The sequence below is a fragment of the Ursus arctos genome, chromosome X (genome assembly GCF_023065955.2).
Source record: "Ursus arctos isolate Adak ecotype North America chromosome X, UrsArc2.0, whole genome shotgun sequence".
Taxonomy (NCBI): Eukaryota; Metazoa; Chordata; class Mammalia; order Carnivora; family Ursidae; genus Ursus; species Ursus arctos.
In genome coordinates, this window is record NC_079873.1 from 19,691,372 (window position 1) to 19,979,729 (window position 288,358).

At 42.5% G+C, this 288,358-nt stretch overlaps 3 protein-coding genes across 8 annotated transcripts in view; 2 read left to right on the top strand and 1 right to left on the bottom strand.

The window, feature by feature from the left end:
* The first annotated feature begins 15,375 nt into the window (after positions 1-15,375).
* Positions 15,376-90,657, top strand: PDK3 (pyruvate dehydrogenase kinase 3). Of its 2 annotated transcripts, XM_026480173.4 has the most exons (12): positions 15,376-15,684; positions 38,104-38,245; positions 42,089-42,160; positions 45,597-45,781; positions 47,652-47,741; positions 60,795-60,872; positions 68,291-68,367; positions 69,673-69,774; positions 70,156-70,266; positions 73,622-73,735; positions 75,039-75,178; positions 80,024-90,657. In XM_026480173.4, the coding sequence occupies exons 1-12, from the start codon at positions 15,579-15,581 to the stop codon at positions 80,052-80,054; spliced, it is 1,248 nt and encodes a 415-aa protein (XP_026335958.1). In that variant the 5' UTR covers positions 15,376-15,578; the 3' UTR covers positions 80,055-90,657. The 2 variants fall into 2 exon arrangements, with proteins under 2 accessions (XP_026335958.1, XP_026335959.1); XM_026480174.4 differs by lacking the exon at positions 70,156-70,266 and having other exon boundaries at positions 15,382-15,684.
* Positions 90,658-97,641: 6,984 nt separating this feature from the next.
* Positions 97,642-201,956, bottom strand: PCYT1B (phosphate cytidylyltransferase 1B, choline). Of its 5 annotated transcripts, XM_057310648.1 has the most exons (10): positions 201,606-201,776; positions 177,042-177,141; positions 167,477-167,593; positions 149,190-149,341; positions 146,211-146,289; positions 135,430-135,572; positions 132,664-132,852; positions 101,572-101,634; positions 98,498-98,533; positions 97,642-97,911 (listed from the first exon to the last, which is right to left on the bottom strand). In XM_057310648.1, exons 1-10 carry the CDS (start codon positions 201,720-201,722, stop codon positions 97,846-97,848), a joined length of 1,062 nt encoding a protein of 353 aa, XP_057166631.1. In that variant the 5' UTR covers positions 201,723-201,776; the 3' UTR covers positions 97,642-97,845. The 5 variants fall into 5 exon arrangements, with proteins under 5 accessions (XP_057166631.1, XP_057166635.1, XP_026335953.1 ...); XM_057310652.1 differs by lacking the exon at positions 98,498-98,533; XM_026480168.4 differs by having other exon boundaries at positions 97,642-101,634; positions 201,606-201,956.
* Positions 201,957-247,188: 45,232 nt separating this feature from the next.
* POLA1 (DNA polymerase alpha 1, catalytic subunit) overlaps positions 247,189-288,358 on the top strand; it is a 299,648-nt gene continuing 258,478 nt past the window's right edge. Inside the window, exons 1-18 of the mRNA XM_048213462.2 lie at positions 247,189-247,325; positions 251,837-251,961; positions 254,627-254,723; positions 255,622-255,702; positions 262,302-262,417; positions 262,875-262,937; positions 263,805-263,897; positions 264,330-264,417; positions 264,712-264,913; positions 265,002-265,180; positions 270,563-270,675; positions 271,429-271,545; positions 272,749-272,823; positions 273,704-273,842; positions 274,550-274,704; positions 279,975-280,059; positions 283,235-283,296; positions 284,963-285,052. Of these exons, the coding sequence (XP_048069419.1) occupies positions 247,283-247,325; positions 251,837-251,961; positions 254,627-254,723; positions 255,622-255,702; positions 262,302-262,417; positions 262,875-262,937; positions 263,805-263,897; positions 264,330-264,417; positions 264,712-264,913; positions 265,002-265,180; positions 270,563-270,675; positions 271,429-271,545; positions 272,749-272,823; positions 273,704-273,842; positions 274,550-274,704; positions 279,975-280,059; positions 283,235-283,296; positions 284,963-285,052 (1,923 nt within the window). The 5' untranslated portion in view covers positions 247,189-247,282. The remainder of the gene's footprint in view (positions 247,326-251,836; positions 251,962-254,626; positions 254,724-255,621; positions 255,703-262,301; positions 262,418-262,874; positions 262,938-263,804; positions 263,898-264,329; positions 264,418-264,711; positions 264,914-265,001; positions 265,181-270,562; positions 270,676-271,428; positions 271,546-272,748; positions 272,824-273,703; positions 273,843-274,549; positions 274,705-279,974; positions 280,060-283,234; positions 283,297-284,962; positions 285,053-288,358) is intronic.

Sequence of the window (288,358 nt, forward strand, 5' to 3'; positions counted from 1 at the left end):
GCCTGTTAGTGACTTATCTTGTCAGTTTTCATCGGAAGAAATTTTGATGTGTATAAATAGGGGTTGCCATTAAAAGTACTGCATCAGTACTGGTGAGGAAAACAAATTCCTGAGCACTCCGCCCTCCCTATTCATCAACGCGAAAGCATCCAAGATTCACTTAAGGTGAATGAAGGCATTTGTTCTGGAAGAGTTGGCCTTGTCGTACAATTTCTGATTCGCTTTGAAGCCCTGCAGTTAAACCCTTCTAATTCTGAGTCAATAGAAGGGATAATCAGGCCTGATGAATGAAAGTTCTCAGGCTCATTGTTTGAAAGAAATAATTTTTAAAATTGCAAGTATATAATAAGGATTAAGTAATTAACAAGATAAGTCTAGGCTAGAGTTTTGCAAGGCCCATTTTAATGATTTGTTTTTAAATCAGAAGTATAATTGCATGCAGTTAAATGCAGATGTCCTTTAAACAGTTTGTTAGTAGACATAGGTAAACTATATGTTCTATGATTGTTTTACACCATTAATTGCTTAGTAAGCTTTTCTTTCATAGAGTGTTTAAAGTAAACTTTGGCCTAGCTCAGTTCGAATTATCACAAAACTTTAAAACAGTGAAGACTGAATTTATTACATGGAAGCTGTATCTGTGACTGTTATCGAGTGGATATGTAGAATCTTGGATGGTACTTTTTATGGCTTTATGAAACTGTCAGTAGCCCTGACCTGTATGTCCTTGGACGGTTTCCTTAGGTGTCTATACCTTAACTTTCTCATCTCCAAAATGAGGGGGTGGATCAGATGGTCTCTAGCCTCGGAGCTCTAAAACATCATGACTAGATCACACTAAAGCTGTGTTCATCTCGGGGATCGGTAACTTAGAACAACTTACCTAGAGCTTTCCTTGGTAGTGATGTTTATTATCTTAATAAATAAAAGTAAGGAGAGTATAGAAAAAGTGTTCTCAATAGCTTCTTGTCCCCTTGGAAATCTTTCATGGGTAAATAATCAGAACTTGGGGGAAAAAACCAGAATACCCATAAAGCAATAATGTCTAGAAGAGACCAAGGATTGAAGAACCGAGACACAATGACTACAGGGGGAATAGATGCCAGGAGAGAACAACATGCCTGTCTTTGCTTCCTCAAAAAACCAGATTGTGCCTGCTTGGAACAAGAGAGTCACTCCTCGCTAGGACATTGAGTGCTGCCAGAAGCAGTATCTTCTGTTTGATTCCCATTACAGTCAGGAAAAGCATGTAATGGCAACTGTAACACAAGATGAGAGACTACGGCTGGGACGGAGTGTTTCCACCCACCCCAACCCCGAGGTGAATGGTTTACGTAGCATCCTGAGGAGCAGGCTCTCTCATCTCCAGAATCTTCATACCCATTAAGTCAAGTGTTTAAGATGCAAATTATTTGGATCACGAAACTGTTTTTGTTTTCACACTCATTGCCAAATATTTGTGCACTTTCTGAAATTGTTGTACAAATTTATAAGTGTTTCTAAAAATGTTCAGCCACAGCTTCTTGCTAAGACTCTTCCATGTGAGGCAGCTTGTGACCATGCCCTCAGCCAGCTTCTCGAGAAAGCCGCAGCTTGGGAGGGAGACTTGCAGCTGGGAGGGTAGAGTGTGGCATCAAACAAGGCAAGGTCACTTCAACTGCTTCGCCAGCTTCATTCCTTCCCCACCCCATGGCTCTGCCTTTCTCACCAAGGGGACAGAAATCTGGAAAGATATTGTAAGCGCCCCTGAGGACGGTATATGTGGACATTATGGAGTGTTTGTGCATACTGGAGGACAGACTAATCAAAGCTAATTTATAAGGGGGTCTAGGAGAAAGAGAGTTGTAATGTGGTCAGTATCATGTGTACAGAGTGTGTATGGTGTGTGATATTTTGTAGCAAACTTCAGAATTTTTTCCAGAAAACTTGGCAAAAATTTCACCCTCTTAGGCATAGGAGGTGTGGTAGGCTGAAGAATGCTCCTCCCCAAAGATATCTACCTGTTTATCCCCAGAACCTGTGACTATGTTACTTCACATGGCTGAAGGGACTTTGCAGATATGATTAAACTAAGGGTCTTGAGACAGGGAGGTGATTCTGGATTATCTGGATAGGCCCAGTGTCATTACAAAGGTTCTTAAAGGAGGGAAGCCTCTAGAAAGCAGAAAAGGCACAGACATAGATTCTCCTTTAGAGCTTTCAGAAAGAATGCAGCCATGCTGATTCCTTGATTTTAGGACTTCTGACCTCTAGAACTGTAAGAGAATAAATTTGTGCTGTTTTGAGCCACTAGTTTGTGGCAATTTGTTACAGAAGCAATAGGAAACGAATGTAGGAAGATTCAACAGGGTGTTTTCAATTCAGCGAGAGTGGTTTGGTGAGTGTTGGGGTAATGGCAGTTGGGAATGTTCAGAGAGTCAGTTACTATACAGGGTTTTCTTGGGAGCCTGCTGTGAGCTAGGAACTGAGACCTCAGTGGTGGACAAACAGACATGGGCTCTGCCAATATGGAACTTACAGCCACAAGAGGAAGACTGACATTAAACCAAAAATTGCTATTAATTAACTCAGGTATGCAGTGTGTTATGAAGTACTTCATGGCTCTCTGAGAATGATTAAAAGGAGATCTATTCCTTCTGCATGGTCAGGGAAGGTTTCCCTGAGGATGTGATGTTTAAGGCAGACACTAAGGATGAGCAGGAGTTAGCTGTTTCAGGTCAGTGGGGGTGGAAGGAACCTTGCAGAAAGATGGAAGAGTTTTTCCAAAAGCTGTAGGCAGGCGAAGTGTTGTGTTTTAAGGAGTTAAACTAAGTCCAGTACTGTTGGAGCCAACAGAATAAGGGCTACTACTATACAAGAGGAGATGGAGGGGTGACTGGAGGCTAGGCTAGGCAGGGCCTTCTAGGCCACTGAAGGACAATGGTATGTCCATATTTATAATTTTGAAGATCACTTAGGCTGTAGTGGATGAAAGAATGGATTGAGGGGCAAGAAAAGATACCAAGAGACCAGTTATAAGGACACTGCAACAGCCTGGGTAAGAAGTAATGGTAGCCCTGGCCAGGATGGTGGCAGTCAGATGGAGAGAAGCAGAAGGGTTCAAGAGATTGATATATGGGACAGAGAATCAAAAGATTTGATGATTGTTGGAGTGTGAGAGGTGACAGAGAGGGAGGTGTTAAGGATGATGCCTAGGTTCATAGATGAAGCAACCTGGTCAGCAGAACTTCCATTTTCTAAGGAAGGGAACAATGCTGGAAGAGAAGAATTTTGGTGGGAAGATCGTGAGTATGACTTGGGACATGTATAGCTTGAAGGAGTCACTGAGACATTCAGGTGGAAATGTCAAATAGGCATTTGCACACACAGGGGCAGGAGATTTAAACTTAGGAGTCAGAATTTCAATGGTAAGTGAAGGCCTGGGGATAGTGGAGATTGCCTAGGAAGGGAGAAGCTGGTAACAGGAGAGCCTAGGAGTCTCAAAGGAAGCAGAGGTCAGGGAAAAGACCAGGAAGTGACTAGAACACAAGGAGAAAAACAAGGAGGGTGTGGAGACACTGAACTGAAAGGGAAAGAGAGTTTTTCAAAAAGGAGGGAGTGGCCGTGAGGTCCAGAAAAATAAGGACTAAAAAGTATTCCTTGGACATGAAGATCATTGGAGACCTCGGCATGAATTTGGTGTGGTGGAGGAAAGGGGACAGAACCTAGGAACTGTCATCTCCTCTAAGTGTTTCTGGCAGACTCTAGTCAGAACAGGGTCTTCAGGGAAAGCTAGAAACTAGGAAGAAGTCCAATGGGAAACTGTTGCTCGTGAGCGGCTGAATTACATGCACCGCCACCGCCACCACTGCGCATGCGCGGCAGTACTTTGCCCTCCCAGAAAGACAAATGTAGGTGGTGGACAAGGCTGCGGATTCCTGGGGCCTTAACCGTATCTCCTTGTTCACTTGTCACCTTTGGCCAGAATCACTCCATCATTCCTTCTTTCTCTTAGCTCTCTGGTCCTTGCTAGCAGCCATCTCAGTCTCCATTCTTGGTTATTCTGAGACTGGACCCATGAACTCACCCTCTCATTCTCTTTCTTACTTTTGTTCTCCTGGTGTTAGAGAGATTTTGTGTCTCCAGGGAGTCTGAGTGAATTGACATTTCAGAGCAATTTTTTCTTATCCAGTGTGTATGCAGTAGTTCTTCATGGAGCATGGCCAGTCCTGTGAGCAGACAAACAAAAATAGCATATTAGGTGAGTGACTTCATGGAGAAGTGTGAGGGGAGAGTACAAGTCTCCTCCCTTGTGAGAGGCCAAGAAGGCTACTGGAAGAGCCAGAGTTGCTTCTGGTTGAAGGTTCAAATGATGGTGAGACAAAATGTTCCTTTATTTTTTATTGTCTACTGAAATCCAGCTTATATATAGTTCAGATGGAATTCCTTGACCATGACTATGAGGTTCATATAGGAGTCCAACCTCCTCCACTTTTATGAGGCAACAGAGCATAAGAATGGGAACAGGTGTTCCTCGGGTTATGCTGCCAAATAAAACTTACTCAAGACCAAAGTGACTTTTCTCTCCGAAACCAGAGCAACAACAAGAATCCCGAGAAGGAAAACACACACACGCACACAGAGTGAAAGAATGAAGCCATTTTGACGGAAAGGAATAAAAGAAGAAAAGGGTTACAGAAGGAGAAACAAAATATAGCTCTGACTAAAGCAATAAGCTTGAGTGGTGAAAAAATAGTTGGAGAATAATATCAGAGTTCTGAACTTGGCTTATGAACATGAACATAGCTTTTACTTGTCCATTTGGGGGTAGTTATTCCCCCCTTCACTATTTCCTTCACCCTTAGGTTAGGAAATTATTCTCTCGAGTAAAACATTATTTTCTCTTGTTTTCTGGGAAAGTGCTTGTGCTAACTCTTCCCTCAGAATCTGTTGAATAAGTTAGTAGCTGATGAAAGATAGCAGTGGGTGACTACATTGGCATTGATAAATAATTGAGTATTATAGTTAGAGTTCTTCTGAGAGACTCACCATCTTTTTTCTAGAGATCAACTGAAGTCCAGCCCTCTCACTTTACGTATGAGGAGCTGGGCATGGAAAGATGAAGCAATTTCCCAAAGCCACAGAGCTACTTAGCGGCAGATCTAGCCCTGGGACTTTGGGGTTAGGTGTCTACTAGGCTATGCTGTCCTGTTCAAATGTACCAAACAGTCACAGTGCCCAGAATTTAAAGCTTCCTCAGGCCAGGAGGATACCATCTCCACTTCCCACAACAAATCTTTAAAGGAGGTTTTATCACTCCCATTTCCCAGGTGAGAAAACCAAAGCTCAGAGAGGTTAGCTAACTTACTTAAGACCACACTGTCAGTACATAGTAGAACTGCCTAATCTTGTGGGATAACCAAGTAGGGATTACCAGTGTCTAGTGTCCCTCAGTGGGGACAGGCGATGGTCTGCCTGGTGTCACAAGGAATGCCCAAAGGGCCACACAACCAAAATTATTAATCCAGCTCCTTGGCTGTGGTGCCTAAAGGTTGAACTTGGGGTCACTGCTAGGAAAGAGCAGAGTCCTGAGGGAATGGGATGCTGAGGAGTTATGTTTTCTTGGGAAGGGAAACTATGTGGAGCAAAGGGGAACGTTTCAGGCTGAGTAGGATGATACTTGTCAAGTGGAGACAGGGTTCTCTGAAGAGAGAACAGATCCTGTCCAGCTCCGAATGGTATCTGGAATGAGGCTGGATCTTTGAGTCCCTAACTGGGCTGAGGTGTTTATGGAATTCGATAGCATGCATTTATAGAAACTGATCAGTATGCTGTGACTGTACCATTTTCAAAGGGGGTCCATGGTTACATAGAACTGAATTAATTGTAATCCTGGGCTCAAGATAAACAGGTTCATGCATGGTTCTCTCTTTAAATAAATACATGAACAAATGTGAACACTTGTGAATCCAACATCCAAACCCAAAACTAGAGCAGTTTTTGCTCAATGAAGCTGTCTGACAGTACCAAGTTTTGAAGAGGAGGATATGGCTTGACCAAACCTTTTATTCATCCCTAGGAATATCAATTAGTTTAATCAATTTGCATTATTTTGTAGTGTTAAACATTCTCATGGAATCTATAAACCCATCCGAAAAATAACCTTATTTGTAAATCATGGGGCTAAGTAGCAAATTTTTCTTCCTGCTACTTGCAAAAGCATCGACAAATACAGGACTCTTTCTTTTTTGAGTGGGGAAAGTCTAGGTCTTCAACAACACCCGCTCAGAACCCCTTTCCAAGTTACAGTTAGGCGAAAAGGAAGGCAATACTGTATCACTTGTCACCAGTCATGTGTTTGTCGAATTGGCATCTGGGACTAGGGAGGTGTAGTCCTATTTTTTAATGAGGCTTGTCTGTGCAAAGCAATTTGAGTTTTAGAGAACTCATCTACTTGCATTTGTTTGGCATCACTTCCTCTTCTCGTGTAGGTCTTCAAGTCATGGCAGAGACAAAAGCCTTGGCAACTAAATCACACCCTGAACAATAAACCAGTGTTGGATTTCCTGGCTCTACCATACATCAGCGGATGGCCATGGGCAAATTCCTGAACTTGTCTGAGCATCAGGTTTCTCATCTGTAAGTGGGTAAATTCACATGTGCCTTGTGGGGCTACTATAAGGATTAAAAGAGGGGACTGCTCCTAACCAGCTATGGAACAGAGGAGCCCAGCAGCAAATGTTAGTTACCTTTTCTATAGAAACAGGAGTGTAAGGGACACCCTGCAACGTATCTAGCCCAACACTTGTCTCATCAAAATTTAGTGTGATCCCCAAATGCGAGGCACAGATGTAATTTTACATTTTCTAGAAGCCACACTTAAAAATGAGCAAAAAAACAAATGAAATTAATTTTAATATCTGATTTAACCGATTTAACTGATGTTTCTAACATGTTATCATTTCAACATGTATAAAAATTATTGATGAGATATTTTGTATTACTATTATTATCATTATTATTATTAGCATACTGAGTCTTCGAAATCCCATGTGAATTTTACACTTACAACACGTTTCAATTCGGATTGTCACATTTCAAGGGCTCAAGAGCCCCGCTCAGCTAGTGGTGCTCTTTAGATTTTGAAATCTGGCTTCCTCAAGTCTATTCTAGTGCACATTTCAAACAGTGGGAGGTGATTGACCCCATTCCTTTTCCTTTAATATTGCTAATTTATAGTTGCCTCATAGATGGGACGTGGGTCAGATTATCCTAGAGCAGGGGTCCCCATTCTCCTTGGGAGAAACGACTGGTTTTCTTGTCCTCAAAGCTTCCAAACCTCCAGAAAATTAGGATAATCGGAGGGAGGGGAAGGTGAAAAGAGTTGGGGCTGACAATAAAGCTCCAGCGCCCCGGAGAAGAGTCCTTCCTGGGATCTTCACAAGCCTCCTCGATGGAAGGAAGTCTTAGTAACTTTGGAACTGACTCAAGTTTGCTGTCAGGTTCACGTTCAGTGGTCATGATGGTTGGGGCTGGGAGGAGGCTGCACCTTGGCCAACAGCTTGGATGGATAAGGGCTGTACTCAACTTGCTGATGTGAGAAACGCCAAGTTTTCCAGATATAGGTGGCACCTTAGATGTCAGAGTCCACTGCAAATAATGGCTCATGCTCAGTTAATTATGGGCACTAAGTAAATATTAATAGAAACTGATAAGATCATGATTTGGATAAAAACAGAAGAACAGTCAATTCTGACAAGTTGCTATATAATTAACTTTCATCTTTTGGAGTAAAGGAGAACTGAATAAGGCTATTCATGTTACCTATTCTGGGTTCATATTTTTGGATCATGTTCCCACCCAGAGACTCCAAGGATTTCCTAAATGTCAACCTAACCATGGTATCACTCAAAACGCTCTTTGGTGGTTCTTGTATTGTTGGCATTTTGCTCTGTTACCTTCCAGAAATTTTCCATGAAGTTTTTGTGATCTCTTCGTAGCTGAGCTCAAATTTAATACATCATTTCTTATCTTGCTTTTACCCACTTATAATATTTGCATTTTCCATGTTCTCATAGAGACCTCAGACAACACATTTTAATGACAGTCTAATGGTCCACTGAGTGCTTGGGCCATGATTTACTTAACCATTTTCCATTATTGTCTTTTCCTTCTGGATATTATAGGATGTAATTTTGTTTCATAACTTGCACACAGGAAACAGTACCTTTCTTTATTTTTTAAAATAAGATTAAATCTGGGTTTGAATTGCCATGTGCAGGGCTGGCAAGACACCCAACAGCAGCCATCAGTGGGGAGCTAGTCCCATGTGTATATGTAGGGTATCTGGAGAACCGCTTAGTGTGATGGCTCTGATACTTTTGACCCTAAGCAACGCAAATCTACCCAACCTGGCCTAAACTGTAAAGGAGATGTACTGGCCTGTATAACTGGTAGTTCAGAGGAAGCTTCAGGGTTGGATTGATTTAGTCACCTGACAACATTATCAAGGACCCTGTTTCTTCTCATTTCTGCTCTGCTCTCTACAAAGTCAGCCCCACCCTGGTCACAGGACAGTTGTCAGCTGATGCTACATGCTTACTTGCATGTGCTCAGAGATGGGGAGAAGGTAGAAAGAGAGGAGAGATTCTTCCAGAAGCTTCCTCCCAATAGCAAGCAGGTTTCTTTCATGGAAGCCTTCAGGAAATTTCTCCTCGTTTCTCATTGGCCTAAATTGGGTCATGTGCCCATCCCCGAACCACGAGCCTATTGCCAGTGGTCAGAGTCAAGTTCATTAAGTTTTAGATTGAGCCATATATTTCATTACTACAGGGGCGCCTGGATGCCTCAGTCGGTTAAGTGTCTACCTTCAGCTCAGGTCATGAACCCAGAGTCCTGGGATTGAGCCCTGCGTCAGGCTCCCTGCTCAGCGGGGAGTCTGCTTCTCCCTCTCCCTCTGCCTTTCCCCCTGCTGCGCTTTGCTCACACACTCTCTCTGTCAAATAAATAAATAAAATCTTTAAAAAAATTACTACAAACAAAGGAGGCTGTTCCCTCTCCCCCTGCCCCCAGCACAAATTCACTGCGTGGACAATAAACAAAAGTGGGGATAGTTACCAAGAGAAGAGGGAATGGACTTACAGAGATTACCAAAATGTCTTGTATCTTCCAACTTCTGTTTTCAGTCCTGCTGTACAGAAACAGCACAGCAGCCCAAAGCCCAGACCTAAAGTCTCCATTGTCTTAGAGGTCAGGGAAGATCAGCTACCTCTTTCTCTTGCCCCTCCAAGAGGTGCAAGAACAAAACAGATTTAATTTCTTCATAAATTATCCTTGCCACACCATTCCTGTGCTTAACATCTTTTCTGACCTCTTTTTGGGGGAAGAGAAAGACTACCAGTAGTAGAATGAAAACCCTCCTTTGTTAGAAACGAAAGGACCAGGATAAATGGACTTGAAGAGGATTTGTACCACCCAAAGTAGTTTGTCAAAAAAATCATGAATCTGGGCACTTGGAAAAATAGAGCTACTGCTTCAAATCACACTCCTCTTCACACTCTTCAGTTCCCACTCTTCAGATGAAGAGGTGAGCTGGTGAGTGTTGGACATATTCAAAATTTCCTTCAATAGGTTAATGGGTAAATAAATTGTGCTCCCTCCAAACAATGAAATACTATTCACATATAAAAAGAAATGAGCTATCAAGCCACAAAAAGACATGGTTGAACCTTAAATGCGTATCACTAAGTGAAAGAAACCAATCTGAAAAGGCTGTATGATTTCACCTGTATGACATTCTGGGAAAGGTAAAATTATGGAGACAGTAAAAAGATCAACGCTTGCCAGGGGTTAGCAGAGAGGGATGTGTAGGTGGAGTACAGGGAATTTTTAGGGCAGTACATTTGTCCAAAGCTACAGAACGTACGGCACCAGGAGTGAATAGTAAAATGCGGACTTCGGTTCATAATGATGTGTCGATGTAGGTTCAGTGATTATAGCAGATGTGCCAGTCTGGTGTGGGATGGTGATGGTGGGGGAGGCTGTGTGTGTGTGGGGGGAGACGGGGTATGTGGGAACTCCCTGTAGTTTCCACTGCATCTTGCTGTGAATCTAAAAATGCTTTAAAAAGCATAAAGTCTATTTTGGGGCGCAGCATCTGACTCTTGGTTTTGGCTCAGGTGATGATCTCAGGGTTATGGGGGATTGTGCCATGTCGGGCTCAATGCTCAGCCGGGAGTCTGCTTGAGATTCTCTTCCTCTCCCTTTCCTTCTGCCCCTCACCCCAATCATGCAAGTGTGCACGCTCTCCTCTCTAAAAGAAGTAAATAAATCTTTAAAAAATATTTTTAAAATTTTAAATAAATAAAGTCTATTTTAAAAATGCAGGCTGGTATCAAAGAACGTGGAATTGAGAGTCAGGAGACCTGGATTCAAATTTGGATTGTCATGTACAAGCTGTGTAATCTTAAATTATTTTAACCTTTCTATGTCTTAGTTCACTCACATGTAAAATGAGGATATGATTCCTCCATCAGACTTATGTGATTAGACAAACATAGGTCCCTTCACAGAGCACATGGTAGGTGCCTTTAAAATATGTCATTTGAGAGTAAAGAGAGAAGGAGGGAAACACAGGGAGACCAGGAGTTCATAGCCAAGTCAAATGCTGGTGGAGGCGTTTTATAACAAGTTCCACCTGCTGGTGATTGATGATGAGATAATCAGGGGTTATTTTTTCCTCTCCTCTATTCCACTTCACTTCGGCTTCTGGCTTTTGGCTTTATCAAATTATGATTTAATAAAATGTCCATTATTGCTTGAATTACTCAGATTACTACCCTTGCCTTTGTTCCCTGTTGAGAGCTGACAGGAAGGAATGTGATTTGGGGTAGTTTTATTGTTCCCGTTGTTGGTTTTCATTTATTTAAAAAATATTTGTTGTGGACGTAGTGAGTGGTACTGACACCGGACATGGCAGCGAAGCAGTGGCTAAGCTAGACTTGGGCTCAGCCATCACGGGTATTGTGTCTGCGGCGGAAGACAGACATTATGAAATTCGACCAGTTTTGAGTGTTACAGTGAGAAGCAAAGAGAATCAAGAAACAGTATAGCAAGGAGAACAAATTGCCTTCCTGGTCAGGGAAGGCCTCCCTTGTTTTCTAAGTGATGCTGCTGCTGAGACCTGAGGCATTAGCTAGAAGGAACAGGGAGCTGGGTGAGAGTGCATAGGGTAGGACAGGCAGTTCTCACCCTTGAACGTGAGTCAGAATCACCTGCAAGGCATGCAGATGAGTTGACTCTTACTGCATGATAAAGTATCCAAAAACTGAATAGCTGGAAACAACGAACATTCATTACACCAAACTGTGAGAGTTTCTGTGGGTCAAAAGTCCAGGAGCCACTTGGCTGAGTAGTTGTGGCTCAGAGCGTCTCACAAGGTTACAGTCCAGGTGCCAGGGGAAGGATCTGCTTTCAGGCTCACTCCGGTGGGCTTGTCCACAGGGCTGCCTTGCAGATAGAGAGAGAGAGAGAGAGGAAGGGAGAGAGAGAAAACCCCCAAGAGGGAAAGCAGTCTTTTTTTTTAATGTTCACATTGTTATTTTTTTTGTAATACATGTTCTTTAAATGTTCAGTAGTTTTTCTATGGTTATAAAATATTTTTATTACTATCTTATATATTTTCTTTGACTAGGCTTTATTTTACATTTTGCTACCAAAAGGTACTGCTTTCTTCCCCATTTTATTGAGATATAATTGACATATATCATTGTATAAGTTTAAGGTGTACGACTAATGATTTGGTATATGTACATCTTGCCAATTACCACAGTAAATTTAGTTCACACCCATCAACTCACATAGTTACAGTTTTTCCCCTTTCGATAAGAACTTTTAATAACTCTTAACAACTTTCAAAAATCCTGGTTATAAGTTAAAATAAGTTCTGGGGATACAATGTACAACATGATGACTATAGTTAATACTGTATTGTATAATTGGCTTTATTTTATTCAAAGTTTCAGATTTACAGCAGAATTGAGAAGATAGTACACAATGTTCCCATATGCCCTATGCTCTATTTCCCCTACTTTTAATATCTTGCATTATATGTACATTCATTAAATTTGTGAACAAATGTTGATACATTATTATTAAACACATTTGGTCCAAAGTTTATCTTTTATTAAAAATTCTGTAGTTTTGGGGCGCCTGGGTGGCTCAGTTGGTTAAGCATCAGCCTTCAGCTCAGGTCATGATCCTGGGGTCCTGGGATCGAGCCCTGAGTCAGGCTCCCTGCTCAGTGGGAATCCTGCTTCTCCTTGTCCCTCTGCCTCTGCCTGCCGCTCCCCCTTCTTGTGCTCTCTGTCTGTGTCAAATAAATAAATAAATAAAATCTTAAAAAAAAAGAATTCTGTAGTTTTTATTTAGTGTCCTTTTATCTGTTCCAGAATCCCATCCAGGATAGCATGTTATATTAGTTGTCATGCCTCCTTAGGCTCCTCTTGATTGTCACGGTTTCTCAGATGTTCCTTGTTTTTAATGACCTTAGTAGTTTTGAGGAGTACTGGTCAGGTATTTGTAAGAGTGAGGTTGTTTTATAACCTAATCTTTGAGGTGAGATCTTATCACTTCTGGCCGTCCTCTATTTGTTGGAAGTGAGTACTAAATCAAGCCCACGCTCAAAGGGAGAAGAATTAAACTCCATCTTTTGGGGGAGGAATATCAAAGAATTTGTGGCCATGTCTTTAAAACCCTCAAAGCCTGTTAAACGACAGATTGCCCCACCCCCAGAGTTTATCATTCAGTAGGTCTGGGGTGGAGTCCAAGAGTTTGTAGTTCTAACAAGTTCCCAGGTGATGATGTTTCTGCTGGTGGTCCAGGGATCTTGCTTTGAGAGTCACTGGGAGCGGGTCCGGGCAAACCCTGGCGTGTACAAGGAATTGAAAAAAGTTCATCAAGATCTACTTATTTCTTTCTTTCTTTTTTTTTAAAAAGATTTTATTTATTTATTCGACAGAGATAGAGACAGCCAGTGAGAGAGGGAACACAAGCAGGGGGAGTGGGAGAGGAAGAAGCAGGCTCATAGCGGAGGAGCCCGATGTGGGGCTCGATCCCACAACGCCGGGGTCACGCCCCGAGCCGAAGGCAGATGCCCAACCGCTGTGCCACCCAGGCGCCCCTACTTATTTCTTTCAAGATCCTTCTCTTATAACTGTAACCAGTACTGAAATCAACTCACTGGTTTAACTTGTGGATTTTGCCAGTTAACATGAGACTATTAGCTTAAAAAATATGTATTGCTATATGAAAGAGGTAGAACAATATTTTATGTTTATATTGGATATGATTTATTTCATTTCATTGTCACAGATGCCAGGGAGGGAAATCGGGTATCTCCATCTGACATAAGAAGTAACTGGGGCAGAGAAAGCCTGAGTGACTTGTCTAAGGCCACACAGCCAGTTAACGGTAGAACCAAGCTTAGGACTGGGTCATTTGAGCCCTGGACCAGCGCAGTTTATATTACACCAGAGTCTCTCATATTGTGTCCAACTTCTAGGACTTTGCCATGTTTTGGAGAAGCATCAGTAAAACTAGTCACATGACAGTTGAAGTAATCAAATCAACAGAAGACACAGATATTGTTTACTGGAAAAGGAAGGAGTGAAACAAGTGATGTGCCAGGTCAATCTTCTGCTGCTTAGGTTGGGAGAACCTTCCTATTTAGTGACTACCACAACTGCCACCAAGTGCACTCTAACATCCAGGTAGCACCTGCAAAAGTCGCTGGAAGAATCACAGGCTACGGGTCTTCTTTTTGTCTGCCCACGCACACTAGCAGGATTGCTTAGCTCTGCTGGCGAAGTACCCAGCTAAAGAGGTTGTCAGTACATCTCTTTTAGGTTTTGGTTTGAATGGAGAGGACATGGTAGTCTATGTACCATACCACCACCAAGATGCCCAAGATGTATTTGAAAATCTAGAAGTATGGGCAGACCACTGGATGCCTTTGAGTGTACGTATTACTTTTCTTTAAATTCAGAATGAAGATGCAACTAGTAAGCAAAGAATTGGGTGCATAAATACCCAATGAACGCACAAAAGTGAAATAGCTACACACTGATAATTTTATTCAGTGAGAACACCAGCCTAATCAGATCAAAAGAGTGGTCTCCAATTCCATTTTTACCTTTCCTTAGAGAACATTCTACTTTTACTTGATGTTTATACGTTGCCAAAAGTAAAGCAAGTTTTGGTGAAAATGGTTAAAGTCAGCAGTACTTCATATACCCCCATTAGGAAATCATGATTTCATATACTGAGCCCCAAGTTCAAGTTCACTGGTATGCAGAGAAAAAGTACCCAACACCTAGTGCAAGCATAGACTCCTATCCAAATGTAGTGGTGCTGGAGGTTGGTGAAGCATGAGTCAGGGAACTGTCCTATGGTGGTGGTGGTGGTGGTGGTGGTAATGAGTGAGGGAGTATGGAAGATAATGCCAATGACCTTTAATTTGATCTTTTCCAATGGTAGTGGTGGTATGAAACAGCCAGTTGGTGTGAGAGGGAGTATGGGGGTGGGAGGCACGAAACCAAGTGTCAGTGATGTTAGAATTGATACTGTCCAACGGTGGTTGTGGTGGCATGAAACAGAGTCCGTGACTGAATCTTGTCCGAAGGTGGTGGCCTCACGTGGGAAGATGGTGGGGGAAGGTTGGTGGGAACGAGGAGCGGAAGGCCATGAAACAGAGTGAGTGACCTAACATTCCTGTCCAAAGGTGTTCAAAAGAGAGCTTAAGGGTGGGGAGGTAGGGGTGGGGGTGGAGGCGGTGCGGTGGGCCTCATAACAGTCAGTGACGTGACAATTAAGCCTGTCTAAGGGGTGGGGGGCGGGCGTGAAACATAACCACATTTAATTCTGCCTAAGGTGGTGGTGTGGTGGCAGGCATGAATCAGCCACTATAGTTAAGTGATAAAAGGGACATGAAAATCAAAGTATCAAGATGTAATGAGAATCCTGAAGGGCCGTAGCCAGCCCATCCAGGGAAGGCCTCCCGGAAGAGGTGCCTGCGGTTGAGAAGGCCCTTGAACAAGGCGTAGGGTTGGATTCTGGGCGTGGACTCCGGGTCTCCTCGCAGTCCCAGAGCACCTTCGCTACCTTAGGGCCGCGAAGGACTTAGCCGGGGGCGGGACGCGGGGCTGCTGCACTTGCCCGGCGGGACTCAGCCCCAGGAGCAAAAGAGGGAGGCGCCGGCATCTGGGCGAACTCAAGCAAAAGAAAGCAAGGGCGGCGGCGGCGGCGAATCAGCAGCCGGCGCGTGCGGCCGCGCGCCCTCCCGTGCCCCCCGCGCCCTCCGTGCGCCGCGTACGTGCAGCGGCCAGCTCCGCCCCCGTGGGCGGGGCCTGGGGAAGCCGCGGGCGGCCGGCCGCAGCCCGGGAGCTGCTGCTGCTGCTGCGGCGGCTGCACCCGCGGCGCCAAGGCCGAGGCGGAGGCCGGGGTGCGAGCTTGGCTGACTTGCCGGATCCGCGCGGCTCGGCTGCGTCGGCTCTTGCGGCTGCCTGAGCGTCTTGGCTGGTCTGTGCACGGCCTCGGCGAGGATGAGGCTTTTCCGGTGGCTGCTAAAGCAGCCGGTTCCTAAGCAGATCGAACGCTACTCGCGTTTCTCGCCATCGCCACTCTCCATCAAGCAGTTCCTAGACTTCGGTGAGTGCGGGGCCGCGGGCCCCCACGGTCGCTACGGTACCCACAGCCCCGGGACGCGGGGCCGCTGCCTTCCGGGCCCGCCACCGCCGCGGGTCTCCACAGCTCCGGGCAAAGTCCGTGGGAACCGCGGGAGGGGCTCCGGGATGCCCGGGGGCTCTCCAGGGGACTCGAATTTCGGGGCGCGGAGGGGCAGGGCCTGGCAACCGCACAGCGGCCAGGGCTTTACCTGGAAACACAGAAACCGCGTCCGAGGACCCTCATCCAGGCGGGACTCCCCAGACCTGCTTCGGTAGCTTCAAATCTACTTGACACAGACCTCACCGTCCTTAAACTTAGTAGCGGAATGTGGGTAGTTTTTTAATGTTTTTACTTGTAGATTCTTTTTGTTGTTGTTGTTGGGTAAAAGCTGTTTAGAAACACCCTGAGGTTGAACAAATTATGCAATGGCATTTTGTTCCTTTTTTGCCCTAAGGTGTTCGCATGTGCCTGGAGCGGCAGGACTCGAACTATTGTCCTCTTCGTGTAATGTTAAAGCAGTTAGAGGCCTGGACTGCGAACGCCTTAGATGCTGGGAGGAGAGGACGCGTGGGCTCCTAGCGTCAGAGCAGGGTCTGATACACCCCCGGTCTCGGTGCCGGCACCTTTCGTCTTGCCTTCCCTTTTGTGTCCCACCACCTCCCAGGTGAAGTGGGCTGGTGGGCAGCTGACGCGGATTGAGGTGGGAGAGCAGAAGACCCGGCCCTCACCTTGCCTGAGAGGCCTAGCTGAGATGGGAATAGATTCCACCACCTTATGCTAACCGGATCGTGTTTCCCCGGAGTGGTGCCTTTTCAACCACTAGACGAATACTTGAAATTGCTGAAGGCGAGGGAGCTGGTTGTGAACCACCTGAGAGTAAAACAAAAGTGCGCACCCAGGTATCCGAATGGAGTTCAGCATCCTTGAAGGGGAATAAAATGGAGCAGCAAAGATGTTCTAAGCTCTCAGGGGAACATAATGGGGCGTCTCTTCATTTAATGAATTTTATGTAACTGTAAAGGGATGTTAGCAGGTGGGAATAAAAACTAAAAGTGCAGAGGAGGTCGAACATCCAGGGAAGATAAGATACGCAAAATGTGATGTTGCCTATACTGAAAAAGTTGGGATAGGAAGAGAGGACTAGGTTCAAGTCGAGACCAAATTAAATTTTAAGAACCCACTTTGCCAGAGAATGATGAGGAGAGTCAAAGTTCAATGAGATGTTGATCTTTGCGTCTTAAACTTCACTCCTGAAAGCTTTTCAGTAGTTGACCATCTCTGGCCACTTTTGAAATTTTAGAGGTTTGAAGCAGCTCCTGACTTCAGGGTTTAGAAGGAAAATGTCACCGTTGCTATAAATAGCATGTTTTCCATTTCTAATTTATAGTTTAGAGAAGATTCTGAAGGTATCAGCTTCATTGGGGTAAACTGAGTTAGGTTAATTCACAGTAAAAGGAGCAAAAGGAATCCAGAAATTCCTAATTTTTTCCACCTTCAAAATTGACGTGATAGCTCTGATAACTTGTCGAAATTTCAGTTGATTTAGTTTTACAGCAAGCTAGTATCTACCCATGTTAATAGGTGTCTTGGCAAGAATGTTACTTGAGTAGGAAAACCACAGTGGGAGATAGTGTTATCGTGGAAAACCCATGGGACCAGTATCTGGAAATAAGTGTTCTAATTTTTGCTCTGCCACGAGCTCAAGAGTGTGGCCTTGGCTGAGTGAACCTCACTGGGGTTCATTTTCCTCAATAATAAAAGGGGTGGATTGTATCGGGTAATCTCTAAAACATCACTCCTGAACTGTGTGATTGTAGTTTCAAAGGAAAAGGGATGAGCTACTGAAAAGAAAATGACCAAATCTCCTGACAGGTATTTCCCATAAAAGGCCTCTGACCTATTTTGGGAGAGGTGGAAGGAATACACTAATCTAGGATAATGGAAGAAGCCTAATAATTGAAGTCTTTTCCTTATAAGGAAGCTCACAGAAGAGCTATATATAATTGTAGTGGAATTTGCTAGAAACTACAAGCCTAGTTTGTAATATCCAGAGACAGGTGGCAGGCAGCCTGTGTTTCATGACAACTAGAAGAAGAGTGCTGTCACACAAAGGCCATCTCGACTTCTACCTTTCTTTTAGTTCTAGCTCTTGATAGTTCTCTTGTGGCAAGTAATGTAGGAATTTGAGAATTTAGATTGGATGTGGGGATTTTTTAAGGTGAGGAGGAAGAAGAGTAAAGAGGCTTTATGCCCCTTCATGATGTTGAAAACGGCAGATGAAGGCCACCTCAGATGCTTAAAGGACAAGCTGGGGAGCAGCAGATGACTGCATGAAGCCAGTCAGGTGTGGGCTGTGGCAGACTCCAGGTATGTGCTGGCTCCAGAAGGGGCAGGTGATTGGTACCAATTCAGTATATTTTAAAAGACCAGAGGCTCAAAAAAAAGTAGATATGTAGACCATATTGACCTCTAGGCTGCCTTTAGGATTTTCTCCCTCACTGTTTTACAAACAGGACATAAATTTTTGACAGGGACCAAAGAAGGGACGTACATGGAATTCAGTGTTTCAGTATTCGTTATAAGCATGCGAACAAATAAATTGTAGTTTCTATGGCCACTGAAATAGCTTTATTATACTAATCTATCCACATTAGTAAAAGGAGATTATCTTCCTTAAGAGTGAAGATGAAAACTGGTTGTTACTTCAGAAGCAGTGGTTTTATTTTAAAGAAGGGTTTCTCATTCTCAACACTCTTGACATTTTGGGACAAGTCATGGTTGGGGGTGTGTCCTGGGCATTGTTGGAAGTTTATAAAGCAGCATCCTTGGCCTCTACCCACTAGATGCCAGTACCTACTAGACGGCACCCGTTGTGACAACCATATGTCTCCAGACAGCCCCATGTCCTCTGGGGGAGCAAAATCACCCTTTGTGATTTTAGCATTTAGATCCATGGTTTTCATGCCTGGGTCCCATCCCCCAAACTTATGTAAATGGTCTGGGGGTGGGGTGCAGGGCACTGGTATTTTTAGAAGATCCCCAGGTTGTTTTTAAGCATAACCGGTGTTGAAAACCACTAATTAGATGATCTTCTGATCTAGAGTACTGTTGCCCTTTCATATGTGTGCCATATTTTTCTATGCTGTTTAAAATAATAAGAGTTTCTTGAACTCAGTCTTTACTTGAAGAATGGCCTTCCACCCAGTTAGCAAGTGTAGCAGGAATAGCAAGTGTTCTAAATGGATTATGAGTTCATAATGGCAATGGTGCATTCTAAAGGGTGGAGGTTTTTTTCTTTTTTAAATGAGATTTTCTTTTTGGTCTGAGATGGGAATTACATGGTTTCAAATTCAAAAGTGCCAAAGGACACAGAAATATCACCTTCCTACTTTTGTCCACTAGCCTCCCCATTTTTTGTATAAACAGCAGCTTGTTACAGCTCTGTCCGCCTTGCTTCTTAAACTTTATACCTTAGGGAGGTCTCTGTATCTTTATCTACAGTACTTCCTTTTCCTTTCTTAGGGCTTCTGAGAGTTTGTTTATATGAGTATTCTGTGATTCATTAGCCAACTCCCTCTTTATGGCTAGTAGGTTGTTTCTAGTCTTTGCTATGGCCCCCAGGGCTAGCGCGAATCGTCCTGTACGCGCCTCATTCCGTGCGTGTATGAGTGTGTATGTAGGACATATTCCTGAACATGGGATTACTACCTCAGAAGGTGTGTGCATTTGAAACTTTCATAAACATTGTCAGATTGCTTTCCCTAGAGGTTGTCTGTTTATCCTCTCACTAGAAGTTTCTGAGAGTGCCTGTTTTCCTTTGCTTTTACCAAATTGTTGTCGTCAAACTTTTGATAAGTAAAAAGTGTTATCTAGTTAGAATCTTTTCTCCTTGAGTAAATGATTTTTTATTTTGGAAACTTTTGACCCTTACAGAACTAGCAAGAATCGTATGTTGAACTCCTGGGTTCATTATATTGATGTCCCCGTGCTGTTTGTCTGTAGATCTTGTATGTATGTGCAGTCTGTCAGATTTTCTTATCAATGCCGCGGTTGTTTCAGAAAACTTTTTTTTTTCTGTATCAAAACCAATTTATCTTTCAAATAATCTGTTCTTTAAAGATTTGGTAGTGGGTTGCCTGAGTGGCTCAGTTGGTTGAGGGTCGGATTCTTGATTTTGGCTCAGGTCATGGCCTCAGGGTCGTGAGATCAAGCCCTACCTCAGGCTCTGGCGCTGGGCATGGAACCTGCTCAAAATTCTCTCTCTCTCTCCCTCTGCCCTTTCCCCTTAAATTTTTTTTTTTTTTAAAGATTTTATTTATTTATTTGACAGAGAGACAGCTAGCGAGAGAGGGAACACAAGCAGGGGGAGCGGGAGAGGAAGAAGCAGGCTCATAACAGAGGAGCCTGATGTGGGGCTCGATCCCAGAACGCCGGGATCACACCCTGAGCCGAAGGCAGACGCTTAACCGCTGTGCCACCCAGGTGCCCCCCCCCTTAAAATTTTTAAATAAGTAATAAAATGTTTACAAAAATGAAGATTTGGTAGATTCCCCCTGTGAAACCTTTTAAACCTAGTGTGTTTGGGGACTATTGCTCTTTGACAACTTTCTGTATTCTGTGGTATTGATCTGTATAGATTTCCTGTTTCTTCTAGAGTACATTTTGTTATATTTCTTTAGAAAATTATCCTAGTCATTGAGGTTTTAAGTCCACTTGCATAGCTGGGATGGTAGTCTCTTATCAGTCTTAATTTTCTCTGTGGCTATTCCTCTTTTTTATATTTGTTCTCTCCTCCCCTTTCTTGATTAGATTATACAGTAGTTTATGACTGAATTCCTTTATTAGTTTTATGACTTTTGTTTTCTAGTTCATTAATGTCCGCTTTGACTTTCTTAATTCCCTCTGATCTCCTCAATCTCCTCGTGTTTGTTATTCTTTTTCTTCTGAGTTGGACACTTGGTTTCTTTTCTGTTTTGCTCTTTGAGTACTTAAGGCTACAGTTACTCCTCTTTTACTCACTGCTTTAGCAGCTGACGTGTAAATATTTGATCCTCTCTCCTCCCAGCTCTTCTGCATCTTTAGATTCTTGTTCTTCTGTGAACTAGGAGTTGCTCGAGTTTTTAAATTTTCAGGGCAGGTACATCCTGCATTGTAATTTTCTTTATGTTTAGTTTTGTTGCATTGTGATCACAGAATGTTCTGGATTATTATTTCTTTAATTTGTGGGTGTTTACTTCGTAGCCCAATATATGGTCATTTCCTGTGACATTTGGGCAGCAAAAAGAAGATGATGTTCTCTTCTCAGGTTACAGAGTTTGAGATACCAGATATACCATATTAATTATGTTATTTCAGTTTCCTATACCTTTACTTTTTTTTAAATCTACTTGATCCATTATGACCTGAGAGAAGTTCAAGCCTCCTAATATAATTCTTTTTCTCCGTATCTCCGTATCTCTCTGACAGTGTTTCCTTCATACCTGTTTGCTGCTGAGACATTCTTAACTGTCATGTCCTCATTGAGAGATGTACCCTTTAGCGATACAGAATGCTGCCCTCTTGCTAGGTTATTGCTTTTTAGCCTGGATTCAACCTTATTTGACATTGAGATCTAGATCCTTATTTTCCTCTTGTTTACATTTTCTGGTGGAACATTGCTGTTTTATTTTGTGTTTATTTTATTTTCAGTCTTTCTGAATTACTTTGCCTTAATTGTTATCTTGAAATGTAGTGTAAAGTTGGGTTTTGCTTTGTGATCCAACTTTCTCTGTTATGTGGTTAAGTTTAACCAATGCATATATTTGTCGATACGAAAGATCTGTCATCTGTAGTGATAAACATCTATAATTTTCTCTTGCTTTCTATTTTTAATACCTTAATTTTTCTACTGTATTACATATCTCATTTTCTTTGTTTTATTATAGTTCTTTTAACAATTAGGTTTGAATTTTTGGTTCCTCTGATTATCTTAGGCCTTCTTTGTCGAATAAGGTCACCACTAGCCACTTGAGCCTATTTAGCACTTGAAATGTGACTAGTGTGACTGAGAAACTGAATTGATTTAGATTTAAATTTAAAGCTGATACTTGATTCAGTTAATTGGAAAACTTATATGTTTAGAGCAGTTTGGATATGTGACTCTCCTTTAACTGTAAATTTGATGAAATCTAATTATAGGTCAATTACTTCTGATAGAAATTTAGGTTTTGAATTGAATTGTGCTATAAGATGCACAGTGGATTTCAAAGACTTAATATAAGAAATGGTAAAATATCTCAATCTGTTTTTATATTGATTCCTTGTAGACATGATAGTATTTTGGATATGTTAGATTAAATGAAATATCAAAACTTTCACCTGTTTCTTTTTGAGTTAATGTGACTGCTAGGCAGTTTTAAATTACACATGTGTCTCACATTATTTTTCTATTGAACCGAGGCTTCAGATAGTATATATTCATTCCTTACTAGGAGTAAGAGAAGTATCACATTTTCATGTTCAGAATAAACATTTTATTGATTTTATTTCTCAGTATAACTTTTACGTTTTTTTTCCCTATGAACCTGTTACTCTCAGGATTTTTGTACTAATTTGTTGTCCTTGAAGGGCAGTTCATTCTAATGGTGGCTCTTTGTAAACTTTTGTCTCAAGGGACCTATCCTACCAGAGTAAACAAAGAAAAGTAAAAAGCTCTGCCTTGAAATTTCTTAGTTTATTTCTTCTCGGATTATTTCTCTTTGTCCTGCTCAAATATATGGGCTTCCTCAAATCCAAACACAGGATTGTTTTGAAAGGAAATTAATACACAGGGAAGAAATCCTAAAGACATGAAAATGACTTTACTCAGATATTTCTTTTTGTGTCAAACTACCAACTATAGCCCAGAGAGAGACACAATTATCAACCATTAATGGGTGAGCAAATAAAATTGTCATTGTTTATGTTATTAACGAAAAAAATGGTGGCTCTTTGTTACATTTGCAAAAGTTTGAGTTCTGTCTTTCCATTAAGTAGTTACTATGAATGAAAACTTCTCCTGGTGGTATAAGGACAGGAGGACTTGGGCTGTTAAGATGTAAATTAAAGACAGAACCTTCTGAATCTTGAATGAATTCATAGGAAATGATTCACATTTTCATTTGGACCTGCTGTTCATCTTTCAGTCTCACCCTGGCCACTTCTGGTTCCTTCACTCATCACTTTGATTTGCTCCCTGCAGACTTACTTCCCACTTGTTTTACTTCCCAGTTCCTTTGCTCTTGTCTTTTGCACAGCTGCACTGGTTTTAAAGGTGTTTGTTCCTGCCCTCCTTTTAATTTGATTTTATTATTTTATTTTATTATATTAATTTTTTTTTATTCACAACCATCTCTTTACAGAGGGCAGCCCTCGCCCCTGTGTGGAACCTCTCACAGCTTCTTCAGGCTGTCGTCTGTCTGCAGAGTTGGGTGCTCCGTAATTGGTGATTTCTGGCTCCATGTAAAGGTTATTAAACATTAAACACCTTAGTTGTTATGTAAGTTTAAACTCCCATAATGTCCACACATTTAAATATAGCATCTCCCAAATAAAACCACCAGAAGGCAGGTTGTCTGACAAAACTGCCTTCTTTTCAGAGAAAAGATTTCTACCACCAGCACACTGCTTCTGTGAACCTCGGAGCCTTTAGCTATTAGAAGGCAACAGCTAGGGGCGCCTGGGTGGCACAGCGGTTGGGCATCTGCCTTTGGCTCAGGGCGTGATCCCGGTATTGCGGGATCGAGCCCCACATCAGGCTCCTCCGCTATGAGCCTGCTTCTTCCTCTCCCACTCCCCCTGCTTGTGTTCCCTCTCTCGCTGGCTGTCTCTATCTCTGTCGAATAAATAAATAAAATCTTAAAAAAAAAAAAAGAAGGCAACAGCTAATTTCCTTATTTTTACTGTTCTTGAGGTTTAAGGGCCCAGCCGCCTTCTGTTTTCCTTTAGAAAGTATTTTAATTTAAGATTCTGATACCCACTGAAAAGCTGCCTTTGGTTTCAAATGACTGGCCTTTGAAAAAGTCTTGGTTTTTAAAGTCCTTTTGCTCCCCGGAGCCTGATTACCACTGGCGAGAACAGTGATTTTTGTTTCCAGGGGAGATGAAAAGATTTTTTTTTTATTATCACATTAGGAAAGAGGAAAAATAATTGTATTTTGTTTCCTCGTGTGTTTATTTTGTACTTACACATATATGTACACAATACACCTTTTCTCTAAGAAGGAAGGTTTTTCTACTATAAAGAGTTGCCAAGAATTAGACTAACCTGTTGGGAGACAGAAGCCTACTATTCAGAATTAAAGGGGAAGAGAACGATTTCAGTTTCGGTAAAGATGTCTAACTTGGCTTCATGCATCTTGATGAGTATTTAAGCTTAAAGTCAGAATTGGCCCTTTGGGGCCTTTATGATCAGATAGGGTTGGATTTCAACGTAATCTGGTTTATCAGGCTCGGGGCACTTACATTGTGGCTCTGGCTTACCTGTCTTCGCAGTTTTGTGTGGGGTTTTTGTGTGTGCAGTTTTGTCTGTAGTCTTGAAGGGGGCACATGGCCACACTTGCTGACCTACCGATGGGTGGTTTCCTCCCACTTAGCGTTAGGAAATTCGTTAGGCTGTTGGCAAGATTTGAGAAACCTTGGATTTATTACTGGATGGAATCAGAAAATATCACTGCTTTTCCTTTTCCTTTATATCATACAGGCATTTAATTACTTGACTTCCATGATAAACTGAAGTCGGAGTTGGGCAAATGCTTTTGTTTTAGGAATACCATAGTGGAAGATAGGTTGTCAAACTATACAGCCTGAGAGCCAGACTCCTGTTTTGTTTTGTTTTGTTTTGTTTTGTTTTGTTTTGTTTTATTAGTAGACCTTATTTTTTATCGTTTCAGGTTCACCACAAAATTGAGCAGAAAATACAGGGAGCTCCCACATACAGCCCCTCCCCAAAGATAGCCTCCCTCACCACCAACATCCCACGCCAGTGTGGGACGTTTGTTAATAATCAATGAACCAACATTGGCCCATCATTATTATCCAAAGTCCATAGTTTACATTAGACATCCACTCTTCGTGTTGTATACTTTGTGGGTTTTGATGACACCTGTTTTTGTAAATAAAGTTTTACTGGAACATGCCCATTTATTACATACTGTCTGTGGCTTCTGTCCATTCACAACAGTGGAGTTGACTGGCCCAGAGAGCCAAATGTGTTTACCAGGTGGCCCTTTACAGAGTTTTCCACCTCTAGTCTAAGATAATTGTATCCTGTTAAAGTAGCTTGCAGTGATTGATCTGAATTTGTGTTTAAATGATGGCGATCTGTTTCTCCCATTTGCTAGTGAAAGTAAATCTTGGCTATCTGGAGCATAATTTGGAGTTAGCTAAACCTTTTCCAGGTAATCGGTGGTTTACCTATAGGGTGTGTGCCCCTGAGTGGAATTATCATGTGGAAGGCAAAGTTTAAGTGTACTGGTTTCTCCACAGCCCTGCCACAGTGAGGTTTTATGATTTTAATTGTATAGTAGGTAACACAGAAGCTAAACATTTTCCTTTTTCCCCGTGTGGGTTTATTCTATGCCTTTTGTGTGTAAAGTGTCCTTGACCATTTACTAACTGGAATCTGGAGTTTTGATCATTTGCATGAATTCCCTGTATCTATTTGGCATAGTAACCTGTTGTGCTGTGTAAATATTGTTTCCCACTGTGTTCCCTTTTTTTGTAAAGTAATTATAAAAGTATACAATTAAAGGCATTTGGAAAGAATATCACCTCTAATTCTTCCATCCATTTTTTGGTGATAGCCTTCTAGCTTTTGCCCATGTATTTATGTATGTTCATGCAGAATATGGTTTCCTTTTTATTTAGTGCACAGTCTGAGTTTTTATATACTCAGTCATTTACAGTGCTTTTATCATGGTCAGATTTATCACCTGTAGCATTTTGCAAATTGTACTAAACCCCTCTGGAATTTATTGCCCTTTCTGACGGGACTTTTGTAGCTAACTCACTTTTGCTCTGTTCTGTTGTCTAGTTGTGTAGCAACAATTATTAAGACCGCAGATCTTTCTTTGTTTCTGTTTTATCACGTGCTCAGTTCACAGAGTAGTTTATATTTGTGGATTCTATTCAGTCGGACTTTTCTGATTTTAACTAAATATATGTTAACTTTTGCCTTGTAAGTTGTCTTGAAATTTGGTAAGGGCAGTTCCTTATTTATTACCATACATTTTTAGAAATTCTTGCTGTTCTTGCCCACCTATTCTTCTTGGTAAATTAGTTAACTTACAGGAAAGTGTGCTAAGGGTTTGTGGATGGCTTGCCTGGCATTAATAGAAACAACCTGGAAGCATTCAGCTAGTCCATTTCCCTTTTTATGGGGGGGGGGGAGGTCAGTCAATTTACCTCCATACTTCCCCTGGGGGCAGAGCTGGGTTTGATTGAGACCCCTGGTGGTATCCTTCATATCCCTCAAGGAGAACCCTGTTTCTGGTCAGTGTCTCATCTTTACTGAGATGATACTTTCTGCTGCAATGAATGGCACAAAAATTATAGCAAACTATTACATTTACAAAGGCCTTTATTTATCTTCCCTCTAATTGAATAGTTGGGGTTCTAACCAAATCATAGATTATTTCCTGAAGCATCACGTAAGCAGTCATGATTTTGTTTTCATTCTTAGACTTGATATGTGATTCCGCTGGACCATTTGAGTTGTACCAGTGTTGTGTGCTTTCTTACTAGGGCACAGAGGTCAGTATATAATAGTTTCACTATTGGGAATAAATTACTAAGTATCTCTCTAACATTTTCCTGGAGCAGAAAGTTAAATATTCCCCAATGTCTCCTTGGCTAGAAAACAGTAGGGTCCTTTGAGATTTGTAACATACCTATCTTTTCCCAACAAATTGTTACATTTTCACTTGACCAGAGCATACTCCAGGTTTTATCTGAACCTTTCCTTGGCTCTGTTCTAGTAGAGTACAATGTTTCCTTAAACTTGGTAGCAGATATTCCGTGTATAAATTTGGTGATTTCCTCCCACTTCCGATGTTAAACAGAAAGCGAAATGGTAATTGGCATCTTGCTCTTCCTGTACTGGTCAGGTAATGTGCTCAAGTGAGCACTTTATTTCTAATCATCCCTTCGGCTACTTGATCACAGTGAGTGTCCCTTTCCCTAGAAACTGCCCTTTATATAGAAGGAGACCACTTCTTTGGTTAGCCTTCTTTCCAGATTCTCTGCCATGTCATCTCAGGCCTACCTACTCCTATTTCTGCTTCTTTAGCCTCAGCTTGGCTTCAGCAAAGCTGTTTAAGGAGGAAATGAAAATGGACTCTTTGGAAACTGAAAAAGATTGAGTAGATTCAGCTGGCGTTTTCGGAGTACTTACCAACATTGGTATAAAATATAGTATCGTGGACTTCTCACAATAGTCGTGTCCATGTTACTCAGGGCAGGTAAGAAAAGTACCCACACATACAGTAGAGCCAGGGGACCCAGGATCTGCTCAACTTACCGCCCCTCTGTAGCTGAGGAAGTAGCTAAGGATCGGGAGCAGTGTGGAAACAAAAACACACTAGAGGGGAAGGAGCGACAGGTACCCAGTTGCCGCTTGTCAAGAGTCACGGCATCCTGAAGTACAGCCATTTCCTTCATGAAACGTGTTCAGCAGTTTTTATCTTTCCCATGTAGGATCATCTAGAGAAGGAGAAAAAGGATAGTTGGTAACGCTGAAAAGTCTCTTAAAACTATGAGGACGTTCTCGGCCAGTTTCCTAAGAGGCTGAAACAAATCTCAAACATGAAAACAGAGACTAAAAATAGATGGGCAAATAGCTTCTGTCTGAGCCTAAGGAGGTTTTGATTTGTTTTCCCTGGTTGGATTTTTTTGTGAGTCATGTTAGTCCGTGGTCTTTAGTCCTGCTGCTCATGAGAATAATCTGGGGGTGGTGTGTGTGTGTGTGTGTGTGTGTGTGTGTGTGTGTGTGTGAGAGAGAGAGAGAGAGAGAGAGAGAGACACACCTGCCCTTCATTGAGACCAATTAAATCAGTCTTTGGAGGTAGGGGCTCCAGTGCTGGTATGCTGGAGTTACCCGGGTGATTGTCGTGTGCTGAGAACTGTGTTAGATCCAGTAGACTCTTTGCCTAAGCCTAAGGGCTGTGAACCAGTTCAGGGGCTGGAGTGTGTGAGATGCTGAACGTTGACACTTAAGTAGTTTAGGAGTCCATCAGCATTACTTGAACACCTGGATTTGGAGTGAAGTAGAAATCGAGAAGCTTTGGGAAATTGTCACTTCATAGTCACTACCTTTGAGAAACTTACAGATAAGTGAGAAGCAGGGAAAGTACATAAATTTATATGTGCTAGCCAAAATTTATGAACCCTGTGGCTTTGTGGCATGCTTTCCTGATGTCCCTACCGGTCCCTCAAAGGTTCGTGTAATAGGGGTGGTTTCTGGGAATGTGTGACATGTTTACCCTCTTGTCCTTCATCCAAAGTGTCCTTGGAGGCTTTCTGGGTGGAGAACACAATTAGAAGAGCACACAGAAAATGGTGTACTATTTTTCTTGATTTCTGGCTCCTTTCCTTGGCTGCCTACTCAGAGCAATGCTCTCTCCAGACTTGTTCGAGAATTGACATTATTAGGCAAGGTTGGTGTAGGATAAATAACTATATAGAGATACAAACCAAAATCTAACCCTCTCAGATTCATCCAGTGGGGGCTTGAGGTTAGAGATCATCTCTCCAACCTCCCCAGTTTTATCTGTGAGAAAGTAGAACTCCCAAGTAAGGAAGAGCCTGCCCGAATCATCAACTAGTTGTTGACATGACATCTTTGCCATCTCTTCCAAGGTGAACCAGAAATTATTCTCTCTAGGAGGCAAAGGGAACTTATATTTGTGTACCATTCCGTGGCAGGCACAATAGTAGGCAGATGTAGCTATGATTCTCCCAACATCCAAGTGGAGTAGATACTTCCATTTCCTGGATGGGGATGCCAAAGCTTAGATGATTTAAATATCCTGCCTAAGCAAAGTTAGGGGCAAAACCACACCTAAAATTCAAGTAGATGGAGTTTTTCTTTCTTTTTTCTTTCTTTTTCGTTGAAGGGTGGGTAGACGGGGGCGTGTAGGGGCAGAGGGAGAGGGAGAGAAAGAATCTCAAGCAGGCTCCACACCTACCATGGGTCCGGCTGGACCTCACAACCCTAAGATCACAACCTGAGCCGAAATCAAGAGTCAGGCGCTGAACTGACTGAGCCACCCAGGCGCCCCTCAAGTAGATGGAGCTTTTAAACCTGTGCTCTTTTCAGTTCAACATAGTATACCATTTCACTTAACATAATATACCACTACCCCCAATGCCCTTCCTTCCAGCGAACATAGTCTGTGTTAGTAATACCAAGGTTTTGTCTAAATTTATTCTGCTAGACAATCCGGAAATTGCATACTCTACCGCTCATCTAGTCTTACCATTTCCAAACTCTCAGACTGGTACCTACTTCATTTACTTACACTGAGACAGTTCTTATTCTGGGGACCACCACCACTTGTTAGCCTGCTTATTGTCTCTGAGAGTGTGAGCAGCAATCTCTGTGCACTTGTACTCAAATCTTAATTTCTGGTGCCTACCAGTAGCGCGAGTGTGGGCAGATCACTACCCTTCAGTGTCTTTAGCTACAAAATAGAAACGATAGCATCTCGTCATAGCCTTGTAATACTGGTGAAATTGAGAACACGCAGCACAATGCATGGCACATGGTAGGTGCTCAGTAGATGTTGGCTATGCTTTTATTATGGGAAGTCAGTGACACAGCATTTCCTGGATGAAATCAGCTTCCTGCTAAGAATAAAAGCTGCATAGGGAGCTCTTAACCTTGAATGCTAATTATCTTAAAGTTTGTTGGCTGAAGGTCCCAGCTCTAAAAACTGAGCATTTTCCAAGAAACAGTACTTTCCGTTCATAAATGCTTTGAGAGTTCCTGGCTTTGGAGCCTCTTCATTCACTGTAACGGTTAACTTAACATTTTGCTTCAGTTCACCTCGAAGATGAGTACATGGCGACCTTTACTTAAATGTTCCTGCTTCCATGACGACAAGGCATCCTGTAACTTACCAGTCCACCGTTAGGACTAGATCCTAAAGGCCCTTCTGGAATTAGGTTGATAGGAGTCTTTGCGGTGGCTTTGGCTACAGTTGTTACTCACATGCTCTAGCTGGTCAGAGCTCTGTTTGTGATATCAGTTCTGAACACATCCATGCCTTTTTCCTCCACTCCCTGGCCTGACACCCCATACTGACAGTTACTGCCACTTTATTATCACCTTCCTTCCTACCTTTGGCTCCTCTTCCCCTAACTTGAAGGATTTGATACCTCTGACCAAATATGTAGAATGGAGTGGTCTACCTATAAGAGGAATTTACCATTACCAGCAAATATGACCTTGCATCCCTGAATTTTATTTGCTATAGTAAGTTTCTATAATAGTAAGTTTCCGTATAAACCTATATATTTTGATTTTCAGTTCTAATTAGGAAATATTTACTAAATACATATGGTGTGTTGCATATTGTGCTAGTAGACTCTTCAGTGTTCTGAGGAATCCTGGGACCCACAGGACATAGAACTCAGTGACTGGGGGGAATGGCAGAGGGGTTGCCTAGGCAGAGGGCACAGATTGTGGACTCAGTGAAATCTATTTACAACTTGCTTTGGCCTCACCTGGCATGCAGAAGGGCAGGCTTCTCACTAATCTGTTTATGAACACATACCTACCTTCCAAGAGTCAAGAGGATTCTGAAGAGAGAGGAAGAGGGCACTAGTGGGAGTTACTCGCTTTCCCTCCGCACAGAGGTGGCTGCCCCTCAGGGAAGGGTCCAGTAACCCTCGCCTACCTTAATTAAGAACCCCATCATGATCACCCTGTATCCCTTTTTCCTATAAGAACAACAAAAATCGGGGCACCTGGGTGGCTCAGTCGGTGAAGCGTCTGCCTTCAGCTCAGGTCATGATCTCAGGGTCCTGGGATCGAGTCCCGCATCGGGCTCTCTGCTCAGTGGGGAGCCTGCTTCTCCCTCTCTACCCCCCCATCTTGTGCTGTCTCTCTCTCTCATGCTGTCTCCTCTCTTGCTCTCTCGAGTAAATAAAATCATTAAGAAGAAGAGAACAACAAAAATCATTACATGAGCATGAGCTTCCCACCTCCATTACATATGGTAGCACATTCTATATGAGATGTTTGTATTCTTTTTAGAAAATAAAAAGGCTCTAGTTATTGGAAGACCTTTTTTTAGAAGACTACTTTTAAGGGGCACCTGGGTGACCCAGTCCGTTGAGTGTCTGACTCTTGGTTTTGGCTTAGGTCATGATCTCAGGTTTGTGAGATTTAGGTTGTTTACAGTGTCCCTCCCAAATCTTTATTTGAAAAAATTTTAGACCTTAGGAAAAGTTGTAAGAATAATACAGTTAACACCCATGTCTAGCACCTAGATCCACCAGGTACTTTGCCATATTTTTTATCTTTCCCCTCTCCATCCATCCCTCTTCCTGTCTCCTTTCCTTCCCCTTTCGCTACACATGCTTTTTTGGCTGAACCATTTGAGAGTGAGCTGCAAATGTCCTGATGACCCCTAGATACGTTAAGTGTGTATATCATAAACATAAGAGTATTCTGCTAATAACTGCTAATCACCATGATACACTTATCACACTTGGGGAATTTCTCATTGATATCATAATAAAACTGAATATTCAAATTTCCCCTCATGGCTGTTGCCTCCAGTATCAGACAGCTCAGATCTAGAACCAAAAGGTACTGTGGCCAACAAGGCTGCTGAGCTAAATGCAGAGCCCAGGAAGGGCTTCTGCCTCAGTAACGTACGATAGAGAGAGGGTGGGAGTGACTGGTAGGGCTGGCTGGCTGAAAACCACAGGATGACCAGGAAGTCTACAGACAGTAGGGTCACCCTGGACCCTGACCATCAGAACGTTAGTAGGCAGGCAGTTATCCATCGGTGAAGGGCAAAAGGGGGTTCTTCGCTAATGACACTGAGCGAGCTACTCAAGGAGAATTAGGGATCCTGTGGTGTGGTGTTGGGATCCCACCAAAAAGCCCTATGTAACCAGATATTTGGGGTCCTCACTTAGTTGGTCTTTGAAGGCTGCTTCACTCTGAAGCATTACTGAACAAGTGTAGATCACCAGATGTCTGAGGGAAGCCCACAGTGAGAAAGAGAAACTAAGATAAATAAATGGCCCCCAAAAAATGACCCCAGAAGAAACAAGTTCAGGCAATAAAAGAGTGCTTTAAAATGTAACTTGAGGAATAAATCACCTTCACCTCATGAACATCTTAGGGCAGGTCGCACTTTGTAAAGATGGCCATGATGATGCTTTTCTAGCATGTGCCCTTGCCAGCCCTCCCTCAAGAGGAGGGGGAGTCTGTCCCCTTCCCCTGGAGTCTGGACAGGCTTTGTGACTAGCTGTGTGACTTCTGAGCCCGAGTCATAAAAGGCCATGCAGCTTCGCCTTGTTTACTGAACCCATGCAAGAATCCAGCTAACCCAAGGCCGCCATGCTGAGGAATCCTATGGAGAGGCCACCAGTTAGTGCTCTGGTAGGCCATCCTAGTTGGCAAGTAATCGGCCCAAGGTTCAGACTTGTAAATGAGGAGACTTCAGAAGCTTCCAGCTCCCCACTGTCTAGTCACTGCTCCCCCCTCCAGCCCTAGCCTTTGAGTTTTCCAGCTGAGGTCCCAGACAAGCCATCCCTCCTGCTTCCTGTCTGAATTCCTAACCCACAGCGTCGGTTATGATAATAAAATAAGACATTGGACTGAAAGAAGTAGTGCAATGTCTGGATGTTGTTGGGGCATTGAATTTGATAGGGAAGGAGGTGTGTGTGAAATCCCCAATCTTTGGCTCTTCTGTTCTGAAGTTTCTGACTCACTATTAGTAATAATAACCAAAACACAGTCTGGCCTAGAGTGGAGGCAGCCTCAAGTTTGGTAGACCCCAAGCTACCTCTATTGATCTCTGTTTATATTCAGGAATAAGTTTTTCCAAATAAAGGAAAACTGAAACTTCTCAAGCAGTGAAGTAGTATTTCTAGACACAGAGTAAACACTTAAAAAGTATACGAAACTTTTCTTTTGAAGGACAATTCAATTAATCATTGCTTAGTGCTGGTAAGTCCAAAAATTAATTACTTAAGATTCTAAAATTCAGTGTTTTCAAAAGATTGAAATCTTCTAAAAGACATAACTGGAGAAAAATCAGAGCTGTACCTGAAGTATTTTCTCAGTTATATTTTGCCCATTTTAGCATGGTTAATGGTAAAAATACATTGCAGACTCAAACATTTCGTTGGCAGTATTTAGAAAAAAAAACTCAGCATAACTGGAATGAGTTTATTATTCTGTTGGTTTTTGATGCCTTGCTATAATTTTTTCTTTTCTTGCTCTCCTTTTTCGCTCCCTGATTCCCTTACTGCCTCTTCCAAACCATCCCCAGCAAGTGTTAAAACTGAAAGATGTGGACAAGGAGAGCCCTCAAGTAATCCAGACAGGGGACTCTCCATATTGGGGGGCCTGTGCTCAACCCTCTGCTTTAATTGTAAGATACATGATCAAGTCACTTTATTAACTGAAGAAATGTTCTGCTTCCTGTAAATTAATCAGAAAGAGGATTAAAGATTTACCAGACATACAGGCCACTATGGAAACCAGGTATAAAGAGTAAGTCTGAACTCTTGCTCTTAGAAGGTGGGTCAAATGCTCTTCTCTTACCATAACTGTCACTGAGACGGCTCCCTGCACTGGCTTGAAAGTCATATGTGTTTCTGTGTCTATTCATCTTATGTCTTGGTGAATGGAAAGTTATTTGGAACCTCTCTAGACAAAGCAAATCATACCTTTTCCAAATGTAGTAATTGTCTCCAACTTTTCGATGAAAGGGCAAAGTATGAGAAACAGAACGGAATGGGGTGCCTGGGTAGTGCAGTTGGTTGAGTGTCTGACTCTTGGTTTTGGCTCAGGTCATGATCTCAGGGTTGTGAGATCGAGCCTTGTGTCTGGTTCAGCACTTGGCATGGAGTCTGCTTAAGAGTCTCATTACCTCTCGCTCTGCCCCTGCCTCTCAGATAAATAAATGCATCTTAAAAAAAAAAAAAGGAAAACAGAAAACAGAGAAGAATTGAAGGGTCATCAAATGAGCACAAAAAACTGAAGAAATATGAGCGAATGCTGTGAAACCAATGACTTCTTTGCATTCACCAAGTCAGAATGTTCCCTGCCCCTCACCCACTCCTTCATCATCCTCTGAAGTAATGCTAGGAAAAAATTTAATTGGTAAAATTGAGTAAGGTGAAGCATACAGAGAAATGCAGAATAAAAATAGAAAATCAAAATTAAGGAATGTAGAAAAGCCAAGTAAGTGGGGAAAAAATGAAGCTGAGTAACTGGAAAGAATCACTGGAAAATACTTCGTATGCCAGAAGCCTTATAAAACCTGAAGCCTTTGAGAGGATATTCAATTAAAACCAAAAGGCGCTTTTTTTTAAGTTGACCAAAGGGAAAAAAAAAAGATTGTTGGAACTCTTTGATTTAAACTGAGTATCCAGCATTAGTACATAGGATAAAATACTTTCAACTTCCATGAAAACCACAGAAAGGTTGAAAAAAAGTTGGACCTTTCATATTTATTTTTAGGTTCATTAATTAACTAAAAAAAGGCTTACCCCCTTGTTTAAACTGATGTATAATTAAGGTATCTGAGTACAAAGAATTCATCTCTAAAGCTAAGTAAGAATGTAAGAGGAGGGGCGCCTGGGTGGCTCAGTCGTTAAGCGTCTGCCTTCAGCTCAGGGCGTGATCCGGAGTCCTGGGATTCAGCCCCACACTGGGCTCCTCTACTGGGAGCCTGCTTCTTCCTCTCCCACTCCCCCTGCTGTGTTCCCTCTCTCACTGGCTGTGTTTCTCTCTGTCAAATAAATAAATAAAATCTTAAAAAAAAATGTAAGAGGCAAAATCTGAGATTTTTCAGATATTCTTTTTTTAAAATACAAACTTCTGAAAGTATTCTCTATCTTCCCAGTAAATCATTGAGAAACTACTGTAGATCAGCTACTCTCATCGGTGCCACGGGGGATCCAGAGACAAAACAAGATTCTTTCTGTGCTCGTTCATGACCAGCTGATAACCCAAGATGTCTAGAATAAAGGCCTCCTGGTATTAGGTTATCTTAGACCATACCTAGTCATTGAATTCTCTGGTTAGTGCAGAGATGACCAATGGACGCATCAAGGCCTTTTATTTTAAAATAAATAAAAGTGGATGGTAGGGACACAACATAGTTTAATCCTTTTTAATCCCTTTTTAATTATGTAGGCTCATCAAATGAGCAGAGGTAACCGCACTGGACCAGAATGCAGCAGAGCTCTCAGGGCTTAGCCAGTATCAGGTTATTTGACCTGGCACCTTGGCCTTGGGCTGTTCTGCTTTATCATCACTTGCAGTCAGTAGTGCTGGCTCTTTAATGAGCCCCCTCTTCTGAATTTTAAGTTGTCAATGTTAAATATGAAGTTTAATCCTTACTACACCTCTATGAAATAGGTACTGTTCCTGTAGCGGGCCACGCTGGCTACACCGAGGCTTACAAGCGTAATGACACTTGTCACGTCCATAAAGCTTTGGAGGCTCAAGTCAGGATTCAAATCCACGTCTAACTCTGGCACATGATCTTGGCTTACTACATTGTTCCGGAAGTCTCCAGTCTTTTATCTGAATTCTGAAGTTCAAAAAGCTCTAAACTTGCAGTTGTTTTTTTGTACCTTTGGTGGCAAAACACGACCTGAGCTACTTCAGGCCGTGGTCTTTTTTCTGTTCGATGTAAATGTTCCCAGATTTCGCCGCAACTGTAGCGTGTGTATATCATAGACAGTGGATGTACGTACTCATTTTGCCTGCCGAAAATCGGAAAACCTTGACATTCTGAAACCATCTGGCCCTGTGGGTTTCCAGCGCAGACATGGTCTGACAGCCTCTTGCCACCTGCCAGCCAGCTCCCACTTCTCCCCGTCCTCCCCCTTCCCCTGACCCTACGGTTCCAATTTGCTGCTCCTAATATGCTGTGGACATGGTAGTTGAAACATGTAAACTTTCACGTCCGGAAAATTCAGGTAATTTTTTCGACTCCTGAGTTCATACTGCTATTCACAGTTCCAGTTTAACCCCCGTGAGCCCCTTCCTCTCCTCCTAAGATTCCCTCACTTCCTTCTCCTACAGGGAGAACAGTGACATTTCTTTTGTGCTTGAAAAAAAAAAAAAAAGGTGTCCTTTCTATTTAACCAGGATGTATTTTGCTGGTATGTGAAAAGTTAGATGCGCATTTTACCTTAGATAATAACAGGTCCTTCAGTATGTGATCCAATTCACCGTGATTTGTTTTAAGTATCGGCACTTTTAGTGCACTTAAAATGATTTGTCTGTGAGAATCATATAGAACGTTTTAGGAATGATACATATTATCTGAAGCAAAGCAGCCAGAGTCCTTTTAAATGTTAATCATCTGAAGCCAAATAAATGTTTATAGAGCAGATGATGGAAGGTCATTGCTGAGATGTCACACCCCTTCTCCCCCACTCAGGGGAAAAGTGGAAGACAGAATCGTTGTTGAGTTAAAGATGCACCAAAGGCCTTCAGTATAGTCACCTAGAATGAGGGAAGTAAGGGATGGGTTGTTTAAGACTAATCTTTTATTCTCTTTTTTTTTAAATAGAGAAGGGGACTCAGGGGTCAGTGGGGGGAAAGAAAGGTTCTGCAGATGACTTTCACGAGTGGGTTCTTTTATTTCTAGTCTTATTCAGTGGGGAGAGAAAAGGAATAAACCAGAACTTGGCCGCAAGTGTTAGCAAATCAGATTTACTTCTGGATCTCTGGTTTGCAGCCTGTGTCACATTTGGAAGAATGAGGAGAGTTTAGAGGAGAAAGTGTTCCCTGAGCCTTGCTTGTTTGTCTCTGGGCCTGGCCCCAAGGTTGCCCATCTCCAAACAGCCTCCCGGCAGTACGGAGCATCAGGAAGGCCTATGGAGTGTGAGGGAGTTGGGATGGACCCATAAGTACCACAGAGGACAGAAGAAGGACTAATGTTTATTGATCACCTGCTTTGTGTCAGGCTCCATACATGTACCACATTTAGTCTTTACAAAAACTGAAATTTCATCCCCATTTTATAGGTTAAGGCAGCTGCGATTTAGAGCAATTAAGAAGCTTACCAAAGGTTTCCTACCCCCAAAATGGAGGAGTTGGGGCTGAAGCACGTTTCTGTCCCCAAAGCTCATGTCTTTCTCTCATGTCCCCCATCGCCCAGTCATCATCAGGTTTAAAGCAGGACTTGGGGGTCATGCTACTCTGGTCAAAACAGCTGGGGAAGGGGCTTGGGTTTCCTCGTTCAGGTTGCTTTGTACCTTTTCTCTCACTGTGTCCTAGTTACATAAGTTTTATGCACAAGCAGCTTAGGGCAACCATCCGAAGACTCTGTGGCCTCTGTCTTCATGGTTAACACCAGATCTTACCCTCTCAGACATGTCAGAGTAGACTACTCTGCTTCTGAGCGCACCTGTGAGCTCGTTTCTCTGGTACATCCTGAGCCCCGAGTCTCAATCAGAGCAGGTCTGCGACTGCTTCCCAGAGTGACAAAGCTCTGATTCCTGGAGAAACACATTTGAAGAAGACCTCAGGAAGCAGTCGGCAAACAGGAGGTGAATATTTGTGAATGAATGGATCTGTTGCCTTCTGGAAACCCCTGTGAACAGGAGTGGATTTACGTGTTCTCCTACTTTTGTACTTGGCAGTTTTCCCACAGTGTTTATTTGAAAACAAATTCAGATTATATCCCAGGTCATTTTTATATCACTAACCAGAACACTAGAAATGTATTTGTATTAAGAAAAAAACCCTGCTTTCAAGGTTGCCTCTTGGAATAATGTTCTTTTTCTATTCTAATTAAATTATTTTCTTTTTTTTTTTAAAGATTTTATTTGTTTATTTGACAGAGAGAGACAGCCAGCGAGAGAGGGAACACAAGCAGGGGGAGTGGGAGAGGAAGAAGCAGGCTCTTAGTAGAGGAGCCTGATGTGGGGCTTGAACCCAGAACGCTGGGATCACGTCCTGAGCCGAAGGCAGATGCTTAACCACTGCGCTACCCAGGCACCCCTAATTAAATTATTTTCTTAAACTTGTAATTTCAGAGGACAAAAATTTTACTGGAGACTACAGGACTGTTTAATTTTCTCCTCCTAACCAGTAACCATGCTATCATGAGAGCACTTTATTATTCCATCTGTTAGATTATAAAATCATGGACCGTTTATTGTCTCTTAATAGGGAGAGATAATGCATGTGAGAAAACTTCATATATGTTTCTACGAAAGGAGCTTCCTGTAAGACTGGCCAACACAATGAGAGAAGTTAATCTTCTGCCGGATAACTTGCTTAACCGCCCTTCGGTGGGGTTGGTTCAGAGTTGGTAAGTAAATAATGTGGCTTTAGATGGGTCTTCCCATAATGCTCTGAACAGCTGGCATTGAGCCCATTTTCCCTAAAAGTATGTCTACTGCATGTGTGGGAATGAGTCATTTGGGATAGCTGCAATTTTCCAAGCAATTAAAAGTTTTTTTTTTAACTGACAATTTCAAATTGTCTTAATGAAAAGACTTCTAAACTGTACGAGACAGCTTTCTTGACTTTTCAAATTTTATTTTTCTTGTTATAAATGTAATTGCTCACTGAAACAAAAATTAGAAAGTATAGAAAAATTTAAAGGAATAGCAACAGTGTCCCACACGAACGAGTCTACAATCCTTTGGATAAGGGGATGTTGCCACTTTTTGATCAAGTCTCAGCCTTGCTCTTTTTGTTTTCTTGTTAAAAGAGTTTCTTGGTGGCAATATTTCTGTTAGAGAAAATTAAGTCATTTAAAAAGGGGAACCTTGGATTGTGAAATTACCAGTACCTAATATGCTTCATTTGCCTTATGAAAAATAAAAAAATCTCAACAGAGAATGACATAAAGTTTGATCACGTACAGCTCTGATGCAGCAAGCATGTGTTATTTAATTGAGGAAGTTGAATTTGTGACTAAACTACCCACTAGGTCAACAGGGTGAGGTTGATGTGTGGTAGGATGTAAGAGCAGGTGGTGTATTTTCAGAAAGGGATTTGCATATATTTGAGAAACACTTGCATGTCTCCTGTGTATTATAAAAGCAAGTACAAGTCACTGTGGAGAAAGCTGGAGGAGTTGGGGAGGCCAGATGCAAAAAGCGCTCTCGAGCCAGTGCAGAGGAAGTCCTGTGGGCACGCAGAGGAGCGGGGAGAAGGGACTGCTGTGGCTTTGCACTGCCCCTGGGGGGATGGAGGGAGTGGACAGGGATAGGGACAGGGAGAGCATTTTAGGGGAAGGGAATGATGTGGACAGAGAGAAGGAGAATAGAACTGTTAATTAGTTTGCATTTAAACGGTTAATGGCAGCTGGGCTACTGAAAGGGAATGGACATCTAACAGTTACTCCTCAGTAATAGTAATTATAATCTGTTCTTAGGGCTGAGTGTGAATCGTCTGAGAAGCAGTATATTGGGTGGCCTGAGCAATTGGGTGCCCAGGCCCTGTGCCAGAGAAGCTGCAGCTCCTCCCTGTGGCAGGCTCAGGGGCTCCAGGGCCCCGGGATCCAGGGGAGGTCAGAGAGCAGCCCGGGCGGGGGTGGGGAGACACAACACTTCGCTCTCATCGTCCATTGCTTTCTACCCCAGATGCATAGTTTGTTCCAGCGGGAGCAGCAAGTGCTTGTTTGCGTGAGATTTCTGTATTGCTTCAAGAGTATCATCAGAAAATTTCCAGCAGGAAGTGTATACTCACTATTGGGGTCATTGTGGTGGGGATTGGAGGTTGACTAGATGACCTTCAAGTCCCCTGGGCCTGGTGGCAGTGACTGACTGTCGCACATCTATCGCTTATGTGAAAGTTACTTTGGGGGCTTCAAAGTGAATTGCTGGCGAGGTATAGACTCAAATGACGGGGTCAGCTCTTTTTTTTGTCTCACATTTCTCTTCCGTAGGCATCCCAAACACATACGTGTCATGTCTTCCTTTTTTTTAAAATTCAATTTTGAAATAATTGCCTATATAACAGATAGATGTGGAAGACTAGTAGCAAGAATTCCCATATGCCTTCACCCAGATTCACTAATTGTTAACATCTGGTGGCATTTGTTCTGCCGTTCTCATTCATATTCTCTCTCTCTCTCTCTCTCTCTCTCTGGATGTGTGTATGTGTGTGTGTGTGTGTACACTTAGGGTATATCAAACACGTGGTACACACATACATATATGATACACATTATTTTTTTTCCTAAACCATTTGGGTTAATGGTAGACATGCCTCTCTACCCCTAACGACTTTGGTATGTATCTCCTTAGAACAACTCTTAGAAAACCACAGTATGATTATCAAATTTGGGAATTTAACATTGATCCAGTAATATTTTCTAATGTGGGAGAACTTGTTCTCATTTCATTAATTGTCCTAATAGTGCTGTCTTCTTTAAAAAATTTTATTTATTTATTTGAGAGAGAGAGTGAGAGAGCACATGAGAGCAGGGAGCAGCAGGGAGAGGGAGAGGCAGGGGCTGGATCCCAGGACCCTGGGTTCATGACCTGAGCCAAAAGCAGATGCTTAACCCACTGAGCCACCCAGGTGCCCCAATAGTGCTCTTTTTTCCCCCAGCAATCCCCGCCTCCCCAATGTAGGAATCCAGTTTAGGATCACACATTGTGCTGGGCCGTCATTTCGTTTTCCTCTTAAAAGTGCCTCTGACTCATAACAGGCCGTGAAGCCCACCTCAGCTACAGTGTGTTCTCCTTGTTCTCTGGACTTTCAGGCGGGGAAGCTCAGCAGCATCTTTGGCTCCTCTCCACTCATGACTTTGCTCTTTAAGTGAACTACCCCCTTTGGAAAGGATGGGTTACCTCCCTAGAATCCTGCTGGTGTGTGACAGAATAGAGGGCCTTGTTGCCTCTGGCTGACTTTGCCCTCTGCAGGAGGTTTGACCTGATGATTTCAACAGTGCCTGATCCATAGCCTGATTTGCCCAGAGGCTTTTAAAAAGTATATCCAGAGATAAACATACTTTAGTATCACGCATTGTTACAAAGTTCAAGTGAGGCTGATTAATACAACATTATTCCTGTTTATGTATTTATATGCTTCACAGTCATTTTTTTGTTACTGGAGTACCGTCATCCTCCCTCCGAAGCGGGATAGTAGGATTAGTGGTAATTAATTGTTAGAAATAATTATATTAAGGGATAATTCTTTCCGGGCATGTTCAGATCCAAAGCAGAGGTGACACACGTCTGAGTAGCTGGCATCTCTGAATCCCCTCCAGACCCAGCGGGTTCTGTCTGGATATGGCTGCCTCAGTAATGTGCCTCTCTGGATCCCATTTTTCTGTGTTCTCCAGATATTTATTTTGGACACATTATTTCCTGTACTGGCCCTGATTGAGATATGTAGCTATTTTTAATCCAGAAGCTGTTTCTGAGGACCTAAGAGGCATTCCTTCTCCTCCTTTGCAGTGTTGATGAGATTAGTTTAACTCTGAGAAGGAACATTTATTCCTAGTTTCTAAGTTCTTAGCATGCACTTTAGTGTCACACATGTGTTCCTTACAATTCATATGCATGTCTTGGCTAATCAAACTGTGCATTTGGTGTACCAGTTGGAATATGTTCGTGAGTAGCAAAAAATCCAACTAAACCAAACATTGGCTCATGTAGCCATAGAATGAGCTTTTGGTGTTAGTTCGATTTAGAGGTTCATGAGATTATCAAGGCCCTGCTTTCCATGGTGTCGGCTTTATTTTCAGGTTGGATTTCCTCCTGGTGACAGAATAGCTGCAACATTCCAGGGTTTACATCCACATAGCCCACTGTACAAAAAGCAGAGCAAGTTAATTTCTCTCCCAAACACCCCCACCAAGTCTTCCCTCTTATTTTACTGGCCTGAATTGGGGGCAGTGTGCCCATTCCTGAGCCAGTCCTTTTGTTCAGGGGACAGCAGTGCAATGACAGGCTTGGGCCTAGACTATTGGACTAGTTAGTATTCACTGACAAGAAAAATACCATTACCAAGGGAAAAATCAGGCCACCCGGGAGCTTTGCATGGCATCGGCTTCCCCTGCAGCACTTGGGCTACAATGGGGTAGGGGGGAATGGGGGAGATACCTGAGTGAAGATTTAGGGTACTCTTAGGCAGAGGGAAAGGAGGAATGGATGTTGGGCAGGCAATTAACAGAGTGACTCATCTTTTTTAGGTATATGCAGAGCTTTCTTGAACTTTTAGAATACGAGAATAAGAGCCCTGAAGATCCACAGGTCTTGGATAAGTAAGTATGGTACCAAACTTAACTGACAGTAAAAACATCCAGGTTAAAAAATGTTTTGGTAAATGGAACTCATGTCGTTCAGAACCAAGAAGTATAATTTGGATGAAAGCATTAAGCTTGTTAATGGGTAACAACTCAGTATCACATTTTTAAATAATGTGAGTTAATTTAACATAGTACAAAAGGAATAATGACCCTTCAAAATGTGTTTCATGATCTAGGTCTTAATATTTTCACTCCTGGTGAACTGGTGCCAGCCACTCACTATAAATATTGCAGTAAACGTACCACCTAGTGGTAGTTTTAAGAATGCAGTGGCCTCTGGATATCTGAATTTATCTACTGAGGCCTTTACAATTTTTTTTTTCAATTTTTAAAAAATTTTCAGTGCAGTTAACAGTTGAGCTCAGAAAACCTATAATGCAGCATCTAAGAGTGTGCTTTTAATATACCGACCTGAATTCTCTGCTAACTTCTCATGCTCATGGAAAATGTTTCTGTTCTTTCATCTTCATTTAACTGGAAAACACTCACCCTAGCTCCCAGTGTGTGTGTGTGTGTGTGTGTGTGTGTGTGTGTGTGTGTGTGTTTTTACCCCAAGAGAAGTTAAGTATCCCCTTCACATTGCTTTCCTCCTGTTTCACGTACACACGAGGGACTGCACATGGCAGGCCTGTTGTATGAAGAATTTCTTTCTGCGGAGAAGCCTGGTCCACATAGTTGTGACACCAAAGACCTTACATATAGGTGTTCCAGCAAAAGAACTAAGAAACACTGTGTTACAAAAGCAACCGTAGCTCGAGGCATTCAACCCAACCCTTTAGTTCGCAGTTAAGGAAACTGAGGTCAGAGAAGAGAAATGACTTGTTCAAAGTTGTAACATTAGTTGGTAGCAGAGCTGGCTCTGTAAAGCCTTGTTCCGTGTCCTTCGTGCATGGTTCTGCACAAAGTCACATTGCCGGAACCAGCGGTGTGAGCCTTGAGCAGCTAGCTCCAGTTTAGTTGTAAATTAAAATATAAGGGGGCAGAATCCCGACCTGTCGTATACTTTGCTAGGTGTTTTGTGAATGGATTTGTGATTTGTGGAGGGAGGCATTGCGTCAGAGCCCCAGATGCACTGTTCTCCTGGCTATAGGCCATTGCTGTCATTTAACGTATTGAAATTAAAGGAATTGAATCCAGCAGCATTGTTTTCTCACAAGTCATTAGCTAGTAACAGTTTGTTTTGCTGACATCCTAGAAATTAGGATTGACTTCTCTAGCTTCAAATTTTAGGGTATAGATTTGTGGAAGTAAATAATATTAAATTGCTGCCGTATGTTCCCCAGAATCCTGTCTCAGTTTCTGGAACAGGTTATTGGTCAGATGCAATTTCTGGACATGAGCCCACTTTGGAAACTGCCAAGTGCTGGATCCAGTGCGCGTGAGATCATAATGATAACCGCTCTCCCTCAGTGAGTTTTGGTGACTTGCCCAGGTTCACACAGCTAGTTGGGATAGTTGGGGTTTCAGAAGCCCGCTGCCCTTAGCGAAGGAAGGGAAGGAAGATGAGCTAGTCGCTTTACTCAGAGTAGGAGCCTTTTCCAGTCCGGGCAGGGAGCTCACTTAAGTGAAGTGAAAGCAGCTTAGAGAACAGGCTTGTTTCTCTTAATGATAAAGTTAAGAAGACCCCAGAAGACTGGGGAAGCATTCTGAGAACTGAGCCCTTGAGACAACTCTCCTCCCTTCTGATAAGTTGAGGTGCTTCTCTACTGTAATGAAATCTTCCACTTTAGTGGTATTGAATTTATGAATACATTAGAAAGAACATTATGTAGAGGACAGATTGTCCATTATCGATTTTCTTGTGAATAATTATGACCTTCCAGTTTCAGAGTTGATTTATTCATCTCTGCTGTCTTTGTGTGTATTTGTTACAGGAGTATTTCATCACTGAGAAACGTTAAGACTATTCAGATAAGTGAAAAGAAAGTCACTCCAAATTTCCATTACCAGGGGACAACCACCGTTAACATTTTCCTTCCATTCCATACTTTTTCCTAGGCATCCATATTTTTGTATGTGCACAATATGTTTTACAAAAATAACTGTGGACATTATAGATCTCTATACCATTACTAATGGTTTCAAAATGGTCCGTCTACAGGTAAGTCATGTGATTTGACCTCCTGTCATTGAGTTGTAGAATGGTTTGTATTTTTCTTGCTACTCTAAACAGGGCTCTTAAGAATAGCTCTTAAATACAGCTGTTGGCCTTGTCCTGTTATTTTCCTGGGATCAATTCCTGGGAGTGGAATGACTCTCTTTGGTCTTTTGATATATGTTGCTAAATTGCCCCTAGAAATACATCAGTTACACCTCCACACTCTAGAGGACACTGGTTATTCTTTGCCGGTGTGATGAGTGAGAATAGTACTGCGTTGTTTTGCTTTTCTATTACTATTTTGAAGGGGAAGTTGTTGGCATCTGCATTGCCTCTGTGGTAGATTTCCCATTGATACCAGATCCCTTGCCTCATTTTCTGTTGGGGTGCTTATCTTTTCCTTTATTAAAGATAGTAGCTCTGCAAATGTATTTTTCCCAGCTTTCACTTTATTTTTTGACTTTATAACCTGTATCCCTGTAGAATTAACGAAATTCTGCAGAGTCCTATCATTTGTTTCTTCAGGGTTCTACCTGTGGTATTAAGCTTAGAACAGCTTTCCTTGCCCCAAGGCATACTATACTATATACTTATTCACCTGATTTTCTTTTATTTTTTCTGTGATGTCATTCTTTTACGTTTAAATCTTTAAGTTTTCAGCTTAAGGGTTAAAATCGGGATGTGATTTAAATTGGTAGCCAGCTGTCCCAGTTAATTTGATGGTTTCCCTATTGACTCGGAATGTCACTTTATCAATATGCTAAATTTTTATGCACACATACTTACTTGCCGTCGGGCCTTGTTCCAAGCTTTTTATTTGGTTCCATTGACTTGTCCGTTCTTAGTTACCATTCTTAGTATATTTTTCCCTCTGTATCTTTATAGTAATACACCATAATTCTTGACTTGGTTTGTTTTAATTGACTTTGTTCTGTCTACATTTCATCACTATATTTTACTACTATGAGAAATTCATTTCAAAATTTTACTCTTAAAAAGTTTCACATTATTTATTCATGGAAGCTGCTGCTTTAAGACTTTCTAATAAATCCCTGGAAGTTTGGGGGGGGATTGTCCTCATGTTGTCAGAAGAAATATTAGAAATATTATTTTTTTATAGAAAGTTTCAAGCAAAACCTTGGGTAATACTTTAGTTTCTCCTTGTAGTCCATAATGATAATATCTCTACTTATAAAAATACCAGCACGTAAATAGTCTGGAGACAGCTGGGAAGTTTATGCATTAGTGCGTGAGATATAAAGACTGACCACTTTTTGTTTCCCTCCCACACAGCTTTCTGCAAGTTCTGATTAAAGTCAGAAATAGACACAATGATGTGGTTCCTACAATGGCACAAGGAGTGATTGAATACAAGGAGAAATTTGGGTTTGATCCATTCATTAGCAGTAACATCCAGTATTTTCTGGATCGGTTCTATACCAACCGCATCTCTTTCCGCATGCTTATTAACCAGCACAGTAAGTTGGATTTTTGGTCCACTTTCGAAAGGGCACCCAGAGTGATTTCTCCCAAATGTTTTCCTGTTGCCTCACTTAGAATTTACTATCTGTAGAAATTTCATTTCTAGTTTAGTTTTTCCTAAGTAAATCCTATCTATTAAAAAGCTGTTGTTAGTATTCTTCGTTAATGGAAATCCTTGAAATTTTGATGTTCATATTAGAGACAGGAACTCTGCCTGCCTTTTAAGCCTCTGCTGTTAAATTCCTGGTGAGGGCGAGACAATACTTTAATGTGTCTCTGAGAGTGTGTGCTAGCCTTTATCCAGGATGTTGTGTGTTTTTCTTTTGGTTTTAAAAACGTCGATACTGGGAATATTGAATTGGCATTTTGACAATCTGAGCAATTGATCTTTAATTTCACAGTGATCATTGAAATCAGATTAAGCAAGTTGTCAAACTGTAGTCTCGTATGGAGAGTTTTAATTCACTCACCAGGATGATAAGCAGATAAGAAAAAAACAACTAAAATTCTCACCACAGAAAAACTTTTTGGCTCATTTTCAGCATTGTCTCTTTGCCTGATTTCATAATTTTGTGAAAAAGCATCTACATGTCTAGAGTCTAAATCATCCTCTTTGCTGAAGCAGAAAATGGGCAGAGCATCTCTACTAATTTGATTTATTTGGATTAGTGATTGTTATATAATTATTATGTGTGGGTTGGTCCCAAATGTATATCTTTTAAAAATAGAAGTGTCTGATAGTGTATAGGAAATTTAAATGAAAAAAGAACCTAATTACTATTCAATTAAGCTACTTACATAACTACAATTTTTTTTTTACCTAAATGTGTTTGTCTACATATATATGTACATGTTCTTAGATCACTGATTAAACTTGTACACCTCTGTTTTTCTTCCACTTAATCATTTGGAAGTTTATGTATTGGCCTAATGCCCTTGTCATTTTTCATAATTTAAAATATCCCCATTTTTTAAAAAAGATTTTATCTATTTACTTGTGAGAGAGAGAGAGAGCACAAGCAGGGGGAGCGGCAGGCAGAGGGAGAGGCAGACTCCCTGCGGAACAAGGAGCCCAATATGGGACTCGATCCCAGGACCTTGGGATCACGACCTGAGCCGAAGGCAGACACCCAACTGACTGAGCCACCCAGGTGTCCCAAAATCTTCCCTATTTTATTCCCTAATGTAAATTCTCCTTTTGTGGAATCTAAGTTATCCCCAGTTTTTGTTTGATTTGAAAATAAGTACACCTATAAACATTTGGATTCAGATTACTTTTTTCTTTGGGGCTCCTTTTGGCCTTTATTCAGAAGTAGTATTTTGTAAATCTTGTGTATTGTGGAAGTATTTGAATGTAGTTTTAAAGATATTTGACCAAAAAAATATTTGAACAAATATTATTTGTGTATACTACATTGAAAAATACTCCCCGTGATAGAGGCATTTGAAATGTTCACAGTGAAGTCACTTTGCAAGCCTGCACTAACAGTACAGACTGCATTTTCCAAATAAGTAGTGAATGTTGGAGTCAATGTCTAGAGTAGTACCGAGAAGGTGAGTAAACTTGGCTGAGGATACAAATAACTTTTTCATCCAGGTCACATGGGGTCAGGGCAAAAAGGGCTGGACCCCTGGCACGTGTTACTGTTTTCAGACCTGCTAACTGCAACCAGCAGATCTTAGAATGTGTCCTTCCTCCTTTGCTGTCCAGTAGAGCTGATCACCCCTCATTGTATGTGTTCTGTAGCTTTAAGTCACTCTGGATGGTAAAATGATTCTGACAAATAAGACAATCCTTTCAAGACTTGTAAGGCTACATTGCCTGCTTTGCTTTTAATCGCTCCCTTCCCTTTTGTGTTTGTTTAGCACTTCTGTTTGGTGGTGACACTAACCCCGCTCATCCTAAACACATTGGAAGTATTGATCCCACTTGCAATGTGGCTGATGTCGTGAAAGGTAAGGCGACCACTATAATGTTAGTGATTGTAGTCCAAATAGGACTGTGGTTTAATTGAGGCAGCTTGGCCACAGGGTTATGGTGCTGAGTTCTTTGCTGATTCATCAGGCCACTCTGGGCCCAAGCCACTTGTGCCAAATAGATGTTCTTTCTAGGCAGTTCAGGAAAAGATGCATAATTAGCAGTGTTTGAAATGGGAGTTTCTACCTCATTGACCAGTTTTGTCTTAAACAGTAAATGGTTGTTAGCTTAAGGAACATTCTAAGTTTTGATTGCTCCCATTATCTGAAACTTCCAGAAAATGTAAATCCACATTCTAAAGTTTGGCTAAATTCACATGTTGTAAAATTCCAGCATCTTTCTGGTGTGCACCCCAGATTTGGGAATCTATGTGGCATGTGAGCTTCACGGGTTCACTGGCCATCGGGCTAGATGGACACTGTTCTACTAGTAGCCTTAGGGTAGAACAGAGCCCCACAGCCATACGTCCCTGGTACCCAGGCACTCTGAATTTGAACAGCGGTTTCCTCATTATTCATTTAAGGTGAGTGTCACCTCCGGAAAGCCTTCCTGGTTGTAAGTGACCCACCAGGTGCTTGGACCTTTTCAGGTTTTTTTTTTTTTTTCAAAGTGCTATGGTTACTCTGTGCAGCCTCAGATCCCCAAACTATCCCTTCCCAAGATTGGATCTCCTACTGTGGCCCTCCTCTCTCTCCTCTAAACACACACAAGTTTTCATGACCACAGCTCTCCCAGTTTTCATCACAGAGTTACTCTTACTTTTTCTTTTCTTTTTTTTTTTTTTTTAAAGATTTTATTTATTTATTCGACAGAGATAGAGACAGCCAGCGAGAGAGGGAACACAAGCAGGGGGAGTGGGAGAGGAAGAAGCAGGCTCATAGCGGAGGAGCCTGACGTGGGGCTCGATCCCATAACGCCGGGATCACGCCCTGAGCCGAAGGCAGACGCTTAACCGCTGTGCCACCCAGGCGCCCCTACTCTTACTTTTTCTGAACTGTGTAGCTCAGTAGGAAGCAAACGAGGGCCTTGTCTTCTTGGTGAAGCTCTCAAGCCCACCTCAAGCAGAGTGACCTTTGCTGTTTGAGCTTAGAGAGCCAAGGGAGGTGGCCTAATAGGTGCAGCCTCCCCAGTGGGGGAACAGACCAGACCTTCAGCGGCTATCAGTAGGGAAAACCTGTACTATTTGTTTACTCGGAGCATTGCTAAACCCAGGGAGAAGGACCCAGGCATGATGGCCTCAGCTCACCCAAGGATCGTTGAGCTGTTCTGGCCTCGGTTTAGGTAGGATACATCTACTCAAATTATTTCGATTTTAAGGTGAATAGGCCCGGCCTTAGCGCCTTAAGAATCCCATAGGTTGCTCGCTTGCAAGGTAACCCTGTGGTTGATCATGACCTCTGCAGGCCCCAGGGTGGAAGGGGAACAGGATCAGTCTTGTCCTAGTGTGTGTTCGTCAGACCCTAGCCCAATAGCTTTTATGAATCAGAAATCCTGGTTCAGGTAGTTGACTGCCCTTAGAGAAAAAGGCACAAATTCAGAAAGTAAAAGGACATTATTATGCACTGCATATATGCCTTTTCTTTTGAACTATAAGCAATTTGAGGTCAGCTTTTATGTTTTACATTTGTTTTATAACTCATATAGAATGTATGTGCCTTTAAGACAGTCAATAAATATTCTTTGGTTTGATAAATGTTAAACCTTTTGATAATTTACTTTTTTAAAAACAGCCTTATTGAGATCAAATTCTCATATACCATACAAGTCACCCGTTTAAAGTGTACACACAATTCAGTGGTTCTTAGCGCCGGTGCACAGCCATGCGTCCATCACCACCATCAACCTCACACCGTGGTCACCAGGGAAAGAGACTCCATGACTGCTGGCCATCGTTTCCCCCCACCCAGCCCTCGGCAACCACGGGTCTACTGTGTCTCTCTAGATTTGCTATTCTGGACATTTTACGTAAGTGGAATCACACGATACGTGGCCTTCTGTGTCTGGCTTCTTTCACTTAGCAGAATGTCTTCAAGGGTCATCCGCGTCACACTGTGGGTCAGCACTTCATTCCTCACTGCTGAGTAATGTTCCGTTGTATGGATATACTGCATTTTGTTGATTTGTCAGCTGATGGACATTTGGATTATCTGGGAAACCTTGAACATGTTATGTTAACTTCTTTGGGCCTCAGTTTCTTCACCTATAAAATGGTGCTTTTGGTTAGTCATCTTTATCATAGGGTTAAATGAGTTAATATAGAGAGAGCTCCTGAAGCAGGGATCGTGCCCAGGAAGGACTGCAGGCAAGTTTACTAGCAGTGGTCCTTGGGCACCGTATAAGTCATTTGGCTTCTTATTTAAGCCACTGATTGTATAATAGATTGGTGCCTTTACTTTTGTTTCTGGCGTAAACTATGAAATATTTTTAAAAGTCATTCAGGACATTTATAAGACAATTGGATATTTGACATTCAAGAAATATTGTTCATTTTTAAGATGTGATACTGGTATTGTGATTATGTTTTTTAAAGGAGTCCTAGCTTCTAGAAAGCTGTTTTTGAAATGTTACCCATGATAGAGAATGACATGTGGGTTTTGCCTCACAGTGACACACAACAGAAAGGACTGGGCACGTGTTGAAAACTGTTGAGGTTGGTAATGGGTATGTGAGGAGTCCTTATACTGCACTCTGTATCTTTGCATATGCTTGCAATTACTCATAATCACATTGTAAAAACAGACTCGTGTTTATCACCTCATTGTTTCTTCACAGTCCTTCATTCCTTTTCAGAGAGATTTAAACCATGAATTGGTGCAACTAGATAAGTAAGAGAGTTCTAGGCACCTGGTAGCACTTCCCTGGCACAGAGAGAAGAAGTGGCGCTAATGTGGGTCAGGAAGTCAGGTCGTGAGTCAGTAAGTCAGGTCAGAGGAGAAGATGAGGAGGAGCCTGCTGCACTTGACTCTTCAGGTGCAAAGAAGCTGCCCTTTTGCGGCACTTCCTGTCTGCGCTGCTCTTCCCGCCCCTGTTCTGTACTTCCGGTCGTGGTGAAACTTGTACTTCCCGTTGGTCTCTCTGACCGCGCCGTAAATTTCTCAAGAGCCAGAATTGCTCTTACCACTTCTGCATCACTCCTAGGGACAGCAGTTTTGTAGTGAAAACTAGCTGAAGGTGATGTGCAAAGCAGTTCAATTGATATGTGAAAGCAAGTGGGAAGTTTATGCTTGCGGTCTACCTCATAGCCTCCTGATTTCTTTGCCCTTCGGAGTCAGGGTCTGACCATGGGCCACATCGTCTCCTTCCTCCGCTCCCTCCTCCTGTGCTTACTCACAGCTCTGACTCCACTTTCTCCAGCGCTTTTCTACTTTTTACCCAGGGGCACGACTGTTGTACTATGAATAAAGCTTCAGCTGTGTCCTCATGTAATCATTCCAGCCACTAGCGTAGAGCCTGGATTCCTGGCAATGCTGGGGCCTGTGACAATCACCCCCTCTGCTCTTCGGCCACTCAGATTGTCACTTCCCGCAACACCCACGCTTGTACACACACTCCTGCCCTACGCTCATGTGGTAAAGAGGAAGGGCTCATGTGCTCTCTGTTCCCCACCGCGTCTTTCAAACCAGGTTGTTCGTTTTTTGACAGCCTCTTCCGGTAAGGAATTGAGCAGCAAACGGTGGTTTCAGTTTCGGAAAGTGCATAAACACATCGAGCTGTGTTCACACAATCAAGTCTCCTGCCGCCCTTCAGTCCCTTCACAGATCGTGCCTACTATTACCCGGGGCATACTCAGTATGCTCGTGCATACTTTCTAGAATGCTCTTGTGCTTCTTCCACCTGGTGAAGTGGATGCTTACTCAGGGCCACTTGTCCTCAAACCGGTGGTATAAGTTTTCCACCTGTTGTGACTCTATAATTTATTTCAGTATTATGTAAACTGAAGAAATGCGAGTACAGAAAAGAGACTTATCTCCATTAAAATCAAGTTGAATGCTTTGGAAAGACTTGATAGAGTCTCTTAAAAATGTAAGGAATGACAGTGAACAGGTAACTCTTAGGTTACGGGGCAGCACTGAGTAAAAATCTCAGAAGGAACCTGAGCACATGTTGCTTCACAAATATCTTTAAGTTTATTACTCTTTAAAGGAATAGGGATTGGAATTCACAGATATATGTAGCATTGTTTATCTCAGAAAGATGACCTAGAACCCCAAGCCGATCCATATTGAAGGAAGAGACTTTGGTCATATCTGAAAAGTTTGGCAGAGGATAATTATATCTTTAAATGTGCATTTTGAAGTTAGTATTAACAATAATAGTCATACTTCAGGGCTTCCTACTTTATCCAGCATTTTTGTCAGTTATCCAACTCCTGGCCCCAGTTGGGTCAGTTGAGAGGACTAATACCATGGTACCAAAATACTAAAAAGTGCTCATTGAAGAAAGTTTAGAAAATGTGGGGAAAAAGAAAAGAGAATAAAAATACCTGTTTTCGTAACTCAGTGAGAATGTTGTTTTATACATTTGAGTGCATACCACATTGACAGATGAGTATGCAACAGCAAATAATGTGAGTAATCCTTATCTTTACAAAATCCATAGTATTTGTCTGTTTCCCCTTCTCCAGCACTAATGTGCATCAACACAACCTTCCCGGATGAATTTAGCACCTGACGGTGTAGCCTCTTTTCCGTTCTTTGTATCATTATAGTTGGAGTCCTTCCTGTATCTCATCTGCTATACTCGTAATCTCTGTATTCGAATGGATTTTCCAGCTGCGTGTGTATAATCTTTATTCCTCAATGGAGTATTGGCCTTAAATCAGGTCCCTTTCCTACCATAGCAAAATGAGCTGGGCAACCTAGCCGGAAACTGGAAAGTCTCTTCTCCTTGCAGACTAAAGCACATTTTAACAGTCAGCTCTCTGTTTGATTGCTTCTGGGCCCACTCTTAATTCTCTGAGTGTCATGATACCTGAGCAGATGCTCTTTCTGGCTCAAGGTAAGACTGAGAGAATGAACGAAGTGAAGAGCACCAACGGTCAAAAGGCCTGCAAATTCTTCCGTGTCTTCTAGCAAAAAGGCACTTGAGTCTCTACCCCCAGATGCCCCAGGAGCAATGATCAGAAAGTCTCATAGGGCCCACGCCTCACAGTTATTCCCAGTACCCCTGAGTGCTGTCAAGAAGAGGAAGAAAGGTGTGTCAGTGTCTTTTGACCCTTGGCGAAGTCTTACTGTTTCCTTCCTCTTTTTGAGTAGTTGGTATTTTTTCATTGTTTTTTTATCTTCTCACGTTCTACTCGATTTCTCAGTTACTTTACTTGGTGTAGCTCTATCTCAGATGTTGTTTTCCTTTCATATTGTTTTCGGAAGCTTGATGTGGAGGGAGTAGGGGTTCTGGGTTTCACTGACAGCTCTACTATTGCTTTTCGCAGCTGTGAAGCTCCTGCGTGAGTTAAGCACGGTCACATCTCCAGCCCACACGCCCTCCGTGCCCACCCACGTGGCTGTGTATGTGCATGTGTGTGTCTTACAGCCTTATGGAGCCTTCATGAATGAACAATGATGCCATACTTAGATCTCTTGAAACAGACTACAGAACACTTTTTGTAGAAGGGTAGGGACAATATTTTTATTTTTGACTAGACAATTGTATAAATGTGTAAAAGTGGGGTGCATCGTGCATAACACTAATTAAATGTGCAGAACACTGAAGCATGCCTCCTTGCTGCTTCCTTAGCACATTAATATCTACCTTTACACATCTGCAAATTATAGACTCATGGTAGCGAATGCTAGAATTAGTGTTGGAAAGCTGTTCTTAGTATCCTCTGGGAGGTACCTAACATTGTGACCCTTTTCTCTCCTGTCTTAGTAAGAAACCAGGAAATAAAATGGAAAATCCTGTGGTAAGATCATTTTAAAGGTGGAAATTTTTAAATGCATGGTACAGAAGTCAGCTCTCACAGTGATGTTGGCTTGCCTGTGTTATTCCTCCATGCTCTTATTGCTTCTCATAACGGCATACAAATGGCATCCTGAGAGCATGTCATTATTCTGGTTCAGAAATAATGTCTTGCGCTCTTACTTAGGGCTCTTCAGGCTGCAAGGTACAGAGATCCACTTGTGTTAGCACAAGAAACAGACTTATTGAAAGAAACTAGTAGGTTCCATGGTAATCCAAAGGCAGGAAGCACATCACAGTTGGAGCTATAGACATTGGAACTGGGAAACAGAAAACAAGGTTGTTTTCTATGTATATCCTTGCAACTGGGGTTGCCAAGTCATGGCCCCTCCATCTTTCTCTTGTCTGTAGGCTAACTGACTTGTTTAGGGCAGCTCACTGAGGGCAGTGGTGGGCATTCCAGGCCCTCTAGATCAGAAATACTCTCAGTGTGTCCTTTTTGTCTTCTGCCCTGCCTGAGTGTCTCCATTCTAAATTCTCAACAGATGAATTTAGTTGGCTTAGCCCATCTTTTTGCCCATGACCACAGGTTTTAGGATTCTGGTCAACCTGTAGACTGGTTGCCCTACATTAGATGTTCTGCCCCCACTTGTCTAGTTGGCTGTGGTTTGGAGAGTAGGAGAAAGTCCAGTGCTTAAAAAAACTCTGGTTCCCACTCAAGATGGGTTCTGGGTAGAAGTGTGATAAACATACCTTACTAGAATTGCACTGTAGCTTAAAAGGGTTTCTAAAGCAGCATATCTCTGACTTTGTAATGCTTTATGGTCACTTATGTTACCTCTTCTGGCAGTGGCTTTTTAAACTTGAGCTTGACAGTTTTTTATATCCTGTTAGACCCAAGTTAGGGACCTTGGCACCTTCATATTTGTTTTTTTTTAGCACTCACTCAGATTTATCCTTGTCTAGCCTCTTGTAAGAGATTTCTAAACTTGGGATGCCTGGGTGGCTCAGTTGGTGAAGTGTCTGCCTTCGGCTCAGGTCATGACCCCAGGTCCTGGGATCGAGTCCTGCATCGGACTCCTTTCTCAGCGGGGAACCTGCTTCTCCCTCTGCCCGCCGCTCCCCCTGTTCATGCTCGCTCGCTCTCCCCCCTCCCTCTCTGACAAATACATAAATAAATCTTTAAAGTATATATATTTGTAAACAAATGACTATGTGTCTTCACAATAGGGGCTAATATTTGATAGCAGAATTCTGTGGTGAATTTTGAATAGGAAAATCTTCTGATAAAAAAGTCTAATAAAAAATTTTCCATAATCTATTAAACATTCCTGTATGCTTTTTTTTTTATAACTAATTCCTGGGGTGCCTGGGTGGCTCAGTCAATTGAGCATCTGACTTTTGATTTTGGCTCATGTCTTGATCTCAGTGTCCTGGGATGAAGCCCTGCATTGGGCTCCACGCTCAGCAAGGAATCTGCTTGAGATTCTTTCCCTCTCCCTCTGCCCCTCCCCACCTCGTGCTCTCTCTGTCTCTTGGGGAAAGAAATAAAAAATAAATCTTCCCAAAAAACCCGTACTTCCTGGCTAAGTTTAATTTTTTGGGCTACTTGCTGTGTGAACCTTCACCCTACCCTTAAATAAAATATATTTAGTCTTGTGTGTTTATAGTTTGAGTAGCCTGAGGAGGTATATATGTGCCATACCCACCATTTTGTTACTTTATGATCATTATTTTCCTTGAAAACAGATTTTTAAAATAATAGCATTTATATTCAGTGACAATAAAAGTCATTTCCTGATACTTGCTTTTAAAGATTGGTGGTAAATGCTGGCCCAAATATATTGCAGGCAAAAATAATTAGGTAAATTATCATATTTTAAAATTTTGGCTTCTAATTAAAAACTAGAAGTGTTATTAGAATGCTTATTATAAGTAGAACTTGCATTTTACTCTAGAATAAAGGAAATGAACTAATAAGCCAGTAGTTGGATTTTGGTTATGTTGTTTTAAAACTTTTTCATGTTTATGTTATTTAACTTAAACAGATTGTTTTGTTTGAGTACATATGTGCTGTCATACACCCCAGTACCCCATGACCATTCATGTCCTGGGAGAGACAGTGACAGAATTAGCATGACCTAGCCTTAGCTTTCTAGGCAAGTGGGCCCCAAATCTAGCTTCTCTTCAGAATTACTTACTAAGTTTTTTTTTAAAGATTTATTTATTCATTTTATTTTTAAAAAAATTTTTAAAGATTTTATTTATTTATTTGACAGAGAGAGACACAGCGAGAGAGGGAACACAACCAGGGGGAGTGGGAGAGGGAGAAGCAGGCCTCCCGCCAAGCAGGGAGCCCGATGCGGGACTCCATCCCAGGACCCTGGGATCATGACCTGAGCCGAAGGCAGATGCTTAACCGGCTGAGCCACCCAGGCCCCCCATATTTATTTATTTTAGAGAGAGAGAATGTGCAAGCAGGGGGAAGGGCAGAGGGAGAGAGGGAGAGAGAGAATCTTAAGCAGACTCTGCACTGAGCATGGAATGCAGGGCTCAATCTCACAGCCCTGAGATCGCAACCTGAGCCAAAACCAAGAGGTGGATGCTTAACTGACAGAGCCACCCAGGTGCCCCTTAGTTTTTTAAAATACGGATTCCTAGGCCTCAATACAGACCTACTGCATCATAATCTCCAGGGATTCATTTTATAATCTGTCCATTTTTTTTTAAACTTGTTAATGAATTCTACATATAGCCAGGTTTGGAAAACACTCTAGGCCTTAGTTCGCAGTCTGACCAAAAAGAACATCTGTCATCAGTATAACTGCACCTTGAAAACTTTCTCATGGGTAGGAGGATTGCTCTATTTAACAATGCTCCAACATTGGCTCCAGCCAGCCAGTGCTCTATTGGCTGAGCCAGCCAGGTGCCCCCGTAATGCAGTTTTTAATGACAGCACCGATACACTATAATTAGGAGTATGGTTTAAAAATTCTTACGTGTGGTTTTAGGAACCATTCTGGGTCTCCGCGTTTCAAGTTGCCTGCTTCTTTCTGGACTCTGTCATCTTGCACAAGTTATATTTTTGTAATACTTTTTCTGTATAATGCTCTTATGATCTCATGTGCCCGGCCAGGCTAATGCCATGAGGGACCAGCACTTTTAGCAGGACTGGGTCCTTCTCCTTTTATAGTGAATGGAAGAATGATGTTTAAACGTCTTTAAAGGTGTTATATACTTGGGGGAGTTGTTTTGTGGAGGTGTGTCGGCTTTGTATGTGGTTAACGAAGCGTCATTTTCAGATTTCAGTGTTTGTTGGTTGAAGGCAAGTGGCCTTGCAGGTTCTCAGTCGGCTCTGCTTTCGTGTCACTAGGTGGAGATGTAACATTGTTTAGTGGTGTCGCCAGAGCAGAGTGAGTCTTGATTTCTCGTCTCTTTACAAGACTACTTTGCACATATTTGATGAGGTTTCTTCTACTCTAAGGAAAAACTTGTAAGTTTAGTATAATTCTAAATTTTCCTTTTCTTTTATTAGAGTTTAAAATCAATCCTACTTTAATGTCTGTTTTCACACTGATCAACTCTGTTTTAAAAAATATTTTTTTCCTCTTAATAACATGTCCTTTGTCTACCCCTCGTTGTTTCATCTTGTCATAGTTATTCTAATGTCTCTGTCTGTGATTCTTTACAGTGGTTTAATTTTAAAAGTCTAATAAAATAATCGGAATTTTTACTCTGAGGTCAAATATGATGTAAAATTTTAATTTGGCAGCAATATGAGGTAAATGAACCAAAACTTCCAGTCTGAACATACCTGAATCTTATCTTTATATTATTTTAGGTTGACAGTGTCAAATTCGAACATTTAAATTCTGTAGGGGTTACTCCCCCCCCCTTTTTTCCATTCCTCTTGAATCTTAAGTGTCTACCGTATGCACAGTATTGCTGTAGGGGATTTAAAAAAACTACAAGCCTGTCTCCAAAGAGCTGGTGTCCAGTTGAGAACATTGCAAACGCACCTAGGAAGCATTTTAAGGTAATCTGAATATCTGATCTTCAGAAACTCTGAAGGTGGAACTTAAAAAAAAAAATCTCACTTTGGAGACGATTCTGGCCGTTCCTCAAATGTTTAAACATTGTGATACCTTATGATCAAGCAGTTTTCCTCTCCTAGGTATATATCCAAGGGAAATGAAAACATATGTTCACCAAAAAAATTTGGACATGAATGTTCATAGCAGCATTATTCATAATAGCCACAAAGTGGAAACAATCCAAATGTCCCTCACCAGGTGAATGGATAAACAAAATGTGTGTGTGTGTGTGTGCAGTGTAATACTATTCAGCTGTAAGGAGGAATGAAGCGCTGACCCACGTTGTGACGCGGATGACCCTTGAAGACATTCTGCTAAGTGAAAGAAGCCAGACACAGAAGGCCACGTATCGTGTGATTCCACTTACGTAAAATGTCCAGAATAGCAAATCTAGAGAGACACAGTAGACCCGTGGTTGCCGAGGGCTGGGTGGGGGGAAACAATGGCCAGCGGTCACGGAGTCTCTTTCCCTGGTGACGACGGTGTGAGGTTGATGGTGGTGATGGACGCATGTGTGTGCACCGGCGCTAAGAACCACTGAATTGTGTGTACACTTTAAACGGGTGACTTGTATGGTATATGAGAATTCGATCTCAGCAAGGCTGGTTTAAAAATAAGTTATCAAGAGGTTTAACATTTATCCAAGGAAGGAATATGTATTGGCCATCTAATAGGTATATACTAAGTTCTATACGAGTTACAAATCCAGTGTGAGGCACGAGCCCTGAGCCCAGATTGCTTACAGTTCAAGAGAAAAGGCACCGGTGCAGTCTATAACAATGGACTTTGCTTTCTGAATGTTTCCCGTCTTTTGGGTTGTAACTGCCTGAATTCTCTTCCAGCTATTTCTTTAATAGCCCTGATCTTCTTACCCTATGTCTTTTTTTCCTTTCAAAAGCAAACTGTTGCTCCTCAGACTTTGATAAATATTAGGCCGAATCTATTACCTTTAGCTAACTTAAAGAACATTATTTAAGCTATGGTAGTGTCCCTAATAACTTAGAGTGTGTGGCTCGTGGAAACCCATTCATTCAGCAAATACTTACTGATATTTCATTACAAATAATTGGCTAATCTTAAATCTTTTGGCATTATTATTTTTAAAAAGTATTTTAAAATTCTTTTTATTTCAGTTGATGAACCAACACTGCTATGTTACCATTTTTTAAAAGATTTATTTATTTATTTTAAAGAGAGAGCACATGTGGGAGAGGCAGAGGGAGAGGGAGAGAGAATCTGAAGCAGACTCCCTGCTGAGTGCAGAGTTCGACTCAGGGCTCGATCTCACAACCCTGAGATCACGACCTGAGCTGAAACCAAGAGTTGGCCACTTAACCAACTATGCTACCCAGGCACCCCAACATTGATATATTATTATTAACTAAAGTCTCTAGATTATATTAAGGCTCACTCTTTGTGTTGTGTAGTTCTCCTGGCTTTAACAAGTGCATAAGGACATGTATCTACCATTGTAGTATCCTACAGAGTAGTTTCACTGCCCTAAAAATGCCCTGTGCCCTACCTATTCATCCCTGCCCCTCCTACCTCCCCTTGAACCCCTGGAAACCACTGATCGTTTTATTGTCTCTATGGTTTTGCCTTTTCTAGAATGTCATATGGTTTTTAATTAAAATTTTTTTTTTATTATTGAAGTATAGTTGACATACTATGTTACTTTCAGGTGTACAACATAGTAATTCAACAGTTCTAGTCATTACTCAGTGTTCACCATAATAAGTGTAGTCACCATTCTGTCACCATGCAAATCATACCCACAAAAAAATACCACCTCACAGCAGTCAGAATGGCTAGTATCAGAATGACAAGAAATAACAAGTGTTGGTGCAGATGTGGAGAAACTCTTTGGGGGAGTGTATTTGGTCCAGCTACTATGGAAAATAGTATGGAGGGTTCTCAAGAAACTAAAAATAGAAGTACCATATGATCCAATAATTCCACTTCTGAGTATTTACCCAAGGAAAACAAAGACACTGATTCAAAGATATATGCACCCCACATTTATTGCAGCATTATTTACAATAGTCACAGTATGGAAGCAACCCAAGTGTCCATCGATAGATGAATGGATAAAGGAGCGGTATATACATACAGTGGAATATTACTCAGCCATAAAAAAAGAATGAAGTCTTGCCATTCACGGCAACATGAATGGTCCTAGAGGGTATTATGCTAAGTGAGATAAGTCAGACAGAGAAAGACAAATACCGTATGATTTCACTTACATATGAAATCTAAAAAACAAAGCAAACAGACTCATAAACACAGGGAACAAACTGGTGGTTGCCAGAGGGGCTAGTGGGGGAGGGGTGAAATTGGTGAAGGGGATTAAGAGATAGAACTTTCCAGTTAAAAAATAATTAAGTCACAGAGATGTACAGCATAGGGAATATAGACAGTAATATTGTAACAACAAATACCTTTTGCTGCAATTTAGTCAGGTTGCATGGTGTTCAAAAAGTACAGTCTTGACTTTATAGATTTTCATGGAAAATGCCTTTTAGGAATATTTAAAAGCTAAACAAATGTACGCTTAGTATAGAACTGGCCATATTGTCATTAGTGCAGTATTTTGATATCATTGTGGTCATTAAAACTTTACAGGAGGAGAAATTTTGGTTCAGTCATAATAATTCGATTATAGCCAAAAAAAGACTAGCTTTTAAAAAGCAATAATTAATTCTGAATCCATCAGGTTCGTAACTGTCCTGTTTTTGTTTATTTTATCTATCTGTCTGCTTGTGTCTAAAGCTAAACTTTTTTTTAAAGTCTTCTTTTATTTTTATTTTTTTTTATTTTTTAAGATTTTATTTATTTATTTATTTGACAGAGAGAGAGAGACAGCCAGCGAGAGAGGGAACACAAGCAGGGGGAGTGGGAGAGGAAGAAGCAGGCTTCCAGCGGAGGAGCCTGACGTGGGGCTCGATCCCAGAACGGCGGGATCACGCCCTGAGCCGAAGGCAGACGCTTAACCACTGCGCCACCCAGGCGCCCCTAAACTTTTTTATTTCTTTGCAGATGCCTATGAAACTGCCAAGATGCTGTGTGAGCAGTATTACCTGGTAGCTCCGGAGCTGGAAGTTGAAGAATTCAATGGTAAAGAAAACATCGTTTTAACCTTACGTACAAGGAAGTTGACTAAAAATCTGATGATGCCTGAGCTGTATTTCATTGAGATCCCTCCAAATATGCTGCTTTTTCATTTTTCATTTCTTTTTAAAGCCTTTCAATCTCTTTGGTCACCTAGGTATATTGTTGTAAGGAGTTTTTGTACAGGAGGATGTAATCTATTTGAACTCAGAGATCTTGGAACAGAAGTCATCAAGGTAGAAAGTGCACAAACATATGAGTAGGCAGGTCTCAAAATAAATGCCAAGCAGTTAGTAAACATATGGAAACGTGTTTAACTAGACTCATCAGAGAAGTACAAACAAGAATGGAGAAGTGCCATTTTTGTCTTTCAAAATGGCAGTGATTATTATGTTGTAATGCTTTGAATTGGTGCCCAGAAAAATACTCTCTTGACAACACTCACACATTTCTGGTATAAGTTTAAATTAGTACAGCCTTTCTCAAAAAATGCTAGCAATGTCCTTTCTCTTGGCCCAGTAAATTAAAATTCAGTAATGGTCATATTCTTTGGTCTGGTAAATTAAACTTCAGAAAATTTATTATGAGAAAATAAAGGTGTACACAGATGTATGGTTTTCTAAAACAGAAAAAATTAGAAAACAACCCAAGTTTTCCACAATAGAAGATTATTTAAATAAATTGTGGTACGTCCATAAGATAGAATACTAAGCAGCCATTCAAAATAATGCTTTAAAAGAGTATTGAATGTATGGAAACAGGTGAGTTTTTAAAATACAGGCTATAGAAGTTTGTAGTGGTGCAAGTTCAATGGAAAATATTTTGAAGGATTGATAGCACCAAAATACAAACAGCTTTCTGGGTTATGGGGTTATAGCTGATTGTTATCTTAGTCATATAATTCTATATTTATTTGCATGTTACCTTTATTTATTTGTAAGTTACAAGAGTAACATGCTCGTTGGGAAAATACAAACAATACAGAATGTAGAGTAAGAAGTGAAAGTCCCCTCACTCTCTCGGGACCGTACAGAGCTTTGTTTTTTTATGTAAATGGGGTTGAAACTATACATGTTTTATAACTGGTGTTCTTCACTTCTCCTTGAAGATCTTTGCATGTATTTATGTCATTTAGAGATTATTCACGGTGTAGATTGCCATTATTTAGTCATTTGACATTGAGCAGACTTTTAGAATTTCTAATTTTCCCATGTTCTTTATAATGAACAGTGAAGGGTGTGTCTATGTCTGGAGGGTGGGAACATTTTGAACACGTGGAAGCATTTCTGTAGGTAGGGTCCCTAGAAGTGGAATGACTGAATCTTACATAGGGTGTGGGCTTTTACAATTAAAGATAAATCAAATTCCCTCTCAAAAATATGCCAAAAATGTATTTTGCTTATAATGAGATCAACATGTGAAAAGACGTTAGACCGTTGTTGTAGGACAGTCGCCCCTACATTCTACTGGAAGGTATGGAATCAAAGCTGCTTTCCAAGTCTGTTGGGTTCTCTGAGAAGAGTTGTGCCCGTATTTTGGATCAGTACACTGCCTGGACTTTGCTGGAGTGGTCCTGAGTCGCAGCGTCTCGGTATTCTCTCTTCACACCAGCTAGGCGAGGCCTGACTTCACCATGCACGTTTCTCTTTGTCCAACACGGAACTTAAATTCGCAGGTATTACCAGTCGCTCTTTTGAATGAATGGCAGCCTGACTCACTCTAAAGGCCACAGCAGCTAGCCTGCTCCTGCTGATTCCCAGGAGCCAGCTGTGTCACACATTTCTTCTCAGTGAAGCCGCCACACCGGGCAGCGGACCTCCCCAGGAGAGGAGATGAACGACTATTTTTGGCACTGTCTCATGCATGATTTTTGAAGTCCCTCTACCCATCGCTAAGTTAAATGAGTGCTGCGGGTTATAGGCAGCCTCTAGTTTCCTGTTGCTTTGGGTAATGTGTTTATGATTTCTCTTTTATGATTTCTGAATGTCAAAGCTCTTTGTGGACATGGCTAAGGGCTGTGCTTCAGCTCTAACAAGTTCCGAGGTAGAGATGCAGTTCAGGGGTTGGTCTTGAACACCTTAAGTAGATGCCACTTTGTAGAGAGTGGATGTTTGCCACAGCATGTCGCCTATCTCCGTTTTCCTGGAAGAAAATCCATCAGATCTAGATTCCTACGGATTCATTTTCAGAGCCCGTGTGAACTAGCTACGCTGCTTCTTTCACATTGCTTTCATTACCCGACGGGTGCCTTGAACAGTAGTGAGTAATAGTGCTGCCCTCTGCTCTGCACTTGAGAACAATGATACTGCCACTAACCCGAAAAAACCTGCGTGGCTTCCTGAGACTCATTCCATTCTTTTGACATATCATCTTTCGTTCTGAATCTTTGGGTTTTTCTTCTTTCACATTGTAGACCCCTGAGAAAGTAGGGAATAGGACTATGGAGAACATACGTGAGTATTTAACAGTCATCACTAGAATTCTGGATATTGGGAGCCAGCTAGAATAAACTTTATTATCCATTTGATAACGCTTCACAGGAGCATTAAAAATAACAGATGTTTGTTTATCTTCTATCAGGTTTCAGATTTTTCCGACTTGCCCTCGGTGGCAACCCACATTGGTTTCTCCAGAGAAAAGCATCCATTTTGTCACACTTGTTCTCGTTTTAGCTCTCTGATTCTCCTGAGAAATCACTTGCCAGAACATGAAGCAAAGAAACCTCTTTTCTTACCTGTTTTGGATCCTTGCGGTGAGGCAGCATGGCTCAGAGGAACGATGTGAGCTTTGTAGCTAGCCAGGCGGTGGGAGGGCACACAAGGAACAACTTCCTTGTCTCTAGACACTCTAGATCACCTAGTGTGGTGATAAAAGGATACTGTTTCTAGGGCCTTAAATACAGCTCCAGACACGAAATAGGTATTTTTAAAAGGATGGCTACTGGAAGTCAGGGATGGCTTGGGAAGGATAAGACTTACTATGATTACTACGTGGATTTCTTCACCACTTCTAGATTAGTCTTTCCTGTCAAGAGGTTCGTTCATGCCTTTGGGTTTGGTGGGCAACATGACAACTTCAAGTCATGGGTGGCTCAGTCAGTTAAGCATCTGCCTTCAGCCCAGGTCATCATTCTGGCGTCCTGGGATCAAGCGCTGCAAAAGGCTCCCTGCTCAGTGGAGAGCCTGCTTCTCCTTCTCCCTCTGCCTGCCGCTCCCCTTGGTCATGCACGCTCTCTCTCTCTCTGTCAAATGAATAAATAAAATCTTTAAAAAAAATTTTAAAAAGACAACTTCAAGTCATACTATATATACTTTGTTAGAAGAGGTTCATAGTGATGCTGGGGTGGCTCAGTCGGTTAAGTGGCTGACACTGGATTTTGGCTCAGGTCATGATCTCAGGGTCGTGGGATCAAGCCCTGTGTCCAGCTCTGTGCTCAGTGAGGAGTCTGCTTGTCTCTCTCCCTCTGCTCTTGCCCCTGCTTGCATTCTCTTGCTCCTTCTCTCACTCTCTCTCTCTCTCAAATAAATAAAATATTTTTTTAAAAAGAGGGTTCACAGAAAGGTGTGTATCTACCCTGGGATCTTTGATTTCTAGTTTCCCTATATTGGATACTTTTGTCGGTATTTTCAGTCAAGGAGTTCTGTACAACAGTTGAAAAGCCATTGCTGGTAGCCCTGTTAACACCATAAAGTTTATTTTTTAGTAATGATACTAGCCAGCATTTATTGACTACTTACATTGTGGTGGGCCCTTTGCAAACTAGTTTATCACTATTATCCCACTTAATCCTTGTATTAACCCAGTGAGATATGTACTGTGCCCATTTCAGGGATGGAACACTGAGGCCCAGATGTTCTAAATACCTATTACTGTGTCTATTAAATGCCAGAATCAGGACTTAATCCCAGTATGATTTTGAATCATGCTGTGTACTGTTTCTAATAGCCTTATCCATTGACTTTGGGGCTTGATTAATCACCTCTAAGTGCCCAGCTACCTTTTCTCTTAAATGCATTTCTTTTCTGCTTAGCCTCTAGTTTTTTCATTCTTACAGGAGAATTATCTGAAAATGAAATTCTTTGTATCCCATGTGGAGTTCTGTTGGTATTTATTAAGTGTTGTTTCAATTAATGGTTTTTAGAGCAATGACTCTATAACATATAGACTCAATTATTTCTTGAGTCTTGAGCACGAAAAACCTGGGCCATTTTTTTCATTTACTTTTAAAAATGTACCCTTAGATGGAAAATTCATATTGCACTTGTGTTCTATTTTAGAAAGTTAATAAATATCTATTAAGGGTCCACTACATAAAAGCCATTGGACCCAGGATTAGGTTAAGAGTCATGGACAAAAGCATTGGGCTCGGTTTTAAAAGGAAAGAAAGATATCTAACCTATAATGTTCCCAAAGAAAATAAAAGTACAAGTAATTGAGCAAGCCTACAGATGATTCCTAGAGAATGTTGGTTCAACTGAAAAGAAAAAAAATATCAAAGATTAGATTTGGAAGAAGATTTGGAGTGAAGAGGTTGAATTCAGAAGGCTGTTTATATAATTTATCATGCCTTTTGGTACAAGATAGCCTGGGTGTTCAGCTTGTTCCTGGGGATCCATTAAAATGACAATAAAGGAGTACAAACAAACACAGCGAAGAAACCAAGAGCAGTCATCAGTGGACCACGGGTCCCACCTCCTGCCAGAGGGTAGACCGATGGAAGTCTGCTCATTACAGATGGAGCAGAAGAAGCCACAAAGGAGAGGCTACAGCAAAGACGGAGGGACCCCGGGAGCAGAGCCAGTAGGTGCAAAGTACTGGAAAGGGAAGCCAAAGGGTGTATGGGTCAGTTGAAAGCTGGTCTAAGGGAGAGCACAGAGGGGTGATGGGGAGCACTGGGCTCAGGCTGTCCTCTGCATACAGTCAGTCACAAGCATTTTTCCTGGGTAGAAATTAAAATCAGAGTACTTTCTTCAAGAATAACCTTGGAAAAAGTGGGGCTGTTCACGTACCTGTTGTTAGCCCAAAGTAAAAGCCCTCTTCTTTGAGAATTTGGGGCACCCTCTGGTCAGAAGCCAGCTTACTGTCTGCATATCCTAAAGTCACTTGAGAAGTCTTGACCACATATGCAGGGCTCCAAGTCAGCCTTCTCGTTTAGTTGAGGGCTCCAGGGGGACTGGCTCCCTCAAATGATTCATCCAGTTCCTCATTCTTCAACAAGAATATTACTACCAAGGTGTATTAGACCTCAGGTGACACCCAGCAGCGTGAGGAAAACCTGGCTAGCATTAAACTTACCAGCTGCACTGTCATGGCCAGGAGACTACCCCCCCCTTTCTAAATTCTGAGAGAAAATGATTTTGAATGCAGAATTTTGTACGAAGCCAAACCTTCAAGGGAGTCAGAGGTGTAAGGATTGAGAAATGTATTTCCCAAGGGCACCTTTCTGAGGTAGGCTATTTAACTGACTTGATGGCATATATAATATGGGCATAAGAAATAGTGAAGAACATACTAGAACTTCAATCAAAAACAGTTTGAGGGTGATAGCTATGCGGCATGTTTGGAAGGCCATCAATTATAATTTGAAAAATTTTGAAGAATGAAATGGATACCACGCACTCGAATAGGAAGCTGGAAGATCTTAGTGATATGGTAAGGAAAGCATGTTTCCTTATAGGAAGGGTGGTTAGAAGCTCCAGGAAACAAACAAAACTGTGTAAGAAGGACACAGTCTAAATAGTCAGTAACCTAAAAAAGGGTAGCATGATTTTGGAGGAGTTGGTGGAGGATTAAGAGAATCCATTTCACCTTAAAGCTGAGAACATTCTTCTTCATGTGACCCATGAAACATGTCACTGGAATCGCAGGGAAGGAATGTTGTTCAACTACACTGTCACGGCCACTCCGCAGTGATCCATATTTACCTAGTTATGATGTTCCCAACACTGTCAATTTTCAGCTTTTTTTAAAAAAAGACTTTATTTATTTGAGAGAGAGAGCATGAGTTGGGGGGGAGGGGCGGAGGGACAAGCAGATTGCCCACTGAATGCAGAGTCCGATGTGGGGCTCCATCCCAGGACCCTGAGATCAGGACCTGAGCCGAAGGCAGATGCTTCACCGACTGAGCCACCCGGGTGCCCCTCAATTTTCAGCTTTTAAAAAAAGAACCTAGAGACAAAGTACAGAAGAGTTCATTAGCATTACAGACCAGAATGGAAATATTATCAACCAAAAGACTAAAGCAGAAATAGTAGCAAGTGGCTACCTCTGGGTGCAGACTGGGGGATGAGATGGGAAATGGTAGAATGACTTTTACTTTTCTTCTTTTTTTAAAAATTTCTTTATTTATTTTACTGAATAATTTCAAAAGTAACTGATCATCAAGGAGTTCAGGATTCAGAGTCAGAAGCTCTTGGTTCAGTTGTCCAATTTCAGACCTCTTCTGTTTCAGTAGGCAAGTCACGTAGCCTTTGCACAGCTGTGTCCTCGCCCATAATAATGCCACCTTCCCTGTGAGCCACACTGTAGCGTCATGAAGAGTCACTTGGATAATGCATGCGTAAGCTTTTCATCGACTGCTAAGAACCTAACAAATGTTTGCTGTACTTTATATCCCTGTTTACTTACTTTATTAGAGGAAGTAGTTAGGTTGAAATTATAACGTGGGTGACTATGTCTATGTTCTACTTGGAATGTTCACGTAGTTTTAGTCTTTTAAGTGATTTTGGGTCATGAGGAGGAAGGACCAAATTTTCCACCATCTATTCTGTAGCCCACGCTGTTCTTGGTGCTTGACATGGATTCAGTGTTTCTCGTATTTTCCTCCAGAGATCCCCGATGCAAGGAGGAAAGACTATGGGTCTTTGGAGGGGGGGTTGTGTGTGGGGGTTGTCTGCTAGCTACTAGTAGGAAAGTTATGTGAACCTTAAATTCTACTCTATAATATGTCTTGTTTGTTGAAATTGAACAGACGTTGACATTGCTCCTTAGTCTAGTCTGCCAAGAAGATGCACCCCTTTTCCTCTGTGGCTTCACATTCCTCATGATGACCACCTGGGTCATCACTGGGGCTGGTATCCCCGAATTTGAAAAACACTGAACTTTATTTAGATGACTTATATAATGCTCAGAATATTATGACATACGTGGTAATATTCCAAGTTTGCTCAACTAAGGTTCAGAGAGATTGAGTAACGTGCCCAAGGTCACATGGCTGGTAAGTGAAGGAGCCAGATTTCTCCCCAGGTTTGTTGGACTTCCAAGCATATGCTTCTGCTCAGCCCTGCCTTTAGAGGTGGAAACCTAAATTAGCCTTTCATGTAGAGTTCTTTTTTATGTACTTGGAAAATAGAATGCCAGCAACATTCTTGACTTTCTTATAGTTTTGGCCCTTATTCATTGATGGTTTTTGTGTCTGTTTTCAGCCAAAGCTCCAGACAAACCTATTCAGGTAGTTTATGTGCCCTCACACCTGTTTCACATGCTATTTGAGTTGTTCAAGGTAAGTGGAATTTAAAAACACGGAAAGAAGTCTTCATTTTAAATTACTTTGATTCAGGGCATAATGGATTCATTAGATTAGCATAAGAAAAAGGTTTTGCATAACCATTTTAAAAATTCTATTTCTGATACCCTGTGGGTTTTATAATTTGTACACTGTGGGATGAAAAATTGCTGTGTATGGTATAGTTTTCATGAATATTAGTACATATTGATTTTGAAGCTTAATTGTACTTTAGTGATTTTATGTAAAAATCCATACTGTTTTTTCTTCAGTTATGAGATTAGAGATGCTTTTTAGTTTCCAAACCTGGCAAAGGCTTTATTGATAGTAGCCAGATCAAAATAAATACATGTTTTTGCATATTTATGTTTCTGAACAGTAAGCACGTTAGTGCATCGGCAGTTGTTTTAGTACTGAGAGATCCCGTAACCCCTTTACGTATTCGAGTCCATTCAGAAGATCTGATGGGAGCAGAGGGGAACATAGGGAGGGGCTGGACCAAAAAGAGGACCCCTCCCCAAAAAAGAACAAAACCTCTTTAGACTCTCTACAGCTTAGCTGTTGCTTTTGTCAATCAGTAGCTCATGGCATTTATAAGAGCAGTATTATAGGCACAAGGTGTTTAAGCTAAAATTTCATTTCTTCCGATGTGTAAAATGCTAAATTGAACACCTGAAAAATCAGTTATGCTGATTTGCTTCCCAAAATTATAATGTTACTGAGGTAACACTTTAAGGTTGAGATGGGCATTCAATTGTGAACTTTCTCTTCAACAGCTGTGGCTTTTTCAGAATTTCTTTTTAACTGACATTGCTTCTACGTTTTTTTTGTTTTTTCAGCCAAATGATTAATTTTTGTGGGAAGCATGAATAGTCTCAGGTTTTCCGCCTTCTTTAGAGGAAAGGTGCTCTGTAAATGCAGACGGATAAGTAGGATTTAAAGTGCATCAATGAGCCTCTGCAGCCTCGTTACATGTGATAAAAACATTTCTCTTGGTTAAGAGTTGAATAACTTAAATACCCTAAGGCAAAAACAAAAAGAGAAAAGAAAGAAAAAAATACTTAGTATGATAGATGGAAATAAAACTAGATGAAATCAAAATAAAGCATCGGGCAATTTTTCCTTGATCCAAACACACATTTAGCTAAGTTCTTTAGAGAAAAAAAAAAAGGTGTATAAATCCAGCTAATACTTGCTCCACAAAAGCATTATTGTGTAATAAGTAATCCTGTGCTAGTTTCTTTTTTTAAATTGTGGTTTGTGAGTCAGCGGTATGCTACAAAAAAAGCCTTATTATTTCAGAACTCAATGAGAGCGACAGTTGAACTCTATGAAGACAAAAAAGAAGCCTACCCGTCTGTTAAAACCCTTGTTACTCTGGGTAAAGAAGACTTGTCCATTAAGGTAACTACTTTATTTGCACATATATTTTATCAGTTAATTTAATAGTACCCAGACCCTGAGGAATCCGAGGGAAGAGAAGAAAATGGACCATGGATGTCTTATTTGTATGTACCACGTCGGATCTTGAGCTTATTACCTTATTTAAGCTTATCAGAACCCCATTTTTCAGGGAGCTGAGCAAGACCTGGGCCCAAGGATCTGTTAGATCCTAGTGCCCTTCCTTGCCTCCTTTGTTTTAGGTTATTCACAGTGGAACCATATTTCCCTGGGGGTTCAAAGCCCTTGTACATTTTAGAGTTTCCTGGTATGTACTTTAATGAACTTCTTGCCTCGGACTAAGTATAGATTGACTTTTTAAAAAAGCCATTTTGTACATTACAGATAAGTGACCTAGGTGGTGGTGTCCCACTTCGAAAAATAGACCGTCTTTTTAACTACATGTATTCAACTGCTCCTAGACCTAGCCTGGAGCCTACAAGAGCTGCCCCTCTGGTAAGCATCCTAAAGTGCTGCTTAAGGAAAGACCATTAACACAAGGAGGGACTCCAACAGAGCAGCCTTTCTCCCTGGCTTCTTACCCTAGCCTCTTTGAATTTGAATGTTTCCTGCATGATTTGGAGGAAGGGGGACTTTATCCCACTGCTACTTTCTTTGTGAATCCTTTGGACTTAGGTTTCTTTAATTTTGTCTAAGAAACACTCAGAGCTGAGCACCTCACTTCCTAATGTAGAGAAAAAGCACTTCCCTTTGGTTGAGACTGCTGTGAGAGCACCATTTCCCACCTGGCGCTACCCTCGGAGCGGGTGGAAGGTTAATAGCCCACTAGCAAGGGAGCCCTGGAGCGCTTATGGCCGCTGCGCGTGGTCCTGGGCACTTGGGCACCGCGTACTGTGGAGACCCAAATCACCCGGGGCCTTTGAATTTCCCCCACCACATCTGTTTATATAATTAGAATGTTAAATTATGAACACATTAAATTTTGTATAGTAAACAGCGTAAGCAGGAAACATATAGGTGGCGTATGCCTTTTCAGAGCCCTTTCTGTCTCCGCTCTGTTAGGCAGTGAGGAAAGCCTCAGGTTACCATGGCAGCATTTAGACCCTGCTAGGGCCACACTTTGTTCCCCTGCTGAGTGTTTCTAATTGACAAACAACAGTTGAACCCTTTGTCATTAAACACAGCAACATATCTATCAGTCTGCAAAATGGTTGAGGGTACAAATTAAGTTTCATTTTCAAGTTCTACCTGACTGATAAACATGTGAGGTTATATTTTATTTGTGTGAATAAAATCCAAGACTTTGCATCATTTATTTGAGACAGAGTTTGTTAACTAGCATGTTGAAAACGGAGAGGAAGTAATTTTTATAGGAGTCAAGAAAATTCTTGGAAGATCAATTTTGAAAGGCATTGCCTTTCAATGCTCTGGTACCTACTTAAGTAAGTGTTAAAAGAAAAAAAAAAAAACACTACAAGCGAATCTGGAGACTTCCCCAGTTGTTTAAAAGGAATATGGATCCTCTCTTCCAGGTCTGAAGAGAGCAGCTTGAGGACAGCTGTTCTGTCATCTTTTTTTTTTTAATGAAACTGAATTGACGTAAGAGACCTTAAAATATTATGTATCCAACCTCCCATTTTATAGATGAGAAAATAAGGAGGCTAGTGCCTTTGCCCAAGGTCATTGCACTCATTAGGGCACAGCTGGCACTGATCGCATCAGCGTTCTTTCCCGTGTCACATACGGCCTCTCCTTTTGAAGAAAGACTTCCACTAGCATCTGTCCCAGTTATCAACTGTATATGTCCCCAACTCCTGTCGGGTCCTTTGACACCCTAGGAAAACTTGGGTGAACCTCATCCAATCCGAGTTAGAGACCCCTCTTCTGGGTTCTCACGGCTTACCTGGCTTCTCACACCCAACGATGGCGTTGGGCTCAGGCGTTCTTGGCTGTTTCCTCATATGAGGGCAAGCTCTGGGTCTTGCTGGAGTGTAGGAGGCAGATTTCCTTGGCCTCTTGCTGGACTGTTCTAGTTTCTTTGCTGTGGTGACCACATTCATCATCATGGGTGCCTTGTCCTCACCACCGGCCATATTCTTTCAGTACTAAAGCCCTGGAATGACCGTGTGCTCGGTCATACCCAACCCTTTGGGTTAGGCCCTGCCCTAAGGAAGGAATCCAGGAAAGATGCTGGCAGATGGTAGAAATCCATGTAACCTGGTAAAATTGCTGCTCTGTAGTAGCCATAATAGCAGCTTCCGTTTATTTACTCTTACGAGGTCTTAGGCACTGTGTCAAGACTTGACACTTGTTATATTATTTAATCCTCAGAGCAGCTCTGAGGGAGGCTTTTTATTACATTTTCACATGACAAAACAGTCTCAGAGGGGTTGAATAAACTGCTCAGAGTGGATTTCTACTTAGGTCTCTCTGAGCCTAAAGCCTGGGCAGCCTCTGCTCTATGAGCGCGTTACCCCATTGCTTCCCTCGTTAACCTTGTCAGTGGATTTCATCAGAGGGGCCAAAGCTTGCGGCACTGAACCTACCCCTCCACTCCAGACTTAACTGAGATTAGTCTCAGTTGTTCTTATTGTTCTTGTCAATATCTGAGACCTTCGCTTTTTTCCACAACCTGTTACATTCAGGGTTCTATGACATGAGGATACAGGAGGGTACTGGAATTGTTTTCTCATCTCTAAACATATGTGATCTACCAATAATCAAAATATTTCAGCATTCCCAGAATCTTAGGAAGTAGACTCTCAGGAAATTTTCTTTTCAGCGCATTAGCCTGGGTACTGGGAGATTTGAACTCTTGTGCTACTCAATTTAATTTTCATTTCAGAGAGCAAGAAAATCTGATAATGGAATTTTGGGATGATGTGGTTTAGTTTTGTTACCAGTTCAAATTCCACTTGATTTGGAATTTGCTTTAAAAATGCCAACAGTTTGCTTTAAAATGCTAAAAAAGCATTAGTCAAAACCTGGAGTATTTCTAATATTTTCCAAACATAAGAGAAGTGTTTTTGCAGGGTGAAAATAGATTGTTTGCCATAAATGAACATATACATCATTGTAAAGGTTGGATCAATAGTTTATTTGCTTTAAACCTGAATTAAGAATTCCTTTTGGGGGGGGCGCCTGGGTGGCACAGCGGTTAAGCGTCTGCCTTCGGCTCAGGGCGTGATCCCGGCGTTATGGGATCGAGCCCCGCATCAGGCTCCTCCTCTCTGAGCCTGCTTCTTCCTCTCCCACTCCCCCTGCTTGTGTTCCCTCTCTCGCTGGCTGTCTCTATCTCTGTCAAATAAATAAATAAAATCTTTAAAAAAAAAAAAAAAAGAATTCCTTTTGGGGGCGCCTGGGTGGCACAGCGGTTGGGCGTCTGCCTTCGGCTCAGGGCGTGATCCCGGTGTTATGGGATCGAGCCCCACATCAGGCTCCTCCGCTATGAGCCTGCTTCTTCCTCTCCCACTCCCCCTGCTTGTGTTCCCTCTCTCGCTGGCTGTCTCTATCTCTGTCAAATAAATAAATAAAATCTTTAAAAAAAAAAAAAAGAATTCCTTTTGATCGGGACCCCTGGGTGGCTCAGGCAGTTGGGCATCCAACTCTTGATTTTGGCTCAGGTCATGATCTCAGGGTCCTGGGATCAGGCCCTATGTTGGGCTCCCCACTCAGGGAAATCTGCTGAAGGATTGTCTCTCCCCCTCTCCTGCTCGTGCTCTCTCTTGCTCTCGCTCTCTAAATAAATAAATTTTTAAAAGAGAATTTCTTTTACTCTTCTGAGTAGTCCTCATACCAAGTATTTAGCATTTGTGCATGTCTCACTGTATTAATTTTCTTTTCTCGATAGGCTGGATTTGGTTATGGCTTGCCAATTTCTCGTCTGTATGCTAGATATTTCCAAGGAGATCTAAAACTCTATTCCATGGAAGGAGTCGGTACTGACGCTGTCATTTATTTAAAGGTACTACACTTTAATTAGTTATATGAAGGCATCTTTGCTTTTGAAAGCTTTAAGTGCTAATAACTAATGGAGAATAGCACTACATCATCTCTTACATTCATTTCAGATTTACTTCAGTTTTATGGGAAAACCAGGGTATGTCCTGCCCTTGATTTTATGCTCAGATATAGCAAAATATGAAACATGGAGATGTAAAAACTAAAATACTGATTTTTAAAGCCATGATTCTTACTTGTGATTTTAAATTGCGTAAGCATTGAAAGGACTAATCTAAGGGGAGACAGATTTTCATAAACTGAAGCGTTTTAGTCTTTTACTTTAAAACTCACTGGCTTTCCCAGAGTTCCAAGAATTCAGTAATCGTAATGTGGTGATATAAAAGGCTGATCTAATAACAAAGCTTCCATAACACAGGTTTTCTCATGCATTGCTGGCATCAGACTTTTACTTATTTCTAAACTCTGGAATATTTGGAGGATTTTTTTGAATAGGCAATATAGGCACGTAGTAAAAAATTGAGAAGCTACAAAAGGGAAAACTCAAGTCTTTCCCACCACTGTCTCTAAGTCACCCGCTTCTCTTTCCCAGAGGTTACCATGGTACCAGGTTCTCATGGAGCCTACTGGAGTTGATTCTGCATTGATAAACATATGGGGGGAAATAATTTTTTCCCACATAATGATTATTTCAGCATTTTGCTTTTTTTTTTTTTTTTTTTTTTTAGCTTTCCTGTATAGCTTGGAGATCTTTCTATACCCATTCATACAGAGCTGGTCATTCTTTTTAACAGCTGTGTAATGTGTTACGTGTTGTATGTAATGTGGTACACCATTATTTATCCCGTTATTTGGAGCGTTCATCTTAGATGCCAATGCATCTGAATGATATGATATTTGATATCACCTTATGGGCTTATGTTTATAAACTTAGTATGTATGAAACTTTATTTCTGTATGGGCCCTCTGAGAGAGCAACTGGCCGGTGAATAGTGCTTGGCCTAAGACCATATAGTCAAGATGATGGAGTATCTCAAAGCAGTATTAACTGAATTAAAATGCTTTTTCTTCTGGTTACTTTATGTACTTTAGTACTGGTTTTGAATGAGTGAATGTTTTTATTCCTTTAAGAGAACTTTAATTTCATCCTGGCCAATCTAAGTAAACTATGAAAATGTAATATTAATATAATTCTAAAAATATGCATTAAGGTTTCTAATGTTTTAAATAGTAAAATTGGCCTTAGTATCTCATCTGAGAAAAATGACACTGTGGACCTTCGGTGTATATTTTTGTCTGCCTCATAGGCACTTTCAAGTGAATCATTTGAGAGACTTCCGGTTTTTAATAAGTCTGCATGGCGTCATTACAAGACCACACCTGAAGCTGATGACTGGAGCAATCCCAGCAGAGAACCTCGGGATGCCTCAAAATACAAGGCGAAACAGTAATTTCCCACTTTGCTTTCTATTATCAAGTATCTGATTTTTCCCTAGAATGTACCAGCCAGATGATACCTTTAGCCAAATCTTCTTTGTGGTTTTTTTCACTGGAAGAGCAAAATGATCTCTAAAGAAAGGTTGGAGCAGCTTTTTCACTCCAGACAGGAAGGACAGCAAGAACTGGGTAGTCAGAGTAGCCCTTCCCCTAGAGGTGCTGATGTTCTAGGAGTCCTTATACTGTGAAGGTATTGAGAGCAGTGAGCAAGGTTTATCCTGCGGTAGATTTGATTTTGAAAGTAAGTTTTGCAATTTGTCATCACTTATAGAGATTGACAGGAGAATGTTTAGAGAAAGTCTGTGGGCAGGTTGAATCTGAAAAAAATGAAGAAGTTAAAATTGTCAGTCAAGATAAACAAGATGTGATTTATCCATACAACAGAAAAGGACACATACTCTATGATTCCACTTAAGTGAGGTACGTAGCAAAGTCAAATTCATAGGGACAGAAGGTGGAATGGTTGCCAAGGGCAGGGGGAATGAGGAGTTCGTGTTTAATGGGTACAGAGTTTCTGTTGGGAAGATGAAATTCTGGAGGGGGATGGTGGCGGTGGTTGCACAACACTGTGAATGTACTTAAGCCACTGAACTGTGCACATAAAAACAGCCATTTCTTACCATGTTACCAGATAACAAATGTTATGTCTCGTTTACCACAATAAATAAATGAAGAAAGAAAAAAGAAACGTAATCACAGAACAACAGCTTTTACTACTTTATGGTAATAAGGGCAACAATCCAATCTTTGGTTTCCAATTATTTTCCCTTCTGACTACTATTAGGCTCCGGCTCTACTAGCAACAATAACGGCTCTATTTATTTAAAGTAACATTTTATTAACAGAACAGTACTATATGTGCATTGTAAAAAATTAGAAAATGTAAGTAAGCAAAAAAAGGAAAGAGAAACCACCATATTCCCACAACCCAGATACTTTGCTATTTGTATGTGTACGTATTTTCCCCCAAATGAGATCTAATTATTTATACTGTTTTACAACCTGGTTTTATTTCATTTAACCATTTTCACCTTTCCACGTCAGTAAATTTTCATCTTGAAAATGTCCCTGAATTGCCCAAACCCGGATCAGTTCCTAGATTGTATAACAAATTTGAGTAGATTTCAAGTTGCTTTTAATCTAGAACAATTTTTTTGTTGGTGCCGAGAGACCATCCTAGTTGTCTTGCAAAAGTATCCCACCTTGATTTATTTGGTTTCTTCTTTGACATGTCATTTAGCTTTTGCCCCATTCTCTGTATTTCCTCTAAACTGTAAGTTCATCTCAAGATTCAAGGGAGCATTTCTCATAAGCACTGTTTCAGAATTACACTGTGAGACGCATGATATCTGACTGACCCACCATTAGTGATGTTAAGGTTGGCCATGTTTCATGTTTCAGGATTGACTGACTGATCCCTCCATGGTATAGTTGTTTTTCCCTTCTGAACTAGAAAATAATCTGGGAGCGCCTGAGTGGCTGAGTCGGTTAAGCGGCGAACTCTTGATTTTGGCTCAGGTCATGATCTCAGTGCCCTGAGATTGAACCCCATGGCCGGCTTCCCGCTCAATGGGGAGTCCGCTTGAAGATTCACCCTCTCCCTCTGCCCCTCCCCCTGCTCATACATGTATGCTCTCCCTCTCTCTTTCTCAAAAAATAATTAAATCTTTTTTTTTTTAAAAAAAGAAAGTAATGTGTGTAGCACTATTTCAGCTCTGTGCAACCATCACCTAACGATTTTTAACACCAGTCTGTAATTATGGCCTGAATCAATAATTTTATTAATGTTTCTAAGATGACTTATTTTTTTAAGATGAGTTATTTTTAATATCATTCCTTTGACAATTATTAGCTGACATTCTCCTGTAAAGTTCTTCCTCATCAATGCAGGCCATTTAGATACCTTTTTATTTTTAGATTTTATTTATTTATTTTAGAGAGGGTTAGAGAGTGGAAGAGGGGGGAGGAGCAGAGGGAGAGAGAGAATCCCAGGCAGACTCTGCGCTACGTGGGGAGCCGACATAGGGCTCAATCTGAGATTGATTGAGAGCCATAATCTCAACCTGAGATTATGACCTGAGCCAAAATCAAGAGTTGGATGCTTAACCGACTGAGCCACCCAGGTGCTCCCATTTAGGTATTTTTTGAAGTACAGTTCCTCCTGACAAGACAGGATAAGAATTTAAATCTTCTCTTTAATTACCAATTTTCAAGGTAGGAAGTTGAGGTAAAATCCACCTTAAATTAACAAATGCATTTCTGGCTTTCTCTTTTTCGAGCATTATTATGGATAGTGTAGACTTTCCTTCAGTATGTTTCAATTAGAACTTAACACACACACACACACACACACACACACACACACACACACACGTATATAAAGTGCACAAGTCTTAAGTTTATAGCCTGACACATTTTTACATCTATATTTCTAGCACCTGGAAAGGGCCCTCCTTTCTGATAAGACTCTTCCCCCTTTATCATCCCCACCATGTAGACATTATTCTGACTCTGTCACCCATTCTTATAAGTGACTCTATCACTTCTTAAACTTAAAAGGAACGTGTAGTATGTACTCGTTTTGTGTCTGGATTTCTGTGAGGTTCATCGATGTTATCGTGTGTAGCAGCCATCTTTTTGATGATTAAATTGGCACACCTTTGGCCATTGGTAACTATTTCGAGTCATATCCTCAGTGTTCCTTTGCTAAAACCCCACTGATCTTTGAGAGCTTTTTCTGGCCCAAGATGATATCGCGGTCACATCTTATACCTTCCCTGCCTCCATCCTAGAAGCAGCCATTTCCCTCAAGGAGTCCTATTTGCCTCTAACAGGTATTAGAGACCCTAATCTGGAAGTTGGGGATGTACATTATACCTTATATAGTCCCCTTTTCTGGACAGAACTATACAATACCCATTTTTAAATCATAAGTTCAGGGGCGCCTGGGTGGCTCAGCCATTAAGCGTCTGCCTTTGTCTCAGGTCATGATCCCAGCGTTCTGGGATCGAGCCCTGCCTTGGATTCCCTGCTCAGTGGGAAGCCTGCTTCTCCCTCTCCCACTTCCCCTGCTTGTGTTCTCTCTCTCGCTGCCTCTCTCTGTGTCAAATAAATAAGTAAAATCTTTAAAAAAATAAAAACAAATCATAAGTTGTTTTCAATTGATGTTTTCAGTTCGATTTTAACATTGCAATGTATTTTAATTGTGCATCTTTCTTCTTACCCTGAAAATCTTGACTCTTAACGTAATGCAACAGAAAGGTATTTGTATGCACATATAGTTGATATAGCTTTGTGATTTTGCCCCATTATAGTAGCGTTGGTCTTTTCTGATTAATGATATAAAGGGCATCTCTATTGATTTTTTCTCTATGGAAGCATTGTGATGGACCTCTGTAGAGTATTGCTGGACCAGTCATTCATCTCAAAGAGGAGTTTGGTTTGTGCACGTGAGTGCAAGCGTCCCCACGGCTGTGCATACAGACATACACATACCATCCCTGGCCAAGATGAAGCTAAATCAGCTTGAAACAATTGGATCCATTTCCCTTGATTTGATTTTCAGCCTCTGTGTCAGTCAGGTGACATGTTGGGCATCACTGTGACCAATTAATACAAGCTCTTGCTCTGCTAGAGGGAGTTATTTGGGTAGTACAGAAGCAGTCTTTCTAAATCATATGGTCCGTTTGGACTGTAAAAAGATGGCTTTAATTGAATCTTGTTTTAAATGCCATTTTAAAACTCTAAATAGTTTAGTAGGTTGTATACTAATTATGAGTCTTGATTTCTAATATATTATTAGGTAAACAACTTTTAGCAGAAAGCAATATTTAAAATTGGAAAATGGTTAGCCTGATGATTAAAATTGTTAAATTATACAAATAGGATAATTGGTGGTGATCTTGGGAAAATATTTAGTGTACCTATGGTAAATTCACTAGGTGAATGAAAAATGCTACAAAAATGTATTTTCTAATCAGATTTTTCTTTTTCTTTTTTTTGGCTTTTTAAGTTTTTATTTTAATTCCATTTAGTTAACGTGCTGTGTAATACTAGTTTCAAGCGTACAATATACTGATTCAGCACTTGCACACATCACCCGGTGCTCATCACAATCTAATCAGATTTTTAATAACAGCTTTATTGAGATATAATTCACATACCCCCATAAAATTCACCCCCTTAAAGTGTACAGTTTTATGTATTCACAGAGTATGCGACCCTCACCACCGTCTAATTTTAGAACGTTTGTACCATCTCAAAAAGAAACCCTTTACCCATTAGTACTCATTCCTCATTTCTAATCAGGTTTTTAACTGAGGGTAAAGAACTGTTTGAAGTATGTATAAGGGGAGTGCCTGAGTGGCTCAGTCAGTTAAGTGTCTGCCTTCATCTCAGGTCATGATCCTGGGGTCATGGGATCGAGTCCCGCATCACGCTCCCTGCTCAGCGGGAAGCCCGCTTCTCCCTCTCCCTCTGCCCCTCCGCCCTACTCATGCTCTCTCTTGCTATCTCTCTCTCTCAAATAAATAAATAAAATCTCTTTTTGAAGAATGTATGAGGGATGTGAGGGCGATCTGGCTGCGACATCTGTCACCCCATTGATCGCCAGGGTTGAAGTATGTACGAGTAATAAATGGTAATTCTTTTTCTGTAGTAACCATAGAGAATAATTTTGAGATAAGACAAAGCTTTTTGAATTATCACTGTAACTAAATGCTCTGAGTAAATCTTGGTTAAATAGAGAAGGTTGTACTCAAGCTCACTATGGATATTCCTGTTCTTTTCTTTGTAGGGACAAGATCAAGACTAATAGAACTTTCTAGAGAACTGAATGCTCATGTCATCTCTGAGAAGAAAGATTGTCTTCTGCAAGTCAACCAGAGAGAACTCCTTTTCTCCACCAAGTCTGAGCAAGGCACTATAGTTACTCCAGTGCTTGAATGTGTAATTTCTCTATATGAGCTGGACCTTTTCCACAAAAACCTTCCTGTAGCTGCCAGATCGTCACTAAAGTAGTAACCTGAGCAATTTTTCCTAGTACGTTGCCGTGGTTTGGTTGGCTCCCGTCATAAGAGAGTGCAGAGCCTCGTTAGTGCTCTGCTGCCCTCATGCTTCCCTCCTCCTCGTCATAAAGTCGAGTGTCTACATTCTCCCCAGGATTCTAAGCTCCTTCCTCATTCCAGATACAGCCAGTTTCTGCTGTTGCTCTTTGTGACCAAACACCATGGTTTTCCAAACCACCCACTAAGGCCCGGGTGATCTAGAAGTTGAAGACACCCAGCAGAGTGTGTCTTGATCATTCAGTCCTGGGGCCCTTCGTCTCACATGCGTCCTTCCTCACCCTGTGATTTCAACTCTTTCTTCTTCTGTCTGATCTGAGTGAGGTGCGGCTCCTTTCACATTAGCTCTTACTCTCTGATGCATTGCTTTTATTTTAAAATTCATTTGTGTACTTCCATTCTGTCAATTAAAGCGTTCCAAAAGTTGTCTTGGGATTTTTCACTTAACCGCTTGGTTTCAAAGATCTTAAGTGAAAAACTACCTTCCGGTTATTATCGAGTTTGTGAAAAGTGGGAAGTGGAGTTTTTGTGCTATGTAAAAATTTTGCTAGTCTAGTTATTCTATTCTATTGCTTTGTAGTTTTCTGAGGAATTGGAAGTCCCTGTGTGAGGTGCTTTACCAGTTGTAAGATCGGCTACCGAAGGGAAAAGCTCTTTCTAGTTGATTTTGAAAAATGCCCTAGGTCTTCATAATTTTCATTTTCATGAATTTTTGGCCAGTTCTGGAATTGTCGATCTGATTTTCATACTCCTTTACTTTTTTGCTGAAAGCTGGACTGGGCAGAGGCCTTGGGGTGAGGAAAGAGAAGCGGTGTTGTGCTGACCCCTCAGCCACGGAAGCCTTCCAAGAGTCCAGATTAAAGGCACAGTTTATACTGCTCCACAGGATGTGTTTCTTTTCACTGTATTTTTCATATCATCTACTTTGGCTTCTGCTTTCTCTTGACGCCCATATAAATGCTTTCAACCAATTTTCAAGTATCGAGTGCACTGGTGGAGAAGTCGTCATTTGTCAGGTATTCCCCTCCTTCAGTGCCACGGCAGCGGCGGTGAGGTTGCCCCACCGTGGTCCCCGTGGGGGGCCTCCCTGGGAGGAGTTGTGTTCTGACCAGCTGTGCGTGGGTCAGTGGCACCCCTTCTCTTCGTTCTGCGGAGTCTGATTTTGTTTCATTATGTTACCTGAGCTCATGGTAGTTCCCTTCATCTTTAGTTCTCCTCTCTTCCATCCTTAGGAGGATCTCATCAGAGAACTCATATAATCCATCAGAGAAGAGAAAGACAGATGGACTTCTGAGAGAGCGGGGACGGGATGGCCCATATGGAAGCCTGCAGGCTTGAGGACTGAGTCTGTCTTGGGGATGGGCTGTTCCGTAGGATTGTTTCCTCATGTAAAAGATGTGAAAATAACGACCCTTTCCATTTGAAGTCCCTGGCTTTCTTACGAACATTAGATAATATATCGTTATCTTACTAGGCCTCCATTTCTAAACATGCACCTTTATACTTTCAAGTATGAAATACCGTAGGGGGAAGGAGGCCACAAATTCAGGACTGGTCCCTCCTGCCTTGTTCTGGCAGTGTTTTACTGTGTTGGGCCCTCCCCACAAGCTCCGTAGGGTTGAAGAAGGAAAATAAGGGGTGGAAAACTCCTATCACACTCTTCCCTTTACAGGTCTTTTTCAAAAGCGAAGATTTCTTTCTTGTTTTAATGACTTCATTGGTAGTCCTTTTACTAATGGACTTTCTGGCTCACTTCTATCCATCTAACCCCAGTAGTCTTGGCTCTCCTGTCTGCTTTCTGCATTAAGAGTTGAACTTTGCTTCCAGAACAACCATAAGAAGAGTTGTGGGAACATCTCACAGCTTAGTGGCCCGCACATTCATTTTTCCTCTTGTCGCCTGTACATGCTTCTCTGAACCCAGGTGCGTCCCTCTGGCTGTTTGCTCGGGTTGTCAAAGCAAATGGTCAAATTGCACATAGAGCTTGTAAAATAAATAGACATTGACCCTTTTTCAGCTAAATTCATTTAGTTGTCCCATTTCTTCTGTGTTTCCCTCTCATTTACTTGATTTTTAGTATTGGGGGACTACATCTACTCTTTGGAATAACTCCTGGCCCATAGTAGGGGCTTAATAAATATGAGTTGAATCAAAAAATGAAAATTGATATTTACCTTGGGTGGTGGGCAACATCTTTCTACATTCTTAAAGTGTTTTTCTTTCCAAAGTAGAAACATTTCAGGTCAGGAGCTGTGGAAATACTGAATCTCCTGTTTATAGGGCTGAGAAATGACTTCGAAATGTAGAGAAATGAAAGGAAAGAAGCAGGGATGGACCCACAAGAACTGTCTGTTCCTTTTTTTTTTTTTTTTGTCTCTGACTATCTGATTTTGGCTCTTTAATATAGTGGGTTCTTTCCATCCAGTCACATGAGACAATTTTATAGCCTCGCTTACAGATTCTAAAGAACCTTACATAAAGCATCCCACTTGATCCTCAGAGTGCCGTGAGGTGGGCCACGCACGTGGGACCTCTGATCTTCATATGTGTTCTAAAGCAGTTCTTTGGTTTGCCGAGGTGAATGGAAGAACCCAAGTGAGTAGTTGGGCCGTGTTTTTCCTAGGCCTGTGCTCTCAGCGGCCCACCAGGTAACCAGCTTCATCACTTTTGAGGAATTTCTTGGTTATATTAACACTCAAGGGTAAGGTAAAAACCAAAATGTGTCTATAGTGCAAGAGAACTGCATTCAGGAGAAGTTTTCTTTTGTGTGTTTTCATTTTGGCATAGTTAGTTAGAGGAGATTATCAAATGGATTTGGCAGCTTTTACCTAGAAAGACAGGCAACTTAGAGGGTATAGCTATAGGTAGTTACTGGAGTTATTTAGACTTAATTCTATGTTTCATATAACTCTGTGTTCACTGCCAGCCCTTTCATACAAAGACTCCACATTCGGTACTTGCTTTCATCCTTTGGTGGCCTGGATTACAGCTCCAGTTGGATTTTCTTGCATATTTACAAATATGCTACTGTTGCCGTTCCTTATGAGCAGTAACTTGGCTGCCCATCAGATTCATGGATCACATCCTTATTCCCTCGATTCTGTGGATGCATCACTTTATTGTCTTCCAGTGTCTGGTGGTCCTGAGAGGCCTGAGTCCAGACAGATTGTACTTCACCTTTTGTAGATGACCTGCTTATTTGTACTACGTACTTGGGGCTGCTTGTTTATCCTTGAAATTCATGACTTCGTTCGTGTCTGTGTCAGAACTGACAGTTGTCTGTTGGCTTTTTCTGCTCCACGATGAGCGATACACATTGACATTCGGGCCTTACTCCATGTCTTATGAGTTTGTTCTCTTCTTCGGTAATTTGTCCCCGTGTTGGTTCTGTGTTAACTGGCCTTCACATTATCTTTCCTTTGATTGGTTTCATCCCCTTGTCTTTCTTGATGCTGTGGATTTTTCCCCCTCAGCTCTGAGGCTCCCCAGTCACTAACTCGGTGTTCTGTGGCGTTGATGGTAGGCCTAGATGCTCACAGTGTGAGTTTCACTTCTGTTACAGTTTCATTTTTGATCTCTTTCTTTTTCTCAGCTCTGCCAGGTGTTTTCTTTCATTCTGTTATCCTGACTCCTTTGTTTCATTTCTTGGAAGGCTGAACTGTGTTATCTACAATTTTCACGGTTTCTGAAATCATTCTGTTTCCAGAACGTACTTAGTTGTCTTAGGCTTCTTTCCTTCCTTTTCTCTGGGTTGTTTTGCTCTTTTATTGTTGCACAAGTATCATGATGGGTTTTTTCGGCTTATTATTTGTCTTTGCTTGGGGCCAGTTCTAGGTGCTCAAGAACAGTGTGGAGAAATCCTCCTCGACTCTTCTCAAGCGAGAAGTGTTTGCATGGTCACCTTAGCACTTAAACTGTACAGCTAGATATTGCTGGATTGTAAGGGTGGAGGCTGGTTTTGTTTCTCAGTCTGCTGGCTGGATATAGGGGAATAAGGAGTGAAGCAAAGTCTCTTTGGGACATTTTGTCTTCCGAGTGCCTTCCGCGGGTGCTGCTGAGTCCCCTGCCCTGGGGTGGCCGGCTCTCACTGGGGGAAAGGGATTCCGCTTGAGTTTCCGCATGTCCGCTAGGTGTCGCCCTAGCAGGGGTGTGGAGGTTTGAACCTGCACTCTGCTGCCGGATGCACGCATAGTCAGCATTTGTGTGCTTGGCTCCTGAGTTAGTGTTTCTCTCCTGCGCACACAGATGCAGCACCTGAGTTCTCACCCTCCCCTCCCAGGTTCGGCTGTGGAAATGTGCCTGCACACCGTGCACTGGGCTTCTCCGGACCGCCGGTCCTTGTGTCTCCAGGTTAACAAATGATTGGTCTGGTCCTTTGGCAACCTCTCCTGGAGTGCCCAGCAACTGTGGTCTGTTTGTTTGGCAAATGCGAGAATGCTCCTCTGATTAGTCCCCCATTTCGTTGTATCTGTCAGACACTCCCCCTGGAGTCCTTGGTATGGGGTGCTGGCTTTTATTAGTTTCATAATGGACAGCTTCTTTTTCAGGTTTTGGATGTGTGTGTTGAAGGGCGGGAGCACTTATATAAACATGAGTTTATTCTGCCATCTTCCCCACGGTCCAGGTGCATAAACATTGACTTTGAAGATAATGTCCTTCATGGTCATAATCTGTATGAAAGTAAACAGAAGAAACCAATGTCGCTAGCAGGAAAGAACCATTAATAACTTAATCAATACAGGATTTTTGTTTGTTGTTCTGTGTGGAAAGATAACTTTTAACTCAGGTTCCTGTTCCATTGATTAGAGGTATCAGTACCTTCTGGTTTGAAAATAGGGGACATTATAATGAACTTAAGAAGTTATCAACCACTGACAATTATTAATTAGTTAATTAAATATGATAGAGTATTTCAAACTGGCACATAATCAGAGTTATCAACAGAAGTGGAAGCTATTTTCAATTAACAGGTTGCTAGTCCAGCTGTCTTACTGAGGGCATTGACCCTGGTGAGAGCTTGATTGTGACGCGGGTTTTCTTACCTGTCTTTTCATTTCACCCCATTTTAAAATTTGGTTCATTGAGAGAGGAGTGCAGTCCTCATCAGGATTATTTTTGTTATTCACGAATATACCGTGAGATGGTGCGTAGGTCTGGGGCCTACTCTAGAGGCACACAAGTTCATGTTTCCAAAGTGCATTTACAGGTGGACGTCGGGGTGGGGCTTTACTGGGGCCGTTTGTAGGGTTGAAGTGTCCTTTCCTCGGGGGCCAGCATATTCCACCAGGCGGACTTTCCTCACCTTCGGAGCCCAGCATAGTGATCAAGGAGCATGAGTGACAGCCTTGCTCTAGGTACCAAACCCCACCATGCAGTGCCTTTCCTGAAAGTCAGGGTGTCTGCCCTGTTTCTGTCCTGGTGTGAAATGGAGAACCGAATGCGCGACGACGTGTCAGGGATGAATGAAATGAAAGTGGTGGATGGAGGAGTCGTGGAAAGGAAAGCTGGGTTCATTCCTCCATTTGAATAATGAGTGTCTGCAGTGCGCTATAGCGCAAGTGTGCGAAGCGTTGGGCACGCGGCAGGGATCAAGCAAATGGAAATCCCTACCTCATGACCCGTTCTTGTAAGGGAAACCGACAAGACACAAAACATGGAACGTTTCCGGTACAGTGGAGAGAGAAATAGAGTGGAGCAAATCAGTCCAGTGGAGAAAAATAAAGCCAGGAAGGGGATGCTTGGGGCGAGTTGGGGGCCCCAGACCCTGTAAATGTTGTTTTCGTCGTGGACAGATGTGTTCTGTAGATGAGGAGGTGTTTGTGATTCCGGAGTTCTCTTCACTTTTGTGTTTTTTCCTGGGCATCGGGAGAGTCCATCTTGCGTGCTTGGCTCTGTGTGCGGCTCCGCCGGGGACCCTGCCCAGGGTTGAGCACGCCTCTAGGTAGGCGGAGCCCCGGAGCCTGTGGCGTCTCCCCGGGTGGGAGGGGCCCCTGGTCAGGTGAGAGGAGCCAGCTGTTACTGTCCGTGTTCATTGAATGGTGTGTGCTGCTGTTTCCTCATAACCAAAATGCAATGACCGCAGGTTCCAGGTGTCTTTTTAGGGCCTCAGAAATCATTATTTAAATACACCTCTAACAAGGGGAGGATGCTGCTGGAGTTAAAATAGCAGCTTGTCAAGAGGAGAGACCCTCTTGACCACTTCCATACTGGTTTTAGAGGAGGAGGAAGGGATTGCCCGAGAAGGCTTCCCTCTCAAGCCCTCGGGTTGGCATTAGCGGTGGTCACCCCTAAAAATGAAGAAAATAAAATGACAGCAGTATGGCGGTCACAGGCGCCTTGAGAAACCTATTTTTCCGCCTTCTCCTCGGTCTCTAAAATAGGGACCCGAACTGCCCCTGATCCCAGCGTTAGGGTCAGTGTGGCCTCCGTGCAGCCGGGACAAGGGCTGCTCTTCATGTCGTGACCCAGTGGCCCTCTGCAGTTTCAGAGGGGACAGGAGACCTGCCCTGGACGCTTTCACCTGTCGACACGCACTGTGGCCGGTGGCCCCGTGGTAGAGGGTAGAGCTGAGGGACTGGAGAAGGAGCTGAGATGCCTTTCATTATTCCCATAGGTAGGGCCAATTTGTCACCCTTTAAGCTGTCTTTTTCACATATAAATAAAAGCACCTTAAGGCCTCACTCCCGAAAGCATCCCAACAAACCTCTGATACAGTTCCGGCCCTGCGTTAAGCAAGAGCCCACCGAGAGCCCACTGAGAGCACCGCCTGGCACACATGGGTGTCCTCACAGCGCAGCTTAAGCCCGGAGCCCGTATCGCAGGGTGACTCCCTGGCTCTGCACCCTTTTCCCTCCAGCGCTGTCAACTCTACAGGGCAGGATGCCTCCCCCCTCCTGGCCGCAAGCCACTTCAGCCCTTGATGGAGCCTGCGTAGCTCTGGAGAGTGCTGGGGCTTGATGCCTGGAGTCCCGTGGCCCAGTTTAGACTCCTGGACATATTTTTTGTGGGGTGTTGGGAAATGTTAGAGAACTAAGGAGTAGATTGGTGGTGATACTGGGTCCAGGGAGCTCACAGTGAGAGTATGAACTTAACCTGCAAAATATTTCTCTGTTCTATAAATCTCTCGGTGACATTTGGATTAATCAAGCATAATTAAATGTAGTTAGATTTTTGTCAGATTGTAGTTCAAAATAATACTCATCTATGGAGAGGGTAATATATTCTGTAGAAATTTTATTAAGCACTTTAGTTAAGCAAACACTAAGGAGAACAAAATCAGCCTCAGGAAGGTTAATTACTAAAAAAAACCAGTATAGTAGATTATGTAAATCATTTTAATTTTGAATACCGTGGCTTGAGCTTTAATTTACATAGAGAGGTATTTTGGATTTGTTTTTCATATTTTCCAAAAGTACAGAATTGCAGTTGCATTCTTTGAAAGTTCTAAGCACTAAGTTTCCATTAAGTTTGCTTAAGTTTTTCATGTTACAGTTTCCAAAAGGGAAGAATTAGAACCGCATTCTTTAAAACGCAGTTAATGATTTCAGTATTCTACTAAGCTTGTTTCAGCCCTAAGAACTGCATTTTTATTTCTGGACCTTTAAAGAAGTGATCTTTTGAAGGCAAGTCTGAAGAGAGAGAATGGTTGTGAAAGCATCCCGCTGTGCCTGGCCTTTCAATAAATGAAAAGAAATTTTTTTTTAGAAGGTAAAACATAAAGAGCTTTGACTAGTAAGATAAAACTTTTTATTTTAATAATTTCTTTAAAGGGAAAAGTAGAGAAACCAAAATGATTTTAAATGTTATATTTTTTTGTACTCTGAGAATTACATTTTCACTACCCTTGCATGTCTCAGGGAATATAGCCTTTGATAAGAATCCCCATGCAAATCTCTGAAGCTGTATCACAATGTATTCTGATTTGATAGTTCTCGTCTAAATTTCTAGAAACAGTTTCAAAAGTACTGTCATCTCAGGAACACAAGATTACCCAAGAAACTTGAACCTCACATTTATCACCACTCAGATTCTATGTGCTTGAGGCCTTTTCATAGTATGTGGCATCTAAATGTCCTTTGGTAGGTATACAGAGGTGTCCATCACACTTATCTGAGATGTTCGTGGGGAGAAAAACCCTGCAGTTTGATTTTGTTTGCTAAGTTTGCTTCTTGGCCTTCCAGTTTTCTACTGGATTCTGTTTTCTATTGGAATCGAATCCTTTGGAGATAATAAAATTTTATGTAAAAGAACATTCCATTAAATACTTCTAACTTTTGCCAGCCTAAAAGTGGCCTGCTAATGTGAATTCTGTGCATAACGTTTATGAATGGACCAAAATAGCACAAATGTCAAAGAGCATATATACTGTAAGCAGTGTGTTGCCCCATGGTGAGCAAAGTATTAAGAAACGTCCAGCTCTGGTGCTTGGGGCTGTTTTCCCAGCTCTTCAGTTGCTCCTTACCTTCCAATCTGGTCAAAAATGGCAAGCTAAGAATGGAATCCATATTACTGACAGAACTACTGAATGTTTTAAGATATTCTTACCTTGAGAATCTTTTAGTGAGAAAGGAAAAAGAATCCTCACATTCAATTCTGACTCTGTTTTGGCTCTTCATATATGCCAGACATTAAAAAGACAATTACGAATGTTCAACCTGATTGGAAGTCAAAGGCATTCATCAGTTAGCTGTGCTAACATAGTGTCACCAGAAGAGTTTGCGAAAACAGGTAGGATGAGCATAAGATTTCATACTGTTGTTTATAATACATCCTGGTACCCCCTTCTTCTAAATTCCATTTTTGTCCTTTGAACTGTTAAAACCGTGGGAAACCTCAATCAGTATTTTAAAAGGCACTATATTTGTATTAAGAACTGGCTTATGCCTTTATCTCAAAAACTGCTGAGGTTACTCTCCAATGTCTGTAATTAGAACAAATGCTTTAGAATAATTGCAGTTAAAGCCTTGCAACTGTGGGGATCTGGAAGCACTGGAGACAGCCCACCACTGAAGAGGGAGCACACTGAATCGCGGGCCTCGCGCCTTCCTGAACCTAGCGCTGTCAGGAGGCGGAGTTGGCCTGGCTGAGTGGGGAACCCCAGGTAAAACGGAAAATAGAAGGGGCTAGGTCAAGACCATGTAGCCGCCTCTAGAACTCTTCCTGGGGAGAGCATTGCTAAAGTCCCTTGGTATCTTGCCTTTCACTTGTAGAAGTTCCTCCTAGTGCTGCCGTGTGAATCTGACCAAGGGATTGTGCATATGCTGGAACTGACCCCTCAGACTGAACCAAACCAAACGTACCGTGACTCTGGGTAGACAGCCAAGGCAAGGTCGACCTAGGAAACAGAAAGTACTGAGTGTTTCACAAATTGAAGCTGACTTCGGAGCTGGAGGAGTGGAGTTCCAGCGCCCCCGCCTCTGCTTCCATGATGCTCATCGCCAGAGCGCCCACTCTCTCACGCCGCCCTGCGCCAGAACCGGCCGCCGCCCTCGGGTCCAAACCCGGGCTTGCGCTTGAGCCCGTCCCGGACAGACGACCACGTTTTAGCCGGATGGGGCGCACCGCTTGAGCGGCCGGCGCACCCTCATCTCTGCCGGGGGCCTCGGTGGGCACGTCGTTCGCGGTTGTAACCGCTGCTTCAGGTGTGTACACAGCACACCATCTGTTGCTCTAAGTTCACAGCCGCACAATAGTACACAAGTGCTTGCAACTGAACTATTTTCCACATTTAGAACCCAGATTGCAAATACTTAGGAAACGCTTGAACCAAAAAAGAGAAGTCATTGCAGAGTCAGATATACCATCGTGAACATATCGAATGCTGCATTTAAATGTAAAATTACTTGCTAGGCCAGTTTTTCATCAGAACTCTTTGACGCACAAAAGCAGTGCCTACGCTGGGAACCATAGCTGATGTGACAAGAGAAGAATATTAACTTAAATGAAATAAAAGTTCATTACAATTTTTGTACCTGTAAGTCCAACTCTGACCTGGTTCACTCTGCATCTGTCACCGTAGTTACAGTGATAAATATACGCGTGTGTCCAGTGTTCACGAGCTGCCTTGTGATTCACAGAGTCAAGTCCAGCCCCCTCGTGTTCTGTGCTGTTCTGTGGCCTGGCTGGTACACCCTGTCATGAGTGAGGGATGACTTTGGTTTGACATAATTTGCAGCCTCACGTTCTGTGGAGAAAAGTGTTCTGTTGTTGTGATTGTTGCAAAAACACAACCAGAGCAGTGTGTGGCTCGGATAATGTTCCCCCTGAATTGCAGAGCCATCTGTGGTGTGTGTCATAGCCACACTAGTCCTGGAGCACGTGGACAATTCTGTACCAATGTCATCGAACAATAAAACAGTAGTTGTGATTCGCTGTGCGTCAGCGTGGTCTTTTCCTGCGCTCGGTCTGCAGTCTCATCCCTGCCACCTCTGAGCCTCGTCTTCTACTCACTTTTTGAAATTCAGTAAGTGAGGAGTACCAGGCACCTTTGTAAGTTGCTGGGAATGGACAAGGACACTTACGATCTTAAGAGCCATTGGGGTTATAGGTTATTTGGATTCTCGGTAGCAGGGAACATCCTGTTGGAAGATAAAGGAGCTGTTTAACAGTAAATAGTTTTCACGATATTTTTCAAAATACGATCTGTGGATCAGAGAAAGGGGACCATATATTGTCCACACCAGGAGAGTTTTGACAGTGAAAAGAACACTTAATAATTACACTGTAAAGCGTGTAAACCACAGCTGTGCTGGGCAAATTGGGCCTCACTGGTCATGGACCATCTATACCAGAATGACCTGAAGTGCTGGTTACATGCAGACTCCTGGGCTCTCCCTCCACTCCAATCATTCAGATGCTCTGGGCTGGGGACTTCGGAATCTATATTTTAACAAATGCCATGGGAGAATTCTTTAAAAAGTGTAAGGTGGGGAACTGTTGCCATTTGGAATACGCAGAAGATAAACAACTTGAAATTTGCAATTGAAGGGCTATTGGTTCCATGGTGTCTTTTGAGGAACTGGGGCAGCACCGACACCAGAACCCAGGGCCTCCGAAGACATGTGGCTGCACTTCTGGACTTGCTGAAGAACTAGGAGCTGTGGTCTTCATGTTATTTACCGGTGTGTCATTCTTTCACGCAACAATCAGTGGTGAATGGTCTTTTTAAAATTTCAGAGCCACATACCTGCTATCTTGTATATTTATCACTAAAAAAAAAAAAAGACCTAGAAAATTCGATGCAAGAAACGGGTTTGAATGATTCTTGGGGCATGCTGGTATCAGGAAATCAACACATCTGCCTTGCTTCTGCTGTGCCTTGGTTTCCTTGTCCATAAAATTAGGGAGTTGAACTATATGGTTCCAAAGTTCTTTCCAGGTCTGCTGTTTTATGGCACTCTTTAAAGCCTAAAATAGGAAGCAAGTACTAATCAACTGCTTTCATGTTGTGCTCTATTTTGCCCAAAGCATACAACAGCAGTGGCTCTTGAAAGTGACCATGGCTTTCGTTCGTATTTTTCAATTATCTATCTGAATTTTATGAAAAGTCAGCCGCTGTGCTAATACATCCTTCATGACTAGGGAATAGCGTTCTTGTCGCAGCCACTCCTGCCGTGTTTTGAAATCATACAGGAAGTATGGTTTAGGCTCACCAAGAGACCCTCCAACTCAAACGTCGGTGGTTTTGGGAAGCCGCTGCAGTGCACTGCCCTTCAGTGTCCCTTTTGACTTCCTTCTCAGTCTTTTCAAGGTTTTCCAATGACTTAATGCATGTTTGCAAATGATTATCTGCTGATACTTTCAGATGTTCACTGTGTGCTAACACATAAATGTACTCTTTGATAACATGAATAAATCATAAGGTATCGTGTAGGAGGGGTTGCCTCTGGGAAGGGAACCTGTAGCTACACCACTGTCCGTGACGAGAACGCTGCAATGATGGGAATGTTCTTTATCTGTGCTGTCCAATATGGCCGCCACTAGTTGCCTGAACACTTAAAATGTGGTTGGTTCAACTGAGGAACTGAATTTCCCATTTAAATTGTATTCATCTAAATTTATTTTTATTTTTTTAAAGATTTTATTTAGAGAGAGCATGCGCGAGCTGGGGGAGGGGCAGGGAGAGAGAGAGAAAGAATCTCCAGCCGGACTCTGTGTTGAGCGCAGAGCCCAAAATAGAGCTGGATCCCAGGACCCTGAGATTGTGACCTGAGCCGAAATCAAGAGTCGGACGCTTAACTGACTGAGCCACCCAGGCGCCCTATATTAATCTAAATTTAAAAAGCCCCACGTGGCTAGCGGCTACTGTGTTGGACAGTGCAGCTATAAGCAGCCATTACATGCTTTTGAATTTTTTTGTTAACATTGGGCCCCCATTTTCACCAGTCATTGGGCTGGGTACTTAACAGTATCTTTGGCATTTCTAAATATTGGTCTTAAAATGAATCCTTTGCCCACTGCCCATTGATGACACTTTTATCACTTTAATAGTCTCTCTTTGGGTAAGCAAATGATATTTAGACCTTTTCCTGTCACAGCTGTATAGCAGATCAGTTCTCGTCTTCGTCATATAAGTCGTTGACCATCAACTTCTGAATCCAGTTACTCCCCAAGGCTCACTTTGTTCCCTCAGTTCAAGTATAGCCCAGAGGGTCTCAACCTGGTCTTATTAGAATCTCCGAGTCCTGGACACCCCTTCGGATCCATTCTGTCAGATAGTCTCTGGGGAATACCTTTTTAAGAGTTCCCTAGGAGATTCTAACATGTGACCACATGTTAGAATGTTAGAAGGAATTAAAGTTGCTGGTGAACTTAAGTAGAGAGATTTTCTTGCATTATCCAGGTAGGGCAAATGTAAACACAAGAGCCCTTATAAGTAGAAGAGAAAGGCAGAAGGCTTGTTGGAGTAGTGTTACGTGAGAAAGACTGCAGTGGTTAGAAAACCACTGAAGAAGTCTAAACTACAGACCCGCCTTTGAGAACAGTAGAATGCTGGCAGCAGCACATCCTGTCTCCCTCACACAGAGTGGGTCCCAGGGGCCTTGCAACTTTATTGATGTTCTGTTTCACATGTAATTGGAAAATACTTAGAAGAGATCAAAGGCCTTGTTGATTTGAATTTGGGGCAACTGAGCAGCCTTGCTGTTTCTTACTGTACAAGAAACTCTAAGCTAATGGTACTCTTACTGTCCCCTGGCATTCTTGTCCAAACAGAATTTGCCAGTCCTCAAACAAAATAAACATGTTAATGATTTTTAATAACAGTGATGGATGCAGAAGCTTCCACAGTTCCTTAGTAACGGCTTCATATAATAGTGTAATTATTTCTAAAGTTAGAGATAATTATTGTCACCTTGCATGGTAATTGGAACAGAACTTCCTATATGAAAACTGCTCTTTTCCTAGGGCTTCAGCTGGTAAAAAATAGCAAGTTTATGAGGGCAAATACTGCCCCATTATCCAGGTGAGAGAGGCCCGTCAGTCACACTGCAATCGAGGAATTTCGGGTGAGACCTCAGATGGCCACCTCATTCATCGAACAGCTCTGTCCACATAGGAGAGTTGTGGCCCAAGCTCCGCACGTGTTGTGAAGGCCTTGAAGGAAAGTGTGCTGATGCCTTTGGACTTTGGTAGCTCACCTAGAGCCTTACTGTTGATGGGTCTAGCTAAGGGGCGGACATCATCAGCCTCCTCCATTCAGCATCCTCAAAGAGTGGTTTCTAATAAACTGAAAATCTATTTAAAATCTACTTATTTTCCCCCACTCCGAGTAAGAGTTGGCAGTCCTTGCACTCGGAGAAAGAGCACCCACACCCAAAGAGATGAGGAAAATAGTGTGAAATCAGTTGTTAGTAAAATCATTGTAAAACTCTATTTGGCAGAATCAGAAACTTGGACTGTTCATCAAGAGCTCAGAAAGTCAAAGGTAGGGCCAGTCAGGAGAGGCCAGGGTTGAGAGTCAAGCTACTGAGCTGAAATTGGGGTGGGGGACAGGATTGTGTCCTCTTTAATCTTTGCATCGCCAAGACTAGCAGCTCACTCAAATGTTTATTGAATGCTCCAGACAGGAATGTATGGTAGGCCTTAAGTTAAAATGCTAATAAAAGGCCACAATGGGAAAATGAGTTACTCTAGATAGGAGCATGGCGTACTTTGATACTGGATGGCTGGAAGTGAGTTCTAGCTTCAAGTGGCTGTGGTCAACATCCAAGGACCAGAACAACCAAAAACCAAAAACCAGACGGAGAATAGGCAGGAAACAGATTCTGCCTGATAGTCAAAAATTGTATTCCTGGGCTTGTTTCAGCAGGAACATAGCCAATGATCAAAGGCTTTGGTTAGCTGCCCTTTTGCTTCTTGTCTTCTTGAGATAGCCAAGTATGAATTGGAGGATATGTACAGAGAACGGGGCAGGCGGACTCTTAGACTTCCTTCTCTACCAGCCATGACTCTGTGTTCGTGAGTTGAAGATCCAACACATTTCTCCTCATGGACCAATTAACATGTCCATTTGGGTCAGACATCTTCCATTACACCTATTCTGTGCTTCCCTTGTGGGCGTCAAGGCTCAGGAGAAACATTTTAAGCAGGTTCATCATTAGTATACACAGGAATGTTGAAAAGAGGAATATGAATCTATCTGTGTGAGGGTTACTATTTCTCAATTCAGAAACTGGAAAAAGGTTCAAGGGTTTATGATGATTATCTTCAGTCACCTTGTGGTAGATAGCATAATGGCTTCCCAAAGATGTCCACATCATAATCTCCAGAATTTGGGAATATGTTATATTCCTTGGCAAGAGGGAATTAAAGTTGCTGGTGTACTTAAGTAGAGAGATTTTCTTGCATTATCCAGGTGGGGCAAATGTAAACACAAGAGCCCTTATAAGTAGAAGAGAAAGGCAGAAGGCTTGTTGGAGTAGTGTTACGTGAGAAAGACTGCACTGGCCATTGTTGGCTTTGAAGATGGAAGGGGGCCATGAGCCGAGGAATGCAGGCAGCTTCTAGAAGCTGGAAAATGCAAGAAAACATTCTCCCCGCCAGCCCCGCTGACACTTTAATTTTAGCCCGGTTAGACCCATTTTGGACTTCTGAACTCCAGAGCTGAAAAATGATAAAACTCTGTTGTTTTAAGCCACTGAGCTGGTGACAGAAGTAGGAAACTAATACATGCCTCTTCAACTTCTTTCTACTATTGTTAATTCCTGGGTACCAGATATGGAAAAAAAATAATCACTAACTCAGTTGTGTTCATGTTGATTTGTGGGCAGACTAGTGAATAGCATCTTGTCAACGTCCGTCCAGTGGAACATGACGACCAGACGAGAAAGACTGGTTCCCTCCTCAAGCTATGTAATCAGTCATGTCCTGCCACGTGCATGGGGGAAGATGACAGGTTGTCTTTGAACTTGGAAATTTTCGAGTGACAAGTTCATTTGCAAGTATAATTAGCTGAAAAGGTCCCTGTGGAAGGGGTAAAGTATCCCAACTCTTTCAGGTATAGATTCATTAATTCTTTTAAAATGGAAGGTTATGTATCAAATATTTTAGTTATGTCTAATCCCTCCATCAGCACTCTGCTTTTGTGAATACAGTACAGTAACCTGGCACGTCAGTTCCTTTCCCTGCCCCCCAAGAGAGAGAATGAAGGTAAGGAGAGCAGAAATTGCTTGTAGGAGACAAGTCAACTCTGCACTCAAGCTTTCGCCTAAGTTTCCCACATTCGGTCAGCAGCGGCTGAGGTTCAGCTAATAAGGTTCTTTTTTGTTTCGGTTTGGTTTTCTAGAATATAAGTTATGGCAGTGCAGCTGGGCCTAACAAAGGTCAGTTAGCGCTGACAGATATTTATGCTCTTAATGATATTTTCATATTTTAATGGTTTATTGGTTTTTACTTGATGATTTCTTAAAGGATTCCATCACTGGGTATGTATTTCAGAGCTGATGAACTGTCAGGCTTTATCCCAATGGCATCTCGGTGGGAGTCTAAGCGCTCCGCTGAATACCTGAAGAAGTTGCCTAAACATTCAATTCCAAGAACCAATGAGGACTCCGGTACCAGGGGACTGTGGGGGTGTGTGTGTGTGTGTGTGTGTGTGTGTGTGTGTGTATAAACATTTTTGATAATGTACCTTTTTTATCCTGGGGCTTCTGTTTATTAACAAAAGCCAATTCTCTTCAGGGCAAATATTAGAGTTCTTCAGTATGAGTTTTCTTATGCTTTAGAACGGATTTTTCCGTCGTGAACATTTTTGAGGTAGCACGAAGTCAAGAAGAAACCTGTAGCTGTTACTGTAATTACGACCTGTCAAGAGTGTGTTTGATCTGGGTGGCAAAGCCAAGGACTATGGTCTGCGAATAATGGGTGTTCTGTTTTTAAATGGGTTCCCTGGCTGCATACAGGCCTGGCTGGTTCTTCTAGAGTCCAGGCTAATGTTGGAACTGTGGTGGGTTCGCGGCTCAAGCTCACCAGATGGAGTTCATAGGAACTCCGATTGGGCCGGGGAGGGCTGCGCGCAATTCCCGCCCGAGAACCTCGGCCTTCATTGCCGGCGTTCGGGCTGCTGACTGCCGGCTTCCCTCCTACCGGAGGCGCTTCCCTCCTACCGGAGGCGCTTCCCTCCTACCGGAGGCGCTTCCCTCCTACCGGAGGCGCTTCCCTCCTACCGGAGGCGCTTCCCTCCTACCGGAGGCGCTTCCCCCGCAGAGGCGTTCCGGCCGCGGACACGGCCCCGCCCGCCGTGGACGTGCAGGGGCGAGGCCGCCGGCAGGGCCCGGGGCGGGAAGCCGGGTGGAGCCTGCGAGCCCGCGGAGGCGGCGGGGCGACGCCGGCGGTCGTGGAGGTCCCGGGGGCCCGGCGGGCCGCCTCTCCAGTGTGCTGCCCAGTGACAGGTAAGTCCTTTCTCATGGTCGCTTAGTGGCAGCATCCTAGCTGGAGAAGCGTAGGGACCACGCGGGTTGCGTCGTAAATTCAGAGACCTTTCTAGGCAATGATGGCGGCAGCCATTGCCGTCAACCCCCTCATTGGACAAAAGCAGACCCTGAGGCCACGGAAGTGAAGTCGTTTGACCGAGGTCGCAGAGCCAGTTAACAGTGGAACCTCCAGCTCAAGGTCCCGACTGGGCCTCCTAGTGTGACCTCGCCTCTAGGTGGGTCTGTTCCTAACGAGCTTTGCCGTCAGGTGTGGGCCCTTTGGCACCTGCAGCCCATTGCCCCGCGCTACACAGCACGGAATCCGCATCCTCGCTGCACGTGGGCAAGACCGCCGCCACCCTGGTATTTGTCCACCACGAGCCAAGTTCACGAACGGGAACACAGTAGCACACTTGTAAGAAACACGACAAGCCACAGTGCAATTACGTATCCCTTTATTTATAAACAAGTTGGGAATGCTGTGTCCAGTTGGGGAGCGGGAGTGGGTTGGGGAGGGACGAGGGGCCAGGGGTGGAGGGCTGATTCCAGTAGTTCGCGTTATTCAGCACCAGAGCAAATGCTTGGGCGTAAGGTCGTACTTGAACCCAGACGAGTCTTCGTCTTCTTGTATGTACAGCAGAGTCTTAAGTATGTATGCTCTTCTTATGGCTTTGTCCCAGGACACATCGCAGTGACAAAACAAAAAAAGTCTAGAGAGAAGTAGAAGTTGCAAATGCCTCATGAGCTGATTCTATTATTAAAAAAGAAAAAAAAAGTCTGGTGGCCTAGACTAGTGCTGAACGGATGCCTGAGGAACAGGAACACCTCTGCTCCAAACGGGCTCATCTGATTCAGCCGAGTCTGTTACGCCATCCCGTATGTCTCTCTGGGGTATGTCTGGGTGCTAAAGTAAGTCCTGAAGATGAAGAGAAAACAAATGCACACTCTTCCCGTCCCTCCCTCAAGGGATGGACTCACAGTGACTACAGCCCGAGGCCTGGAGCAAGACTGCAAGCCCACAGAGCAGGTCGGAAGGCAGCCTTAGGTCTCAGGGTCGCTCCTCTTGAGGTTTGTTTCCTTTACCTTTCTAAGGTCCAGGCACATGGGAGCTGGCTTGCCAGAAATGGGCCGTTCGGTGTGACTAGGATATGAGAGTTTCCCCTGTGTTTTTAGCTGGTGGAAGGGTGAACTTTGATTTCAGGGCCCTGGGAAGAGGAGGTGGCAGCGAATGGAGAAGTGGTGGAACGGGGGAGCTTGGGGGCACAGCACCCCCACCCCTCATGGGTATTCACTAACCTTGGGTGTCTGTGAAAGGAAGCCTTCCTTCTTCACCTGTTAGGGGGTGAGCGACACTTTGAAGGGGAGCAGAGAGTCCCTGCTCCCCCACTCCCTCCCCTCCAGCCCGTTTCACCCACCCTTCTTCCTATCCTGCCCCCTCTTCTGCAACCCTCAGTACTGTTCTGTAGTCCTCAGTCTAAAGCTTCCTTCCCTTTCTAGGGCAGAAGGAACACTTCCTTGCTTTCTGTCATTTCTGCTTGCCTCTTCAAACCTGCCCGTGATTTGTATGTCTCTCACTCCAGCCCTGACTCACTCATGGCCATGACTGTTGATGGGTTGACCCAAACGAAGGGCAACCCCATCTCCTCCTGGGAAGGGGGAGCTGGAAGACACTGATGGCCAGGAGCGTTACAAGTTGGGTTGCAGAATCCCTGCCCCCATCCCTTCTCAGTAGTCTCATAGCCTTAGGACAGCAGGGAGGGATTGTTAGAGGACAGCGTGGGGACATAAGGTGAGATTTAGAATGGTTTGTGGGTGGTTTCGGCCCGTCCCTGGAATAACCCAGGTGTCGGTCGTGTCCCATCACCGGCAGCTGTGAGGGCACTGAGTCTGAGTCACATGAGGGGCACCTGTCAGTATGGTGTGTAAGGCCTGCAAGCCCAGAATCAGCCTGGGAGAGCCCCACATTACTCGCTTCAGAGCACAGTTCAAGGAAGAGTGGATCTGTCTGCTCTGGGCCATGGAATAGCACATAAAAGGCCTTCCCAAAATAGTTGCCCCTACACAGTGAGGTCCAGAAACTGGTTGAGAGCACAGATTTTCTATAATGGCCTTCCCTCTCTCCAGGCCCCTCTTCACTCCTTTTTTCTGCCCTTGTTCTCCCCACCTCACTCTGCCTGGCTGTGCTCATCCTTGCACTGCCCCCAGTGTCAACCAGCTGGAACGAGGTCTCTGTGCCAGTTGGCCCTGGCTGCGTGACGGAAGAGCGAGCAGAGGGGCACAATGGAAAGCTGGGGCCTCGCTCCCTCTGCAGAGCAGTGCTCTAGGCCTTGGCTACAGAAAGCTTCCTTTTCACGCGCCACGTTCCCGCCAGCCCTTTGTCCCATGTGAGCGCTCAACAGAACTCTGGAGAGCGTGCCAGGAACAAGGGGATTCCAAGCCAGCTCGGCCTCGTGGTTTTGCTTCCCAGTAAACACCACTTATCTCCAGGTGGGCAGGGAGGTAGTTCAACCCCGACACAGGGGGGAAAGACATGCCACCTTCCTTCGTTGGTTGCCCCACATCTCACCCAGAAGGCAGGTTCCCAAGGCCTCTGAAAAGGGGTGTTTCTGTCACAGGAGATGCTGAGCTCTGCCCACAAGTTGCTGGTTTGGGCCTCTGCTCAGCCCGGCCCCAGCTCTCCCTCTGGCTTTCCTGGCACAGACAGGCAGTGCCTCATCTACCTAGGAGCGTGGTTCTACACCCTAACTCCACCTGCTCCTTTCCTACCTGTCACTGGCGGACAGTAACTTCAAACCACTCAGCAGCAACGCTTAGGCTCTTCATCTCATCTGGCAAACCTAAGGCCAGGGCTAACTATATAACCACGTAGACCATTTCAATGCTAAGATCACACTGAGGTTCCCACAGTGCTCTGGGAAACTCTTCAGAGCCTCCCTCCAGCCCAAAACATGATGGGAGGCCATGAGAACAACATACTCGTTTCCTGGTTGGGACAAGACATTTCTACAGGAATCCAGGATGGATTTTTGACAAAGTGCCCAAGTCACAAGGGAACCAGGTAGTCCTTTAGACCAAGGATTTCAGCAGGGGATTCGGATGAGAGCGGGAGCGTATATTGTAAAAGGCTACCACCATATATTCATATTGCATATGGTATACACCCTGGATAGCGTATTGGGAGCACACAGAGAACAGATACGTGCAGGTAGCACCCCCTATCGGTATACTATGTGGTTTCGCACATCAAACTGTTACTTGAGGCCTGTGAAATTGTTAACTGGTCAGAAATGGGAAAAGCCGTTCCAGAGTTAGCATCCTTTAAGGAGAAGCTCCAGGAGACGTTTACCATCTCCTAACTCAGAGCCAAAGCAAAGCAACTCCTCTTTATATATATATAATATATACATATATTATATATATATATATATAACCATATATATACACACACATATAAAATGTTTTTCTTTGTTGCATTTCCCACAGATTAAGGTAATTTCTAGAAACCATAAAGTCAAACCAATGATGAAAAGTACAACTAGGAACATTTTAGGCCTTCTATGGCGTTCTCCTCAACTGAACTGTCCTCTGAATAAGAAGTTAAGGTTCATGCTAGATGGCCTTTTATATATCTGGCCTAAAGCATGTCTTCGTCTATGCACCACATTCCTAGAACTGGAAAGAATTGATGTGTTGCAACATCAGGCCTCAGTGGCTAAACTGAGAAGATTGGAATTTGTCTTTCACTTGACTATTTTAGAAGCACTTTGCCACCTCTCTCGGAAACAACTTTATTCTGGCAGAGCTTGGGTGGTAGGAGGCAACGTGCAGGGCCCTTATGAGCTGGAAGTAGCAGATTGAGGGAACAGCCGCTTCCATGGGTGGTGGACTTGGTAGGGGTGAGTATAAGGACCAAAGCAGAAGACACCCGAGTCAGTGCGAGTCTCCTGGGGGTGCTCTGCTTCCTTCCTTAGCAAGGTTAAAGTAGAGTGATTCTAGATGCTGCTAAGAAGGTTTGTAAAGGTTGTCCGCTGGAAACCTCCATGCAGAGCCCGAGTCTTAGGCTGAGTGGAGACCGAGGGAGAGCTGGTCCCCAGGCCTTCCTTTAGCTGAGCTGCAGCTCCTGCGACCACCGTTAACCTTCCAACCCCACCCAGGCACACCGGTGACCCTGCCCTCGCCCCAGCCTGTGTGGTGCGGCCCTTGCTGTCTGCCGGCAGCCTTTACTTCTCATCCTCATCCCCCTCACTCATGCTGCTGATGGAGGCTGAGGCTGCTTTGGGCGAGGAGGGGGGTGAGGTTTTGTTGGGGAGCCACGAGAAGGTGGGCGACGGGGAGCGGGAGGGGGACCGGCTCCTGGTGGGGCTGCTCACAGGGCTCTGCTTCGGGGACAAGGCCTGCAGCATCCGGCTACTCCTCTCCTGGAACATCTGCTTCTAGAGAGAAATTGGAGAGAAAGCCTCTGTTAAGTTAGCCATCTGAGGTGGCAGGAAAACAAAAAGGGAAGGCAGGAAGGAGAGCCGCCACTCCGCAACACCGGCACCCACAGACTGGTCCTACAGTTGATGTCGTCCAGGACGACGTGCGGGGGGCGGCTGAGTGACATTCGGGGGCAGTGGGATGACCAGCTCTGCTGGTTCTTGGGACTCTTGCCTTCTTGCCTGCCTTTACTCCAGCTACAGAGTTTAACTGAGTGTCTGTCCTCTCCCAGGCAGATAGTAATGTCCAAGGTACAGCAGGGCAGTGGGAAATAAAAACAGAAGTCCCTGTCCTCATTGACATGAGGACGGATCACACAGTAAACAAATGAACAAAGTGGATGTCAGACGGAAGTACGGTCTGTGAGAAAAAATACAACGCGAGACGATAGCAAATGAGGGTGTGAGTTTGGGGGGTGCCTGGGCGGCAGTTGTAATGAAGGTGCCCAGGGAAGGCCACAAGGAGAAGATGCTATTTGAGCAAAGACCTGAAAGAGATGAGGGAGGGGCCCATGTGAATGGAAAGCGGGGGCAAACACATTGCACACAGAGCACCCCAAGAATGGAGCATGCAGCACATGTCCGAGAAGGAGCAAGGAGGCCATCCATGGCGGCTGGAGTGGAGTCACCCAGGGTGGAGAGGAGCGGGTGGGAGGGGGCTAAGAGGAAGTCACCAGAGGAGTGACTGTGTCATGTGGGCTCTTGGGGGCCACGTGAGAACTCTGGCCTTTACTGTGAGACTAGAAACCTCGGGAGAGTTCCTTTACCTCTGAAGTTCCGAGTGCCAGACTAAGGAACTCTGACTTTGGTTTTAAAAGGACCACCCTGGCTACAGTGCAGGGAACAGACTACAGGGAAGCCAGAGCAGGATCCGGGGCAATGGTGAAGAGCCCACTGTAGTAAGAATCCAAGTAAGAGGAATGATGGCGCCCTGGACCACGCTCATAGCCACGAGGTTGAGATGAGGTGAGAAATGGTTGGAGCCCTGGTAGATATTTTCCCCCATAGTTTTAGTAAGGTATAGTGGACTTAAAGTAAAAGCCAGCCTTTTTAGTCTCCGGTTCTGTGAGTTTTGATAAATGCCTGCAGCTGTGTGACTGCCACCACAGTCAGGGTGTTAGGAGGGTTCTATCAGCTACCCAATCCCCACGAGATCCTTTGTCACCCTCCCCTAGCCTCTGGCAACACAACTTTTTCCTGTCCCTCCCGTTTTGCCTTTTCCAGAATGTCCTCTAAATGGAATCATGCAGTACCATAGTCTGGCTACATTTTGAAGGTAGAGCCCACAGGAATTGCTGACAGATGGGATGTGGGGTGTGGGAGGAAGAGGGGACAAGAGACTCCAGTTTCTGGCCTATGAAACTGGAAAGCCAGCAGTGTCATGTGCTGGCGTGGGAGACTCCGTGGGTAAAAGGGGTTTCACCGGTAAGACAGATGTTCGCGCTGGGGATCTCCAGTGACTACTGCCCGGTGCTTTCAGAACTGAGCCTTTCCCTGGCACTGTCCTTCGGCTTGATGGGTCTCCCAGTCCTGGCCTAGCAGTGGTGCCCGAAGATATGCCCTTCTGCTCTGCCTGCCGCTCAGCCCCGCACATGTACCCATATTCCATTCCACCCACCCCTGAGCACCCTGCCCATGCCGCCTGGGCTCTGTGCCCTCATTTCTCTCCCTGGCTTGTCACAGAACCTCCGCCCCCAGCACCTCAGTCCAATGTGGTGATCCTAAACTGGCCCTGAGAGCCATTTCTCCTGTTTGCCATGTTAGACTGCTCTTGTCATTTGAGTTACTCCACAAACCACTACAGAGCCCCCCCGCCCCAAAGACCAGGTGCTATGTCCAAGCTGGGGCTCCAGTGATGTACAGGAAGGGGGGGTTGAGGTGGGAAGGAAGGCTGTGGAGCTGGTGGAGGGGTGACTTTCCAAGCAGAGGGTGCTGAGGAGAGAGTACTACGTACAATTCTTGACATGACTACAAGCTGAGTGCCTAAGGGGTTGACCGTAAGCTGGGGCTGCAGTACCAGGAGCAGCTGGAATTTTTTCCCCAAGAGCCCCAGGAAGATTTCAATTAAAGGAGGGGTATGATCAGATTTGTGTTTTAGAAATATCTTTGAGTGGGAGCATAAAAGCAAAGAGACAAACCATAAAGGAAAAGATGGGTGTTCGGCTATATGAAAGTGTAAAACTTATGTACCCTCCCCCCCCCAAAAAAAACCACCACGAAATAAGGTAAAAGGCAAATGAAACACAGGGGGAAATTCTTGCAATATTTAACTATAAATAATGGATCTTAGTATATAAACAGAGCCCACAAATTAAAAAGAAGAATGTAAAGACGTTCACAGAAAAATGAGCATATGCCTTGTTAAGGCAACGCACGAAAGACTGACAAACGACCTATAAAAAATGTTCAGCATCGCTAGTAAACAAGTGCAAAATGATTGTTACAGGGTTTATCTTCCCAGCATGTAAAAAAAAAAGATTTCCAGTTTTATTGAGATGTAATTGACACAGCACAGTTTAAGGTGTATAGCGTAATGATTTTACTTATGTATATTTTGACATTACCACAGTAAGTTAATGTCTGTCATCTCATAAATATAAAAAATACATATTTTCCTTATGAGAACTCTTGTGATCTGCTCTTTCATACATACCACACAGCATGTTAAGCATAGTCTTCATGCTGAACATTACATCCCTAGTACTTATTTATCTCATTAAGTGGAAGTTTGTACTTTTTGATCACCTGCATCTGATTTTCTGTCCTTCACTCCTTTCTCTGCCCTGATAACCACAAATCTGATTGCTTTTTCCCTGAGTTGTTGTTTTTCTCACTTGTGAGATCATGTATTTGTTTTTCTCTGACTTACTTCACTTAGCATAATGCCCTCAAGGTCCATCCATGTTATCACGAATGGCAGGATTTCCTCCTTTTTAATGGCTGACTAATATTCCATTGTCAACACATACTGTACTTTATCCATTCATCCACTGATAGACACTTAGGTTGCTTCCATGTCTTCACCATTGTAAATACTGCTGCTATGAATGTGGGGATGCAGAGAGCGCTTTGACATAGTGTTTTTGTTTCCTTTGGATATATTCCCCAGAGTGAAATTGCTGGATCATATATATGGTGGTTTCAGTTTGAATTTTTTGAGGAACCTCCATACTATTTTCCATCACGGCCACACCAATTTACGATCCCACCAACAACGCACAAGTGTTCCTTTTAATCCATGTCCTCATCAGCATTTGTTATTTCTGGTCTTTTTGATGGTAGCCAATCTAATTGGTGTGAGGAGATAAGTCATTGTGGTTTTGATTTGCATTTCCCTACTGATTAGAGATGCTGGGCATCTTCTCATATACCTGTTGGTCCTTTGTATATCTTCTTTGGAAAAATGTCTATTTGGGTATTAACCCATTTTTTGATTGGATAATTTTGAGTATTTGCTATTGAGTTGTAGGAGTTCTTTATATATTTTGGATATTCACTCTTATCAGATAAGTGGTTAGGACATGTTTTTCCCGTTCTGTAGATTGTCTTTTACTTTTGTTGATGGTTCCCTTTGCTGTGCAGATGCTTTTCAGTTTGAGGTAGTCCCACTTAGTTTTGATTTTGTGACTTGTGCTTTAGGTGTCCTACCCAAAAAAGTCACTGCCACAACCCATGTAAAGGAGCTTTTCTCCTATGTTTTCTTCTAGGATTTTTATGGTTTCTGGTCTTACATGGACATCTTTAATCCATTTCAAGTTAACTTTGGTGAATGGTGTAAGGTAGGGATCTGGTTTTATTATTTTATGTGTGAATATGCAATTTCCCTAGCACCATTACTTGAAGAGACAGTCTTTACTCCATTGAGTATTCTTGGCTCCCTTGCATGGGTTTATTTCTGAGCTCTCAGTTCTGTTCCATTGGTTTATGTGTCTGTTTTTATGCCAGTACCATACTGCTTTGATTACTATACCTTTATAATATAGCTTGAAATCAGAAGTGTGGTGCCTCCCACTTTGTTCTTTCTCAGGATTGCTTTAGGTATTTGGGGTCTTCTGAGGTTCCATGTAAATTTTAGGATTTTTTTTTCTGTTTCTGTGAAAAATTCCATTGGAATCTTGATAGGGATTGTGTTTAATCTATAGATGGCTTTGGGATGGTATGGACATTAGTAATATTAATTCTTCTAATCTGTGAACATGGGATACCTTTCCATTTCTGTCTTTAATGTTTTCATCACTATTTTACAGTTCTCAGTGTACAGATTTCTTACCTCCTTGTTTAATTTATTCCTATGTATTTTATTGCTTTCAATGTTATTATAAATGGGATCAGTTTCTTTTTCAGATAATTCACTGTTAATATGTAAAAATGCTACTTATTTTGTTATGTTAATTATGTGTCCTGCAACTTTACTGAATTTGTAGATTACATATAACAGTTCTTTGGTGGAGTCTGTCAGATTTTCTGTATATAAAATCATGTTATCTGTACGTAGACAGTCTCACTTCTTCCTTTCCAATTCTGATGGGCTTTCATATTTTCTTGCCTGATGGCTCTGGCTAGGATTTCAGTAACATCTTGAATGGGAGGAGTGAGAATGGGCACCCTTGTCTTGTTCCTGATTTTAGAGGAAAGGCTTTCAACCTTTTGTCATTAAATACCATATTGGCTGTGGTTTGTCATCTACAGCTTTTATTATGTTGAGGTCAGTTTATTCTATACCTAATTTGTTAAGAGGTTTTATGTCATGAATGGTTATTGACTTTTGCCCAATGATTTTTCTGTGTCCATTGAGATGATCATAAGATTTTTTCTTCTATTCTATCAATGTGATATATCATAGTGATAGATTTACATCTGTTTAACCATGCTTGTATCTCAAAAATAAATACCACTTGATCATGGTGAAAGATCTTTTTAATGTGCTGCTGAATTCTGTTTACTGGTATTTTTTAAAGATTTATTTATTCCAGAGAGAGAAAGAGAGTGAGTGAGTGAGTATGATGAGGGGAAGAGGAAGAAGGGAAGCAGACTGTGTTGAGCACAGAGCCCAATGTGGGGCTTGATCCCAGAACCCCGAGATCATGACCCCAGCCAAAACCAAGAATCGGACACTCAAGTGACTGAGCCACCCAGGCATCCCCTGTTTACTAGTATTTTATTGAGAATTTTTGCCTCTATATTCATCAGAGATAGTGGCCTGTAATTTTCTTTTAGTGTTCTTTTCTGGCTTTGGTAATGCTGGCCTCATAAAATAAATTTGGGAGTGTTCCCTCCTCCCAAACATTGAGGAGTCTGAGAAGTGTTTACATTAATTCTTCTTTAAATGTTTAGTAAAATTCAGCATTGAAGCCATCTGTTCCTGGGCCTTTCTTCCTTGGGAGATTTTTTTTTTTTAAGATTTTATTTATTTATTTGACAGAGATAGAGACAGCCAGCGAGAGAGGGAACACAAGCAGGGGGAGTGGGAGAGGAAGAGGCAGGCTCCCAGCGGAGGAGCCTGATGTGGGGCTCGATCCCATAATGCCGGGATCATGCCCTGAGCCGAAGGCAGACGCTTAACCGCTGTGCCACCCAGGTGCCCCCCTTGGGAGATTTTTGATCACTAATTCAATCTCCTTACTAATTGGTCTGTCACATTTTCTAATTCATTCTGATTCATTCTCGGTAGGTTGTATATTTCTAAGAATTTTCCATTTCTTTTAGGTTTTCCAGTTTGTTGACATATAGTTGTTAATAGTAACCTCTCAAGATCCTTTGTGGCATCAGTTGTAATATTTACTTCTTCAATTTCATTTGTAATTTTGTTGATTTGAGTCTTCTCTTTTTTTTCTTGGTTTAGCTAAACATTTGCCAATTTTATCTTTTCAAAAAACTATCTCTTAGTTTGGTTAGTCTTTTCTGTTGTACTCCTGATCTCCATTTTATTTGTTTCTTCCCCAATTTCTATTTCCTTCCTTCTGCTAACTTTGGGTTCACATTTTTTTTTTTTTAGTTCCTAAAGCATAGCATCAGGTTGTTTGAAATATTTCTTGTTTCCTGAGGTAGGCATTTAATGCTATGAACTTCACTTTTAGAACTGCTCTGTCTGGGGCGCCTGGGTGGCTCAGTCGTTAAGTGTCTGCCTTCGGCTCAGGACGTGATCCCAGGTCCCTGGGATCGAGCCCCGCATCAGGCTCCATGTTCCGCTGGGAGCCTGCTTCTTCCTCTCCCACTTCCCCTGTTTGTGTTCCCTCTCTCACTGGCTGTCTCTCTCTGTCAAATAAAATCTTTAAAAAAAAACAACTGCTCTGTCTGCATACCATAAGTTTGGGTACATTGTGTTTCCATTTTTGTTTGCGTCAAGATACATTTTACTTTCCCCTTTAATTTCTTCTTTGACTCTTGGCTGTTCAGACTATTGTTTAATTTCCATGTATTCGTGAATTTTTCAGTTTTCCTCCTGTTAATGATTTCTACTTTGAGACCATCATGGCCAGAAAAGGTACTTGGTATGGTTTCAATCTTCTTGAATTTGCTAAGACTCGTTCTGTGGGCTGACCTCTTTATCACTGCATAATAATAATTGTAAAAGACCTTCTTTGTCATGTTTTACCATTTCTAGATTTAAGTTTATTGAGTATAAGTATAGCTACCCCTACTTTTTTGGTTGGTTGGTTGGTTGTTTTTTGGAATACCATTTGCTTACAACAACTTTTTCCAACCTTTCACTCTCAGTCTGTGTGTGTCTTTAGGACTAAAGTGAGTCTCTTGTGGGCACATATCATTAGATGTTTTCCAAATTTTACCACTCATTCTACGTGTATTGATTGGAGAATTTAATCCAGTTAAATATAAAGTAATCATGAATAGGTAAGGACTTACTTAGTTTGCCATTTTATTAATTGTTTTTGTGTCTGTTTTATAGAACCATGATTCTTTGTTCCATATCCTGCTTTCTTTTTTTGTGTTTCAATGTCTTCTGATACCTGTATGGTTTCACTTCTTCATCATGTACTTTTGTGTAATTATTACAGGTTTTACCCTTGTGGTTACCACAAGGTTTATATAAAATATTTTAAAATTATAACACCTTATTTTAAACTGGTAACAACTTCAATAGAACTTCTGAACTTTACGCTTTCATCCCCCCCACTCATTTTAGGTTATTGATGTTAAAGTTAACATACTTTCTATACTGCATAACCAGTAACAGATTATTGTTGTAATAGTTAGTTCTACAATGTTTTCTAACATTTTTCAAAGATTTTATTTACTTATTTGACGGAGCACAAGCAGGGGTGCTGCAGAGGGAAGGGGAGAAGCAGGCTCCCCACAGAGCAGGGAGCCCAACGTGGGGCTCAATCCCAGGACCCTGGAATCATGACCTGAGCTGAAGGCAGATGCTTAACCGACTGAGCCACCCAGGCGCCTCAATGTTTTCTAACTTTTTTTTTTAAGATTTTATTTATTTGTCAGAGAGAGAAAGAGAGCACAGGTAGGGAAAGCAGCAGGCAGTGGGAGAGGAAGAAGCAGGCTCCCCACTGAGCAGGAAGCCCGATGTTGGGCTCAATCCCAGGACCGTGGGATCATGACCTGAGCCGAAGGCAGACGCTTAACGACTGAGCCACCCAGGTGCCCCTGTTTTCTAACTTTTAAAATAGAATTGTTAGTGAATTACACACCACCCTTACCACATTATAGATTCTAATTTTGACTATATATTTACCATTACCAGTAAATTTTACACTACCTTATGCTTTATGATGTTCATTAGTGTCCTTTTACTCAAAGAACTCCCTTTAGCGTTTCTTGTAAGGCTGGTCTGGTGGTGGTGAACTCAGCTTTGTTTTTTGGGGGAAAGCCTTTATTCATTTCTGAAAGACAGCTTTGCCAGGTATAGAATTCTTGGTTGACATTTTTTTCCTTTCAATATTTTGGACATACCATTCCATTCTCTCTTGGCCCAAACCAATTTTGTTGAGAAGTCCACTGATAGTCTCATGATGGTTCCCTTGTATGTAATTTACTTCTTTTCTCTTGCTGTTTTCCAAATTTTTTCTTTGACTTTTGACTATTTAATCACAGTGTGTATCAGTGTAGCCCTATTGGGGTTCATCTTATTTGGGATCCTTTGTACCTCATGGATTAGGATATTTTAAGCATTACTGCTTTAAATTTACTTTCTGTACCCATTGCCTTCTCATTCTCTTTTCCTTCTGGAATTCCCTTAATGTGAATATTGTTTGTCTTGATTGTGTCTTTATGTCCTGTATGCTTTGTTCACTTTTTTCATTCTTTTTTCTTTTTGCTCCTCTAACTGGATTATTTCAAATGTCCTGTCTCTAGGTCACAGTTTTTTCTGCATAGCTGAGTCTTTTAAGATTTTATTTTTAAGTAATCTCTACACCCAACATGGGGCTCAAACTCACAACTGTAAAGAGCTGCACCCTCTACCAATGAGCCAGCCAGGAGTCCTGAGTCTTCTTTTGAAACTCTGTTGAATTTTTTAGTTCCGTCAATGTATTTTTCAGCTCTACATTTTTTTTGATAGTTTCTATTTCTTTGTTGAACTTCTTGTTTTGTTTATACATCATTTTCCTAATTTTTAGTTTTCTATGTGTTATTGCAGTTAACTAAACTTTAAAAGGATTATTCTGAAATTATTCATAGATAGCCATTTCTTTGAGGTCAGTTATTAGAGCTTTAGTAGTTTCCTTTGTTGGTGTCATGTTTACTAGATTTTTTCATGATCCTTGATTCTTTACGTTGCTCTCTGTGCATTTGAGTGGGCAGTCTCCTCTTCCAGGCTTTATGGGTTTGCTTTTGCAGAGATAGCTTTCTGCCAGTCCCCTCAGTGTGGGTTTCTGGATGTGTCAGCTCAGCTGGTAATATCCTTAGGCAGGTGGGTTTTGCCATCAGGGTCAATTTCTGGGTGAGGCCCCTGATTGAACTCTGAGGTTGGGGTTAGGGGTGCCACTGTCTGAGAATGGTTGGATAAGATTGCTGGTTTGGTTCCTTACCAAGTGAGACTGTACCAATTGCCTGGGTTCTCTGGTCAGGCTTACTAGACTGGCAGGACTCCATACTAAGCAGCAGGTGGAGGTATGAATTAGCTTCTCTGCCCTCTTGGGGCAGAAGAATGGGTCTACAAGGCTCATTGTTTCAGGACCTAAATCAGGCGAGGCTGTGTACTGAATTCCCTGGCTAAAATGGGTCAGCCTGTTTTGTTCTGCAGATGAAAAGCACCGTGGGCAGTGATCTCTGTGCAAGTGCCATATAAGTAGGTTTGTTGGTTGGGATACATAGTTTTCTGTGTGTTCTAGTTAGGTTCCCTGGTCAAGCAGGCCGAAAACTGTATTCAGTGGGCAGGGCTATGAATTAGTTTATGTATCCAGGCACAGCAAGAGAAGTAGCTCCAAGACCAAAAAGGCTTTCGGTTTATGGTCTTGACTCAAGCCAGCCTATGCCACAAGTTCCCTGCCTGAACGGAGCCACTGGCTTTGCTCTGTAGACTGTCAGCTCTGCCTGTTGGACTCTGTGCTTGAATGTTGCTGGGCTTTGCAGCCTCCCTGGTCTTACAGCCCAGCTTTCTGTTTGGGTGGTGCTGGGAGCTTTACTCAGCAGTAGATGGGGCCGTGACTCAGCTCCCTTGCCTGGGTGGGACAGTAGGGCCAGCTCCAAATAGGCTCCCGGTTTTTGCAGATCAGGCCTTCTGGTCGGTGGGGGTGGGGGTGGTCAGGAGCTGCACTCAGTAGTGGGTAGGCTACGAATTAGTTCCAGTGCCTGCATAGAGTCAATGAACCCTCAACACCTAGCCCTGGCTTTGCAGGCAGTCAGCTCTTCCTGCCGTATTCTTGCCTCAAGTGCTGCTGGCCTCTGCAGCTTCCCAGGTGTTCTCGCCAGCCTATCTGGTTTGGCAGGGTTGGAAGCTTCACTCAGCAGTAGGGGACAGAGGGCTATGACTCAGCTCACCTTCCTGCACAGAGGCAGACCAAGCTCCAGGGCCAGAAGAATCTCTTTGAGGGCCAGAATCGGGCAGACTTGTGCCCTGCTGAGTTCCCGGGACCAACTGTTCCACTGCGTTGGCTCTGCAGATAAGCAGATCCACTAGCCAGGACTACCACTGCTTGGGTGCTGCAGGAAGGGACTCCGTCAGCCAGTACCTCCCCTTCAGATTCACAGTAGCCGATGCCCACAGATTGCCTTGTTCCCGTAGAATAAGACCAGAGTGGGGGCTCCCAAGCAGTGACCTACAATGCTGGGGGAGCTGGATGTCCACCCTGGACTCTCTTTTCCCACTATAAAAACCGGAGGCTCAGCAGAGACCTCTTTGTGTAATGCTGGGCTGGCCTGGTTAGAGGCAATAAGGTCAGCACATAGCCTCACCCCCATGTTCTAGGATTTTCTCAGTGGTGTCTGGTCTGTGAATAGTTGTTAGTTCTTGTGAGGGGGGGCAAAGTCAGGAATGACTTAATGTCACCATCTTATGAGCTTAATCCTCCAAGATTTTTTTTTTTATTTGTAATGGCCAGTGCTGGTGAGGGCTCAGAAAAATGACCACACTCCTGTTACTGCTGGTGGCAGGGTAAAATAAGGGTGCCCTTCTGAGGAGTAACTGGGCAATAGGTAGAAAAGCTTTTGTTTCCTGAAGAGATAATCTGAGCTATAAATAAATATGGGGTACACGGATAGTCGTTGCAGGGTCATCACAGACAAAACTGCAAATCCCTGAAGTAGGTGACAGAAATCTTGCACAGCTCTGAGGTGATGCATTAGGTGGCTGATGAAAATCCAGTCCTTACAGAATATTTAATAATGTGAGAATGTTCGTGAGCTACTGCACGGTAAAAATGATTTGGGAACATATGTTCTGCATGATCCCATTTTGTAAAAGGAAACATACACATGCAGATGGAGAAAAGATGGGCGCGAATATCCCAGTGACTAATCCGTGCAGTTGGACTGCAGGTGCTTTTTAGTCTCTTCTCGTTTTCTTTCCTTTCTCCTTTCCTTTCCTTTCCTTTTAAAGATTTATTTGTTCGTCAGAAAGAGAACACAAGCAGGGGGAACGGCAGGCAGAGGAGAAGCAGGCTCCCTGTGGAGCAAGGAGCCCAATATGGGACTCAGTCCCAGGACTCTGGGATCATGACCTGAGCTGAAGGCAGACGCTTAACCGACTGAGCCACCCAGACGTCCCATTTTCTTTCCTTTCTCACATTTCTGTAATGAACACACATTACTTTTATCACCATAAGGAAGACACAGATGACTGAGGCACGGAGAGGAGGCCACGGGGCCCTGCATTAATGACACAGAATGGTACAGCCTCAGGCACTTCATCAATCCCTCCCCCCAGCTTACAAGCTCTAGCCCGTTACTTTTTAGGATCTCAAGTTTTCTCTAGCAAATATAATTGATATGACTTGCTGATCACTAAGAACATTTGCAGATTTAAAATTCCACAATCCTAAGAACCTACCAATTATTCACCTTCCATTAAAGGCATTGATAATTCTGCCAAAAGACATCCAACCCCCTCAAACTCTAACGGAAGCCAGGTGCAGTAGTACAACATCATTACCTTAGAGGAAGCCCATTTATGAGACAAAATCAAATGCTGAAAGGATAGGGTGGCCTATTATTAATAGCAACATTAAAAGAATCCTTGAACTTCTAGCAGTCATTTGAAAATAAGTATTTTTATTACTATAATCTCTAAGTGTATTTATAGTGGCAGCCTTTAGCTCTCTTGCTGTTAATGGATTGTCAGCATTTCCATTAGAAGCTCACTTCGTAAGTAATCTACAGCTTGTCTACTGTAGTTTGACTCAAGCTCATAACTAAGAATATTATGCCTAAGGTAATGCAATAATTTGAATCCTTAATGATAAACAATGGTGTCACACTTCATATAATGTGATATCCATGCAAAACAACTCTAGGTCTCAGTTTGGAAGCTCTGTGATCTGTTTCTGGTGCATAATGAAGCATGATTCTTCTGCAAGGGAGTTAAATTGGATCAGGTCAGCAGACAATTTGTAATGAGTTTCCTGGTAAGAAAAGCACTTAAGGAATACAAAAATAAGACCGTGGCACGGCATTTTCGTAAAGAAAAGGTATTTAAATTATGTCTGTAACTGTATTAAGATACTTCCATTTATAAAGTTTTCTCCCAAGAAAATAATCCCATTTACTCCTGTCCTAGTAAAACTAATTTTCTCTCTCTCTTCCTACAAACTTCTCCTTTTTAAAAAGTTCTTCACATCTACTGAGACAGTACATGTCCTGACCAATGCTTTCCAAAGTTTCAGGATTTCAGAGAGATTCCGGCTTACCTGCCACAAAAAGAAATGAAAAATATCCTAGTTATATCTGGTTTGGACTTCTGGTAAGCACTGTGGAATTCAAAAAGCGAGTTTATTTCAGCCAAATCAATCAACAACAAAAACTAACCCTTACAAACAATGCCCGACATATGCCTAGGTGCTGAAGGGCTTTAGAGTGCGACAGTTTCATCCACCCAACAACCCTACGAGTTACTGAGGCAAAGGAACTTGGCCAAGACACCCAGCTAGGAGGTGAGTCCTGCTCCTGACCAACTCTCTGTAATTAGCCACTTTCATAGTAGGAAGCTTTTCTGTTGACTCATTTGCTTGTGCATTTGTTGGAAGACAATTTTTTGAAACCAACTGTCAAAAGGCTTCAAGTAGGAAATTAATTCAGATCCACTGAATTTTATGTTCTGTAAAATCAAAACAGTCTTAAACATCAACATGCTATTACGATGATTATATACCTATTATTTATATGTATAATATGTATTATACATAAATATTCTCTTTACACACACACACACACAGGGTAGCAAGCACTGGAGAGAATGTGGAGAAATCAGAACCCTTGTGTACTGCACTGGAATGTGAAATGGTGCAGTCAGTGTGGAAAACAGTATGTAAGTTTCTAAAAAATTTAAAAATAGAATTACCGTATCATTTAGAAATTCCACTTCTGGAAATGAAAGGAAATTAAACAGATATTTGTATAGTGATGTTCATAGCAACATTATTCGTAATAGCCAAAAGATGGAAACAATCCAGATGTCCATTAATGCATGAATCAATAAAAAATGTGGTATATACAAATAATATCCCATTATCTATATATATGTATATATATGTATGTGTGTGTACATGTATATATGTATATGTGTATGTATACACACAATCTGATATAGATTCTTTTCCCTCAACTTGCATGAAGTAGAGTATTTCCAAGATGGATGTTGACAAAAAACCATTTTGTGTATTATAAAATATTATGGAGGGTTTTCTTGGCATGGAGAATCTGAAAGTTGACCACTCATTCCTTCAACAAACATTTACTGACAGCACACTATGGTTCAGGCATAAATCCAAGCCCTAAGGGTATAGCAGTAAATAGGGGGGAGGGGGTGTCTATGCTCATGTTTGTTTTTTTATTAAGGTATAACAGACATATAACATTAGTTTCAGGGGTACAACAGGATGATTCACTATTTGTATGTATTGTGAAATGATCACCACAATTAGTCTAGTTAGCATCCATCACCATATATGGTTACAGTACATTTTTGTTCTTGTGATGAGAACTTCTAAGATCTACTCCCTTAGCAATTTTCCATACTCAATAGAGGATTATTAACCATAGTTACCATGCTGTACTTACATCCCCATGATGTATTTTATAATTGTAAGTTTGTACCTTCTGACCCCCTTCACTCGTTTTGCCTGCACCCACTCCCTGCCTCTGACAATCACCAATCTGTTCTCTGTATTGATGAGCGTGGTTTTTTGTTTTTTTTTTTTTTGCTTATTTGTTTTAGATTTCACAAATAAATGAGATCACACAGTATTTGTCTTTCTCTAACTTATTAGCATAATGCCCTCATGGTCCAACAATTTGTTCCAAATGGCAAGATTTTCTTCTTTTCTGAATAATATTCCGTGGTGTATATATACACTTTCATTATCCATTTATACGTTGATGGATACTTAGGTTGCTTCCATGTTTTAGATATTATAAATAATGCTGCAGTGAACATGGTGGTACATAGATCTTCTCAAATTAGTGTCTTCATATCCTTCAGATAAATACCCAGAAGTGGAATTGCTGGACCATATGGTAGTTCTATTTTTAACATTCTGAGGAGCCTCCGTAGTGGCTGTACCAATTTACATTCCCACCAACAATGTACAAGTGTTCCCTTTTCTCCATATCCTGATCAACACTTGTTAATTTGTTGCTTTGATAATAGCCATTCTAACAGGTGTGAGGTGCTAGCCGCTTGTGGTCTTGATTTGCATTTCCCTAGTAATTAGTGATGTTGAACATATTTTTCAGGTCCTGTTGGCCATCTGTATGTTGTCCTTGGAAATATGTCTATTCAGATCCTGTGCCCATTTTTAAATCAGATTGGTTTTGTACTATTGAGTTGTATGACATCTTATTTTGATTTATTAACCCCTTATCACATATGATTTGCAAATATTTGCTCCCATTCAGTAGCATACCTTTTCAATTTGTTAATGGTTTCCTATGTGCGGAAGCTTTTTAGTTTGATGTAGTCCCACTTATTTATTTTTGCGTTTGACGCCTTTGCTTTAGGTGTCAAACTAAAAAACCTAACTGGCAAAACATGTCAAGGAGCTTATAGGAGCTCCTTGGAGTTTTGTTTTCTCCTAGGAGTTTTATGGTTTCAAGCCTAATATTCAAGTAAGATAGTGGTCCAGTTTCATTCTTTCTGCATGTGGCTACCCAGTCTTCCCAGCACCATTTGTTGAACAGACTGTCCTTTCCGTATCGTATATTCTCAGTTCCTTTGTAGTAACTGAATTAACCATGTATGTGGGGGTTTATTTCTGGACTCTTTACTCTGTTCCATTGATCTATATTTGTCTTAAATACTGATGCCATCTTATTTTGGTTACTAAAGCTTTGTAATATAGTTGAAATCAGGGAGCCTGATGCCTTCAGCTTTGTTCTTCTTTCTCAAGATGGCTTTGGCCATTTGGGGTCTTTTGTGGTTCCATACAAGTCTTAGGATTGTTGGGTCTCTTTCTGTAAAAAAAAAATGCCATTGAATTTTGATAAAGATTGCATCGAATCTATAGATTGCTTTGGGAAGTATGGATATTTTAACAATATTCTAATCCATGAGCAAGAAGTATCTTTGTTTACTTCAGTTTCTTTTTTTAAGTATAGATGATATACAACATTTTATTTTAGGGTGTACAACACAGTGATTCACGCATTAGGAAATGCTCACCATGATAAGGGTAGTCACCATCTGTCACCATGCAAAGCTATTACAATGTTATTGACTATATTCTCTATACTGTACTTTTTATCCCTGCCACCTAATTTATAACTGGCAGTTTGTACCTCTTTATCTCTTCACGTAATTCATCCACCCCACTCACAGCAACCACTAGTTTCTTCTCCGTATTTATGAGTTCGTTTTTTTTTTCTCATTTTGATTTTTAGATTCCACATAAAAGTGAAATCATATGGTATTTGTCTTTTTTTGTCTTATTTCACTTAGCATAATACCCTCTAGATCCATCCATGTTGACGCAAAGGGCAAGATTTCATTCTTTTTTATGGCTGAGTAATATTCCATTGTGTGTGTACACATATTTGCGTGTATACATATCTTTACACACATCACATAGTTATCCATTTGTCCATCATTGGACACTTAGGTTGGATCCATTACTTGACTATAAATAATGGTGCAATAAACATAGGGGTGCATAACATTTCACAGGAGTGTTTTTGTTTTCTATGGTTAAATACTCAGATGTGGAATTACTGGGTTGTATAGTAGTATTGCTGTTTTTAATTTTTTGAGTGTTTTCTGTAGCGGCTGTACCAAGTTTACATTCCCACCAACAATGTACAAAAGTTCCCTTTTCTCCACATCCTAACCAACACTTGTTATTTCTTGTGGTTTTGATAACTGCCATTCTGACTGTGAGGGGATGATAGGTCATGGTGGCTCTAATTTGCAGTTTCTTGATCATGAGCAAGGTTGAATATTTTTTCATGTGTCTGTTGGCCACATGTATTTTTCTTTGGAAAAATGTTCAGGTCCTCTGCTCATTTTTTTTATTGGATTGGGTTTTTTGGTGTTGTATAAATTTTTTACAGATCCTTTCCAAATATCTTTCAATTCAGTAGGTTGCCCTTTTGTTTTGTTGATGGTCTCCTTTTCCGTGCAAAAGCTTTTAATTTTAATGTTATGGCTGATGTCAAAGAAATGACTGTTTATGTTCTCCTCGAGGATTTTTATGGTTTCACGTCTCACATTGAAGTCTTTAAACCATTTTGAGTTCATTTTTATGCATGGTATTAGAAGGTGGTCCGGTTTCATTCTTTTGTGTGTAGCTGTCCAGTTCGTCCAGGACATTTGATACTTGATTACATTTTCTTTCTCTTTGTTCAAGTTCTGTGTTCATCCATTCTTTTTTTTTTTTTGACCTTTAGGAGATTCACTTTATTTTTTAATTATTATGCTATGTTAGTCACCATACAGCACATCATTAGCTTTTGATGCAGTGTTCGTTGATTCATTGTTTGCGTATAACACCCAGTGCTCCATGCAATACGTGCCCTCCTTAATGCCCTTCACCGGGCTGGCCCATCCTCCCACCCCCTCCCCTCTAAAACCCTCACTTTGTTTCCCGGAGTCCATAGTCTCTCATGGTTTATCTCCCCCTCTGAACTCTCCCCCTTCATTTTTCCCTTTCTTCTCCTAATGTCCTCTATGCTACTCCTTATGTTCCACATATAAGTGAAACCATATGATAATTGTCTTTCTCGGCTTGACTTATTTCACTCAGCATAATCTCTCCAGTCCCGTCCATGTTGATGCAAATGTTGGGTGATCATTCTTTCTGATGGCTAGTAATATTCCATTGTACATACGGACCACATCTTCTTTATCCTTTCGTCTGTTGAAGGGCATCTCAGTTCCTTCCACAGTTTGGCTATTGTGGACAATGCTGCTATGAACATTGGGGTGCATATTGCCCTTCTTTTCACTACATCTGTGTCTTTAGGGTAAATATCCAGTAGTGCAATTGCTGGGTCATAGTGTAGCTCTATTTTTAACTTTTTAAAGAACCTCCATACTTTTTTCCAAAGTGGCTGTACCAACTTGCATTCCCACCAACAGTGTAAGAGGGCTCCCCTTTCTCCACATCCTCTCCAACATTTGCTGTTTCCTGCCTTGTCTATTCTTGCCATTCTAACTGGTGTAAGGTGGTATCTCAATATGGTTTTGATTTGAATTTCCCTGATGGCTAATGATGTTGAACATTTTTTCATGTGTCCATTAGCCATTCGTATGTCATCATTGGAAAAGTGTCTGTTCATATCTTCTGCCCATTTTTGATTGGATTATTTGTGTTTTGGGTGTTGAGTTTGAGAAGCTCTTTAAAGATCTTGGATACCAGCCCTTTATCTGAAGTGTCATTTGCAAATATCTTCTCCCATTCCGTGGGTTGCCTCTTTGTTTTGTTGACTGTTTCCTTTGCTGTGCAGAAGCTATTTATCTTGATGAAGTCCCAGTAGTTCATTTTTGCTTTGTTTCCTTTGCCTTTAGAGACATGTCATGGAAGAGGTTGCTGTGGCTGATGTCGAAGAGGTTACCGCCTATGTTCTCCTTTAGGATTTTAATGGATTCCTGTCTCACATCGAGGTCTTTCATCCATTTAGAGTTTATCTTTGTGTATGGTGTGAGAGAATGGTCGAGTTTCATTCTTCTGTATATAGCTGTCCAATTATCCCAGCACCATTTATTGAAGAGACTGTCTTTTTCCCATTGGATGTTTTCTTCCTGCTTTGTCGAAGATTAGTTGACCATAGAGTTGAGGGTCCATTTCTGGAGTTTCTTTTCTTTTTTTCTTTTTAAAGATTTTATTTATTTATTTGACAGAGAGAGACAGCCAGTGAGAGAGGAAACACAAGCAGGGGGAGTGGGAGAGGAAGAAGCAGGCTCATAGCAGAGGAGCCTGATGTGGGGCTCGATCCCGTAACGCCAGGATCACGCCCTGAGCCGAAGGCAGACGCTTAACTGCTGTGCCACCCAGGCACCCCGTGGAGTCTCTTTTCTGTTTCATTGATCTACGTGTCTGTTTTTGTGCCAGTACCATGCAGTCTTAATGATCACAGCTTTGTAGTACAGCTTGAAATCAGGCAACGTGATGCCCCCAGCTTTGTTTTTCTTTTTCAACATTTCCTTGGCGATTCAGGGTCTTTTCTGGTTCCACACGAATTTTAGGATTGTTTGTTCCAGCACTTTGAAAAATGGCATTGGTATTTTGATCAGGATGGTGTTGAAAGTATAGATTGCTCTGTGTAGCACAGACATTTTAACTATGTTTATTCTTTTGATCCATGAGCATGGAATGTTTTTCCATCTTTTTGTGTCTTCTTCAATGTCTCTCATCAGTGTTCTGTAGTTTCTAGAGTATAGACCCTTTACCTCTTTGGTTAGGTTTATTCCGAGATATCTTATGGTTTTTGGTGCTCTTGTAAATGGAATCGATTCCCTAATTTCTCTTTCTTCAGTCTCATTGTCAGGGTATAGAAATGCAACTGATTTCTGTGCACTATTTTCGTATTCTGCCACATTACTGAATCGCTTATGAGTTCTAGTAATTTGGGGGTGGAGTCTTTTGGGTTTGACTTCTTCTTTGCCAATTTGAATACCTTTTATTTCTTTTTGTTGTCTGATTGCTGTTGCTAGGACTTGTAGTACTATGTTGAAAAATAATGGCGAGAGTGGGCATTCTTATCATGTTTCTGATTTTAGGGGAAAGGCTCTCAGCTTTTCCCCATTGAGAACGATATTTGCTGTGGCCTTTTTTATAGATAGTTTTTGAGGAGTGTACCCTCTATCCCTATACTCTGAAGGGTTTTAATCAGGAAAGGATGCTGTATTTTGTCAAATGCTTTTTCTGCATCAATTGAGAGGACTGTATGATTCTTGTCTCTTGTCTTATTAATGTGTTCTATCACACTGATTTGTGAATGTTGAACCACCCTTGCATTCCAGGGATGAATCCCACCTGGTCGTGATGGATAATCCTTTTACTGTACTGTTGGATCCTATTAGCTAGGATCTTGTTGAGAATTTTGGCGTCCATATTCATCAGGGATATAGGTCTGTAATTCTCCTTTTTGACGGGGATCTTTGCCTGGTTTTGGGATCAAGGTAATGCTGGCCTCATAGAATTGAGTTTGGAAGTTTTCCTTCTGTTTCTATTTTTTGAAACAGCTTCAGGAGAACAGGTATTCTTTCTTCTTTGAATGTTTGGTAGAATTCCCCAGAGAATCCATCAGGCACTGGACTCTTGTTTTTTAGGAGGTTTTTGGTCACTGCTTCAATCTCGTTACTGGATATTGGCCTATTTAGAATGTCAGTCTCTTCCTGTTTCAGTCTTGGTGGTTATAGGTTTCCAGGAAGGCACCCATTTCTTCCAGTTTGCTTAATTTATTGGCATATAGTTGTTAATAGTTTCTAATGATTGTTTCTATTTCCTTGGTGTTAGTCATGATCTCTCCCCTTTCATTCATAATTTTATTAATTTGGGTCCCTTCTCTTTTCTTTTGGATAAGTCTGGCCAGTGGTTTATCGATCTTATTAATTAATTCTTTCAAAGAACCAGCTTCTAGTTTCTGGATCTGTTCCACTGTATTTCTGGTTTCTAATTCATTGGTCTCTGCTCTAATCTTCATCAGTTTTCATGTGTGGCTTAGGCCTGTTCTTCTGTTCTATCTCCTGTTGTTTAAGGTTTGAGTATAGGGTCTGTATTTTAGATTTTTCTGTTCTTTTGAGTGAGGCTTGGATGGCTATGTATTTCCCCCTTAGGACCACCTTTGCAGCATCCCATAGGTTTTGGACCGATGTGTTTTCGTGCTCATTGGTTTCCATAAATTGCTTAAGTTCTTAATTTCCTGGTTTACCCAAACATTTGTTTTAAAGATTTTATTTATTTATTTGAGAGAGAGAGAGCACGAGAAGCAGGTTCCCTGCTGAGCAGGGAGCCTGATGCAGGACTCAGTCCCCAGACCCGAAGATCATGACCTGAGCCGAAAGCAGATGTTTAACCGACTGAGCCACCCAGGTGCCCCTTAAAGATGGTCCTTAGCTTCCAAGTGTTTGAGTTTCTTCCAAATTTTTTTCCTATGATTGAGTTCCAGTTTCAAAGCATTGTGGTCTGAGACTATGGAAATAATCTCAGTCTTTCTTTTGGTATTGGTTGAGACCTGTTTTGTGACCCAGCATATGGTCTATTCTGGAGAAAGTTCCATGTGTCTTTGAAAAGAATGAGTATTCTGTTGTTTTAGGGTGGAATGTTCTGTATATATCTGTGAGGTCCATCTGGTCCAGTGTGTCATTCAAAACTCTTGTTTCTTTGTTGATTTTCTGCTTATATCTGTCTATTGCTGAGAATGGAGTGTTGAGGTCTTCTACTATTAATGTCTTATTATCTGTATGTTTCTTTACTTTGGTTAACAGTTGGCTTATGTAGTTGGCTGCTCCCCTGTTGGGGGCATAGATATTTATAATTGTTAGACCCTCTTGTTGGATATACATTTGAGAATAATATAGTGTCCTTCTGTATCTCTAACTACAGTATTTAGCTTAAAATCTAATTTGCCTGATATGAGAATTGCTACCCCAGCTTTCTTTCGAGGTCCGTTGGCATGAAAAATGGTTCTCCATCCTTTCACTTTCAGTCTGGATGTGTCTTTAGGTTCAAAGTGAGTCTCTTGTAGACAGCATGTGGGTGGGTCATGTCTTTTTATCCAATCTGCAACCCTGTGGCGTTTTATGGGAGCATTTAGGCCATTCACGTTGAGAGTGATTATTGAGAGACAGAATTTTAATGTCATCATGTTGTCTGTGAAGTCCTTGTTTCTACAGATTGTCTCTGTAAATCTGTTCTGTATCACTCTTGGGGTCTTTCATCTTTTGTAGAACCCCCCTTAATATTTCTTGCAGGGCTGGTGTGGTGGTCACATATTCTTTCAGTTTCTGCCAGTCTTGGAAGCTTCTTGTCTCTCATCCATTCTTAATGACGGCCTTGCTGGATACAGTATCCTTGGCTGCATCACTCAGTGCTTCTGAATATGTCTCTGAATCTTCTCACTCAGTGCTCTGAATATGTCTTGCCAGCCCTTTCTGGCTTGCCAGGTCTCTGTGGACAGGACTGACATTATTCTGATGTTCCTCCCTCTGTACATAAGAAATCTCTTCCCCCTCGCTGCTTTCAAGGTTTGCAAATTGTACTATTATATGTCATGGTGTCGATCTGTTCTCATCGATCTTGGGAGGGGTCCTCTCTGCCTCTTGGACACGAATGTTTGTTTTCTTCCCCAGATTAGGGAAGTTCTCAGCTACGATTTACTCAAATATGTCTTCTAGATCTCTCTCTCTTTCCATCCCCTCAGGGACCCTGATAATTCTGATATTGGAATGTTTCATTGAGTCAGTAATTTCCCTCAGCTTAGCTTCTTGAAATTGGATTTTTTTTTTCCCATGTCACCTCTTTTTCCTTCTTTTCTAACAACTTATCCTGTAACTCACTAATTCATTCTTCTGCCTAGTTTACCCTGGCTGTCAGAGCATCCAGTTTAGACCACATTTCATTTATAGCATTTTTAAGTTCCACCAGATTCGTTCTCATTTCAGCCCTTAGAGATTCTATATTTTTGTTAATATTTTTCTCAAGCCTATACATCATTTTGATAATTGTTACTCTGAAATCCATTTCTGACATCTTGGTTAAATCCATATCCATTAGTTCTGTGGCAGAGGCCATAGTCTCTGTTTCTTTCCTTTTTTGGGGGTTCCTCCTCCTCGTCATTCTGATGAGGAGAGGTTGCGGGGATGTACAGAGCCCAAATTATTGACCAGGATCCAAACAAGATGCACCTGTTTTATAGGGACCTTAGGGATGTGGGCTTCTTGATTTTTCAGCCTGCCTTCTGGGGGAGGGGCCTGACACGCTGATACTCAGGCAACCCTGTTTGGGTAGAGTTGCCCTACCCCCTGTGGGGGAGGGATGGGCTCAGTGAGAACCGGTTTTTGGGGGGGCTTTTGTTCTCTGGCGGCTTTCCCTGGCAGCTTTCTGTGTCTCTTCTGAGAGAGCGGCAGTGGCCGTATCCAAACCTCTGTCTCAGAACAGAGAGATCGCAGTCTGCTCTCCACTGAGCTTTCCTGGCCACACTGACTCCATTTCTGTCGGTGCTGCTAAAAACCCCGCAGCGTCCCGGGTTGTGTGCCCCACAGCCGGTCTCCCAGTCCTCGCTCCCAGGGCCGGCACATCTCTGTCCTTTGTGCTTCTAACACCGCTGGCCGCCCCGGTTCCTGCGCGCGCTCCCGAACTCCCGGTCTCAGTCTAGTTTCCCGGAGGCTACCGTCCCGCGAGTCCGCCCGCTCCCCAGTGCAGGAGGCTTCTGCTTCCCGGCGCCCGAGTGCAGCGGCTCCCTCCCCCTTCCGTTTATATTCTGATATCTGCGTGCAGACTCTCGGCTCCCCGCCTGATACCTCGAGACCAAGCACCGGAGATGTTCTGTTTGCAGGCATCCAGATGTATCTTCTAACGTCTCAGGCTGATTTCGTGGGTGTTCAGGATGGTCTGGTAGATATCCAGCTCAATTCAGGGGACCGGCTGAAATAGGGTCCCCTACTCCTCCGCCATCTATCCCCCTTCCTGTGTTCATTCATTCTTTTCCCAAGTTCAGTGAGCACCTCTATGACCATACTTTATTAAGTAAATCAGTTGTCTCCATTTCCTTAAGGACTTTCTCTGAGGTTTTCTCCTTTTTTTAAATTTTGAGCATATTCCTCAATTTTCCTTGATACCAACCGTGTTGGTTTCTGTGCATTAATTAGATACAACAGCCACCTCCACCCGTGCGGAAGGAGCAACCTCATGTCAGAGATGAAACTTACCATTCAACCCTCCCCCAGCTCTTGGGTTGTCTCTCAAACCTTTGTGATTGTCCAAGCAGTGTATTTTATTTTTAGTGGGTCCCAGTAGTGGAGGGTGTACCGAGGCCTGTCAGTGTCCCAAAAGGGAAGATCTCGGTGAGCACCTAGATTCAGCTGATTGGAAGCCAGACCCTCAGGCAACAGTTTTTAAAATATGCAAATATAGGCATATTTCAGAGATCCTGTGGGTTTGGTTCCAGATCACCACAATAAAGTGAACAATAAAGCAAGCCAAAATAATTTTTTGGTTTTCTCGTGCATACAAAAGTTTTGCTTATACTATACTGTAGTTTATTAAATTTGAAAGTGCGTTATGTATGTCTAAAAAAACAATATAGAAGTTTTAATTTAAAAATACTTGTTAAAATAAGCTATCCATTTTCTGAGCTTTCAGCTAGTCAGGATCTTCTTCTTGGTGGAGGGTCTTGGCTCAGAGTGGATGGCTGCTGACTGATCAGGGCGGTGGCAGAAGGCTGGGCTGGCTGTGGCAATTTCTTAAGACAACAGTGAACATCTTCCCAAATTGGAGTCCATCTTCTCAAACCCCACTACTGTTGTCTCAACTAAGTGTATGTAATATTCTCAGTGGTTTGTTGTTACTTCAACAGTCTTCGCAGCATCCTCCCCCTGAGTAGATTCCATCTCAAGAAGCTGCTTTCTTTGCTCCTCCGTAACAGATGGGGAGTTGCTGCTTAATGTTTCGCCAGGAGACTGTCGCAGTTCATTCCCATCTCCAGGCTCTAATTCTCCTGCTCCTTCCACCACATCTGCAGTGTCTTCCTCCCCTGACATCTGAAACGTCTCAAGATCATCTGTGATGGTTAGAATCCACTTTTTCCAAACTCCTGTGAATGTTGGTATTTTTACTTCTTCCAGCGAATCACAAATGTCCTTAATGGCAACTAAGATCCTTTCCAGAAGGTTTTCAATCGACTTTGCCTGGCTCCATCAGGAGAATCACTAGCTCTGGCAGCTCTAGCCTTACGAAATGGGTTTCTTAAATCGTAAGGCTTGAAAGTCAAAGTGCTTTCTTGATCCATGGGCTAAAGAAGGGATGTCGTGTGAGCAGGCATAAAGCAACATTAATCTCATTACACATCTCCACCGGAGCCTTTGGGTGACCAGATATGTTGTCAATGCGCAGTAGTATTTTAAAAGCAATCTTTTTTTCTGTGGACTTACAATATTCAGTAAACCATGTGCTGTCATCCACGCTCTGTTCCATTTATAGAGCACAGGGTCGATGTAGCATAATTCTTAAGGGCTCTAGGATTTTTGAAATGGAAAATGAGTAGTGGCTTTAACTTAAAATCCTCAGCTAGGTTAGCCCCTAACCAGAGATTCAGCTTCTATTTTAAAGCTTTGAAACCAGAATTTCAACTCCCGTCTCTAGCTCTGAAAGTCCTCAGTAGCGTCGTCTACTAGACGGCTGTTTCGTCTATGCGGAGCAGCTGCTCAGTGCAGCCGCCTTCACGCGTTTCCGTAGCTAGACCGTCAGGGTGACTGGCTGCGGCTTCTGCGTCAGCACTTGCTGCCTCACCTGATACTTCTATGATCGTTCTCTCCTGAAACCTCGTGACCCCACCTGCGATGGCTTCAGATTTTCTCTGGGTGGCCTCCTCGCCTCTCAGCCTTTACAGAATTGGAGAGAGTTGGGGCCTTGCTCGGGATGGGGCTTTGGCTTCAGGGAATGTTGTGGCTGCTTCGGTCTTCTATCCAGACCACTGAAACTTTCTCCAGATGAGCAAGAAGGCTGTTCCACTTCCTTATTGTTGTGTGTTCACTTGAGTAGCACTTTAAATTTCCTTCAAGAACTTTTCCTGTGTATTCACAGCTTGGAAAACAGGTACAAGAGGCTGAGCTTTCAACATACCTTCCTCACTAATCTTAAGCATTTCTAGCCTTAGATTTCAAGTGGGAGACTTGTGACTCTTCCTTTCACTAGAAAACTTAGAGGCCATTATAAGATTATCAGCTGGCCTCATTTCAGTATTGTGTCTCAGAGAATAAGTAGCCCCAGGAAGGGGAGAGAGGTGCGGAAAAAACTGCTCACTGGAGCAGTCAGAACACAGACATTTATCAGTTAAGTTCGCCGTATTATCTGGGCATGATTCATGGTGTCCCAACACAATTACAAGAGTAACATCGAAGACCACTGGTCACTGTAACCAATATAAGAATAATGAACACGTTTAAAATAGTGCATGAATTACCAACACGTGACACACAAAAATAAGCAAATGCTATTGGAAAAATGGTGCCAATAGACGAGCTCAGTGCATGGTTGCCACAATCCTTCAATTTGTAGAAAACACAGGATCTGCAAATATAAAGTGAAGCCCAACAGAATGAGGCACGCCGCCGTACCCACTCCTGCAGGACTGCAAGCTAAGCTCCTGCTGAGCACCAGAGTTCAGTCAGTGAGAGGTACTCGTCCATGGCAGTGGTTAAAAGTCAGGACACCTGACCCAGGTACAAGTTGCTTTCTAGTTGATATCGGTGACCTGGAGCAAGACAGGGTGAGTGCAAAGATGATGTGCAATGGCCCCAGCCCTCAGAGTGCACCTCATTAGGTCCCTAGATCTGTGCCAAACCGAAAGCCTTGCTTAGGCCCCAGCTCCTGGACAAATGAATAGGCCTCTTTCATAGAAAGGCTGGGGGTGAATCTCAGCCTGCTGTCTGGGCAGTGCCCTGGGGGTGGTGGCTAGCCACCAGAGGTAGGACATCGAGGAGCATCCCTCAGGTGGCAGCCCCAAAGACCAGGACACCAGACACATGTACAACCCCCTCCCAGGAGCTACTGGTGCTCTTCTGGGTGGAAGACAGAGTGTGAAGGTAGCACCGGCCCTCCAAGGTCTCGGAGAGGCTTACGGTCAGCCCTTAGACGGGTGTTTAATTAGAAGCCTGCCCCTCCAGCCACAGCTAAAAGTTTTATTTCACAGAAAGATGGGTCTCTAACCTCTTGCTAGGCCCTGGGGGTGGTAGACGGTTGAGAATGCTTTCTCAGTTGGTTAGTCTTAAGGGACCCTGGAGGGGAGGTTGCACTGGCTACCAGATCCAGGAGATCTCGAGGTGTCCTCTCGGTGGCTACAAGATGGGGGTACCAAAGGATGGTACAAGCTCCTTTCTGGGAAATGCCAGTAAGCTGGAGTGAGTTAAAGGGAAAGTGAAAGTTGACCTCCACCAGCCTCTGTACCTAGAGACTAACCCAGCAGGCTCCTAAGCTGTGTGTTAATTGAGATGCCTGCCTCTCAGGCCAATGATTTAAGATAAGCAAATAAAATCCTTTCACAAAGGGATATTATTCAGCTTTAAAGAGGAATGAAATTCTGACACATGCTACAACATTGGTTCAACCTTGAAGACATTATGTTAAATGAAATTAGCCAGATAAAAGGACACACACTGTATGACCCCACTAGAGTCGTCAAGCTCATAGAGACAAAGAAGGGGGATTCCCAGGGATTGGGGAGACCAGATTATATAAGTACAGAGTTGCAATAGGCATGATGCAAAAGTTCTGGAAATGGATAGTGGTGATGGTTGCACAACTATGAATGTATTTAATGCCACTGAATGGTACATTTAAAATGGTTAAAATGCTAATTTTTTTATCACAGTTTGAAAAAATTAGTAGTGGACCTCACATGTAAATCTGTTCTTTCTGAAAAACTAACACATCATCAAGGTTTTTAAAAAAGATATCTCCTATATTAGATGCAAATGCCTGTTTGGTTTGCATACGGATCAATCTGACTAATTGGATTGGGGCCGAGGGTATTTGTGGTCTGGGGTGAACTAAAAACTTGGACCTGACCTAAGGTTATTCTCTCTTGGTGCTGCAGGAAAAGGTCTATGTTCATGTTGTAAAACAGAAGAATAGATGCCTTTTCATTTCAAGCAGGAAACGGGTCTATGGTTCAAAGTCAATTAAGGACTACGGTGGCAGATCATTCAAAATGATACCGACTGTTTTTAAAATGTAGCCTATGTGGCTAGGGCACAATGTTTAAATGGAATGTGTCTGACACTTGCAAGAGAAATAACCAGGTTTCACTAGGAAGGCCCTACCCCAAAAGCGGACCCCAAAAGCTGATTCAGCACCCCCTGATCCTGGCTCCATGCACCTGAAGCCCTTGGAAATGAACAACATTGCCTCCAACATGGGAACAGAGCTTCAGAATTCAGCTCCTTTAAAGCTCCTCCCTTGAGGATAGTCTGGAGGCTATGTCTCTGAAAGACAAGAGGGACTACCAAGTCTCTGTGGGGAAGGCTTCCCTTGGCAGCTGTGGTTGGGTTACAGGCTGTCTTCTGAGTGTGAGTCAAGACTAGTTACAAGAATCAAGCAAAAAAAAAATGGATCAAGAAGTTAAATAAGCAGAGCTGTAGGTGGGAAGATTGAAAAATAACCTTTTGAGCTCTGCTAATCCCCCATCAAACTGAATAAATGGGAATACGTCCTCTGTTTTAGCAGCGATGCCCCCCCAGGCCCCACCTTCTGAATTTATTCACATCTTTGTGTGGTATCTTCCCACAATATACTCCAATTGTCTGTGTGACCACTACAATATGGCATAAAGGGACTGTCACTTCAGATATTAGTCTTAAAAGATGATAGCTTTTCTCTTGAATACTCTATCACTCACTCGGGGGAAGCCATCTTCTCTGTTATGAAGACACGCGGGCAGCCTGTGCAAAGGCCCACGCAGGGGGGAACTGAGGTACCTTGTTCCCAGTCACAAGATGCTGAAGAGGATCCCCCAGCTGAAGTCCCGACTACAACATCATGACGGACCCTAAATGATAACCACCCAGCTAAGCTGCTTCCTGACTTGCAGAAACTGTGAAATAATATTTGTTGTTTTTAAGTCACTAATTTGGGGGCGAATTTGTTACTCACCAATAAATAATATCCCCAGGGACGCCATGATTTCTGCTTGCTTAAGAGGAAGGCTGACACTCCCTCTCCTGAGTCTAGATGAGCAGGCCTGAAGCAGCATTTTGGCAATGGGCTTTGTCACAGAGCCTTAGAGCAGTTTTGGTACATCTGTTTCTCCACCATGCCATACCCTGACCTGAGGGGGGGGTGAAGAAAAGTGATTGCCTCCCAGGGACCGTCCTATGGTGGGTGATACAATGCTGGTCAGGAGAAAGAGGCTTGGCCCCAGGCTCCATTCCAGTACCTCCAAACGCCTGGGACCGTAGAAAACTTTCATCGTTCTCTTAGGCCTTTGTTACTTTATCTAGAACACAGCTACTCCTTTTGTTGTGTGGTTAAAATGGGTAGAGTAGATATAAAAAGGCTTTTGGAAAAGGTTTGACCTGCTATACAACTTCTAAACTGTAACAACATGGTCATCTCCAGCACTTCGCACTCTGCTGGAATGGAAGGGTTTGGGTTTGGGTCACACTTCTTCCTATCAGGCGTCAGGTCCCTTGGGGAAGAATGTAAGAAAGACTCTACTGTAAGGAGCAGACGCAAATACTTCCGTGTCCAGGGGCAGCGGGAAGGTCAGGTCGGAGTGGTGTGCAGATGGCAAACTAGAGTTCATGCCCTCCTGGGAAGAAATTTTAGAATGCTGTGGAAGGCCCAGCAAACCTATTCTGCCAACTGAATTTGATCCAAACCCCAAGTTGTACCAAGTCCTGTACCAAGCACCATAAGCAATAAAAGGCTAAGGGTATATATCTATACAAACCTATATTTAGGATAGTGATATCAATATAGATCTAAATACAGAGGATTAAACCTCATCACCGCAGATGCCAGAAGGTTCTGTGAACAGGTCTCTCTCACGCACCCATGCGTCTGTTCAATCCAGACACATTTATGGAAAACCCACTATAAAAAGCGACATACAGAGCTGCACACCAGTTCTGTCGTACGAAGTTTTGTACTTTAAATCCTTCTATTTTGTACTTCTCCAAATTGGGGTTATTTGTAACAGTACTGTATTTGCAGGTAATGCAGATCCTCTATTTTAAGAAATGAGTTCTAGTCCCAAATCCACAAATAAAGAATTATTATAATAATAGCATATTCATGAAAAGCAAATTACTTATCTTGGCGTTTAACATCCTTGTAACTATTCCTGTACTTTTAATGTCAACAGAAAAAAAGCAATGTCTAAGTCTGGCTGATATGGTAAATTAATGTTAATAACAGTTTTGACACTAATAGCAAGTTTTAAAAAGAAAAACCTCCAGACTCGAAGCTGGGTTTCATTTCTTAAAAATCACCGCAGCTAGCTGTCACCAGACTCCTCTAGAACAATTCCAGCTACTATTTCACCTTCACTGGGAGCCTGAAAGAACGAAAATCTATAAAGTTTCTATGAAATTCTATTCCTTTCCTGCCTATGTTCGCTCCAAGTGGAGAAAACATCCACCCCCTTGAGTTAACGATACCAGAGACATATTTCTCCGCAGAGACACATTTCTGAATCCCTATAAGGAAGTGAATACCCACATGGTTTCTTTTAAAAAACCACTAGCTGTCTGTCCTGCCCCTGAACATAGGTTGTGAAAATGTGAGCTATTAAAGTACACATTAAACTAACGGGAAATGCTACACTTCATGTCCTAGATGCCATGGAATCCCAGAGACCAGGTTCTGCACCTTCTTTTCACGTTCTTCCTAGCACTGTGCGTATACAAAATGGCCCATGAATTAAACTGATTTGAGCCAAAAACTTGAACAGGCCCATGGAGAATGAAAAGGAACCCAGCACTTGGCTCCTCCAGTATCGCTAGCTCTTTCTAGAAGTCATTGAAAGCTCAAGCAGCCCCTTGCAAACCCTCTACCCCTCTCAGACTCAGCCAATAGGACCTGATTGGCCTACAACACCCACCTCTATAATCATTTAGAGGCCACTAGACTTGAAGCAAAGCATCTCTTCCAACTTCTCAAACATTGTTCTTTTTCTATTACTAATTGAGTGTTTTACTTTTAGATAATCCTATAATGAACCAGCTCAAATGAGCAGAGGCAGCAGTGACAACCCATCAATAAAATAATTAAGCCAAAGTGGATTTTGTTAGAGACTTCTCATGTCATAATAGGAAATCTAGGCTACTTAAAATCAAGGAAATCAGATGGAATCGCTTCGTTTGGTTTTAAAAAGGAAGGCTAGCTTTAAATGATCTCTTTCATAGAACCCTCATTAACGCTGCTGACAATACTGGTTCTTTACTCTCGAAGTACATGCACAATAGAAATACCAAGGGAGTACGAGGTGGTTTCCAGAATTTTCTTTTCCCTTTTCATAGCTTCCACTCAAAATTGTCTGTAGAATTTAGATGAGAGCCTCTGCACTTTCTCTCTCCGTTTTAAGATGTAGATCATGGTCTCAGTCTCCTAAGACTCGCGCATTTTATCGCACCACATGTATACCATGGAAAAACGGGAAAATCAGGGCATGACAGGCACAGATACAGGACAAAATCCTACCTCTTCTCTCCCCCACCCCACCTCTCTCTCTCTCTCACAAGTGATGGAAGAGGAAGGTACCTGACCAAAAAAGTGACCAAGGCGGCTGGGTTTCTTTTGCCCCCTTCTCCCCTGGTGGATCCAAGAGTCCATTAGCTTTATCTCATAACACAAATGCCACGACACCACTGACCCACTTGACTCCCACCCCCAAGCTTTGCCTGATTTCCAACTGAGAGACTACGATAAGCTACAAAACCAACCTCCGCAGTAACAGACATTCAACAATTACCAAATGGCTTCAAGGTCTGGACAAGAAATTGAAACAGAGGCTACAACTGGCCTTGGGTGCTATAGGGTGCCGTATTGAGGGATAAAGCGGAAACTAAATAAATGACATGACTTGAAGCCACTCAGGCATGAAGCTACTTATCGGACTGAGATAAGGGACACACTTGAGGGGCTCCACAAAAATGAAGAGAAACTGAAAATGCCCATCACTGCAGGGCCAAGTGAAATAATTACATACCCATGCACCGTCAGGCCCAAACAGCTCCAGGAAGTTGCCAATGAATTCCCTTGACTTCTCTTCCCACTTTTGAATTAGATCATGACTCTTTTCTTCCACTCTGTTGACAAATTCCTTTGATCTTTCCTCCACATTCTTGACCTTTTCCTTCATCTTGTCTACCTGGTTTTGGAAGCGGTACTTCTTCTCCTGGTCAAAAATGGAAAGAGAAAAAAAGAGATTTACCCCAGAGGGCATGAGAGAGACCAGTCATTCACACTAATGGTCATTTTATTTCAACTTGTGTTTGTTCTTAACCTGAAGAGTCAGGATGTTGCTATTTCCAAGGGCTAGATTGACGGGAAGGCACATCTCTTCTAAGAAAAGTCATTTGTCATTAGTCTACTTGGATACGTAAAGTGAAATACAAGTGATTTTAATATTCTCTTTCTTGTAAGCTTCAGAGTTGAAGTCACTTACATAAGAACCAAAAATACAAATTTGCTGTTTATTACAGGTAGCTATTGGGCAACCCCCCCCCCCAAATTCTCCTGGGATTTAGATAAAAGTATGGGTTGTCCATAGAATAGTCACTCAGAGTCTGCCCGAGTTCTCTGTTTTACTGGGACATTGTTAAAAGCAGTACTGGTTGAAATTGGCCACTGGCTGGGCCTTAAAAGCCATGTGTGACCCTATAATTTTCACTGTAATGATGTTTTCCATTAAGCTGACTGAACTGCATCCATTTCCTTGGTGATGAAGACAGCTTTCATCCTGACAGCTTCTCTGGACTGAGATTTTGTCCTTCTTATAGCCCTTATGCAGCCATGCTGTCCCTGTGTGCCCGGAAGGCCCTGTATGTTGGGCAAGTCACAGGCCACCTCTAAACCTCAGTTTCTGCCTCTGTAAAATGGGGATAATTATCATCCCTACCCCATCAAGTTGCTGTAACGATTAGGTCAGATTCTGCACGTGAAGTGGTTGGCACAAAGCCTGGCATTCAAAAGTAAGAACGCCGTGTGCGCTGGCTGTTTGATTACGATGAAGCAGCCTAAGCCTTTCATCACGCTGCCTGATGAGAGTGCTGTCAAACCACGAAAATAACAGGAGATGAAGGGTCTTCCCCTCCAGGAAGTCATGATAGATTTTCTCCTCATAGGGTAATAAGGTTTTTTCTTCACTACATGGGACTCAAGTTCCTATCTCAGAATTTTTTGAGACACCTCAAAATTGCAGAACTGGGTCAGGATTCCCTGATTCAGACCTTCCAAACTTGACTCAGCCTCAGTGTGGGTGTGAGCTCCATCTGTGCCGCGGCCTGGAGTGACCGGCAGCCACCTCTACTCTGCCTGAGGGACCTCGGCCAGGTCCCCTCTGAGCACAGCGTTACTTGTGTCTAAGTGCAGGGACTTGCACTGGGTGACTGGCCGCTGGCAGGTCCCTGCCTCCTCTGAGTTTCTGTGCTTCACCGACGTGCCCATCCAGCACATTCGATTTTCTCTCCGAACTGCAGCCAGCCTTGTTGCCACAGAAAGGCAGTGAACGCGTCCACGCTGACTACACGGTTCCTTGAGCTAAGTGGCTTATCTAAAGGCCGTTAGAAGAGAACGAGCAATAACTTTTGAAAATGGTTTGACATGCTTGGATGGCTGACTGGATTCAATTTCAAAGAATAGACAGTTTAATTTATTGAAATAACCAGGGCTTTATTCTCTATAAGATACCAAATAATCACTTTGATGGAATTCTTTTCAGCCACTTGTTCTGGGGCCACTTGAACCCAACATTTTCCATTTTGTTGCCCGACTGGTGTGAAGCCACAGAGTCTGGCCTCCCGATGCTCCCTGCCTCGTGAGGACAACCAGTTAGCACTGACAGTTAACAAGCCACTCCTCATCTCGCAGGTACCGATGACTGATCTGTGTAAGCTGCTGGATAGTTATGGCTGCACATACTTGTAAGCATCTAGTTTGGTAGAAAAATCACTCTTTGAAAATCTATTGGGGGGGTGTTGAAGTTCTGTATGGATGAAGGGTTCCTGTTTTAATCAATTTTGTCATCTCCTTGGAGTCCAGGCAAATACAGTTGTCCAGACGCACTAACATCACCTCTAGCAACTGGACTGCCCTCTCAGCTTTGTAACAGCCTGTTTTGCTTGTTTTAAAGATTGTTTTAACAGTTGCTCTATTATTAAACTAACAGCAGCTCTGTGGGAACAATACGGCACAAATACAAAAGGAAGCCAACGACTTTAGGCTTTATTTAAGCATCTGTAATTTCTCTGGACAATAAAAAAAAAGGCCGTTAAGGTTTCTAATGAGCATCTGTAAGGCCTTAATAAAGCGAAGATTTAAAAGTCATTGTCTCTGGGTTTCGCTTTTCATTGCCTCTGCCTTCCTTCCCTCCCTTTGAGCAGAAGACAATGCTTGCCTTTCTCGAGGGCAGCTCTCCCAGACACCCTTCAGTTAAGTCTGAGAACTCTAACAGAGGGAGGCTGGAGCAAGAGGAAGGGAGGCAGCTCCTTTATAAAACAAGGAGCTCACTACCGTGTGCTTTGGTGGACTTTGGACTCTGGTTTCTCCATCTGTAAATGGGGATAACACATCACTGGGTCGTTGCGCGGACTGAATTGGGACAATAAATACACTGCATCAAGAACACTGTGTGGCACTGGAATTTAAATTAAAACTTAAAAAAAAAGAACACTGCGAGGCATACAGCAAGCACTCAACGAATGGTGGCAGGGCTGGTGTGTGTGGTGGTCGTCGGGGGGGGGGGCACACTTACATTTATAAAGCTGACATTTAGCTCCTTGGCTGTGTACCCTCTCTGGAGGTTGCGTCGGGCATACACATCATAGTCACGGACGATCCTGGTGATGATGTCTGATGTTGAGATGCCTTCCGTTCTCTGCGTTGGAACGAACATTCCTGTTCAAAGAGTAAAGAGGAGAAAAAGTGAGATGGTCTCAGCTGCCCCGGTTTCCGTCCGAGCTCTCGTTTCCAGGACAGAGCTGCGGCCCCTGGGTGTGGGAGCGAGGCTTCTGCAGGGCGCCAGCCGGCTGCTCCGGGCCCAGCTCCCGGCACTTCCTGCCTGCCCGGCGCCCTGGCCCTGGGGGCTCCTGGCATTCGTTCGGGCCACGTCTTTCCTCTCCGCCTCTGATCGCCCTTCCCTGCTCACACCGGCTGCAGCCTTCCTCCTCCTCCCGCAGGGCCCAACTTCAAGGTGGTGTCTCTAGCAAGTCTCCTGACATCACCTGACAGAAGCCACAACCTCAAGGACACAAACGTGTCTTCCGTGAACAAAAGCATTTTAAATACCTGTCTCCTTGGCAAAAGGGAACATTTGCAAAGTAGAGATCATGCCTCGACTGCCAGCCCCCAGCTCAGTGCCCTTTTCTGGCACATGGAAGGTGCTCGATAAATGCAAATTAAGTAAGTAAGTGACTAGAGAGTCACCAGTGAGGCGGGCGAGTCCCCTGCTTCCCTAAGGAAGTCTGCGTCACATTCTACTGAGGAAAAGACGCAAAAGGTATGAGTTTGTTGTCTCTGGATTGAAGACATGCCCTTGGGCTGCTAGAAGATTTTATCTCCCTCACAGTAGTCTACTCTGGAGGGTGCCTTCACCACTCGGGACCCTTTCCTCTAGAACAGGTGGGAGTGAGTAAAGCCAAGCACAGAGGATGCCAAGTTCTCGAATTCCTTACTGCCCTCTGAGCTGTATCTGGGTGCTCCAACGGAGGGCTATAGAGAGGCCGCAAGTGTAACCGGGGCAAGAATGTGGTTCATGCTTACACCTCCGTTGTCAACTGAAATGACCTGTTGACAATTGGGGGATTTCTACCCAGTATGATCCCGGCCAGTCAGAAATATCAGGGGTGGGATGGCGTGACAGACAGACAGGGCCTAAGGACGAGGCTGGGGTCTCAGTTTGGAGACTTGGGCAAGACTCATGCCGCAGAAGTCAGGTTACTTAACCTCAGTGTCCAAAACTGAGAAATGAGGTGACCGGACAAGATGACTTTGGGCTCATCTGTGCCACTTCCTTCCCCCTCACTCCCCAAGTCCAATCAATCTCCTTCCGCTCACCAGTCTACTTCCTAAAAGGCTCCCCGATTCACCCACTTTTTTCCATCCTCCTCCATCTAAAGCCATCTAACACCATCTAGTTCAAGGATGACAGCAAGAGCCTCAAAACCAGTCTCCGGCGATGTGGATTTTTGTTCCCTCAACCCTGTCTACACACAGCAAGAGCCACAGAGCAGTCTTTGGAAATAGAAATCAGAGGGCTGCCCAACATCTGTCCCTGGCTTTCTACGGTCCTCAGGATTTAGCTCCAAATCCATACCTCGGCTCTGTGGCCGCTTGCTTTACCCCTTCCCTGCGCTCCCTCAGGTCTCCTCTCAGACCCGCCCCCAACCTCACTGCCTAAGCCAAGCCTCCCCCCCCCCCCCCCGCGCCCCTGCAGGGGCCCCATTCTCACTGGATCCTCCCGAGCTGTCCTGCCCAGCTCCCCCCCCCACCGCGCCCTGTCCTGAGCCGCCAGGCCCCCTCCCCTCACTGCCGCCGACACACACACTCTCTCCCTGGTGAACTCTTGGTCATCCGCTGGGTTTCACCTTTGGCGTCACTTCCTCCAAGAAATCTCTCAACCCCCCGGGCTGGCTCTTCTGGCTTCTTATTCCCTCCCATGGTCACTGCTCTTTTCCTTCAAACATTCCAAAGCCTTCATAAAGCAGCTTCTCCAGCAAGGCCTTCCCCGCTTGACGCTTGACGGCAAGCTACGCGAGGGAAGGCACTGCTCCTGCAGGGCTCTCCTCCGGATCTCAGCACCGGGTGACAAGCAGGCACTGTAAGGACATTTGCTGCATGACTGACTACATGACTCTTGATCTCTAAGTGCCCTTCCAAATCCGGTTCTATTTCTCTTTCCTCCATGAACTCGTCAGGCTTCTGCCCCTGCCAGCGTGGCCCACTGAGCCCTCTGACGTCGGCTGCACACGCGTGGTAGCAGCTGGCTGGCGCTGCTGGTGTGTGAGACAAAGCATCTGGTTTCTAACATTCTGGGGCTCAGAGCACAGAGTGGGGTTTACCACTAGTCCAAAACTTCTAACACCTTTTGAGAATACGGACTTGAACACAGAAAGCCAAAGGGAAGGCAGAGGGTGCGAACTTCCAAACACCTGTACCGTACAGCCCCCAGCCCACCCAGCTGTGCAGGCGGCCCTGGCGGGTGGAGGGACACTCAGTGGTCCTACGCGGGGGGCGGAGATAACATCCTCACCTTGGGAGCAGCAGGGAGCCTCCTACTGAGCACTGTGCCCCCTCTCTCAGCAGGCAGATACTTTTCCCACACCCCTGCTGCCTGGTGAAATGTGCAGAAGATTCTCCAGCTGCTAGCAGATTTCAGCAAGTCACTTAAGCACCGGTGACACGAGCTCACCCTTTCTGTGAAGCTGCAGAGTGAGGTCTTCGTGGCTGAGTGACTGAAAGTTGCGGGCGGGGACAGACTTGCTTTGGCTGGTGGGGAGGTAGGTCTCTGAAAGAGGCCAAGCCCTCTGCTGACATAATGAGGCACCCGGCTTCCTCCAAATCCTAATTAGTGCTCTGCTAAAAATATTCAGTAATGAGCATGATCAGAGAACCTTTTTTATCATGCTTTTCCGAATTGCAGTGTTTGGTTATGGAGCTATTTTAAGCGGCAGCCAAGCACATGTTAATGAAGGAACCTTTCGACAGCAGTAGGGGCCACGTTAGCAGGAGGACGAGGACCGTGGACCTGACAGTCTACCTCATTTGCACGCCATCCTCTCATCCAGCTTTGCTGGAGGGTTTTGACATGTAGTTCTGACAAGCAAAGCAGAGTGCTGTGAAGTTTAATTCATGCCCTCGATATCTCTGTCTTCATTTAAAGTGACTTTTGACTTTCAACATAGGCCTGAATTCGAGTGGAAAGTCCTATGCGGATGCTTAGGCCGCTTCTGAGCGTCTTTGTCTCAGGATCAACACCCTGGCCTTCTCTGCCGTGGCTCTCCCTTGGTGAGGGACCAGCAGAGCAATGGACCTGTGCGGGAGAGGAGGCACACGTAGTCTTCCGCCCATGCTCCCAGGGCAAGTAGAATATCAGACTGATATTCGGTCTGAAGATGGGGACCGGGGCAGATGGAAGACGGGCACAATCCCCGTCCCCTGGGATGACTCGCCCGTAACAAAGAGAATGTGGTATTAGTGACACTCGGAGACTTCCAAGGTTAGGGCCCAAGAAGCCTTGAGGCTTCTGTCAAGATCGCTAACTCTCCAAATGCCTCCCCCTGGGACGCACACCCCGGTAACGTAGCCCCGCAACATGGAGAGGCCACAGGTAGGCGCTGCAGCGTCCACCCCGCCTGAGCTCCCTGTCAAGCACCACCACCCACTGCAAGCCAGACAAAGGCACCATCTCGGCCCCCCAGCCCAAAGGGGCTTCAGATGACGGCAGCCCCAGTCAACCGCTGAGTACAACCATTTGAGACCCCAAGCAAAAACCACCCAGGCAAGCCCTTGCCGGAATCCTGCCCTACAAAAACACGAGCAAAATAAAGTGGCTCTTTTAAGCCAGTAACTGTGGGAGTAATTTGTTATGCAACAATAGGGCGCTGGATCGTTTTGAGTTAGGAAAATATTGGACCTGTTCCTATACCCTAAAATCGGGAAGGCAACTTTTTCTTAGCTCACTAGAGGCTACTCACCCAGAAATAAAGCACCACTGAATGCATGTGTTTACAAGGTCGCTGAGAAACTGTGCCCCCAGGAAACTCAGATTCGGTTCACCCTGGGTAAACCAGATACCCGGTCCAGATTCTTGCTGCTCTAAGTGAGGTCTGTGGAACCTAGGAGCCCATTTCCAATGGGGATCTCAGGTCTCATCGGACCTACTGAACCCAAATCTGCATTTAAAAAGATCCTGCAGTATGTCTCCTAAGGCAAGGAAAACAAAAGCAAAAATAACTATTGGAACTACATCAAAATAAAAAGCTTCTGCACGGTGAAGGAAACAACCAACAAAACAAAAAGATAACCTACTGAATGGGAGCACTTATGTGCAAATGACATATCCCCTAAGGGTTTAGCATCCAAAATACATAAAGAACTTAAAAACTCAACACCAAAAAACAATCCAACTAAAAATGGGCAGAAGACATGAAGACAACGTCCAGATGACCAACAGACACATGAAAAGATGCTCAACATCGCTCCTCATCAGAAATGCCAAGCAACACCACGCTGAGATAGCAGCTCACCCCTTCAGAATGGATGCAATCGAAAACAGAAGTAACAGCAGGTGTGAGCGAGGATGTGGAAAAAAAGGAACCCTCGTATACTGTTGGTGGGAATACAAACTGGTACAGCCACTGTGGAAAAGACTGGAGGTTCCTCAAAAAATTAAAAATAGAATTACCATAGGATCCAGTAATAGTACTACTGGGTGTTTACCCAAAGAATACAAAAACTAATTCAGAAAGATATATGCACCCCTATTGTTTATTTCGGCATTATTTACAATAGCCAAGATATAGAAACAGCCCAAGTGTCCACTGATAGATGAATGGATAAAGATGTGTATATGTACAATGGAATATTACTCAGCTAGAAAAAAGAATGAAATCTTGCCATTTGCAACAACATGAATGGATCTAGAGGGTATAATGCCAAGTGCAGTAAGTCAGAGAAAGACAAATACCATACGATTTCATTCACATATGGAATTTAAGAAACAAAACAAATGAACAAAGAAACAAAGACAAATCAAGAAATAGACTTAACTATAGAGAACAATCAGACAGTTACCAGAGGGCAGGTGGGGAGGGATGGGGAAAACAGGTGAAGGGCATTAAGAGTACACTTATGATGACGAGCACTGAGTAATGTATAGAATTGTTGGCTCACTATCTTGTGCACCTGAAACTAACATAACACCGCACGTTAACTGTACGGGGTGGGGGGAGGGGAGGGAAAGCAAGATCCTGTAGGGATCTGTAGTCACATTTGCATTTGACAAGCACTGGTCTATACCAGGTCCTTCATGGCAATTTTAGGGAAGGAGCAGCCAGCTCACAGCTCAGATCTTACAAAGACTTAGAAAGGTAACCATCGCTCCATGCCTTAAGCCATCTCCATGTAACTGATTCATCAGCCAGTTTCTCCCCTCCTTCTCCCCTCCTACTCCTGCCATGTTCTTCAGCAGCCTTCCAAGTCTGAACGTTTCCAAGTGTGGGGTTTCCTTTCTTGGAATGCCTTACAAACAACATTGGGATCTGAGAATGTCAGGCCTTCCATTCTCACCCAGTGCTCCTCACCACTGAGGGAGGGAGGCCTTTCTGAGAACACGGTACAGACCTGACCACTAGCCCTGCTGGGGGCAGCATGGAGATTCCCCGGCTGCCACAAAGACGTCTGAACCACAAAAACACCATCAGAGAGACTAAGTATATTATAGATCACGGAATACTTTTCTGAAATATTATCCAGTGCTGTTTTCATTTCTGGGGATGATGTCTGTCCTGAGGCCCCACTCCCACTGACGTGAAGACCTCCATCACCTCAGGGGAAAGTAACCAGAGCTGAGAATACAGGAGACTACATGCAGCTTTTGACTTCTAAACCTGGCTCTTTTGAAGGCTCATTTCAGAAAGAATAGTTATCAGAGGTTAGGCTTTCACTTGAAAGAGCCACGCTTTGAGGACTACAGAAAGGGTTTTCTAAATCCCAGAAGTGCCCCTTTAATTATGAAGAACCGGAGGCTGAGTGGACTCCGAGTACAGAATGTTTTCCTGCAGGCCTTGGAGTGAGGCAAGCCTGGAATTAACCCAGTGCAGCTTCCTGTCCTCCAGGCAGAAGAAAAGCCCCTCCTTGTCTTGAGGGGAAAGAACCCAGAGAGGGATAAGGAGGGGAACAGTGGAAGTGAGAAAATGTGAGCAGGGCCTGTCCGTTGCCCAAACCAGAGTCAAACCGCAGGGGCAGGGACAGGTGAGAGATCGCATTAGAAAGCCCCGAGCACAGAGGCAGGCACATGGGTGGCTCATTTGGTGAAGCGTCTGACTCTTGATTTTGGCTCAGGTCCTGATCTCAGGGTCATGGGACTGAGCCCCGTGTCAGGCTCTACACTGAGCGTGGAGCCTGCTTAAGATTCTCTCTCTCTCTCTCTCTCTCTCTCTCAAAAATAGGGAGGGGCAGAGCACAGGGGCTGGTACCCTGTTTACCTCCAGAACTGACATGGCTCCCCCAACAGCCCTCCAGTAGATTACAGGGAACTTTTATAAAGTTCTCAGGGCCCTCCGGAGGAACACTGGAGGTAGCGGAGCAATCAGCATGACCGCTGGGTAGCCGCCACTGGCAGCAGAGGGAAGGGATCCTGCAGCAGAGGCTGAAGCAAGAGGGGGTTGGTGGGGTGGGGAGGGAGGTGCCGAGAAATGTCAGAAGGCTACGAAGGGGGCCTGAGAGCCACAGATGATGGCAGAGCGGGTCTGATATCACACGACGAAAGATCGGCAAGAACCAGTTCCCCACTCCATGTCGGGCCAACACACAGGCCCCCAAACTGTGGATCACCCCAGGAGAAAAAGCCTCAAAGTGGATTCTACATAGTCCCAGTGCAAGCCTAGAAGGGTCTGACTTACTGTCAGCGTCAGGCGTGGTTTTTAGGTTCAGCTACAGAAATGACTCCTGGCCTCCTACCCAGTTGATCCTTCCCCCACAAGAGACCTGCTCAGGGCACTTCCCGGACTCTGGATGGCATCCGGCTCCATGTGACATATTCAGTCTAAACGACCCCATCCTGCCAATCTCCATCTCTGCTCTCACCTCTCCACCCTATAGTAGATGAGCACTGGTTTTCTCCAAACACGCTGCCCGTCTTCATAGCCCCCCACCTTCGGACATGCCTCCCTGACCCCTCCAGAGCCTTATAATATTGTGATGTAATGACTTATGTCTGTCTCCGCTCCCTCCACTGGGTGAGGGCTACGTCTTATTCATAGTTGTAGCCCATCCTCCCTCCAACAATTCCTGGCTTGTTGGACACACTCAGAGAATTCATGAATTCACCAGTGACGGGCAACGCTGTCCAAAGATGGAATGTGCTGCCTTGGGAGGTAGGAGCTCCCCCATCACGGGGGCTGTTCAAGTACCAGTCCTACCAGGAACTGGCGGTGATGCCAAGGAGGGGCCAGGAGACTGGGTTTGTGACGCTCAGGAACCCATCCTACCTCAGGAGTCTAGAGATTGGTAAGTACCGGGAAAAGCCTGTAGCGGCAGCAGGCCGGATGTAAGCGATGGCGGGACCAACACGGGAGGAGCTCCAGTGGTCCCGGGAACAGGGAAGACGGCGCCGATGGGGGCAGCTCCAGTATAATGGGGATATTCGACTTCTCGAACTCTCTCAGTAAGGCAGGCGGTAACTCATGAGACGGGAGCGTCTAGACACGCCAGAGAACGGCTTACCGGCCAGCGGAGGGTGTGCAGGGCTGTGACGGTGCCAACGGAAGAGGCGTCGATCGAAAGCAAAGCAGCAGAAAACGAACCAAGCCATTACAAATCTATGTGTGCACCTGCGCTTAAACACCAATTCCAGCCCATCCTTTCCTCAAACTCTTCGCTGCCCCAAGATTCTCAGGCAGCAGTAGGCTTATGGGAGGGTTACGGAAGGTAGCGTGAGGAAGGAGGGTGGATGGAGAACCCAAGGAATTCAGCTACTATACTGCCTCCCTCCATCCTGGATATCTCCATTTTTAGGGTCAGAAAAACCAGGTAACCCTGTAAGGACAGAAGTAATCACCTTTGCCCCATCTGTCTTTTCAAATAATCCAAGTGGACAGAATCTGGGGAGGCTGGGTATTTAAAAAATCCTAGTAATGACTATTTTAATTCTTAGGTGATTATAGGAAACCCTGTGACAATGACTGAAAACCTGAGCTCAGGAAAATAACAAGTGTTGGGTAGTGGGTGTACAGCAGAGACGATTTTCCCATTATACATCTGCCCCAAAAGCACCTATAATTTGTGATTTAGATTATTTGCCTTTTGTAAGATAGAGCGAGAAAAATGCAAATTCACAGATACAATTTTAAGATCTTTCATTCAGATCACAGTTATTTTTGAAACAAGTCAAATGGCAAACCCTCCTATCTTTCCCTGAGATTTTTTGAGGCTACGGTGGTTTGGAGTAATTTAGTACAGGTCGTCAGCATCTCCCTTTAATAAAGGGGTGAAGGACTCAGGGGCCATGGTACCAATGGAAAGCAAACAGATTGGATGCAAGGGTTGATATAATTACCCCCAAACTGCCCCCTTAATCTAAGTAATTTGAAAAACCCTACAAGACAGAGTGCGTGCCCAAATTATCTAGGTAAACGGCTCTACTCCCTGCTCGGTGGGACGAGTCCTTGCAGACAGAAGACCTCCGTCCTAAGCTGACTCCCCATCATACTCCATTAAAAGCACCCTCTTGGGGGCGCCTGGGTGGCACAGCGGTTAAGCGTCTGCCTTCGGCTCAGGGCGTGATCCCGGCGTTATGAGATCGAGCCCCACATCAGGCTCTTCCGCTATGAGCCTGCTTCTTCCTCTCCCACTCCCCCTGCTTGTGTTCCCTGTCTTGCTGGCTGTCTCTCTCTCTGTCGAATAAATAAATTAAATAAAATCTTAAAAAAAAAAAGCACCCTCTTGCTTAGCTAGCTCGGAACGAGCACTACACATGTACCAGGGACTATGCTGGGGATGTGAAGATGGGCGAGACATGGCGTAGACCACGGCACTTCATTCTAGCTAGGGACGGACACACACACACACACACACACACACACACACACACACACACACTATCAGGATGCCATCAAAAGGGGGCTGAAAAGAAGATCCATTTGCAAAGAGTATCTGAGGAGGGTTGGAGGAGGGTAGTGCTGCTGAATTATGCCGCAGGGAGAGGGGGCATGTCAAGGGCTAGCCCCTCAACTGGGCATGGAAAGGAGTAGCAGCTCAGAGGAAGGGCGTGCCAAGCCCAGAGAAGAGCTGGAACCGAGGCATTAAATGGGGGTGTGTCTGGGCCCCGGGATGAACTCCATGTGCCTGGAGTTTAGGGCCTGAGCAAGGCGGTGCAGAGCCCAGGCTAGCAAGACGGAGGGGCTGGGCAGGGCCAAGGGCCAGAGACCCAATCACAAACCCCAGGAGTGGTGAGAGAGACTGAAGGGAAAGAGAAGGTCCCAGAACTGTCCCAGAAGTAGAGGACAAGAGCACCTGGGAGAGGAGAGTGGTCAGCAGGGTTGTTAGGTCCAGAGGACAGCAAAGAGGCCTCTGGGTTGGGTGGTCCGAAGGTCATGAGAGAACCGAGGGAGGATGGGACAGGAGTCACGCACAGGTAGCTGAGGAATGACACGGAGGTACGCCTGCGTGGGGCCGGCAAGGGACGACGCAACAAGGACGGGACTGGAGAAGGGAGAGGGAGCGCAGAAGAAGGGTTTAGTTTGTCTTGTTTTTGTAGACTGTCAAACAACAGTAAGCTGAGAAGAACCAGCTGGAGAGTGAGAAGCTTGCACCGCCAAGAGAGGAAGAATGAAGCAGACGGGCTTCAAGGAAGGGAGGAGGTGGGTCCAGGTAAAGAAGTCAGCCTGGGACAGAACACCTACCCCTGCCCCTCAGGACGCAGGCGAGGAGGCGAGGGTGCAAAGAGTTGCGGGTACATCAGGGCAGGAAGGTCAATGTCATCAAGGAACATCAAGAATCCCGCTGAGGCTGGAAACCACAGATCTGCTACGATGCCCAACAGTGATTTCCCTCAAGTCTTCAGCGGCAAAGGAATAGAAACAGAGAACTTGGCCAAGAAATGAACCCCAGGGAGTCTGCAGTGGAAGGAAACCCACCACTCTCCAGCGCCCCCCCCCAATAACACCCTGGGGCAGACTAGTCTCTGACCTTCAAAGACATACTTTGTGACAGCTGGGACAACGTCCATAGCTTGGGCACCATGTCTGCCGCCTACAATGGCGCTTAACAGTTTGGGGAAGGAAATATTTTATGTGATTTCCCCAACATTTACCCATTCTCTCTTTTTGCCTCTGTGTGTGGTACCTGAGGGTATGACGAACATGTGATAGGACGACAGATGGCAGGACTGACTCTAGAGACAAGGAGCCCAGATCGTTAATTACCCAGTTATCTGTCTTCTGGAAGGAACTTTCTTGGAAGTATAAAATAATTTCATTCTGAGGACCTAAATGTGAATGAGGAAAATGCCCTTTAAATAATAGAGTCCTATGATTTTAGTTTGATGAGCCCTAAAATTGAGCCACGCACTAAAAGCTGGTGTAGTCGTGGTATGGCAAAGAGTCCTTTGGTGCTCAAATTAATTCTCCAAATACCTACATGGTGCCTGTCCTACGACGGAGCCTTAGCACATGTCAACAGAAGCTTGTAAAGGCTACTTGGCAGACATCTGAAATTCCAGTGCCTTCCATGTATATGCTGCAAGACTAGGGCAGAGGTCTCTTATTAAACCTGATGTTCATAATGCAGTGGACAGGCGAGCACAGGGGAACTCACCTGCTTCCTTTATATGCTTGTAAACATCATCAGAGCCGGCAGAAGAGTAGGGAATGTCATCGTGGGCCACAAAGTCAATCTGTTGGAGAGAGAGGCGTGATGTCACCACTGGGATGGATGTGCATGTGTGGGTGTGCAAATGCTTTTTAAAACTCTCTCTCTTTTTTTTAAAGATTTTATTGATTTGTCAGAGAGCGAGAGAACAGGTAGAGGGAGAAGCAGGCTCCCCTCTGAGCAAGGAGCCCGCTGTGGGACTCGAGCCCAGGACCCTGGGATCATAACCTGAGCCGAAGGCAGACAATCAACTGACTGAGCCACCCAGGCGTCCCAGTGTGCAAATGCCTTTTGAAATAAAGCAGTCGTAATAAAGGAGCTGAAATAAGGAGTTTATAATGTGCACTTGAATCCTTGATTGAAAGGTGCTGCCAACTGTCTCCATCTCCAGGAGATAAAGGGAACTAAATTGGTTGGTCTCCTTCACTGGTCCCTCCATTTCCTCTGACAGTTGGCTTTCTAGGCCTTCTGTCCTTCTGCTTTTAAATTTTCTCCTTAGAGAATTCATCCATGCTTCAGATTTTAATCCCCCTTGCTATGATGAGGAACCCGAACCTCTAGTTCCTGTCCCACTGATGGCAACAAGCCATGTTTTATGTGGTAAAAATGATTTCACACCTTTTTTCTTATTTGATCTCCCTAACCACCTTGTTAGGCAGGTGGGGGCCCATGCTACTGCTTCCATTGGGACAGAAGGCTGCCAAAGCTAGAAAACTTGTCAGATTTGCCCCAAGTCACCCTTTTCTATTTTGCTACCCCTTGATGTCACTTTAAAGTCAACCTATTTGTGGGGCGCCTGGGTGGCTCAGTCGTTAAGCATCTGCCTTCAGCTCAGGGCGTGATCCTGGTGTTATGGGATCGAGCCCCACGTCAGGCTCCTCCACTGGGAGCCTACTTCTTCCTCTCCCACTCCCCCTGCTTGTGTTCCCTCTCTCGCTGGCTGTCTCTCTCTGTCAAATAAATAAATAAAATCTTTTAAAAAAATAAAGTCAACCTATTTGAAATTTAATTCAGCCTGAAAAACTGGTGTCCCCTCCCAGGGGCACCTCCACTTTCCCAGTGTACCTAGGCCCTAAACACCTTGGAACTGACCTTCTTTCCCTACTTCCTTCAGTCTCCAGGCACAAAGCTCCCAAGGCCGCCTGGGGCGTGTGCCTGTGCGTGCGTGAGCATGTGAACGTCCCTACACACACACACACCCATCAGGTCCTCTCCGTGGCTGCTACACGAAATCCAGGGCCCTGTCACCTGACTACTGCTACCATCTTGCACCTGACCTTCCTCACTGCAGGCTGTCTCCTTTCCAAGTCACCCCTCTGTCACATGGGGGGGGGCAGGTCCTTCTTAACTGGGTTTCTTCATGTCGTCCTTCTTCCTGCTGATCTCCCCTAGCTCCCTGTTTCCTACTCCATCAAATCAAAACTTGCTGCCCGGCTTTTGAAGCCCTGGGTAATGAGGCTTGACGCCACCTCGAGAGGAAGTTTATAGTAGCAGTCCCACCTGCCCGCCCCACCGCTTGCCAGATAGAGAAGTCATAAGTTGGTGGTAAGGATTAAATCAGTATTTCTGAACCTTGGCACTTGTGACATTTTGAGGTGGATCGTTCTTGGGGGGGGGGGGTGCCCTGGCCTTTACCCGCTAGATGCCAGTAGCCCTCCTCTAGCTGCGACAACCAAAATGTTTCCAGACACTACCAAATGTCCCTTAAGGGCAAACTCAAGCCCAGCTGAGAATCACTGGATTAAATGATGTCATGATGGAAAGGTGCTAAAAATATTAACCAGAGCACAGAAAGCACTCAATCAATGTTATTATTCAATCCATTCTTAGTACTCAAACTTAGTTCCTCCTCCTCTCCAATACATAACAACGATGACGACAAAGTCTCAGGCTAGCCGTGAGATTGAATGCAATTCATGTAGGAGCAAAGCCCTCAGCACAGTGCCCGGCACATGGTGAATAATAAAGGGCGGCCACTACTACCATCGTCGGTACCCCCATCATGCCTGGCACAAGTCGAATATACAATAGATGCTTAGTAAAAATGTGTTAGTGATTGCTAGAAGTAAATCATATTGTAGTTTCTCCTTTTGCTTTTTATTCTTGCTGGGAAATTATCTCCTCTGCTATTACCATGCACATTTATCAGTGTTCTCTCTTCTCTTCTGCATCGGGAATTTAAAAATAGAAAAGAAAACTCTTAGAACAGCTTCATCTTGTGGGTTTCTTTTCTTTTTTTTTTTTTTTTTGGTACGGCTTATAAAAGGAAAGAATAGCTCCTAATGTGGGGCTGGTAAGGAGATACAAAGCACGTAATTTCATGCAGATCAAAAGAAATTCTCATGTTTTCAACTAATAAAAATCTTGTATCAGTAGGAGTCTCAGGGTCACAAAATCATATCTACAAAGTTCTTTCCTTAAAGGCTGACCTGTGCCCTGCTGGATATAATGCGTGTTCATTTGTTCCTTGAAAAAGGATGCCTATGAATATACAAGCATCAATAATGATGGTGGTGGTAATGACAATGACGTTTTGGAGCTCTGGCTATGGGCCAGCCAGTGTTCAAAGGGTTTTACTTACAGGATCTCATTAGATTCTCAAAACAGCCCCACGGGAGAAGTACCGGCATCACCCAAGTTTACAGTTTAGGTAAGTGAGTTCAATATCCTGCTCAAGGTCCCACAGTTAGGAAGGCATAGAGGACGTATTTGGACGTGGGTGGTCTAGCTCTAGCACCCACAGTGAGGAAGTGAGAGGCTATCAATCCCCAGTCCTGGGCAGAAGACCTGTGCTGTATCAAGTGACACCAGATGACATTCCTGATGTTACCTCTTTTAAAGAGTGGAAGTCCCTGGGCTTTCTGCATGTAAGCTGCTGAATCAGACTCTAATTCTGCTACTAAGGGAACATGGAAGAGTAAGTACCTTGTGTTTTTCCAGAAACTCTGGAGTGAGTGTCCACGGAGCATCTCTAATGACTTCATCCACATAGCGACAGTGTCTGAGAGCCTCATATCTCTCTGCTTCGTTCATCACGGTGAAACCTTTGAACTTGTGGGTGAGGTCATCACTGCAAACTGAAACACACATATGCATGAAAGGCTGCTACCTGGCCCAGGCGCTGCTCGCAGCCATCCTGGTACATCACGGCTTGTTCAGCAAAGCAAAAGGAGCTCAGCCTTATTCGCTACACAACATAACCAAACTTGTTTTACAGGAACCAAGCATCAGGAAAGCAAAGCAAGCTGAAATCCATCAGGAACTGAGAATTCCATTTTAGTGCTAATTTTGACTTCATTCCCTGCCGCAACTTCTATTAAAATTGTTCTCTACACTACCTAATGTGACTTCTGTATTGTTTATTTTCCTATCGCACCATTCAGTAAAAATTACTATTCGGGGAAAAAAATGGCCGAATGAACAGAGAGAGAAGGAAGAGAGAAAAAGAAAGGAAGCAGGAGGCCTGAATTTTAGAAGGTTTGAACAATCAGTTCCAATTCCCTTGCTAGATCATTGAACTTAGGAACCCAAGTGTGATTCCTTTGCGTGCATGTGCGCATAGGCATACGTGCACGTGCATACGACATGTGCGCACACACTTCCATTCCCCGGATTGAGGTCCGGTCACTACACATCAGACCACACAGTCAACAGGAGGAAGCCATAAAATACAAGATCTGATCTAGCAGAATACATCCTTGTAACATTTCTTACCCTTTCTAGATCTCAGGTTCCTGAATCTCCAAATAGGGGTTAATATCATCCACTATCAGCCTTAGAAAGGATTTTTTGAGGATTTACATAAAAGTGCTGAACAAGAAATATTACTCATTATTCTATCCAGAATCTATTTGTTGTCGGGAAAGGCAGCTTTCGTACATGTCAGGAAGAAATGTCACTGTGGGTCTGGTTCCCGTTTGCCAATATCCTGGGGAAGGGCCCACTACGGCCAGACTGCCCTGACTGCTCCGTAAGAGGTTTTATGGACACACAACGAATTTACAAAATTTAACTGTTCAATATATGTTTTAAAAACAAAAATATGCTATTTTCTTGGAACTGAAGGATGACGCACATCCAGAACCAAATCTAGCCGCAGAGTAAGCCCAGCCAATGCAGCCGGCATCCCGGGAAACCTCCCAGGGCAGCCCTCACGCGTCCCACCTGCAAGCCGTCGGCAGACCTGCTGCCCCTGCCTTCAGAGCGCCCTGCAAGCTCCGTCGTGCTCACCACCTCCACCCACCTGGGTTACCGCACTGGCCTCCTAACTCATCCCTTGTTCCAGCCTTGCCCGCCCCCAGCAGCCTCTTCCTATTGGCTGGAGTGATCCCATTAAAACCTGTCTGACTGTCATTCTTGGGCTCAGAACCCTTCCCGTCTCCCTCAGAGCAAAAGAGAAACAGTTCCAGCGGCGCACAGGCCCCCACAAGAGCCACGCCTCAGTCCATCCCCTGCCTCTCGGATGGCGTCTCCTTCTTGCATCCCAGCCCCCGGCCTCCGTGCCGTCTCCTGAAGCCACCAAGAATGTTCCTGCTCAGGTCTTGGCACTTCCTGCTCCCCAAACCTGGAACAGTTGTGCTCCAAATATCCACAGAGCTCACTTCCTCCCCTCCCTTGAGGCTTCCCGGCCATCCTATTGAAAATGCCATTTGGCCCCACCCCTGGTGGTGGACATCCCTTTCTCGTTTTACTTCTTGCCATGGCACTCCTCAGCATGTAATTGCCTTATTGAATTTTACTGTTGATGTCCCTCCACTAAAATATATGCTCTCTGAAGACAGGGACTTTTGTTTCATTTTCTGATGGCCCATAGTGGGCTCTTAACAAGTATTTATTGAATGAATGAAGAGTGCCTGAAACATACAAATGCTCAATGTTTACTATGATTTAAGATAATATTTCTCTGTAGGCACATCTCAACATATACATAATTAAGAGACTAGTATGTCTCTAGATACACATGTGGATCCCTACATACCTCCTATACATACTTCCTGAGATGTTGTATAGACCGGTATAGGATAGAATACAATAAAGAAAACATTGTAGTGGTTTCTGTTACCCAAACACCATCAACCACGTGGCTGGCTCAAAAAGTTTAAAGAGTATCAGAGTCACCTAAGGAGCTTGCTAAATATAAAGATGCCTGGGTCTCACTGCTGAGATTTTGATTCAGTGGGTTCTATGGTCTGAATGTGTCCCCCTAAATTCGAATGTTAAAATCTTAACTCCCAAAGCTGGTGATATTTAGGAGATAGGCCTTTGGGAGGCTCTTAGGTCTTGGAACCCTTATGAATGGGGTTACTGTCTTTTAAAAGAGCCTCCACAGAGCTCCCTAGCACCTTCCACCACGGGAGAAAACAGCAAGAAAGGAACAACTCTGAATCAAGAAGAGGGCCCTCAGCAGAAGGACACCACGTTAGGGCCTTTTCTTGGAGTCTCCAGCCTCCCGAACTGTGAGAAGTAAGCTCAGGCTGTTTTTAAGCCAGCCAGCCGGGGGCGTCTTGTTGCCGCAGACCGCATGAATTAAGACAGTGAGTCTGGAGTGGGGCCTAGGCAGCTCTATCCCTGACAAGCTTCGGGATAATTCTGATATGTACAACGTTCAAAAGCCCCTGGAGCTTATTATGAACATCTTGAGCAAAGAGCCCAGCCTGTTTCTGCATCACCCATTACCCAGCGGGGGGTGGGGGCGGCAGGTAGTAGGGTCATAATGACTGTGTTATGTACTGATTCACTGAGTGCACTGGCTTTAGACTCCATAAATAGGAATTATTTACGGGTCAAGATATACAATTTAAAAATTGATCTGAGACTTTTTAAATGTTCTGTTAGGACTGTATTAAAACACTACCTCAAGATTCATACTGAGCAGAAATGGAGTTCAGATCCGTCCGTTTTCTATTTTACATGACACAGAACAAGGCTGGCCATATCCTCTCCCCTTTTGAACCTGCACCTGAGCAATTTGGTGTAACTTCTAGATGACCGAAATAATGGCCTCCTGACAGAGCACAAAGAAAACAAACATCCTGTTTATGCCAATCCGGGGTCCTAGTTTCATATCCCAGGAGTGACCTCAAGAAGCAGCTGAACATGGTGACCGGTTATTGTCTAAACATTAATTACGCCCAAAGCAGCGCTGTTGTTCTTGAGTCTTGGCAAACGCGCTCTGACAACCAGCTGGGGACTGTGAGCGGGGCTGCTCCGTGGACGGATCCGCCGAGTTACGCGGGAGCTCATGCTGCAGCTAACCTGCCCTGGCAGCTCACGGCGCTCGAGATGAACTATTACCAGTACTGCGCAGGAGAGAAAATGTACTAGAAGGGATGAACTTTGGAACCAAACAGACTTGGGTTCTAATCCCCGCTCTGCTGCTTAAAACTAGGAAAATGACTCAAAGTCTCTTAAGACCCAGGCATCTGTCTTTAAAACATGGCAGAATTTTGATAATTAAATGTGATCATCTGAGGAAAGAGTATGTTCAATAACGTTTGCCATTTATTGATAGTAGTATAAAACCATCACTGCGGATATTCATTTGTTTTGAGCTCCGTCTTTTCCCTGCCCCCATTCCAAGCAGGTGCCCAGTCTCCTGGTACAAACTCCCCCACAGAAGCTGTTAAGTTCAAGTTGCTGGTACACAGCCTGCCTTCCTGGCTGCTGTTTTCTCCACACCAGAACTCATTAGAGGAATTCTGTAAGGAAAGAGACGAAGAGAGAGAAGAGTCCTCCAGATGAGGAAGAGGCCAAAGGTGTGAGGATCCCATAAGCAGCAGGGCCAGTGGCAGAGCCCCAAGAGGGATGATGACACGGCGCCCTGGGCACAGGGGGTCCACGTGCGCACACTGCAGGTGCCTCACCTTGCACAGGCTCAATGGCGCTGGGCTCAAGACTGGAAGCCCCTCTCTTGTTTCTGTAAACATTTTGGAATCTCCTTTGACTCTGCGGAGGTGAAGACAGCCCAACAAGGACTGAGATTCAATTTCCCACCAGTCAGGCAAAATGGAGTCCTCGCGGAATATTTAATTTCAGTTAAAGTACAAGTGAACTTAAACCCAAGTTTACAGAATAATATTTAGGTCTACTATAGTAGGGGTACTATTACATTCATTGTTGTCATTTTTTATTCCCCTCCTATGAGGGCGAAGTAGGTATTTGCTGACTCATAGCCTTAAAAAAATATTTTAGGGAAAAAATTCTGATATAAATTTCAATTTCTTGGCTTGTTTTTAAATGATATTAACTTATGTTTTTATTTTTTTAAGTTTTTATTCAAATTTTGGTTAGGTGACACAGTGTAATACTAGCTTCAGGTCTACAATATAGTGATTGGACACTTCCATCCGCCATCCGGTGCTCATCACAAGTGCCCTCCTTCATCCCCCTCACCTGTTTCACCCATCCCCTCACTCCCTCCCCTCTGGTAACCCTCAGATTGTTCTCTATAAAGAGTCTGTTTCTCAGTTTGTCTCTTTTTCTCCCTTTGCTCGTTTTTTTCTTAAATTCCATATATGAGTGAGATCATATGGTATTTGTCTTTCTCTGACTTATTTCACTCAGCATAATATACTCTAGCTCCATCCACATTGTTGTAAATGGCAAGATTTCATTCTTTTTGATGGCTGCGTTAATATTCCATTGTGTGTATACACCACATCTTTATCCATTCATCAGTTGATGGACACTTGAGCTGTTTCCATAGTTCGGCTATTGTAGATAACGCTGCTATAAGCATCTATAAGCATCAGGGTGCACGTATCCCTCTGAATTAGTATTTTTGGATTCTTTGAGTAAAAACCTAGCAGTGCAATTGTTGGATCATAGGATAGTTCTGTGTTTAACTTTCTGAGGAGCCTCCGTACTGTTTTCCAGAGTGGCTGCACCAGCCTGCATTCCCACCAACAGCATAAGAGGGTTCCCCTTTCTCCACATCCTCGCCAACACCTGTTGTTTCTGGTTAAATGACACCAGCTTTTAAATTAAGAAGAAAAAAGGGCTCTACAATTGGTAGTTTCAATTCACTAAAATAATGTCAATGAGGTAGGCTTACATGAATGAGTTTTCAAATTATTACTGGCCATAATGCTTAAATAGAGATGCAGATATTATAATCATAGTACAAAACCATGGCATTTTGCGTCGGTTTTTGCCCAAGGTTGAGAAGCAGAACGTAGTACTTCCACTTATCGCAGTTTCTGGTCTTTGAATCAATTATTTCTACCAAATACCAACTATTATGCCAAGCAGCTTTCTGTGCACTTGCCCTGACCAGAGTGGTTTCCTGAGCGAAGCCCTTGTTCCACCCAGGGAAACTCCTACAGCAAACCCACCTGTAGACATACGGGCCCCAACATTATTACAGCAGGTTCTTTCAATTCACCATAAACATTTTATCTGCTAACTACACGCATCATTGCAAGAGCCCATCTTTCAACCAACAACACAGGATACCAATTCGTAAAGGACTCCCTAACTTTCCTCAGGATAGAACTGTCTGCCATTAAAAGTGGCTTATGATACTCAAGAAAGATAGTCTAAAGGTAATGGTCTTTGAATTAGGGTACACATACCCTTGGGGATACACCAAGACTTTTTAGGAGATATCCAAACACAAGAAGCTTTAAAGGACTCAATTTCCAGATCCTCAACTTCCAAAGGCACCCATTCCTAAAATTAATGGTCCCAGAGAAAACCCGTGTGTCCAAAACCACCCTTACTCCACTATCCAAAAGAAAGACACCATCCAAATCTTACTGTGCTGCATTGCAAGGGGAAGAGGGTTAAGGCTCCAGGCCAAACCAAAGGGAGATCTTGCTTAATGACTACTGCAAACACCATGAATCTCTAAAAGCTTCCTGTCTTACAGAGATTTCTGTTATAGGTAAAGCCAGGTGTTGGAAACTAATTACAGTAGAGTGGAGAAGAATGCAAACTGTTGCCTAACAATTGTGCCTTTTCATTCTCCCAACTATTGTCAAAGGATGCAAGGATCTTGAGGGATGAGGCCCAGGAATTCAAAGCAAAAGGAGCAATGGAAAGAAATATTGAATGCTAAAAATGGCTTTTTCATGTAGTTAAGGGTAAGCATTTTCCCAGCTATTCTCAATACTCATATTGAATCCTAGAAATGCCTTTTCTCTTTTAGTTAAGAGTAAGCATTTTTCCCAGCTATTCACTTCAAAATCAGCTCAATAAGGCAAAGCTGTATAGGCTGATACCACTGCATCTTAGAAATGTAACTGGAATATTTTCTAGAATTATCAATTTTCTCAAAATACATTGGAATAAACACATGGATAAAACATTTACATGCTTTTTTCCAGATTCCATATGCATTATTTTAAAAGGAAGCTAAGATCTATTTTATCAGATCACATTATAAAACTTACTCCATTTATAGAAAATCCTTATCCTATTTCCTCTTCTAAATATGCATTATTTTCTATCTCCTCCTAGCACAAAATATGTACTGCCAAATTATTTTTTTAGTAGTATATTCACTTTTCTATTCTTAAATACATAGGGGAAGTGTACCCATGGTATCTAATAAAGATAAATAAGTCATTTCTGATTTTTACATTTGATTTTATTTAATTTTCCCCAAAAGCCAAACACCAGAGTTTAACACACACACACACACACACGTACCAATATTTAGAGAAGAAATAACATGTCTTTTTATCATGCCTCTCCTTATAAATATGGTACTATTTTACCTATAAATTACATTGCATTACTATAAATTAAGCATAATGATTTATTGTCTTGTTTACAACTTATTATATTACAGCTACATAATTTAATCTGACTGATTCTGTTTCATACAATGCATTCTATAATGTATTTCTCAGTGGTTTTCATAAGGCTTCCTGAAATACATGAACATATTTGAATTGGAAAGACTTTTTCTCCAAGTTTTTGAGTGGGTTTGACAGTAAAGACTACCTTTGCCAATTAGGTTAGGTAGCGTTTTCTGCAGATTTAGTAAGCAAAAACTGCAGCCCCAAGGTTTCCGGGTTTTTGTTTTTTTTTTTAAGTTTTAAGAAAACGATAAAACCATTTTATCAAAAATTATTGGATTGACAGAGGTATAATGAAATTACCAATATTTTCATTTCCCCAACCTTTCCTAAGTATATCTAGTTAAGCAAGTTGCTTTCAAGTAAAAAAGTAAGGGTTATAATTAGGAATCATTTGGTAAATCTTGGTAAAGCCTTTTTGTTATACTTCCCAGAAAGAAAGAAAGCAAATGATTCGCATAGCTTGGAAACAAATCTTGCAGGTCAGGTCATTTCTAATCCATTGCTTGCCTCAAATTAGAAAGAGGACCTTAATAAATTATCACTTGATAGACCATTAAAATTATTTTGTTGACAGCAATAAATTATTTTTGTGATACATGACAAATAACTCAGGAGTTCAAAGACTGAGTGGCATCACTATAACAAACTTCTTCCATTCCCATCTAAATATTTGTGTAAACAAAATATTTCAGCACTTAAATCTATAATAAGGAAGAAGAAGAAGAAAATCAATGTTAAACCCTGTCTCATTCTAGCAATAACATATTCATCCACAAATCATAAAACCCTACTCATCTCATTTAAATGTCAGAGAACACTCAACAGGAAAAATCCCCAAGGAAAAAAGTCTCAAGAGAATCCAGAGGATAAAAGCAGCTTACCAATGGAGGAGCAAGGGTAAAAATACAATGGATGTCTCCACAGAAACAATGGGAGCAAGAAGAGAATGGAGTGAAATACTTAGTATTCAGAGAAAAACCCCACCAACCTAGAATTCTGTACCCTGTAAAATTATCGTTCGAAACAGAAGAAGAAATAAAGACCTCCTCCAACAAACAAAAAATGAGGGAATTTCTTTCCAGTAGACCTGCTGCACAAGAAATGCTTTTAAAATTTCTTTAGGGGTGCCTGGGTGGTGCAGGCGTTAAGCGTCTGCCTTCGGCTAGGGCGTGATCCTGGCGTTCTGGGATCGAGCCCCACATCAGGCTCCCTGCTCCACTGGGAACCTGCTTCTTCCTCTCCCACTCCCCCTGCTTGTGTTTCCTCTCTCGCTGGCTTTCAATCTCTCTGTCAAATAAATAAATAAAATCTTTGGGAAAAAATTTTCTTCTTTAAAAAAAAAAGTTCTTTAGGGAGGAGGAAAATGTTGGGTCAGAAATTCAAATCTACATAAAGGAAGAAGAAGGATTCAAGAATAAGATAAGACAAAACATTTTATTTCTCTTAATTCATCTAACAGATAAACAGTTTGTTCAATGTAGTAACAGCAACAATATATTCAATTATGAATGAATGCAACAGTACAAGGGATGGCAGGGAGGAATAAGAAATATTTTCTTTTTACAAGGTGCTTGTACCAATAGTATAGCGTTGTTTGAAAGTGGACTTGGATTAGTTTAGAATGTATATTGTAAACTCTAGGACAACCACTAAAAAAGTGAAAAGAGAAGAGTCCAGTGCCTGATGGATTCCCTGGGGAATTCTACCAAACATTCAAAGAAGAAATAATACCTGTTCTCCTGAAGCTGTTTCAAAAAATAGGAACAGAAGGAAAACAACCAAACTCATCCTATGAGGCCAGCATTACCTTGATCCCAAAACCAGGCAAAGATCCCCGTCAAAAAGGAGAATTACAGACCCATATCCCTGATGAATATGGATGCCAAAATTGTCAACAAGATCCTAGCTAATAGGATCCAACAGTACAGTAAAAGGATTATCCATCACGGCCAGATGGGATTCATCCCTGGGATGCAAGGGTGGTTCAACATTTGCAAATCAATCAGTGTGATAGAACACATAAATAAGAGACAAGAATCATATAGTCCTCAATTGATGCAGAAAAAGCATTTGACAAAATACAGCATCCTTTCCTGATTAAAACCCTTCAGAGTGTAGGGATAGAGGGTACATTCCTCAATTTCACCAAAACCATCTATGAAAAGCCCACAGTGAATATCGTTCTCAATGGGGAAAAGCTGTGAGCATTTCGCCTAAAATCAGGAACACGACAAGGATGCCCACTCTCGCCATTATTGTTCAACATAGTACTACAAGTCCTAGCAACAGCAATCAGACAACAAAAAGAAATAAACGGTATTCAAGTTGGCAAAGAAGTCAAACTCTCTCTCTTCGCAGATGACATGATACTTTATGTGGAAAACCCAAAAGACTCCACCCCCAAATTACTAGAACTCATAAGGGATTCAGTTATGCGGCAGAATACAAAATCAGTGCACAGAAATCAGTTGCATTTCTATACCCTGACAATGAGACTGAAGAAAGAGAAATTAGGGAATCGATTCCATTTACAAGAGCACCAAAAACCATAAGATATCTCGGAATAAACCTAACCAAAGAGGTAAAGGGTCTATACTCTAGAAACTACAGAACACTGATGAGAGACATTGAAGAAGACACAAAAAGATGGAAAAACATTCCATGCTCATGGATCAAAAGAATAAACATAGTTAAAATGTCTATGCTGCCCAGAGCAATCTATACTTTCAACGCCATCCTGATCAAAATACCAATGCCATTTTTCAAAGTGCTGGAACAAACAATCCTAAAATTCGTGTGGAACCAGAAAAGACCCTGAATCGCCAAGGAAATGTTGAAAAAGAAAAACAAAGCTGGGGGCATCACGTTGCCTGATTTCAAGCTATACTACAAAGCTGTGATCAAGACTGCATGGTACTGGCACAAAAACAGACACGTAGATCAATGGAACATAAAAGAGACTCCATGGGGTGCCTGGGTGGCACAGTGGTTAAGCGTCTGCCTTCAGCTCAGGGCGTGATCCCGGTGTTATAGGATCGAGCCCCACATCAGGCTCCTCTGCTATGAGCCTGCTTCTTCCTCTCCCACTCCCCCTGCTTGTGTTCCCTCTCTCACTGGCTGTCTCTATCTCTCTGTCAAATAAATAAATAAAATCTTTTAAAAAAAGAAAAGAAAAGAAACTCCAGAAATGGACCCTCAACTCTATGGTCAACTAATCTTCGACAAAGCAGGAAAAAATATCCAATGGGAAAAAGACAGTCTTTTCAATAAATGGTGCTGGGAAAATTGGACAGCTATATACAGAAGAATGAAACTCGACCATTCTCTCACACCATACACAAAGATAAACTCTAAACGGATAAAAGACCAGGAATCCATTAAAATCCTAAAGCAGAACATAGGCGGTAACTTCTTCGACATCGGCCACAGCAACCTCTTTCATGACATGTCTCCAAAGGCAAGGGAAACAAAAGAAAAAATGAACTTTTGGGACTTCATCAAGATAAAAAGCTTCTGCACAGCAAAGGAAACAGTCAACAAAACAAAGAGGCAACTCACGGAATGGGAGAAGATATTTGCAAATGACACTACAGATAAAAGACTGGTATCCAAGATCTACAAAGAATTTCTCAAACTCAACACCCAAAACACAAATAATCCAATCAAAAAATGGGCAGAAGATATGAACAGACACTTTTCCAATGAAAACATATGAATGGCTAACGGACACATGAAAAAATGTTCAAAATCATTAGCCATCAGGGAAATTCAAATCAAAACCATATTGAGATACCACCTTACACCAGTTAGAATGGAAAGAATAGACAAGGCAGGAAATAGCAAATGTGGAGAAAGGGGAACCCTCTTATACTGTTGGTGGGAATGCGAGTTGGTACGGCCACTTTGGAAAACAGCGTGGAGTTTCCTCAAAAAGTTAGAAATAGAGCTACCCTATAACCCAGCAATTGCACTATGGGGTATTTACTCTAAAGATACAGATGTAGTGAAAAGAAGGGCCATATGCACCCCAATGTTCATAGCAGCAATGTCCACAATAGCCAAACTATGGAAGGAGCTGAGATGCCCTTCAACAGAGGAGTAGATAAAGAATATGTGGTCCATATATACAATGGAATATTACTAGGCTATCAGAAAGAATGATCACCCAACATTTGCATCAACAGGGATGGAACTGGAGGAGATTATGCTAAGTGAAGTAAGTCAAGCTGAGAAAGACAACTATCATATGGTTTCACTTATTTGTGGAACATAAGGAATAGCAGGGAGATCATTAGGAGAAGGAAGAGAAAAATGAAGGGGGGAATTCAGAGGGGGAGACGAACCATGAGAGACTATGGACTCTGGGAAACAGAGTTTTTTTTGGGGGGGATGGGCTATCCCAGTGAAGGGTATTAAGGAGGGCACGTATTGCATGGTGCACTGGGTGTTATACACAACCAATGAATCATGGAACACTACATCAAAAGCTAACGATGTACTGTATCGTGACTAACATATTGTAATAATAAAAAAATAAAAATAAATAAAAATAAAACAATAAGTACAATAAAAAAGAAGTATAATTGATATGCTAAGAAAGGAGAGAAAATGGAATCATAAAATGCTAAATTAAAACCAAAAAGGCAGAAAAAGTGTGGAAGATACACGTAGGAACAAAACACAAAGGCAACAATCAGAAGACAGAAAAAATATGGTATACATTCAACCAACTATAGCAATAATCACTTGGAACACATATGGTCTACATTTATCAATTATAAGACAGAGATTGTGGATCAAAAAACAAGACCCAACTGTATGTTGTCTACAAAAAAAACCCTTTTAAATATAAGAACATATATACATTAAAAAGGATCGAGGACGTGGAAGTAGGTACATTAATTTCAGACAGAGTAGACTGCAGAACAAGGAAAGTTATCAAGAAGAGAGGGGCATTACATAATGATAAACGGGTCAATACTCCATGAAGACATGGCAATCCTTAATGTGGATGTGCCGAAAAAGAGAGTCAAAATGCATGAGGCAAAAACTGTTAGAACTGCAAGGAGAAATAGATGAATCCACTATAAGAGTTGGAAGCTTTAACACCCCTCTATCAGAAACAGATAGACCTAGCAGACAGAAAATAAACAAGGACATAGTTTAACTCAACAGTACCATCAATCAGCTGGATATAATTGACACCTACTGACTAGTTCATCCGACCACAGCAGAATACACAAGTTCTCAAGCTCACATGAAACATTCACCAAGACAGACAACATTCTGGGCCATAAAACACGTCATAACACATTTAAAGGAATAGAAAACATACAATGTCTGTTCTCAGACCACAGTGGAATTAAACTAGGAATCCAGATAGCTGGAAAATCCCCCAAATACTTGGAGATTAAGCAACGCACTTCTAAATAAGACACGGGTAAAAAATAAATAAATCTCAACAGAAATATTTAAATATTTTGAGGTAAATGAAAATGAAAACACAGCTTATCAAAATGTGTGGAATGCAGAGAAAACAGCTTAGAGGGAGATATGTAGCATTAAATGTATATATTGGGGGAAAAAGAAAGTCTAAAAACTCTAAATATCTGAAGTCAATAATCTAAGCTTCCACCTTAGGAGACTAGAAAAAGAACAGCAAATTAAATTCAGAGTAAGCAGAAGAAATAATAAAAATCAGAACAGAAACTAATGAAATTGAAAATAGAAATCAATAGAGAAAAACCAATGAACCCAAAAGTTGGTTCTTTCAAAAGATCAATAAAATTTGTAAGCCTCTAGTTAAGCTAAGAAAAAAGAGAAAATACTCAAATTATTAATATAGGATCCTCGAGAGGGGACATTATTGCTGATCTCATGAACATTAAAAGGATAATAAAGGAATATTACAAGCAACTCCATAATTTGGTAACCTACACAAAATGGACAAATTCCTTGAAGGACACAAGTTGTCAAAACTTACACTAGAAAAAACAGACAATATGAATAGGCCTATATCTATTTTAAAAAGTGAATCAATATCTAATAACTTTCTAAAAGAGAAAACACCAGGCCCAGATGAGTTTGTTGGTAAATTCTACCAAACACTTAAGGAATAAACTATACTAATTCTCTACAATCTCTTCCAGAAGACAGAAGCAGAGGGAATACCTCCTAACTCATTCTAGGAGGCCAGCATTACCCTAATACCAAAATCAAAAAAAGACATTGTAAGAAAAAAAACTCAGACCAAGTTGTCTCATGAAAATGGATGCAAAACTCTTCAACAAAATATTAATACATCAAATCCATCAATATATAAAAAGAATTATATACCATGACCAAGTGGGATTTATCTCAGGTATGCAAGGCTGGTTCAACATTTGAAAATCAATTAATGGAATCCATCACATCAACAACCCAAAGAAGAAAACCACAAGATCTTACCAATAGATGGAGAAAAGGCATTTGATAAAATCCAATACTCCATGATAAATACTCTCAGAAAATGGAATAGAGAAGAACTTCCTCAGCTTGACAAACACTATCTACAAAAAAAACCTACAGCTAATATCACACTTAATGGAGAGATAGTTGAAGTTTTTCCAGTAAGATCAGGAGGAAGGCAATGACATCCCCTGTTACCACTGCTTTTCAACATTGTCCTGGAAGTCCTAGCTAGTGCAATAAGCCAAGAAAAACAGACAGGGAAGAAAGAAATAGAATCATTTTATGACCACCTACGTAGAAAATTTACAAGAACTTAGCAAAAAACAAACAAACAAACAAACAAACCTAGAACTAATAAGCAACAACAGCAAGGTTGCAGGATACAAGTTTGATATATGAAAGTCAATCACCTCCCTACATACGAGCAATGAATGAATGAGTTTTAGAAATTAAAAATGTCGGGGCGCCTGGGTGGCTCGGCGGTTGAGTGTCTGCCTTCGGCTCAGGGCGTGATCCCAGTGTTACGGGATTGAGCCCCACATCAGGCTCCTCTGCTATGAGCCTGCTTCTTCCTCTCCCACTCCCCCTGCTTGTGTTCCCTCTCTTGCTGGCTGTCTCTATCTCTGTCAAATAAATAAATAAAATCTTAAAAAAAAAAAGAAATTAAAAATGTATTACTGCTTACATTAGCACCTCCCCTCCCCAAAATGAAATACTTAGCTATAAATCTAACAAAATATTTATAAGATCTATATGAAGAAAACCACAAAACTCTGATGAAAGATATTAAAGAACAAAATAAATGGAGAAATATTCTATGTTCATGAATAGGAAGATTCAGTATTGTCAAGATGTTAACGCATCTATAGATTCAGTGCAATCCCAATCAAAATATCAGCAACTTATTTTGTGTCAACAATTTGATAAATTGATTCTAAAGTTTATATGGAGTTTATGAAGACCCAGAACAGCCACATCAATATTGGAGAAGTAGAATAAAATTTGAAGACTCAACACTACCCAACTTCACTACTTACCATAAAGCTAAAGTAATCAAGAAGGTATAGAACTGGTGAAAGAACCAACAGAGCAGTGGAACAGAAAAGAGAGCCTAGAAATAGACCCACAAAACATAGTCAACTGATATCTGACAAAGGAGCAAAGGCAAGACAATATAGCAAAAATAGTCTATTCAACAAATGGTGCTAAAAACTGGATATCCACATGCAAAAAAAAAATACTCTAGACACAAATCTTATACTCTTCACAAAAATTAACTCAAAATGGATCTTAGATTTAAATGTAAAACACAGAAATATAAAACTCCTAGAAAACCTAGATGACCTCGGGTATGGCAGTGATTTTTAGATACAACACGGAAGACATGGCCCATTGAAGACATAAGTGATAAACTGGACTTAGTTAAAATTAGGAACTGAGGCTCTGTGAAAAACAATGTCAAGGAAATGAGAAAAAACACAGACTGGGAAAAAATAACTGAAAAAGACAGAAGAGGTAAAGGACTGTTATCCAAACTATACAAGGAACACTTAAACCCTAATAAGAAAATGAACAACCAGATTTTAAAAAATGACAGAAGATCTGAACACACACCTCACCAGAGAAGATATACAGATGGCAAGTAAGCATATGAAAAGATGTTCAACATCTTATGTCATCAGGGAATTGCAAAATTAGACAACAATGAAATACCACTCTATACATATAACAGAGGCCAAAATGCAAAACACTGACAGCACGAAATGCTGGCGAGGACGTGGAGCAGCAGGAACTCTCGTGCACTGAGGCAGAAACGCAAGGTGGGACAGCCACTTTGGAACAGTTTGGCAGTTTCTTACAAAACTTAACATACTCTTTTTTAAAAAGATTTTACCTATTTATTTTAGAGGAAAAGAGAGAGAGAGCGTGCGCACGTGCAAGTTGCGGGGAGAGGGGAGAGCCTCATGCAGACTCTGCACTGATCACGGAGCCCGACTCGGGGCTCAATCCCACGACCCTGAGATCATGACCTGAGCTGAAACCAAGAATCAGATGCTCAACCAACTGAGCCGCCCAGGTGCCCCAAAACTTAACATACTCTTTACAATCCAGCAATCATGCTCCTTGGTTGGTATTTACCCAAAGGAGTTGAAAACCTATGTCCACATAAAAACTTGCATACGGATGTTTATAGCAGCTTTATTCATAATTGCCCAAACTTGGGAGCAACCCAGGTGTCCTTCAGTAAGTAAATGGATGAACTGTGGTACATCCAGACAATGGAGTATTATTTTATTATTCAGCACTAACGAGTGAACTAGCAAGCCATGAAAAGACATGGAGGAACCTTAAATATGTATCACTACGTGAAAAAAGCCAATCTGAAAAAGATTCGTACTCTAAAATCCCAACTACATAACACTCTGGAAAAAACCGGTAGAATCGGTAAGAAGATAAGTGGTTGCCATGGGCTGGGAGGAGAGATGCAGAGCACAGAGAATTTTTAAGGCAGTGAAACTAATTCTGTATGTACAACGTGACAATAGTGGATACATGTCATTACGCGTTTGCCAAAACCCATAGAATGTGCCACACTAAGAGCAAAGTCTAACATCAGCTGCGGACTCTAGGTGACGTGACGTGCTGGTATAGCTTCATGGACTGTAACCAACGTATCACTCTGGTCAGGGATGTTGATGACGAGGGAGGCTATGCCTGTTTGGGCGTGTGGGAATTCTCTGTCCTTTCTGCTCAATTTGGCTGTGAACATAAAACTTCCCTTAAAAAATTGTTTATTGAGGGGATGACTGGGTGGCTCAGTCAGTTAAGCGTCTGCCTTCGGCTCAGGCCATGATCCCAGGGTCCTGGGATCGAGTCCCGTATCGGGCTCCCTGCTCAGCAGAGAGCCTGCTTCTCCCTCTGCCTGCCGCTCCCCCTGCTTGTGCTCATTCTCTTTCTCTCTCTCTGACAGATAAATAAAATCTTTTTTAAAAAGTTTCTTTCACAACTATTTAAACTTAGGAAATCTTAGTTGTCAACCTAAAAAAAACTGCAAAAAGGTATTTAGTTTTTCAAAATTCTTACAGGGATCGTGGGGAAGAAAGTCTGAAGACCCCTAGCCTAAGACGATAATCATCAGCAGGGGCCTCATCATTCCCTAGAACACACTTCAGGAAATTTGTGGGGCATCTTTAGTTGTCACAATAATTGGAGGTGGTTACCAGCATTTAGCTGGCAGCTTCTCTGTGGGTGATTTTTCGCACAACATGAAACATTTCTGAACGTCCCTGCACTATTGTTTTAAATCATTTTAGTTTAGAAACTAATTTTGTTTTTCTTCCAATCACAAGGTATTTCTGGGATAGCTGTGATAGACGCTGTGTTTCGGAGGAAGGCAACTGCTACACGGGAAGATTGTACTTGTCCACAATTTTATCAAAACGCGTTTGCTACCACAATGCCCCTCGCAGTAACTGAGCTCCGATACCATGGCCCTTGGGAGCACCCACAGCCATGGCTAGTGTTCCCGTTAAGTGTGACCCACATCAAGCCACCTCCTACCTCGGGTCCCCAAAACACTGCAGAGGTCTCCGCAGGGCCTCAGCAGCTCAGGACCACACTCCAGGTGGTAGTGCTTCTTCCAGAAATGGTTTTCCACGCAGGATAGAAAGAAATGACCAGCAGATGGGTTCTCTGCCTCCCTTGGGTGCCCTTTGCATGACTCGTCCGGTACTCATTGTCTTTTATCATCTCTTCCTTCCATAAAGAATTCCATTCAATAATCAAGGGGGGGGTAATCAGAAGGGGGAATGAAGCATGAGAGACTATGGACTCTGAGAAACAAACTGAGGGCTTCAGAGGGGAGGGGGGTAGGGGAATGGGATGGACTGGTGATGGGTAGTGAGGAGGGCACGTGTTGCATGGTGCACTGGGTGTTATATGCAACTAATGAATCATTGAACTTTACATCAAAAACCAGGGATGTACTGTATGGTGACTAACATAATATAATAAAAAAATATTATTATAAAAAAATAATAATCACGTGGTCACCATCATCAGTAAAATCTGTAGAAAGTGCTTCTCAAATATCCAAGTCGTAGTCTTAAACTTGCAGGAGGTAACAAAATACTTTTAAAACAGAGACATGGTCTCTTAACAGCACCTTTTTCCTCACAGTAGGGGTTTAAGGGTTGACGGTGCCTAGTTCAGCTAATGGCACAAAAACTGATCACCACGAAAGGATACGCTGCTTCCAGAAGCTATAGAGGTGAGATGCAGGTCTCCCTAGGCAGGTACTATCCCCTTCACCCAAACTGAAATCGGTAGGCCTTCTGGAGGAGGAAAATTTCCATCCACATCTAACCACCCTTCTTCCACAAGCTTATGAAACAAGCCATTTCCTTCACTGTGAACTCAAATTACCCAGGTACGTAAATCTCCATTTCTTTAACACACCGTACATCCACTCCATTAACGAGGTTATTGTAAGCCACTACAGTTCGCGCAGCATCGACCTAAGTGCGGTGGGCCACACAAAAAGACAATGACCTTGTTTAACCTTAATCATCCTTAAGCCCCTCAGCTCTCTCTGATTTGAAATCAAAATAACATTGCTTTTCTCCTAACCTTCCAGAAAATTCTAAAAACATAACTTTGATCATGGCTCACTCACAAGAAAAAAGGCATTGATGGAAAACATGAAGCGGTTGCACTTGGTGGTGTTACTAGTCTGTCTCTCTCTGGGAGTCAGTGGCGCATAATCCCATGATGTAACTTCCCCTACAGCTTTTTAAACGTCACGTTAAATTTCAGGCAGCCAACAAGTGAGCCGGTATCGGCTGAAGTGGGAGTAATAACCATGTGAGATTTTAATAATGGAACTCTGAAAGGGGTCTTTTTCAGGAAGCACATTACAAAGGAATTTTCTAGACAGAGAGAAAATGCAATTCTTACCTCCAACCAACAAGTAGCTGTTGGGAAACAGGGTTTTTGCTTGCATAAGTGCCCTTGCGTGACCAGAATGGAAGAGGTCAAATATTCCATCCGCGTAGACTCTGACAGGCCTGTCAACTGTGGAAGAAACAAAGCGTCATGAACACACCTGCAGAATAAGGAAGCGCAGTGACCTGCTTCTTCGTCGCCGGGATGCAGCGTGAGTGAGTTTACCTGGACAAAACACCTTGTCTGTGTACCATCAGTCTCTTACCAGCGCACACGATTACTTTTACAAAGAGGTTCTTCTGACGCTAGCAAAGTGGAGGAAAAATGGAGAATTAAGATCGACCCAGAACACACATGTTAAGCCCACAGTCAAGACAAACCCAAGGCGGTGGGAGTTGTCGTAACCGGGAGTCGAGTCTCCGCTTCAGACACACTGGGCGCCAGCCAAGGGCTGGCCCAGTCGCCCGGCGGGAGGATCCAGGCAGGAGCGACTGAACAGCTTCGCGAGGAGAAACGACTTCATTCTGGACTCCGCAGACCCGCTCCCGAAAGCAGCGCCGGGCAGGAGTGCGCTCGCGCGGCTCCGAGAGGCCGGGGTGCGCCTTGCCCGCGAGCGCCCGGTCACGCTGGTAGCCGAAATCAGCTGTGGGGGTACGCAGCACCCCGGAAACTGCCAAATGCCACCAACCTGGGCTTACTTCCCTCCGGGAGGGCCAACAGTTAAACCAGCACACCACTGAGCAAAGGTCACTCCCTAACCTCTTCGGCGTCGTAAGAGATTGGGGGGGGGGGAACGTGCCCCAAAGACAGACGAGTCAGGTGACACGTGGGGGTGGGCCTCAGTGTTGCAGGCCTGCGACCAACGCTACAGTCCCTCTGAGGGAGAAAGGTCAAGAGAGAAGAGGCCTCAACAGACATTCTCACAGGGCCATATGGTGCTCTGGGGAGGGCCATTCCGTGACAAAGAGGGATACACACCACCGCCCCCTGGGAGCCAGGAGATGGCACTAGAAACTACAGGATGACACTTTGTTGCGACAGCCCAAAGACCCACCTCCTCAAATAAAATGGAGACATCGGGGGTAGAGGGGTTGGGTGCCAACTTTTACACCATTCTGGGCTATCAAGGAAGGAACTAGAAAGTGAAAATACGGCAAACTAAAGGCTTAAATATGGAAAACTGAACATATATGCATGTATCTCTTCCTCCCAAATACCACAAGAATTAAAGAGAAAGAATTAAAAAGGTATATCCCCCCCAACCCAAAAAATAAAAATAAATAAAAGGTGTAATCCCCCAGGGCAGAGGAAACAAGGCAATGACAGTGGATGAGAAATGTCCACAACATTCTGCGAAGTTGATTGTCAAATGCTGAGTGTCTATAGGAAACAAGAATCGGGGTGAGGGCTGGTAGGGAAAGGGATTGTTGAGTCGTTGGGTTTCTTTAATAAGCCTAAGAGTCCTACTGACTTTTTCCAGTATGTGCATGTATTATAATGATGTTATAAAAATAAATTTAAAAAAGAAATCAATGCAAACTTCTGGTGAATGATTTTTAAGACAGATTTAAAATTGTGATTATTTCCTGATGTAGTACAACCTCATTAATTTGGAATATAAATTAAAAGGAATGTTACATTAATAGATTCAGATGGTACAATGTTTCTAATAAATTAAATTTCTCTAATAAAAAAACTTGAGAGACTTTATGTCAGATAGGGAATTGCAATTATTCCCAATTATACACCATTTTGAACAAACAGAATTGCCTTCACAGGATTATACTGGATTCTAAATAAGGCATGGTAAATAGAAAATGCTTTGAAATAACAAACTGTCTAATGAGGGATCCTTGGTTTCAATGCTCTTATTCAATTTGAATTCAATTGAGGAAAATTTGTTTTAAGATATAAATCCCAGGGGAAAGCAGATGGCAGTTTTGCAAAACTTTTTGTTATTGATTCAGAGGTGATCAAGAGAAATGAATTCAGGAAGCAGGGAGGAAAGAAAAGTAAAGAAAGATGACATAATTACCGAGAAAAAGAACATTTAGTAAATCTTTGAAGAGTATTTGTGGAGTTGATTTTGCAATAAGCTCACTTTTTAAAATTGTCGTGTGTCAGCAATTTCCAGACTGGGAAACAGGACCAAAAACAAAAAACAAACAACCTCCCCCCCAAAAAAAAAAACCCACAACACCCAAAACCAAAACCCAATCTCAACAAATGAGTACTTCAAGAAAAAAAAAAAGACAAAGATGGAAGTGGGTCTGCAGATTAGAGATTTAAAAGACTTATCAACATATTTAATGTATAGATATTATTTGGATTTGGGTTCAAACTATCAGTAAATGAGGACATAAGATAATCGGAAATTGGAACACTGGCTACTTGGTAACATTTAAAGAACTACTGTTAATTTTTAGGTGAAAAAAATGGCATAATGGTTATGTTTTTCAAAACTGTTTTTTTAAGACATTTATACAGAAATATTTATGGATGGAATGCTAGGAAGCCCAGGGCTTTGCTTCAAATTACTCAAGAGGGGGCAGTGGATGGGGGCATACAGGCGGCCAGACCAGCATGGGGTGGCAGGTGTGAGGTATAGATGACAGACACATGAATTATATTGTCATTATATTGTTCTACTTTTGTGTATGTTTGAAATTCTCCACAATAGATTTTTTTAAGAGTGTGGCTATTTTTTTAGTTTGTATGCTTATTTGTTTTAATCTTTTGGTTCAGATTTTTCTGGACATCCTTTTAGGCATTTGGGCATTCTTCAGAGCACCTGTGTTGGGAACCACTGGCCAGTAAAGCTGGGGGTTTGGCAGTGATCCCGAGTGGGAACGCAACTACTCCATGGCCATGGTGGAGAGACCTTAAGGTGCCTCCCGGGGAGCCCTGCCACCTGGTGTTCACACCTCGGTGCCATCTTGTCCCTTTGAAATGTGAGTGGGACCTGTGCCTTGTTTCTAACTAGCTGAAAATGGGAAGAGGATGGATGGCACTACCATGATTACGTTACACTATGTAAGATTCCATACTGCAGCAGACTCACTCTTTCTCTCACGGTGGCTTTGAAGAAGGACCCTATCGTGTTTTGAGAGGGTCACATGGCAAGGAACCGCAGGTGACCCCCTAGGGGCTGAGGGTGGCGTCTGGCTGACAACCAGCAAAAAGCTAGATCTTTAGTCTTAGAGCTGCAAGGAAACAACTTGAATGAGCTTGGAAACAGGTCTATCACCATCAAGCCTCCCTGAGCGATGAGCCCTGGGTGACACCTTAAACGTACCTGAGCAGAGGACTCAGCTAAGCCAGGCTCCCGACCTACAGAAATTATGATGTCATCAATCTGCATTGTTTTTTTTAAAGATTTTATTTATTTATTTGACAGAGATAGAGACAGCCAGCGAGAGAGGGAACACAAGCAGGGGGAGTGGGAGAGAAAGAAGCAGGCTCCCAGCGAAACCGTCGGGAGTCTGCTTCTCCCCTCTGCCCCTCCCCCCACTCATGCTCACTCCCTCGCTCTCTCTCTCAAATAAATAAAATCTTTTTAAAAATTTCTTGAATAGAACCCAAAAGGACACATTATAAAGCCAAAAAATGATAATAATAAATTGGACCTTACTTCAAACTCACATCTTCCAAAGATATTTTTACAAAAATACAAAGGCAAGTCAGACAGGGAGAAAATATTTGCAAAATATTTATCTGATATAAGCCTTGTATCTAGAATACAAAAGAACTGTCAAAACTCAATAATAAGAAACACCTCATTCTAAAAACGGCAAGAAAACTAAACAGACACTTCACCAAAGAAAATGTAAAAATGGATGGCAAATAAGCTCATGAAAAGATCTTTAATATCATTAGTTATCAGGGAAATGGAAATTAAAGCTAGAATGATAGACTACTTCATACCCCTAGAATGGCTAAGAATTTAAAAATATATTGACCGTACCAATTATTGGTGAGGGTACAGAGCAACTGGAACTCTCCAACAATGCCAGTGGGAATGTCAAATGGTACAATCACTCTGCAAAGCAGTTGGGCAGTCAGTTAAAAAGTTATAAACATACACCTACCGTAGGGCCAGACAGGGGGCAATCACCAACTGCATTACACCTGAACTCACACTTTTGTGGGCTGTGTTATGGCGTTTCTTGGTATTCCTTCAGACTCAGGCAACAAAAAGAGGGGGACTATTCTTTTTTGATTATGGCTGTTAACCTACATTTAAACAGTGCTTTAAAAGTCTGTATGATTTACCAAGCACCTATCTTTCACTTAATCTTTGCATCAACTCTAATGTATGTGGGAGAGAATGGACTTACTATCCTTACTTCATAGAGGGGGCAATGGACGCTCAGCCTAGTTAAGCAGCTTACCCTAGTTAAGCAGCTTACCCAGTATCGTAAAACCAAGCTGTGATGAAATGTGAGTACAAAACAAACTTCACTGCCCTTTCTTCTAACTCATGGTGTCTGCTAGAAAACGACATTTCAATGTGAATTCTTTTTAAAAAGAGCGAGATTAGTACTAAACACCCACTAATTATGGTCACTAGTATTGCTTTTGTGTACAATTGATGTGCAAAAATGATGGCTCAAAAATTAACCTTGAAAAATCCAATAGTTTATCAAGTTTATAATAGCTTTATATAAACTTGATAATTTCCTTCTACTTGTAGCCAGCATTTACTGATAGTGATTGAACTTTTTAAATACCTTAAACTCAAATTTTAAAAAAGTATATTTAGGGATGCCTGGGTGGCCCAGTCAAGCGTCTGACTCTTGGTTTCGGCTCAGATCCTGATCTCAGGGTGGTGGGATCGAGCCCTGAGTCAGGCTCCGTGCTCAGTGCCGGAGTCAGCTTCGTATCCTCTCTCCCTCTGCCCCTCCCACTCGTGCTTTTGCTCGCTCACTCTCTCTAAAATAAATAACTCTTTTCGAAAAATGTATATTTAAAGAAAATTATAGTACAGATGCACACAAATAAGGCAAAATGCACTGAGGTAGTTCTTGAAAAAATTAATTTGGCAAACTCTACACACGGTGGAAATGGAACAATACAAATCCCCCTTTGAGAAAGAAAATAGGCAATTAGAACTGAATTTCCTTTTAAGATAAAAGGCAGCTGTAATGAAAAGGGACCCATGAAACAATCACTTGAACTTCTCCTTTCTCTGAAGACAGAGGAGTGATTCTTGGTCTCTGATAGATATGAAACTTTGCAGGTTCATAGTTCCACAGCTGGACTAATTGAGCTAAGATCAAAGGTGCCAATTCCAATTGTTCTACTGTGCTCCTTCTCTTCGGGCTCACAGAGAACATCCAGGAGCTAAGAGCGATGAGCGCGGTTTGTCATTACCTCTTTTAGAATTCATATGCCAGCCCCTGTTTGGGCAGACCGACAATTGTGAAACATATTGTAGGCAATTGTACTAAGTCATAATATAGGGCCAGTGAAGGAGATAAAGACTTCAGTTATAACTATAATCTTGGAGTACATTATAAACCCCAAATGTGGGTCGGTTTTGTCTTTTTGATGGAACGTTCAAGACAGCCCCACAAAAAGGTAATTGCTTAGTAGTCCTGAAAATTACCAAACGTTCCAAAAAAGCAATGATGTTTTTCTTGTTTTCTACTAAAAGCACAATGCTCCAACAATTACATGTGGATAATCTCCCCGTCACTCCCTCCAACCATTACCAACAGTTACTCCTCATCAGTGGCTCTGGCAGTGAGGTCCCAGGGCACGAAGCATCAGCAGGGTACCCGTCAGGGGTGCGCCAGCCCCACCCCAGATCCGCTCCATCACACACTTGCCAGGTAATGGCTGCTTTACCACTGCAGAGGATTCGAAGCGGCTAAGCGGACCACTACTGTAATAAAGCGACAATTATCAGAGTGTGGTCTAAGCCTAGCATGTGCCTTCTCCTAATCAAAAAACTAACATCTCGTCACATTTTAATACGGATGCTAGACGTTCTAAATAAAGGAATTTCTAACAAAAATGTGGCCCTCGCCCCTCTGCCAGCCAGGTGTCCACCAACATCACAAACTCTTGGATAACTTCCCAGGGTCATCACCTGAGACAACAGGAGACTCTCTCTTCTAGTACGAAGAGCAGCTCACCTTTGCTCCATCTCCCTCCTGCAGTGACCCCTGTTCCACAGAGCCCACGACACAGTCGTTTCAAAATGCACCACCCAATTTTCTAACTTGGTTCTCGGGGTTTAAACTGCTTGGTGGTGAGCCTACGTACCGGTGCCCAATCTTACCCCATCAGCTTGACGCCGGCTCAGAGCATCACATCCAATTCTCTGATTTTATTTCCAGAGGGCGAGCTCCTCCTCTTGTCCCAAACTGCCATTCATTCACTCAGTCACTCACGAAATATTTACTGAGCACACAGGATTTGACAAGCATGTCTCTAGGCGCTGGTGAAACAGCAGTGAGCGAGGCAGACAGCCCCGCCGCTACGGAAGATCACAGCCACTGTCTGTCTGTCTTGTTCATATACCTTCCAGCCTCCGGTTCAAAGCCTGCGTTTTCACTGAGCTCCCGGGTCGGCTGTGCCCCGCGCAGAGATTCGAGGTAAAAGGGACTTGGGGGCAAATCCTAGCTCTACCTAGTCAGCTAGGACATTTGACAAGTTACATTTCCGTTCTCCAAGTCCTCAAGAAAAGACACAATATTACCCATCTGACAGTTTTTGCTGTCAAATGAGTAACAGACCAAATGCAAAGACCAAATGAGCGAGAGTACAGCACGCAGCACTAGCAGGTGCCCAGGAAGTTCTACCTCCCTCTCCCTGGAAAAGTAAGGTCCTCTTCTTCGGCGGCCTGAAGCTCAGTCTTTAACTTTAGGTTAAATTTGTTCTTTCATAACCACCTGGACCATTGCAGCTTTTGGATTTATTGCTTGGGTCAGCATTTCTCAGCGTGTGGTCTGTAAACCACCAAGTTCACAATCACCTGGCTATTCGCTACGAAATACAGCTGCCTGGGCCCCATCCCAGATTCAGGGGTAGGGGAGAGAAAGCAGGAAATCTGCTTTTTTTTTTTTTAAGATGCTTTATTTATTTGAGAGAGCGAGTGAGCATGAACAGGGCGGGGTGGGGGGGCAGAGGGAGAGGGAGAGGGAGAAGCAGACTCTCCACTGAGCAGGGAGCCAGACACAGGGCCCAATCCCAAGACCCTGAGATCACGACCTGAGCCAAAGGCAGACGCTTGACTGACCGAGCCACCCAGGCGCCCCAGGAAATCTGCTTCTTTAACAAGCTTACCAGTGATTTGATGCACACTTAAGAGTGGGAACAACTGGTTTAGCTGCTAGGAGCTACCTCCCCAAGCCTCTTCTTGAGTTTCTCAAAGCTTATTAACTTGGCCTGCCCTCGCCTCCTCACCTCACTCTCTTGAAGCTCTCCTTCAAAAGGAAGCCGAGTGTCACGATCGAGAGGTCAAGCTTGAACACAAATGGGTTTGATGTCGAACGCCAGCTTGACCACCCGCCTGTGGGGCTTAAGTGGGTCCCCCTGCAGCAGCAGCACCTGGGAACTCATTTAGAGAGGCTGATGATTAGGGCCCACCCCATTTGGACTGAATCAGGAACTCGGGGGGGGCGAGCCCCACCCCTCTAGTTTAATAAGCCCTCCAGGTGATTCTGAGGCACCTCCAGTGCGAGGACCACGGGCAGCCGCTCGCTCAATAACCTGGTGAGATTCGTGGCTTCTCTAAAGCCTTCATTCCCTCACCTGGGAAATCAAGTACTAACCACAGACAGCTGTAGAGTGAAAGAACATGGTAATAGTAAGCACTTAATAAATACCCATTATTATTATTAAGCAAATTGTCCTTTGTCCCACGGATTCTCTTAAGCCTGGGATGTTTGCTTTGTGCCACGGTGAGCGGAAACCGAGTTACGCCATCTTCAGTGTCTCAAGGCTGCACTGCTCCACTAGTCTTAGTTTTCACTCCAGCCCCGTCACCTGGAATGCTCCTCATTTACTTCGACACAGCTAGCTCTGTGCCTGCACTTTTCCCATTCCCTTCTGTTGGCTGCCCACCTAGTCCCAATCTAACTTCTCTCAAAACAAGCAGCTCAGGTCAGCTACAAGGTCTTGCCTGACTATTCCAGGCCAGATGAATCTGCCCTTCTTAACACTTTTAGTTATCTGTCTTGCAAGGCTGAGACCCTAAGCACATGCATGCATATTATTTGGGGGTTTTATTTCATATCAAGTTGTCTCTTTAATTAGAGGTGTACCTTGGAGATATTGCAGGTTCATTTCCAGACCACTGCGATAGAGCAAATACTACGATAAAGCTAGTCAAGTGAATTTTTTGGTTTCCCAGGGCATGTAAAACTTATGTTTAGGAGCACCTGACTGGTTCAATTGGTAGAGCGTGCGACTCGATCTCAGGGGTGTAAGTTCAAATCCCGAGTTGGGTGTAGAGATTACTTTTTTAAAAAGTTATGTTTATACTATACTGCAGGCTATTAAGCACACAGTAGCATTATATGTTTAAAAAAACCCAATGTATATGCCTTAATTAAAAATAACACGTTAGAGTAAAAAATGCTAACCATCATCTGAGCTTTCAGCGAGTCATAATCACCGCTCACAGATCACCCTAACAAGTAAAATAATGAAAAAGTTTGAACTCTTGCAAGAATGACCAAAATGTGACAGACACAAAATGAGGGAATACTGTTGGAAAAATAGTGCCCACTGACTTGTCCGACACAGGGTTACCACAAACCTTCCATTTGTAAAAACAAACAAACAAAAAACAAAAAACCCAAAAAAACCAACACGCAGCACCTGCGAAGCACACTCAACAGAACACACCGAAATGAGGTACGCCTGAGCTCCTGGGATGGTCCTTTATAGGCCTTTTTCAATCTCTTCCCTAGCCATCTCTGGTATAAAGGAGTTAATGAATCAACAAACTTCTAGCCCACGCTATGTAATTTAAGGCACCCTCGGAGAAATGTTTTTAAAACACAGACTTTTAAAAAAGATAATAATTATAATAGGTAAAGTTTAGTATAAGCCTTCACAGTTTAAAAACTGCTTTGGTGTTTTTAACCAAATCTTGTCCCCCCACAAAACCACCTGAAGCAGGCAGGTATCGGAGCCCCTGCTTGTGCCAGAAGAAACAGGTCCAGGCGTTCCCATGACTTGCACAAAGCTGTAGAACTAGGAGATAGCAGGGCTGGGGCTCCACCTCCTGCCCTTTTACTTGCTGACTTTGGTTGGTCCGGTTTACCAGTGTAGGTGGTATCCTTCTTGCACTGTGCTCTACAACTCCAAATTCAACTCTCCGACTGAAAACGCTAAGGAATGCTGGACCTACTCTGCCTATTTTTTAAAGATTTTATTTATTTGAGACACAAAGAGAGAAAGCACGGGCAGGGAGCAGGATGTGGGGCTCAATCCTAGGACCCTCGGATCATGACCGCAGCCAAAGGCAGAGGCTTCACCGACTGAGCGAGCCAGGCGCCCCTCTGCTACTGTAAACATCAGAACAGAGCCCATTCAGAGAGAACAAGGAATACAGCCTCACCTGGTGTTCCTAAGCGGGCCTGAGCGATGGTTAGTTTCTCATGGGGGGCTCGGCACTGGCAGCTGCTTTCATCAGCAAATGGGGCAGGTGCGGTCAGGGTCTAGAAGGGAAAAAGAGAAAGGGAATAGAGTTTGACAAACTTTCCTTTGGCACTCACTTCCCCTGAAGCCTTCTTTCTGTTGGCTACACAGGTACGAAGAAGAACCAGAATATATGCACTGAGTCTTTCAGAGAAATATTATACCGTTAGAGATAAAAACAGGGACATTGTCACTGAAACCTTTTTTTTTTTTTTTTGGACTGATGCTCAGAAATCATGCGAGTGCCGCACTCTCTACTAGATGCCAGGTACCAGAGGAGCTACTCTCGACAGGTTATTCCTTCTTGGCCCCACAAGAGTCTAGGATGGCTAAATTCTTCTATCCTTCCATAATACAGGAGAATACCATCTCTACAGAAAAGGCAACTGAGGCCCAGCAGCACGATGAAATATGCTAAGTCATGCCCTTGGAAAGTCACAAGGCTCGGCTTTGAACATTTCACAACCGCCCAGGGCCGACTGCGGAGATTTAGACTTACCCACAGCCTGGGATACTCGGCTGGAAGAAATGCCATACTCAGAAGCGTGGCAGACATGGCCTGTATTTCACGCGCCCCGGCCTGGCCAATCACAAGCTCTGACGTCACTGGAGTGCAAAGGCCAGAGCCCTTATCCCGGCCCTGGAAGGGCCTAGGAGCCCAGCCTTTCTGGCGGGCTGCAGATAACTGCTCCTGCGGTAGCTCCAACAGCCACCGACGGCTGCAGGCCCCGCCCCAGGCAGCCCGGGCTGGGGCTCTGGGGAGCGCCGCGAGAGAGATGTAGTCACTTGGAAGCCTGCCCAGGAAGTGGCTCCGCATCCTTTAGTCAGCCTCTTAAAATGAAAACCTCACTCTCTCCAGAGGAAGACAAAGGGAGCGGTATTTCTGTAAACAGGGCAGATGCAGTCCAGGGTCGTCCATGTGTCGTCTCGGAACCATGGCATTACCGTGGTCATCGCTACCTCATCTTCGGTGCATTTAAAGCCGAAGGTGACTAGTCGCCGTACATGGTACTCTGATTGTTGCATGAACTGTTGCTCAGAGACAGACCCAGGTGTTCCTTAACTGGGGGAGACGACTGAAGAATGAGCCGCACGTTTGAAGAGGGGCTGTGACCCACTTCTGCCAGTCATTTATTCACTCACTCATTCATCCATCATTCATTCACTCATTCAACTGCGTGTCAGGCACGGTCTTAGAACCGGACATAGAAGTAGGGGGAAGACCAGTTCCAGTCCTGGAAGAGCCCGGTTCTCCTCTGCACTGCCAAGAAGCAGTCCTTGCCCCACTCCCAACCCCCTCCCCATTGTAGCACCTTCCGCCCTGGAAGCTGGAGTCCTGCCCCAGACTTGTCTGGAGACCTTCCAGTCGCTTGAGACTTTCTTAACCCCCACCTTCCCGTTCAGGGCTCCGAAAGTAACCAAGACCAGAGACGTGTGTTCAGGAAACTTGGGTCCATTGCTGGTTCTTTTTCAGACCCAGCGAGGTGACCTCGTGGGCCACGGTGGGCCAGAGCACCATTTGTAATGCAGCCAAGGGCACCGTGACAGGAGCAGAGGCTCCATGGTCACAAACTGCCGTCTCAAACCCCCTCGCCAGTACGTACGGGCTGGGTACTCTGATTTGGCTCTTCTGACTGAAAGGAACCGATACTCATTCAAGACAGCTCAAGAAATGAAGGATTATTTTAAGGATCTCCCAGCATAGAAATTGTGGGGCGGGGGGTGGGGCAGCATCTGGCTCCAGAGTGCTCCGCCCCCACCTGGCTGCTCTCTGCATGTGATTCTTTCTGTCCCAATCCCATTTACCCTGTATCTGTCCACTACAGTCAAGTCTCTGCTTGCTCCTACTCCCCTATAGAGCTCACATGTAACAAGAGGCCTCCCTTTCCAACACTCATTCATCAGCTTCTGACTCTTTCAGCCCCAGCTCCAACCAACTTACTCCTTCTTCCCATGTTTCCCCATTCAAATTCCTAAAGGAGAATCAGACTGGTGAGCTCATCTTTTCAAAGCAGGCCACAACCAGAAGAGGCTGGCATTGAATCAGACACCCACCTGGGCCCCACAGGCTGTGGCTGGTAAAGGGACAAGGAATGGAGAGGGAGGCCATGGGTGGCCTGTCTTTGCCCCTTTAGCAGGTGCTATCTTCAGGACAAGAAATGTATTTGACTTTGTGTAACTTTAAAAGGATGTACCACAAGGCGCCTGGGCTGCTCAGTACGCTAGGCAGCCGGCTCTTGATTTTGGCTCAAGTCGTGATCTCATGGGCCATGGGATCGAGGCCCGCATCAAGTTCCCTGCTCAGCGGGGACTCTGCTTGGAGATTCTCTCCCCCTGCCCCTCCCCCAACTCATGTCCGTTCTCTCTGTCTTTTCCTCTCTGTCAAATAGAGAAATCTTTTTTTTAAAGATTTTATTTATTTATTTGACACAGAGAGAGAGACAGCCAGTGAGAGAGGGAACACAAGCAGGGGGAGTGGGAGAGGAAGAAGCAGGCTTCCCAGTGGAGCAGGAAGCCCGAAACCGATGCAGGGCTTGATCCCAGGACCCTGGGATCATGCCCTGAGCCAAAGGCAGACGCTTAACAACTGAGCCACCCAGGCGCCCCGAGAAATAAATCTTTAAAAAAAAATAAGGGGCACCTGGGTGGCTCAGTCCATAGAGCACCTGACTCTTAGTTTAAGCTCAGGTCATGATCTCAGGGTTGTGAGATCGAGCCCCGCATGGGGTTCCCCACCTAGCAGGGAGTCTGCTTGATACTCTCTCTCTCTCTCTCCCTCTTCCTCCACCCCTCACCACAAAAAAATAAATAAATCCTTTAAAATAAATAAAATAAATCAATTTTAAAAATGGATGTTCCTTAGCTGAAGTTCAGTTTCATCTAGAAAATGGATACCTATCTCAGAGTTGTTGTGAAATAAAGAAATAATGTATATAAAGTACCTGGTAATCGTGGCACTTATTATTACTATTAATATTTATTATTATATATCATCATATATAATATTATATATTATGATAATAGATAATGTAGTTCCCCCTAGAAACAAAGCAAACTGACTCGTGAATGAACTTTTAGGACACAATCTAAAGAGGTAAATGGATTGGGGGTTAGCTTTTATTAATGATTCATTAACCTGTAATATACATGGACAGTGAATCTTTTTCATATGATCTAAAATAAATTACTATTTGGAGATTTTTTATGTGCTAGTGGCAAAGTTTATTAAAAAGATAAGGTGTTGCCTTTTTCCAAGAAAGGCGTGTTCTAGAGGGGTGTGAAATCTGGTAATTAGAGTGGAGACAGACAAAGTCGTAAAGCAACGACAGTTACTCAAGAGTAAAGAGAAACGTTTATATGCATTCTGTATTTTCTCTTAATTATCGTGGCCTAGAAGTAGGAAAAAGAAAGAAGCGAAGAGACGGAAGGTAGACAGAGTTCATAAATGAGCTTGTGTGCGCGTGCGAGCATATTTAACAACAGCTGACACGGAGAAGGGGTATTTCTTGGTCTGTACAAGGCACTGTGCTTGGAATGGGGAGAATGCACATGGGGAGAATGAGCCACAGACTTGTTGAGAACATTGCCAGAACATTGCCTTCCAAAATGAGGCAGATTACCCCCTCGGTTGAGAGTCGAGTTCTACATTCAGGAAGACCTTGGTTAAGGCTCAGCCACCAACAACCAGCCCTGTGACTTCAGCCAACATTTTTTTTAGGCCAAACACCTGAGAATTCCTTCTCGGAGCCAGAACAAATCATTTGATTTACAAGGAATCTGAAGCTACTTAGGTTCTCTCTCCTCTACCTACAAGGGGCAAACCAACCACAGGAAAATGTGAGTAAGAGAACCAGAGGCTCCTGAGAGAGGCAGGGACTGGTCCAACCTGGATTCCAAGCTAGCTAGCTAGCTATCCCAGCCTGCAGAGGACCCAGGCCCCCATCTCTTCCTTACCATTTGCCAGACCTGGGACGGTTCCAGGGATCCTCTGGGTCTAGGCCCTAAATAAGACATAAAACTGAGGCTCAATAATGTAACATAATGGCTAAATCTTTGAGTGCCTATGTAGTACCATGTAACCATCTACACAGAGCACCTTAAATGTATTAGCTCACTGAATCTGACAAGTCTGAGATAGCTGCTATCTGCACTGGACTCTACAGAACTTGTCTTCAACACAGACACCAAATGGCCGCATGAAGTTGCAGCGCTGTTACCTCCCTCAGACTCAGTTACCTTTCCAGTTCCCTTTGAACTGAGGAAACTCTTAGCGTTCTTAGACAATTAGCATAGAGGGGCCTCAAAAAGGAGACAGTGGACTTCCTGGTAATTAGAGAAGGGGGGCAAATGATTAATTGAAAAAACAAAAGGATGGGACCATATGTTTCACCCAGATGTGGTGGGTGTAGTAGGTCAGATGACTGACGTATCATTAGTTACTGGGCAGCCACAGCTTAGACCCCACTCAGATCACCTAGTGAATGTTTACTAACACCTGCTATGTATTCCATATGATGCTAGATGTTTGGAGGGTGCGTAAGTACGAGAGAAATAAGAAAAGAAGGAACAGAATTAGCTCTGGGGCAGCAATCCTCAAAGGTGAAGGGTGGCCTTTTTAGAACAGGAGGAGATAGGAGTTTGAAAAGGCATATTCAATATTCAGTAATTTCAAATCTGGAAAAAAAACCCTACCTTTTTAACATACAAATCATAGAAATTAAGCCTCTGAACTGGTAGAGATCATCAGAGGACAGACTATGCCCCACAGATAACCATATTCTAAATTCAGGGCTGGGGAGTCACATGAAATTTTTATGTTTAGCAGCAAAGACAGAGAATTTTAAAGGGTTAAGAAGCCCTGGCCCCATGCCCTGAACCTCATATGTGCAAGAACCTTGCCAGACCACAGACTTGGGGCTAGACTGCAATTAAACTTCTTTCTACCTGATTTAGGATTTCAAAACACCCAGTCATTGCATGTGAATATGTTGCCTATTTATCATTCAGGTTCTGGTAATGTAAACTGCACTGTATCATACCAAAGCCATATTCTCATCATGCTTTTTTTTTTTTTAAGATTTATTTGAGAGAGAGTGAGGGTGGACTGGGGGAGGGGCAGAGGAAGAGAGAGAATCTCAAGCAGACTCCCCCCTGAGCACAGAGCCTGATTCAGGGTGTGATCCCAGGACCCCAGGATCATGACCTGAGCCAAAATCAGAAGTCTGCTACCTAACCAACTGAGCTACCCAGACGCCCCTCCCACCATGCTTTTTAAAGGGAAAGGCTTTAGATGTTGGGCATTTCATTTGCAGAATGTGTTCAATGTGACAATGTTCAACATTGTCAAATATTTACTTAAAAGCTATTAGACATTCCATGGGGCACCTGGCTGGCTCAGTCGGAAGAGCAAGCAACTCTTGATCTCGTGGTCATGATTTCAAGCCCCATACCGGGTGTAAAGATTGCTTAAAATAAATAATTTTTTAAAAAAGCTATTAAACATTACATAAAATATATAATGCAAACGTTAGTTGAGTGCAGAAAAATGTCAGTAGAACCTGTGCTTAAATAATGTGCATCAATGCCTGGCAACTGGTCCAATCAGACAGCAAGCTAACCAACCAATCAGAATGTAGCATAGTTGCTGATGCTGGTGGCCAGATGCAGAATCTCTTGTTTATGCTAAGCTCTTTTTTTTTAAGATTTTATTTATTATTTGTAAGAGAGAGAGCACACACAAGCAGGGGGAGGGAGAAGCAGGGCAGGCTCCCCACTGAGCAAGGGGCCTGATGTGGGACTCGATCTCAGGATCCTGGGATCATGACCCGAGTTGAAGGCAGCTGCTTAACCGACTGAGCCATCCAGGCATCCCCTATGCTAAGCTCTTCTTAACTGCAATAGGACAATCCACTTGGGCAGGCCTGAGTTCAAATCTTAGCTCCATTATTTAATATCCATTTCATTTTTAAAATATGATTTTTAAAAAACTGCTGGTCCTGGGGCACCTGGGTGGCTCAGTACGTTAAGCAACCCACTTTCGATGTCAGCTCAGGTCATGATCTCAGGGAGGTGGGATCGAGCCCCCCCCCCCCCACCGCCAGCCCTCAGCAGGGAGTCTGCTTCTCTCCTTCTCCCTCTCTCTCTGCCCCTCACCCCCCTGCTCATGCCCTCTTACTCCCTCTGTCAAATAAATAAATAAATCTTTTAAAAAAATTACTGGTCCTTGGGGCGCCTGGGTAGCGCAGTCGTTAAGCGTCTGCCTTCGGCTCAGGGCATGATCCCAGCGTTCTGGGATCGAGCCCCACATCAGGCTCTTCTGCTGGGAGCCTGCTTCTTCCTCTCCCACTCCCCCTGCTTGTGTTCCCTCTCTCACTGGCTGTCTCTATGTCAAATAAATAAATAATCTTTAAAAAAAAATAAAAATAAAAAATTACTGGTCCTTAACCTAACCTTCAGTATCTTCACCTATAAAAGGGAGGTAATAAAACGATCTACCTCGTGCAGCTGTTGTAAGGAGTAAATGAAATGATGTATGTATGAGTAATATCTTCCTTCTACTTCTCCAGAATCCACTCTCTTCCGACCCTTCTCTACTCTTCTCTGCATGACTTCCGGTATGAACTGCACCAATGGGCTCCATTGCCTTCCTGCTTCACGTTGGGTGGGGCCGTGAGAAGTACACAAACACCAGAGGGCAGGACGAGAGTGGGCTCAGGCTATCTTTCCCCTTGGCTTCCTCCCTGCTGGGAAGCAGTATGTTGTTTCTGTCCTCTTACCAAAATTCACAGTTTCCGTTGAGAGGCCCCTCTTTATAGAGCGCTCTGCAAAGTTCCAGTAACCACGGTCTCCCCTGACCCCTTCATGCCTAGAAGTGACAACCCCTAACATTTCCAGGCTGAGGGTGCATACCATCCCTTGAGGTTTCCTGAAGCACTGCCCATACCCTTGTAAATAGTCCCTTTTCTTAAACTCTTTTTCATATTTCCCATTTAGAGTGAGCCGTCTGTCTCTCGACAGGGCCTTGACCGATAGAGTATATATATAATAGTATGGCTGCCAGGCTCAATAAATGCTAACTAGCAAATGTTGATGAGGCCTGTTAGAAGCACAGAGATCGATTGCAAAGTGAATTACTCATAGTTAATAAAGTCATAACCAGCTCAAGAACGTCCTCCAGTAGGAAAGAATTTTACAGCAGCATTACGGCATTTTCATCAGGATTTGCAAAAGAGACAGGAACGGGACTTCAGAAAGAATCTATTTCTCCCATGTAGGCCTTTTGCCTCAGGACTCACCAGCTTTAGAACCGCAAACTCAGAATTAGAAAAAGACATCACAAAATCGCAGCCCTCAGTCTCATTCTGTTAGGTTTGTGTTTACCAGCTGCTGAACATAGTTTTTAAGGCATGATTTTATTTGAGATCACAATACGTTCATCTTCTGAAGAAAGGGAAGAAAGAGTAGATTTTATGACCGTAGGCCCAACACATGTAAATCACTAGGCTCTTGGACTGTGTCAGTGATTTTGCAGAATCTCGGATCAGGCAGCTGCCGCAAAGCCTTGACAGATGCCAGTGGAGTGGAGAAAAAGGACGCCTAGCACATGGCTCAGCACCAAGAAATATCTATTTTTCATCTAGCTAAGTATGGTAGGCACATATTATGAAGTAATAGGCACCATTAAAAACAGTAAGATACAGACGCACAGACAAGGAGCAATTTTTAGGACATTTTCCTAGTGACAAAGCACTATGTATAATATGTATACAGTTATACTGTAGGATATCATTTATGGGTAGAGAGAAATAGGTAACTGTGGAGAAATAGTTTAGAACTGTGCTGCCCAATAGGGTAGCCATTAGCCACACGCGCCCATTGAAATTCAAATTATATTTCATGAAATTAATGAAATATGATTAAAAACTCAGTTTCTCAGTCACTCCAGCCACGTTTTAAGTGCTCGATAACCAAATGTGGCTAGTGGCTGCTACTATATTAGCACAGATATAGAACATTCCTTTCACCGCAGAAAGATCTATTGGATAGCACTGGCCTAGAACAATATACAACAAATTAACCGGGGTTACCTCTGGGGAAGAAGACCACATTGGGAGAAGAGATGAAAGGACGTTTTCATTGTTTACTCCATTTACATCTGTTATTTTATTTTTACATGAGAACATATTCATATCATTTATCTACTTTTAAAATAAATTTAAAGAAATACATCCTATCTTGGGAATTCAGAGATGCAGGAAATTTAATCCAGGATCAGGTGTTCCAAATGTCAGAGAACATGTCTAACAGGAAAACAGGAATGCTTTAAAAAATAACAACTATTATTTATAAACTAACTGTTAAATGATATTATTCTCAGGTATATGGAACATTCAAAACTCATTTGAGCTTTTAATAACAATTTAAATTGTCTTCATAATATCTACCCTCTATTCCTTTTTCCAAGCTCCAACAAACACCACTTGAGGGCTTGCTGTGTGCCAGGCGCTGGTGTCAGGTTCTGAGAATGCATCAGGGAACAAAACAAGATCCAAAAACTCCTGCCTTTGTGATCCTTAAAGATAATAAACAGCGAAAAAGAATGTGAAATGCATATGTTAAAAGGTGATAGTGCTTAGAAAAAGGTAAAGCAAGGAAGGGGGATAAAGAATATAGGGGGCTTACCCGTAAATAGGATAGCCAAGGGAGTTGATGTATGTGTCAATATATAAAGGATCAATTGAGCCATGCAGAGAAAGAACACTCCAGGCAGAGGAAAAATCAGGCGCCAAGGCCTGAGGCAGCAGCATGCCCAGCTTCTTCCAGCAACAACAAGGCCAGTATGCCTGGAGGGCGTGAACAAAGTGACGCGGTAGCAGATATAGCCAGAGAGGTGAGGTACAAAGAAGGAGATGGGAGACACCCAATGGAAAGGGGTTTTGAGGATGCTGCAAAGACTGGCTTTCACTGAGAAGACGGAAGCCATCAGAGTTGTGAACAGGGAGTAATAGGATCTGAGTCTTAACAGGACCACCTGGCTGCTATGCTGAGGTTTAACTCTCAAAGGTCAACAGCAGAAGTAAGAAAACCACTAAGGTAACTGGTGTAATCATCAGGCAAGAGTAGGTAGATGGAGGCTGGGGCCAGGGTGAGGTGGTGAGAAGTAGTCGGATTGTGGATAGATTCTGAATAAATAAATTTGAAACTGATTGAATATAGAACATAAAAGAATGAGAGGAGTCAAGATAACTGCAAAGTTACTGGCCTGAAGAACTAGAAAGATGGCATTGCCATTTCCTAACATGGGGAAGACACTGGCAGAGTAGGTTTGAGGGTGGGAGGGACAGGCTGGGGAAATCAAGAATTCCGCTCCCACACATTTGGTTTGACATACCTACTAGATCTCCCAGTGAAGATATCAGGTAGGCAGTTGGCTTTACAAGTCTGGAGTTGGGGACAAAGAACTAAGCTAGAGAAACAGGTTAAGAAGCCATAGGAATATAAATGATATCTAAAGCCACTGGACTAGATTCGTTCTTTCAGCTCAGGGCATGAGTGCAGGCTGAGGCAAGATCCTGGATGTCTAATGAGGGGACATTGTATATTTATGACCACCGTCCCCGGACTACTGGCAGCTCTAAGAAAATGGAGACTTGGTCTGTCCTATTCATTGCTATATCTCTAATTCCTAGGGCAGTACCTGGCAGACAGAAGGTTCTGGCTAAACATTTGCTGAATGGCAGATTTAGACTCAATGGAGAGAGAACAATTACTGATAAAGAACTGCAGAAGGAATTATTGATAATGATTATTGATAAGGGTTAAGCTTAATAAGAAATACAATTACCAGCGTTTCCTATCTTTTTCTTATCATCATGATACATACTACAGAAGACTTGGGAAAATAAATAAAGAAAAGCAAAACTCACTAATAATTCTACTTCCCAAATACAACCATCATTAGCACTTTCTAGATTTCTTTTAGGGCTTCTGATATATTATGGATATGTATTAAGTACTTTGGAACCTTAACTGCACGGACAGTGTCTTCCACTCAGTATGTCAGGATTGCTCTATCATGTAGTCTTCGACTTCACTATTTTTATGGGTGTTATCTGGTAGTTCCATACCCCCTTTTTCCCCTTGCCCTGAGCCTCAAATTCCCAAGCATGATTGTTTTAGGCAAGACAATGAAAAGCAAGGGCATCATATCCCAAAGATAGGATGTTAAAATTAAAAAGACAGGAGGGAAGCAGGAGCATCTGATTTATCTGCTCATTTTTCTATTCTGAAAGGTTGCAAGTGGCACCAGAAAATACGATATAGGTGAAGGAAGTTGAATCGTGAAGGGAGACGCCCTGGTTGGCGTGGAGACAAGTGCTGGTTAGTGAAGGTCCTGAGAGGAGAGATTAGCAGGTATCCCCAAATGAGACAGAGTAGTCTATGGTTAAATTCAGCAGTAAGATAAATGTGAAGAACAGTCCTTTCAAGAAAGTAATTTCCTCTTCCAAAGGTTCTGGGTAACTGGTCTCCCGCTATGCTGAGCAGCCTCCCCCAGGCTTGGCCCCCCCCCAACACTAATGACATCGGGCTCCAGCAGGGTGTATAATGAGACCCAAGCTGTTCCAGTGTGCCAGCCGTGGCCACTTTGTGACATCCCCCAACCTCTCAGGAGTCCGCGCTTCTGCAAAACCACCTCACCATTGTTTTTAATAGACTTTCTCTTTTAGAGAAGTTTTAGGTACACAGCAAAATGAGCAGAAGGTACAAATTATTTCCCATTTGACTCTCACTAATTCTGATAGCTATAAGGCATTCCACTGAATAGAAAAAACCAATTTATTCAAATCTCTCTGTTGGTGAATATTAAGTTGTTTATGTTTTACTAATATAAATAACATTCTAAACATAGTTCTGAACCTCTGATTATTTCCTTAGGATAGACGCCTAGGAGCTGAATTACTTAGACCAGGGGTATGAACGTTTTAAAGATAAATATTTGTAGAACATGTTAACATGTATTGGTAAATTAGCTTCTACAAAAGCTGTCTCATTTATACTCACATTACAATGTATGAAAGCACCTAGCTTGCTGCCTTCTCACCGGCTTTGAGTATTATCTTTGTCAATTTTACAGACCAAAAAATGGCATCACGCTGTTTCAATTTGCATTATTTTGATTACAAAAAGATTGAACATTTTTCAAATGTTTATTAGCCATTTGTATTTTCTTCTGAGAATAATCTGTCCTTGGCTCATTCTTCTATTGTTGAGGATGAGTATTTTGAAGTTAGTTAAAAGCAAAAGCATAGCACAGTTTAAAAAATTATCTTAGATATCTTGAAAAAATACATTTTCCAACTTTATCTGAAGTTCCCTCATAAGAGGTGCATTTTGTAAACCCATGTGTGAACAGCTGCATCCAGGTCAGACGAGCAGTTCCTGCCCTTCCAGTGACCGGAGATCAGAAGCTGTACTATGCCCTGGGAATACAGGCTTCCTTGAAACACTGACCACCCATGAGCCGTAAGCCCCCCACACCCATGTGCCACCTTCTGAAATGTACTGTTAATAATATTGCATTTCACTTATTCTAAAATGTACGTTTAATACTACGGTTCACTTATTCCAAAATGTATGTTTCCCCCCACATTTTAATATCTCTGAGATTAGGAGAGGGTCTTACAAGAAATATCTTAAAATCAGTGTCGACAATTTTCTGACATTGTAACATCCCTGCAATGGGACTCTTATCTCATAATTAATAGCATCTTAGGTTCATAAAATGCAGAGACGCTACTGGCAACAGAAAATAATCATTTTTACCTAGAAATTTAAAAATTCCAGACCCTAAATCAATTTTTCTTAGGCAGTCGAGCTTAAGGAGTTTATAATGAACATCAGTAACAACCTTATATCTTATTCATATCCCATCTCCCTCGCCAAAGGACTTGAGGTGACTTCAAAAAATAAATTTTGTAAGTTTAATTGTTGCAAGATCTGGGCTGAGGGAGGAAATATGGGTTTCAACAAAGGTCAGAAGCAAAATGAACATAGAGGGATACCTATCCCAGTTCTCTACACTTCAGGCTGGTCACAAAAATGACTTTAAGCTCTCAGCAGTCGAAGCAAAGAGAAAGACAAAGTTAATATTGTCAAAATCGCTACTGAGGAGAAGCTCGGCCCTTCCCAATGCCAGATTTCATAGAAATCCCTCCAGCTGTGCTCCCATAAGGGGCATGCACGCGAGGCCGGGGGTGGGGGGCTGCTCTGTGGGGGAACCAACATACTCAACAACAACACCCTGATAAAGACAATACTGTTTTTTTTAAAAGGTTTTGTTTATTTATTTGAGAAAGAGAGAGGAAGAGAAAGAGCACAATGGCAGGGGCGGGGGGGGGGGGGGGGAGGGCAGAGGGAGAAGCAGGCTCCCCACTGAGCAGGGAGCCCAATGTGGGACTCGATCCTGGAATCACGACCTGAGCCAAAGGCAGATGCTTGACCGACTGAGCCACCCAGGCGCCCCAAGACAATCCTGTTTTTTATGTTTGTGTCTGTGGCACCCTCCACACAAGGCAGAGCCTCAGAACCAGAAAGCAGTTCAAAAGAGCATTTCTATAAGAGGCCAAACATGCAGTATGAAAATGCATTCCCCTCCCTCACCGCTGAATCCAAGGGCAAGATCTAGAATATGGAGACCAGGGGTTTCGGAAGTGGGATGGGCAAGACAATCCATTAAAGAGCAATACTTGTGCTTAGATTTATTTTTCAGGTTAAAAAACAAGCAGCATTACTGATATCTAATTCTAAGATGCGGATTTATACTGGTGCCCTATCTGTGTCAACATAAAGTCTACAAGGTGTCCTCAGGGAAGAATGCAAGTTGTACAATTGAGAAGGGTGGCCTGGGTCCCCTGGCATTTTCATTTGCTTTCAGTTTATTGTAACGTGGTGCAGCTTGTCTGGGCCTGGATAAGGACATTTGTAGATTATATTACCTAATTTTAACTAAACCAATGCTCGCCAGATCACCAAGCGGCTTAAAGCATTTCCCACAATGAAATAGGAAAGCAAAAAATAATACAAGCGCAGGGGAATGACAAGAACGTGGCAGAGCTGACCCTTCTAGTCCTTGCAGGAGTCTTGCATCAGCTACTTTATCAGGTGTGAACAATGAAGACCTAATCAGATCCCCGGGAAGACAGCTGAATGGACAATTAACACAAAGGAGACTATTTCAAATATCCACTACCATTAGCATTAAACTTCACCGGGAGCGTCTATTGTACCTTGAGATACCAGGTAATGATCACATGAAGCTACTTGTAGTTACCATGATACTGAAAAGCAAAGCATCCAGAACATGAAGACCAACCTCGGTGATTTTTTCAGTAATGTTTCAAGACATGAAATTTAATCCAGTCCTTTACAAAATATTGTGGCGTGCCATGATACATGTGAGAAGCCTTTTCAAATTTCCATAATTCAATAAAGAAAAGCCAGAAGTCTCACACCACTGCAGAAATACCTGCTCTTCATGCCACAGTACAACTGGCTGCTCTGGTATGTGGGGAAGAAAGTGATGTCAAGCTAAGACGCACTCCTTTGTCAGTCAAATATATCTAGAAGACATATAGGAAACATCGCCGCAGACTGGAAGAAGCAAGCATTAGAACAAATTACGCAGTGTGGGAGGGCTGCTATACAGTTGGATGGGAGTACAGATATTTCTAACATGTCGCAGCCTGAGGTATTTGCTAGATTCTATTTCAATAATAAAACCTTTTTTTTTTCTGAGCCGCTAAAGGAAAGATGTTCCAAAGAAGATGTTCCAAAGAAAGACATTCCAAAGTAGATTGATTGTGCAAAGTGGACGACTTATTTAATAAAAACAATATTTTAGGGGTGCCTGGGTGACTCAGTTAAGCATCTGCCTTTGGCTCAGGTCATGATCCCAGGGTACTGGGATCAAGCCCCATATCAGGCTCCCTGATCAGGGGGAGACTGTTTTTCCTTCTCCCTCTGGCCCTCTCCCTGTGCGCTGTGCTCTCTCTCTCTCTCTTGCTCTCTCAAATAAATAAATAAAATCTTAAAAAAATATATTTTACGGGAAAAAAAATCTAAATTTACCTACCAATGAAGCAACAGCATTGCTGTTAGCCCCCAAACTCCCACCAATTTGAGAAATACCTCACTGTCTTCTTTTCAATACAATTCCTCCATTGGATCTCTAAACCCCGTTCCTCAAGATTCCATCCTGGAAGACTGGGGGGTAATGTAGATTCATTTAACCAGATCTCATACAGAGATAGGCAGATACAGGGAGGATTCCTTTAGCTTTAATTACAGCTCTTCTATTTTTCTTCCCTTAAAAAAAAAACCTCATAGGATGGTTTGAGGTCAGTCATTTCTAGAATTTGCCCTACAGCAGCATTATCTGGAGGCACTCTTGCTAGCTACCCAGTTCCATCCACTTCCTTCTGAGTCTGGAAATGGACTGAGGCCTGGCCATTGTTATAAAACACATAGAGATCGGGCATCATGGCTTTTAAGTCACAAATAACCTGACTAGGGCTAGACTGGTCCCAGAAGTAAGTTCAAAGGTTTACCTATGCTCTCTTTGGGGCTGGGTCCTGACCCCTGGAGCACAGTGGCCAAAAGCTGTAATTGTAGGTAGCAACTGATACTATTCCCTAGAATGGTGTCTGTGAGGTCACCGGAATTGTCTGGAAATGGGCAATCAGTTGCAGAGTGTACCCTCTCTCCATTACTATGGTCAAAATATCTTTCAACTTTGTACTCAAGAACAATACACATACAGAAACGTGCACATATCCTAAGGGTGTAACTACGAACTTTCACAAAATGAGCACGTGCAGCACCCAGGTCAAGTAACCAACCAACGCCAGCACCCGTCCTGTGCTCCCTCTGCGATCCTGACTTCTAAACTCACAGATCACCGGGCCTACTTCTAAAATACTTAATAGATAATGGAATCATGTAGCGTATATTCTTTTGTGTCTGGCTTCTTTCATTCAATATTATGTTTGTGAGATTTATCCATATTTTTGCAGGTAGTTGTAGATTCTTCTTTCTCATTGTTGTGCATTTTGTTGTGTGAAAATACAACAGTTAATCCATTCTACTTCCGCTAGGCATTTGGGTCATTTCCAGTTGGAGTTATTATGAATAATGCCGCTAAGACCACCCTAATACTCGTCTTTTGTAGCCATATGTACAAATTTACTAGGAGAAACCTTGCTGGGTCAAAAATATTTACTTTGAATTTCTAAATTTACTACCAAGAGCCTAGCCATCTAAATTGTTTCCATTCCTGGTCCCAAAGGTGGACACTGTGACATGGGAGAGCTAAATACAGCATTTCTCAGAGTGCACACAAAAACACCTTCTTCCGACTCACCTGGAAGCGTGAGCAGGTGACTCTCTGCTCGCTGATGTTGGGGAACTGGGTCTAGTGGAAACAGGGGGCTTTAGAAGTCAAACAAAACTCATTTTTAATCCCAGCTTTATCAGTTAGTACTTGATCTTTGGGGAATTACTTAATTCTTGGTTTCCTTATTTATCACACAGGGAAGAGTAATTCTTACTTCACGGGTCCACAGCCCAGTTAGATGAGGTAACACGGAGAAGGCCCCAGCACCAGTACCCAGCACAGTGTACGCTATTCCCCCATTTGCCCATGGAGGACAATGAGTGAGACCCCTAGCCTTAAGCCCGACTATAGAATAACTTCCTTTTAAACTAAATAATGCAGAGGTACGATAGAATTCACTATCACGTTGACTATGCCTACGGTCAATATCAGGCCACTAGAGATAAGCACAGAAGTCTGCATGTACCAGAAACAGGCTTTCGACATCATTCACGATGCTTCTATTAACCCATTATTATTCGTTGTTATTCTTCTTAAACACCAGCTTAAATAGACATCACCCCCCTTTTACACGGATGTCAGGTTCAACGTGCATGAATTACTAAGTGGAAAACAAAAACACCAAGTCAGAGACTTGGGCGGGAGGGTGGAGAGGATATGAAAATGAATCCAGCTCGCTGGGCCGGCCCCGTGTGGCCCGCACATTATTACACAGGCGCACGCTAACCGGGCTTGAGGCTTTATTTTCTAATCACTGTGTTTTCAAGTGTGCCTTCAAGATTGTTGAGTGTTCAACTGTCTCTTTATCCCCAAGCAGGGTCAGCTTCCCCAGCCTCCCATACAACCTGTCTCATGCTGGGATAAAGAGGAAGGTAGAAATGTTAAAACAATAATGCTATGGTCTGAGGCCAGCAACGGGTAATCAGACCCTAGCAAGGTAGAAGCTGTTACCTGGGAGATTATTCCAAGAAAATAGGCCTAGCTTGCAATGACTTGGTTTGCTCCTACCTTCCTTGCTTTCTCCTTTTCATCCTGCCCCCAGGCATCAGACCGAATAAATCTTTTTTTCTACATTTTTTTCACCAAAGGGCACCAAGAAGTTTTGTGTGGGCATGAGCCAAAGACTCAAGAGTTCCAAGCCTATGGCCTGAGCCACTGTTGGACTCTAACCAGAAGCATTAAGTGTAGGTAGGTGGCTAGAGAAGGCCCCCAGAGCTCAATGCCATACTGCTGTGCCTCAAAGAACACCCAGTATTTTGAACTTCAGTATTATGAAATCAGTTAGGAGGTTATTGTTCACATTAAGAAGAGATTCAACCTAGGTTTCTTTGAACAATGACTAGAAGTTCGTTCAGCATGTGATTCAGAACACATTCAACCTTTCTGAAGAAGCTTCTGAGGAATAAAGTGGGAGACAGCAGGTTCGTACAATACTAACGTAAAGTTCCAGAGTATTTTGCAAACATGTTATTCATATTTAGCTGATGTGTCCTGCCATAAGATCATTCAACCTGTTTTTACCCCAAATGGAGAAAACCAAAAGGAGGGGAGGAGTGGGGTGGCCCTGATTTGGGATAGTAGCATGAGATCAAACAGAACACATGGGGGTGGGGCATGTCCCATGGCTGGGAAGCTAGAATCACCATCTTGGAGCTGGGGAAGATCATCTTTTCAGCCTGACATGGGTGACAGAACTGGGGTCCAGAGAGGGAAGCCACCGGCTTAAGCCCACACAGTAAGTCAATGGCAAAACTCAAGTCAGAATGAGACTGTGGGCTCCAGCGAGCCAAGACCAGGCTGCAGTGTACTTGTCTTGCCAGGCGCCAGCCCTTCCGCTGCGGGCCAGCCCAGTTTCCCTGGAGCTCCCAATCTAGATCTGCCTTGATCTTGGGGGTCTGTGTGGAGCCCCAGAAGCCATAAGGGAATGGATCCATTCCCTCTCTCCGGAACCACATCTCATCAGGAACCATCAGCCTTCCCACCCTTCCCTAGCCCCACCCCTAGCCTGGAGGCCTCTGGAGAGGAAACCCCTGGGGTTGGACCCAATTTCTCAGGCTATCCCATAATTACACTTCTGCACCCACCAGGACCTAGCCACTAACTTCACCTCCGCCTTCACAGAGAAGACTGAAGCTGTCAGATAAGAGAGGCTTTCAACATTCAATACCCTCTACCTTTAAAACTTCTTACCCAAAACAGTCTTGCCAGCTTCCTCACCATCACAGTGAAAGAAGTGTCTCTTTTCCTACCTGAAGCCAATTCTCCCACTTGTTCACTGGAACCCAATGTCTCCAGCCCAACGCTCATTCCCTTCCTCATTTTCCCCCTATCACTTTCACTTTCTCCCACTGGCTCTATGCCATTTATATTCAAGTACAAGTTACTACCATCTTACAGCAATGAGCCAACCAAAAGCCTTGGCACACTGGATGGATGGAAGGAAGAATGGAAGCAAAGGAGGATATATAGAAGGAAAAAAAGAAGAGAAAAAAGCTAGCTTCTCTCAACGCTAAATCCTGATTTATCCACCTTTGGATCCTCCACATTCTATCTGTTTACCCTTTCAGTCAAGCTTCTACCTCCCCACCTTCTAAAGCCTCCTCAACTCATTGCCGTCTGGCCTCTGCTTCCATCACATCACTGAAACATCCACCAGTGACCTCTTCTTTCTAAATCCAAAGGAGGCTTTTCCTCATTATCTCATTTAATCTTTCTGCTGCATTTGGTTCTACTGGACATTCCCACCACAGAGCTTATCCTGCTGTTGGCCCCCTGATCTCCCAGATATTAGACAAGTACCTCTCTGTCTTCTGTTTATGATCCTTCCTCTACTGGCTCTTTAAATGGCATTCCTCAGGGTTCCATTCTGAAAAGATTCTGGGATCAAGTAGATTAATTTCACCAGATTTCATGTAGAGACAGGCAGATATAAGGAGCCTTCTAATAGTTTTAATTACAGCTCTTCTATTTTTCCCCTTCTAAGAACCTGATAGTATGGCTCAGGATCAGTTATCTTCTAGAATTACCCTGTAGTAGGATTATCCCAAGGTGCTCTTGCTAGCTAACCATTTCCATTACCATTTTCTTAGTCCAAAAACTGTCTGACTCAATTTCACTCCTGTCAATTTCACTACTTCAATTTCACTTCCATCTCCGCCATGCTGAGCTCTTCCAGATCTCCCACTCCAGCTCAGAACTCCCTGAGTTCCAACACCAAACACTGACTAGACACCTCCAAGTGGAAGTTTCCGTGGCATCCCCAAGAGAACTCTTACAAACTACTGTCCCCTGACACTCGCACCTCAGTGATGGCACCCACTTGAGGAAGCCAGAAAACGGAGTCTTCCTTGATACTGGCCAACCCTCAGACTCAGTTATCAAATTCTGGGGTGTTGACCTCCTTAGTGTCTCCCATATTCATCCTGTTCTCTCCACCGCTGCCCCATCCATAATTTCAAACTTAAATCTCGTTAGCCTCCTTTGGTTAGCCTCCTAACCAAAACACATAGGGCAAAAAGAAATATGAAGAGCGCAAAATATGAAGTAAAGTGATTTCTTCGCTACGAGTAAATGTGTGTGTGCGCGCATGCGTGCACACGCTAGACAACACGAAATTTATTTATCGTTGCGGCTTCTCCCAGCTCATCCTCCACAAGCCTGTGCAGCTGTCTGAGCTCCCTCTAAAGTCACCTATGGCTACTGAGCACTTAAAACTGGCTAGTCTGAATGTAGATGTGTTGCAAGTACAACATACACTCCTCATTTCACACTTAGTATAAAGAATATAAAATACCTCATTCATTATTTTGATATTGATGAATGTTGAAATGATACTATTTTGGATATATCAGGCTAAACAAAATGTATTATTAAAATTAACTTCACCTTTTTCAACTTTTTAAACCGTGATTACTAGAAAATTTTAAATTATATTCTTTTCCTACTGGACAGCGCTGGCCTAGAGGCTGGAGTGTGCCACTTACAAAGGGGACTTAAGAACCCCTCAAAAGCAGACCGATCCCTCCCATGTCCAAAAATGTTTGTGGACCAGCAAGTTGCATCTTTCCTTCAAATGCAGGGACGCGTCTCGACTTGGGGACCAGGTGAATGGAATCATTCCTGCGGGGAAGTACTTCTGCTCAACGGATAAAATATAGCTTAAAAGGTGTGTAAAGTCCAACATATTAAAGTCAAATTTACAAAAAAACCCACAAAAACCAAAAACCTACCTCTCTTACCAGGGATTTCAGCATCCTGGCTTGTTTCCACATACCAAACTACTGTCTTCTGTTAAATGGGAATGATTTTCCAGGCCAGGGGCAGTGGATTACTTCTTTTATTCCTCCCCACAGCACGTGGGGCATTGCTGTACATGCAAGCTGCTAACCAACTGGCTAACTGGATCCTGTTGAGAGGGGACTGAGTTTTCTCTCAGGTACCTTCTGAAGCCCGGCATCACTGAACGCTTTAAATCCTCCTCACTGCCCGAAGACACACACGCCCCTCTCATTGCTATATGCACAAACACCAAAGTGAAACAAAGAACCTACCCATCTTTTTACTGATTTGGATTTATCTCTTCCATAAGGACTTTAGCATTAGGCAAATGGGGGGGGGGCTGGAGGGATGGTGAAAGAACAAACTTAAAAGAATGGAAGAAACCGATTCACTGATTCCATGCTCAATACGCCTGACAGGTATTGATCTGCAAGAAATGGAAGTTGCATTTGGACCGAGACCAACAGGAAGAGGTCTAATAATAACCTTGGGCAGAATTCCAGTTGACCACAGTAAATGCCCAAGGAAACTCATGGTTGTTTATTTTCACCAACACAGCACATTAAGTATCTCCCTTTTTAAAATACATGCTGCTCTGTGGTTAAATAGACGGTGACACTAGTAAAGGCAGTCACTGACGTCTCTGGAAATCCAGTCATCTTTCTGAGCATTAGCGGGTGAGCATCCTACCTCCCACCTGGCACAATGCACCTTCTGCAAGACAGCAGTCTCTTGGCACTGCTCCACTTCGAAGTAAAGCCTGAAATGAACTCCTGCTAACGTGGCATATCGAACCAGCCCTTTTCCAGTTCCAAGGCCTTCTCAGTGGATCGGTGGTACATCCATCTTCATGGGAGTGACCACTGCAGGCTAGAATCACAACTTCCTTCTCGTAGCACAAGGCACTCCTAGAAGAACTTGACCAAGGTCGTTCGCCAAATCCTTAAGCAGACAGCTTCCGGGGAGGCTGGGCCATGTTAGAAAGGGTTTATGGGGTATCTGCTGGGCCCAGAGGATTTGTCTAAGCACAATCTGAGATATGAGGACACGGTCCTTGCCTGAAAAGGGTCTTCATCCCTTAGGAATCAGCGCTATTACATCATACCGCCTATGACCACTCAGTTTCTATTCTTGACAGACAAGCTTAGGAGTCACTTTGCACCATGTTTAAGATCAAAGGGGGGATAACAAGTCAAGGATCAAGAATAAATACTTTAACAATGGAAAGGAGAGTTCTCAGAAACATCCCAAACCTGAACACCACGGTAAAGTAGTGAGAGTATTAGATTACATCCTAAGATATAAGCTTTATTAGAAAACCGATTCACTGATTTTCTGTTTATTTCTTTTCTAATTTCTTTTTTAAAAGATTTTATTTATTTGAGAGAGAGAGAGAGCACAAGCTAGGGGAGAGGGACAAGCAGACTCCCCACTGAGCAGGGAGCCCGATGCAGGGCTTGATCCCAGGACCCTGAGATCATGACCTGAGCCAAAGGCAGACGCTTAACTGACTGAGCCACCCAGGCGCTCTCTTTTCTAATTTTTTTTTTACCAGTGTTACTTAATTCTATTTACTCCTCTCCTGACGTTTTTTTTCCAATGAAAAATAAGGCAGGTGGAAAAACAACAAGTACTTCTTTCAGAAAAATTTCTCCCTGAACATGATTACATCGCATCCTCAATGTCCTTATCAATTTGCTAGTTCCGAGGATCTAAAATATAGATTGTTTCCAAGCCCTGCTTATTTACGTGTGTCTGCTTCCCACTTCAATTCCTTAAAGGGCTATGCCAGGCTCTGGATTAGAGACCAGAGATACACTAATGACAGGACAGGTTTCTAGTCCAGATCCCCCAGCAAACTTTGACTCACAGGGAGGTCATCACACTCCTTTCTGCCCCTACTACACCTGCTAATACAGCTCTGAGCATGTGGTGCCCATATCAACTCGTAGGCAAAGTATCTGTTTATGTGTCAGTCTCTTCTAGAATCCCTAGATCACAAACTGCTTGAGGACTCAGCTTATAGTAGGTACTCAATCAGTGTGGGCTGAGTTAAACAGGATCACAACAGACAACCTTCGCTGAAAATATGTAGGCAAATGCACGTAGACACAGGGCCACTGTACCCTCCTTTTCCAGTGCCAAGCTAAAAAAGAGAGCACAGTTCATTACAAAAAGGGCATTTGACAAAACTTCTGAGACTTAAATAAAATTTGTACTTAGACAATGACGTTCAGCAACGTAAGTTCACATTCCAGTACTTGCAGCAAAGCTTTACGGCCCTTTATATACCCAGAAATTTCCTTTTCAGTATCCCCAGGTAAAGTCACAGTTTGGGGAGCCAGTGCGTGCCTCAGCTAATACAATGAGAACCATTTTGCTAACCGCTACTCTTTTTTTAAGACGATGTTTTGTTATTGAGTCCTGTTGCCTCTAAACTATATGAATTCCAGTTTGATAACAAGTGGGAGAAGAAGACTGTCCTCTGAAGGGAAATCTGTTAAGTCTTTCGTGAACTTTAAGTAACTTTGGAACTCATCCGCCACACCCTGCTGATGCTTGCAGTGCCAGTAACCCACATGTGATTTGGAGCGATATGGGTGGGTGTTGGGAGAAACAAAGAATTTATACGTTTTGAAATGTGAAGATATTAGCAAAACTAAAGATCAAGAGAAACTACTAAAAACCATAAGAAGAAATGCTATTTAACATTTTCACTTGCCCCTCTCTCCATCATCAAAATTTCTCAGTAAGTAGTAAGCATGTGCCATAGCTATTCAATTCAAATCATTAGCAAAGGAAAGTCGGGCTCTAAAGTATACATCTAAATTTAGAATATACCCCTACAGTGATCAAAGTTGGCTGAGAAAAGGTGATTCTAAAAATTGAGTAGGGGGTTATAAATTGGCTGCAGCCTCTGTTTAAACAGAGCAAAATTTCAGTAGACCATGATAACGATGGACAACATAGAAAGTTTTCATCAAAGGTAGATCGAAGCCACTGCTTTCACCGTTCGACTTCTGTACACACACACTCTTACTTTAAGTTAGATGTGCATAAAAGATGGGAAGGCAATGTACCCACTCTGGAGTGTGTTGCAGGGGAAAGATCTTCCACTTGGCAGGTGTAGAGCTCTGGGTTCAAATCGCACCTCTAGCCCTTGGAAGCAATGTGACTTTGGGGAAAGTCGCTTACCCACTCTGAACCTCAGTTTTCTCATTTCTAAAACAGCAGGGACGTGGAGGTGTGACACTGCCCGCTTTTCAGGGGTCTTTAGAGTCACCTCCAGGATGAGACATCACAAGTCAGAGTGCAACTTCAACGTTCTTCCTTCTCTTGATTTCCTCTGCCAACCCTCTCTCGGGCAGAAGCAACCAAGGGGCAAAATAAGTTAAAAGGCAAGAAGGGAAGGAAAAGAAGTGGGCAGGAGAGACAGATGATGCACAAAGTGGAGCTGGATGCTGCCTCACTCTCCCCTGCCCTTTACCTGTTGGGAAGGTGTGTGATGCAAATTTGAACACCGGGGTTAACTTTAAATATATATATATGCCATTCAGTAAGCGGCTCAAGTGCTAGGGGGAGGTTTATATTAAACTGTCCTAAGAAAAATAAATTGTATAAAATAGAAACACAGTGAAGAAAAGCCCACAGCACTCTAATGTAACTGCCTTCGTTTTCATGTTTTGGGAAGTTGTTCTAAGGCTGCCTTTGAACCTTTGTAACCCTTATGAAGAAGTAACAGTTTTGCATGATGGGCCGGCCTTGGAATCTGTGAGCCTTCATTCAGGGAGCTGAAAGAAAATGCCACATCGCTAAATACTTTTTTAAAAACCTCTTCCCAGGGTCAAACTCCATAGCCAATCAAAATATGGCACCTCTTAACTGGGGGAAATCGCTAGAAAAAGGATAGCTCTAACTAGTGTGCTGCTTGGACTTGAGGGTGCAAAGAGAGGTCTCTCCAAGTTTCCCAAGACTTCAGGCCACAGAGAACCCACCCCCCATTTGGTGTTTTTGATTCCTTGAGGATGTTCGCTGAGGTAGTTGAGAACCATCTTCCACACCTGCTTAAATAAGCATGCCCAGTGGCAGAGAAACTGATCAAATTTGGAATACCAATCACTGAGATGGAAGGAAGCTCTGAGTGCCCCGTTTCCACACTTTCGTTATTAAAGGCATACAACCCTTTTCTAAGTAGTAAATGTAACTTCCCCCGGGTTCCCACTACCTGAAGACAAACCCTCCCAGCACAGTCCGGAAATGCTTCGGATTCATTTAAAAGGACCTTATTTCTAAATACATCACTGAGGGCTTCTTTTACTTACTCATTTTGAAATTTTCAAACGAACGGGGAAGTTTTGCTTCTATATCGTTTCCATTTTTCCAAAATTGGCATTAGGCACCAAAATGAGTTGGGCACCGAATCATTTCTCAGCTAGAATTTAGAACTTAACAACGGACTCGTCTCGAGCTTTTCGAAGAGAATACCATTTTAAAGCGCACTGTAGGATTTTTATCTTCAGATGAGAATCTACCTAAAAGGAAAAAGGCCATCCATCCCCTCCTCCCAAGGCAGAAAAACAGCATAGCCCAAGCAGCCCGTTTCCTACCCAGCCAATACAATAATGCTTTGTAAGCTGAGAGCAGCGCCCCGGTATAGAAGCTAAGTATAAACAGCTGAGAAGGATTAGGCAGTAGCTCCATTCTCATTTACATGAAAATCCTCCTAGCATCGTTTTCCTCGCTGGCTGCAGGCGCATAAGGAACTCTTTTGTGCCATAGCCAAGCATAACATTTGCATCCTTTGTCTTTACTTACCAGTCGAGGCTGTGGGCATGTGTGCTCTATTTCCTCCATGGTTTCTGAGGGAGGCTCATTGGAAAGGGATTTTGGGATACCTGTTTCTGACTCAGCATCAGTGGTAAGTACTGGCATGGCCAGTGAATGCTCCCTCCAGCTCTACACCCTCTGTGAGTCTCCTCCCAGGCAGAAAATGTTTTCTTTGTCACGTATTTTTCTCTTCTTCACCCATCCCCCTTCTTCGCCCCTTCTTTCTCTCTTCCCTGGGGGAAGTGAAGAGGTTCGCCCCCCCCGACCCCCACCCGTTTCCTTCTCCGAAAAGCCAAAAGGCAAGGCCTCAGTTTATCACTATAACAACCAGAAGGCACTGGAGCGGCGGGTGCGGGATACAGTACTTCATTTGCATGGAGCGCGCTGGTTGGCTACTGTCATCATAGTACCACTCCGCCGGGGAGCGGCCGGGCCCCATTGGCTGGCCCGCGGTGCCCACGGGGCCCGAACTTGCTGCTTTTGTTTCTTCTGCTTAATTCAGTTGCAAAGGTCCCTGTCTGCGCGGGGCAAGGAACCCGCGCTGTACTACCCAGATAAGATAAAACCGCTTCCTGAGGAGCCCACCAGGACTTCTCGACGAAGAACATAACAGACCTGCACTAAAAAAGGACCACATTCCTGGCATGTTTCCCTATCATAAGTGTTTGATGTGCTACAGTCAGAATGTTGCTAAATAGGAGTCACCCTGAAGACAAAGCAACATTTGGGCCCAAACTCCCTGTGCCCTCAATTGTCAGCTAGCCTCAGAGGGCCTCTCAGGGCATTTATTGTGGGCACCCGAGTGTTCACCCCCTTGACTACAACAAGAGCACTGACAGCCCCCCCCCCCCTTAGGCCTGGTGCAGCCCCAGAGCCTACCCCTGGGGCTGCCCTGGGAGGAATTTTTGAAGGAAGCGGATTGTCTGACAACCTGCCTCGCACCTCTGACTGCCCTCCCAGTGGCTTCCTCCCTCAGCCAATTCCTCTCCCCGGCTATTCTGCGTTTCCTCAATGAACTCTTGTTGCCGTTGTATGCCTTTCAATGCACTGTTCCATTAACTGGTCTCTTATTCCTCCACTCCCCTTCTACCAGTCGTGGATACCATTTCCTAAGCACCCTGCTCTCAGCCAAGTGCTCACAGCAATCACAGAAACATTCCAGTTGCAGTGTTAGTGATGATGTGCCTTAATGTCTAAATCATCCATGAATATCCCCCATTTTACGAGGGGTGCTCCGAAGACACACACTGAAAGAACTTACAAAGGTATTCATTCTAGTGAAATATCACACTTCTAGTAACATTAATAAAACTCATGATAACTATTAGAATTTATTAAGCACCTGCACAGTGCTAAGTGCTTTACCCAGATTTTGTTTAATCTTCATTGGAACCCAAAGAAGTCTATCCTGTTATTATCCCCATTTCACAGGTCAGGAAACTGCAATTTAGAGTAATTGCCCAGGGCCTCAAACTCATAAGCAGAGTTGTGGGGATTGGAAAGATTTGCAGGGGATGTGGGGGAGGAGCTGGGATGTAGCAGATGCAGTACTGTAGAAAAAGCACCTTGGTAGGAGTCCTCTTAAGACAAGTCCCTGGGCTTCTAGATCTTTCATTTTAATCTATAGCAGTGGTTTTTCATCCACATGTGGTCCAGGACCAGCAGCAGCAATATCAGCATCATCTGGGAGCTTGTTAGAAATGCAAATTATTGGCCGCTCAAGATGAGATTCTGTAGGTCTGGGGTGGGGCCAGCAATTGCATTTCTAATAAGTTCCCCAGGGTGATACTAATGCTGCAGGTCCCAGGACCATGCTTTGAGAACCAGTAGTCCAAAAGATGGGATAAAAATACTACCCTGCCTCCCTCACAGAATTTGGGAGATCAAATAAATATCATGTGAAAGCACTTTGTAAATTAGAATGTGGTATACTAATGGGCTTCATTTTCATTACTCCTCAAATAAGACAGCTAGCCTTAAAAAGAAAATGGACCCTGCAGCATAAATTTACAGCTCGACAGTTACAGATTCTGGCACTTTACATGAGAATGACGTCACCTGACTGTCACCTGTTATTACCTATGCTTAAAGAGAGCTCCAATAATGCAGGAATTCCAGTGACGGTGGGCCATCTGAAAAGGGGGAGTCCTACCCACTTCCTACCCTTTCCTGCCTGACCTGTCAGCCCTTCTGGAAACAAAACACCTCAAGCTGCAAGTTTAGTTCTAACAAGTCCTTCAGCTTGGAAGAGCCAAACCCTGCAATACTTTTAGGAGGCCCTTTCCCACCATGCTGGGTGATATAGGCATGATATCGTTCATCTAATCTCAGTGTTTTCTTTACCTTACAGCGGCAGTTCTCAAAGTGTGGTCCCCAAAAGAGTAGCAACAGCAGCCCTGGGGAATTGTCAGAAATCCTTAGTCCCCACCCCAGATCTACCTAATGAGAAAATTCAGGAGGTGGAGACCAGGAATCTGTGTTTCAATAAAATCTCCAAGTTTTGGAGGCATTCTGCCATATGCTAAAGTTTGAGAACCACCGTCTAGAGCCACAGGGTCCCATTGGAAAGCCCTTAACCCTCTGACCCACGCTGGGTTCTGGACCACCAAGCTGCCAGCTTGGTTCCTAATTCGTCCTCTACTTCCTTCTCTAGAATGGGAGGATCTCCTGTTTACCTGCCTATTTAGCAGAGTCCTGGTGTCTAGCGGGGTCCTTGTGGGAGTTATTTTAACTTGGGGGCTTCCTAATGCTATTAAGGTGATCAGCTGAGAACAACCAGTTAATTCCATAGTACGGAATTAAACATCCCATAACCCTCTAGGGGTTATGCCGAGGGGAAGGGGATGACTATCAAGGGATAACAGAAGGGAAGTTATTGGGGTGATGGAATTGTTCCCTATCCTGATATGGTAATGGTTACACAAATGTATACACGTGTTAACATTGTTAAAAACTCCACACGGGATATTTGTCAGGACATGCTAACAGCCTTTAGAACGCTCACACCCTTTGACCTAGGAATTCTGCTTGGGAATTTACCCCCAAAGAAATACTCAGAGCAGCACACAAATAATTGTGTACAAAGACACTTAATCCAGAATAACTTATAACAGGCAAAAAAAAAAAATTACGACTTGCAGCAATAGGAGTAAGGGTTAAAACAAAGCGCGTTCACACAGTATTACATCGGCGCTAGTGGTCAGGTCAGCGCTGCCCTCACAAGCCGCTCATCTTTACTTCTACCATTTATTAGGTACCCCTTACATTCTCGGCACTATGCTCGGTACTTATCATGAGCTGCTTGTGAGCCCCAAGACACCTAATCAGATATGAATAGTGGCCCCACTTTGCAGACGAGGAAACCAAGCCCTAGCGATCGTCCCATCAGCTTGGAAGAAGCTACAAATGACATTATTCTTCCTGCAAGCGTTCGTCACTTCGACAACATCAAATTGTTGAAAATGCCATTCCCAAAGATCTGCAGCGAAGAACTAAAATTATCTCCTCAGAGCAGAAGCTGTCTGAGCCCGATCCCCCCAGGCCTCATCATGGGCGACAACCGCCAGCCCGCTGCCAACTGCCGGCCACGGCGTCTCTCTGTCCGAGGGCTTTCTTGGGCCCTGGGAGACCCCCCTACCCACCAGCATCAGGGAGGCAGGGCTGAGGGGCCAGAAAATCAGTGGCCCACATCCCTAAGAGCTCTCCACCAGTGACTGACAGGAGTGAAAGTATAAACACCCCAGCGCTCTCGGCCCTCAAGTGGAAGGACTGAGTCCCATGCTCTACATGGACTCCCAGGCTTCCCCGGTGCGATTAAGTTCCAACGGCCACCGTGGTAGCTGGCTCGACAGTACACCCTCCATTGCCTGCCTGCCTTTCCTAGTCTCCCTTGCCCACACTCTTGTAGCTGTTGCCTGGGCTCATTTCCCAAATGAACTACTTGAACTTGAATCTTTGTCTCAAGATCTGCTTCTGGGAGATCTCCAATTAAGACTATTTCAGTGCCTCATCATAAAGTGTTAATACCTGGTTCTTATGGCAAAATATCTTTTATACCCTCATATGGATACAAATGAGCCATAACATCATATGTTAGCATATTGTCTGTTAGCCTATTTTTTAAAGTAGGCATTACACTTAAGCTTTCTCTTCTTTAAAAATACCTTTTTCTTCCCTTTTATTTTCCAATCTTTAGTCATCATTTTAGAAATTTTATATCCATTGTATAAAAATGTTAGCTCAACCCGTACTGGTAATTTTAAATTATTTAGTTACAGTTTGTATGGCCCCCCCAAAATATGATACTGCTCTTAACATTTATCAAGAATGCCATGTGTAAATCCTCCTTTCCAAATCCTTCCTCCTTACCGTCAGTCCTGTCTCCACTATTTCTTCCACCTTTCCTTTTTCTTTCTCGTTCATTTTTTTCTCACTGCCTCAGATATACCAGATAAGGAATGTATCACAAAGTGAGAAAGGAGATTGAAAAAGCAAGGTAAAGTTGACGGAACTTAGGGTTTCCTGGAAACCATTATTACCTTCCGTGGAATTTTGTTACTTTTATGGCTCTATTTTGAGCCACTTCCCAGTTTTCCACATGTGGCTTATGGTTTGGGCCTAAAACCTGACATAATCCAGAAAGAAAATTCCACCATACCAAGTAATGAAACTCATGCATAAATCCTCTTCACCTACTTCAGGAAAATTATGGTAATAAAAATGTTTTTCAATGTAAAGCATTTCATCTCTCGCTTGGTGCTTTTACACATTGAATTAAATCATAATAATACTCCAAGATGGACAGGTTTTAATACCGAAATTTTTCAAATGAGCAAACAGAATCAGAAAGGTTAAGTATCTTCAGTAAGGTCACACGGTAAGGGGCCAAACTACCACTTGAAAACCGGGTCTCTTGAATCAGAGTTCAACCCTGTTTTCCACCAAACTACACTGCCTCACTTTTCGATCTGGTTATATTTGCTTTGTTAACTAGGCTGCTGGGCTAACTCATGCATAGTTCATCATTCCAAACAGCCCCTTCCCTGCTTTTCTATTGGATTCGAGTAACATGAAGCACTCTTCACTTATATTCGTTCAGTTCATTTCGTATCTCCAAAACCATGGACCTGGACTTACTGTAGGTGCTTGCATCTACTTAGGAGAGAAAAATAAACATGGAGGCATTGCCTGATTCACCAGTGGGTCAAAAGCCAGGCTGATACAGGTCCATGACCTATACAAGCCATTAGGGGGGAAAAATAATAGACATAAAAAGTAGTCAGAGCTTCAAAACTTATTTTTTTTAAAGATTTCATGTATTTATTTGAAAGAGAGTGAGTGAGAGAGCACGAGTGAGGGAAGAGGCAGAGGGAGCGGGACAAGCAGACTCCCCTCTGAGCAGGGAGCCCGACAGAGGACTAGATCCCAGGACCCAGGGATCATGACCTGAGCCGAAGGCAGACACTTAACCAACTGAGCAACCCAGGGGCCCCAGGAGCTCTGTTTCTTAGCATTCAAAGACACCATGCCACAATGGTTGTGCCTGTGTTTGAGAAGGTCCTAAAAGAGGTAAGTTGTTGTTACCTACATGAGATGTGTTTATCTAACTGCTGATGATAAAATCAGTTATAAGCATAGTACATTTGGTTTTGCTCTAGAAAAACAGATATGATAGCAGCTTTTTGCATAAATTAAAGTTGCCCTTAGCTGGAATAAATCATTCTTATTGACATTAGCAGCTGTGTAGTCAGTAAAGAATTATTGTTGCTATTACTTGGTGGTATTTATAAACACTTTTATTTTCTAAGTGCTTTACAATCACTTATTGTCTAATTAATATCTAATCATCTGTTTACAAGTAATAATCACACATGTAGTGCAGTTTAATCAAAACTCCAAAGGCAGCCGCCATCATGCTCAAGAATATTGTGTGAATTTTGGTCTCTCCTTGATGGGGTTTGGGTCCAGACATATGGCTGAAACAGATGCAACTGCAAAAAAAATGAATAGAGATTCCTCACTTGGATTTGAGCATAATTTGGAGTCAAACTTTTGCACACCAAACAAATTATCTGAATGTCACTGGATAAGTAAAAATATAGGTAATCTTCACCACTTAATGGCTCAATTACACATAGAAAATTTTTAATTTAAGCCACAAAATTGGATGATAGTTTATAATAAATGTTCAAGGGCAGACACCGACTGAATATTGGAAGTGTTCGTCACAATCATCGTTTCAGTGATTACCATGGAAAAGATCAAATTTAACAAAGGTGGCTCGGGGAGGATCGAGGTCTAACGCAGGTTCAAGTCTAGACCAAGCTACGGTCAGTATAAACACCTGCCAGACGTAATTACCTACTGCGATCCCCTGTCAGTCCCCCCAAGTGTTATTCTATAAGTAATTAAGGGAACCATGGAAGAATTTTTTTAAGCAGGTGAAGGATATGCATACTAATGCAGTTTTCCCATCCATTTTCCTACAAGTAGAATCGCTGAGTCAGGGTATTTGCATTTTCAAGGCTTTTTGGAAGTGTTTTTTGATACTCTTATCAAACTGTCTTCCAGAATAGCTGACCAAATTTACACTTCTGATACTCCAGAAGAGCTGTCTTTCTTGGCTATTGGTATGCTGAAACCAGTTTCCTTCCTTCTAGGTTTGCCACCAGGCAGTTTCCCAATACAGCAGCAAATACTGCAGGGTCCTGAGGACTGTCCCGGGGCCTTGTGAATGTGATTACAACGTGCTTGACTGGCACGTGAGTCAGCAAAGCTATCTGAGCCGAGGATGGATAAATCGACTCCCAAGTGAACCATCATTACAATTCTGGGACTTTTTACCAACTGATTTTGAACAGCATGAACTCAAGAGTGAAATCTTCATCTTGCAAAACCTGCCCCCAGAATCTTTGAATGCCCAAAGAGAGATTCGGTTTGGGGCCACCTGACTGGCTCCGTTGGTGGAGGTGGAGCATGAGCCTCTTGATCTCGGGGTTGTGAGTTTGAGCCCCACACTGGGCGTAAAGATTACTTAAAATCTTCAAAAAAGAGAGAGAGAGAGAAAGAGATTGGGTTTCATCTTCTGTATTAGTTTCCTCTTGCTGCTTGTAACAACTGACCACGCGTGTTGTGGCTTGAAACAACACAAATATATTCTCTTAGTTCTGGGGGTCAGAAGTCTGAATGGGTCTCAGTGGACTAAAATCCATGCGTCAGCAAGACTGCATTTCTTCTGAAGGCTCCAGGGGAAAGTCCGTTCCCTTGCCTCCTCCAGCTTCTAGAGCTGCTCGCATTCCTTGGCTCGCAGCCCTCTTCCTTCCGTCTCCCCAGGCAGCAGCTGCCTCACTGCAGCCTCTGCTCCAACAGTCACGTCTCTCTCTCCCCAGCCTGCTTCTCTCGCTTGAGAGGACCCTTGGGTTTACACTGGGCATTGGGATAATCCGGGATAATCTCTTGCATCTCAAGATCTTCAGCACATCTGCAAAATCCCTTTTGCCGTGTCAAGTGGGATAGTTACGGGGTTCCCAGGTTCTGGGAATTGGGATGTAGACATCTCTGGGGGGCCATTATTCTGCCTACCACACATTCCTTAGCATGAGCTGAACCAGGTAGCTCACCTCCAGATATTGGAACAATACATTGCCTATAATTTTAAAACAGTCATTTGTAAAACCCTGCTTTGTGTCAATCACAGGTGCTAGGCCAGGCTGGCAGGTAAGAATCCGTGCATAGAGAGGTTAAGTGATTTGTCCAAGGTCACAGAGCTTTGGCAGAGCTGAGTTTCAAACGCAGGTCTATTGGACTTCAAAGCCCCCGTGGATCATACGCAGCATCTGTCGCTCAGCATTTCCCATGCTCTGCTCTCTTTTCTCCCTTTGGATAGCCTTCATGTTGAAAGCTTCTCACTTAGTTTGACATTTAATGATACAACCCAGCTAGATAAAACCTTTTATTAAGCCCCTATAAATCTCATATTTGACTCATTCAGTAGGTGCCAGTGGAGGATGTCATCAGGAAACTCATTCAAGACGATGTCTCCACACGCTCCAATAAATCTTCCCAAAAGCAGCATCGGATGGGTTCTCCCCCCAGAATACGAACAGGAGTGGACTCACCAGGTCATCTTCTCTGTGGGTGAAATGTTACTCTGAGAAATACCAGGTGGTGCCAGTGAGAAATGATCTTTCCAGCAGCCTACAAGTATATCCACTCTCTTACTCTTGAGAAAAGAGAGCCTGACGCTTTAGGGGTCTCATTTCATGTCTTAATCAAGTTTCTCACCCTCTCTGCTTCACTTCGCAAAATTCTCAGCCTTGGCTGTGCACGACAATCACCTGGGGAGCTTTCAAAACCACAGAAGCCTGGTCCCCACTCCCCAGAGATTCTGCCCTTATTGGCCTGGGCTGCAGCATCAGGACTTTGAAAAATACAGAACCAAAAAAAAAATTGATAACCACAGAGATGAAATGAAGCAGAGATGGTGAGAGACTTTATTAAAACATAGGTTTGGAGGCGTCTGGGTGGCTCAGTCGCTTAAGCATCTGACTCTTGATTTTGGTTCAGGTCATGATCTGGAGGTTGTGAGATTGAGCCCCATGTTGGGCTCTGTGCCCAGTGGGGAGTCAGCTTCTCTCCCTCTCCTTCTGCCCCTCTCCTCACTCACGCTCTCTCTAAAATAAATAAATAAATCTTGACAAAAAAAGACATAGGTTTTGACCCTCAACTATTAGGCTCTCTTTTTTCCAAGAATGTCTATTTTGTTTGCATCAAAAGAAATAAACTGTATTAGGTCCTGTATCCCATGAAGGCAGCCATGTAAAAACCTTCAATATGTCCAAAAGCAATCATTTTAAACATGTATTTATTTATTTATTTTTAGAGAGAGAGAGCCTGCACATAAGCAGGAGGAGGGGCAGAGGCAGAGGGAGGGAATCTCTAGCAGACTCCCCACTGAGCGTGGAGCCTGATGCTGGGCTGCATCCCACGACCTTGAGATGATGACCTGAGCTGAAAGCAAGAGTCGGACACTCAACCAACTGAGCCACCCAGGCGCCCCCAAAAGCAATCATTTTAAACACCTACTCTACTTAAGTGCCAGGTGAGGGGCTCTGTGGAATGACTCAGTAATGGTGCTTGACAGTAACTATATATAGTCAATGTCCTGCCGCAGAAGCCCATTCTTGCTACAAGGATAAATACTCTTCAGTAAGTAAGTAAGCAAGCATGAGATAAAAACACTTCCAAAGAAAAATAATCCTTTATTTCTGCAAAGTAGCCTGGATAACCTCACCACATGACTCAACTGTAGGAATTCAAAAGCAATAAAACCATCAGCATTAAACCATGGCAGTCCCTAGCACATATCAATACTACCACTGCTCAAAACACTTTTGGAATAATTCTTTTGAAATTTTCATCATGGCAATTTTATAAGGCCACTTATGCAAATCGGTTTTGGGCGTGGTAGAGCATGCAACTCTTGATCTCAGGATTGTGAGTTTGAGCCCCACATTGGGTGTAGAGATTACTTACAAATAAAATCTTAAAAGTAAGAAAATCAGTTTTTATATGATCAAATCAGTATTTTTTGGATCCAAAGAGGTATTAACCAGATTTCCAGATTTACCATTTGCTTATCAAACTATCAGTTGGCTTTAGGTTGTTTCAAAAATATTGGAGGGGGCACCTGGGTGGCTCAGTCGTTAAGCGACTGCCTTCGGCTCAGGGCGTGATCCCGGAGTTCTGGGATCAAGCCCCACATCAGGCTCCTGCTGGGAGCCTGCTTCTTCCTCTCCCACTCCCCCTGCCTGTGTTCCCTCTCTCACTGGCTGTCTCTCTCTCTGTCGAATAAATAAATAAAATCTTTAAAAAAAATATTGGAAATAACGCTCGAGGATGATTGTGTCCTCTATTGACATCCAGTAACAACAGAGGGGTGGCCTACTCTGGCAAGAAATTCCTGAAGAGCTAGAGATCTTAGTGAGGAAGGTGACCCCAAGGCTCTAAGGTCAGTTCTTTAGAGCAGAGGTTCTCGTACTTTAATGTGCATAAGAATCACCTGGAGAATTTGTTGAACTTGTTTCCCAGGCCAGGGAAGGCCCTTGATTTTCTCTTCAGCTGGTATAGGTGCTGCCTGAGGCCCACACTCTGAGTAACACTATTGTAGAGCTAAACTGAAGATAAAAATACCGATGTGAATATATGAGTTTTATTATCCTTTTTTCAGAAAGGACAGAAATTGTCCAAAGGACTCAGGAGCCAATTTGGAGAGACTCTTGTCAGCCAAAGATGGAAAGTTTGCACGTCAATAAGGATGAGAACTGCAGGGGACTGAAATCCGCCAAATACGTTTAAATCCACCTGTTCAGGGGCGCCTGGGGGGCTCAGTCAGTTAAGCGACCGAGTCTTGGTTTTGGCTCAGGTCATGATCTCAGGGTTGTGAAATTGAGCCCCGTGTCAGGCTCTGGGCTTAATGCAAAATCTCCTTGTTCTTCTCCCTCCACCCCCCTCTAAAATAAATAAATAAATAAATAAATCTTTTTAAAAAAAGGAAATCCACCCATTCATAATTCTATTGAACAAAATCCCAAACAAACCAAAAACCTCAGTTGTCTGCATTGGTGGGTGCAAGAGATCACACACATATTTTGAAAACTGGAAGTCAGAGGGAAAGAAGGCATTTACCTCACCTTTTCTATTCAAATGTACTTCTGAGTGACCAAGTAGTGAGAGTGTATCATCTGAGAATGAGTAATAAAAGTATGAAGATAGCAAAGAACTTGATGGATTGGACCGTCCCTATTTGATAAGCCCTAATGAATGATTGGATCTAGGCAATGAGCATCGGCAACTGCCAACATGACAAGAAGACAGACAACTGCAAATATTGTACACACCTGAGAGAAAGAAGTCCATATACCACCCATCAAATAGTTTGTCAAGCAAACAGAACCTGGCTTCAATCACACCTCTTGATCAGAGCCCAATTTATGGGAAATACACAAGGGATCCAGGAATACCTTACCACCACAGGGATGCAATCAGCAAAATCCAGATTGTAGGAAGCTCTATAGGATAAACTTAGTTTCTGCAACCAAAAAATTGCAAGAAACCTATGGATTAGATGAAATCTAAAAGACACAGCAATCACAGCAATGTAATATATACCCCATATTATTAGGATCCTAATTCAAAACACTGTAAAAAAATTACAATATGTATGAAACAATTAGAAATTTGAACAGTTTTGGGGCACCCGGGTGGCTCAGTTGGTTAAACGTCTGACACTTGGTTTCAGCTCAGGTCATGATCTCAGGGTAGAGAAATGGAGCCTCGAGTGGGGTTCTGCACTGAGCACAGTGTCTGCTTGAGATTCTCTGCCTTGTCCTCTGCCCCTCCCCCCACTCTCATGCACACACTCTCTCTAATAATAAAATAAATAAAATCTTTTAAAAAAAGAAATTTGAACAGTTTCTGGATGCCATAAAAGAATTATTATTAAATGTTTCATGTATAATGATATCTTATTTATGTTTCTTTAAACTTTATTTTAGAACTATACAGAGAAGGGGCACCTGGGTGGCTCAGTCATTAAGCGTCTGCCTTTGGCTGAGGTCATGATCCCAGGGCCCTGGGATTGAGTCCCTTGTCGGGCTCCCTGCTCACTGGGGAGCCTGCTTCTCCCTCTGCCTCTGCCTGCCACTTCCCCTGCTTGTGCTCTCTCTCTCTGTCAAATAAATAAATAAAATCTTTAAAAAAATAAAAAAGAAATAAATACGCAGTGAGGTATTTGCAGATGAAGTGTATTGTGTGGGTGTGGGGAATGGTTAGGGCTCTAGATGAGTGCTTCTTAACTGGGTGGAACTCGGTCTTCCGACGGACATTGGGCCATGTCTGGAGTCATTTTTGGTTATCACGTCTCGGAGGCTGCAGCCGTCTACTGCTAAACTTCTTATAATGCACAGAAACAGCCCTCCACTGTGGGGGGATGGCTCTGCGCAGACACCCTGACAACCTTGAATGTGTCCACATAGTTCACTTTGGCAAAGACTCGAACTGCAGCTCACCTGAGTGTTGGCAGAATGTCTCATGATCTTCCTAGAATGTGAGAGGCGGGAGGCCTGTTAGGAGCTGCTTGGAGGCCACCTCCCACTTTCTTCCGTATCTCCACTATGAGACTCTCATGAGGCAGTTTCTTTCTTTCTTTTTTTTTTTAAAGATTTTAAAATTTTTTTGGAAAGAGAGTGAGAGTGTGCAGGGGGGAGGGGCAGAGGGAGAGAGGAATCTTCAGCAGGTTCCATGCCCAGCACAGAGCCCAACATGGGGCTTGATCCCACAACCCTGAGATCATGACCTGAGCCGAAAACAAGAGTTGAATTCTTAACCGACTGAGCCCCCCAGGTGCCCCTCATGAGGTAGTTCCTAATCGCCTCTTGGGTTCTGTTGAGGTATGGGGTTTCCTGTCCTGCCCCCCACTGCAGAAGAGAAAACCAATTAGTTGCCATCTATATTGGGCTCCTCAGCAACAGGAGTCTAGAGGTCATCTGGCCTCTTGTTTCATGCTGTCCTTCGTGTGTGGGACAAGGACTATAGGAAGCTGGCACCAATGGCTACCTGTCTTTCACTAAGTAAGTAATCAACTGTCTGAATCCAAAAGCAACTCAATATACTTTTACCAGTCAAATCAGCCAGAACTCGGTTTTGGTCTTGCCTTGTCTTGTGTCTGTACTGGACACACATTACACGCAGAACAATTATCCAGACCCAAATAATGCCAAGGCTGAAAAGCTCTACAGGCAACAATATTGGTCCTGAGTTGATCATTGTTGAAGCTACGTGATGAGTTCATGAACAGCAGAAATGGGAAGACATTGTTTTGTCTAATTTTGCATGTTTGAAACTATCCCTAATAAAAGCTGTATTTTTTATTTTTTAAAAATTTTTAAGTAGGCTCCACATCCAACGTAAGGCTTGAACTCACCACTCCAAGATCAAGAGTCACGAGCTCTACCGACTGAGCCAGCCAAGCACCCCGAAAGCTGTGTATTTTTCAAAAGATAGAGAAAGAGGAGAGAGAGAGGGAAAGAAACCTTAAGAGACTCTTAATGAGAGGGAACAAACTGAGGGCTGATGGAGAGAGGCAGGTGGGGGATGGGCTAAATGGGTGGTGGGCATTAAGGAGGGCACTGGTTGTGATGAGCCCTGGGTGTTATAGTAAGTGATGAATCACTACTCCTGAAACCAATATTGCACTGTATGTTAACTAACTGGAATTTAAATAAAAATTTAAAATAAATAAACTAAAAGAATCGGTCACCTTGCTTTATTAGATGTCTAACACTTTAAGTGCATATAATGAGGCAATATGCAAATAGGCACAAATCTACCATCAGACTTCTAGCTCCACCACTAAATTACAAACTGTGTGTTCTTGAGCAAATTACCTAACCTCTTTAAACCTCAGTTTCCTCACCCACAAAATAAGGCTATTACGCTCCTGAGGGTTTCGTAAGGATTAAATATAAGTATTTAGCTGAGTGACTTACCTAAATACCTTTATTAGACCTCCTTCCTCTGTTATTTTTGTTTGCTACTCTTCGATACAAAAATGCAAAAAGCCCTTCTTGTCACCTGGACAAGTAATTCTGATCCAGTCAGTTTCTTTTCAGATAATTCCCTGGAAAATGTAAATGGCCCTGATATAAAACATTTGGTTCTAAAGGCTTAAGACAACAAACTCTAGAGGGACCCTGGAGGGATGGGGAGTATGAAGGAATGTTTGTAGTTAATTCATTACTTCTTTTTTAAAAATTTTATTTATTTCAGAGAGAGCGAGAGAGAGCGAGGGAGCATGCGCGTGGGCCAGGTGGAAAGGGGCAGAGGGAGAGAAAGAATCTCAAGCAGACTCCGGAGCATGATACTGCACTCGAACTCACAACCCCGAGATCATGACTGGAGCCAAAGGCAAGTCAGACGCTCAACCGACTGAGCCACCCAGGTGCCCCAATTCATTAGTTCTTAATCCCAGGGTCATTTTGCCCCATAGAGGACATTTAACAATGTCTGGAAACATTTTTGGTTGTCAAGACTTGGGTGGGGCAGTTCTACTAGCATACTGGTTAGAGACCCGGGATGCTGCTAAACATTCCACTATATGCACAAGATTGCTTCCTATGACAAAGGATTGTCCTGCCCCAGATATCACTAGTACCAAGGTTGAGAAACCCTGGTCTAAAGTGACCAGAACTCCTTGATGAAGCTTTTCCTAGATAATTAACTTGACTTTTCTTTGTTCTTCTTATCTAACACATACAGGTTATTAAAGCCGTGCTCAGGAGAAATCATTCAAAATGTGATTACTCTAGCTCTGTGGCCCTAATTTGTTATTCATTTCTTTATGAGAAAAAAATCTGAGTAGTGTTCTGCTTTTATTGCCTTTGAGTTTCAAATAGCAAACTTGAAGCATGCACTGATTACCTTCTTAATTAATAGGCTGCGATGGCAGGGCACCACTTTTTTAACTAGTGGGAAGGATGTACCACCTCTCAACAGCTTAGTCGTCTTTATCCCCAACTGTGACGCCAATGCGGGACGATTGGGATGAAGGGGATTCAGACATTGCTCCCCAAACAGATATATCTTTCTTGTTAAAATAGTTCATCTTAGTTTCGATGACACCTGCCTACCATGTCATATTAAATATAAAACATTATGGGTGATTTGCCCTCCCATCCCGCATCCCCCTTTTAAAGTCAAAATACTTGGGGTGCTTGGTTGGCTTAGTTGGTAGAGCATGTGACTCTTGATCTCAGGGTTGTGAGTCTGAGCCCCACATTGGATATAGAGAGATTACTAAAATAATAATAATAATAATAATAATAATAATAATAATAATAATAATGAAGTCAAGATACTTGACATCAAGACCTCAATGCCATAGGTAAATGGCAGTAACTGTATTGAACTGGCAAACAATAGCAAGGCCATTTCTGTGAGATGTGTTGTGTATTTCATGGAGCAATGGGGCAAAAATGTTTGAGAAGATAAAAAGTGGGGAAAAAATCTATACAGGTGGTAGAATGGCTTAAGGATCAATGAGGTAGCTCCTTTTATTTTATCTCTCCCTCAACCCACTCCACCCCTTCTTTGAAAACTACCCCACCCCACAGCCCAGGGAATTGGGTTGGGACACCTGATTAAGAAGCCAAGCCATGGGCATGGTTCAGTGGTTTCTCAGATCCTCAGATTCCCTCTTTCAAGAATTAGAACTAAGGGGCTCCTGGGTGGCACAGCGGTTAAGCGTCTGCCTTCGGCTCAGGGCGTGATCCCGGAGTTATGGGATCGAGCCCCACATCAGGCTCCTCCGCTATGAGCCTGCTTCTTCCTCTCCCACTCCCCCTGCTTGTGTTCCCTCTCTCGCTGGCTGTCTCTATCTCTGTCGAATGAATAAATAAAATCTTTAAAAAAAAAAAGAATTAGAACTAAGAGAGGGAGACTGAGTAGGTCAGGGCATTAGAGTAAATATGTCTGCAAATCACCCTTTCTGAGGTCTTCTCAAGCTGCTCCGGTTCCTTTCCTTGCTGAGACCTGCTTTTCAGCTTTCTGTGGATTCCATTAGATAGACCTTTGCATTCCCCCTACTGAAAAAGCTAGCTTAGTGGACTCTGTTCCTTGCAGCCCAGCAATCACTGTCTGAGACAGATGTGCACACATCTCCACCAGGAGATGAGACCAACAGGAGAAATGAAGCCAAGGGCTAATAGGGAAAGGCCCCCTAACAGCCATTTATGCTTCAGGCCTAGGACCATCAAGGGATGACACTCCTTCCAGAGACCAGCTCACAGTAAATTCACCCTCTCGTAAATCCCATAGTTCTAGATGTACCCACGCATTTGATACTGTCATATACAAACTTACAACTCCTTTCGTGTTATGATATCAAATCATTATTTATCTCATAATGTTAACATAATTCTCATTTGTAACCTTGATTTTGTTTCTCATATTATTAATTAACCCATCAACCAGACTTGGGAAGATTAGTTCATACCTCCAGGGTCCCTCTACTTTCTTACATGATCCCGAACCCACTCAGACAGGCTTCTGCCTCCAGCACCCCACTACAACTGAGATGTTTCTGTGTGTTTCTTAGCTGCACAGGAAGATCTTTTAGAACAGTGGTTCTTTTCTTGGGGAGATTTTGTGCCCCCCCAAGAGTGATTTTGCAGTGTCTGGACATAGTTTTTTTAGTATTTTGTTTTTAAATAATCTCTATACCTAAGGTGGGTCTCGAACTTACAACCCTGAGATCAAGAGTCACGTGCCCCGTGGACTGAGCCAGCCAGGCACCCCTGGACACAGTTTTGATTGTCAGAATTTGGGGGTGCTACTGACATCTGGAGGGTAGAGCCCAGGGATGCTGCTAGGCAGGCCCCAGTGCACAGTGAAGCCCCCACAACAAAACATCACCCAGCCGCAAATGTCAACAATGCCAAGGTTGAGAAACCTTGCTTTAAGACAAAGACGGATCTTTGCAACAAATAACACAATTCAAAATGGGCAAAGGATTTCAATAGACGTTTTTCCAAAGAAGATACACAAATGGCCAATGAACAGGTGAAAAAATGCTAAACCTCATCGGTCATTACGGAAACGTAAATCAAAATCACAATGAGACACCACTTCACACCCACTAGGATGGCTATATTTTGAAAATGGAAAATAACAAGAGTTGGTGGGGATGTGGAGAAACTGGAACCCTCATACATGGCTGGTGGGAATGTTACGTGGTACAGTCTCTTTGGAAAACAGTTTGGCAGTTCCTCAAAAAGTTAAAAATAGAGGGGCGCCTAAGTGGCTCAGTTGGTTAAGCATCCAACTTGTGATTTTGACTCAGGTCATGATCTCATGGGTCGTGAGACTGAGCTCTGTGCTCAGCGGGGAGTCTTGCTTCAGATTCTCTTTCCCTCTGCCCCTCCTCTCTCTCTCTATCAAATAAATAAATTTTAACAATGTCTTTTAAGAAAGTTAAAAATAGAGTTACCATTTGACCCAGCAATTCCACACCTAGGTGTAGACCCAAGAGAACTGAAAATGTACGTTTGTAGGGCGCCTGGGTGGTGCATTTGGTTAAGCATCTGGTCTTGAGGGGCGCCTGGGTGGCACAGCGGTTAAGCGTCTGCCTTCAGCTCAGGGCGTGATCCCGGCGTTGTGGGATCGAGCCCCACATCAGGCTCCTCCGCTATGAGCCTGCTTCATCCTCTCCCACTCCCCCTGCTTGTGTTCCCTCTCTCGCTGGCTGTCTCTCTCTCTGTCGAATGAATAAATAAAATCTTTTAAAAAAAAAAAAGCATCTGGTCTTGATTTCAGCTCAGGTCTTGATCTCAGCATTGTGAGATCGAGCCCCACATTGGGCTCCATGCTCAGCAGGGAGTCTGCTTGAGATTCTCTCTCCCTCTGCCCCTCCCCACCATGCTCGCACATGTGCACGTCTCTCTCAAATAAATAAATAAATCTTTTTTTAAAAAAGAAACATATGTTCACAAAAATCTTGTGTGCAAATGTCATAAGCATTATTCACACTAACCAAGAAGTGGAGGGGCGCCTGGGTGGCACAGCGGTTAGGCGTCTGCCTTCGGCTCAGGACATGATCCCGGTGTTGTGGGATCGAGCCCCACGTCGGGCTCTTCTGCTGTGAGCCTGCTTATTCCTCTCCCACTCCCCCTGCTTGTGTTCCTTCTCTCGCTGGCTGTCTCTATCTCTGTCGAATAAATAAATAAAATCTTTAAAAAAAAAAAAAAAAGAAGTGGAAACAACCCAAATGTCCACTGCCTGATCAATGGAGAAACAAATAGTGGTCTATCCATACAATGGAATATTATTTGGCCATAAAAAGGGATGAAATACAGACACACACTACAACATGTGTGAATCTTGAAAAGATAAACTAAGTGAAAGAAGCCAGACACAAAAGACCACATATTGTATGATTCCACATCTGTAAAATATCTGGAATAGGTAAATCCACATAAGAGAAAGTAGATTAGTGGTTTCCTGGTGCTAGGGATATTGAGGGGCCTGCAGAGAGACTGCTAATGACTACAGTTTGGGGGGGATGAGGAAAATCTTAAAATTAAACTGTGTGGAAGGTTGCATAACCCTGTGAGTATAATAAAAAACCAGTGCATTATACCCTTTACGACGTGGATTATATCTTTAAAAGAATGGCTCTTGGGGTACCTGGGTGGCTCAGTTGGTTAAGCGTCTGCCTTTGGCTCAGGTTACCATCACAGCATCGGGCTCCCTGCTCACTGGGAAGCCTGCTTCTCCCTTTCCCTCTGCCTGCTGTTCCCCCTGCTTATGCTCTCTCTCTGTGTCAAATAGATAAAATCTTTAAAAAAAACTAAAAAATAAAAGGATGGTTCTTTGAATCTCCTGAGTGCGTACCACAAAGGAGGTGCTCGTTAAATAATACAGTACCCCTGAAGCATGGAAGACAGACACAAAAAGGATGCCCTTTCCTGCTCTGGTTACTATTCTTTTTAACCTTTTCTGTCTAGAGAGGAACAAGAGTGATTCCCTTCAACAACCTCCAAGTGAACCAACCTGCAGAATTAACCAGAGCTCTCCATTTCCCCTAAGAGTCCTAAGAGCACTCTGAATGCTTCTGTCTAGTACTAAGTTACTCTTGAGAAAGCCTGGGTATTTTAGCTCTGAACGGTTGAGCTTTACATTTTCCAAGAGTTAACTGAACTTTTCCCCAAACCTGTTTATGCCCATTGTGACTGCGATGATACAATTTTATTAAATGTTACATAAGCTGATAAAAATGATGCAAAAAAGAGTTATTTTTAAGAAACTACATTGTTTTGGAAAGATAAACAGTCATGTGGCTTTTAAAAATTACTGTTGAATTAGGTGAGGGCAAGACAACTGTAAAAGATAAGGAACAAAATCTCCCCAAATCTAGGATTCTATACTCAGTGTTTTGAAAATATCTTGAGTTTTCACTTCATTTAGGATAAACCAAGAATAAAAATCATAGATATTGCATATGTGTATGCCTAATAAAAAAAAGACAACACAGAGCTCTAGCCAGTGGTCCAATTAAAGGATTGGCCAATTAATAATGTATGTATTTTAAGTTTAAACAAAATATTTAACATATGTATTAATCCTTTTTTCAAACAAGTCTTTATTAGGAACTTTTTATTTTTCAGTTAACTAACCTACTGGTCCCCATTGTAAATGGTAAGAAGACTTCTGTGCTTCCTGGTGATTGTAACTCTCCTACCTTGTATAATGGAGAAAACCCTACAAAGCTCTTCTTTTTTTTTTTTAAGATTTTATTTATTCGACAGAGAGAGAGAGACAGCCAGCGAGAGAGGGAACACAAGCAGGGGGAGTGGGAGAGGAAGAAGCAGGCTCATAGCGGCGGAGCCTGATGTGGGGCTCGATCCCATAACGCCGGGATCACGCCCTGAGCCGAAGGCAGACGCCCAACCGCTGTACCACCCAGGCGCCCCTACAAAGCTCTTTTATTAATTCTCCATTTTTGGACTGAATTCCTTGTGTGATATTTACAAAAGTCCTTCAATTGCCATCTTAAGGAAAGTTATAGTAGCCACATGGAACAGCATGTATGGGACAGATTTGTAGACAAGTCTTACCCATCTCTCTTGGAGGCTGAACCAGCTCTGCACATCTCTGGGGAAGCTGAGAAAGAACTGTAGAGGGGGAGTCTGCCACCCCTGGTGTCTCTGAGAGATCCCACCTGACCTTCAGATATCACAAACCTACAGCAACCCTAGGATTCTGGCAGGATTTGGGGGGAAGAGCCCTGTGAACAGGGACCGCTACATCTTCATTGTGGGTGTTAATAATAAAGTCACTCAGTGTAGAGGCTGGAGTCAAGTTGAAGTTGGTCCACCCAACAATGATGCATGCCTCAGAGGCTGGGTTGAAATTCATTCATTCTCCCAGACAACCTAGAGTTGCCCTTAGATGAACAAACTCAGGATTCTCCCTGGGCAAGGAGGATACAGAACAAACCGGGATTTGACTTCCTTTCACTCATTCAACAAACATTTACGAAGCGTCTATAGTACATCAGGAGCCGTGCATCCAGGATGAATGTGATAGCCCGTACTCCGGAAGAATATATAGAACAAGAACACATAGGTAGGGCAAGCACTTAATGATGGATCTTTTTAACAAATATGATGGTACTGTTAAATCTAATCATATCGTCCTTGCTTTCAAAAAATTAACATTTAAATTCTTCTGTACTTTTAAGACTTAATGGAACAGAAGAGGACAGATTTGAAACAGATATTATTTTTCTTTTCATCCTGAGCCGTACTTTCCATCGTTTCTCCTTTCTCTTCTCTTTCCATGTGTGTATCTGTGTGGATGTGTGTGTGTGCGTGCGTGTGTATGTGTGTGCATGTGTGAGAGAGAGAGAAAGAGAGAGAAAATTTCTAGTTCATGAAAAGTCAAAGAGAATTTTCCAATGCTCAAATAGAGGCGGCTGGCTGGCTCAGTCAGTAAGGCATGAGACTCTTGATCTCAGGGTTATGAGTTCAAGCTCCACATTGGGTGCAGAGATTACTTTAAAAAAAATAAAAATACTGGGGCGCCTGGGTGGCTCAGTCGTTAAGCGTCTGCCTTCGGCTCAGGGCGTGATCCTGGAGTTCTGGGATCGAGCCCCACATCCGGCTCCTCCACTGGGAGCCTGCTTCTTCCTCTCCCACTCCCCCTGCTTGTGTTACCTCTCTCGCTGGCTGTCTCTCTCTCTGTCGAATAAATAAATAAAATCTTTAAAAAAAATAAAAATATTAAAAATTTTAAAACATGAAATGCTCTAATACCTGGGCAAGATTGAAATAGAGAGTATGTTTTCACATTACAAGTCCTCGTTGCAAGAATGGGGCAAGATTAATTTTATGCCAGTTCTTGTATATCCTTTGCTCCATGGCATGTGAGAGCTAGTTCCAACTCCCTGAGAATAAAGGACAAAAATAAGAGAGACCAGTAAGATTCATTTTCTTCCCATAGTTGCCAGCTATTAGACCAGAGGAACCCCAGGTCTCAGCAGACACGGGTTTCACCTCTCTGCATCTTCTTGTGTGCTAATTGAGCCATTCTCGTGAGCTGTAGGATTTCCAGGATGCACAGTAGTCATAGCGTGCTTAGAGGACCACAGTGGGTGGGCATCTATAGTTTAGGGAGAGAGATTAGTGTCCTCTAGAAGCCCAGATTCGATTGGAACAGGCATGGAGCAGGTGCACTACCTTTCAATTTTCAGAGTGAGAACTCTCAGCAGAGCCGCCCATGGCAGTGATCACACATCTGTTGACTGGTGTAAACAGGACATGGGACCCTTGGATCCGTCTACTGTATAGTTTCCAAAGGAGACGAAGACTGTGTTGAGTTAGCTGCAAGTTGTGCAAATACATGCCTGTTGTTGCAAACGTGAAGGAATTACAGATGGAGGAGAGGAAAGAAGCCCTAATTGTGTTTTGGAACAAAAAGTAAAAATGTAATATTTACTTCCCCTTAGTGCCTTTAAAAGATGCTCAGATATCTAAACTTCAGAAATTTGGAGTGTTCCAAATCGTTTAATTCCCTCCAAAGAAAGACTAAACAGTCAACCTACATTTATATTGTTTCAATTATTTTTTTCTTTCTTTGCTTATGGCTTACACACTAGAAATCTTCCTCACAGAAGACAAGGAAGTGACAAATCATATTCTTGAAGTTTACCACTAAATTGAGGAAATGAGTTGTGTTTTTTGCTAAAAAGGAATCCACCTTTGGTATGACCACTTCAAGTGAGGTGCAAGAATCCACCTCAGCTAAAGATTTAGAAATCCAAGGGTCATTCTTCTCTAAGTAACTCAAAATTCTTTTCTTCTATTCTATTACCTAGAACCAGGACAGGACCTGGCAAACGTGCTCAACACAGTATTTAAAAACTTATGGGCGTACACGATGACTGGTGCCCTGGGAAGGCAGCTTTCCCTGCTGAAGGAGCCGGCAGATTTGGTTCCAAATCCTCAGGCAGGAGAGCACTGAGCCCCCGCCCCCCCATCTGAATGCCTGGAAATCATCTTTCCTCACAGGAAGCCCTTATCTCACAATGAAAACTGGTAAAGGGAAAAGAAGAAATGAGAGCATTTTCATTTTGATCCATGGATTCTCTGTAGAAAATTGGAGTTCCTTCCAATGAGTGACATCTTGAAAGAAGATGTCAGTCAATCAACAGATATTTATCGACCCCCCTCCCCTGTTCCAGGCTCTATGAGGGGCCCACAGGAGCACTCCTTCCGGGGTATCCCGGGATAGAGTAGAAGAAGCAAGGGTTTTAGAATTAGATCTTGAACTCATAAAATTTTTATTGTGATAGTATTTTATGCTACTAATTTACTTAATGACCCAATGGAAGAGAGGAAGGTAAATCAGTAGTATAAAATGATTTTACATAGAATTTAGAAATAGCAGAAGGTTTGCCAGAAAGAACCAGGCTAACCATATTATTTCCTACCAGGGCACCTTAGGGGATCCTGTTTCAATGAATAAATAAAAATGATGTGTAATTATCATATCAATTGCTTGCATCTAAGTGAGTGCTTCTGGAGTCATTTGATGGTGCTTAAAAATCTTTGGTCTCTGAAGTGCGTTTAACGTCTCCTTGACTCTTATCTATATTATTAATTTGCAGATCAAAGTTAACTTGGTGCTATGCAAATGAGGAGACTTCCAATGCATGAAATTTTACTGTTAAATATTAAATCCGTATTACTTATAACAGAACTGCAATATATTGTGAGGACATGTGTCAACATATTGAAAAGAGACACTACAACTTAAAACAGTATTATCCAATAGAACTTTCTGCAATGATGTAATATTCTAGCTGTCCAAATAAGGTAGCTACTAGTTGCATGTGGCTATTGAGCACTTGAAATGTGCCTAGTACCACTGAGGAACTAAAATTTAAGTTTTATTAAATTTTAACTAACTAAAATTTAAATTTAAACAGCTATGTGCTGTTAGTGGCTACTTTATTTGACAGCGCAGGCTTAAAGAAAAAGTGAAAATGGATTCCAAGACCCTGAATTTCAGCTATACTGTACCCTTACTAACTTCGGCATTTTACTTAACTTCTGTGAGCTTCACTTTTCTCACTTGAAAATGAGGATACAAATAATATCTACCTCACAGGATTTAGAGTAGAAGGAATTGAGATGTATTCAGGCATTCTCCAATTTCCGAGTAAGTGCCAATCAAGGACCAAAGTTAAATATGTGGAAAATCAATAACCAGCTCTCTCATTTAAAGGGAGTTTGCATGGGGCGCCTGGGTGGCTCAGTCGTTAAGCGTCTGCCTTCGGCTCGGGGCGTGATCCCGGCGTTATGGGATCGAGCCCCACATCAGGCTCCTCTGCTGGGAGCCTGCTTCTTCCTCTCCCACTCCCCCTGCTTGTGTTCCCTCTCTCGCTGGCTGTCTCTCTCTCTGTCAAATAAATAAATAAAATCTTTAAAAAAATAAAGGGAGTTTGCATTCCTAGGAAGCTCATAAATATTATTAAATTCATAATTATTTTCGCTGTTCGGATAAAATATTTAATAATAATGTTTATAACTATCGGCTGGTAAGCAGTACCGTTAGCTTGGGGCTATCAGTGTAGGGTGCACAAAAGCGGTGGGAATCAGAAAGTTAAATTTATAGAGGTTGAGGTCAGCTTGTGTACGAAAAGTACAGTGAGAACCGAAAGGGTGATTAAAATGTCAACGCAATCACTTCTTTGTTATTGTTATAATTAACATCTTGATTGCCCAAGGAGGTTAAATAAACCCAGTCCATTTAACAGGTACAAATTAGCAGAAAAGGCAAGTAGTTAGGAGCTTCAGCAGGTCGTTGGACATAATCACCTGAAATAAGGTACATAAAGTACTGGCCACGGGGCATACCACCTACTAAGGACTAAAATTTGCAGCCATTATTTTTTTGAAGATTTCATTTTTAAGTAATCTCTACACCCAACATGGGGCTCAAAATCACAACCCTGAGATCAAGAGTCACATGCTCTACTGACTGAGCCAGCCACATGCCCCCAAATTGCAGCCATTTTTATAGCAAGTGATGCTCTTGGGAGACCCACAAGATGAGAAGACCTTGGTTATTTTTCAATTCACAACAGGTGTGGGAGAACAGAGTGATTATTTGCACAGATTGAATTCTACATGAGGGGACATAGAAAGATCATCTCACCTTTCCATATCCATAGCAGTCAAAACTAAATCTAGTTGTTTTGATCCCATTTCAAATCTATTTTTGGAATGAGGCATGAAAGAACGAATAAATGAATGACTAAAATGCCTCCTGATTCCCCCATTTATTCAACAAAATGAGCTGGTAAAACTCATGCGTCCTCAACATACACTTTTTTCCAAAGCTGAGACAATACTGAGACGAATGCGGAAGGGACCAGTTGGGGGACACGGTCTACCAGTCGCATTGCTCAAGCACCCGGTGCCTGTGGGCCCAGACTACTTTGTGAGGCATGTGGAGCTTTAACCAGCCATCCACAGGCACTCCAAGGAGCATGGGAAGGTTTTGAAAGAGTGCTGAAACAGGAAAGAGCAGAGCTGATGTCCTGAGACCCGACAAACCACTCTCAGGACTGTGGTGGGAAACCAGCTTTACTGTGAGGCAGAAACTTGTCATTGCCAGGAAGCTTCCCCTGTCCCTCATCTCTTCTTCACATCATCTGAAATCGTCTTACTATTTCATCCCACCACCTAAACTTTTTCTATCTAGAACTCATTTGGTTTAACAAGGCTCCACTAAAATGTACATTCCCCTAGGCAACCCCCCTACCCCCAAAACAAAAGACGGTATGAGGTGGTCTCACTTCCGCAGTAACTGCATTCCAAGAAATTCAGAAATGGGTGTCAGGATTCTGTGACTTTTCTAACAGGAAAACTTCTCATTTTATAGGATAATCAACACTTGGTTAAAACATTTCTCCAATGCCCTCAAGCTCCCACAGCATCATTCTTTGCCTTGAACCACCTACATTTCCTCAGACTGATTTGACTTTTTTTAAAGAAAAGAGAATCTGTTCCTGTCATCTAATTCTATCCAGGGAGCTTGCATACTTAGGGGCTAAAGAAAGATGAGTCACAATTTTTATCACCTTAAGATGGAGAGGATACTATTTTCATTTCGAGTGTGACTATATTAATTAGCCAGGTCCATTACACTCACAGACACATGGGACTTCCCTTTTTGGACCAGCTTTGATATTCAAAGAGGCAAAAATCACTAAGAAAGCATGTACGTTACCGTTACCTTGCGCCAGAAGGTGGGGGTGCGACTGTCCCCGGCGTCCCCTTCCGCGGTGCTTTCCTGGTGGCCCACCATGTCTGCTCCTGGTCTCCTTTCCCTGTTTCCCCAAGTCCTCTCTTCCCTTCGGAGTTCTTTTGAGTCACAGGGTGAAACTGTCCTTCTCTGGATCTACCGGAGCACTTGACCAAAGGTTAAGCTTGGAGACATGCTCTGAGGAACTAGTCGTGTCCCAGTGAGTGAATAAGCAGAGATCCCAGGTGCTGGGTGTTCTTGCTTTATTTACCGCCGGCCTCCCCTTGTCCCCTCTGGGCTGGTGTTCACTGACAACTGCTGTGCTCTGGACTGGCGCTCTGATGGCCTGTGGTGGGGGGACAGGCAGGTTGTGGAGGAAGCCGCCCTCGTGAAAAAGGCCATTGTTTAATCTACCCTGTCCCTCCCTGGAGCTATGGCAACAAATTCCGTTGGTGAATTAACTATGTCATTGTGTGCCGGCTCAACTGATTATGCTCCTGGAATGACAAACATTTTCTCTCTTTTTTTCAAGATAAAAAGTAGTCAAGACCTTGAAGTGTTAATATACAACTCAGCACTTTCTTTAAAGAGGAGAATACAGATAGAGAAAAAGGGGATTCTAATAAACATTTTGTCTCCCAAGGAGCTATTCTAAGCCCACTGATAAACGGACTTGTGCATTTTAACCATGTACAACCTTCCCAGTTTGTGTTAGGATCATTTTCCCTCGAATAACATTGTGTGTTAGAAGGACTCTTTAAATATGCATGTGCTGGGGCCTTTCCGAGAAAAAGATTCTTTTCAAATCTGGCCGCAGCCGAGCGCTGCCGTTAGTGTATCACGCCTCGGTTCAGAACGAAGATTGCTGTCCGTCTAAATTCACCCTCGCCACGTCAACATTTTCCCTGTTCCACGCTAGTGGGAAAACTCTTAGTCGCTTGCTCACATTTTCCAGTCTCCAGGATGATACAACTTGCTCTGATCGGTAAAGGAGATTTTCAACCTTGGCATCCATCCATCCCGCACTTTCTCTGGCTGAGGGCTGGGCTGGCTGCTGCAGGAGCTCTGTCAGGGAATTCGCTGCTGCTTTGCCGGGCGCGTAGTGTGTAGTGTGTAGTGGCTGACTTGGCGAGCTGGAATCGCGTTTCCTAGGATCCCCTTCCCTTACGGCTCTGGGTTGGCATTGGCCAAGAGAGGAATTTGCCCAAGAAGGTGAGCGTGGAGTAGCAGTCTTTCCCCAGGTTGTCGTGGCTGGGCTTGGTGACAGAAGGTCCCAGCTGATCCTCACTCCCCTTTGCTCTGTGTCCAGATCTTCTTCCCAACTGCTGACCCTGTTCATTAACAGCAGTCCCGAAACCACCATCAGATAGTTCTTAAGCCCCACGGAAGTAGGAGTAGCTTCCGGGGGGCGGGGGTGTCCTTCTGTGCTTTGGCAGCTGGATGTGCTGGGCTTCTGACTGCCAGGTGGGTAACTTCTCCCATCATCCAACTCCCCCGCCGGCCTCCATTCCTCCACGCCTCCCAGCCAGGTCTATTTCCCAGGATAAATTCCTTTCTCCACAGCTCACAGTGGCTCTGCCTCTCCAACTAAACTACGGCTGATACACTAGTATGAGGACTGTAGGATAGAACCTTCAGCACGAGGGGATTTTAGAGGGCAACAGGGAGAAAATCCCATAAAACTTGCATCTAGAAGTGATTGAGGAACCCAAGGAAGTAGATGTTATATTTGTGTCAGACCTCTCCCCCAGGTCCCTGTAGCCCTCAACCTGCAAAAATTCTTTTCAGATCCAAGCATTTCTTTCAAATGCCTTTTCCTTCTTCATTCCTACGGTTTCGTCTCTTCCTCATTCTTCCCCCCCAGAGATCATCCCCCTCCCCCGCCCCGCCCGGAAGAGGCTGAAATTGCCTATCAGAGGTAAACCACACTCCAGGGGTGGGTTGCACCTGGTCAACTAAAGGAGAAAAAGAAAAGTCCAAGTCCTGGGCACATTATATAATCTCCCAAAATGATCCCCTGGAGCCACTGAAAAGATGGCCGAACCGACACAGCACACACAGATGGACTCAAAGAGAAGATTTCTCTGAAACGAAAGTAAAATCTGGCTCAGCTGTCAGGAAAATATCATCCCCCTCTATCCGCACTGGTTTGCTCTTCTTAATAATGGAAAAATCACTCTTGTGTCATCAAGGCCCAACAGTTCACAAGAGAGGCTTGTTTTGAAATTGCCTCTTGTTGTCATCTCTTAGAATAACAGTGCATTTGATTATATTTTTGTGCTTCTCATCACACATCCAAAGAAGAATCACCGCCAATCTATTTCCTCAGTTAATTCCTGCTTAGAGTAGGCGATTATTTGTCATGAGCATGAGCAAGTTGAGAGGATAGGTTTTGGTTAATTTTGACTCTCAAGCAAATAGAATGGAGACAGGGCCACCAAAACAACAACATACTGTATTCTTATCACAGATCTGGTCAGGTCATTAAATTAAGCCACTTACCCTTGCATCGTGAAGATGTCTATTATCTGAACACTTACTGGTGGCTTTCGGGAGTCTTCCCTGCTTTTGAATCTCATAAACTAAAACGGTCTCGGGGGATCCCTATGAACAATTCCCTGTGGTCTATACAGGGGGTGCTCCAGAGCCCTGTGTCAGTGGGTGGAACCTAGTTGCCCAGGCCCACAGGGGTAGAACTGGGTGGGCAGCAGGTCCCAGCTACAGGATAAGGTACATTGTGTGAACTAGAAAAGGGTGTTCCTCTGGGCCCAGCAGCCTGATTTGGTGAAGAGAGGGAGGGCTGGATTTTAGCCCCTCCTGATTCTCCCAATCTTCGGGAAATCTTTGCAGCCCCTGACCCTCAGGGTAAAGGGCATTATTGGGGAAGCAAACTGTATTAGTCCCATTATAAGAGATACACTCTTGAATTTGGGGGACAAGTATCCTCGTGGTTCACAAGGTAAGGTGTTCTATGCTGGGAGGTGTGGCTGGTCAACCAGGCCTCAGCTCCAGAGCTGATGAAACTACCCTTCTTACACACAAATTCCCCAGGAGCATTCTGTTTGCCTTCCTGGTACCTCACTAGTGGGCAGAGTGTGCCCAGGATTGTGGCTTTACATGCCTCACTTGAGAGGGCCCTGTTTTAGCTCTCTTCTGAGGAGTCCAGGTAGCCATGGACAGGGTACATGACTGGAGACCCTTACACCCCAAACCCCTAGAATATTCTTGAGTTGTCCACTCAAATGTCCCACCCTGTTTTCAGGGCACATGTGGCCTCTTCTTCAGGGCCAACTTCCTGGGGGTAACCTCCCCAGAGAATTGCATACCCTTGGGCATGAGGGATGGTGGAGATTTTAGCAGGAAAATGTGAACAGAATCTGGATATCTGGGCTGACCTCACCCTGTGGTGTAGCACAGGGGAGGGCCTTTGACTCTGCTCTCCTCCCCCCCTGCCATATACACATGTACACATGGTCTGTTAGCATAATTTCAAACTTTTAAATATTTAGACAAATGATACACGGGCCTCCATTCAGATTCTTGCCCTGACCCCACAAATGATAGCAGTAGGCCCGGCTAGAGGTATTTTAAATCACTGTAGAAAATTAATGGATTAATTAGCATTTTCTGGATATTTTAATTATAGTTAATTACAGGTAGTTTGTCATCAAAAGTCTAATCATCTCTGAATGTAGGAACAATATGATTTTCTGAATCTAAGTGACTCGAGGCTCGATTCTGGACTGAGATGAGATAATTTGCTCCAACTCTAGCACAGTCCTTGGTGTACAGTGGTTGCTTTGAAAATGACTGTTAATGAGTAAATGAATCCCTGAAGCATTTTGTTAACTGCCTGTCATCTTTTGCCCCTCCTATGCTGGATAACTGGCTTAGAAACTCTTTGACGGTGGGGCGCCTGGGTGGCTCAGTCGTTAAGTGTCTGTCTTTGGCTCAGGGCGTGATCCCAGAGTCCTGGGATCGAGCCCCGCATCGGGCTCCCTGCTCTCCGCTGGGAGCCTGCTTCTTCCTCTCCCACTCCCCCTGCTTGTGTTCCCTCTCTCGCTGGCTGTCTCTCTCTCTCTCTCTGTCAAATAAATAAATAAAATCTTAAAAAAAGAAAAGAAAAGAAAAGAAACTCTTTGACGGATGAGTTTAGCCAAGGCGGGTTTTGGGAGTCTTAGCCAACTGGGCTTAGAAATTCTTTGACTGATGAATTCACCCAAGGCTGTTTTGGGGGTCTTAGTCCAGAGATGAAGCCAGGGAACAGACGAGAAGATGGCAGCCTCTTTGGTCCTGGAGGAAAGTGACTACCTGTGACTCTCTGCCTTTTTGCTCTTCCTGAGCCCCCGGAATTAGCTAGCCACAGTTCTGAGGAAGGAATACACAGTTTGGACTTTGCCCTTCCAAGTGATGGACTAAAAACATACTCCACCCTCATGATGTCAAGACATGTCCAAGTTCAAGTGTAGAATTTAGGTATTTTGCATATTCCATTGGATTTACTGAACATGGACGTTGTATCAAGCCCTCAACCAGGTGAAAATCTGAAGGCCGTTACAGCAGTACCAGCCTTCGAGGCATTACCAGTGTACGAGGGGCTATTACATTGAGTATTTCCCTGACCTAAACGATCTATTTTACCACCCCCAACTCATCATTCTCTATTCCCCCTTACCCTGCTTTGTTTTACTTCACTAGGGACAGATGACATGTACTGCTTTACTCTCTCTCTCTCCCAGGAGAGTCAAAGGGCAGGGTCTTTGCTTCACGGCCGATATCGTAGAGCGTCTGGTACATGTAAGTGCTCAGTAAACATTTTGTTGATGAACATGTTAATGTGGCATCAGAACTGCGCTGGTTTTTTTCTTGTTCAATTTGGCTTTGAGTGGGTGGGAGAATAGCACAAAGAAAAGCAATCGGCTTTGACGGTGGGAGGTGCTCCTGCAGGGACTGGAGGCCAGTAATGCTAAGGATGGAGTTCAGATCTGGTCAACAGCTGGTGTCAAAGAAAAATAAATGCACTGAGAAACTGTAGGAAGCAAGGACCTTTGGAATTTCTTAGCTTTCTTTTTAGGCACACAGTAGTTGTAGTTTGCAGTAACTCTTTGAAACAACAAAGCTCCAGGCGAAGAAGCGAGTTTGTTCATCCACTGGGCCATTAACAAAACTCCTCTAAGGTGTTAGAGTGATAAGCCAAGTAACTCAGAGATGGTTTTCCTCCCCTCACCTCGTAACAACTATTTTCATGGATTGCTGGTGTTTTGCAGACATTTTTCTCTTTAACAGAAAAACCAACTTTCTGCCTGGTGTGAGACTGACTGGAAGAAAAACTGAACATGACATATTTTGTAGTTGCTTCTACATCTTTCCCATGGCTTTTTGTTGTTCACCAGCAAGAAGATGCAAAATTTCTGTGCTTGAGCAAGGGAACCTGGTACATTGTATCTTTTTTTCCTTTTCCCTCCTCCATTCTCTTACCCACCAGGGCAAAAGGGAATTTTCACCTTCAACTGTGAATCTTTTTTTTTCCCCCGAAAATTTATTTATTTGAGAGAGCGGGGGGGGGGGGGGCAGAGGAAGAGAGAATCCTCAAACAGACTCCCTTTTGAGCACAGAGCCCAATGCAGGGCTCCATCCCAGGACCCTGAGATCATGACCTGAGCCAAAATCAAGAGTCGGACACTTAACTGACTGAGCCACCCAGGCGCCCCTCAACTGTGGATATTTAAGAGGTTCTTTTGTGGGAAAGGCCACAGGTTAAATGATTTCCAAGAACTTCTGCACCTCAAAAAGTATCAATTGATGTATCAACTGTATCAACTGGTGATTATAAGAGAAATACACTTAGATGTCCTGTGAAAATCTATGGAGAAAGAGAACAACATATAACATTCCCAAACTTTTTTTTTTGGTTTTTTAACTTTCATAAACTTTTGATTCAAGAAAATGAACTCAAATATCTTGAAACGAATCTATGTAGTTAAGAAACTTTGGGCCAGGGGCGCCTGGGTGGCACAGCAGTTAAGCGTCTGCCTTCGGCTCAGGGCGTGATCCCGGCGTTATGGGATCGAGCCCCACATCAGGCTCTTCCACTATGAGCCTGCTTCTCCCTCTCCCACTCCCCCTGCCTGTGTTCCCTCTCTCACTGGCTGTCTCTCTCTCTCTCTCTGTCAAATAAATAAATAAAATCTTTAAAACAAACAAACAAACAAAAATGTCCTTCCTTTTCAAAGCTAAATAATATTCCACTATATGTATATACCACATTTTGTTTATCCATTCATCTAGTGGTGTACTTTTGGCTAGTAGTCCAGCTTTCAGCTATGGTGAACAATGTTGTTATGAATGGCATTTTTAAGGCGATTTTTAAAAGGTATTTTTTATTCATTTGAGAGGGAGAGAGAGAGGGAGCACGAACAGGGGGAGGGGCAGAAGGAGAGGAAGAAGCAGGCTCCCACTGGAGGAGCCCAATGTGGGGCTCGATCCCAGGACTCTGGGACCACGCCCTGAGCCAAAGGCAGACACTTAACAACTGAGCCACCCAGGCACCCCAGGAAGGACATTTTGAAACATGCTACAACCAGATGAACCTCAAGGACATAAGGAGGGGTGCCTGGCTAGCTCAGTCAGTGGAACACCTGACTCTTGATCCCAGGGTTGTGAGTTCAAGCCCCATGTTGGGCGTGGAGCCTACTGAAAAAAAAATTCTAGGGGTGACTATGTAGCTCAGTCGATTAAGCATCTGCCTTCGGCTCAGGTCATGATCCCAGAGTCCTGGAATTGAGCCCCACATCCCTGGGCTTCCTGCTGAGCAGGGAGTCTGCTTCTCCCTCTCCCTCTGCTGCTCCCTGGGCTTGTGCTCTCTCTCTAATAAATACATAAAATATTTTTTAAAAATTCTAAAAAGACTAAAGTGGGCAAATGATTTGAACAAATATTTCATTAAAGAATATACACAAGAGATGGCCAAGAGACTTCTGGCTTTAGTTCCCATTTGTAAGGTGCTTGAAAGTTGTTGCTACCATCCTTATATCAAGAAAAATATGGATAAGGACGCCTGGGTGGCTCAGTTGGTTAAGCATCTGCTTCCAGGTCAGGTCATGATCCCAGGGTCCTGGGATCGAGCCCGTGTCTTTGGGCTTCCTGCTCAGCGGGGAGTTTGCTTCTCCCTCTCCCTCTGCTGCTCCCCCTGCTGCTCTCTCTGTCAAATAAATAAATAAATAAAATATTTTTTAAAATGAATTTTTAAAAAGAAAAAAATGTGGATAAACTGAAAAATCAATGAATTTTCTTAGGCCCATCAGAGAATTGAGATAACAGGGAGAATTACCATCCCCAAACCTAGAGAGATAGGCATGTACAGAGATCTCGTAACTGACCTCTGCTCACCTGGAACAGAAGCTACTGGAACCGGGGTGCCTGGGTAGCACAGTTGTTAAGCGTCTGCCTTCGGCTCAGGGCATGATCCCGGCACTCCAGGATCGAGTCCCACATCGCGATCCTCTGCTGGGAGCCTGCTTCTTCCTCTCTCACTCCCCTGCTGTGTTCCCTCTCTCGCTGGCTGTCTCTCTGTCACATAAATAAATAAAATCTTTTAAAAAAATTAAAATAAAAAAGAAGCTGCTGGAACCATAATCTGGTGGAAATACTTAAACGGTAATTTTAATAAATTCTTGGAGGCTGAGTATGGACTAACATGAAATTTGGAAATTCCTGGGGCTGCAATCACAGAAAGGACCCCACACTTTTGTTGGCTCTTCCTCCAGGAATCCCACCAGATTCTCACCTTGAGGATCTAAGAAATATCTCCTGGAGACCCTGGCAGAAGAGGAGGAAGAATAACCATCAGGAAAGCCTCCCAGAATTCTATCACAAAGACCTACTCTGCAGAGGGCAAGACTCTGTCAGAGAGTAATACTGCTATATTATTCCTGGTTAGGGAAGGGAATTTCAGCCTTCTCCAGCCTTCCTGTCCCAGCTATGGAGAAATAAAGACAATTGTATTCCACATGGGATGAGACTTCGAGGAAATAAATTGGAACTGCTGCAGTATGGGAAAGAAGTAGGGGAAAGATATGAAAATACCAGTAGGAGGAGAAAGAGAAAATAGAGCAGAAGACATATTTGAAAAACGGCCAGGAACCTTCCAAAGAATTGGTCATTAATACGACAGACACAAAACTACAGACCCAGTAAGCTCAGAGAACACCAAGCAAGATAAATACTGAAACAATCAAACAAACAACAGTGACAAAAACCCAAACCTAGGAATATCTTATTCAAACTGAAAAAAAAAAGGTGAAAATCTAGAAGGAAATCAGAAGTGGGGGGAGGGCAGTGGTGGGAAAATTTACTTATAAAATAAAGATAAGAATTACAGTGGGCTTCTCATCAGAAACCATGAAATAAGTGTTCTGAGGGTCAATTTCCAATGTGTGGGTGAGGGCATTTCACTCCCCCTGCCTGTGTTCCCTTTCTCGCTGCATCTCTCTCTGTCAAATGAATAAATAAAATCTTTTTTTTTTTTTTAAAGAAAATGCCCCTTAGTTATAAAAGAGAGAGAGAGAGAGAGGAGAGAGAGATTATTCTCCTGTAGGAAATGAAATGCTATTTACTATGCCTTCACATTTTTAAATTTTATTTTATTTTTTAAAGATTTTATTTATGATTCCACACAAATTTAAGGGCTGTTTGTTCCCAGAAATGGACCCTCGGCTCTTTGGGCAACTAATCTTTGACAAAGCAGGAAAAAACATTCAGTGGAAAAAAGACAGTCTTTTCAATAAATGGTGCTGGGAAAATTGGACAGCTACATGCAAAAGAATGAAACTTGACCACTCTCTCACACCATACACAAAGATAAACTCCAAATGGATGAAAGACCTCGGTGTGAGACAGGAATCCATCAAAATCCTAGAGGAGAACATAGGCAGCAACCTCTACGACACCGGCCACAGCAACCTTTTTCATGACACGTCTCCAAAGGCAGGAGAAACAAAAGATAAAATGAACTTGTGGGACTTCATCAAGATAAAAAGCTTCTGCACAGCCAAGGAGACAGTCAAAAAAACTAAGAGGCAGCCCACGGAATGGGAGAATATATTTGCAAATGATGCTACAGATAAAAGACTGGTATCCAAGATCTACAAAGAACTTCTCAAACTCAATACGCGAGAAACAAATAAACAAATCATAAAATGGGCAGAAGATATGAACAGACACTTTTCCAATGAAGACATACAAATGGCTAACAGACACATGAAAAAATGTTCAAAATCATTAGCCATCAGGGAAATTCAAATCAAAACCACATTGAGATACTACCTTACGCCAGTTAGAATGGCAAAAATTTACAAGGCAGGAAACAACAAATGTTGGAGAGGATGTGGAGAAAGGGGATCCCTCTTACACTGTTGGTGGGAATGCAAGTTGGTACAGCCACTTTGAAAAACAGTGAGGAGGTCCCTTAAAAAGTTAAAAATTGAGCTACCCTATGATCCAGCAATTACTACTGGGTATTTACCCCAAAGATACAGACGTAGTGAAGAGAAGGGCCATATGCACCCCAATGTTCATAGCAGCAATGTCCACAATAGCTAAATTGTGGAAGGAGCCGAGATGCCCTTCAACAGATGACTGGATTAAGAAGATGTGGTCCATATATACGATGGAATATTACTCAGCTCTCAGAAAGAACGATTACCCAACATTTGCAGCAACATGGACAGGACTGGAGGAGATTATGCTAAGCAAAATAAGTCAAGCAGAGAAAGACAATTATCATATGGTTTCACTCATTTATGGAACATAAGAAGTAGAAAGATCGGTAGGAAAAGAAAGGGAAGAAGAAGGGGGGGTAAACAGAAGGGGGAATGAACCATGAGAGACTATGGACTCTGGGAAACAAACTGAGGGCTTCAGAGGGGAGGGGGGTGGGAGAATGGGATAGGCTGGTGATGGGTATTAAGGAGGGCACATATTGCATGGTGCAGTGGGTGTTATAAGCAAGTAATGAATCATGGAGCTTTACATCAAAAACTAGGGATGTACTGTATGGTGACTAACATAATATAATAAAAAAAATATAATTTTTTAAAAAGATTTTATTTATGAGAGAGCTGGGGGAGGAGCAGAAAGGAGAGGGAGAGGGGCAAGTAGACTCTGTATGCTGAGAGAGCCTGACGTGGGACTTAATCTCAGGACCCTGAGATCATGATGTGAACTGAAACCAAGACTCAACAGACTGAGCCACCCAGGTGCCCCTGCATTCACATTTTTTTTTAAAGTAAGCTCAACACCCAATGTGGGGCTTGAACTCATGACTCTGAGATCAGGAGTCACAATGTTTACTGACTGAGCCGGCCAGGTGCCTCTATATTTTTCATTTTAAAATGCAGCTTGGAAATAACTTTTCATTGTATGAATGGTCTTCAAAAAATAAAGCTGCTGAAGCACGAGAAGAAAAGCAGAGAAATTAGAGACTTTCTCAGACAAACAGACTGAGAGAATTGATTGCCAGCAGACCTGCCCTTCAAGAAATGTTAAAAGAGTTTCTTTAGGCAGAAGGAAAATAATACAGGTCAGAAACTGAGATCTACATAAAGTAAAGAAGAGCATCAGAGAAAGAATAAATGAAGGTAGAATGAAATTTTTATTTACTTATGTATTTATATATGTATTTATTTATTTCTGTAGGCTCCACACCCAACATGGGGCTTGAACTCACGACCCTGAGATTAAGGCCTGAGCTGAGATGAAGAGTCAGATACTTAACTGACTGAGCCACCCAGACACCACTGGTAAAATAAAATTTTTAAGTTTTCTTTTTCTTAATTGGTTTAAAAGATAATTAAAGCAAAGCAGTAACAAGGTATTGGGTGATTAGAGTGTATAGATAAGAAACGAATGACAGGGGTGCCTGGGTGGCACAGCGGTTAAGCATCTGCCTTCGGCTCAGGGCGTGATCCCGGCGTTATGGGATCGAGCCCCACATCAGGCTCCTCCGCTATGAGCCTGCTTCTTCCTCTCCCACTCCCCCTGCTTGTGTTCCCTTTCTTGCTGGCTGTCTCTGTCTCTGTCGAATAAATAAATAAAATCTTAAAAAAAAGAAAAAGAAAGGAATGACAGCAATGTCACAAGGGGACAGGAGGGAGGAGTTGGGTGTAATCAATTATAAGGCACCTGCACCACAAGTGAAGCAGTACAATGTTATCTGAAGGTGGGTTTACAGTATTTTTAAATGTATATTGTAAACCCTAGGGCAGCCACTAACAAAGTTTAAAAGAAAAAGGAAGTATAAACATTATGCAAAGGGAGAAGATCAAATGCAATCACATAAAATGCTCTATTAAAACCCGAGAAATGGAAAAAGAAACAAGGAACAAAGAGAAACAAAGAACAAATGCAGTAATGAGAAAGCAATGACAAATGGCCAATATGCACATAAAAAGATACTCAACATCATTAGTCATAAGGGAAATACAAGTTAAAATTCACAATGAGGTACTAATATATAACCAGTAGAATGAAAATGAAAATTAAAACTGATAGTATTGCTGAATCTCTCCTACTTTGCTGGTGGGAATGTAAAATAGTCCAGCCACTTCAGAAAACACTTTGGCAGTTTATTTTAAAGTTAAACACATACTTACCATATGACTCAGCAATCCCCTCCTAAGTATTTACCTAAGAGAAATTTACCCATACAAATTTACAGAAATGGACGACAGATTAGTGGTTGCCCTTTCTTAAGGATGGGGTGGGCGTAGGGGTTGAGCAGGAGACCAGCAGGTGTGGCTATATAAGGGCAACATAAGGGATCTTAGAGGTAGAAATGTCTTGTATCTTGACTATCAATGTCAGTATCCTGGTTGTGATATGATACCACAGTTTTGCAAAATGTTACCATTGGGAGACACTGGGTAAAGGATATACATGGATTTTTTTCTGTATTATTTCTTTTAACTGTATGTGAATTTACAACTATCTCAAAATTTAAAGTTTAAATTAAAAAATGTAAGGCCAGGGGCACCTGGCTGGCTCATTTGGTAGGATCTCAGGGTGGTGAGTTCAAACCCCACGTTGGGAGTAAAGCTTACTTTAAAAAACATGTAAGGCATACTACAACAAGTAAAAAACAAGTAAATATTGACGGGAATTTTTAGAAACATGCCCATTGTATTAAAGAGATATACATAGGGGTGCCTGGGTGGCTCAGTCGTTAAGTGTTTGCCTTCGGCTCTGGTCATGATCTGGGATCGAGCCCCTCATTGGGCTCCCTGCTTGGCGGGAAGCCTGCTTCTCCCTCTCCCACTCCCTCTGCTTGTGTTCCCTCTCTTGCTGTGTCTCTCTCTGTCAAACAAATAAAATCTTAAAAAAAAAAGAGAGATATAATGTAATAAGTCTAACCATTAACTATTTATGCCAATGGAAGGAAATGAAAGATGAGTCAAGACATGATCTTTGTTTTTGATCCAAGGGTAACATATACAGGTCCAGAAAGCATCAGATTTGTACACACATACGTAACTTTCAGCAGACATACCTTGCTAATCATGTCTGATCTAGGGGACGTGCCCCTTCCCGGCTTTTGAACACCTTTCATTTCCAGGATGATCTTTTATTTTTTTAAATTTTTAAAAAAGATTTTATTTATTTATTTATTTATTTATTTATTTATTTATTTATCTGAGAGAGAGTGAGAGTGTGCCGTTGTGCGGGGGAGGAGAAGCAGAGAGAGACAGACAAGCAGACTCTGCACTGAGCGTGGAACTGGACCTGAGGCTCGATCTCACAACCCTGAGATCATGGCCTGAGCCAAAATCAAGAGTCAGACGCTTAACTGACTGAGCCACCCGGTGCCCCCAGGATGATCTTTTAAAGCAGATGACTATAAAACAAACTTTTGGCTGTTCCTGAACTATCAACAACTCTTTAGGAATATCTGTCTTTCTGGCAGAAATTACTCAATAAGTAGTTAAGGACAAAGGGAAATGAAATCAAAGTTGTCATTATTGTGGAAGGAACACACAGGGCGATATGATGAAGCAACAAGTCATGATTGCTTGAACTAAAATGATTCTCCTTCCCCTAAGCCCATACCATGGACATGCAGTCAGACTGATTTCTATCAGTACAGAAGCTTACCAAGAGGGCTGGCTTCACATTATTTCTAATAAAGCTAGTGCTGGGCTTGCATGAGTCTTTTAGGTAAACCAGGCATCATTCCATTGAAAGGAAGCCACCATACTAAATGCTATAAGATACTAAAGAGTGAAAAGTCTTTAGAACAGGCAGGAAATGAGCCCTGCTTCCTCATGGAAAGAGGTGTGCCCAACTGATTATTTATGTCAACATTAACATTCTTCTGATGACTAATAGGTTTAGCAGTGCCTCCTTAGACCACTTGTTCTCAACTTTGGCTGGACATTGGAATCCCATCTTTAGAAATTCTGATTTAATAGGTTTGGGGAGCTACTGGACATTGGACGTTTGAAAAACTGCTCAGATGATTCTAATTACCAGCCCAAGTTGAGAACCATGCTCTCAACTTTATCGAATGCTGGCCATATGCAAATTAAGAAGCCCTCATGCTGCCATCCTTTCCTAAAATTCACTATTGACTGACTATATGATCAGTGTTCTAACTCTCAGTTCTTTCTTAACTTTGCCCCAATACCTTTAATAATTCCCACATGAAATCTGGTTTTCTGTTGCCAAGTGTTAGTTCATGCTGCTGATTTAGAAGGTTCTGAAGCATTAGTACAGTTATTTGTCTTCGGGGGCAGGTTTTATTCACAATGACATTGCATATTTATGCTGTGAGCCAGGGCTCAGTTATCACAAAAGATTTGCCCGTTGGTCAATAATTCATGTGGACTAACTTGAGGACATTGTTCCCTATGGGGGTGGGAAGAAGAGGATTGTGTGGTAGTAGGTTTGAGGAAAGGGTTCAGATGCAGTGACGTTGATGGCTAAAAATAATTCTACATAGAACAGTACTCAAACATAGCTAATTCTCCTTCCAAGTTTTTAGTTAAATTAGTGCTGTCTAGTTAAGATATACATGCAGATGTGTCTGTTTGTTTTTATTGTTTGATAAGTATTTTTCATGGCCATCCTAAGAAAATAGATTTTTCTGTCTGGACATGACCAGAGTGGCAGGGATTAGAGATCAAGTCATTCAAGGACAAAGCCTCTAGACTCCATGTTTCATACTCTATTCCCCAGGATTAAACCTCACAGGATATAATGGGTTGGCTGGGCGGCGGGAAGTTAGGGGGGACATATCTACGTGGATGGCACATATTTAAATTGCTGTTGGTTTTTCTAGAATCTCACAGTATTTATTCGTTAAAAAATTAAAATGCAACGGGGGAGAGAAGAGAATTGAAGATTTTTGTTCATTAATTCCTCTCAGGATTATGTCCCTCCCCCAATTTAATTGATTTAGAAAACCACCTTATGTTATAATTGTTTTGCTTCCTGAAAGGGTTTTTGTTCTTAGTGTTGTGAGTACTGACTCGATTTCCTTAGAACACTCAGAGATAGTTTCTTAGGGACAGACCTACTTTACTTAAACTCACAAGAGACACATTCTAACTAAAATAAACACCTATTAACTGATAGTGGGGATCATCATTTTCCAAACACTGGAATGCTCTCATCTTCTGTTTAGCATTCTTCTACCCCAGTATTTAAGTATCTGAAATACTAACTAAGAGATTGTTTGGTGACTTTGGAATGAGAATAAAGCAAAGAAACAGAATGCTGTGTCAGCTGGAGATATTAGTTACATGCAACAGAAACAGACTTCGGCTGATTTGAGAAAAAAGGAGATGGAGAGAAAAGGGGAGGCGGATGGAGGAGGGAAGGAAGAGGAGGTTGTGAGAAGATCTTAGATATTCACAGAATCACTAGGAAGGCTGGAGGAGCAAGCTGAAGGAGGTAGGCACATAGCAGGGCTCTGAAGCTGAAGTCACTGGTAAAAATCACACCTCTGCCATTGCTGCCCAGTAGGAAGTGGGAAGCTGCTACCACTGACACAAAGAATGTCCCTGTTCTTTGTGACACTGGCTCCAAATTCAAAATCCTTGGTGGAAATGGCCAAGTATAAGACTGTTCATGTGGTAGCTGGCAGAGTTACTGGGACAAAAGCATCTTCAGCTTCTAAAGTGCTAGATGGGGGCGCCTGGGTGGCACAGCGGTTAAGCGTCTGCCTTCGGCTCAGGGTGTGATCCCGGAGTCCTGGGATCGAGCCCCACATCGGGCTCCTCCGCTGGGAGCCTGCTTCTTCCTCCCTCACTCCCCCTGCTTGTGTTCCCTCTCTCGCTGGCTGTCTCTATCTCTGTTGAATAAATAAAAATAAAATCTTTAAAAAAAAATAAAGTGCTAGATGGGTCTGCCTCCTCACAAACTCAGAATGTGAGAAATACCCCGAACATGTCAGATACTGGGCAGCCAAAATAATGTCAAATATCTGTCATGAATTATTTAAGCAGTTATTTATCCCCAACAACAAGAAAACCCAAGGCATGTATGTATTTGTCTGTATCTATTTAAAGACCATATCTAAGTAGCGAGAAGCCTGCCTTTCTCCCCAGTATCTCTCTCCCTTGGGCAATGTTAGATCCATTTCATTTTATCTCTTCAATCTCTTATTGGCTGGGTGTCATTCATTCTTGCTTTAGAAGTGAGGTGAGCTTATAATTAAGCCCAAGTATTTCTCCCATTGCGCGTTGATTCGATGAGTCCCGGCCCCAGAAGCATTGCCGTTAGGCAAAGGACTCAACAAACACCACGAGGCTCCCAAGGCACAGGAATGTCTCACGTGCAGGGGGTCAGCACATGCCATCCCAGAGAGCTGTGCTTTGTCCAAGAGCAGAGGTACACATAATGAGCTGTGCTTCGGGAAAGGGGCCTGCCCCACGGCCCCTGTGCCTTTTAAAGACTTTTTAAAAGATTGATTTATTTACCTGAGTGGGAGAGAGAGAGAGAGAGAGAGCGAGCACGAGCCTGTGAGGGAGTGTGCAGGGGTGGGGAAGGGAGAGAAAGAGAGAGCATCTCAAGCAGACTTCCAGCTGAGCTCAGAGCCTGACAGTGGGGCTGACTCCATGATCCCCGAGAGCACGACCGAGCCTAAACCAAGAGTCGGATGCTCAACTGACTGAGCCACCCAAGTGCCTCCCTATGCCTTTTAATAAGCAAGTAAGTCAAGAGAGGGGCTTTGCAACTTATGTGCCTGGAAAAATGATTTGAGCTTGGGCATCACCAGCTAGATGACCAGGGGAGTTGCATATCTACTCATATCACCTGGAATTCTTGTGGGACGTCAAGGGCACACACAGCACCATTCATTTCCTTGCCTATTTTCAGCTGGCAGACAATCCTCTCTCCACAGCTACACATAAACAACATTACCTAGTTGTGTTCAGAAACTCCGCATGGCCACAAAGCTGATATTGTTAATAAACCCAAAGATAACCAGGCTTATGCTAGCAAACTCATGCTGCTATTGGAACCAGTGTCCTTATTTATTGATTGCGATGAGTAATATACCTGGCAGTATACCTGCCAGGATAGAATTTGGTTGGCTGGTTGTCTTCCCCTCTAGATAAAAGAAAAAAAGAGTCTAGTTTATGAAAGAAAGTTTGCTTGAAGAGTAGGCAAATAGCTTGGGCTGGTATGGTGGCTTCACAGATGTTAGGCATCTGTTCCACCATCTCCATGTGTGGCATTCATCTTCAGAGTTATCTCATAATCCAAGATGGTTGTTGGAGCTTCTGCCATCACATCTGTGTTGCAGGAAGAAAGAGAGAAAAGGCGAAAGGGCAAAAAAAGAGAGTCCCCTTCCAGATGTGTCCAATTTCATTAAGCAGCCTTCCTGTAAGTCTCCCCCCAACAGTACTCTTAAGTCTTGTGTGCCAGACATTAGTCATTTAGCTAAACCTTGGTGCAAAGGAGGCTGGGAAATACAGTCTTTTCCTCTGTCAATGTGCCCAGCTAAAAGTCTACATTTCATTACAAGAAGGGGAGAATGAATGTAGCAGTAGGCAAATAGCAATTTCTTGACATACCTACCTCATATAGTTATTAGTAAGATCAGTGCAATGGTAAAGCTTACTGTAAAAATACAATAAGAATAATAGCTATTTGTTGAATGCCTTTTAGGTGTTGGCCTCTTAATGGCACTGTACGTGTATTATTTCAATTAAATTTGACAATTGCTCCTTAAGTAAGTATAAGCACCTTTGTATTATAGAGGGAGAAACTGAGGTTTCAGCAACCAGCTGATGGTCACTTAAAAGTAGTAGTCTAAGAATCAAACCCGAAATCTGACTCTACGTGATGTTGTAATGCCTCCTGGCATAATATTACATAGAACAAATTGTAAGCAGAAAGAATCTATAATGCTATCATCTGGAGAAGATATACTCCATTTTACATAGCATTGCTATTTGATATACAGTTACAATTAAGTGTGCGTATCACTTTTCCCTCTGCTCTTTTCACTTTATAAAATATCATACACACTTTCCATGTTTTGAGTTTTCCCAATTATTTTATCTTTTTGATGTCACATCATTAAACCTGTTCTCTGATGTGGACATTTAGGTCCCAACTTTTTGCTGATGGAAAATGGTAGCCATTGGCATCTTTGCATTTGTTGTTTCTTGTGAGTTATTTTCTATTAACTTTTACCTGCAGAACCCATGGTTTGAAAGATAAAAGCATGCTATGGTACTGCCACATCTTGCAATATTATTTTCCAGAAGGTTGTACCTATTTACACTGTCACTGGCAAAAAATAAGCAGTTCCTCAACAGCAGTTTACCAGCAATGAATAGAGTTTATATAGAGAGATATAGATAAAAAGATAGAAATGGTAGGAAATGGTATCTCAAGTTAGTCTTAATTTGTTTTTCCTTGTTTTTAGTAATAATGATAAATTTAAAAAACTTTTCAATTTGTAAAAAAAGTACAAAACTCATCTCTTGTTGGGCAGGAGAGAGCAAGTCTAAAAAAAATTGTGATTTTTTTTTTTTGCATAACTAGATAACAGGTAGATTTACAATGAAGTTAATGAAATAAGCTTTGATGCCTCTTGCTTGCTTATGGGCCACTTCTGAGGCCCTGGAAGATGCTCTAGTAATGGTCTTGTGTTTTTGTAAAAATTCACAAAAGTAAGATTTTTTTTAAAAGATTTTATTTATTTATTCATTCGACAGAGATAGAGACAGCCAGCAAGAGAGGGAACACAAGCAGGGGGAGTGGGAGGGGAAGAAGCAGGCTCATAGCAGAAGAGCCTGATGTGGGGCTCGATCCCATAACGCTGGGATCACGCCCTGAGCCGAAGGCAGACGCTTAACCGCTGTGCCACCCAGGCGCCCCCAAAAGTAAGATTTTTAACTACAATCTGTTATGGCTACTTGGTGGTTTGCTGGTAAACTGTCTCTCTCTCTCTCTCTCTCTCAAAAAATAAAAGGGGGTCTGGTTTTTTATTTGTAGCATTTGCCTATTTCCATGGTGTAAATACTCCCTCCATGGCTGATTTCAAGCTACCAATAGCTTGACAAGTAGATTATGAAATTCCTGAATATGTAACAATCAGCTCTTAAGCAGCACTACCCGTCCCTTTGATACACTTCCTTTCCTGCTTTGTGGTGGCGGTAGAGTGGGCACAGTCATCATGGGATTCTCCTATGGGAAAGTTGAGTTGGTGTTGCATTGCATTTAGACTTAGTGGCATCTATGTCAGTTGAAAGCACTCTCATTATACTTAAGATATTGATAGACCTCCTGGTGTAGGAATAGCTTCCAGGAATATTCCTACCCCACTGTGCTGACTCAGAGTTTTGACCTGAATGTGCAGGGCCAGAAGTGCTATCATAACATGAAAGTGTCCTACAGGTCCTGGCTTCTGGAAGTATGAGGGTCATGAAAGAGAAACAAGTTTTGAAATGCTTAGAATTCTAAGGTGGCATATAGAAAATGGTCAGACATGTGAAGCTGTAAAGGAAAGATTTGGTTCTTATTGATGCCTAGCCAAAACAGTTCTCTCCTGTTAGGAATAAACTTTATACTATCAAAGTTGCAACAATTTTTTTAAAGGGAAAGTATAGGCATAAATCTGTACTAGTGCTTTAAACAATGAGTGGATTTAAGTGTGAATTACTATGTGTTATATATCACAACATATGGGTCATATAAGTAATGGTAAAGCTGAAAGAAAAATTTCTAAAAAATCAGAAATTAAGAAGCAAACATTGATCAACCCTGCTGGAGGACAGACTGAATTATCTTTATATTCTCTTTAAAGAAAATGGTATTATAAAATTGTCCCATGAGGAAGAGAGCAACAAGTATGTTAGCAAAAGTGCAGGAAAAAATATTACAAACGTGGGGCAGGCACATGTATAAAAATGTTATACCTATTTGGAAAAAGATAAAATGAGATACATACGTTATGTGCACTGTACCGAATACGAGAATCTAATGTCCTTTTTTTTCTCTCGTAACACTGACATTTTGCAAGAGTCTGGGTCAGATGTTTTATAGACCGTTCTATGCTTTGAATATATCTGATTGTTTCTTCATGGTTAAATTCAGGTTAAACATTTTTTGCAAGAAGATTATATAGGTGATGTTGTTCCCTTTTCCAAGTGCACCACATAAGGAGGCGTATGATTGCCCCTTATTGATGATGCTTATTTTGGTCAATTGGGTAAGATAGTGCTTTATATATATACATACATATGTATACATACACACACACATGTATCTATAAACACAGCGAGTGTGTTCACACGCGAAGAAGCAAAGTTATCAGGCAAGACTCAGAGTGCGCAGCAGGAGGCAGTCGCTTTCCCAAGGCTCTGGGGAAACGGGTCCAACCACGCCCATCCTACTGCCCGCCCGCGTCTTTTTTCTCGGAAAATCAACTCTCAGAACCAGAGAGTCCCTACTCCAACTCGCCCAAATCTTTTCCCATCAGCATGGGTGCGCCTGCGCAGCGAGCTTCCTGGCGGCTCCTTTCCAGCGCCCGGCCGCTTCTTTTTCCCCGCTCTCCTCGGCCTCCCAGTCCCTCGAGCTTTTTCCCTAAGGGGTCATAACAGGGCGCCAAACTCGCGTCCGCGGGAAGGCCGGGGGCGGGGCGCGGCGCGGCGCGGCACGTCAGTGGCCTTCCGGGCGGAAGTCCGCAGCCTCCGGAGCCTCTGATTGGCTTTCATCCTGGCGCCTGTGTCGGCCCCCGCGCCAGTTTCAGGCTGGTTGGCGCGGAATCGGGATACTCCAGGACCATGGCGCCCGTGCACGGCGAAGACTGCGACCTGGGGTCGAGCGGTGAGGGACGACCCCGCACGGGGGGTACCGCGTTAGGAGTGCAGGGACCACGGCATGATTGCGGGTGGTGAGGGCTCTGGAGAGGTCTTTTTTATTTTTTCTTAGGGAGGCACGCGTCCGGGTTGCCTGACGGGTCCTTTTGGGCGCGGACCTCGGTTGTCCCCGGCTGGGACCCATTTAGTGTCGGGTGGGGCTTCCGCACAGGGCCGTTTGCTCCTGGCAAACCAGAGCGCATCCCTTGCAGGGCCTGTGTCACTGTTGGTCTCCGCACTACTCTGCATTTTCTTGTTATTTCTTTTGGTGACTGCATTCCACGTGCTGGGCACACCTTCATCAGAGTGGCCCCGGTGGGTTACAGTCTTGGTTCAAAGTACCTAACAACTCTGGCCCCAAGTATCTGCTTGAGGGCTAGGACAGAACGGATGTGCGCCCTTTCTATAGAAACTCCCAGGGAAATTGTTATACGTTGTAACTCAGCAGGAAAGAAAGGTCTCAGGGCTGTCACCAGAAGATACAAATGCGTTTTGTCTTTGTAGGAAATGGGTTTCTACTTCATGCATTACCAATTTTTTTCTTTCAAATTCTGTGGAAAGTTCTTCAAGTTCTGCGTAGAAATAGTGTTCACAATGTAGTCCTCTTTGGTGAAGTTCCCCCCCCCCCAAAAAAAAGCATCAGCTCAGAAGCATTTGGGATGCCCTGTATATGACTCCGTTTTCAGTGGTAATCTTTTATTTCCAAAAATAGAATACAAAAATGTAAATGACTTTGTCTGATTTCTGATTTTTGAACGGTGTTCAAAACCAAAGTGTGACTTAACTTCAGTGAACTTCTTTAAAATCAGATGCTTTACTTTCTTAGCTCAAGGTACATCTCCTGTCACTCAGATACATTTCCATTAATGAGAACCTGCTTTCTAATCAATTTCCTTTGCGTTCACCTAGTTGTGAATCACAGATATCAATTTGTTCTAGCCTTTCGTTTTTAAGACAATTTGTTTTGGAGAGTCGTCTAGCCTGGATTACAAATGAGATGTGGGATGTGAGTATGTGAACAGTCTTTGCAACCCTCCATCAGTGATTTGCCACTAAGGTGTCTTTCTTCACCCTAAAAACTGTACGTCATCTGTGAACATCAAGAAATCACTCTTTGGAGGATACTGTGTAATCTTGAGACCCCCCCCCCTTAAGTCATGGTGTTGATTAAGTAGTTGCTGGAGACTTGTGACTGGAATTTTTCCCTTAGAGCGGAAAGATTGTTACCTGAAAGACTGTTGCAGGCTACTGTCTGTCTGCTTTTGGGGAGGATGGGGGTACTTCAGATGGTAATTTTGAACCAAATATTTAAACTTTTGTAATGGATTTTGTTCATGCTTTTTTTTTGTTGTTGTTAACTTACCTGCATGAAGCATTGGACACATTCCAAGAAGGAAATTCTAGGCCTTTTTTCTCTTAGGTATTAGAAGGTAGGGTACCTTGACAATGGCAGTGAAAAGTTGAAAGGTCTATAACTAGCTATTATTTCATATGAAAAGGGATCAGGGAGAGTTTAATGATTTAAAAAAGCAGGTACAGTGGTTTATTCATTTGTTCATTCAGCAAATATTTATTACGTACCTACTAGGTATAGGCATTCTGCCAGGCTCTGGTGTTACACTGTTAAAATGAGAGGTAAGCTGGACATAGTTTCTGTCTTCCTGGAGTTGAGATGGTAAAGAGCTAATTATGTGTGGTGCTATATTGAGGCTTCTCTGAGAAAACCACTTTGCTTTATTTTTGCTTTCTAGAAGCTAGACTAATGGTACTGTTGGGTGTGGTGTGGGGGGGGGGCTGTGTGTGTTGGTGTGTATGTGTGTGTGTCTCCCCTGCATCTATACACACATACACATACATTAAATGGGATTCTGTATTGCTGAGTACAAAGCAAGCCAAGGATCTTCATTTAATCCTTTACAGCTTTATGAAGCAGACATGATTATCCCCATTTCACAGGTGAGGACCCTGAAGCTCTGCATTAGTCAGAGTCCTTAGGTGTAAGCTACGGAAGCCAACTCTAGCTGATGTAAATAGAAAAAAGGGAATTTAAGTATTTTAGGGATTAGAAGGATATTGTGTTATTCACAGAAACTCCAGGCGGACTGGAGAATCATTGGCGGGGCTGCTTAGTCAGGAACGGTGATTAAAGTTGTGCCACGAAACTGGTCTAGTGAGGAGGTCATTGCCAGCCATGGCCAAGTACTTGATGTTACAGTTTGTACCTTGGGACATTGCTGGCTCTGTGACTCCAGGTAATCCTCTTTCAGCTGTTGCTGCTTCTAGAATCTTCCATTAGCCCACCCACTTTCCTTCTGACACTAGCTTCTGATTTAAAGTCTGAGCAGGTGTTCCTGATTGATGGAGCCTTTTCATGTCCTAGCTGTAAGGGCGTGTGGGAAAGAGCATTGGCTTTTTCAGCTTCTGTAGTGGGACTTGGGCTCTGAGTCCCATCAAGTTTTATAAGAAGGGGATTTCACAAACAGGTTGAGGTGCTGGGCAGCTTAAAAACCAACAACAAGGCATCTGGTCACTGCAGCTCAGAGATGTTAACTGGTGGTCTCATGTCACCCAGTAAGTGGTGGAGCCAGATTGTGTTGCTTCTCCCTAGTCTCCTGTTCTCCCACTCTGCACTCTCATGTAAAATTTACCTTCCATGCTGACTTTCTCTCGGTTTCTGAATACACCTTGCAGTTTCATCCCTTTGTAATTTAGCTCATGCTTTTTTTCTGTGCTTCTGCCCCCTTTCCCCCTATGCTCTGATGGTGAAATTCTAATGCTCTTTCTGGGTCTGTGTTGGATACCTCCCCTGAAGCCTTCCCTGATTTCTCAGACAAAATTAGCAGCATTTTTCTGTGTTCCTCAGTAACTTGTCCTTATGTCTTCTGTGGTACCATGTCTGTATGATGGAGGGAGCCTCAGGTCCTTTTGCTTTATTTGACTGTAAGCCCCCTTAAGGATAGGCAACTCTTCCTTCCTGTAATTGTACCCCAAACCCTGTAGAATGGCACATCGTTGCCTGTGAAGTAAGTCCATGTGAAGAACTATCTGTTTTGTCAGAAGAGTCTACTAAAGGGGTCGACGGCGTCTTTAAGGGGAATCTCCGAAACCTTGTCATGTTGACCTGCTCATGATTTTTTGAAATCATTTGAGTGATGCCCAAGATTTTGTGGCTGTCATCATTAAGTACCTGCATTCCTTAATTTTTACTTAATGCCTTTATGAAAATGGATTTAAAAGTCAAATGGGAAAGTCAGACAATAGACGGAGATGTTCGAAAGAGATTCCATTTCTAGAAAGCTAGAAAAATAATAAGATCTCTAATTATGCTTCACCTGTAAGATTTAGTTTCCAGCAGTTTATTGTCAGCATTTGGTACATGTTCTTTAAATTGCATCTTCTATTTCAGTCAAATGTTTTGTCCGTGAGTTGAATGTTGTTATGAACGTTCCAGAGGGGTTGGAGCTTTCAGATGCATCTTATCAATACTTCTTTCTGTGCCTCCTTCTTTTTATGAAATAATTAGCACCAAATACAATTTAAAAAGTCAGTTTCACACACATAGATGGCAATCGTGTTAAGCCAAAATGCATGGCTGGCAGGCAGCACTGTCTGCTTGACTTGGTTATTCATCAGCTCGTAAATGAAAGTCTTAGTTTTGTGGATGAACTCTTCAGTGTATGTGTTGTGGTCAGTTTATAATGACCAAAAGCAAGAGTAATTCAAAAGTTGAATGAATGAACACTGAGGCCTTCTGGTATTCCAGTACTTTTTGACAAAATACGTTTTAATCTTTGTAATTTTGCACTATCATCCTATGTCCTAACCAAGTGAATGAGGCCTGGAAATCAGTGAAGGAATCAAGAATCTCTTCAGAGCCATGTTTTTAAATTCTCCTGACCCCCCACTTTATCCCTGCTTTGAAATTCCAAACACTTTATCTGAATCTCTGTCAGGGCATATATTCTAAAGATTGTTTTTGAGTTGGTTGCTCCTTATCTCCTATTTTAGATTATACATTCGGTGAGTACAGAAACCATGTCTTGCTGATCTTTTTGTCTTTCAGAGCACCTAGTGCTTTGTAGAGAGCAGATTCTCCTTTAAAGCCTTTCAAATTTTGATTAATAGAATACAAAATGAATTGTCCTTTTTTTATAACTCTACTTACGGCCTGTCATTTCTAATGGAAATGTTATGGACTAATGGCTCATTTCCTTTCTCTACTGTGTATCAGTTGAATTTGGAATTTTCCTCTTTTTGGAGGGTAAAATAACAGTTGCTTTAGTTGTTTTAACTGGGTCTTAGAGAAAATTTCTGGAGTCACAGGAGCTGCATGAACGTGACCTTCAAGAACCATCTACAGTATGAAAAGTATCCATTTGTATATTAAAATTGTGTTCCTGTTGACTAGAAATGTTCCTGTTACTGAGGGAAGATGGCTGAAATTTTGTAACATTTCATGTAAACTTGGCTTTTTTTCAGCGGTGTCAGATTCAGGGAGTTTTGTAGCTTCTCGATCCCGGCGAGAAAAGAAATCAAAGAGAGGGCGCCAGGAAGCTCTAGAAAGACTGAAAAGGGCTAAAGCTGGTGAGAAGTATAAATATGAAGTAAGTAACCATTTTTTTCTTCTGTGCATTATCTTATTCATAGCCCGTAGGTATTTTATGTCCCCTTTGTCATTGATTAGAAATATGCATATATTTCATGCTTTTAGGAGTAATTTCTTACTATTGAGCAAGCATGGGCATGAGGTAGATTTATGCATTGTGTCAACTACTTGGCTCTTTAAGTTCCTGTAAGGCGCTTTACAGATGCTGTTAAATTCTGAAATGAAAGTAGCTATACATTTTTTTCCTTATTAAGCTGACTGCATGGGGTGCCTGGGTGGCTCAGTTGGTTAAGCGTCTGCCTTCGGCTCAGGTCACGATCCCGATCCCGGGGTCCTGGGATCTGAGTCCTGCATTGGGCTGCCTGCTCAGCGGGGAGTCTGCTTTTCCCTCCTCCCTCTGCCCCTCCCTTTACTCGTGTGCTTTGCTCTCTCTTGCTCACTGTCTCTCAGATAAATAAATAAACTCTTTTAAAAAAACAGCACACTGCAGCTTGGTAAGTTTCATAGCTTTGTTTGAGGAACTTAGAAATGCTTTTACTTTACTCTTAAGGTATTGAGCAGTCTAGCTAAGCACTACTTTTCCTTGGAGAAAATTGTTCCTAATTTCATCTGCAGTGGGTGAGGACTTGGGCCTTACTTCTGCTGTGTCCTGTGTATAAGATTGAATGTGATACCCTTTTGGCCATTTTCCTCTAACCACTGTTGTTGTTGGCCTGCAGGTAAAAAAAAAAACCAAACAAAACAAAAAACTGGAGTGGTTACCATCTAACACAGCATTGTCTGGCTTCACCTTCAGTGTGCTTCCTGATGATCTCAGCTGCCTCAGGGCTTGAAAGTGATTAATTAATACGAGAAAAAAATGATAACAGCAGCTGCTACTATACTTTTTTAGCGAACACTGTTCTAAGTGCTTTTACAAATAAATTCATTTATTTAATCTTTCCAATAATCATGAAAAGTTAGATACTGTGATTAACAGCATTTCATAGGTGAGGATCCTGAGGTCACAGTGGCAGAGCCTTGATTTGAGCACAGGCAGTCTGGCTTCAGAATATGCATATTTAACCATGGCCTCTACTGTGTTGTGCAATTAAGAAAGTAGAAGAGGATTTTTGTCATTTGGCATTAGTCACTCGAGTTAAGTGAGTCAACCAGATCACAAAGGGTTGCTAAAAGGATTACAGTAAAGCAGGAGTAAAGCATTTTAATGTACGTACTTCTTTAAAGGAGTTGTGTGGGGGCATTTCAGATGTTGACACAATGTGACTGATTTTCCTCTAATCACTCATGTTAATTGCATGGCTCTAAGAGTTCATGCCGAGCAGTAGCACGTTTTTTTTTGACATAGAGTCAATGACTTTTTACTCAAAATGTTTTTCTAAGGTAGTTTTCTGGTGTCTTTTTGATAGTATAAAGTGAGTTGCTTAAATAAGGCACCTAATGGACTTCAACTAACACAATCCTGCCAGTTCCCTTCCCCTGCGCAAAGGAAATTGGTCAGTATAGTAATATTAATTGGACTAGTTTGTGTTTGTGTTGAGTCAAAACTTAATTTGGTAGGGCAGGTAGTTTCTATTATCAGATGGTGAAAGGCCAAATCAACATTTGCCAGTGATCCCTACAGAACAGGTTAAACAGCAGGTGAAAACTAAGCCTGATCCTGCAATTGTTAAAAGTTCTCGTAGCTGTGGCAGGAGTCTAGTCAGCTCTGCCCGTTGGACTCAAAGCTCTGTGTCCCAGCGGTTTTTCCTGGAGTCTTAGCTCTTCAGCTGGAGTTAGTCATTTCCTCCACCCCCTACCTGCTTGACCTCTGGAGAGAAGGGGGCAGTTTTTATCGGTATCTATGAGTTCTTCTGAGCAGCCCACCAGATTCTCATCTGGGCAAGTCGATGGCAGCTGAGGTCATGTGCCATGTGCCTCTGTTCTGTTTGTTGCTTAAACTGTGCTGAAGTGGTCTACTCTCTTCGTGCCAAGAGTTACCGGCGTTCTGGCCCTCTGGCAGTTGGGCAGCTCATGTTATTGGAGAACTTGCCCTTCACACAGCTCAGCATTTCAGTGTCTGCAGTCTCAAGACCTGAGAATGGTAGGGGATCCATGGTAATGCAAATAAGGATCACTCAAAAATTATTTCTAGTGTGCCCGTAGAATAAAGAGTATGATTGTTTTGCTGATTTGAGGAGGGGAATAGGTGGGGGAAAGTTTCCTTTTGAACTACATTTGGTTGGTTGAATAGTTACTAAAATTGTCAGTTTGCAGGGCAACATCAGCTAGGGGAGAGGGAGTTGGCATGCCTTATGGGTTTGCTAAGTACAGGTGAAACCAGTCTAGAAATTACAAGTGAATAATCCCCAAAGCAGCTAACAAAGAATTGGCTATAATTCAGTTTGTTTTTTATGAAGTAGATGAGTAATTGATGGTGTGACAAGTATATTATGCTAATGGAATCATTTAATATCTTGTGTTAACACCCACCTAAAAGGAATACTAAGTTAATTGATGTCTATTTAAGGCAAACCTGGTAGTGGTGTTGAATGTCAGAACTCATGATTTGGTTGCCGCTACTCCTTCAGGCTGCCATTCCAGTTTCAATTTGACAATTTTTCATCAGAATTGTTTAACACTTTCACTCCATTTGAAGCTTTCTCAAACTTTTATGGCGGCAGGTTGAGGACTTCACAAGCGTTTATGAAGAGGTTGATGAAGAACAGTATTCGAAGCTGGTTCAGGCCCGCCAGGATGATGACTGGATCGTGGATGATGGTATGTGGGAAGAAATTGCCTCCTAGGCATTGTTTTAGTTGCTTTTCGTCAAGTCTTATGTGGTAGAGTTGCTGCTTTTCATGAGCAGATGTAAGACACTGTTAAGATGGTATTGTTGGTTCAGATTTTTCTTGAATAAGTTGAGAGTGCAGAGCGAGTACAATAGAAAGTTTATTTTGGGGTATTTTGGAGAATGCAGGCACATACCTCAGGTAAGTCCTCCAGGAAATGACTGTAGGAACTGGGTGGAACCACGTGCCTGTGGGGTATCCTCAGGTGATGTGGGGATAAGAAAACTGTCTATTGCACAGAGTGGCTGTGAGGATTACACAAAGCTATATGCATGAAGAGTAACTTGGACGGTCGACAGCACCAGATAGAGGCTAGTCCTGATGTTTTTTACAACCCATGTTGAAAGTTCACTCGTTCCTGCTTGTCGAGTGTGACTTGTTGGGCATGCGGTTGCTGACCGCCTGACCACAGGGAGCAGCGTGGACTGCACCTGAGACCATATTTATGTTTCTATTTCTGTAGTTGGACTTAGCCAGTATTGCGTTTTCCCTCATAGACCGAGGTGCTTTTCCGGGCCTCGATTCTTTTGCTTTTTATTCTTTTGGTAGAGTAAAACTACCGTTAAGCATCCTATTGTGCCAGATCATTTCCCTAGCTCACCTAGATGGGCATAGCATAAATCCTTTGGTTTTGACACAGCAAACCTGCTGTGTAGATGCTATATTCATCTGACACCTGTCTGAACAGGATTCTGCTGCACTTAAAAATGGCATAGGCCAGGAGAATATCTGAGTCAGTATAAAAGGAGTTTTTGTTGTTGTTTTGGCTAAAATATTACTGGCCACTTTTAGAAACTTGATCCCAATTTTAAATTTTGTTCCTGCAGATGGTATCGGCTATGTGGAAGATGGCCGAGAAATTTTTGATGATGACCTTGAAGACGATGCGCTTGATTCTCATGAGAAAGGTACTTACATTTTGTTTTCAAGAGAGTGCCATTTTGAGATTGAAAGAAGCAAAATTTGAGATGACTTGGTACTTTGACACAGTTTCCTTTAAAGGAAAAGGACCTACCACAATTGTTTTTAGGTGTAGAATATGTTGTAATATGGAGGGAAGCATAGTGATGTCAAAATTAAATGTAAAAAGCAAAAACAACACCATGAAATGAAGTTTCATGACTCTTATCATCCAAAGAGTTTGCTCTTTTACTTATTTTTGAATTTCAGTTGTGTGGTCATTTTAGACTTGCTGATTTTGAGAGCTGCAGCAATAAGTGATGTCTTTTAATTCCTACTGAATTGATGTATTTAAAATTTTAGCTCTTTGATAGTAGTACAGTACAATAATAAGGTTTAGTAATCAACTTGCTTTGTCTAATCAAAATTTAAAATGATATAAATGAATGCGTCAGATTTTCTTAGCTGCATAATCATTGGCAAAACATTTTTTTTGAGTAAACAAGCCTGATTTAGTTTCTGTAAAATGTGAAGGGGAAATTATCTTCAGTATCTGTTTTTTTGATTTGCTTCGTTATTATCACCAAGTGTAGATCGTGGGTCAGCAAACTATGGCCCACTCACAGCCAGTTTCTTTTAAACAGCTTTATTGAGCTATAATTCACATCCCATACAGTGCACCTATTAAAGTGTACATTTCGATGGTGTTTACTATAGTCACAGAGTTGGACTCTGTCACAGACTATAGTCACCACAGTCTCACATTTTCATTTCCCCAGAAGGAAATCATGCCTGTTACTGTGTAGCTCCCCAGCTCAGAATGGTTTTTTCATTTTTAAAAAGTGTTTAAAAAAAAGAGAAAAATACAAAGAAGGATATGCCATAACACCAGACAGATGTGTGTGGGTGCAAAGCCTAAAATCTGTGTGATCTTGCCCTCTTCAGAAAGCCTGGGCCCTAATTGTGGATTTTTAACATTTTCTACATTTGTTTACTTTCTTCCTCTTCCCCCTTCCCAACTGTATACAAACAGACTTTATTTTGGTCAACTTATTGAAAGTAAGTTGTAAACACCATGATACTTCACCTCTACATGCTTCATCAGTGACCTCCTAGGAACAAGGATGCTTGTCTACTTAGCCACAGTACTCTTCTCATGGTATCATCTAATATGTTGGTTCGTATTAAGAGTTCCCCAGTTAGCGCAAAATGATTGTTTTTTCAGATGCAGAGTCCACTTTAGTTTTTATGCCTCTTGAGTCTTAGTGTAGAGCAGCGCCGTCTCTCCTCCTCCCCCTCTGGCTTTTTTTTTTTTTTTTTTTTGTCTTTCATGATCTTGACATCTTTGAAGGGACTAGGCTGGTTTTGTTGAATTTCCCATGGTCTGGGAATTGCCTGATTGCTTTTTGGTACGTAAAGTCAGGTTAAATATCCTGACAAAAGTATGATATCGATGAAATTGTGTCTTTCCCACTGATCATACCAGGGGCGCATAAGGTCACTTTGTCCCATTTTTGGTGATATTAAGTTTGATCTCTTGGTTAAAATGATGTTTGTCAGATCTCTCCTTATAAAGCTACCTTTCCACCTTCGGGTTAATGTAAATATGGGCCAATAATTTGAGACCCTGTGTCTCTTTTCCCCACCAGGTATCACCCGGTGCTTTCAGCATCTACTGATGTTTTTTTCCTCTCCTTTTTAAAATGATCACTTCAAACTCATGGACTGAAAATTACTGTTACAGTTCAGTATTCATTATCATTAATTTTCTTTGTGATGTTCAAATTATCCCACATTTGGCAGTGGAAGCCTCTTTGAGCTGCCTCCTGTGTCCTTTTGACATGACCCCATCAGTCTTTGAGCATTTCCTTGCTTCCTGGACCAACAAGATGTTCCAGGTTCTCCTTGTATTATTCTTGTCCCAGACCTGAAATCAACCATTTCCCCCAAGAGTCATGGCTCTTTTAATGGAGAATGGTATTCAGATCTCGGGGATGGATGGTACTTCCTGCTACTGGGGTGTAATGGTTTCTAGACCCTTTTGGTGAACAGAGTTCAGAGACTTTATATATATGTCATGGTTTCATACTGATATATTCAATTCAAATACAGCACCACAGGGTTCTTCTTTATCTTGCCCAATTCTATATTTGTATCTGCCTTCAACCCCAGTGAAAACCCTTGTCCTCTAAAATAGACAGAAAATAATTTTAGAAATTTTAGAGCTACTAAACCAGGATGTCTCCTGACAACCTTCCTAAATGAAGTTTGTAATTTCTTTCCAGTTTTATTTGGTTTATATCGTGGTAAAGATGTCTAGTTAGAGAATTGTGTTTGGAAGGTATATGAAGTAATTTTTTCTGTATGCTATTTTACCAGTTTATAGGTTCATTTGGTGTTTGTATTCGTATTAGGGTTTTAAAAAATCCTTTCTTTTTAATTTTATTTTTTGAATATTGTAAGACATTTTTATGATTTCAAAATCAAAACGATATTGAGATAGACTCAAGTAAGTCTTACTCTCATCCCTGTGCTTTCTACTTCTTCATTTCTACGCATTTCCATAGGTAACCATTTTTAATAGTTTCTGATTATCCTTCATGTTTTTCCTTTTACAAAAAAAATAAGGGTGTGTGTATTTTTTAAATGTGGGATGTTATTTATTTATTCATTAGTTAAGTTAAAATATGCAGACTGTCTTTCTTGTTTCTGCCAACCTGTGTAATGTAGGTACTGTTTGGTCACAGTGTGGCTATACAGTGTGGCTACACAATGGTGCTGTTTGGTCACAATGTGGCTAATTGTGTATTTCTAGTTTTTGTGTGTCCATGAAGAAGAGAAAAAAGGAGCCTGTGTGCTTTTTTATCTCCCCGAACTGAGGAGGCCATTGTTCGAGTTCTGGTTATGTTTGTTGCCTGTATCATTTTGAATGAGTCCTATCACTTACCTGGACATGACTTTTGTTGGCTGTAAATTAGGTTCCACTGGACAGGGAGGTTCTTGAGAAAAGGACCCGTGTCCTAGTCATCTCAGTGCCAGTCACAGTAGCAAGTGCAGAGAAAGTATGCAGCATTTGTTGAGTAAATGAGCCATCTTTGTGTTTCCATTGTCATCTTGTTACCTCTTCATAGTAATACATCAGCAAAGAAAAGGACTTGGCATTCTGGAGGAGAGCTAGTCTTGGAAGTCTTTATTCCATGCTTTGCCACCATACATCCACAAGTGCCCACTGTTTCAGTGTCCCTTAGGAGAGCCCAATAAAGTCTCAAGATCTTAGGAAGGGAAATGGAATTTTGCAATCCACTTTGAGGACTTAGAAGAAATTGTAGAGTTTTGCATAGCTGTAAAAGGATAACTCTATGGTGTGGATCCAGTCCCTGACGTGCTTTCAAATAGAGACAGAAAATATTAACTAAGTCCTAATGAAAAAAATTAGTAGGAAAATGAATGAAACAAACAGAAGCACTAAAATTGTGGAAGATTCTACATCAAATGTTGACTCCTATTTTTTATGTTTCTTTTTGTCCTTCTCTCTAGATACTACTAACCTACAGTGGTGAGATTAAAGCCTGCTTATGAAACCTTCCTTGCTATTCAAACCTCTATTCCTCTATTCGCCCTCTCTTTTGATAACCTGTATTAGGACCTGTATTTTGTATTCTTTTTTTTTTAAAGATTTTATTTATTTACTTGACAGAGAGAGACAGCCAGCGAGAGAGGGAACACAAGCAGAGGGAGTGGGAGGAGAAGAAGCAGGCTCCAGTGGAGGAGCCTGATGTGGGGCTCGATCCCAGAATGCCGGGATCACGCCCTGAGCTGAAGGCAGGCGCTTAACGACTGAGCCACCCAGGCGCCCCTGTATTTTGTATTCTAAACATTTTGGCCATTAATTATATTCTGTTTCCAATAAAAAATTATTTCTCTTATATTTTTCACAAATGTCCTACAAACTTTTTCATTTTTAGGCACATGGAAAATTGCCCTTTTTATTGTGGTTAAATACATATACAATTTATATGTACAATTTATCATAAGTGATGTTTAATACATTAACAGTGCTTATAGCCATGACCATTATCTAGTTCCAGAACATTTTTATCCCCCTGAATGGAAACCCATATCCATTAAGCAGTCACTCCCCAGTCTTCCTTCCCCGATCCCCTGGCAACTGCTAGTCTTTCCGTCTCTATGGATTTGCCTATTTTGAATATTTCAGGTAAATGGAATGATAAAATATGTGACCATTTGTGCCTGGCTCCTTTTGTTTAGCATGATGTTTTCAAGTTTCCCTTATGTTGTAGCATGTATTAGTACTTCATTCTTTTTTATGACCGAATAATATTCCATTGCATGGATAGACCTCATTGTTTATCCATTTATTAGTTGATGGAATTTGGGATGTTTCCACTTTCTGGTTATTGTGAATAGTGCTGCTATAAACATTTGTGTGCAAGTTTTTGTTTGAACACCTGTTTTCAGTTCTTTGGGGTATCTACCCAGGAATGGAATTATGTGTATTTATTTTTATTTACTTTTTTTCTTACACAAAAGATATTTTTCTATAGATGCTTTTGTACTTTGTGTTTTTTCGCTTAATATGATATCCTGAAAATCATCCTATATTAGCACATAGAGATCTTTTTTCTTTTTTACTTGTTTCTATATTGTTGGATAGTATTTTACTGTATAAATGTATGATGATGGTGTATTCAAATGATTTTGCTGAGTCGTCAATAAGATTTTCAGTAATTTGCTTTTACAGATAATTCTGCATTGAATAACTTGGTGCATATTGTGTTCTCCTCGGAGAAAATTCCTAGAAGGAGGATTGTTGGCACAGAGAGGAAAATGCACATGAAGTTTTATGAGCTATTGCTGTAGGACTTGTCCCATTTTACACTCCCATGAACAATTTGAGTTCCCATCTCCCAACAATTTATACTCCTATGGCCTCAACAATAGAGTGCATTGTGAAGCTCTTGGAGTTTTGCCACTCTGATAAATGAGAAACGACATCTCAGTGTGGTTTTCATTTGCATTTCTTTTACAGATGAAGTTGAGCATCTTTTCATAAAATGTAATAGCTGTTTATATATTTTTTATGTGAACTGTATGTGCGTGTTTATTGTGCACATTCCTTTTGGGTTTGGGGGCTTTTTAATAATCCAGGGCTTTTTTTTTTTTGTCAGAGGAATTGGTCCTTTATCTGCAAAACATTGTAAACATTTTCTCATGTTTTGTCTTTACACTTGTTTCTGTTGTAATTGAATTTATCAGTTTTGTTTTCTTGCAGATGGACTTTGAATCAGTTAGAAAGACTTTCCCCACACCCAGGTTACAAAGGCACTTGCCTTTTTTTTTTTTAAGAGATGGGGAGAGAGAGAAAGGCCGGGGGGTGGGGAGAATCTTAAGCAGGTTCCATGCCCAGCGCAGAGCCCAACACAGGGGTCGATCTCACAACCCTGAGATCATGACCTGACCTGAGCTGAAATCAAGAGTCGGAGACTTAACTGACAGAGCCACTCAGGTGCCTTGGAACTTGCCTTTTTACTAAAGTCTTGCATATGCTCATGTTAAAAATTTTGATCTGTGATTTATTTGGTGTTTATACTGGCTTACTTCTTTACAAATGGGTAGCCAACACTACTTATTAAAAAGTCCATCTTCTCCCCACTGATATGAGATGCCATCTTTATTATGAGCTAAATTCCATAAGTAATTTGGTCTTTTCTAGATTGAATTTTCTATTTCATCTGGTCTGAGTATTCCTATGTCACTACCACACTATATGAGCTATTCATTTTAGGTCTTTTTGAGGTAGAGACTTTCTCTGGAATGAATCAGAAAGAGGGAGTAAAACTGACAGTATTAGAAGAGTTCGTAGGTGATTTACACATGGCCATAAGAGAAAACGTATGGCATAAGTTGTTCTTTACTGAGCAGATGTCTCCGTGCCATTTAGTGTTGTTACAATATATTGTGTGTGTATAGTTGCTGTTCCTCGTAAGATGGAAATTAGGATGCTATACTAACGTGACTGGTAATCCTCTTTCTTCATAGTTAGTTTTCCTGCCAGATTTAGGATAGCACTAAAAAGATGATCTCGTGAAGCCTGTTAGACTAATACCCTGGTTCCAGATGAGCTTGATTGTTTTATTTCTCTTGGGGAAAAAAAACACAAAAATACCCCCCACCTTTTAACAAGATTTTTATTCACACTAATAATAGCTGTTAAACAGTACCACTTAATAACTTATTCTGGTATTTAAGTAGTATTTCATCAGTTTTTTAAGATTTTATTCTTAATATCTTTACACCCAACGTGGGGCTCAAACTTAAAACCCCGAGATCAAGAGTCGCACGCTCCACCAACTGAGCCAGCAAGGTGCTCCATCATCAGTTTTCATAATAACATTTAGCCTAAGTTTTCCTGAATTAAACTGCCTTTAACAATTCGTTCCTCTGTTCCGTGTTTAAAATCTCATATTTTTGTATTGAATTCTTTTTTTCTTCTCATTTTCCTGTACAGAGGGCAAGTGACTTGGCTTTTAGTTTCCCATATTGATTTTTGCTGGTACATGTTTATAAATCAGTTATATTCCAACAGGAAAAGATGATAAAGCACGTACCAAAGACAGGAGGAATGTAAAGAAGGCTGCGGTGACAAAACCAAACAGTATCAAGTCAATGTTCATTGCTAGTGCTGGGAAGAAGACTGCAGATGTGAGTTTCGTGGTTTTCTGATATTTTGTCTTTTCCTTTGAGAAGTAAATTTAGTAGTTGATTGTATATACAATAGGTGGTCAGTGTGTTTGAGCTCAGCTATTTCAGTTGTAGCTTCCTGATTTCAGTCACGAAGGTGGATGTAGATTTCCAGGTGAATTTAGGCACCTCATTGTTTGGAACTTGGAGGTAGAAAAGTGAATGAAAAGCGGCATGGACAGTGTGTTTGTTTCATTGATTAGCAGGAGGATCATGGAATGAGGGTGAAAACAGGATGGGAGCTCTAGGTTTAGGAGTTACACGTACACAGGTGGTTGTTAAGATCTGTGAACGGATGAGCGCTCAGGACTGAAAAGGCAAGGACTGACTTGTTGGGTTCTTCTTTCACAGACACATGGTCTGCATGAAAACATGAAGTGCAGGGCTTTCTCATTCTGCCTCTCTTTATAATTTCCAGAAGGCTGTAGACTTGTCCAAGGATGATCTGCTAGGTGACATTCTACAAGATCTGAACACTGAGGTAAGTCATTCTCTGGGAGTTGTCAAATAGGCGGGGACATAGGCTGAAGAAACAATTCAGTAATTTTACAAAACAGACTGTTGCTAGAATTTAAAACAAAAACTTCAGTGACAATACCACCACATACACCCCATAAAAACCCCACAAAAAAAATCAGCCCCCTGCCCAAACACCTCTCCAGATTGGTTTCTTACCACGTTGGGTGAGTAGTTTCCAGCTGTTACAGGTTTATGTAATTATGTCGACGGAGCTGCGTGGGGATGTGTTTGAAATAGTAAGAATATATACACACGAGTCAGTTCTGAGAATGCGCACTGCTTGTGTTCAGTTGCTGCAGTGTATGTTCCCGAAATAGATTGAAACCTGTCAGTCTGCACAATCAGGCGTGAGATCCTCATCTTGAATTCAGAGAGGGAGTGAAGGAAGAGTCAGTCAGCTGTCCCTGAGAGAACTCAGACAGGCTCAGCTGCTCCGGGAATTTGCAGTTGGGCTATTTCACGTGAAGACTAAACTCATTTAGAGGTGTGTTTTCTTTCTAAGTAATCCTTGATTAAAACAACTAACACCGACACGTGTGGTTCTAGCTTGACAGTTTTTAAATGTAATATCCTGGAAGGGTAGGGGAAAAGTATGTTAAGTTGTAAAAAAGAAAAAATTGGTGAGAGGTGGATTTAATATCTATTCTGGTTTTTTCATGAGTCTGTGGTATTGTTGCTATAGTAACTGCAGTACATGAGCATAGATCTGTGGGGGGAGCAGGGAAGGAAAAAATGCTTTGCTTATTGGGCTTCAGTGGGGGAAGAAATGCACTTTTTCTGTCTTGTGGTAAGCTAAGCATGGCGGGGAATGTCTTATTCCTCCCTTTAGAAACCTCAAATAACTCCACCACCTGTAATGATACCAAAGAAGAAAAGATCCGTTGGAGCTTCACCGAATCCCTTCTCTGTGCACACCCCCAAGGTAAAGTGTGTGGAAATACCTTCAATCTTGATTTATATTATTGCTTAAAACTTACTTTGTTGATTTTCTATATGAGGGAAATGCTTTTGAATTTGTTCTTGATTTTAGTTTTAAATTAGGACTCCCGTTTCATTATATAGTTTCATGTATTTCAAAAATAGCATGTGCCTGGTTTTTTCATAGTAAATTTTTAGTAACTAGTATGTGTTTATTATAGGTATTACAGCTGTGCTAAATGCAATAATTTTCTTCCTGGAAACAAGTATTTTTTTTGTAAATGTAGGTAACAGTAAAATAATGGAAGCTATTACATTAATAATACATAAAATTGTTGTATAAATGGGAACTGTCATTTTCTCTGGTCAGGGTAGGACAGTTGCATATTTTTTGGTATGCAGGTCTAACTGATTGAACGTTTAAAAATATTTACAGGCAGTTCCTTCAGGAAAAACTGCTTCCCCTGTCTCGAGGAAGGAGCCTCCGTTAACTTCAGTTCCTCTTAAACGTGCTGAATTTGCTGGTAAGTCTGATGTCAGGCAGACCTGCAAGGGTGTTGAGCAGTTGCAAAATGCTGTCAGAAGTGGAGGCCCCGTGAAGGAGGAAGTGGAGGTGATTTTGAAGGAATTGTGATAGCAGGTTCAATTGTGAAAGATTTGAATCCACAGCAGTAAAAGTTAAAAACCATCCAGTTTGGAGATGGAAGAGAAATGCAAATACAGTGTGGGAGAAAGGGTAGGCTGCCGTCGCCGTGCTGGGGAGGCCTTCGTGTTCCACGGCAGCGGTACATGATGGGAATGTGTGATGACGCCTACAGGAGAGCCAGTGCCAGCGTTGTGTATAGATGACCAGGAGGACTCAGGAGCAATGGATTTTGAAGATGGTGACTTTGATGAGCCCATGGAGGCTGAGGAAGTGGATATGGAGCCTGTGGCTGTCAAGACTTGGCACCAAGAGAGTGAGCCAGCAGAGGGGGTGAAACATGAGGCAGATCCTGGGAAAGGGACCACGTCCTACTTGTAAGAGCATTTTATGACATTTCTGGCAAGTAGCACTATAAATTACTCAGTTGGATTTTAAAAGGTTTTCAAAATGTAATTTCTGCAGGGGAAGTTTTCTCCCAGATGTTTCTTGTTGGGACATTGATCGGGAAGATGACAGCAGTTTCTCAGCCCAGGAAGTCCAAGTGGATTCCAGTCACCTTCCACTGGTAAAAGGGACAGATGAGGAGCAGGTGTTTCAGTTTTATTGGCTGGATGCTTATGAAGATCAGTACAACCAACCAGGTAATCATATGTGTGTCTTTAATGCAGAATAGTGCCTTTCCCTTAAGTGGTTTAGTTATTATAATTGGCAAAGGCTCTGTCCTCATGTACGTGTGTAGTACGAGAGCAGCACTCATTCATTGTAAAGTGTGTGAGCAGCCCAGGTTGAGAGGAGTTGTGGTATGAATAATCCTTAAAAATGTTTTTTCCGTAAACCAGTTATATGTGATTTTGGAATGTGTAGTTGCAGTTCACCTTCGATGTATCTAGAGTTGTAGGTACACACTTTATTTTAAATGGAATTAGTCATTAATTTGTTTCTTTATTCAGCACATTGAACACCTGTTGTATGCCAGGCACTAAGATGGCATGAACAAACTGGAGAAATTCCCAGTCCTAATGGAGCTTACATTCTAGTGGGGTGGGAATGGGGGTGAGGACATGGGCAGTAAATAAGGTGAGTGGATAAACGGTGTGAAGGCATTTAGTTGCGGGATGGCTAAGGAAGGCCTGTCTGAGGAGACCACCATTGGGCTGAGATTTGAGGCACATGCTGAGCTGAGGAAAGAGCATTTCAGCCTGAGGAACCAGTGAGCACAGAGGCCTGGAGAGAGAAAGGAGGCCTATGTGGTTGTAGCCCAGTAAATCAAGGGATAAGATTGGTAGAAAATGAAGTTGGAGACAAAGGCAAAGGGCGGATAATGAAGGACCTTGAAAGCCATGTTGAGGAATTCAGATCTTACTCTAAGAGCAGAGGGGAAAGCAGTGGAGAATTTTAAGTGCTGGTAGAGCTGGGGTGGTGGTCATATGGTTGGGTTTACAGTTTTAACAAGAACCTTCCAGTTTGTGTGGAGAACAGTGTGTTTGGAGGGGAGGGGGGAGACGGGAACCGGGCTAATGAGGAAGCCCTGGAGATCAGTCCGTCCAGGGCAGGCATGCTAGTTACTTGGCCTAGTGGTGGCTGTGGAGAAGGAGAGAAGTGAATGCATCTCACGTGTATTTTGACATGAACCTGTTGATGGGTTGATGTGGGGGCTGACAGGAGGAATCAAGGATGATTCCTGGGTCCTCCTCCGAATGAGCTGAAAATGTGAATTCTGACTCAAAGCCAGGAGGCTCTCGTTTCTTTTTGTACTGCTTGAGCACTTCTTCACCACAGGGCTGGGCATGCCAAGGTATGTCGGACTAATATAAAATACTGTACAGATCCTGAAATAGAGTTGCCTTTATTACGACCCATGTCTGGGTGTGAGGATTGATGCAGCTGTGTATTTTTCAAAGTGGTTGCCTGGAGGCTGCATCTGGTGAAAACAGTATCAGTAAAGCAAGTGAATGAATAAGAAGAGTAAGTATTAACCATAGGACTTGAAGGCCAGATTTACCTTAAAGATAATCAGACATTGAGTAACTGGAAAGTTGTTACTGTCTCTGCAGAGACAGGGGAGGCAGAAGTATTAATAGACTTCAGCATATCAAATTGCACAGGAACACTTGGATAGCCATTAGAGTAGCAAACTGCCATGTGTTAGTTTCTTAGGTAAAGAATAAGCCATCTTAGAATGGTATCTACTTTAGCTGTGACAAGATAATTTGGTTAGACCCTCTCACCTCCTTGGTTACCTCTTTGCTACTCACCAGTGGAAGGTAGACTAGTAAGTGGGATTGCGTGAGGCTGAGCAGGTATTTCCCATCCATTGCCAAAACCCTGGCCTTCCCCCTTGTATGGCTTCAAGGGGACACCATTTTCACATGTGCTTCATGTGTTTTAGGCTCCCTGGAGCACAACAGCACTGTGGGGCTTGCTGGAGTTGTGTGATGTGCCCTTCCCAATGCTAATCCCTTTGCTGTATTCGCTCGATGATGGCTTTGATTCTGTCTTGGTTAATGTTCCCATCAAAACCAGAAAATTGGGAGCAAGCCTTGATTGCCCCTTTCCTTCACTTTCCTCAGCAAGTCTTGTTAATTTTCCCCTCCTAAAGTAGACAAGCTGTCTTCTCTTTCTCCTTGGAGCTTCCACCTCTGATTCCTTCTTGCCTACTGAAACCATTGTGCCAGCTTCCTAAGGGATCTCTCAGCTGTCATCCCCTACATTGTGGCCAGAGCCATTGCTCAGAAGGGTAGCACTGATCACATAATTTGCTTGTTAAAAAAAAAAAAAGAAAGAAAACTCCTCCGTGGCTACTGCCTACAACGCAAAGTCCAAGTTCCTTTGCAAGGCTTCTAATACCTGCCGTGTATGACTTTTGTGTTCTAGAGATAGTTCCCTGTTCATATTCATATTATATTATTCATATATTCATTTTATTAACTCCTTTATTTTCAGCTTCCAGCACAGTGCCAAGCACATTGTAGGGATTTAATAAATGTTTGACATAAACTGCACAGCGATTGACAGTCCTGTAGATGCACGTGAAAGGTTTCAGAGAGCCAGAGGTGCATTCACTGCTCTTACTGAGATTGCCTCTTAAAGCCTCATAGCTACATAGGGGAAGAATGGGTAGCATAGAGATGAATGGTGTCCCCATCCCCCATTAATCCATGTATAAAGCATCAGATTGCCCAATGTCAATTGCCAAGGGTTAGAACCTTAAACAACAATCTTCTTTCTTCCTGTGTAAAATGAGTTTATTATTTCTACCTTTTGTTTACTGTTTGATAATCTTTTTTTAAGTCTTTTTTTAAAAGATTTTATTTATTTATTTAAGAGAGAGAGAGAGAGAGAGAGAGAGAGAGAGAGAGGAAGCACAAGCGGTGGGGGGAGAGGCAGAGGGAGAAGTAGGCTCCCCGCTGAGCAAGGAGCCAGATGCAGGGCTTGATTCCAGGACTCTGGGATCATGACCTGAGCCAAAGGCAGATGCTTAATCAACTGAGCCACCCAGGTGCCCCTGAGTGATACTTTTATAAAAACAAAAACCAGCATCGTTTTGTAGGACAAGGTCTAGAGCTGCACCGTCCACTGTGGTACCACACATGTCCACATGTAGCTCTTCAATTTTAGATTTAAGTTAAAAGGAAATAAAATTTAAAATTCAGCTTCTCAGCCAGTAGCCACATTTCAAATGCTTTAATGGCCACATGTGGCTAGTAGCTACCATATCCATGGATGGCACAGATAACAGAACAATTCTGTCATCACAGAAATTTCTAATGGTTAGTGCTCGTCTGTAGTAATAGGTGTTGGAGGTTAAGATTGAGGCATTGAAGCACAGCTGTATTAGGAAAGCAACCAATTTATGGTATGTATTGTTACCAAATTCCTGGTACTACCATAGTCAAGGATAGGCCTTTTCAACCACTATTGGGAAATATTTTGCATTTGAAAAAGGTACTGGTCTGTTATTGCCCTATCTTCCAAATACTATGGTAACAGGAAATTTCTAGTGCTAGAGAAGGCCTCAGACAATCTGGTCTAGTTAGGAGGAAGCTAAGGCTCCAAAAGATAAAGTGGGCAGCCGTTAGTGGCAGAGTTCTGGGCTCCTCACCCTCAGTCCACTGTGCTGTTCTGTGGCACTTCTTAAGCTGTGTCCTCTGTGATTGATTCCAATGGGTTAAAAAGGATGGCTTGAAAAAAAAGTCCTTTAATCTCAGGGGGTTGAACAGTTTCATCATGATAGCAGGTAATGATCACTGAGCCTTGGTGAAATCAATGCTGCTAATAAAAACGAAGTACTCCCAAAGACCCTGTTATTGTGTCTCACTTTCTTACAGATTCTAAGTAAGTCAGTTGTTGCTGAATGCTCCATAATTATGAAAAGAATCTTACTCTTTGCATATGGGAAGATATCCTGTCTTCATTATGACTTTTTCAAGGTTGAATAATCCTGACTGCACCTGGTTTCAGCTAGTAACTTTGGGGGGAATGTAATCTTTGTTTACCATGATCTTTTTGTGGCAAATGAGGCATAAACAGTGTCAAATGTGTGCATGAAGTGTGGTATTAGTTTGACTGTAAAATGAGCTATTTGAATCTGTGAATCCAATATTAGGGTCTTTATTTTTCTTTGCATGGAATTTTGTTTTTTCGTCTCTAACTGTTGTGAGGATGACTTTTAATTTTCTGAGCTCCTGTGATTTTTTTTCTTTTTTAATCGTTCCCCACAGTCCTCCCTTTTCTCCCCTTCTTCCCCCCCACCCCAGCTGAAAATCACATAGCTCTTTTAAGAATTTTAATCATCTGCAGAAATGAAAATTTTTTAGATGGTCTTATTTCTACTAGAACGAGTGACAAAAGGAAGCACTGATGAGCTATCTTGTGAAACTGGAGTAATTGGCCTTGTGAACAGTAGCCTTTGCATGTGCCAGAATTTTCTTAGTGTCTCAGACAAGTAGCTGTGTTAAGTGGCTATGTGATTACTGCTGTCTAATTATGCTCAGAGCTCAGGATTTTGCACAGTGGCCATCTTTTAGGTTGACTATCAGATCTCTGGAGTCCTTTCTTGATGTCCAGCTTTCAGGAACAGTGACTTGATATCTATCTAGAAAGGCTTGTTTTTACTTTGTGGTATACATTACATAGGAATTTCAAAAGGGGCATGTCTGCTGATTTGGTTACTAGAACATTTGTTACATAGAAATAGAAGAGCAAGAAACATGACAAGCACTACCTATCCAGATTGTTAAGTAGTCTATCAGGTAGAAAGGGTAAAATAGAAGATAATAGTTGAACCATATTATGAGATATATATCATTATATGGAATAAGGTATTTGAGATCTATTATGTTTTTCCCCAAATGCAATTTTACATATAGAAAAATATTGATGTGTACCACACATTGTTATTGTTATACATGAATGTTAATTTTTATTGGTAAGTACAAGTGCTAAAAAGCAATTTAGTATTCTCACACTTCGTTAGAGGTTTAAATGGGAGATTCGTTGGAGAATAGTTTGCTTTTTTTGTTTCTCTTAATCTGGGTAGTACTGGTTCTAGGGAAGTTTTTTTCCCTACACTGACCTAGGGTATCTCTTTAATTTCTGAGGTATGGCTACACTGACCCTGGGATCTCTGCAATTCCCCAGGGTTTCTGTACTAACGTGGGGTGTCTCAGTAGTTCTCCAAGTGTGTCTGCTCAGACTTGGGATGTCTCCCCAGTAACTGAGGTTTGTCTCCATTTACCTGTGAGTCTCTAATTCTAGGGAAAATGTTTACACCAAGTTAGAGAATCATTCGGTCCCCTGTCATCTCAGTGGTTACAGGTTTTACCAGTGTGATATTGTTGTGTGGCTTAAGTACTGAGTAAGCGAGCTGGGGCTGCGGAGCGGGCAGCAGTTACAAATTTACTGTAAAAAAACATCATGAAGGCTTAAATGTGTGGATACATACAATGAGCCTTTATGTTGCCCCTTTAATGGGATATAATTGAAATGTTTCTTTTCTCATGGTTTTTCCCTTACTCTTTTAGGTGTGGTATTCCTGTTTGGCAAAGTTTGGATCGAATCCGCCAAAACCCACGTGAGCTGTTGCCTCATGGTGAAAAACATCGAGCGAACACTCTACTTCCTTCCCCGAGAAATGGTAATCATTAGTGATTAGCCTCTAATTCCAAGTACATTGTTCTGCCACCAACCCTATTCTTCAACAGAGCTATGACTTCTCCACAGCCTTGATGCTGCTTTCTTGCTGCCTACCTAGTAACCACTGGTTGTCAGCAGCTCCTTTAGAGTTTGGGGAAAAAGAGAGAATGGAGTAAAACTGGTTTTTGACTTATTACAGTGTCAAAGTGTGAGTTTTATTATATAATAGTATCTTCTTCCCCACCCCTTATTTCCATAGTAATCAGGGTTGGGAGTGTATGGCTCTAAAACATCACATGGCATTTGGCCCGTTGTCATGCTTCTGCTGTGCAGGCAGCAGTACCGGTCCCTCCACAGCCGTTGAACCAGCTCAGCTCTGTTTGCTCCTCCTTTTTAAATTGGGACTTACCATCCACACTCCCCTACCAAGCCCAGCCCCTCCCCTGAGATCTCAGTTGAACTGTGAATCTGAAGCTTCTTGGTGAGGATTTACAACTCTATTTTCCCATTTTGTAGAATCGGTCCTTTTTATCTGATGTGTTTTTATGGTGCCACTGGAAAGATTTGGGCATTGGGTTTAGTACATTTTTGGGGTCTGCTGCTATCTTTGAACTCCTCTACCTATAAGACTGTTCTTTAAATGTTTAAATTGCTGAAGGTGAAAACTGAATTAGACTTGGGTTTCTCGTTGTTAAAAGGATTTCATGTACAGATACTTTTTTTTGCCTCCCCTCTCCTCTCCATGGGAGAGCAGAAAATTGATCTAAATACAGGAAAAGAAACAGAAACTCCAGTGACAATGAAGGATGTTTATGATGAATTTGATGAAAAAATAGCAGCAAAATATAAAATCATGAAGTTCAAGTCCAAGGTTTGTATTTGGTGATAATTTTTCCCCACTGTTTATTAGTTGTTTGTTCTTTTCCTGACTTACAAAGTAGTTCTTGTATATCTTCTTTGTACAAAATGTCATTGAATGGAAATTTCACAGATATCAATGTAAGATTAGCAGGATTTGTAAAAATATTTTCTTTCTCTTTAAACTACTTAGAAAATAATTTTCTTGAATTTGAATAGAAAGATAACAAAGCAAAGCAATCGTTTCCAATCCTTGTAGCATATCTTGTGTTCTTTTCTGAAATGGAGAAGAAACTCTTCTGATTTTGTTTTTAATTAGTTGTTGGCAAGTTGTTTTGGTCAGAAGGTTAAGGTTTTATATTTTAAAAATCGGGGACTATGATGCTATTTCTGATAGGACAGAAATCTTTTATTTGTGTGTTACATATTGATCGGTCTTGATTTTAGTGTGATAAATGACACCTTTGGCCATCATCATCATAGGGGCTTGTAACTCAGCATACTTTTAACAGTGATTGCAGCAAAGGGAAGATTGAATTGCTGAAGATAAGGTTAATCATCTTAACTATTTGAGCTTTGAATTATGGCTGATGGATCAGTTCTCTCACATTCTAGAAATAGTGTGGTATAATGGTGAAGAGCATAGGTCCTGGGACCAGACCGCTTGTGTTTTAAATCCTAGCCATATGACTTTGTAGTATGTGACCTTGGGGCAGAGTGAGTTCTCTGGGCCTATTTGTTCATCTGAGAAATGGGACCCTATTTCAAGAGTTGCTGGAAGAGTTAAGCCACTGAATTCTTATTAGGTGATTAGAACAGTCCTTGGTACTTAGTTAGCACTCAGTAAATATGACCTATAATTTTAATGCTAATATTCTTCTAGCAAGATGAAGTTGGTTAATATCAAAGAGTAGCAAATGATTTAATACATTAACATTATAAAAATCTTTAATCTTTTATTGCCCTTCTTGCATGCAAATATTTCTAAGTTCTTTAGTGTCCAGGAGAAGTCTTTTTAGCATCTTGTCAGTGTTTTTAGTCCTAGTGGAAGGGGGGGGGAAAGGGTGCCCTTTTGGTTTTATTTACCTTTGTGTTCCATAAGGATACTAGATTCCTCAGTGTTGAATACAGGGACATGTGTTGTGCATGTAATGCTTGTCATTTTAATTTGTGAAAAGTTTTTGTCTTAATGATTTTTAAATATCTACTTACCCAGCCAGTGGAAAAGAACTATGCTTTTGAGATACCTGATGTTCCAGAAAAATCTGAGTACTTGGAAGTTAGATACTCGGTAAGTCAAAGAAAATTACTGGGTTTTCATTGAGAATGACATTTCTCTATTTTTGAAATTTCAACTGGCTTTCAATTAGGAGTATCAGCAGGGCTCCTCAAGCCCACAGTTCATTGAGGTGGACTTACAGTAATGAATAATTAAAATGGATAAAATTAATTTGAATATATAGAATACCAGTTGTACTGCCTTCCTTGGCTTTCAAGTATGCATCTTTAAATAAATAAGTTGAAACTGCACAACTGCTTGCTCGTCAAGTGGAACGAATGCCACATGATGGAGTTGAATATCATTAGTCTGTTGAAGTGTCCCTTCTGAGCAGCAGAAAGGTGAGAGAGGAGCATCAGTAGCGTCGCTGTAGTGCTGCTCTTGCTCCCCTGATAGGCAAGGTCATTGCTGTGGGATGTTAATTAACTGGGCCTTAACCTCTTTTTACCTTTGTTATAGAGTTTTGATCTCACAATGTTGGAAAAGGGAAACTTTTAAAAAATATTTCTGACAGTGGTGATGAAAAGTTTTTTTAAATGAGTTCCACTCTTGCTTTTATTCTTCTCATGGAGTGGTACTTATCTGGCTATTCTTTATCAGTAAGGCATGTACAGCTCTGGACAGAAATCCTCTTTTGGGGGAGCTTCTTGGCCTATTTTTCTTTAATGGATGCCATCAAGATGTATTATTTTGTCATTGTGAATTGTTTTTGTGTCCTACTGTGAATTGTTTTGGATTTCATTTGTTGCAAATTACATTTCATATATATCAAAGGAGTTTCTTCCGGTGGTTCGTAGAGAGGCTTTTGTTTATTTCAAATACAGACTTTGGAAAATGTGAAGTAATAGTTTTAAACAAAAAAGGGCTTTTTTTTCTTCTTTGCCTTTTTCAGGCTGAAATGCCACAGCTTCCTCAAGATTTGAAAGGAGAAACTTTTTCTCATGTATTTGGGACCAACACATCCAGCCTGGAAATGTTCTTGATGAACAGAAAGATCAGAGGACCTTGTTGGCTCGAAGTGAAAAATCCACGTAAGGAAACATGTTTGGAAAGCTAGATTGCTGATAGAGGTGGTTTTTAAGAAGTTAAGGGATTGGTCTCTGTATTTCAGTGCGTCTACTTCCTTTTTTATGTTGTCTTCCTCAAGGTGTTCCTTGAGTGAGTATAGGGAATATGTTTGGAGCCACTTGATCGCTGCAGTGCCTGGCAGTTTAGTGGGAGGGAGGCCTTCCTGAGCCCAGGTCTTTGTGCTGCTGTTGGCACATACTTCTGGCCGATGACACCCACCTGCTGTACATAGTGGACTGCTGACCTCTGAAGGAGGGGATGCATCACTGCCGGAGGCAGCTAGTGCTCGTTTGGTTTCTTACCTGATGTTTTCCAGTATTTGCATCTGTGATACTCTCTTTTGGCTTCATGAATCTCTTAAAAATGTTTTGTGATTCCTCCAAGGTGGTGTTTTTTTTTTAAACCTATTTTAGGGGTCCTGGATTCTTCAGAAAGTCAGATGAAAGCTGCGGACCTTTTTCCCAGGAAGATGAACACACACACACACACACACACACGGCTTTGCATACAATCCAATAAATGGGCTTATTTTTAGTTAGATGTTGTAATAAGACATTCTTATTAGAATATGGGGTTGAAGACTATCTCAGTTAATCACAGATGTCTTAATTATAGTAGTTTTCCTTTTTCAGCAAATGGCTATTGATCTGTTGTATCTATTCGCTTTCAGAGCTCTTGAATCAGCCAGTCAGTTGGTGTAAAGTTGAGGCAATGGCCTTGAAACCAGACCTAGTGAATGTGATTAAAGATGTTGGTCCTCCTCCACTCGTGGTCATGTCTTTCAGCATGAAGACAATGCAGAATGCAAAGACACATCAAAATGAGGTAAAGAAATAGGGCAGATTTGTGTACCTATGCTTTAGATGCAATGCTTGCTTGAACTTGTACAACTATTCTACAAGGGAAAATTGTTCTTTCTGGAGGAGAAAGAATACTAATGCACGCCCAAACTCCATTTTCGAGAATGAATTGAATTTGTTGGATGTTTGAGTTTTTCTTTAAAGACTTAAAAAAAAAATTATTTTTTGTTTTTTGAATTTTTTATTTTGGCAAACTTTAAGTGGACTTGGAATAATACAGTGAACTCTCATATTCCTTTTACTCTTATTCAGTAGTTAGTAAGATTTCGTCACACTTGTTTCCCCCCCTCTTTTTTTCCTGTTGAGCTAAGGTTAGATATTGTATAATTTACCATTGTATACTTTGGTATGCATTTCTCAAAACGTGCACACTTTGTAATAGAATACCATTATTGCACTTAGTAACTATACCAGTGATACCTTGATACGATCTAAAATACTCAGTCCATATTCACATGACTCTGTTTACCAAAAGTGTCTTTTTTTATTGAATTATATTTGACATCTCTTAGTTTCCGGTGTACCACATAGTGATTTGATGTTCTTATGCTTTACAAAATGATCACCACGATAGGTCTAGTAACTATCTGTCATCATATAAAGTTATTACAATATTACTGGCTCAATAATGTTTTCTACCAGTTGGTTTACTTGAATCAGGATTCATATAAGATTCACAGATGGTGTTTCATTTTTATGTGTCTTGAGTCTCTTTTAAATGGGAGCAGATCCCTCCCACCCTCTTTTTCCATTGACATTCACTTATTTAAGAATCATTGTTTGTTGTCTAATAGAATGTCCCATTTTCTGTGTTTGCTTCCTGGTGTCACTGGTTGGCACAGTATGGCCTGTGGGCAAACCACCCTTACCATCTGTTTTTGTAAGTTTTATTGAAAGACATCATGTCTATTTGTTTGCATATTATCTGCAGTTGCTGTAGAGTTAGTAGTCATGGCAGAGGCCATGTCACCTGAAAGCCTAAAATACTTAGTATCTGGCTCTTTACAGGACAAGTGTGCAAGCCCCTGCTAGTTAGCACTAAAGAATTGGTTAGATTGAGTTTTGACTTTTTGGGTCAGTATACTGTATAGGTGATATGATGTATTTCATACTACATTATATATCAGCAGGCGTATAAGGTCTGGTTAAACCACTGTTGGTGGGGCTATGATTGATTAGTGGGTTCAGGTTTTCATCCAAAGGAGGGTTTTTTAACCCTGGCACTACTGATGTTTTGAGCTGAATTATTCATTGTTGTGAGGGCTGCCCTGGGCATTGTGGGATGTTTAGCAGTAACGCTGGCCTCTGCCCGATGCCAGGTAACACCCTTCCCCCCTACTTGAGACAACCGAAAATGCCTCCACACATTTCCAACTCGGGTGGGGACAAAAGTTGTTCCCATTTGAGAACCTCTGGTCTAATGATCCCCCTCTTTATTTTTTACCTGAATTAGTTATTTCATTAGGACTTGTAAAACAGCTTTTTAATTCTGTCATCCTTTCCATTTTTATTAGTTAAACATGTTAAATATTAGAAAGTTTATTCATTAAATTTTTCTATAAAATTAACTTTTCCTTGTTAACCAGCACTATTTGGTTATGCTGCAGTAGTTCATACAGGAAACATGAGGTCAATATGTACTTCTTTCTCTTTCATTGCCAATTTTCTGAGTAGGAACTTGAGGGCCTGCATTACATGCAGGGTTGACCAGTGATTTGTTTATTTTTGTCATGACATATTTTGCTTCCTCTTTTATTGAATATTATGAACTCACAGGTTTTATATTTACTCATTATGTTTCAGTTCATTGCCATCATTATTACTGTTACTTTTGATGCTTAAATCTGTCTTTGGTCAGTGGGAGCGTCTTTATTGTTCGCTTCTAACTCCTTTTGACATTGAAGGGGATGTTTTTTAACAGCAGCCTTTTGGCGTTGTTTTTACTCTGAATTCTTTTTATTATGTGACTTGATCTTTTAATAATAGTTAGTAGATGGCCATAGTTAACAGTTAAGTGCTCGGGAAAGGTTTAATTAGTTAAAAAAAAAAAAAAAGTACCCATCCTCTAGCCCCCAGAGTGATGTTTTTCAGTATCATTTCACAATAAAGGAAGTAGGGCTTCATGGAGAAATGGCTGATTCAGGGCAGAAAATGTCCAAGATAAGCCTGAAATATCTAGTTATACTAGAAAGTGAGGACGATAGTACGATCTACTGAAGATGTGTCAGAAGGGCCCAGGAGTTAACTCGAAGAGTTTCCTAATGGCCAAAGATGGGACAATTTGAGTATGGATAAAGATAGCTGCAGCAGATTGCAAACATGAGTTCGCACTGATAGTGTAAGCCCTAGCAACCCTGCATTGGTCATCTGTGAAGGCAGCTAGGGAACCAACTCATTGGTTTGAAAATAAAGGGATTGAATCTAGCATTTCTCGTAATCTTTTTGAACTCATATTGTACCTCAGGTAACCAAATAATCAATGAAGGGAAGTTTCTCTTCATAGAAGGTTTCTATCCAAGAAATGATGAAGGAAAAATTGAATATTACACTTTGCAATCCCTAATGAAATAGTGGATCTAGCAACCAGTGGTTGCTAATAGCACTAAAAGAGAGCTAACCAGACATGATGTGCCTGTGCCGTTTGGTAGAAGTAATCAGTAGCACCTCTAACATATTCTTGCCAAAAAACTGAATGTGATTTTGATCAGACCTTTAGATCTAAATGTGAATTCACTGGCAGTACAGAAACAGAGGAACTTGTGAAATGGTATTGTTGGAATACAAGCAGCAAAATCGATACTGTGGGGCACTGTATAGGATGAATGACCCAGTTTCTTCAACAAATGAATTGCAGGGAAATTATAGCTGGGGTGGGGTTGTGCCTATAGTTTTACATATCAACCAATTGCAAAGTATGGGCTTACTTAGTAAATAAAATTGAGATTGTTGGGAAAACATGAAAATTTGAATCCTACCTGGATATTTAGTGATTTTAAGGAATTACTGTTAATTTTATTAGCTGTGACTGTGTTACATTTTAAAAACTTACCATCTTTTAAAGTAGTTATTTTTAATGGGGTGAGATTTTGCCCTTTTGGGGACATTTGGCCATGTCTGGAGACATTTTTGGTTGTTACAACTTGGGGGTGGAGGGCAGTGCTATTGGCAGCCGGGGATACTGCTAAACCTCCCACAGCCCTCATAACAAAGAATTATTTGGTCAAAAATGTCCATAGTGCTGAGGTTGAGAAACCTTGTTTTACAGGTACATGCTGAAATATTTGTGGGTAAAATGATAGGTCTGGATTTTTCTTCAAATAATCTGGGTGGAGGCAGGAAGTGGATAGGGATAGTGATGAGTTGATAATTGAAGGTGGATGGTTGGTATATGAAAGTTGATTTTGCTGTTTTTTCTCTTAGTAAATGTTGAGTGAGTGAATGAATGAATGAATGGATGAATGAATAGGAGAGACATTCTGCAGCCCTAAGTAAATTAGATGGATTCCTAAGGGTTTAGATTACTTGGTTAATAAAGCTGTTGACTCAGCAAATGTTTCTAAACCATGTGCTAGTGTGATGGAATACTTGGGACTCAAAAGACAGAGGAGGAGGCAGATATTAGCCCGATAGCAGAAATAGATGTAAAACTTACAAAGGATTCATGGGCTCTGGATAGCATCTCATAAAGGAAGCTGCCCTAGCCTGGGAGGCCAGGAAGGTGTCACTGGTTGGGGAAACTTCTTGGGATGCTCTGAGGATCAGCCCCTGTGGGAGAGTGAAGACAGCAGGCCTGGCAGTGGGAGAAAACTGTGTTGCATTTACAGCAAAGGTCTCAGTCAATCCCAGGGAGCTCAGGCGTAGAGACGACCCTTCAGAGTTGCTCTGAATTCAAATAAGTGGTTTGGGCCTTTGTTACCAGTTACCATCCCTCCTCTCCTCTGATGCACTAGGTAGTCGATGTAGGCTGCCCTCAGGCAGCTCTCAAGAGACTCCTCTGTGAATGTCAGCCTCCAGCTTTCTTAGTAGTTGGGAGAATGAGGGCCCTTGTCCTGAAGAGGCCTTCTGGGTGACACACCACAGTATCTACTCCAGAAGTCTTCTCTGAAGAAGTAGGGCTGGACCTTGAGTACTGGTGGGTGAGTAGGAGTTAACTAGGCACAGAGAAGGTTTTTTTAACCCCCCAGGGGCAGCAAGCTTTCTCCAGCACGGTGCCATGGGAAGCCATTGTTGGTGTCAGCACAGAAATAGGGAGACCGCTTAGGAGGCTGTTAGATGAATAGGTTGATATAAAGTATTGAAATCTGGATATGAACATATGAAAGTTTAGACAAAAAAGTCTCCTAATAACCTCAGCCCTCCGAGACAACTACTATTAACATTTTTGTGTATTTCTTTTCTGTCTTCTTTCTCTGCATATTTTATTAAAAAGCTAGGATTTTAGGGGCACCTGGGTGGCTCAGATGGTTAAGCATCTGCCTTTGGCTCAGGTCATGATCTCTAGGTCCTGGGATGAAGCCCTGCGTTGGGCTCCCAGCTCGGTGGGGAGTCTGCTTCTCCCTCTGCCTCTCCCGTTGCTCGTGCTCTCTCTGTCTCTGTCTTTCTCTTAAATGAATAAATAAAATCTTAAAAAAAAAAAAGCTTGGATTTTACTATAGATGTAATTTGATTTTCTGCTTTTTTTCTACAAAGTTTTTCCTATGCCTGTACTGTTTCTAATCACAACAGTAGTACTTGCCATTTACACAGTTTGGGAAGTACCAGTTTTTTTCTTTAAAGTAGTCTCTACACCCAACTCAAAACCCTGAGAACTTGATTTGCATGCTCGACTGACTGAGCAGCAAGGTGCCCCAGAAAATACAAATTTTAAAAAGAAAATGAAGAATACCAACTGTCCTTCTTCCCCAGCTTCGTCCATGATTGGCATCCTCCAGATTATTAGTCATGCATATCTATAGCTTGTTTTTTAAAGATGGAGTCTTTAAACATCACTTACCTGTTTCTTTTGAGACCGCTGGCTGGGAGTCAGGAGTCCTGGGTTCCAGTTCCAGGTCAGAACTTCTATTTCCCCCTTCTATTTTCTCTATTTTTTGTTTGTTTAAATACTTTCGTAATAAAAAGTTAAAATATTCATAGGGACTAAAATGTCTTTCTTTTAATATTCTTGGTGGTTTTGGTGAGAATGCAGAATGCATAGTAGGCATCTGATAAGTGATCTTTTCCCTCCTTTATTTGCAGATTATTGCTGTGGCAGCTTTGGTCCATCACAGCTTTGCATTAGATAAAGCGCCCCCACAGCCTCCCTTCCAGTCACACTTCTGTGGTATGTATATTTTTTAGCTGGTCTTCTAATGGCTTAATTTTAATTTTTCTAATTTTTTTCTCTGGCTGTTGGATCAGTAACTTTTTCTTTTGATGTTTTCAAGAGTAGTTAGTACATATTGTTAAATAAGTTTTTAAAAATTTTTTGTCAGCTATGGACACTGAGTTTTACTGGATTGGTGGCTCCTATTCATCTGGTTTATTTTGTTCAAGGAGCAGAAGTTGGGAGGCAGTTTGCTTTTTTTTTCTGTTCCAGTGGTTATTTTACTGGGGTACTCTACTTTTTTTTCCTGGGTCAAAATTATGCTATCACTGTTTCCTTCTCATGATGTCTTTAGCCCATCATAGAAGCCTGACCAAAGTTTTCTGTGTGGTGAGGCAGTATGCCAGGGCATAAATGAATGTCTCCCTGTTTAGGAGGAGTTACACTATATCAAATTAGATTTAGGTTTGCTCTGCATAAAATTCAATTGGTGAAAAATGTTACACAGAAGTCTGTATGCCATGAGTCAGTCTCCAAAGAGGATTCTGACCTATTCCATGTTGAGACCTTGGCCAGTTAACTAACCATTTTTTTTTGTAAACAAGAAAAGGGCATAATACTATTGATCTGTTATATTTCCTGAACTCTTTTCCAGCCTAGAACCAGCAGTTAGATGGGGCAGCATCTCCTGTCTGATTTTATGGGTATTGGGAAAGTGGGACAAGGAAACAAGCAGAGAAGGGAATATCATGTATTATTATTGTGAAGTTTCACTCTTTAAGTGTGGAAGAGAACAGTCATGAGGTCATCTCAACATGTATTTTATTCACCTGCTCTCTGTATGTCACGGTGTGAACATCTGTTTTGAGTGGCAAGGAACTTACAGTGAGAGAAGCTTTGGTCATCTTTATGTTTCTAACTTTGAGAAGGTTAGCATTCCTTCATAGTGTACTGGTTAAGGCTTTGCTGGTGGGGGGATTCCCTTTGGGCAAGACTGTTAAACATCCTCCATTCTGACTTAGATGGGTAGAAGATGTTTCATGAAAGTAGTTTTAAACAGTTATAGGGACTTAGGGTTCTGTGCATGGCTATTCTTTTTTTTTAATCTAATCTTTTAAACTTTTAAAAAATTGAGGTATAATTGACATGCAACATTTTAGTTTCAGGTGTGCAACATGACAATTTGATAATTGTATGTATCCTGAAATGATTGCCACAATAAGTCTAATTAACATCTGTCATCATAGAAAACGGTTTTTCTTGTGATGAGAACTTCTTAAGATTTACTTGCTTGGCAATTTTCAAACATGCAAGACAGTATTATTAAGCATAGCCACCATGGTGTACATTACATCTCTAGGGCTTATTTTATAACTGAAGTTAGCACCTTTTGACCCTCTTAACCCAGTCCCTCCTCTACCCGCACATCCCATCCCACCTCTGGCAACCATCAGTCTGTTACTTGTATCTATGGCCTCATTTTGTTTTTGTTTTTTTAGATTGCACATATAAGTGAGATCATATAGTATTTGTCTTTCTATGTCTGACTTTCTTCGCTTAGCATAATGCCCTCCATGTTCTATCCATTTGTTGTCACAAATGGCAAGGCTTTTTCCTTATTTTTTTATGGCCAAATAATAATCCATTGTATAAATATACCAGTTTTCTTTATCCATTCATCCATTGATGGGCACTTAGGTCGCTTCCATTTCCTGGCTCTTGTAAATAATGTTGCAGTGAACATGCAGGTGCAGATACCTTTTCAAGTTAGTGATTTCATTTTCTTCAGGTACCCAGAAGTAGAATATACCTAGATCATAGGGTATATTTATTTTTAATTTTTTGAGGAACCTCCATGCTGTTTTCCACAGTGGCTGTACCAGTTTATATTCCCACTAACAGTGTACAAGGGTTCGCTTTACTCCACATCCTAGGCAACGCTTATTATTTGTCTTTTTTTTTTTTTTTAAGTAGGCTCGGTGCCTGAGATGGGGCTTGGACTTAACGACCCCAAGATCAAGTGTCACATGCTCTACTGACTGAGCCGGCCCCTCTTGTCTTTTTGATAATAGCAGTTCTGACAGGTGTGAGGTGATACCCCCGTGTGGTTTTGATTTGCCTTTCTTTGATAATTGTGATGTTGACCACGTTTTCATGTACCCGTTGGCTATCTGTATGTCTTCTTTGGAAAAGTGTCTATTCAGAACCTTTGCCCATTTTTTTTTAAAGTAGGCTCCATGCCCAATGTGGGGCTTGAACTCATGACCCTGAGATCAAGAGTCACTTGCTCTACCAATGGAGCCAGCCAGGCGCCCCAGCCTTTGCCCATTTTTTAACTGGACTGTTTGTTTTATTGCTATTGAGTTATAGGAGTTTTTCGTATATTTTGAATATTAGCCTCTTATCACGTATATGATTTGCAAGTATTTTCTTCCATTTGTTAGGTTGCCTTTTCATTTCGTTGATGGTTTCCTTTGCTGTGCAAGAGCTTTTTATTGTCATGTAGTCCTACTTGCTTGTTTAAGCTTTCGATGCCTTTGCTTTTGGTGTCAAATCCAAAAAATCGTCACCAAGACCAATGTCAAAGAGCCTACTGCCTGTTTTCTTCTAAGAGTTTTATAGTTTCAGGTCCTTGTAGTCAAGTCTTCAGTGCATTTTCACTTAGTTTTTGTGTACGGTGTAAGATTGTGGTCCAGTTGCATTCTTTTGCATGTGGCTGTCTAGTTTTCATATTACCATTTAGTAAAGAGACTGTCCTTTTCCCATTGTATATTCATACCTCCTTTGTCATAAATTAATCATATATGCATGCATTAATTTCTGGGCTCTTTGTTCTGTTCCATTGATCTAGACATCTGTTTTTATCCAGTACCATACTGTTTTGATTACTGCAGCTTTGAACTATAGTTTGAAATCAGGGAGCATGACGCCTCCTGCTTTGTTCTTCTTTCCCAAGATTCTTGGGCTACTTGGGGTCTTTTGTGGTTCCATGATGAATTTTAGGATTGTTTGTTCTGGCTTTTCTTCTGAGGTCCAACAACGTGACCGGTGGAAATACTTGAACTCTTAACTCTTTAGGGATTAGGAGGTATTTGTTTATATTTAAGACAGTTTCCATTTGGAAATGTGTGGCATATGTGTACTTGAAATTCGACTAAGATGGTGATGGAATCTTTTTTTTTCCTTCTTACAGTTGTGTCTAAACCAAAGGACTGTATTTTTCCATATACTTTCAAAGAAGACATTAAGGAAAAGGTAAGGAACTCATCATTTACTCCTTTTAAATATGAAGCATCAATATTTATTTAGAAAAAGAAAAGGAGAATGATGTGGATTAGTAGACTAGGCTATTTTATATGTTAATTTATTAGATCTGTTCTTGCTAGATTGGACTATGACATTAATCCATTCAAAATGTATTAGAGATATGAAAGTAGAAACATCATTTAACAGTGTTTTACCACCTGAAAATAGTGTGATTCTACACCCTGTTAGTAGGTGGATGGGCTCAAATCCTCCTTCAGATAGCTTAAGTGGAAGCCTTTCCAAAATGCATGATCATGTGATTACTGTTTTGATAAGTATTGGGTAGAGCCCCTTCCCCCATCCTCCAGCTTTAAGAAAGCCAAGTCAAGTTGAGACTACTGTGAATAATGAAGGGGACACATATTGGAAAGATCGATATGGGCTGGCCAGAATTGGTCAGTAATCTCTCAACTGCTAATGTACTCCATAAAGAAGTTTTCATGGGTCCTTAATAAAATAGGGGGTGGGGAAAAAAGTAATGCAATGTAGTGAGTTTGTCACAAAGGTAAATGTATTCAATGTAAAGAATTTATTTTTTGGAGAGGATGTTTCTTTTGTGAAATGTTAGTGTTCATAAATTTGTGGGTTAGTTTTGTTTTTTTTAATATCCTCACTTGACAAAATTTTAGCAACCTTATTAGGTTCCACTTATTTTAAGTTGGCTTGAGAAGTCCAGCAGTCTGGGAGGTACTTTTGGGTCAGGCTATTATTTGTGAAGTGCTCTGAATTACCTATCCAAGTAAAATGATCTAGAAAAATTCATTTAGAGTCAGACTGATATTTGTAGCCAAGTTAGTTGTAGAAAACACATAGCTATCAACTTCCATTTTAAGAGAGTCTTAATAAGAGTGGGTCTTTTGAATACCTGATTTATATTCAGTAATCCAAGTGGAAGCCTTTTGTGTGAAGATAGGTTTTATTTATACTTAAGACACCTATAATTCTTAAATGTATGTTTGTTTTCAGTCTAGTTTCTTATTTATGGGTTCTTACACCACTCTTGGAGATTAGTTTATACAATCCTTGGGATTTCTTTGTGTGGTAAATACATAAACAGCAGAGTCTACCAGGGATTATACAGGAAAGTAAGTAATGTTTTTGACAGGTACTTGGATTCATGTTCATATGTGTCCAGATGCACAAGTGTGTCCCTGTGGAGGGACATGTCTCTACTTCATAGTGCTCAGCATTTCAAGTTTTGCTTTATTTACACACTTATAACTATGAGCTCCTTAGAGACTTTGGGCAGTTATTACTGTGACACCTAGAATCAGCAATTTCATTGCTTCATTTAGTTTTGAAATGGATGGATTCTTTTTGTTTTTTAAAAAATTTTATTTATTTATTTTGAGAGAGCGAGAGAGAGCGTGTGCATGCACACATGATCAAGGGGGAGAGGGAGAGGGAGAAGCAGGCTCCATGCTGAGCAGGGAGCCCAATGCCCAATGCAGGGCTCGATCCCAGGACCTGAAGGCAGATGCCTAAGCAACTGAGCCACCCAGGCACCCCTAGATGGATTCTTTAAATTCTAAGAAATCAAACCCTGCTTGAACAAGTAACCAAGTATAGTACTTAAAAGTAAAGAGTAAGTGACTGGTATGTTTTCGTCTAACAGAATGTGAAGGTTGAGATTGCTGCAACAGAAAGAACATTGCTAGGTTTTTTCCTCGCCAAAGTTCACAAAATCGATCCTGATATCATTGTGGTGAGTAGAAGTCTCATCGTGCCTTGGGGGAGCTCTTCATTCCTTATTAGTTCTTTTCAGTACTTGTTGAGCAGCAGAGAATCTTTTTTTTTTTAACCTAGGTAAAATTGGTATATAACATGATGTAAGTTTCAGGTGTATAGTATTACAATTTGACATCTGTATACACTACAAAGACCAAGAGTCTCATTACCATTGATCACCATACCCTTCACTTTTTTGCCCATCCCTAAGCCCCTTTCCCTCTGGTAATTAGCAGTCTGTTCTTTATCAGTGAGTTTGTTTTTGTGTAGTTTTGGTTGTTCATTTGTTTTTTTTAGATTCCACATTTGAGTGAAATCATACGGTATTTGTCTCCATCTGACTTACTTCACTCAGCATAATACCCTCAAGGTCCATTCATGTTGTTGCAAAAAGCATGATTTCCTTCTTCTTCCATTGTGTGTGTATGTACCACATCCTCTTTATCCATTCATCCATTGATGGACAGTTTAGGTTGTTTTGATATCTTGGCTATTATAAATGAACGTAGGGTTGCATATATCTTTTCGAATTAGTGTTTTCATGTTCATATAAATATCCAAAGTGGAATAGCTGAATCATATTGTAGATATATTCTTAATTTTTTGAGGAATCTCTGAACTGATTTCTGTAATGGCTACACCAATTTACATTCCCACCAAGTAGGAGGGTTCCTTTTTCTCCACATCCTCTCTACTTGGAATTTCTTGTCCTATTGATAATAGCCATTCTAATAGGTGTTGAGGTGGTTTTGATTTGCATTTTCCTAATGCTTTGGGATGTTGAATATCTTTTCCTGAGCCCATTGGTCATCTGTTCGTCTTCTTTGGGAAAATGTCTATTGACGTCCTCTGCCCATTTTTAAACTGGGTGGGTTTTTTTTAAATTCAGTTTATGAATTCTTTATATATTTTTTGAATCTTCAGAGAAGAAATGACCCTATGGACTGCTGGGAATTGCTATAGTTTCTGCTAACAGAAAGGGGGGGGGTTAGAGCCAGCCCACTATAAAGTAGTTATTTTCCTCTCAGAGAAAAGCAACTCATGTTATTGTTGAAGTTCAGGATATTCCAGTTATTTCCACTTCAGAGACCAACCTATAAGTAAGTAAACTTGTGTTAACTATTGGTTTCTCTAAAATTTTGGATTAGTGGTCCACCCGTATAGTGGTCCTAGGAATTCCCTTGATTTGGTGTCAGTCTCCAAAGTGTAAGTATTTTAATTTTATGAGCGCACTGGTTCTCTCTTTTTTTAAAGTAATCTCTACAACCCAACGTGGGGCTCGAACTTACAATTCCAAGATCAAGTGTCGCATGTTCTACCGACTGAGCCAGCCAGTTACCCTGAGCTCAGTGGATCCCTGTGACCTATTCTTTTATTTTTTTTTACTTTATTTTTTTAAATTATTTTTTTAATGATTTTTTATTATATTATGTTAGTCACCATGCAGTACATCCCCGGTTTCCGATGTAAGGCTCGATGATTCATTAGTTGTGTATAACACCCAGTGCACCATGCAATACGTGCCGTCCTTACTACCCATCACCGGTCTATCCCATTCCCCCACCCCCTCCCCTCTGAGGCCCTCAGTTTGTTTCTCATAGTCCATAGTCTCTCATGTTTCATTCCCCCTTCTGATTACCCCCCCCTTTCTTTATCCCTTTCTTCCCCTACCGATCATCCTAGTTCTTATGTTCCATAGATGAGAGAAATCATATGATAGTTGTCTTTCTCTGCTTGACTTATTGCACTTAGCATTATCTCCTCCAGTGCCGTCCATGTTGCAGCAAATGTTGAGAACTCGTTCTTTCTGATAGCTGAGTAATATTCCATTGTATATATGGACCACAACTTCTTAATCCAGTCATCTGTTGAAGGGCATCTCGGCTCCTTCCACGATTTAGCTATTGTGGACATTGCTGCTAGGAACATTGGGGTGCATATGGCCCTTCTCTTCACTACGTCTGTATCTTTGGGGTAAACACCCAGTAGTGCAATGGCTGGATCATAGGGTAGCTCAATTTTTAACTTTTTAAGGGACCTCCACACTGTTTACCAGAGTGGCTGTACCAACTTGCATTCCCACCAACAATGTAGGAGGGATCCCCTTTCTCCACATGCTCTCCAACAATTGTTGTCTCTTGCCTTGTCTATTTTTGCCATTCTAACTGGCGTAAGGTGGTATCTCAGTGTGGTTTTGATTTGAATTTCCTTGATGGCTAATGATTTTGAACATTTTTTCATGTGTCTGTTAGCCATTTGTATGTCTTCATTGGAAAATTGTCTGTTCATATCTTCTGCCCATTTTTTGATTTGTTTATTTGTTTCTCGTGTATTGAGTTTGAGAAGTTCTTTGTAGATCTTGGATACCAGTCCTTTATCTGTAGTGTCATTTGCAAATATATTCTCCCATTCCGTGGGCTGCCTCTTAGTTTTTCTGACTGTTTCCTTGGCTGTGCAGAAACTTTTAATCTTGATGAAGTCCCATAAATTCATTTTATCTTTTGTTTCTCTTGCCTTTGGGGATGTGTCATGAAAAAGGTTGCTTTGGCCGATGTCGTAGAGGTTGCTGCCTATCTTCTCCTCTAGGATTTTGATGGATTCCTGTCTCACATCAAGGTCTTTCATCCATTTGGAGTTTATCTTTGTGTATGGTGTGAGAGAGTGGTCAAGTTTCATTCTTTTGCATGTAGCTGTCCAATTTTCCCAGCACCATTTATTGAAGAGACTGTCTTTTTCCCACCGGATGTTTTTTCCTGCTTTATCAAATATTAGTTGCCCAAAGAGCCGAGGGTCCATTTCTGGGCTCTCTATTCTGTTCCATTGGTCTATGTGTCTGTTTTTGTGCCAGTACCATGCTGTCTTTGTGATCACAGCTTTGTAGTACAGCTCAAAATCCGGCATTGTGATGCCCCCAGCTTTGTTTTTCCTTTTCAACAGTTCCTTGGAGATTCGGGGCCTTTTCTGTTTCCATACAAATTTAAGGACTATTTGTTCCAGTTCTTTGAAAAATGTCCTCGGTATTTTGATCGGGATAGCATTGAAAGTGTAGATTGCTCTGGGTAGCATGGACATTTTAACTATGTTAATTCTTCCGATCCATGAGCATGGAATATCTTTCCATCTTTTTATGTCTTCCTCAATGTCTTTTAAGAGTGATTTATAGTTTCTAGAATATAGGTCCTTTACGTCTCTGGTTAAGTTAATTCCAACGTAACGTATGGTTTTTGGTGCTATTGTAAATGGGATGGATTCCCTAATTTCTCTTTCTTCGGTCTCGTTATTC

Bases quoted from the DNA above. Each gene is read 5' to 3' on its own strand.
- PDK3 (XM_026480173.4), top strand. From the start codon at position 15,579: ATGAGGCTTTTCCGGTGGCTGCTAAAGCAGCCGGTTCCTAAGCAGATC. The intron at 42,161-45,596 runs GTAAGTATGGTA...CCTCCCACACAG, and splicing joins GATCCACAGGTCTTGGATAA to CTTTCTGCAAGTTCTGATTA. The intron at 69,775-70,155 runs GTAACTACTTTA...TGTACATTACAG, and splicing joins AAGAAGACTTGTCCATTAAG to ATAAGTGACCTAGGTGGTGG.
- PCYT1B (XM_026480168.4), bottom strand. From the start codon at position 201,722: ATGCCAGTACTTACCACTGATGCTGAGTCAGAAACAGGTATCCCAAAA. The intron at 146,290-149,189 runs GTACTTACTCTT...TCTCTCCAACAG, and splicing joins AGTTTCTGGAAAAACACAAG to ATTGACTTTGTGGCCCACGA. The intron at 135,573-146,210 runs GTGAGTTCCCCT...CTCTTTGAACAG, and splicing joins CAAGCATATAAAGGAAGCAG to GAATGTTCGTTCCAACGCAG.